At 33.8% G+C, this 213608-nt stretch overlaps 5 protein-coding genes across 7 annotated transcripts; 3 read left to right on the forward strand and 2 right to left on the reverse strand.

Annotated features, from left to right (window-relative positions):
* Nucleotides 1–1125: 1125 nt before the first annotated feature.
* LOC128672569 (neuropeptide F) lies at nt 1126–32001 on the forward strand. 3 transcript variants are annotated; one of them, XM_053749808.2, is made up of 6 exons: nt 1126–1222; nt 11974–12133; nt 24370–24489; nt 25187–25297; nt 28300–28348; nt 31378–32001. In XM_053749808.2, the coding sequence occupies exons 2-6, from the start codon at nt 11982–11984 to the stop codon at nt 31420–31422; spliced, it is 477 nt and encodes a 158-aa protein (XP_053605783.1). In that variant the 5' UTR covers nt 1126–1222; nt 11974–11981; the 3' UTR covers nt 31423–32001. The 3 variants fall into 3 exon arrangements, with proteins under 3 accessions (XP_053605783.1, XP_064292232.1, XP_053605784.1); XM_053749809.2 differs by lacking the exon at nt 1126–1222 and adding an exon at nt 6193–6374; XM_064436162.1 differs by lacking the exon at nt 25187–25297.
* A 1288-nt stretch (nt 32002–33289) lies between these two features.
* LOC128672727 (C3 and PZP-like alpha-2-macroglobulin domain-containing protein 8) lies at nt 33290–202818 on the reverse strand. The gene is made up of 27 exons (XM_053750068.1): nt 202630–202818; nt 140508–140608; nt 123232–123413; nt 108961–109146; nt 105413–105538; nt 98442–98554; nt 97986–98096; nt 95551–95706; nt 66612–66740; nt 66170–66324; nt 59909–60026; nt 56511–56650; nt 54115–54306; nt 50946–51174; nt 46656–46806; nt 43520–43678; nt 42392–42589; nt 41859–42084; nt 41367–41655; nt 40730–41128; nt 40531–40640; nt 40225–40370; nt 39253–39445; nt 37831–37987; nt 37305–37456; nt 36803–36962; nt 33290–36723 (listed from the first exon to the last, which is right to left on the reverse strand). The coding sequence occupies exons 2-27, from the start codon at nt 140570–140572 to the stop codon at nt 35185–35187; spliced, it is 5781 nt and encodes a 1926-aa protein (XP_053606043.1). The 5' UTR covers nt 140573–140608; nt 202630–202818; the 3' UTR covers nt 33290–35184.
* LOC128672728 (uncharacterized) lies at nt 78520–87491 on the forward strand. The gene is made up of 2 exons (XM_053750069.1): nt 78520–78963; nt 85401–87491. Exons 1-2 carry the CDS (start codon nt 78932–78934, stop codon nt 87265–87267), a joined length of 1899 nt encoding a protein of 632 aa, XP_053606044.1. The 5' UTR covers nt 78520–78931; the 3' UTR covers nt 87268–87491.
* LOC135309781 (protein PF3D7_1417600-like) lies at nt 79083–80501 on the forward strand (the record flags this gene model as incomplete). The annotated part of the gene is made up of 1 exon (XM_064436147.1): nt 79083–80501. A coding segment is annotated over exon 1 (1392 nt), but the record flags the coding sequence as incomplete, so codon positions are not given.
* A 6475-nt stretch (nt 202819–209293) lies between the features above and the next one.
* LOC128672729 (uncharacterized) lies at nt 209294–212208 on the reverse strand. Its single transcript, XM_053750070.2, has 4 exons — nt 212076–212208; nt 211701–211877; nt 209967–210065; nt 209294–209623 (listed from the first exon to the last, which is right to left on the reverse strand). The coding sequence occupies exons 1-4, from the start codon at nt 212149–212151 to the stop codon at nt 209322–209324; spliced, it is 654 nt and encodes a 217-aa protein (XP_053606045.1). The 5' UTR covers nt 212152–212208; the 3' UTR covers nt 209294–209321.
* Between the last annotated feature and the right edge of the window lie 1400 nt (nt 212209–213608).

Raw genomic sequence — 213608 nt, forward strand, 5'->3', positions numbered from 1 at the left:
ATGTAATGAGCGCTGGAGAACTGTAAGATTAACAGTAAAATCTAAAAGGTATCTATTCAATCTGGCTAAAAGGATTCAAACTCATTTATCCTTCAGTAACACTAAAATAAGAATACAGCTCGTCATTCGTTGTTTGGCGGGAAATTCAAGTTTTATTTTCGACGTATACATAAGTGACAAGGTTTTTTTAAAAAAATTGTCAAGTGCGAGTTAAATTCGCTTGAAGAGGGCTATGTACATGATTATATTTTGTATTTTTTCAAAATTTCTGTCGTGCTATTACATACCTAGTACTTCTCTATATACATTTTGAAGTTTGTTAGAAATTTACAAATCTTTTCCCTTTATAATATTACTTAGGTCAGATTTACCTACGGCAATTATACTGTTATGACAAGCCGAAAACATTAATGTAGATAATTTAACAATAAACAAGTTACCTCAAATTATTACAGTTCCGTAATTTAAAATCATTCGCATGGAAACTTGGGAGTTTCTGACATTATGACTTGTTGTGTGTCGCTTTGTCTGAGCCTCAGTGGAGATGATTCTGGTTAGGTACCTACCTGCCTTTCATAAACTATTTTTACCTTTATGCACAGCCTTTATATATGGAGACAGTACCTACAATGAATGCTCAAACGAAAACTGGAAACGGGGTAACGAGTTTGTTCGCATTTTGTTTTTTTTTCTACATTTGACTGCGTTTGTTTTTTATACCTACATAAAGAAGATCCTCTTCAAAGACAAAAAAATTACCACATACTGCAAAAAATGTACAATCAACAGCACATCAATTTACCATGTATGAACCTCTATGGCGCGGTAATAGCGGCGAGTTTGCAATGAATTTGGGTAGTTTGATGTGCTGTTGACTGTAACTAAGGCACACTGTGAAATTTTGATTGTCGAACGAAAACTGTGAATGCCGCAATGTAATAGTGCCTAGAGAGAGTATTCTAGCGTTTTCAAAATTTTTGGTATTTTTTTAATTTTATTTTATTACCAGCCAGTGCGAATTACTTTTTTTTAAATTTCCCGTTGTACGATTGCGCGCGAAACCTACGCGTGCGTGGCTCCGCCTCTAGCCCGCCCAGCCTTCAGCTATATAATCTGGCGCCAACATCCCGAACCACCACTCCAACTTGTTGCACTTTCGCGCTCCTGAACTGCCGCGGTCGAAAAGTTTCTGCATCTGTCCCCGTGACGCAGATTTAAAAAGGTAAGTTGGTATTGGAAAAAGGAATTAAAAATATTTTTAAGTACCGACACCGATTTTGAGGGGCTCTTTTACCATACGTATTTTTTTTTACCTATGTGTTATAAATAAATACCATTTGAAATATTTAAAAGGATCCAAAATTACTATCAAAATTAAAAAAAAAACTAAAAAAATATGGTTTTTATAAACTGTGGATTTTAGAATCGATTTTTAAACGTTGAATTTACTTATGAATATTACGTTGTATTACGTAATACGAAACAAAACACCGAAATAGCTAATGTATTTAAATAATTACACAAAAATGATTATCAACGACAAAATGATAACAAAAAATGTTTAAAAATCAGTTATAATTAAAATTTTCGTATTTAGTTTATTATATTTTAATCAACAAATAAATTTACAGAAATACATACACTGGTATATTTATTAACTAGTTACATTATCAACAAGCTTCCAAAATCCATAATCATTAATTTCGATATTATACCTACCTAATGAGTTCTGCCCTCTGCTTCATAACGAAATAGTACAGACGTCGATATGAAAAAAAAACTACATTTTTGACACAACCTTTATTGTTGACACAGACAAAAAAATTCATCATCAGTGCAGTAAACCGTTGAGGAATTATCGTTCCAGTAAATTTGCGTGCTAGAAGTAACAAATATCTTCACTCTAAACAAAATTGTATTTATAATATCATTTAATCTATTAATTGAAACATTATTTTACAACTTAAAAAGTTAATAGTTGGACTTAAAGCCTTGGGACCAAATAGAAAAAGCAAAAAAAAAAAATTTAAAACTAAAAATAAAAAGAGAATTATAAACACAAGTAAAATCTAAAATTAATATATAACTTGAAATAATATATGTAATACATAAACATATATGTGACCATATCCACATAACATATAATAACATATTTATTATACTTAAATACAAATAAATAGTGATATTAGCGGTATTCAAATGCAATAGAATCTATGACAATGCGATGTCATAGGTATTCAGTATTAATAAAAAACTTAATATTAATATCCCGTATAATTTCGACAGCATATTTCCCGTCCATTAATTGCGTACACGTGATAAAAACTATGGCTTACTGGTTCTCATAATGCCACACTCTATCCGCGAATATTCGGTATACATTGCTGATTTTTCATTGCGGTAAATAAAAGCACTCGCATACAAATAACGCATACAAATAATGTTTATGCATTTGCGTCCGAGTTAGGCGATGTGGTGGAGCCTACGTAATGTTTATTGTATGACGAACGCTTGCGTGGATATACATATATGAAAATTCCCGTGATTAAACGGTATTACCTAATATTGAGGTAACATTGATTTTTTCCGTCATTACGTAATATATCAATATGTTGTGTGTAATGGGTCTATTAATGATATATATATAGGAGATATATATATAGGAATTTTATACTCATTACCATTAAGTGCGATATTAAGAACAATGCTATTTCTGTCTAAATTCTATTTTCTCTGCTTTTTAAATATGATTCAATACATTTTATACGATACGATTAACCTACAACGGTCAACCTTTTTGGCAATGCAATTGTTGCCTTTTCATAGTCGTACTTCCTCATGGCTAAGGGTCGTTGTAATTACGGGGAATCAAACGCACACAACAACATTCTTGACATTAAGCATTATGTCTCGATTCTTCGCGACCGGTTGATTTCTCATTCAAAACTTCACTAAATTATGTTGGTATAAGTATAATACCCAACTTAGGGCGCCGGTGTGGAAGCCCGCACAGGGCGCAAGAAACTCTAGTTACGGCACTTTCATAAAGTAAGACGCATCAATGTGTTATTGATAAATTATTCATGCTAATTCATATCACTTAGCCTTTGCCGACAGATTGGCTGTAACACCACTTTAAGGCTTACGAACCACAGTTATTTAAAAAAAAAATTAAGTGAAAACTGCTTTAGCGGCGTTGTGCACATTTTGTGATGGGTAAAAATGTTAAACTCGCGTCAGGACACATTCGTAAGACGTCAAAAATGCACAAAGTTAATTGTTCACTACTGCCAGTACCCCCGGATTGCAATGCAACCCATTTTTATGCCGATGTCTATAAGACGTAGACTGGTAATCTACTAATAAAAAATTGAAAACTATAAGGACGATTAGCAAAATTAATTTTAATTTCAGATAATCTGTTTTTATCAATAAGTATTCCTGTTTTTTATTACATTTAAAATCGTGTTTAATTTGAAAAGATTTGATATATCGTTACATAAATATATTTAAATACGCAATCTTGTATGGGTTTGGTAATATTTGTCTGTTCTTTTAACAAAGTCGAAACTTCGATCTAATATGTACTTATCATGTCGTACGTGATGGATTTTTAACTAGGCGTTCTAGATGAGTGACAGAACGCTGCACGATGCTATGCGACGGAGAGTGCGTGGGTGATTACTGTGGCGACTATTAGTTACTGGCTGTTGTCAGAGCTCCGCCCGTGATAGCAAGTTTGACTCGGACTAGCAACTATTTATTATTTCTAAATATTATTCAAATCCGTCCTGTTATTTCGCCGTGTAATCGTTACAGAAAGACAGACAGGCTTTCGCATTTATAATATTATGGACTAGTCAAAAATTAAATCTATACATTATACTTATCGCCCGTTGACTGAAGAGATTTCAATTCCCAACATTCATGCCCTTGTACTTGCATCTTTCATGTGACAGTATCGATTTATGACACCGCGACGCGCTGCCTTGCCGCGTTTGTCGCTCAGCTAAGGTAAAATATTCTCAAAGTAATTTCCACTCATAATCGTCGCTCGTATAACGCGCTTTTATAATAATAATTATACTTAAATGTTACAGTTGGGATAACATTATACGAAGTCTGGTTTGGTGTTCATTTTAATCACTTTTCTTCAAAGCAATTCTGCCAAAAAGCTCGTTTTTTTATTGTGAAGACAAGTTTCAAGATTTCTTATATTATTTATAAGTACTTTTAGAGGTAGCTACAGAATGACCCTAGTTTATAGTATTGAACCATAAATATATAGACTACTGACCTTAAATATATAGATACTGGGGTACTTCAAAATTCTCAATTTTCCGAAGCAGAAAAAAGAAAAATATTTGCAAAAAACATTAGTATAATAAATAGTTAGGTAACTTAATAATTACTCGAATTAATAAACTAACATACCTCACATGAACTCAAAAAAAAATACAGAAAGTACTCAAACTTTTTTACTTTTGTCGCATAAAAATAAAGAATAGATTTATATTTTTAATTTCTGAATAAAATAAAACTTCCATCACAAAATCCTGTGGCGAAGCTTAATAATTAAGCTTGTCACAATCGTTTTACAGTGCAGTGTTAACTTCCCACACCTGAACAAACGGGAAAAAAGGGAAATTTTACAAATCGGATTTGACGAAATTTAATCAAAACCCTCTCTCTAACGTTATATAAAACTTTGGGATTCGAAGTTTATTTAAATTACTAGACCTAATTTTAACTAGTGGGATTTTGTGGACTTCTCTCATTGACTCAAATCTCTTGAAAATATAAAAAAGCTGTACTTAAAAGCTGTACCTGTGAAAACTCTACTTTTGTGAACAATTTTGCAGCATTTCTCGCTAAAACGATTAAAGTTAAAGTAATTAACTCATAAATGTTTCATTCAAATAAAATATTAAGTTGCGATTTTACGACCTATACATACATACATATAACCTAATATATTTTTGAGAATGCTTTTGTTGACTATCAGCTAACAATGTTGTAACGCAGCTACGCTTTGTTTGGAATCTCTTTCGATGTGTTTCGCCTGCGCTGGCACATTTGGATCTACTGTCATAAATTTAAAAATTCTAAATTCGCTCGAACGATTACGATCAAGCTAGCGAGGGTGGCCGTGATAAATTTATAAACATTAAATAAAATAATAAGAACAGACCCAATAAGGGTCTTGCCTTAAGTTTTACAATAAACTTACTTTGCTACCTACTGCCTAGTGCCTATTTATTATAACCCACGATAAAAAAGCTGACAATGTGACTACTTTCCCTAACATTCGCGGATGTATATGGACTGGTTTATTTATTTTCTCACATCTGAGCGATAAGATTTAATTTCGGCTGTAGCACATTTCGTCCGGGTTTCACTAAGAAAATAAACCTCAAAATGTTAACATATCAAAGAACCTATCAAAGGTTTAAAGATTTAATCGTGCCACATGAGTTTGGATAATAATCCTTTAGGTAGTTTTTGATTTTACAATACAATGCAATACAAAAATTCTTTATTGCACAAATTAATTACATAGTGGTATACATAAGTACAAAATGTATAATCACACATAGCATGACATTATGGTATAGATACATTGTGCAAAAGGCGGCCTTATCGCTACAAGCAATTTCTTCCAGGCAACCTTTTGATAATAATATAGACTTAATATAATAAATATACTTAAAATAAATATCATAAACCTACATAAATGTTAATACTATAAACTTACATACACACATTACATAAATATAAACTTATATTGGACATAATTATGTCCAATATAGGTATAAATATATATTACGTTTATCTTACGCCTTACTTTGTGTGTTGAATTTTTTCCTTTCAAATACTTGGTTGACTGGAAGAAATCCGTTTCTGGGATAAGTCCGCCTTTGTACGCGTTCTTTCTTTATTTCACTGCTTTCTTTGTATGTGTTTTCTTCGTGCAATAAAGAGTTTACAAACATACAAACAATTCTGAATTATGAAGATACAGAGACTGCAGGAGAGAATGGAAATACAGAAACAACGAATCAAAGAGATAAATAATGTGTAAGACCTAAGATTTAAGCTACTCAGAGTTTGAGCGCACCGGATGGAGTAAGGTAAAGCATTCCAAAGATGAATAGCATGTACAGTGAACGAATTGGAAATAAAACAGTGTAGTTGATTGGAGTAATTAGACGAAGGTTTGCAGCACTACGCAAAGAACGACCCTGAGTATCGGTGCGAAATTTGAAAAGGTTTCGAAGGTAGCCGGGAGAGGAACGTTTGAAAAGTATTGTGAATAACAAAGAAAGTGTATGCAAATCACGGCGACGTCGGATTTTATGCATTTTATGCGACAGGTGGACGTAAGGATTATACGTTTTTTACAAAATTAAATTTTGTATCCATACTTTTCTTGTAATCTACAATTCGACTAATATTTAGTAGTTTTCATTTCATAGATCACCATTTGCTTCTGGTAAAGGTAAACTTCGTGAGGAAACCTGAACACTTACTGACGGTTTAAATTCACTAGTGTGTATGCAATTACCTGCCAATAGATCTAGATCGCAAAAGTCATAACAGATGCCATTAACGACATCGCGGCTGAATAAAGTCTGACATCAGAATTTAACACACTCGAAAGGAAAGATTATATATTTTATAATATTGTATATTTTTAACAATTTTCAGAGTCAATTTTCATAGTTCCCTATTATGTTTACGTAACATACGAGAAGTAATAAAACAATTGACGAATAAAGACAGACTGAATAATCTAGCCTTTTAGAAGTTATCGCGTAATCATAACACATTACGAGGTAAAGCTTCGATTTCATTTATAACACATTGTAAAGATAAAAATATTTTGCTTGCGATAAGCAGAGTAATCGGCTCGATTATATTATAGGAACAATACAGGTAGGTTTACTTATCTTACACAAGCGGCCCGTCCCGGCTTCGCTCGGGTTTGTTTCATCGTGTATGTCCTCATGGTTGAGGGTCGTGGCCATTTACTTACATGCAAACGCACATAACGATTTTCTTGGCACTATTAATGGATTGGTTTGCCGTTGGTTGCTCCATTTCACACACAAGTTGGTAATCAACTAGAAAATACATATATACGATACTTTTTTTAAGCGGGGTATTGTAGAATGCCTGAAAAAATATATTAGATATTTTTTACAATAAATAATCTTTTTAATTTTTTTTTGGGAGAGTATAATCGCCACATCGAAAACTTCTGAATTAAGTAGAATTACCTACGTAACTCATAATATCGGCGAAAATACCGCTCATGTTAAGTAAATCTTCTGGTATTGATGTGTGAAACGAGAAAATAGACAGGACTTGAAATGTTTGCCAGCGAAGCAAAGTGTGTTGTAATAGATGTGTAAATAACGAAGTTTTATATAAGTATTCGGAGGCATGTAAATCCCTCCTTAGAATATGACCACTTCACAACCTTTCGTGGATACCATACAAGGCGACTAAGGGACATAAAGCCATAGCGGATAGGCAATTGTGTTCCCAAAAAGGTTATTCATTTCAGTAATTCTACATATAGTTCTCAACTTAATGTACGCTTCTTAAGGTCGGTGTAGAGAGTGAGACGTAGCATACAAGTTTTTCTCTCATTTGAGCATTTTCCCAGTTACTTACGCCGCTGAGCGTCGAAGACCAGGGTCCTTTTCCGTCTCCACTTGCTACTGTATTCGGCATGTTGCCAGACCATTGCACAGGCTTGCATGACGCATCCTTGACGACATCAAACATGCAGTTATTGGTTTTAAACCTTATATGTATAAGGTTGTATTTAATTAATTGGTGGTTGGTTGCATACGGGTGCACATTTGTTATAATTTCATACAACAAACGCGTGTGGATCCCGCTAACATTGTCGATAAAACAATTTGTGGTTTCCAAGTGACGACCTCGGTGGCGCAGTGGTAAAGTGAGAGGTCCCGGGTTCCATCCCCGGTCGGGTCAAGATGGAAAATGATCTTTTTCTGATTGGTCTGGGTCTTGGTCTTGTTTATCTATATATGTATATGTTAGAGAATATTGTGTCGTTGAGTTAGTATCCTATATAGTCTCGAACTTACTTTGGGGCTGGCTCAATCTGTGTGATTTGTCCTAATGTATTTAATATTTATTTATTTATTGAGTTTCCTTACGTGGCGTCTGACCGCCTCAAAGCTACATAATCCCATTTATTAAAACAACATCTTTGATCGCGAAAAAATATATATTTTTATTTCAATACTGGCAGTTACGTCAAACCGGGCCCATTTTAGCGAAAATCGAATAATCCTAAGGGATATCGAGTAATTTGCGTTTGTTTGTCTATGCCGCTTCCACTACTTTACAAATTTGACGCAAAGCCCAATTGAATACAAATTTAGATCAGTTATAATGAAATTATTTCTATTCAATTGTTCGATCTATAGGTAGCTAGTCGTGATGTCACGTTAAATATTTTAATTAAGTAGGTAAATACCTGAAGGATTATGGATCAACGTAAAAAGAAGCCACAGGGCACCTAATGCGTACCTAATGGTCGAAGCTAGAGAGAGAGAGAAACAGCAGTGACATAGACAACTGTCGAATTGTAGGTGCGTTTAATTAATTTAACCAGTACCTTAGTATGGTAACCTATTAACATTTGATACATGAATTTCTAAGGGTGAGTTGCACCAGTCAACTTTGACCTTCTGAAATAACGACGACAATGTGACGCGGTAATTGAAACACAATAATTAACTTTGCCTAATTTCATTAGAAGAGCTGCTATATATATGTTATGCTATATATATCTTATAAAATCTTTAAGGAACCGACACAATTGAACTTTAAATTTAAATAACAGCTTTAATTAAGTTTTTTAGATAATGTTTAGAAAAATCCGAGCACGGGAAAACCATATATTTACTATCCATATTTTTTAGTTTTTATAGGTTTTCCAATATTCGTATTTTTTTTTATAAAATTGTCTAAAATCCCTTTCAGTTTGATTGGCGACGGAATAAAAAGGATTTAAAACAAAGTAGCCAATGGCCGTTCTGTAATCTCTACTCAAACCGAACAAAAAGCTGGAAGTCAAACAGGCTGATAACGTTGCGTTCCAATCGATGGGTGTACTGTACGATAAATCTTTTTTACTAACCGATTAAATTATACTGTGTACCAACTCACTTGGAAGTATTTTAATAACAAGAAATTTTTAAATGTTACTAATATACTGTTAAAAACCTTCGTGTAGATAGGTAGGACGTATCATAATCATAATCGTCACAAAATTTTGGCTTTTGCATGCATATTCGCAGCAGTTATATGGTTTATAAAATACAGCTTAATACCCTGTGACAGATGAAGCAGTATGAAAATAATACATCTGTCACTGTCGCTCTCATTTCGAATGTATCGGTTTACCCTGCTGTCAAAAGGATCAAGCTATATTTTACACACAACGGCTTAATGCGCTGCTATATCATATTTAAAAGCCAAAATTTTGTCACGATTTGTGACGTCAAGAGTGCCAAAAGTTTTTGGGGCAAACTTAGAAGAAGATATTCCACACATAGTGCCCCTCTATGCTTCTTCAACTAGTAAAGGCTATTAGCATTATTTGCTTGACTTGAGGAGGCTTTAGCTCAGCGGAACAGCTAAACCGCGCAATACTCGAGTCATTCTCAGATGTTCTGCAGCCGACATAAATAACTAGATGTTGCCCTGGGCTTCGCTCCCTTGGAAATTTGGAGATAAATTATAGCTTATAGTAATCTTGGATAATGTGCCTTTCTAATCGTGAAAGAATTTTTAAAATCGGTTCGGTAGTTTTGGAAATTAAAAATCATCGCCTCAAACACACAAACGCTTACCTCTTTATAATAATAGTATAGATGTGTATTACCACCCAAATTATATGAAAATATATCCGAGTCCAATTATCTTTTATCCGTTAATAATAAAAGTAGAAATTAAGAATCGAAATTTAGCAATTTTCTATACCGTCCAATTCAATTCATAATTTTGTTCTTTTTATATTAAATTCCTTTAATAAGCACAAAAAAAGACTTATTGTATATTTTGAAAATTAAACTCGACTTATAATGTGACAGAATAGTTAAATTTTACAATTAAATTAATGGTAGATATTATGAATGACTACGGATAATAACAAAGCATAATAAACAAAACAACCTTTTGATAAATTAATTATGCTTGGTAATATAAGAACATTGTTTAAATTAATTGTTTTAATTCACCATTGCTGTTTAAAAATAGAATTTAAAAATATCATGTAACTTATATAATATAGAACATAAATTTACGCGGCAAAGCTTAGCTAATTGAGAAATTAAGTCTCCGATAAAAGAAGACAACATTATGCTAATTCCTCCTCTTGTTCGTATAATCTACGAGCTTAGCTGTGAATAATGTGTCATATTACTCCTTTTATATGCGGCTTGGCGTTCTGGGAAATAAACATGAAGTTTCATGGATGAATTTTCTTTGAAAACTCTTTTGTTACAATAGAATAAGTGAATGCATTTCGAATAAAGATCCAACTGGCTTAGCCAACTTAAAAAAACAGGATTCTTTTTTTGTCTAGTCAAGGCTTATGATTCACTCGCATGGGTTCGAAATTCAAATACTAAAATCTTCGCGTGCGCCGGTTACATTCGGAGATGTGACGTCTCAAAGTCAAAGGTTCGCGTAAAAAATAATATAGTAATGACTTTTCGTGTCGAAGAAAATCGAAAAAAGATATATTTAATTCTTGGGTTTCGATTAACATTTGGCAATGAGTATGCAAATCACTTCAAAGATGTGATATGAACATTTTCATACACAAAACATCCTTCGATATATTATCAGGAAAAGTAAAGAATAACAAGACAAATTTTAATGTGCTAATGAGACAACTAATTAATTTTTATTTTAATAAACATCCCTATTTAAATATAATTTGTTGTTAACGCAGGGTGATAACAAACGCTGAACAAAGTGGTTGGTAATTGTGTAAGGGACAGCCAAAAGAAACTGAAGGGTGCTTGCTTTGAATACGACCTACGTCAAAAACGCGCAAGAATTTTACTTGGTCATGTTTAACGGACGGACTCGTTTAGTGCTCTGCTATGCTGTGCTAACTGAAGCTAAGTTTCGAACGACCAAAAGAATTTCGTTTGTCAAAAATTATGAAATTATGAAATGAATTATGAAATGGTTTAGATTGTCACAGAGGTTTGCCCTATGCGACTTGTATTCTGAATTCGTAACTTTTGACAATTATTGGTTGTTTGTAACTTCAAGTAACATAGTAATCTTCTGTCGAGCCCAGCTCTTATATGTGTTCAATTTACTTCGTAATTAGTGTTTAAAAATATGAATGTTGTCATTTTGTTTTATTAGTCTATCATTAAAACTAAATTGATTGAAATTCACACACATTATTGTTACTATTGATATCAAATATAATATCAAAGTCACGCAAGTGAAATTGTAATAATAAAACTTGTAGTGATAATGAAATTGTAGTGTAAGTGAAATTGTAATTTACAAAAATCTTTATACAGAGTTGCTTACAATTTCATTCCATTTTTTCCGTCACTCTATTAATAAAAGTGGTATTTTTATTTTTTATCGTCGTGTACTGACATTTAAACATCTATTTTTGATATCGATAGCTTAGTTCTAGCTTTATGTACAAATCCCTATTCACTCGCGATTTACGTTGACTTGCAAACGGAAAAATATCTGCTATGAAAAATCAAAGGGTTTTGTCTCTAGATTTACAATACAATACAAATTTTATTTGAAGCCAAAAAGAGAATTATACAAAAAAACAATTACACATTAAAGGCACAAGGCGGCCATAACGCTATAAAGCGTTTTCTTCCAATTTGATTTAAATGAAAGGCATTGTGAGTTTATGCAATCATTTTGTTACAGACAACAATATGATGAACAAGAGGATTGCAGTCGCCGTCGCTGTGGTGCTGGCCATCATCTGCATGTCCGAGGCCAGGGAGGAGGGGCCCCACGACATGGCTGACGCGATCCGCATGCTGCAGGAACTGGACCGGCTGTATACCCAAGCTGCTAGACCAAGGTAGGTGCTTGCTCATTCGTGTTGAAGAGGTGATCATGATATGGAAGAAGCGATCCGCATGCTATAGGAGCTATGTCGGCTGTACACCTAACTGCTGGACGAAGGTCACTGCTGCAGGTGTCTGCTCATCACCTGTGTTGAAGCTAGAAGTAGTCATTATATGGTTGAAGCGATTCGCATGCTGCAAAAGTTGAGGCTACTGTATACCCAAGCTGTTAGACCGAGGTGAGTCCTGCAGATGGCCGATCGTCATCTGTGTTGAGGCCAAGAGGAAATCATGATATAGAAGAAGCGATCCGTATGCTATAGGAGCTAAATCGGCTGTATTGACACTTAAGCTGCTAGACCTGGAGGTGAGTGTTTCGGGCGCCTGCTATCATCATTTGTGTTGAAGCCATCTATGCATGTTCCCCAGTCTTCGACCAAGTAGAGTTTGAAGTACGAGTTCTCGTATCAGCTAATTGGCTAATAACCAGGGAACTCTGATGGGGAATAGGATAACCTGTTGGGCAGACCGTTTTTACCCAGCCTGATGGACTAGAGTAAGTACTTTAGTTGCCTCGTTATCATTGAGACCCGATTTAATATAGTATTTGAAACGGAGAACAAAATAATGTGAATGCTTTTAGCATGCAGACAAGTTTCCTAATTATTACCCTTTCGTTTGTTTGTGACGATTTATCAACTCTTTTACTAAAACTATTTCCTTGTACATGTGTTCTTATGACACGTTTCCAGTATTTGATGCTATGGTAATATAATTCGCGCTATCTTTTTTTTTAATTTATTATCTTATCAAAGATCTTACAAACATTATGTAATTAACTTAGCATAGTGAAACCACTAAGGTTTGAAATTACACTAAGAATTAAGTTTACGTCAGTCAATAAACTAATGGTACACTAATAATACAAGAGACGAAAAGAAATAATAAAAATCTGACCGCACTTTCCGAAAAATAATATCAAATATCAACATTGGGGAAGTTTGAGGCTGATGAATTAGAAGTAGGGCACTGCAACCTATGAATCTTTCAATCTTTGGTCCCTTGTTACTGTGCAAAATAAACTATGAATCAAATATATTTGGGTCCAGTCACTGGGTTCCGCATTTAATGTATTCAACTATAGCTATGAAAATATATTCTTTTGATGGTTTTCATATTATTCTATCAGCATTATTTTGTCATTGATTTGGTTATATATAGAAACAAGAAGAAATTGTTAGGTTCTCCGCGAGTTAGTTCGATCAACAACATACAAACAATTTTAGTTTGAAGCATTCCAAATGATTCCAAATTATAATATTGTGTCTCCTTTGGAAATATAACAACAGTGTATGTTGTATAAGTGTTACAGGGTTAACATATAAAATATTGTATTAAGTAATTACATTATCCTGCAGTTTTAGTGCAATACATAAACACCAGTTGAAAGTTATGGTGAAATTGATTGAGTTGGATATTTCAATTCAGTTAACTTTGTTATAGATAATATTGTATAAGAAAATGAGATCCGAGATAGTACGTCGTGTATGAATATGTGAGATAGACTTAAGAATGATGTTGACTGGGAATAATATCGTGGGTAGTGTTGGTCAAATGCCTCGTGAGCTTTTTATTCTCTGCGATCTAGCAGCGTGAACTGGATTCCAAGTTACCTATCTACATAGCAAATTCAAGTCGACTACGAACTAAACTATTTATAGTTTCTACAACTTTTATTTTTACAATTTCTGCTTCTAGTCGTTCATAAGTCTACGGATCGTTAGCAACGTGTAATGAATTTATATTCGTAACTTATATCCTAATCTGTTTCACGTCGCATGAAATATTGATTACTAAATTTCAGTCAATTTTATCCAATTTGATAAATTTCTACTGAATAGACTACTCTACTCTACTGATATAAAACTCTTAGAAGTTAAAAACGTTATCCATTAAATCTATTTGAAGCAGTAGGTTAGTATGTTTTATAAATTATAGTCTAATTTCAACGTGTAATGTATTTGAACTTTACCTAATTTCAAATTAACCATGTACACCCCAAGTAAAGGTCTGCCATTGTTCTCATGTTTCTCTGGTGACCCTCTAATTTTCGATTCAATTCATACTATTATATCAATAGTAGATAATACAGTCTTGTAATAGACAACTCATCGTGTCGAGTGTGTTATTGCTAACATTGGTATCAGATTTTATTCAAGTCATGACTTTTACCACTACTTAACTTACCGCCATCTAGTGGCAGGTAGTCGCATACACACTAGTGAACTAAACTGTCCACCAGTGTGCAGGTTTCCTCACGATGTTTTCCTCCACCGGAAGCAAGTGGTGGTCGATGAAAACTACTATACCTATGGGTCAGATTGGTATACAAACTCAAATGGCACGAAACTAAGACCTTTCGATCCACAGGCGGGTGTCTTAACCATTACACCACCACCGCTTCAAATAGCTGATAATAGACAACTAAGGATGCTAAGAATAGGCGAAAAAGTAGGAAAGCAGATAAACACGAACCGAAATAATGATATAATAGCCAACCAAAATGTTCAATAGTAGTGGGAATTTATACAATATTAGGTCATCAATGCGTGGGCTTATGAAACTTCATAAAAAAAGCCCCGGTTTCATTAACTAATGAAACCGGGGCTTTTTTTAAACTAACTACGTCCCAAGGCCCAGCTGCAGTAGTTATATCGGGATAGTTCATGTCTCACAAATAATCTAATTTTTTCAACTTTTTCTTTTCAAATTTCAACGAAATTTAGCGAATGTAAGTGGCAAACATCCATCGCTACCACATACTAAAACTTTTGCATTTATATATCAGTTGTCCAACACAAATACTAATATAAATATGTAATATTTAATTACTGGGCGTGTCATGTTGTCTGCCGCATGCCTCTGAAAATATGGACACATATTGACTGCACGGATTCCAAACAACTGATAACGTAAAAGAAGGCCAAGGACGAGTTGGTCAGATGACTTCAAATTTGAAGCATTTGAAGAAGTAGAAGAAATTAGGAAAAGCTTTTGCCCAGTGGTGAGATAAGTATGGAAAAAATATGCTTTCACAACTAGTTACCAATAAGCGAAAGAAACTCAAGATATTTGTTACGTAATCTAGCAACTAACAAATTCTGTCGAATAAAAAAAAAACACTTGTAGAAATTTTTTGTATGCGTTAATAAATTTAGTACCATACGCACTACATAAACACATTAATTTGTATGTCTTGTATTCCAAGTAGGTGTGTCAAAGTGAAACAGGTCGTAATCTCGTTTCTGCATCTTGTGATAGCGAGCTGTCGATGCCACTCATGCGTGCTTCTGATTGCTGATAACGATATACGGGATGTTGCATTTTGTAACGAGACAGATGCAACTATATCACTATATAGTTAAACGTGTTATGCAAGGAACTGACTTAATTAATGAAACCTTGTTTTATTATTTACTAGCTGTTGCCGTTTGCTCCACCTGCGGCAAAAGTAGCTTTTAAAGTAGCTCTTTCTCTTTCCAACAATCTCCACAACAAAAATCACCTAAAACAAATGAAATAAAACATAGGTGTAGCCGCTCTTCGGGGTTTAGAGTTAACACAATGCTCAAATAATCATTTAACACAACATTACATAAATACAAATAGTTTCATACTTATATAATTAAACTACTAGGTATAGAAAAAACTAGTTCATCACTACCTAAATCTCTATATAGATATGTGATATAGGGCATTATATACCTATGTGAATAATTTACATGGCGCATCCTAAGGACACACAAAGGACACAATCTATGAGGTTTAATTCTGCGTGTTTTGTGTTTTACAACACACAATATTATGTACGAAATGTACACAACATACATTTAATACCCTGATAACTTGACCAAATTGCGGAGTAAAGTTTGTGGCTTGATATTGCGCGCGGGCTTTTAATTTGGCAGGTTAATACTCGTACAAATTAATTTTGTTTCCCACAGACAGATAAGGAAATGTTTGTGTACTTCTTTGCGATATTTTTTAATTTAGAATTTCCACATAATTTCGAAGTAGGTACCATTTCAATGTAGAAAGTATTCGAGCTTCATTTTACAGTTGTTTTGTAAATTGTTTTAGGAATTGTACCTATGTATACTTCAACGAAGAAACGTTTTTAGAATCACTGACGCTTTAGTCATAACCTATTTTCAATTTGTATGATAGGTGCTTCATGAAATTTTGGATTTAGATTTCTGAACTATAATGCATTAACATTTATATAAACAATAATTGCCTGTGGTTGTTACTTTTCTTAAATAATTCTACTCCACTACCCCGCAATAATAACAAGGACTATAAAATGCTGACAGACAGGCGCCATGTAAACTAATCCAATAAAACTGAAGAGTTTTATTGTTTTTTTGTATATTTTAAAGCAGTTATCTCTATAGTTGTACCAGTCTAATTGGAAACACATACATTATAGTTTGATTCATAAAATAATAAAGATTTAAATACACGGGTCAAATCACATGATTGAATTAGCCCAAGGGTAATAGGTACATGTAATCCTGTACTTGGGCTGGCGTCCGAATAAGGAATATCGATATCTCGTATCAATCGATGACTAAGTTTTTTTTTACAAAAAAACATTTTTGATACAAGCCTCTATTGTTGCCAGAGAGATCTTATTTTATTGCTTTCAATGTGTGACAAAAGAAATCGTGTCCATGCAGTTTACCGTCCACAGGACACGGCTTCGGACCTGCAGGACTCTCCACGTCCGAAGCCGTTCCTGAGTGCACCATCAGGTATTGCCTCATCATGTTAATGTATTGTGATCCAAATTTCATCTCAAATTGCTTGAAGATATCTGCTTCAAACTTTAGTTAAGAGATTTCACCCGAGACATAGGGATATAGCGACATACATATATTATATATATTGCAATACTCGTAAAAATCTATATGTTAACTCTTATATTCGCAAACTAGCTAACTGACTAATCTTGACTTAGTAATTTTCTCCGCCCTAGTGGTACAATGTGTGTGTACAGTCAGCGAAAAAATTAATCAACCTACGCGTTAACTCGATAACGAATATCACTTAGTCTTGTGAGTACCAAAAATGTCCTCATTGGAATATTTGATGTAATAATTAATACCTTCCTTACTTATCTCACTATAGACAGAGAAAGCTGTAAGCTATATTATATCACGTATTTAAACCGTGTCAGATGCCTTCAGGTGACTTGAATTAAATCTGATAACAATATTAGTGATACCTCACCCAATAAAGAAATAAGAAGTTGTATCTAGTTCTTTTTTTAATGTTTTACTTGGGTTCACCACACTTTAGTTACGTCTTTCTTAGATTTTTTTTGTTTTCCAAATGTCACCTTCACTGCTGCTGTGATGATATTGACATGAATGACAAATTAATATATTGATAGCCGCAACCAAATTTTCGGAAAATGGCAGTGACAATGCAAGAGACATTTACTTCGCCCACCAGCTGTGGAATTGCTTTTGTAGCCGACTGTACATAGGACGGACAGAATTACGGTGCCTGTCAGGCCACGGTATGTAATGTTTCACTGCCTTTGTATGGATCAGAATTACCACCAGTCAAAGCTCCTGCCCACAGTCGCTTTGAATATTTTATCTTGCAATGGGAAATTGCCGTATGCAAATTCTGACTATAACGTTTTTACATTAACAATTTGTGTATATGTTGTAAACCTCAATTATTTAATAAAAATCCATACTGATAATGTAAATATGTCTGTCTGTCTGTTCCGCTTTCACGGCAAAACCACTGGAATGATTCTAATGAAATTTGTTATGCATGTAGTTAAGATAGTTCAGATAGGCTTTTTCAAAAAACAAACCCCCAAATGACTATAATGGGGGGTGAAAGTTTGTATGAAAATCATGTCCGAACCGCTTTTAATGTGCGCCCCACTGGTTGGTGATCCCTAAGCGATGGTGTTCCAGGCCGTCCGCCTGAGATCGATTGTGGGACCATTCGTCGGTTAGTATCCTACTCATGCTATCGGAATTTGTATACCAATTTGACTTATTTAAATAGTAGTTTTCATTGACCACCATTCTCTATCGGGCGAAGAAAACATCGTGAGGAAACCTGCATGCTGGAAAGTTTAAGTTCACTAATTATACAATTACTTGCTACTAGATATTTAGTAGGTAGCTGTAAATGTAACGTCAGATACCTTTAGGCAACTTGAGTAAAATCTAACACCAGTGTTAGCAAAAACACTCGAAAGGAAGACTGATAGGTAACCCCTATCTACTAGACATAGCTGATCAAAGCTATGATATTACTGTGTTGCGATGTTTGCAGAAAATTACTTTCCAATCTAATGCAAGTACTCTTAGAAACAAAGGTTTTTCTTGTATTAGTACAGCGTAAACTCGACAAATAATGTCACAAAGACTTCAGAATGAAATCTAAAGTTGGAATTACTACGACGAGCTCTGGGTAAACGAAAATATTAAGTAAATATTTATGGCAGCTTTTTAAAGTCTTGGAATTTCTTTTTTTAATTTTGATTGGTAAAAATCTTACTCTCTCTAGTAAGCCGGGTCCCGCGTAAAAATAATCCTTATTTAACGTTATAGATTCTGTTACGATTTTTCGTGACACTGTTGTTGCATTCACTGAACGATATGGAGCGCACTTAATTTAACTTTAAATATTCGGGCAATATTAACAAAATCTATGGCAAAATAATGAATCTAGATCATTATTGTTTTTAGCTTTATCTTCATGATTCAAATAAGTGCTAATTAAAACAGATGTTTCAACAAAGCAATGTCTATACAGAATCTTATCTCGGAACGTTATCGCAAAGGTGAACTAATGGACAATGCCTTACTTTTGTAAAGACGTGCAGTTAACATAAATAAATCGTAATTAGTCTATTACTGGCTAATTAAAACTTTTATTAGGTATGAATGGAAATTATAAGCAAATCAAATTAATACAAAATGCTACCCTAAAACGAGGGTTAAAAGGGGTCCTTAGGTGATTGGAACTTCGACATAACGCTCAAACACCTACTGTATCTGGATGGGGTTATTAGGACCCCAATGGTATAGAGTTCTGGGGGCTTACCATCATTTCTTAACGCGATCTACTTTGCGACTTAAACTGATCTGCATCGCAAATTCGTACTATCGAACTCGATGGTACGAAAAATTAACTAATTTTTACTATGAATCCGATTGAGTTATATAGTATAGCGAATTGAGTAGCATTGGAATCGTTCCGTAAATGTTGATAGTAGGCCTGCCGATCCATTTTTTAGTCGATTAGGACCACTCACTATGGGGAAAAATGATTTACCGATGGAATATATGTTTTTGAAGTGTAGAGAAGGACATATAGGGTATTTTTCATATTGGGGTTTTCTTCCCGTAAAATAACTGTTCCAGTGGAAGATTTACGCGGGCGAAGCCGCGTGTAACTGCTATTAGCCTATACAATGTTCAAGTGATATCCAACTTCAAAGATCCCACACAAGGGCCCCTAGATATTTTGCGGTGAAACTTTAGTTAATATCTCAAGTATTGGGGATTACTCGATATTTCGATTAGGTAAGTATTTGATAGAATTTGGTGAATCGCTATGCCGGCTGAATTACGGGTAGGGCCCTTGAATCCTACTGATATTATAAATACGAAAGTTTGTAAGGATATATGTGTCTATGTATATTTGTTACCTATTATTTCGAGCAAAATCTATTGGATCGATTGTCTTAGTTATACCTATTTCATAACTTCGTACATTATGAACGTTAAACGATATTCCAACTTAAAGTGCATTTAAAAATACAAAGGGTTTCTTTGTGCAAAGCTATGGCGTGAATAATAATGACCATATTTTTAACTTTGTATTAAAGTCGGAAATAAAATTCATGTTGATAATAAAGTATAGCAGCGGAATAAGGGAGTTTATGAAGCGTTAGACTTTGATCTTAAAAAAGTATTATATTGTTGTCAATATATATATATTGTTGTTAATATGTGATTGTTCACATGCATGCATGCATAGGCAGAATCATAAATATTTTTTAATTTTAAGTCATTCTCTACACTAATATATTTTTCGGGTGCGTTGCACCAGTCAACTTTCGTTGACTTAACGAACACGCCGCTGATGTTTAGACAAAAATTTTATCTAAAGTTTGTAATCAGTAGTATACTTTACTATACTTACGTACTTTGAGTTTTTCTGCGCAGGTTAAAGTTAATGTACAACCGACTCTAATAAGACAAATTGTTACTCCAGTGTAGATTTTAGGTTTTCTTGACATCCTATTTACTTGAGACAATTTATCAATGACATCCAAAGCCCACGCGGAGGTCCAAGAAACGGACTAAAAAAAACATTTTTAAAAGCTGAATCTCTTTGGAATATATTTTTATTGAATTAATATTTTAAGCCTTAGAGACAATTTGTGTTCAAACAATACGTAGACGGGGACGAATATATTTTTAATTTTAAAACTATCTATTGCGCGCTTTGGCTTCGCCCGCGTTTATTATGTGTGCCCGCTCATAACTTTTTTTTGTCAATATCTCGGGTTCTAAGCAAAGTATTGCGATGAAACCTAACACAGATTTTAAGTTAAACTATCTGCTATACAAATTACATCCAGTGGGTTTTGCATGATGCGCAAACAAACATACAGACAGACGAAAATTCTAAAATAATGTTTTGGGCTTCTATTAGTCCCATAAAGGCCCGCCATGTTTATTTGTTTTTAATTTTTTTAATGAACAGACATAACCCACTTACAGTTTTCTTATATGTATAAATTACTCAATGTATCGCGTCCGTAGGAAAATAATTTGTTTACGTTTCATTTTGTTCAGAAATACTCTTTCACGTGAAAGTGTTTGTCTGTACTAGGTACCTATCTCTATGTAAATTTGAAATAACCGAACATAATAGTGAATATTTTAATTTTCCACACCTAGTTTTATTGAAATTTTGGTATGTAGATATAGAAAAGTATTGCCATTTTAGCGAAATTATTTGAGTATTTTCACAGTTTTTTTTTATTTATTGACACAGCCGCTGCAAGAATAATCTATAAAAGATGTCCAGGCCAATGAAAATGATGATGATTTATTTGTGGACAATATCTACATGCTACCTTTTTTTGTCTATTTATTATTAGAGTTTCTTCTATATCAGACATTCGGTGATAATCTGGTGTAAAAATAATAATATCGTTGTAAACATTTTGTTAAACAAACGAACGTGAAGTACTTATTTTTCTTTGATGTATAGGCAAACACATTTTTCGTAGAGTTTAACAGATTTTTAATATTAAAAAAAAAATACAAATCATGGCATAGAATTCCATTAAATTTGAAATATATATAGTTAACGAGTCGAGGTCAAACATGTTGTCACGGACGAAGCTGTGGGTAACAGCTAGTAATTTATAAAGGAAATATCCCCGTGACTTTTGAACTTCCAACATCCATATGTTGGAACCATGATTCCGATTCCACAAGTCCGATTAAATATTCGATTCGATTAAAGTATAATACAATCCTGAGTTCCGATAATCGAATTAGACATGTGGGTGTTAACTCGATAACAAGGTAAGTTATCTAAAGCCAGCACTCGTGTTGATATTAACGCATCCCTGCTTTGATTAATGATGATATTCAAGTGGTGATATGTACCTTGCGTAGCGACACCTTTTCAGTCTAGCGGAACTTCACTAAAACTGATTGGTCGTTTATCGACCAATTCGAATCAAACTTCTTCGAAAAACAAAATTTGTCGCAAACAAACAGACGCAGCAGATGCGTCTGTTTGTTTGCGATAAACTCAAAAACTACTGCACCGATTTTCATGCGGTTTTCACCAATGGATAGAGTGATTCCTGAGGAAGGTTTAGGGGTATAATTTATTATGTTTTTATCCGAGTGAAGCCGGGGCGGGCCGCTAGTTTATAATAAAGAAAAAAGTGTGACGTGTGGTGTCACGCTAGAATATTAGGTACAACTTATTATCCTACCGTTGTAGCCATACGAAAAATTAAGGGACATATAGCTTAGGCAGCTGATAGACAATAACATTCTCAAGGAGTTGACCTCAGGCAAACGGCTGCTTATAAAATCACAGCCTAATCTACAAAATGTACAACTTATTTTAGGTTATTCCTGGTTTCGCGGCGTAACAGCCCCGAATGCTGCCGTGAATATGCGGAGATGAGAGAATAAGACAATCGGTCAAGTGCGAGTCGCGGACCGCCGCTGAGTATCCTTACTGAGTCTATTTTAAGCTCATACAAATTTTAAAAGTTCTTTGTGAAAGAAAATTTTGTTGTCACACGTGATTTCGCTTGACTGTTCACATTCCGCACTTTGATCATGGGATACATCAAAAGATGTTTTTTGAGGAAATTCAAATTCACACCTGTTGTTTGTCATGTTGATTTTTGTCACTTTTCACATGAGAAATATACTTCAAAGTGCTATCCTAGGTATTTAGTGACCCGTGAATGACAGAGAAAGAAGATATAACACGCTTTTCTTTTATTATGACTAATGTAACATTTGATGTTGATTAGAATAAATGCAAGACAAACCAGCGGAATATAGAAGTGTTGTAAAAGTGGAGTGAAACTTTGGAATTGTTTTATCCGATTTATCTTAATTCAAATGATAAATAAAATACTTCGTTTTGTACAAAAAATAAGTTAGTTATTAAAGTGAATTTGCATCGGATTCAGCCATCTAGGAAAACCTAGTAATATCGAGAAAAACAATGAACAGCACATTTACTCAGAACTGTTTATCTAAAGTCAAACCGAGCAACTGCATAATCTAACAAAAATATTTTAGAATATTTTGCTGTTATATCTTGAGTTATTTCTGAAGTTTATCTCGTAAAAATCCCACAAATTATTATAAAGGTGAAAGTTGTGAGTATGAATGAGGTATGTTTGTTACTTCTTCACGCTCAAATGGCTGGGCCAATTTTTATGAAATTTTGTATTGAGGTAGGGTAACTTGAATTAACGTATATAACTTGTTATCTCGAAACTACGCGATTCCCGTAGGATTTGCTCAAAAAGGCTAATATTCAATGAAGTAGATTAGATTAGTGGTGCTACCGTGCATAAAAATGTAAGTCGGGTAACACCGCGGGTTGCAGCTTGTATTAAATAATAATATGAAACGGACAATACTAAACCACGCTAACTTAAAATGAGTATGTGCCTATACACAATATGAATCCAAAGCCACAGACAAATAATCCTATAAGAATATTGTTTTATACAAATTTTCATAGACGCGACTAAAATTGGATGTTAGGCTTACAAAAATGACAAGGGGATCGAAATAAAAACAAAATTATTTATTTGATAAAATTATTTATGATATTTTAGTTCGTAGTAATGTTTGTTACGTACATTACCTACTGTCTAGCTATATATTTTTTTGTTTTACGATGTTTTTCTTGTTGTTTTGTAGACTGTCAGAAATTAAATTGGTAATGTCGAAACATTTACCGATTTGTTTTATTCTGAGTTAAAAATCACGTCGCAACGATCATAATTTTGTAATATTTTTATTTGTTGTAAGATACTTTGATATGCTTCCGTTAATAATGACGAAATAAAAGATACTTCTGTTTATATAGTTCATTTACGCAATGACATGAAAACAATGAGATTGATTCACACCGTTCAATAATTTGATCACTTATTTTTAGACGGCTAAACAATTTTACAACTTCCCCCAATGGAAATTTCACAGATCTTGAATATTGTCAATAAGTGATTAATTGACAAATGAAAGGAAATGCCTTCATCTCGACTGAGTGCAAATGGCAGAAGTAGGTAGGTTACCTATAATTATTAGAAAACTTTTGTGTGAAAAGTAACGTTGACGTAATTTTACAGAAAAAGAAAATAATAAAAGTAGGTACTCATTTGCTAGTTGTCATTTATTAAAATACGGACCGACTCACTGCAAAATATACAATACATCCAAAATTGTGTATTCATCTAATATCAGAATTAGTTTCATGCATTGAAAATACCATTGAAATTCCAAACTAATTTATTTTATATCTCATTTTGGGAGCATGCATTAATTCGTCTAGTATTTGTTTCCGCAAAGACGTATCTTGGTCGCCGTAGTGTTGAGAGTGCACCTTGCAACTTGTGATATCGATATCGATATATTGGCAGGATTGACCGCCGCGACGTAGCGGACGCTGGCAGCATGGATCCACACTCTTTAGACCGCGCGGTGCGGCTAGTACAACTATGGAAGCTAGACAACATGTACTCCTACAAAACCCGACCAAGGTACCGACTATCGATGTTTCCCATCGATGTCCCGTAATCGATGTTCTGCATGCTCTGTCTTCCCGTTGAAAAGAGTTTCAACAAAAGCGCTGTGATTTAGTAGTATTTTTAATTACAATTGACAAATCAACATAGATTTACAAAACACTCATTTTAGTAACAAATCATATAATCATGACTAATAATTATATAAACAATAAACCATTCTTTTGAACTAAACAAAACATGCTTTGTCTTCTTACAAAACTATCGTAGATACCGCATGCTTTACCACAAAAAATTATATAAACAAACACACACATAAATTTAGATACACAAACACGTATAAAATCATGAATCGCTTTTATTGTGTGTATTAAATTAACATTTTAAAAGGAACATTATCAAAATAAACATTTATTTATTAGAAAATCAATGGAAACCAAGGCTTGTCTGATTATATCGATGTTTACTTACCATCAACCCACATCACTAAATGTTAGTCGCTTGCATGGAACTAGGACATTAACTTCTTTTTAGTCTCGACAATTTTACTTTAGATGCTAAAAAGGACCTATAGCAATTTAACTTTAGTGGGACTAGCATTCGTTATCAATGTGCATTCAATCGAAAATCTGTGTGATATTTTATGGTCTAATTAAAAATATTCATCTTGGTAATTTTAGTGTTGCAATGTTTAATATAGATAAATTGGCAGAATTGTTCGCCGTGAAGCGGAAACGTGGGACCAAGAATCTTTAGAATACATGCGGACGATGGTGAAACTTCAGATGTTACACGACTTGTACTTCGATAGAACTCGACCAAGGTATTTCGATATCGACGCTCTATCGATGTGGCCCAATAACATGTTCCAGCTTTAACATACATATTAAGATCATACTAACCGAATGATCGATGCAAACTTGTAACAAATATATTTTTTTAATATGTATCCAGCATGTTCTTCGATTATACAGCTTCCAGCTTGTTATATTCCATTATTAGAAAATATTAGAAATGGCGTAACCAAAACTCTCAATTAATATCTATAAAATAAGTGAAATTGATTAATATATAATGATAATAATATTAATAAATTAAATAGAAATTGTTTTATATAAAATTCCATGTATGTAAATTGTATCAACTTTTATATATAGTATAATGTTAATAAAATTTGCAATACTCGCTGAGTTGCTGTGATAAGGACAAAAATTATACATAACACCTGTATTGTATTTATGACTCATAGTTGGCAAATAAATGTTTGAATCTTTGAAACTCAATATACCTAGTAATTTAACACTGTTACGTACAGATTTTGCCCTAAATATGGTCCATTTTATTGTCATAGAGACTTTATATGTATTATACTTAAATTTCATGTATATTTTTAATAATCAGTGCCTGATGCTAATTGTATTAAAATTGCTTTCCATCTACTAAACAATTTCTTAAAATATCACATGGCACATATTACCCTGATAAATCTATACTAGTATTATAATAAGGTAAGCGTTTGTGAGTTTGTATGTTTGAGGCGGGTAATCTCCGAAACTAGGTACCGAACCGATTTCAAAACTTTTTTTTCACCATTGGAAAGGTCCAAGATTGCTATAGGCTATATTTTATGTCAAAATTTCCACGGGAGCGAAGCCCCGGGCAACAACTAGAGTACTTAATATTTTCATTCATGAAAATCTTGATTATATTGACTATTTATTTTTTAGATTTAAAACAAAGAAATTTCTCCGTATAAAATTCTGCATATTTCCAGCCAGATTGAAATTTTCAAATTTATTTTCTTTTTTTGTTTCCGGCCAGTGTCAAGCTCAAGTGCCCCGGTTCACAAAGAGATTGGACAAACAAATGTTAATTAAAATTAAAGTGTCCTTAGCGTCTCTAACTTTTCTGACAACTTTATTCAGATGCCAAATAGACAATCATTTTGTGTGCAACAATTATCGCGCTTGTAAAAAAAGAAAATGTAAGGTAGATATATGTACTATTAATATTTATGAATTCGAAAAAGTAAAGAGTTATATATTATCTCAACTATGAAAATACAAAAACTAACACTACTCACATTAAATTACCTAAAATGTAATATTCAATATATTAAGACATTTTTTCGAAAACCAAATGGCTCTTAAACTTAAAGGTAATTAAAAAATAAATTACTAAAAGGGACTTTAAAGAAAGATGGCAATCGACTTTGAATGACGAAAAATATCCTGAATGCTGTATCATTTTACTGCGAAATTATGAAACCCGCAGAAAAAGCAATAAGGATTACTTTACTGCAATTTGTTAATTAATGTACGAAGCAGCGTATAGTTTATAATTAAAACCTTGGTCCGATATTTTTGTGTGGTCGTAGGTATATAATATAATATTTCCGTGAATTTCTGGAAATTTAAAATGTTAAAAGGATACGAAAATTCAAATCAATAGTGGCAGTATTTTAGATTAGATTTCATCCTAAAAAATAAATAAAAAAAATGTTATGACGGATAAAAAAACGACATTTGCGGCAGGGTTTCATAAATTACTATTTAATTTGCTATATAAATCATCAATATATATAAAACTCTTCCGTTACTGAGTGACTGACTGACAGACAACGTACAGCCGAAAATACTGAGTGTAGGAAGCTGAAATTTGGCATTTAGGTTCATTGGGGAGTAAAGGTGAGCTCTAAGAGAGGATTTTTGGAAATTCTAGCCCAGAGGGGGTGAAAAGGGTAAAAACCTTTAATATAAAAGTTCTACACCGTTGGAGTTAGTGACTTGAAAATTTGGATTTTGGTTGTTTATAACAAATTAATTATTAGGTACGTGTTTCAGATTTTTCTGAAAATTAACCCTCAACACCTTCAAAATGGGTGAAAAAGCTTAAAATTGGTAAACATACTCTTCATAATTTTTCTTAAAAAATGACCCAGATTTTACAACGAAATTCACGCGGGCTAAGCCGCGGGCAAAAGCTAGTTAATAATAAGTTGGTATCCATGGCTACGTTTTCCGAGGTTAACATTATAGGCGTTAACAGTACCTAATAAAAAATTAAAATCACATCGAACGTTTTAAACAACTTAATAATGATTCTAAAAAAGAAATTTTCAAAGCAACGACGAGGCTAATTTGATAACTAAATTGCTGACGTGTTTTATATTTTTAATGAACTTTGATCACAACGTAATAATGTAAAATTCTTAATTTATTTTTCTTACCTACCTACGAGTATACCGATATGCATTTTTTTGTAATTTAGTAATTTTAACTATTGACAACGAAACTACTAGGTACGCGTTCGACATTATCAGGTTGTCAACTTTGTGGCCTAGGTTTTTATGTCAAAGTATCTTGTAATTACGCTGTCTCTCACCATTTGCATCGGAACACAGAAATGTAAGCACGGCTGTCCAGCAGAAATAGATAGAGGGATGTAGACGACTTTTGAACCCGATCTACTTCTGATTTTTGTAGTTAAGTATGTGAAAAGATGTGATCTTGGGATTCATAAAATATATCTTGGTTTCGTCGTCTCCGTGTGATGTCAAAAAATCATAGACCGTTTATTCCTTTGACAATTAAAAAGGCGGCATTTTGTTGACATTGACAGCTGTCATCATTATCTGTCATCAGACATGTCAAATAAATATAATTACCCATAAGGTGTTAACATTTTAGAAGGGAACTTGCCTAAAATTCCCCGTTTCTCTGGTAATCACCCACTCATCAAAGACTTGTTCACCTTGTATTTAATACTAAAGTTTGGTAATAACAAAGTATATAAATCATTTAAGATAATGTTTTTTGTTGACAGGTTTGGAAAGCGCTCGGATACTTACTCAAACTGGGCTAAGGATGTCGAAGTAAGTTAATATTTTGATCGATGCTACTTAACAAATTACACATTGACAGGCTTGTCTGACAGCCCTATCTCATTTAAAGGCTCATGTATTTTCTAGGGGTTATATTTTGTTACCGTCGAGGTTCATTTACTTTACGTTAGCAGTACCATTGGTGTAGGACCTCTCTATAATCTCGGGTGGATGTCGCACCACGTAACTAAGGGATTGCTGCTGATAGACAACAATAACACTTCCAAAGATGATCACCGTCAGAAAGATGTCCGGTCGGAAAACCACAGCCGAATCTTTAAAAAATATAGGCTTTTTTTAAAACGGATCTTGGGCTTTGTCACAGCCGCGTATGACACAGAAAGAGAGAGAGAGAGAGATTTACCTACACACAGAGTCGATACCGTCGGAAGCACAGTGGATCAGACCGGAATTTAAAAAACATAATAACTGACAATTGATCGGTTTTTAAGTATTAATTAAGTAATTTCCATGATGTGCATTGAGAACGAAACTGGATCGCGTATCTGTTAAAATTCGCGATTCAAAAAGTTACTATTTCTGATTGATAAGCCACGTAAGAAGTCCCACAGACGTGGCGTTACTGTCGTAATTTACCTATATAATTAAAATGAAATTACATTATTATATATATAGTAAATAAATCTTAACGTAATTAGAAACAACCAAATTAGACAAGTACCTACACGTCAGTAACGGAACGTTTGTGAAGATTTAATTATCATATCAGAAAACTAAAAGCTCTAAAGTTTACGATACGCCAAACCAAAAGGGATCAAAGGACACACGAAAAGACTTGTTAATCCCATATTCTGATTTTGTGGCTTGTACAAATTGAATTCGCAAAGTACCTTTATTTTTGTGTGAATTTTTACACAACCTAACCTTGCTTGATAAAATACAAAGTACATACGTTGTAAGTGGATTAGAAATGAAAGTAAACTAAAACTAAAAGCAAAATATGTCTAGTGATTTCTCAATGTCATAAAGAGTATGACTAGAAAATAAAATGGTAAAGAAAATGGCGCTTTTCTTCGGTCGCCTTCTTGTTTACCAAAGACATGTATCGGAATCATTGATACTTCGTACAACGGAGTACCTACTAATTCCGTGATCGGAATTCATATTGCGCTAATTTAATCTACTTAGGACTTGCGACCTTCACGATTTTTCTGCCAGTTTCGCTACTAGCCTTCCGACACTTCGATTAGTAGTGTAGAGAAAGTAAGAAAAGAAAGGCTATCCTCAGCACTGAATAGAAAAGGGCACAGATTAAATAAATACTTGACACCTCAAAGTACCTTAATTTGTTAAATAAATAATTGCTATTTATTATACTACGATTTTAATAGTACCGAAACGACGTCATATTAGATATTTATTACATACATAAACAAACAACAAATTTATCATGCCTAGAGACTGGATGGATAGGAATGTATTTACAGACAAGAAACTTAATAATAAACACATTATTTGACTTCTACGTATTTTATTAATTATTCATTTTTGTTCATAGATATTAAGAATATGATAAAAATATATTAAATTACAAGTGTTGGCTTATTTCATTACTTCTTTATCACTTAGGTACAACATGCTTTAACAAAACATTTTTTTTTATCATGTAATCAATCACACATTGTGTGTCAATCATGGAATCAGTAGGTAGGTACTCCATAAGTACTTATTAAATCCATGGTGTCAATACAATACGTAAGCCAATAGTCTGACAACATGGATGCCAAATATCGTGTCGAGTGGTGGAGAAAAAAGTAGGAAAGCGGACTCCGATTCTCTATGGATGAGGAAGATACCGAGAAAACGCTCTGTTGAAAGAGAGAAAAATATTTAGGCAAAATGTTTGCTATTATAAAACAAATAATGAGGTCCATTCCCGCGTTATTTGTTGACCACAAGAGCACTTCACATGATCAGTATTGACCAGAGGACATGAGCATTGCAAAACGCGCGAGCACTTCACATGAGCTGTATTGAGCAGAGGACATGAGAGCAAAAGGCGCTTGTTTTTTCAGTTTTTCCTAAAAATATCCCTATGAATATTTGGTTGCGAAAAACTTTATGCACACAAACTGCAACTAGCCACTTGCATTTTGTGGAGATGTTAAGGTTAGACAGTGCCTATATGGATTACATTTCAAAATGCACGTATACCACAAAAGCTATAGAGAAATGCTCAATAACGGACCTTTATAGCAAGCATTATATACCGGGATAACTGGTTAGTTGAACCTAGGATTTGCCGTTTATTGGTTCAGATATCGTACTTCAGAATCAGGATTTCAATAATACGTTTATTGTATATTTTTCTAACCTTATAATATGATGATGATTGTATAAAGATCTGTAATATACCTTCTATATTTATTTCATAAGCTGGAGATTTTGTGTGGATGTTTATGTGATTGATATGGAAATACTGGTCTGATGTGGAAAATTAAACTCTGTGTTTTTATGAAAAAGTACCTGATCGTATGTTATCGAGAATTCCGAAATTCTCACGGAAGCAGTATTAGCTGAGCAGCGGTAGCAGCTGAAGGGTTTTTGTAGATGTAGAATGAATTTGTTGCGAGTTCTTTCCTTCAAAATTTCTCGAAAGATTATTTCAAATCCTTTAATGAATTAACATTCAAGCGGTATGAAAAAACGCAGTCATAAAATTCCGATTTACCATAAACAATTTTGGTTGTAATATCGTAAATCATTATAATCAAGTTTAAATGTGATTACTTTCTTGACCTTAATTAAAAACAAAACCTTTTTTTTATTATACGAGTATATATCTCTCTTTCACTCTAACCTGAGTTTTCGTTTCTTCCTTAGCAGTTAAATATTTTGTGAAATGTTAAATCTAAATCCTTTTACATTATGATGATTCATTGATCCATTAAAAATGACAAAATTTATTATCATATTAGTTCTATTTGCTATGTGTATACCTATATCTTTTTAATGTATTATATGTATGTAAAATTACATATTTTTTTCTCATTTTACAGAAACCAGATTTACCCGCATGGCTGTCGTATGCCCGAAGGAGATGAGATGTGCAACAATTCGATCCTAATTAATAAACACCATAAATATCATTCGTTCGTGAGTCGTTCGTGATTACTAAATCGTAATCGTCGTCCCGGTTAACCGTTACAATATAACTTTCAATAGCTGAATGTATAACCTTAAATGTTAGCATCTCATCTGTTTTACTATTATATGTAAAATGTAAGTCAGCTCTTACGTCCGTTGTGAGATTTTGGTTATCAGTATTATGTTTGTTATTGTGTTCCTACATTTATTTATTTTTAATTAATTTTCTTTATACAATAGTTTAATGTTAAGGTTTCAAAAAGAAGATAAATTCGAAATCTTTGCGGTTTTATTTCTGATTGTGATGCAAAAGTCTTTAAAAGTTTGGGAGATTGACCTTTCATGAATTTTTTGCGTCGACGTTTTAAATATCATTTGAATATAATTGTTTCAGTAATGTTTCCCGCGTATCTATAATTGTTTAGATAATGTCTCTAACTTTGTACTTAATTAATAACATCTGAACCGTTGTAGATATGTTCAATCGACAATTCATTGTACTTAATGTTATAAATAAAAGCAATTGAGAAAACGTATGATTTAATGGTACGTGTTATTGTTTCTTTTATCCTTTCTTTATTAGTATGGTGTTTGAATATTTTCTTCAGCACAGTTTTGGTGGAGCACAGTCTATGGTAATGTATTGTTTCGGATTGTAAAGGGTGATTAAGTGATTTTGAAAATACCAAGCCTAGAGTAGTATATACGCATATACTACTACGCGTACGTATACGTATGCGTAGAAGTACTGACGTTTGAGTTTGAAATTTAAAAAAAAAGTGGATGTCTCTTAGCTCATTCTTATTCTCTTATTAGTGGATTTAACTTTCTCTAAATGCAATCTATCGATTTGTTTTAAAAAGAAAATATAAAAAATTTAATTACTATAATTTTTCATAGTTAATAGGTACATTTGATAGTTAATAGATGTTAGGAGGAATAATATAGAAAACTTATGGTTTGTAGCTTCCATTGCTTGTTTTACCCATTGAATAGTAAGAAGATTACTGGAGCAGATGAAGTGCAAACCCGCATTAGCAATTTCAAATTATTTACATACATATTAAAAAATAATATTTTGGTAACATCAGCATACTTACATTAGACAATAAATATAATAGCACAATTAGCAAGTAAGATGAATATGAAATAAAAAACAATATTTCAATGTTTACGAAATAATGAGAATGAATTGTTGAAATAAAAAGTTCTCATTTCGTAAATCCTGATTTTGATCTAAGCATAATTAATTCTGAATATTAAGATTTCAAGACCTTACTTGATATTTTCGTGAAAGTTTTCCTGTTTTATCGCTTATATAATGGGCTTCCTTCTACCTACTCTGGGCCATATTGCACCAAGCTTAAAAATGTTGACAATTTCAATTACAAAACGTATTAACGTTTCATGGCACAATTAAAAAAAAAGAAACAATAAACATAATAATCATTGTCATCTCTCTTTCGAAAAATACCTGTATCATCAGTAAATATCTTTTCGCTGCACAAGATAAATTGTTCGACGTTTTCCTCATGGACAAATTAGTTGTGCCCATCCAGATCTATGTTCCTGACCTACTCGAGCAAATATGTTTAAACACCATGTTTAAAGTGGACAATGTTATAAAACATTTAATTTTATCTATATACTAGCTTTTACCCGCAGTGTCGCCTGCGCAATTTTACACGGCAACAGTATTTATTACATATAATCTCATTTTAATACACTAATATACCTGGCTATGGCGAAAGCATTTAGTTGGAATTACTGGGATTCAAGTAATCATAACAACACTTGTTAGATATTTGGACATTTATTTATTTTAAGAAGTATGAATAAAACAGCAAATAGGTGGTACCTCTTTATATTTTCTATTAATAAGATCTGTGTCAGTACATCGAGTTTCGATACTTAGTGAGCGACTAGTTTATTTGTAAGCACAAACATTAAATTTCTTACAAACTATACCTTACTCTCACAAAGAAATTTTTACATTTCAAATTGACAAGATCTTTTGCACAAGCACCTAGTTTCATACAACCTTACATTTACACATATATTTCGAGTTAATAGTATTTAAATCTATGAAAAATTATGATACATATAAAGGTGACTAGAATCAAAGAAGGTCGTGATTAATTGCAATCAAAAGTATTTTTAACACGCTCTTTATCATACAGATTTTAACATTTTTTATCTTATTGAAGAATTTGTGTAAGATTTTCTTGTGATAGAAGTAAAGACATTTAGTGTCTAATTACATTGTGAGATGATTAAAGAACATTATATTCTTTCGTATACAGAAAAGTTACTAATTTTTTTCTAAAAATACTTTTGAGTGCAATTGGAACACAATTAGATAATACTTATCGTAATTAATTAAATCATATATCTGACAGTTTACATCAGTGTGTGATGTTGCATTTAAGAATTATATTAAAGACCATTTATTACAATACAAATACACGTCTTTATTGTTCAACGTTCACACACAAAACTTTAAGTAAATACATTTAGTAAAATTTACAATGACAATTAGAATATGACACGATTTGCACAAAACTGAGTACTAAGGTTTCTAAAAGGAATACAAATTAAAATCGACAGTAAACAAATTATGTGCCCAATAATAAATAACATGAAATATTATATGAAAATAAAATATAAGTATTTACTAAATACACTAACAATAATAAAACAAGAAATACAGAAGATAGAAAAACAACCAGTCTTAATACGAAAATGGAAAGAAATGATTTTGATAGATATTATTAATATAAAAAAGACACATACGTTACATACACTGACATCGAATTAAGATGACACCATCGTCAGACAATCACTGTCGATCTTAATTTCAGATGAACCAAAAATATTCTAGATAGAGCTACTAGTAAGAAACTACAATTTACATACATAGAAGACGATAGATTAGACGGATGGAAATTCTGGGGCATCATAGCATTACATTACAACTCTATAGAACACTAGTTTTCATTTTATTTCTAAAGGGTATATATATTTAATCTCCTAAAACAAAAGAAAATAGAAACGACTAATTTCATAAAGGTTTATAGGGATTTTGGCATCTCGCATCTTAACTATTGCAAACATTGAAAAATTATAGTAGAAGTTAACGTAGAATCTAACAAGATGTACCTAAGATTCCTTTTTTTTCGAAATAAAAATAAAGTTAGTTAAAAATAAAATTGGCAATTCTTAAGTTACTAATATCTTTAGCATTCTAGCTAGTCTGATAATTTCAGAAATCCTACTTTTGCTCAAGCCATACTATTCACTTAGATAGCGGACAATCTGACAAATTGATGTCCAATATATCTAAAAGATTAGAATTCATTTCTCATTCTACAAAAGCCATTCCCTACCTAATCTTGAACCAGTAATATAAAGATAAAAAATTGGGAATTAAAAAAAAATTGAGCAATTGGGCACAAAACTCTCTTATTACTCACAGCGCATATTCTTAAAATTTAATCTATATTAGAGCTTAATAATACTATTTACAAACACCCAATTGTAACCAAATACAAATAATTAGTGCACTAAACGTAATATTTATTCTAACAACCAACAATCAGTGTGCTTAGGAATTTTCGTGTAGACTGAGTATCAACAATTCAGTATAGGTTTAGTGACGTGAATGTTATAAAAATATTTAATGAAGTCTTTGTGTCTTACATATTACATAACAATAGAATTTATAATGATCGATTGTCATTTTGCGCTACATCTGACACGTTTTGTGCTAAAATATTTAGTTTGTTGTGAATTTGTAACTTATCATCTAGTTTATCATTATCTGAACCCTCTTTGAGGAGCTCCCATAAGTTATTCTTATCAAGTATTTCGAAACCACCTTTATTTTCAGGTGCAATATCTGATTTAGGAGGATCAGACAATATCTTTGAGGTTTCAGAAATCGGTGTGGGCGGCACTTTATGAATTTCTTTATTTATAGATTTTAAAGTTTTCGTTGTAACTGTTTCTGAATTGAGGCTTTTCATTTTTGTGTTATTAATTTTTGAGTCTGAAATTGTTACCTTTTTAGTAGAATTCGTGGAACTGATATTGATATCAGCATCAATCATTAAAGGGACAATCTTTTTCTTTAGCGTGTTTGGTTTAGGCTTTTTAGCCTTGTAATGAATTGTTTTAATATTACTGTTAGTGATTGCTGTAATTGTATGAGGTATAGTAGAGGTCTCTAAATGTGAATTAAGAGTTTTGTTAGTTTTTGTTACATTGTCATAAGAGATAGTTCCTTTTACATAATTAGTAGAATTTTTAGGAGAAATGTTGTCCTGAGATATTAAAACATTACTTGAATTTACATTTTTAACTATATTGGTAAATTTGGTTGGTTGAGATTCCATTGAATTAAGTGTTATATTTTTTTGTTTACCCGAATCAATCGTAACGCTGTGATCAACACTTTTAGATTTTGCAAAGAATTTTTCTTGTTTATCTCCGTACGTTGCTTTAAGTGTACCTTTTCGTCTTGGAAGTGGTTTTTTCTTAATATTTTCTTTCCTATAGAGCAACTTTGATACAGGCAATTTCTGAACAATTAGTTCTCCATTTGGATTGGAGACAATAGGCGTGATATTATTATCAATTTTTTGAATCTGTGAGGTATTTACAAAAGTGGCTGTCGGGATAATAATTGGATCATCACGGTCTTTTTCTACCATAGCATTCGTGGTATTACTTATTACTTTACTGGGATTGAAAATTTGATTTTTGTTATTAATAAGGCTTTTTTGTGTGGTGATAGAAACATTTGTTGTTAATACAGTCGTAGTAGTAGGTGAATTTGTTGTTGATATTTCAGTAGCCACGGTTTGTATAGTAGAAACTGTTGCATTTTCTGTAATAACTTCTGTCGCTTCACTTGTAGTCGTAGCAGGTTGACTAGTAGTTGATAATTTGTTATAGGTTGTTTTAACATGCTTCTTAAATTCATAATCCCTACTACAAATACGTCCACACTCACATATATTATCTATATTTGCCGTGGTTTTGAGACCGGAAAGTTCAGTCTTTTCAAACCAGGTGATAAAATCATCGTCAGTGATTCCTCTGAGAAGTGGGCTTCCAGGCCTCGCGTGGAAAAAGGTTTCAACTGCCAAATCTGGTCGAGTAGATGGATATATCTTGGCGAATGCTGGACGTAAGCTCGTAATGATGTATTTAGATCTTGCTTCATAAGTAACGCAGACTGGGCAAGTAGAGCTTATCTGTAAGAGGTAAAAGAAACAATTTTAAGTATTCTCTATTAGACCAATAACAGTGTGAAAAAAAAATTGTAATACTTACATTAGCAAACACGAACCAAACAGACTCTCCTCTGGAGCCGTAATGAAGATCAGCAAAAGTGGCGCCATCTAACACCACCGGGTTTACGGAGTAAAGCTCATAGCCGGAGAATAATGATGACTCGAGGCGTAGGATACCAGATCGCTCTTTGCCTTTCCATCTGTTCAGTAAAGTATAAAATAAATGCAAAAGTTACTATGATAGAAAATTATGCTATTCGGATCTATGTTTCAATATAACTCATAGTAATTGTCCAACAAATATTTTTCTTTTTTTGTCTACTACCAATATTATAAATGCGAAAGTTTGTGAGGTTGTGAGGTGTATGTGTGTATGTTTGTTACTCTTTCACGCGAAATCTACTGGACGAATTGCTATAAAATTTGGTACACGAGTAGAATATAATCTGAAATAATACATGGGGTACTTTTTATCCCGAAATTCTTACGGGAGCGAAACCTCAGAGCGCAGCTAGTTTTAAAATGAATTTGTGTAAACTTACTTGAAGCAAGTTTTGATGATCAGCGTGGGGAGATTGCCCTGCAAGTCCTCGATGCTGCTGCGCTCGGGTCGGATCTCCTCAATGATCGCCGCTTGAATATTTAGCAGGGCGTTTTCTGGCTTCGGAGTGTATGTGGAGTATGATATTGTGCCCTGAAATTGTAATTAATTGGTTGATATTATAACTATTTTCACCGATCGCGTTGGAATCACCTCCAAAGATAACAATTGTTTCATGTCAAAGAAAGAATGCCCAAGTGAGGATATAACTCAGAAACTGTTTGTTTTACCTCTTTTCAAACCAAGACACATCACTGTCTTGCCCTATGTATCCCAACCACGCTGAAAGACCAGTATGACGTCACAGCTAGTGTTGTATCGATTTCGTCTTGTTGGGTTTTACAAATCTAAATTGTCAAGTTCACATACTAATCTTATATGTACGTGTATTATATTATATTTAGGCAGCAGCATATGGTGTTAGCCCAATTATGAATATAGTTACACTAATATGATAGGTAGGTTACCTGAACAGTGGCACAGCCAGCGCCAGTAGCGTATACGAATACTTTTGTTGGTAAACCAGGAAGTTGTAGTGGTCTGGGTGGAGTCTTTGCTCGTAACTCCAATGTGTCTGTTAGCTCCATGCCGGCCGTCGCTAGAGACACTGTTAGTGCTCTGTGCCTGTGGAAGTGATGGGATTAATAAATAAATAAAATAATAAATTAGTGAGACTAATTCTGTACTAGTGAAATATTGTTGCAAGTTCGGTAATTGAACGGGGTTCAGCAATGTGACTGAACTACAACAAATCCTAATCCTAAAAAATATTTAAAATGCAAAATTAAAAATTTTTTTTGTTACCTCTTCACGCTTTACCTGCTCAACCAATCTTGTTACGTACACGTAGTTTGAATTACGGAGTTGGACATAGGGTACTAATTGTCCCGAAATTTCCCTGGGACCGGCGCCCCGGGGCGCAGCTAGTTACCGTTAAAAGCGGTATATTACTCAGCACCATTGGTAGTACTATTTCTCTATCAATTTCTAGTAATTAGTCTTATAACTTATAAAGCCGACCTGTCATGAGCCAAAGCAGTGTACTGCGCGGCGGCCGTAGTCGCACTGTATACTGCAGCTTAGTGCAACATGGACGCTTCACAAAAGAGTAATCTGAAAATTTCTTCTTCAGCTTCCAGCAATAATTCATATTTCATGAAGTTCTCCTAAGGCTATATGCCTGCCTCGTATACTAAAACCTACCGGTCGTGAGCCAAAGCAGCGTACTGGGCAGCGGCTTTAGTAGCAATACGAGTATATGCCAAACTGGGGTGCCGCTGCAGCGTGGAGGCGCGGTAGTGGAGGAAGGCCACCGACAGCCCGTAGCGATAACTAAATCATATTTCTAGAAAAGTCCATTTGAGCCGCATGCTTGTTTGCTTTATTCGTAGCATTAAAAAATCGAATTGAAAATGACAGCCTAACTCGTAATGTAGGTAACCTAGGTGTCTCCAATGTGGACGCTCCATAATGAAGCAATCTAGAAATTTCTCCGTCATTCTGTGGCGGCATCTACGATGCCACATGCACAACGCCGCAGATGTAAAACCCGACCAAATGCAACGAATGACAAGCCACACAAGTGATCCACGACTCTACGGACAGATGGCACCACGGTCGACTCACTACCAGAAGCTAACAAGCCTAGACCGCGTAGATAGTGCGTTTTCGATTGGAAGCATAAATACAACCTCCGTTGGAGCCGTGCGGTTCCCCAGGCGCAACACCTAGCCTGGCGGGAAGATCTTGCCTTTGTGGCGGTCAAGCATAATCACCTAGCTTCCGCTACAATTATTTTTTCTTCTTTCCTGTTTCTTGCAATGAATCATATTTTGTATAGGTAATTAAACAGGCGTGATGCTAATAAGCATAACCTCTGTAAAACATACCTGTCGTGAGCCAAAGCAGCGTACTGGGCAGCGGCCTTAGTAGCGCTATATGCGAGACTGGGGTGCCGCTGCAGCGTGGAGGCGCGGTAGTAGAGGAAGCGCGCGGCCGCCTCGCCGTCCGCGAGCGCGCCGCGCGCGCACGCCGCGCGCAGCGCGCGCACGCCCGCCACGTACTGCTCCATCGTTACCGCTTCTGTTCAATGTTCATCATTGTTTATATGCGCTCGTGTTCCTCATTGAAGTCTCACTCATTTTAATTAGTTACAAAACTTGGGCATACAAATGCCCAATGGCGGGACATAGTGTACACTTTCACAATACCATGTCAACCTGTGTTACCTATGTTCACAAAATAAATGAATTTGAATTTGAAGTTTGTGGCGTATCTACACACTCCGAGACGTGAACAATAAGTAGGTAAGATAACAAGTAAAGATAGCTCACAGATTTTATATTTTAAATAATGATATAATGTTATTTATAAATAAGACTAATATACTATATAAGACAAAATAAAATAAAGTTAGACCAACTTTGTGTCTCGTTTTATATCCCGCAACGAGTTCACTCCTTAAACACAGTTGTGTTCTCACGGAAGTGGAATTTGTTGTTGATGGTGGTGACATGTTCGCATGTAATCGAAGTTGTTTGAGCAGTGGTGGTGGAGTCAAATTCGCTTGTGATCGAAAGCTCCCAAGTTCGAATCCTACATGTGCCACATGTTGATGAATTCCAGCGAAGAACAACATCGCGAGAAAAACTGTATGTAGTACATAATTTGAAAACTAGTGAGTAAATAAGAGACTGTACAAACTCTGGTCTTAACCACTGACCCATCACCGCTACAATGATAGCTTATAAGTGCCAAACCATCCATTCATAGCCAAACCATGTGTCAGGCGATAATTGAAAACCCTAGCAAATTTTTATAGAAAAGATATATCGGATGTTAAACGTGACTTGATCGAATACCATAAGATGTTGTCTTGATGTTTCGAGAAGTTTCCTCCAATAGCCAATCAGCAGCATCTTTCCTCGGGGCGGGCCAGCCGAACTCCCCTTCTTCTGTAGTCGAAGCGTTTCTTAAAATTACGAGAGCTTCGGGAACTACTGGACTCCTGAAATTCAGATGTATATTTTGAGTTATTAATAATACAAAATATTCATTGACTACTTCAAACCGGTAGATTAATTGATTTGAATATCTCAAAGGTAGAAAGAATAAAATCTTGCAAATCAGTGAAAGTTTGTGAGAAAGTGTAAGTAACTAATGCCTACCTTGCAAGGACAAGTCCTAAAACGGCTGCGGCAAGAGCAGCTGGTGAAGTCAAATTGTATAAATTCTTCTCCAAATATATCTGTGCCTTTTTCGCAATTTCAGCATCCACCTGAAAATTTTCATAGAGAAAACAATATTTTCCATCATTTTTACCTTGTTATACTTTATTAGATATAATTTCTTGAAGTGTTTGCTTACCTCATTTTCCACACCAACTTCAAGCAGAGTAACCAAAGTTTCAGCAGTCACTTCGACTGTTCTTTCCCACTCTATTTCTTCCTCAGTCATATTTCCATCTTTGTTGTAATAATAATATTCATTGACATCAACTTCTTTCCCTGTTCCGTTAGCTTTCTTCAATTCAACTGGATAATAATCAACTTCTTTGTCAGCAGCTAAAGGAGTAAATGATCCATCTGAATTTTGTCTTAATTGAATCCACTTCTTAATTTTTTGGAGTAGATCAGGGTCTATTGGATAATAAGCCTGTATTTTTGTGAGGATTTCCAAAATCTTGATAGTCGACAAATGACTGCTCATTGCTGGATGGTCACTGAATGAATTGTCACTCTTCCTGAACGACAGAAGTACTTGAACCTGAAACAAGTACATAAATGTAAGTACGTAAATGAAACTTTGTATTCCAAATCTATAAACTATTTTCTTTATATTCAGTTGATATTATTAAATTGTAACTGTCTTTGATGTTAGGCGTTAGAGTTTTTATTGATATTATTTTATTAAATTAATATGCATAAGTCTAAATAGTAGTTTCTGATATCACAGTAATTTGATACAACTGTGAATTTTATTTTCACATAGTAAGTAAACTTGCCTGTTCGGGCAATTTCTTCAAAATCTTCTCCCTTTCAGCTTCATCCACTAAATGCGGTATATGCTCCAAAGCCAACAGCGGAGCTAAACTAGCTGACGCAGCAGATAATTGTGAATCCCTCCACACCTCCGCCCATTGGTCGGTTGAATCTGTCTGCAGGCTGTAGAGTGGTAGATGTAGTCCACCAGACACTAAAAGAGTTCCACTGGCAGAGCCTGGGACTACGCCGTGAGGAAGACCAAGTTCAAGGACTTGAGAGAAGCCAGCTTCTTCGTTGAAATTCCATATCCTAAAAACGATAGGAATGAATAATGTAGAAAGGCAAGGTGAAAAACAAAATGACTAATGTATGAGATTAAACAAACGTATTTTCTTATATTTGCATATTTACTTTATTTTGATATTACGAAAAATATACATACTATTTAAATATTTTGACAAAAAATTATATGATCTTTTGTCAATATATTTCAACTAATTCTGAGGATTTACCTGAAATCAGCTTTATCACCCCAGAGCGCGCTGAAGCCGACATATTTGATCCTCATCTCGGAACTAAGAGGCCAGACCAGCAGCCTCCTCTCCGAAGGCGCCGCCCCTCTCCCCACGGACAACCTCCCCCCCTCCCACCAAACCCACCAGGCACACCAACTATCGCTTCCAGAACATTCTTCATCGCTCTCCGTTTGTTCTGCGCTCGCTAAATGCACGTCGTAGCCTGAAATTTTGTTATTCAATAGAGGGTTAATTACTTAAAGTAGTTTTCCGTAAAGAAGAATACACTGTGGGAATTGTGTGTAGTAATTTGGTAAGTCAATATGTGGTTAGTATATTTATTTTATCATATGGAGAGCTTAGTGTAGTACCTAGATAATAAAAGGTAAATATGATGAATCACAGTAATTAGTTTGAGTTTGTGGTCTTGTAGGGCGTTAATAATAATAAAACACGTGTAATCTTTCTCTAGGAGACTGAACTGAGGAATTCCGGACTCAAGTGGAGATGAGAGAAAACACGATACTAACCGTGTTTCCCCTTAGCAATCCAAACGCGGCTCCTCTCGAATACAACTCTGTACATGTCGTCGGAAGGTTCACGAACATCCGACAGTGCCACGTGCGCTGCCCCTTGAGACTTGAGCTCCAAGACGAGACCAGCTCTGTTCCTTGGTGCGGAGACCCATTGCCACTCCCAGGAACCACGGGTGGAGACTGCTATATGTTCTGGAATTCGATTTAGAAATTACATTTAATGCTAGTATTGATGTAATTGATCTTTACGTTATTTGGTAAGTATGGTAAAATGAAATTATTAAAATAAGAGATTGTTCGTTCTACAATTCGGTCGATTTTGTAAAATACTTAAATAATAAAACTACATTCAAATGAAGACTTTAATTTAAAACCTAATATAACCGGTTGTTGAGCATGGGTTTAATATCCTACGAAAGGAAGTTCTCTTTTATATAAAAGTTGTTTAATTAAATAATTACCTACAGTCCTTCAGATAAAGTAAACAAGCCAGATCAATTAGACTTAAATATCAATACAGCGAAACAAAGAAAATGGGTTCATTGTTTTTGTAAACAACAAAAGCTTTCTAAGAATATATTTTTAATCTTAGCCATTGTACTTGAAATGTATCTTTACAGGCTTTTATAATTCTCTTTAAGATATTGAATTTCGCAGTTGGCTAATGTAAAGCAAAATCACGAAATCTACTTTTGACTTTATGCCGAAAATATTTTCTAGCCATGTCGCATTGATTATATGTCGCATAGAAGCCTACCTAATACTATCTAATACTATGTCTCCGAGGAGTACACGAAATCGAGCACAGTCGATGAAAACGTTAAGTAATCATCGAAAGTCTGATTAATTTAAAGATTGTTTATGAAAAACGATTAGTTCCATTTTTAGCTCAAAAGTTTGTAGTACTTCCCATTTTATCGCAATAAATAACATTAATAGCCTGTCACCGTTGACAAAGCTATATTATTTATTAAATTACGATTCAATATTTCCGTCATCTTCGGCGTTCCCCAAGGCTCTGATGTCAGCCCTTACCTATGTGTTATATACACTAATGTCATCGTCTAATATCTAACATCCCACTCATGAAATATTCTAAATTTTGTTTTTTTTTTAACTCACCGTTGGCACAAAAGTAGGCACTCTGAGTATCACTCCTGTGTAGTCCTTCAGGCAGGACCAGCACGCTGGCGGACCTGATGACGGAGCCAACCAGGGTCTCGTTGTTGAATGACGTATACGAAACTGAGCAGTTGTCAGCGCTATAACCGGTGACTTCCACTGGAATGACAAGAAAAGAATTATTATAATTTTCAAACCAGATTCACGTTTTGCTTGAATACTCTAGATTACAGACCAATTAGATATAATTGAAAGTGTATATTTAAATCATTATAAGGCTAATTTATTAAAGTCACCTAAAGCCATCTGACATGAATTTTAATACTCATGCAGGATTCGAAGCTAGATCATTCAATCACAGCTATAATCACTGGACCACCACCTTCAATATTATGAAACACTGGTTTATTTTAAGTTTTGAAAATTCTAATGACGAAATGTAATTTAATAAAAACTCTTTTTGATGATAAATGATTATTTCATTTGAAGTTTTCCATTTGAAAGATGTGTATCTTACTGCTATATATAAGAGTTTAGTTACAGTTTGAAAAATGTCTACGTGATAAATGTGCCTTGGATAGTTGTTGAAAGAAGTTTTCTATCGTTTCTAGATAATATTAAGTGATTTATGGTTGTTAAAGACTTTTTAATATTATTAAAGGATATAGATATATTTAAATGTTTTATGCTTTTAGTGATATTGTGAGTAATATTACTTACAGTACTATTGGAAGTAAACGTTAGTTAAATATAGATGTGTTGTCATTTCATTTAAAATCCATAAGGTTAAAGATAAAAGACACAATGACGACTTCCCGTTTACAATAATATTGTCAGTATGCTATAAATCAAGCAATTCTGCATTCAACCTAGTTCCATTTTTATACCATCGACACTCATAACTTGCGTCGTAATGCAGGCCAACATAAAATTACTTTATTCCCAGTGCTCCTTTCAACTCCTGACGCAGCATTTTTATCTCTATTCTTTATGATTATGACAGTACGAGTTCTAGTCGGCGCAAGATGTAGAGTGAAGCGGAATAAAAATCAATAATAAAATATGGAGTGTCATGTTTTTAAGACATTTGACACAGAAACGTTTTTCTATGTGTAAATGTCTATTTAAAAGCATCAAAAAGTATTTTAGAAAAATATGTGGAGATAAAGCCATAATAAACATTCTCAAGAACACGAATCTCTCTCATGTGTTAAGAATACGCATCCACGATCGTTTAAGCGGATACTGAAAAAAAATTATTTTATTTTTTGCTCAGAAATTATGAAGGCTTAAATTTTTTACATTATTTAGCTGTGTTATTACTGGCCACTACAAAAAAAAAAGGAATCCGCTGCCACCGCCTCATCTTGTTACTTGCTCACATTGCGTGGGATCACAAATGGCTCTCTAGAATACTATCGCAGTGGAGTAATAGAATCCACCGCAGCCGTAGGAAACACTTGGAAAGCAATTGAACTTTTATATGGTTTATTATCAGGTGGCCGGGAAACGGTAGCTGTTTTCATGTTTATATCTTTTATTCAGATTGCGTTCGCGACAGTGAGCTTTTATTATGTAGGATGCTTTATTGAAAGAAATACAAGAATATTTTATTATTTTTACTTGTTATAATTCACGAGCAATGATTGTGAGGAGATTTTAAACATCGTAGTATTTTCATGATGAAAAGTTTATATAAATCGTCATACAGGAAATTAAATATGCAAAAATAATGGAACTTTTAAATTCTTCTCTATTAGAAAATGACTCTTTACATAATTAACAATTTTAGAGTATGATATTAGCATTATAATTATTATTACAAGGAAACAACAAAGTAAGATAACCTTATTAAGAACTTTGTATCAGTAAATGGAATATAAACTTCGCGAGGCTGTTGACGTAGCATTGTTGGCAAGACAAACTCTTAGATGAAATTTCTAGCAAAATACGGGTGACTACTCAATTTTACGAGGATTTGCGCCGTAAAGGACAAAATCTTGCAATGTATGGCCATATTGTCCGGGAGGAATACATGGTACGTTTTGTGTTATCTACAAAACGAGTCCAATTTTGTTTTGATGAAATGGCGAAGAAGAGCGTTTTGTATGTTTACATTAAGGTTGACGCCTTTATTTGATAAGAATTTGTAGAACAGAAAATAAGTAAATAAATCTAGATATGACAAAGTAAACTTCATGAATATTGTTCATCACAGAAATCAAAAATTAGGAACATAATCAAGGAACGAGCTGAAACAAATTTTATAATTGTGTATTGTGTTCAAAACAACTACTTCCTACTCAACCTACTCGATTCCCATTGTATCAATTGCCTATTGTAAATGTTAATAATTTTCAAATGTTCTCAATTACAAATCCAGCAATAATTCGTCAGGATTTACTGCTACTTTCCTTCGTAAGATCTCACTTGTAACACCTCAAACTTAGGGTGTCCTTAATTCTGCAATTATGTTGAAACATCTCCGGAAAGATCGCTCCGCTGGCTTCATTAAAATATTTTGCTCTACGGATTACGAAGTTAAGATTTCAACATTTTTTCCTCCCGTCTTCTTTTTCTTAATTAAGACACTTGTTATTGTAAGCGCTATTTTTTAATTTTATAAGAAGATGAACTTGTTGATTTTCAAGAAATAACAATGGTAAAGGTAATTCATTATAGTGACACCATATATGCATGATATAATATCCTTAGTTTTGTAAGTAATGTAATTTGAAAGTTTCTAGTAGTACGTTGAATTGGTTTTAATTTTATTTATGTAGTTTTATCATTTTTATAAAATATACCAGTTTAATGAATGGTCACGACACTATGATTTGTTACAACGTTTTATGATTTGTTACAACACGCGCCTGCGTGTTGTAAGTTGTAGGCTTAATAAGGATACATAGAAATTAATTTATAGATAGAAGTATTTACGTATATGTCAACGTAAGTAACTTATTTCTAGAAAATTTCAGAAGAATATAAAATTACTAACCATATATTGTTTCTTATTCGAAGCATGCATCCAATTGAGAGCCTCTTCGTCGATCAATGTGAAAGCGTTTAGTGACGTAGTAAACCCCAGTTTTAAAAGCAATGTCTTATTGGCAAAGTTCTAAAAGTCACTTACCAGTGATATTCTTCCTTCCTGGGGTGTTGACAGCTACCCTAACCACCAATTGAGTGCCGCCTCGTGGACCAAGCCGGAGACGTTCAGTGACATAGAGAGCGCCCGTGCTCGCGAAAGCTGCGCCCGCGCTTAGAGCTAGCAGAGCGGTCACCTGGGATCAAATGCCAAAAATACTTGAAGAAAAAATTCGCACGTATGTTACTGGTTTTCAAGTTGAATTTGTGAAGAATAGATGTTCTGTTATTGATGTGACATGCAATATAATATAATATTTGTAAAATAATTAATAGCAGCTTTAAGTTTGCAGTTTTATTCACATGAAACAACTCTGTATCATTACGACCAGAAATAATATCAACGAACTTCGTCATACGAGCAAAGCCCTGGTCAAGAAGTAAATAACAGATCTGTTACAGTGTCTTCCTGATGAATATCCATCACAAGCGCAGCGGAGAGCTAGTTACTTCGAAGTACCTAATCTCAAGAGAAATTACCAAAACACAAACAAGTTAGACAACTGTCAATGTTTGTAAAGTTAATAGGCCATAAGGATGACATGACGTTGGTAAGGTATATCTTCTGGGTATTTCAATGTCGTAGGTTTGATCTCGAGGGTATTAACTTGGTATGAAGGGTCTTGTCAGTATAAATAGCGCACGATTCACGCTGTCTTTTCTGTGGCCATATCTCTTTCACAAAGAAGATACCTAATTCAGTTTGTCTTTCTTTCGCTCTTCGTCTTGATGTAACTGTAACTAGTATAGTCTCATATATATTTTGTCAACATTTTTACTTTTTGTATAATTGAAAGTATTTAAAAGTAAATCAAAAAATAAACAGAATCAGGATGTGACACGAGTCTGTAATGATAACACTCTCAAAAAATCTCATTTTCAAAAGAACATGAGTCTTGAGTCAATGACAAACATCCATGGAATAACATTGAATGGTGACTTGACAATATTAATGGAGATATACCCGTTCTGGGTATTCAACGTCGTCGTCGTGATCTATTCTGGGCCCTGAGGGTATAAGTCAACTTGTCCCTGCCTGTATTAATACCACAAAATTCGCGGGTTTTCTACAATATCTGTTAATATTGCGATTTCATGGAATTATTGAAATAATATTAGCATAATTCTTAGTATTAGTATTTATAAGATTTTTTAAACATAATCTCAGCTTAGAACTGAGGTGATCTTACTAGAATTATTAGTCAACAATCGATGGTACGTTAGCTTAGTATAGTTTATAATCACCTAAGTCGGCACCATTCAAATTAGATAGTACCATTCCGTCCGTTACAAGTTCCAACACAACCTTCGGCACGACATAGTTTATTCAGCGACTTCAAAAACTCATAAATTATTCTCGGAATCTCTAAAACAATGGCCACCCTACAATCGCGAGGTGATCTGAATGTTGATTCAACAGATATTTGCGCCAAAAGGGCGTCGCCACTCAAAATTTTAGGTACGATTGCTGCTGTGCTCTATGGGGCTCTTTTCAATAAAATTTCAGCGCTGCCAATGGAATATGAACGTTTTTAGTATGGATATCGCATAACAGTTGTTAGACCAACAAAAACAACTTTTCATATAGTAGCTACTTCGATAGATAATTTGACTCTGTTTTGAAAAGTAGTAAAAAAATGAACACAAACATGAACTGTCCTAAAAGTAAATTCCTTCAGCCAACCATTATATCAAAATATTAATGTAAATAAGGTGCAATAAATATAATTATTTAATATACGTATCAAAGTATTTGACTAATAAAAAAACAGTAAAGTATCATTTACGGCACTGCGTAATGTTATAATTATGAACGTCCTCGCGATAAGTTAGTATTTCGTAGGGTGTTCATTGAAAAGTGAACTTTCTGTACGTTAACATTACTTATTCTATGGTTGAATGTTGATTCAACAGATATTTGCGCCAATAAGGAAGGGCACAATCGTAGCCCCGAATTTTCCCCGGGCCATGACCCAATATCCTTGTGTAGATTAAACAGAGATTTGTATAGAGTTTAATAAATTATTCCCTTTGTTTTAGAAATTTAATATCGACTCGCTTTTATGGAGGAATATGAAAGGGAGGACGTTAATTTTCACTATAACTAAGACCTCTTTGCAAATTTTAATTATTCAAAGAAAGAAAGTATAACCTTTTTTATTATTCAAAGAAATTTGAAGCAAAGATGTCCTTAAAAACTGATACTATCTTTATTTAGACAAATGTAGTGAGGACAAAGAACATAGTAAAAGGCTTTGAATATTTAAATTTTAGCAGGATTCTTTCTTTTTCTGTTCGTAAAGATTTTAATTTTTAAAGAAAAATCTGTGCTATTTATGATGATACTGCAGTGATTTCGCAGTTTATTCGAAGTTAAGTACGTAGTTTTGGTAACTAACACGAAACAGATTTCAGTAAATGAGATTAATACATAACACCTACGTACATTACGAACTTTGTTCAAAGTTTGTCACCGCACATGTGACAGCGATTTGTTTGCGATCGACGTCGCTCTTCGAATCCCGATTAGGGATTCCGGCCGATCCCCCAAAACCCGGCAAATGGGGCGATTAGGCAATCTAACCCGGTTTAAGCGTTTCAAACTCGCGTCAGACCGCATGCCGCGAGTCGCACTTGTGGGGAATACACACTATCATTTAAATCAGAAATCATTTTCAGACAATGAAGGAAATGTGTTGTAAAAAATACAATTACAAATACTAGAATCTTCGTCTTGCGTAGACCGGAAAATTACGTAGGGAAATGTCTGGCCATGCCACTCTCGCCTGGCCCTGGGAGAAGGTTCAAACCCAAGAAATGCTGGTTTGATGTAGTCAAGGATAATATGCGTGCCAACAACTAATGACGGTGCGAAGTGGGGACTAAAATGTAGGAAAGCAAATCTTGGGCTCCAATGCTCAATGGCTGAAGAAGAAACCGGGAAGACGCTCAGATGAGGGAGACAAATGCGAGTTGTTGTGTTGTAGTTTGAATTTTTCTAAATCGACAGGCTAGATATTCTAGTCTGTTCTAGCCTAGATTGTTGAATTAGTTGATTGCTAATGATTTTTGAAGTTTCACTTGATAACTTAATTGTAGTCAAAAAGCATGTACCTACGTTAAATGTTTTACTTATAATTTGTTCAATTTTCATTCCCAACTATATTTACGAAAGTACCTTCGTCCTAAATAAACATTTAACATGTAACTACGTATATTTGCCATGATCACTAGATCGTAAGATGGTTTGTAAAACCACGTTACTAATTTATTTAACCTGCTAGCTCCGTATTGTATATAAACTTACGTCGTGCTAAGAGTGGGTTAAGTTAAAGTTAAAACCTGCTCAGAAGTGTCTCTCTCTGCAGAAGAAATGACGCTAGAAATACAAAAACTAGTCAATTATTTATTTAATCTATATGCCTTCATCTTGCTAATTATAAATGCGAAAGATTGTGAGTGTGTCTTTGACGCAAAATCTACCGACCGATTGTTATGAAATTTGGTACACAAATAGCATATAATTTAGAATAAAACGTAGGGTACTTTTAACACGAAATTCCCCACGGTCGCAAAGACCCGGGGCCCAGGTAGTAACAAATAAATCGTATATATATATATATATATATATATATATATATATATATATATATATATATATATATATATATATATATGCTTATATATTTATAATAACCTACCTTTGTAATTGTGAGCAGGAACAGTGAGCTAAAGCATTCTCTTATTAAATCTCCTCTCTCTGAAGAAATCGCTTAAGAAAAAGCAAGGCAAATTTCTAATCAATAAAATCCAATCTTGGTTCTATTTTCTAGCAAAGTATTAACTGAGGAAGTGGATCACTGTGCCAACGGATATGAAGTTGGAGCCAAGCCTTGCACAAAAGAACTGATTATCTAGATAGGATCTTATGCAGGAAATTGAAATTTTGTACCATAAAGAGTGCAATTGCTTGCTGTCTGGAGACGAACTTTGAGATTTTAGAACCTTTCTTGTCAAACTTTGTCACGATTTTGTCAAAAACTTAATGCACTTTAAGAATATTTTTGTTAAGAGTTAGTGTTGAGTTCAATAAAAATAATAAATCCGAAAGCAGACGAAAAAATTTTAAAACTGATCAGCAGGTGTATTAGATCTCCAAATTTTACACAATTCTCAGTGAAAGTGGACCATTTTTGAAATCCTATAATATTGTGCATATGTGACAAATATTCTACCACAGACACGAACAAAAGACGACATGAAAAAACAAACTTACATCCATACAATTGTTGATATTATTCGTGATCTTCACATCGACTTCCACCGTCTCTCCAACTTTCAGGGCTGGAGGCAGCGAGAAATCCAGTTGGATTGGTCGGAACACGTTGATGGTGCGAGGGGAGGAGAATCTCAACCCTCGATTGGATAAAGAAAGGGCCCAAAGAGACCAGCGACCAGCTTCAGATGGTGCTGCGATGGTCACTCCGTCCGTGGAAAGTTGAGACCTGTAGGGAAACATACCTAGCAAATTATCACATACCTAATATATTTTGTTGTTTTCCTACCTTGATTATATCTGGATATATATAAATAGTACATATACCTGGGTTTATGTATTTTAAATTTTGAAACATTCCGTATTTCTATACATATTTTCCAGCTAGCCAGTAACAATATTTTTTAGGGATTTGAAATAAAAAAAAACAAATGTTTATATATTTAACTATTCTCAGTTTATATGTGACCAAAAAAGTCCAACCTTTAAACTAAATATCTTAATAAAAGTAATAATAACTTCATTAATGATATGATAAATTATGAAGAATTACGAATGAAAATTCTACTTATAATATTACTCGCAAAAACTCTACAGGAAAGCCTATTAAAATGTTGATGACGTTCATTTAACTTTCATACTCAATCAAATTAGTTCCGTGCCGTTATTTTCCGATAACTCGTTACATTATGCAGCTCAATTAACATGTTTTAACAAGTTTGCACGCTGTTATAATAAAACGCAACGAAATATTATTACAATTCAGCTTGTTACAAGATGTTTTATTGCTCACAAGTTAATAATTTGATGTTATTTTGCCAAAGCTTATTCAATCCCTATTTAATAAAACAATGTACTTACCTTCATAAAATTTTCTGAAATTATAATTATATTTCAATGCCGATCCAATAAATGAAACTGTTATGTCATAAAATGGTTTTAATATAGAAACAAACGTAAATACTCCATAACTAAATATTTCCAATTATGTATTAAAAAGTTAAACTTAACAAACTATATATGTCAAGCAAGCAATAAAAAAACATAGATAAGATATTTTTTTATTAGGTTCCATATGCAGTTTCGACCTTTTTATCCTTACATAGATAGATTGGTAAAAATTAAGTTTACAATCATAGAAATATTTTACAACAGACTTCCTTGAATCGAAATAGAACATCAAATATTAATAAGCTATTAATTTGACTTTGATGTAAAAGTTGCCTTTGATTTTAAATATATTCTCTCTTTAAATGGCATATCTATGACAGGACAATAAAGTATTTGAAGATTAAAAAAAAAAGATTTAAATAATATTTTGTCGCCATTGTCGAAAACAAATTGATTTGCGTGGTAAAATGTCGAAAATGATCTATACTCGTTTACTCGTATTTGCCGTTGGTTTAAGTAGGTTAAAGGTAACAACGGTTAAAGGTAAGGACAGGTAACGAATATCAATAAATTTATGTCATTTATAATATTAGTTATGATCAAAAATGCTCGAATGTGGTGCCAAAAAGCATTTCATCTCTGTCTGGTGTATCGCAGTAAATCATCCAGTTTATTCCTGTGAGTTATGATGACACATTTGACTAACGCATTTGGCGCGATCCAGGAAATATGCTAATCCAAGTATTCGGTTGCATCATGGTTGCATGCATCATAAATATGGTCACGGTTTTACGTTGATGATTTATTCTCTTCGCTACACAATTACAGACTCCATACTAATATTAATAATGTGAAAATGTGTTTGTTTATCCTACTTTCACGTCAAGATTATTTGGTTGATGTGATTTTGTGGTGTGGAAATAGTTGGGAGTACTTGAGAGTGACGTAGGTACTTATTGCTGTGGAGTGGAAGTCACGGATGATTGCAATAAGTATGTTAATATTTACACATGAAATAATGGATATTTATGAGTCTATTTTATTTACAAAATATTAAATTCATTTCGAATTAAATCTAGTATATTGCATTACTTGCATTTTGGAGAGAGAACCACCGTAAACTTATCGTATTTTAATATAACTCGAATCACAATACTATATTTTTAGTATATGTTAAAGGTTTTCTAAGAGTTAAAAATAAAAATTCATACCGCTGCGACTATCGTGTATGTCGTGTCGTATGTGATGCTTTTAATTCAATTTCGTGGGTGGGTACAATTTTGCCGTCCTAACAGAATAACTGAAGCAAATATTCGGCGAAGAGTCATAAGTATATTTAGTGATAGAAAGACTTATTGGATTTGTCTGGACCGGTATTGTGCGTTTGATGAATAGCGCTGATCTTAAGAATCTCCATATTAGCAATATATTTCGTGTTGTATATTTTCTCGAAATATTTAGGATGGGTTGGGTCTTTTGATTTCAAATAAAGATCTGGAAAAATCTCAATAATATTTTTCCTACAACAGTCGAAGAATCACAATGAATGAAATATACAGTTTTAAACAGTAATTTGTGGTTGTCCAAATCAAAAAGGACCTTATGGCGCCCGGCACTTACGACATTATTACCATTGTTTTGTATTCTAACCACGGCAATAAAGACTTAAGTGCCAGCTGCCTTAAGGTCCCTTTTGATTTGGACGGCCACATGAATTCAGAATTAAGGATGGGTTTACGCCTGGACAAAACGTTCTGTAATTTATTTTAGAAATCTTTTAACTAGGTATAATCTGTTACGCTTTCGCATTTCAAAAATGCTGCCAAGTATCTAACTAAGATAAACTACACACAGGGTTAAACAGACACACGATCGTACGTTATCATCCGGCCACTGTCCACTATGCCATTAGTCACTGGCGACTTGCGACGGATGACACGGCACATCCTAGATTTATTGGCTCCACTTCCCGACTCACTGGCGTGCAATCTTGCATATTTTGCATTTATAATGGAGAATTTAAAGTTATTTCAAGTTATCAAAATTTGCAAAGTTGTTGTATCTGGAGCTTGCCAACTTTATGCTTTTAGAATTTAATGGCAGTGAAAAGTTTTACCTTGTTATATAATTTAATAGAGAGCAGGTTTATATTATTATTATTATTAATAAAGAGTAGGTTTCGAATAAAAACTACAGGAATGTTAAATAGAATGTGGATCTATGCTAGGCTCGAATAGCACAAACTCTAAAACAAGACAAAAAAAAACAGGCTACTTACGTATAATTAAAGCACTTCCACATCCACAGCCTATCATGAGTCGCGGGGGGTACGAGATGAGCGGGGGAGTGCGGGGCGGGGGCAGTTCTCTGGCGGTACAGCACTCCTCCACCGCACGCGCCTCCTCCAACGAATAGGGAAACGCCGGCTGAGACGAACTCCGGACCTGGCTGGTTTTCGTGCTCCGTGGGGCTGTAGAAAAAATAAAAAGTTGTAACATAATGGAGGAGCCCTTTATTATTATTTTTAGTTTTTATTGGCCAGTATTCTCGAAAAAATAATAATGAGAATTCAAAGTTCTGTTTTTAAATAAGTCATAAAAATAACAGCGAGTTCACATAATATCTTTGCGATTTGAATGGAATGTCTACATTATAAAAGCTGCAAGCCTATTTCATAAAAGTTCCAAAAAATATCTTTTTTTATACACAGTAATTCATTGTTGAAATGGTATCCTAAAATATTTCAATTTCAATTTGAGCAACTTCGCAAAAAGTAATAAAGTTAACAACTCGGGAAACTTATTCAGACCTCACAAAATTTTCATAAAACCTATGCAAAAGGGATTACACAAGCTACTAAACTTCCACATGAGTCCTCACAGACAGTCAGAACCCAGCGAATATTTCCACTGAATTTCACTAGCAAACCGACTGAAAGATGAATCGATCATCTAGTTTCTTTGACATATTCTTGGCTGGCGACACGACGTATTGAAATACAGAGAGCGGAATTGCGTTTTCAAACGCTAGCTGTTCCCAGCCAGTTCTTTGAAAACTTATTTCTTACACTCTTTTCAAATTTCGAAACTTTCTTTATTTTGTAATAAATAGATGTGTGTAAAATGCTCCTTAAATATTCATCATCATTTGTTATTAGAATTTATTGTAATTTTGCTACTGCTATGTTTAAAGCAGTAGCAATTAATATTACTTTAATTTTTATTTCAGATTCCCATGCCTGGGAACACAATTTTTTTATCACAATTGAAATTAAAATGATTACTGTTTACTTAGAAGTTGTATATAGAACAATAGATGAAGAGAACATTTTATTGACAAATGTATTATTGAGTTTGAAATCTTAGAGCATGTCAGTTCAATCGCCAGTTGCGCGCATAATTTTCACCCGTAAGTTTCCGACATAAGATGAATCGTATAACAGTAATGACACATTGCCAGTTCGCTATATTGTCACATCGATTGACGGATGTGGAACACAGTGCATTATGAAATTTAAAGGCAGTTCTATGTGTGAACCTCATATATTCTATCAAGATTTACTAGGTATTTCAAAGAAAGAAAAAAAGCTTATTGCTCGACTTGTGGGATCAGATTTAGTACAAAAAACTCAACTATTCCACTTCATATTAACATAATATCCAAATCTATCTATATTTACAATATAATTTAGCAATTTATACATGATTAGACTATTCATTCTACTATTTCTTATTTTGACCTTTCCTACGGAGAGACACTCCTATAAATACTGAATAAAACTTAGAAGAATAAAAGAGCTTTATCAAAAAAAGCATTTTGTTAGCTTCTCCCAAAACTCATTATATGTATGATGAAACCATCAACATATTATTTCTGTCCTTAAGAGACATTTAATTAGTCATCGTATTATTAAAATTAAAAGTATTTTTTATTTGACTATATAATTATATTAAATACTGGTTTACTGTCTATTAGTAATGATAAATCTTATCGTACAGTATAATATTGTGGGTTGCTCATTCACATTATGTGATTCGATACATCAATGTCATTTGCATGGTTACGATATCAGAGACATACAAACGAGAGCTGTTTCCGATTAATATTTATGGATTCCCATCACTACATATATCGTCCACTGTTGATTGAATTAATGCGTATTTGTTTTTTAATTACTGCTCATTTGTTTTATTTTATTAGTATTACAATTTCTTTTAAACCGAATTCGTATAATCAGACAAATCTAAAAGTTAAAGAATCTCAAATAAAGTCTTTACATATAATATATGAGATTAACTAACTTTTAGATTTTTAATTTATCAAAACTCCCTTTTAATATGCCAAGATTTCGCATTTGAAAAGATTGTCTGTACTCATAGAATTTTGGCTCATATGAGCAACTATTTTCGCTATAGTGATCAAAGTGTGCCTACACTGAAATGGAATAATAGTTTTGATTTATCAATTACCTTTTACATGAAAGAGATCCCATATCCATTCAAACATCAGACTTAAAAACTAGTCGACTCGACGCCTTAATTGTGTGTCTATACGGTATTATGTCACAATGTGTATTAATTTATTTCCTGTTATAAATAGAAAAACTGATAATAGGAAAAAAGAACAATTATTTCATTATCTGTATTGTTTCAATAAAGATATACATTTACTTACGTTTGATGTGGATCGAATCGCGCGTCAGGCGGCGCGCGCGCACCTATCAGACACATGACCGAGTCAGTTGGAGCCAACACCCTCAACTGTAGAGTAGCTCGTGGGTACCACCAGCGACGTTCTTCTATTGCTACTGCCACCTGGGGTCAAAAAAGGGGGTGGGCCTGAGAAACTTATCCTGGATTGGAAATTTTAGGGGAAACAGAAAAATAATTGTATCGCATATATAAACATATCCAAAACATAAAATATGCAAACCATCATCAGAAATAATTCCATGATTTATAAATAAAACTAGCGGCCCGTCCCAGTTTCGCTTAGCTAAAAATAATAATAAATTATACAACCAAACCTTCCTCAGGAATTACACTATCTAATGGTGAGTAGTTTTTGAGTTTATAGCGAATAGACAAAGGACTTTATTTTATTGCCGCCGATGCGGCAGAGGACTTTATTGTATTATATTATTATGTAAAGATATTTAAAAAATTTCAACAAAATTAACAGTATAAAATTGTCAACAGTATTTTAGTAAAATTGTAATGTGATAATTTTTTTTGTACAATTATTGACTTATAAGAAATTAATAAATTATACACATAATTTCTCATAAATTTGCAATATTCAGTTCGTTCACACGTATTAATCCACGAAATATGGTTCATTTTCAGTTAACGAGTTGCACACAAAATAAACCATTAAACTTTTCCTTTTACACAGTCGTTGGCATAAAACAATCCTATCTGGCTTGTACTGGTGCATTCCCTTTTGTACAATTAAAATGAAAACCAATTACAAATCAAGATAAATACAAGTTTCGTTTATTAAGTTCAGAATTGTTGTACTACGGACAATAAAGTACTGCTAGAATGGAGGGACCATAGCTAGACGTAGAAACAACAACCTTATCGACCGACGGAAAAGCGAAATACATGCCTCTTCAAGCCTGCACGGGTAATAAAACTAGGTCTGATCGGATTCCTATAGCTAGATCTAGTAGACCGGGCGAAAAATTGTATGTATGTAATGTAAAATTAAAAATCATCATGTATTCATAATGACATTGCATTGCAATTGAAACAATGTGAACAAATCAAAAATATCGTTTAAAGTATCATTATTATTCATTAATAATGAATGATTTTCAATCAAAATCTAGAATATCCATTAATAATAAACTACGTTACTTACGTAATATCTAAAAAAGAAATATCATATTTATAAAATCCCAATTTAAAGTATCATTATTATTCATTAATAATGATTGATTTTCAATCAAAAGCTAGAAACTCCATTTATAATAAACTACGTTACTTACGTAATATCTAAAAAAGAAATATCATATTTATAAAATCCCAATTTAAAGTATCATTATTATTCATTAATAATGATTGATTTTCAATCAAAAGCTAGAAACTCCATTTATAATAAACTACGTTACTTACGTAATATCTAAAAAAGAAATATCATATTTATAAAATCCCAATTTGAATTCGAAATTTCAGGTATCGTAATCCGGAGAGCGGCCCAAATTTGACTTGCAAAGTTTGACTGTTTTTAAAATATTGTAGAATGCAAACTATTGTCATTATGCAGTGGTGTAAAAGAGAATAAATCCGATTACAGTGAAAATCGTTGAAATTACAAGCGGTCTTAATAGCACCATTTAAATATCAACGAATTGCTTTCATTACAGATTCGTTGATTAAAACCAATGGTATTACTGGAGATATAGACAATTACAATTATATATTTCTATATCTCTTTGAAAGGATAGACTTTAAAGTCTAGGTTTTAAGTATTTATTTCTCAAATAGAATATACAATATTCACTTACTGAGAAACTATGTCTAATATACATGTTAATCGACGAGGATAACACTTAATATTCATTTATAACTAACATGCAGAGCAATATGTACAAATATTATATTGGGCGTATCTGTTCAAAAGTAAAGTCTATCTTAAAGATTATAGTGCAATAGAAAACTTTAATTATTATTATTCGATGATTATATGAGGATTAAATGCGATGTGATTTTGTCAAACTACGAAACAATAAAATTAAATCAGATTTAAATATTTTCAATAAAGGTTTATATTATAAATAATCGTAAACTATCCTTCAATATGATTACGACCGAATGTATGCTACATTCGGTCGTAATGAAAAAATAATCTCCGTTAATCACGAAACCACATTATTTAAGAAAAAAACCAATGTTATAAGATGGGTATTGACTTCTAAATGATCCAATGAGGCTAATTGAAGGAAGAATTGATTATCAAATTTGTCACAAGGATCGTCCCGGTGACAAAAGATTATGATTCTTAATTGAATGAAATGAATGTTCCCTAAATTTTCCTTACGAATCACATTGTTTTGGAGTAGATTGGACACTTCACAACGTTTTTTAGGCTTTGTTTTAAACGATACATAATCTGAAGTTCGAATTTCAAGTCAAAATAGAAAAAAAATCTTTTAAATTTATATGAGTCGTGAATTATTTCCTTTCGAGTATATTTTTCGCTTATTTTCAACTGGGAACCATCGAAATCCAACAGTGGGTGAAACCACGCGATAAAGCTAACATAGAATTCTCCAAGTTCAAGAGTTAAACAACATAGTACAATGAAAATTGCACTAAGCCACGTTTATATTAACTGATGTGCGGGGCGTGAAATTGAAATAGCGTTTACTGAGCATAATTAGTGTACTGTTGGCAATGGCTGTGTACCCTACGGCGTTGTGGTCTCATTTGCTTCTATTATTCGACTATACGTGCATGGGAATAGCTACTTGTAACCACTTTTTAATCAAGAAGATCAAAGGTAAAAATGAAGATAATAAAAAGCGAAAATCAAATCAAGAAGAGTTATTTTGTGATTGATTAAAGAATAAGAAAGGCATTGTTGAGTGAAAGGCAAAATGATGGAATAGGAGCATGATGATTTTCTTCTTTTAGAGACTTTATAGCTATTTATTATAGTTGAGACTAGTATTTGACCACTTTTATTGCTCGGTCGTTTGCCTTGCAGAGGTCCTCCATGGTACATGAAATGGGACAGTTAGGGGAGGAGCTGTTAAAATAATTTATGAAGAACTTTGTCAATTGGAAAGAAAAAGTAAGCAGGAAGATTTTATATTTTCAAGTAACACTAATGAATAATTACATCTACTTTTATAACACATGAAGTCCTGACTATTTCGACATATAGGTATAACACGTAAGAATATGTGGTCGTGAAAAATCAAAAGGGACTTTGTGGCGCCCGACACTTACGCTATTCTTGCTGTTGTTTTGTATTCGAACAATGGCAATAAAGGCCTATGTGCCAGTTGCCATAAGGTCCCTTTTGATTTGGACGACCATATACAGAAGATTACACAACTGTACCTCTTTATGCAGAAGGCGGACGTGGAAGCTAGCGACGTCGCTCACGGGTTCACCTGCTTCTGTCACATAGTATACCAACAGAGAACTGATGGGAGCCATGTCGGCGGTCACTGGGAATCTGGGGACAAGAATGTTAATTAATATTATAGCTACTTGCCACTAAATGTCGGTAGGTAGTAAAAGTCATGTTAGATGCTTTAAGGGGATTTGAATAAAATTTGACAACAGTTTGACAATGTGGGTTATGTGCATATTACAATTTTAACAATTTTAACGAGAATTTAATCCTGAACATCTTTCTCTTGAGGAAAGTTTTGAAAAGCGTAAGTACTATTATTATTCTCACGTAAAATGATAACAATCCTAACATTCTTGTAATAATTCGGATAGTTAACCAATTATAAATTAGTAGAACATTCAAACCTAACTATAATTATTAGAAGTCTAAAACACCTTATTCATAATAATATCAGACTCATCAATTGGTAACTAAATAAAAATTACTCATTGATTAATGAATATCGTAATGATAATTTGTTTCTACGCGTACATTAAACAATATGAACATATTATTTTAAACAAAGCTGTGAACAAATAACTCGTATTAATGTTATTTGAATCAACCCAGAATTTAATTTGCCTGTGTTTCCAAACGTAACGAGGAAATTTGTTTTTGTACGGACGCCGTCAAATGAAAGGCTCATAAATACGTTGCTAAAGTTGCATGTGATGGTCTGAATATCAAAATAGTTCCACGATTTCGGCTTCGACATATTTTAATGTTGAATACGGAATTTTGTATAACATTCAGTCATTATTGAGAAACATTTTTATTCATTAAACAAAATTGAGTTTGGTTTTCGAATTAAATTTCACTTAATTTATTCATAGGATAGTACCTACTAAGTTATCTGTTATCCATATTTCCATACTAATGTTAAGTATAAAGAGAATATAATTGTATTAGTACTGGACCGATTTGATGAAATTTGGCACATCGATAGGCGAAACGTTTCGAAGTAACATAGGCTACTTTTATGGTTTTACCCGAGCGAAGCCGGGGCGAGCCGCGCAAGTAATACACGAAATGCCAAAAGGACATGTTCATTTAATTATCTTAGGTAATTAACGTGGTTTGTACTATTGATTTTCTTCTACAATTAAAGTCGAATGATTGGTTTTAATGAACGAAGCTACGTCAAGTTTATTATCAAGTAAGTACTACCTACTTAAAATTGGATATTCTCAGTATATTTTTAGCATAACGCCAGCAGGTCACATCAGATAAAAGCTGGCCATAATCCCTTCTCCAACACGGTAGGTGATGAATTGGCCCCAAGGCGGACTGTTTCCGTATCTAGTGATTTATACCGCGTATATTAAAGAACATACGACTTTATGGAATAATGTGAATAGTGTCTAATGCGAAATGTGGAACTGGAGTTTTTGAGTTTATATTTGAATATTATGGAGTGAATTTTTTTTTTGAGTTGGGTCTTTGTATTTTCGTCACTGTTCTTCTTTTCTATTTGCATTTGCAGACATACATACATCAACATGAACATCATGGAACATCACATTGTCATTTGATGTGATGAAAATAGCACGAGTTTTTTATATTCTTAATCTGAAAATAAGTTGAATTTAGCTTAACTGTAATGCAATCTTTCCATGTTGAAATAAAATGAAAAGTTGAGACGATATAACTGCGTACCTATAATACCTACATGTTTCTGTGAAACTGGCTATAACTGGATGTAATATTATGCTAGTGATTCAAGATGTTAGATTTATTATTAAGAGTTTTAACCGCTTGTATGAACCGCTATGAACAGCTTGTATTGAACGACACGGTTTGATAAATATTATTTTTCCACAAAATAAGTAACTGCCTCCATTGATTTTTTTTTAGCAGTTCACACATTTTATTTTTAAGAGGTTTACTTTATAAAACCAATAAACGCGTGTCGAGAAGGGTATTTTTTTCGTTTCGTTAATGGCCGATAGCCGAGTATGATAAAAAAAAACCTCCAATTTAGAACTTCCAGAAACACTGGCATTTAATTTCAAACTTTATTTTAAAACAAAAAATAGAATACAAAAAAAAACAAATACGCAACATTTGTGGAGTGTCGGCGTGACCCGCGAGGCTCATTCGTCAAAACCTCCATAATCTTGTTTCCGTTCCGACACAGACACATTGAACGATATTTTTTATTCATTCATTCATTCGTTCCCATTTTTTTTATTTCAATAGCATTGAATATCCACACATGGAAATGTACGATCATATTTCAAATGGGCTTTGTGAATGACTAAGTGCAATTGCAGTTCGTATTTCTATTTTTAATTTTTTTGGTAAAATTATTGGATAAAATTATAAACAAACAACTGTGTGTACGTTAATTCTAGTAAAAATTTAATTAAAGCTAAAGAGCTGTTCAATATAAAGAAAGAGGTCAAAGGTTGTGTCTTACAAGAAGTTCAAAAGCATCATGGGAACTACTCAGCCAAATAGAACTGTGTTCTTGAATGAACTTAATGAATGAAAAAGTGACAAAATTGTATGAATAAATACTTAAATGAAAAAGTGGAGCATGCTAGGGAGTTTTGTATATGAAAAATCAAGAGGAAATTATTGATTATAGCTTCTGCAATTTTTATTGCTTACTCCTGATGGTATCAGACGTGAAAAAATTTAGGTATGTTTGGTAATTACCAAGGTGGTGAATTCACCATGAACTTATTATTTCGCTTTTAGATATTCTCAAAATGAATGTAAATTAAAAGGGGCTACTAATCTTAACAAAATTTATTTAAAATAACGAAGAGTGCCCATAGAACATCTTAATTTAGCGCCTTTTGAAGAAATGGGCCAACATTTAAATAACTCCCAAGGGGCGAATAAATCAAGGAATAAACATCTCAGTTCTGGACGTTTTTATGGTCATTCTTCCAATTAGAGGGAGATCTGCAGCTCGGCGGTGCTATGAAAACTTTTTATTTGAATATTGAATGACATTTTTAATTATAACTCACAGGTGCCTTATATAAAAATCGACTAACTATGATAGTATGGTATCCAAATAGTAGTGATAGATATACCTACCTATGCTCTATAGGTATAGATTTCATAATATCAAGCTATAGAGAAAGGGGCAAAGTAAAAACCCTATAAAGTACGCAATACTGAAGTCCTAGATCGCCAATACTCAGCTATTCAATTCAACATTGACAAACTTTCATCCGTCTCTCACAAAATCTTCCTGTTAATTACCCAAGTTTATTTATTATCAGTTTTTGTTCTGTCGTAGCCATTTCAATTTTCGGACTAATTATCGAATGGCCAAACTTCCCCGTTTAATCCCAACTTTGGATATAAAAAGGATTTTGTTTTCATGTCGTTTTGTTCTGAAGTCTTTAGGCTGGTATTTTTCCAATTCTTGTTTGTTTTGCTTTTGGTAATTGGTACTTAGATTAATTATAATAAGACGTATTTCACAATAATAACGACTGACTGAAGTTAAAAATAAACTTCAATTATAAGCAAAGAAAAAGATAACTAAAATATTATATAGGACCACAGTTATATATGAACATATAGGAGACGCTTGGATATAATTGCCTATATAGATTTTTTTATCCAATTAAAAAAAATGTATCTGAAAATAGTTTTTTTTTCTGCACTGCTATTAATAGCAAAGTAATAAATAAATATATTAGGACAAATCACACATATTGAGCTAGCCCCAAAGTAAGTTCGAAACTTGTGTTATGGGATGCTAACTCAACGATACTATATTTTATAACAAATAAATATATAGGTAAACATCCCAGACCCGGGCCAATCAGAAAAATATCATTTTCACCATGACCAATGATAATAATGAATCTGTGTGATTTGTCCTAATATATTTATTATTTATTATTATTATTTATTAATGGCAAAGCTTGAAGAGCACTATCCAAATCGTATGTAAATCTGAAATGCCCGCGCGTCTGCATACTATGCATATAAGTAAAATAGTAATCTATCATACGATATACTAAAAAGAAGCTGCATTGTCTACAAAATTAAAAGGATATTCTAATACGATAGTTATTACGATACAGTTTTCATAACTCTTGTTATTTAGATGCTCTTGTCGGTGGCGTGTTCACCACACGTTCTATGCATATTCGCCTCCATTTCTTTACGTGTAAGGACTTGATACGACACGACACCTGCCTCCTCTTTTACTTAGCTAACATAACTTTTCCTCGGTCTCCCTGGACCTCTTCTTTCTTTCACGTTTCCTTCGAGAATAGTTTTAATTAAAGCATCGAGTCGTATCAGGTGGCCAATCATTCTTCCATCACTATTTTGTATTTCCGTCAATAGTCTTCTTTTTACACAGACCTCCAATTTCCAGTACTTCTTCATTGCTTTATTTTTCTATCCAGCTATAATTCTAAGACTTCGTGAAGTCATTACCACTTTCACATTTAAAATTCGTAAGCAAAATAATAAAAATGCGTGAAAGTAATTTTCATGCATTTATAATGCAAAATTTCTCTTGAGGATAACGAGCAGAATTGTTTGCAATTTCATTTCGTATGCAAAGAGAGAGTTATAGTTTAACTTTGTTCAAACCAGTTAAAACAATATGTGCCTTGAACATCAACAGTCTAAAAGGTGTAGTGGATTGAATATGATATCTGTGATCTAAGGTTTATAAAATTATCATTTTTTTTTTTTTTAATTTAAGATTGTTTATTAAATAAGCGGTGGTGGTGTAATGGTTAAGACGCCCGGCTGTGGATTGAAAGGTCCCAGGTTCGAGACCTACTCATGCCACATGAGTTTGTATATCAATTTGACTCATGTATAGTTGTTTTCATTGACCACCACTTGCTTGAAAACATCGAGAGGAAACCTGCACACTGGTTGATTATTAACTTGTGTGTGAAATGGAGAAGCCAATGGCAAACCACTCCATTACTAATGCCAAGAAAGTTATTGTGTGTGTTTAATTAATATTAATATTAATATATACGGACAAATCACACAGATTGAGCTAGCCCCAAAGTAAGTTCGAGACTTGTGTTATGGGATACTAACTCAACGATATTGTATTTTATAACAAATACATATATAGATAAACATCCAAGACCCGGGCCAATCAGAAAAAGATCATTTTCCATCGTGACCCGACCGGGGATCGAACCCGGGACCTCTCGGTTCAGAGGCAAGCACTTTACCACTGCGCCACCGAGGTCGTCAATTCCACCTAATGACCACGTCCCTCAGCCATGAGGAATACGACTATGAAAATTAAGGCGGGAATTTTTGAGCTTATTTATAGACGTATCTGCCTACCTGACTCATGTACGCATTCAATATTCCACAACTAAAAATCTAATGTCACACATGACAAAAATTTAGTTTACTTGAATGACTATATGACCATAGTATATGATTTATTTTTGGCGGCTCACAAAAAAATACCATTATGCTAGTACCGAAAATAAAAATAAATTACAATAACAGAAATGCTATAAGATCATTTTTCAGCGCATACTTCCACTACAAGTAGTAATGATTGTCAGTAGGTGAACTTTATGTATTTCATTTTGCCTAGCTATTATTCTGGAGGGCCCCATTAAAATGGCCGCTGTCGGACTAATTTGGCAATTCCGGAATACTTGGAAAATGGAAGCCAACAAGTTCTAAAGCATTTTGTAATGTTTCCAGTGGGGATTATTATGAAGATAACTAGGATTTTTTAGAAATAAAGTGAATTTATAAATGACTATGTTGGTACCTGTAACATGAGTTATTTCAATTATGTTGTTAATCGATACAGACACGTACAGTATGTATAACGACATTTTGGATATAGTACCTTTTAAAATAAATACCTGGAAGCACGTAGGATAAAATCAACCAGAAGATAATTATTTAATGGAACATATAAATAGTAAGACGATGGAAGTAGCTTAGAAGCAGGCTACCAGGCTACAGGCTACAAGTACCATCATCGGACAATTAAGGCCAATTTCAACATTGATATTTCTAGCGAATGAGACGATGACGATGGTTATGTACTGTACTGTCACTGAATGCTACCATGCATATGTCACATATATACCATGTATATACAACTTATAATCTACACAGGCATGCAGGTAGACGTTGGTTCGTTTCTTGTCACAGCTGCTAGCAGATGTTCACAGCATGACCCGACTTTTTTCGCTCGCTATATTACATAGAAAACTCACGTGTAGTTGAATCGGCACAGGTCCGTGTGGTTGGCAGGGTTGGGTGCGGGCACGGCTGCCCAGTGCACGGCACGCCCGCCGCTTGTCACCGCCGCCAGCAGACGTTGACGGCAACCGCATGACGACCACACGCTGGCGCTCGCTATGCCGCCAGCCTGAAAATTACGGGCTTTTAGGACTTGTCAATGACTTCTATTTCGTATGACAATTGCTCATTATGGAGTTTTTGATCATGTACTTTATTGTGTACTTACATTGTTATATTATTGAAAAAAAAATAGTATAGGTACATATTTATGTAAAAAAAAAAGATGGAATAGATGGTTTGGTATGTACCTCGATGATAGCAGATATGTCCAAAATATTAAATCATTAAAAAAGTCTAAATTATAACTAGTAGTAAATGGGTACCTTTTTTAAGAAACACTATTCTATTCTATACCTGTAGTGGCGTCGGTAAGTTTTCTATGAGAAGATAGCATTTTGAAGTGGAGTTCCACCTCCTTATCCTCTCTCGAGCTAGGACGTAGTGGGTTTCTATCTCTTTCCCTTCGACAGCCACCAGCTCCGCCTGTAACAAATAAATTCGTGAACCTACAAAATTTGGTACATATGTCAAACTAAACTATTAAGAATGGGCAATTATCAGACAGCTAATATTATTCATTAGAACCAACCATAATATTAAGTTACATTTACCAACAATCGTATAATTTTATGGAAGAACTGAAATATCCACTATAATTGATTCATCTGAGTATAGCGCAACGTCAAAGCGAAGTTCTCGTATATTCATACTGAATTTACGATAACTCGATATTATTGTTGCAGCACCATAGAATCAATGTAATTTTCGTCCACTTTTATGTATGAAAGTTGGCTTACTGCCAGCCGCATTGCCATTAGAGTCTCGAGGATTGCTCTCATGTTACTACCAACGATTGAAACATATCTTGTGGGACGCGAACACGTAACTAAAGCACTCTTTTGAGAATTGCGTTCCGTTGCCAAGTCTCCATGTTTTCTGTAGGGATTTAACTTAATGTGTGTTGCAATTTTCACTTGCATATTTTATTGATCGCGAAACTTGCTTGATCACCTCATCCTTACATATTATAAAACAAAGACCTCTACCACGACTATACGTCTATTTGTTCGCGATAAACTCAAAATCCGCTCAGCAGGCGCGGATTTTTAGCAACCGGTTTTTACCAAAAGATAGTGTGATTCCTGAGGAAGGTTTATTATGTTTTTACCCGAGTGAACCCAGGATGGGCCGTTAGTTTGACATAAATCGTGAACCATAGTACAGAACAGAAGATATTGACGCTATCTCGTTTCCGAGGCCAAATTCCGCCGAGGGTCATAGAGCCAGTAAATATTTTATTTGAGCGATTTTTCGGTTCTTTTTAGTTTAGTTAGGCTTGCGTCCGAATCTAGAGTTTACCTTCCTACATTCTATACTTTTCACAGTCTTATATATTCTTAATTGTATCATGATAATCATCACATTCTATGCCGCACCTTAGACTCAGTCCAATATAATTGTCTGATTTGTTTAATGAGAAATGATTTGAGGCAGCGCCATCTTTAATTTGTATATTTTGTAATAATAATTAGTAAGAATAATCACAAGGAATAATGGTAAAGATCATAAAACTCTTCTGTTATTGAGTGACTGACTAACAGCCAACGCACAGCCGAAAATACTGGGCGTAGAAAGGTGAAATTTGGTGTGTAGGTTCCTATGACAGTGTAGGGGAGCACTAAAAAGGGATTTCCTGAAATTTCACGGTAAACGGATTTTTACTCCCATACGAAGATGTGGCCAAAAGCTAGTCATTTATAAAGGTAAAATAATTTGTCCAAAAAATTTTCCAAAACTATTTCGAAATCAATTCACAGATATACCTGACGAATGCAACGCTGGCGGAATACGCGTATAATTCAAACCATCCCTTTGAAACCGACACTATACCAAAAATACCTTTTTTATTGAAAAGGCTTTAGGCTTTTGAAGGCAACACTCAAAGCTGAATGGAACGTATCGTTTTACACATATTCGTTTAAATCGTCAAAGAAAATCGTTTTTCTTTAACAAAAAGTAAATCCTATACCTACTTTTGCAATATTTAGAATACATTACTCAAAAAAAGTACCTCATAAAACATTAAAGTACTTAAATTTATTTTATTACCTATCAATATAAATAAAGACTTAACATCGTTATATATCAAAAGCAAACAGAATAGTAAATTAAACAAAACCACAAATCCGTTAGAACAGTATCCCATTTATCTTTTATCAATTAAAAAAAAAAAACGAGGAAGATTTTAATTGTAAATAACACAAAAACACCTTTACGAGTATCATACCTGTAATGAACCACGACCAGTGGATGAAGATGATAATAACAACGTCCTTTCTACATTGTAATCATCCTTAATAGCCATTTAAACGTTCCCACTGCTGACACAGGCCTTCCTCATGAAAATGAGCCATGACCCACCACGCGGGCCCATTTCGGATTGTCAGGAATCTAATACAAAACCTATAAGCAGATCTCTTCGAAGCAAATCTGAAGTCCCCTTATAGGATCAAGGAAAAATTCAATAAACATAAAAATAAAATGCAATAAAACCACGTATCAGTCAGAAGCACGCATTGGCTTTTATTTACGAGTACGATATTCGAAGGGTTTAGTCCTTCGTTATATTGAAAGACTATTTTTATTTCATTCGAAACTATCCACAGCCCAAGGCCATACATAAAATCTATCTTTTTTATGTAATCCTTTTTATGTAAGAATTAATATGTTTTTACTAAAATACCGTCAAATATCTATATATTTTGCTAGTGTATACATAACCACATAGTGCATACATAACAAATATCTATATATCTTGCTAGTGTATATCTTAGGTTGACTGTAAGATATATCTTTAAGGGAAAAATACTAAAATAATATCTTTATTTGTTTTTTTTTTATCACTTTATTACAAAATTTCATTGCCTTTAAACTAAAATTACTAGCTTTGAAAATAGTCCTTAATTTGTCTCGTTGTGGAATATTTAAAAACCCCAAAAACAAAAGTAAGCAAATATAACGTTTGGCTGCTATATAAGTTATATCCACGTTATATAGGTATATTATGAACACTAAAGAAAAACTTTAATGTTTTAGCCATATAATTAACTGTATTATAACATACATTATACCTACGTAAGTATAATATTGTTAAAGTGACAGAAATGTTTAATCCTCTTTTATTTCGCGAGGCTTTAAAAAAATAACAAACGCAAATATGCGATCCGACGATGTTACCGTTATCGCGAACAAAAAAAACCCTTTTTACAGGAAAAAATATGACTCACTCAACTCGAATGGAATAATTTAGATATTGTATTCAGAAATGAGAGGGCTGACTTGATATTATTCCTGTTATTTATTAAGAAGATTTTAAAACAGGGTGAAAGTTGAATAAATAGAAGTTGTTTGAAAGAACGATGACGTCTATGAGAATTTTGATACGAAATTATCTCATGATGATCCCATACAGCCTAATGGGTAAAGCCACATGGAAATCTATTACCGTAATAAGAATATCTAATTTATCAAGAATAATAAAAGATATTCCTAGTAAATTTCTAATATCAAACTTTATAATACACAAAAAAAATGCAATATCTAAAAATATAGTACTCCTGCTGGCTAGCGGATTTTCATTTGGGATTGAATTGCAAGTACCAAGAACCATAAAAGGGGTCTGGTCCTTATAAAGATTCAATATCCAACTTGCTTTTATCGAAGGAGAATATTTTCTCCAATAATTTCCGGCAGAGTGATCATAATTATTGAACAAAAAGGCCTTCCTTCCTTCCTTTCTTGGACTGCGCTCAGTATAGTGAGTAAATTATAAGCGAAAAGCGAAAAAAAAAATTATTTTTTTTCAAAAATTGGTGGCAAAATTTTGTCTCAACTTGAAAATTTATAATACCATTACCTTGACATATGTACTTTTCCCCATTTGTTTTTTGTACAATAAAGATATTCAAACAAACAACCCTTTTGAATCCATCCAAATTCAAATTCAAATCAGTTAAAGTTCAAATCATTTAGTCAGAAATTAGACCTTCACAGGCAATTTTTCTCGTTAATTTTATAGTTATTTCTCACAAACTACAAACTACTGGCATTTCTTAACGACCACTGCTGAGAAGAAATGCCTAAAGAAACTAATTTGAACAGTGTGTGAGAGCACACTTCTTAAGATACTTTGACAGGTTTCTTTCAATTGTAAGGGGGAAAAAGTGTTCTATTAATCACCTGATCCGATTAAAAATAATATGGTGTCTAGTTTCTGTCGTAAAATAGGACCAATCAATATCTTTCCTTTTGTGTACATTGTACGAGGTTAAGAGTAGTAGTAGACTAAGAAAGACTATAAAGCCTTAACAGCTAAGAGGCAACTACAGTATGTCCAAAGACAGTTGACGTCCAGTATGTCCAAAGCAGGAGACCGGTCGTAATACAACAGCCGAATTTTGAAAATTGTTTATTTTGTGTATTTTCCCGGGCTTCAAGGCGTCGGAGCTGTGAATGCAACCTCCCGGTTGCATTCACGATCAGATCAGAATGGGAGAGATGTTAAATGTTAAATATAATGAACAGTTTGAGTATCAGTAAAAATGTCGATACTCAATTTTTTTTAATATATAGATACGCTTTGTTTTTATGACTTGCACTATAATGTGACCGTGCCAAATTTACTGGAAACTTAGTTTAAAAGAAATCTGTTTGGTAAGGAAAGGTTGGGGTGGCCACAACAACGGTCAACGCCGGCGGGTGACCATGCTTTCAACAAAATGAAGTCGCGTTAACTGGGTTTATGTGCTCAGTATATATTTTTCTTTTGAAATATATTTAAAATGTTTATTTTAGATTATATGCTTAGATTTCATAAATTAAATGACGAAGATAACATCAATTTGATATGATTTTGTAAAAAAGTAACTAATTCGAAAACATGTTGGGCTTAAAATAAATTATGAAAGTTACATAACGACTTTTAAATTTATTTTATGAAAAATATGTTCAAATAAATTCTAATTACACAAATTACTAAACTAACCGACACACCTTCTCTACGTAAGCGAATGAAAAACTTAATATAAAACGTCTCGGGCCAATCAAATTATTTAAAACGTTTCGGGGAAATTGGATTTCATATCTTATAACCCCAGACAAGTCGGTAAAATAATCCTAGACGTGGGTAAAACAGCATTTTAACCGACTGATGTAATGGGCAGAACTCGACTAGTTATCTGCTATGCTGTGCTAACTGAAGCTAAGTTTCGAACAACCAATATAATCATGGTCACGCATTCACCCGTCCAATTCGGATGACCTAAACCAATACAATTTCGTAGGTACCTTTTGACAAACGAATTTCTATTGGCTGTTCAAAACTTAGCTTTAATTAGCACAGTATAGCATAGCTCTTTTCGAGTCCAGCCCTAATATTTTGCACGTTATTTACTATTTTCTATTCTCGTTGTGGTACTCTAGGGACTGGAGTGTTTGTACTAAGTATTACAGATATAAAATATCACCCTTCGGGCATAAAAGGTCGGCTATGTTATTAAGAATGAATAAAGGTTATTATTATGATAAAAGTTTTCCACAAATGAGAAAATATAAACGGTAAGATTTTATCCTCTATCCTCATTCAATATTATAAACGGCAAATAAACTACCTAAAGAAAAAATTGTTATTTTATAATAATGTGATGAAAAAATTCTGGAATCGAGCGGGAACGGAACCCGCGCCCTTGTCGGTGCTCTTGACCACTGACAATTCTATTTCCGCTCGATTCCAGAATTTTTTCGTCTCATTATTATTATCAAAAATAAATTAAAAGCCATGTGTGACATGTATAACAAATCCATAAAAAAATAGTTACTTTAATTTATAAACAACCTCCTGACATGAAAAAATATGCTCATAATTATCATGAAAGTCTTGACAAGTGGATATAAATATTCATAAAAACTAGATTACAATTTTAAGATTATCTTTGTACTCTGGGGACTCAGAAGTAAATAAAAATATCGATTATAGCAGTGAAGTGATTTTATAAAGTGAGAAACTATAGAAAGAACCTTCAACGTCGAAAAAATCTGCATGTGACATACGAAAATTTTATACGGTACCCTAAAATCCTAAAATAGAGGGAATACAAAGTAACTAATTATTATTCCAGTCGTAGAAGATTTTTTCGAACACTGATCATTTGATGGATAGAAAAATATAAAAAGAGACAGAATAATTTCCTCATTCGAGAAAATAAATTACTTTTCACATAAAAAAGGCTAAAGAGAAATTAAGCTACGCTTCTACGCGCGGATTTATTTCGGAATACAAAATAAGTAGTTATTGACAGTGATAAATGGGCCAATAGATAGAATTTGAGAAATACCTTTTTTTGTTTTTTGTTACAGTTCTCTTTATTGGCCGTAATTTAGGCCGTGTTCATTTCTATCATACTACAATTCACCTTTGATTAAATATTTAAAAGCTAATTGTATTCCCTCTTTACGTAATATGTAAAAGATGACGAGGAATTAAAGGGTAAATAAATCAATATCTTATTACAAATATTCAATTTGCGCTATTTGATTACAGCTAGATAGACACCAGCATAGGTGAAACAAATGAATTCTTGTAAAAAATAAATATCAACCTACCTAAAATGTTATCTTTTCAAAATCAAAATGAAGCGATGTGCGATTTCGTAAAGTAGCAGTATTCAAATTCACAATTCATTATTCAACTACATAATTTAATGACATCAAAAATTTACTTAAACAAACTTTTCTCCATAGTCGTCCATTAACAAAATTGGATATTAAAATTGTATGTTGTGCTAAATCGTTCTTTAAAGTATTATTAACAAAATAAAAAACGTGAGTGATTACTTTAGCCTTTTTCCACAAAACATGGTGCACGTATTCGCCCGGCCTCTGTGCCCCGTGTCCAGTAAACTATGCCCTTTTTCGACCCATTACGCCGGAAATGGTGGACAATTTACAGCTCATTTGTTTTCTATTGTTCTTTTATAGTGTCCCTTAACTTAGTCTTTTTGGGCAAGAAATGTTAATCTTGACGTATTGCCAAGACTTTGTAAACCTTTTTTTAGTAGCTTATAGTCAATTGGGCTTTCTCATTAGAATAACAAATTTATGTTACGCAATCAACTGCAAATATGAGTTTGTAATTATTTCTCTTTTTTATTATTATTTATTATAATTTTAAAGACAATACAATAAAAACCAATACACATAATGCATTAGGTAACAAACCACAGAGGTTTGTTACGTACCAATGCAAGAGTTACATCACAGTATCAAATACAACAATATTAGTTATCTATTTATACCTAATATATTAGGTCAAAAAAATTGTCAGGTTCATTATAATGAACCTGACATTTTTTTTTGCATTTATACGGATTGGGCAGCCATATTCTCTAAGAAATGTTCTTTAAGTTTTACTTTTAAAAATATTCTTGCCTTAATTATCTTGAAAGTCGTCGTACGTCAATATTTGTCTTCACTGTCACTACCTATACCAGAAAAACTATTGTATACTTTTTAAATAGTTATTCCCATTAAAAAAAAACCTCGAAAAATTGGTTCAGCCGTTTGGCTACTACGAGGCCATGGACAGACATTATTTTATCTACATGCTCAGTCTATTATACTGAATTTCGCGATTTCAGAGTTATTCCCATACTACAAGTTGTTACGATTCATGGACTTGAGCATGTAGACAAAATATTGCCAATGTATAAAAAGTCACCCTGTACAGACACGTTAATCTTACTACTTTCCTTCTGTCGGTCCCAGTTTTCAAAACATCTATTGTCAATCAAAATACCTAGGTATTTACATATATATACTACTGGGTATTTACATATAAATACATCTATTGCACATGCTATCTTCCAAAAGCAATTTAGAACCCGACCTATCTGTCTCAAGTTGCCTCAGTTTTTGACACATAGCGCAGTGTGCATGAAACAGCCTAACTTGTTATGAAATTTGAAGCCACGTGCTTAGACTGTGTAGCGTTTTGAATATATAAGTTGGTATCATAAACTTTCGCGCTTAGAACACATTTTAACTACAAATTGTTGTATTAGTTAGAGTTTTGTCAATGTGTATTTCGATTCTACGAATATTATTATGAGTTGTGTGACGATGATTTGTTATTCAAACGCAATGCAAATTTGCAAATTCTATTGGATCGATTCTGATATTTGGTACACTAGTAGAAATTATACTTCATAAGATAATTTACTAATGAAAAGTATCATATATAAATTTTAATTGTTATGAGTTTTTTAGACCCCAGGCGGTAGATAGATTTTAAAATATATATTTTTATTAAAATAATATATTATCATAAAATACTTTTCAACCTTTTTAACCCAGTTCTATTTCATATCTTATCTGAAAGAATGAAAATATTGAGTATCCATAGTTCTTCTTCATAGTAGTATTCCTCATGGCAGAGGGTCGTGGTCATTACGTGGAATGAAACACACACAACAACTTTCTTGGCATTATTAATGGAGTGGTTTGCCGTTGCCTTCTCCATTTCACACACAAGTTAATAATAATCAACCAGTATGCAGGTTTCCTCACGATGTTTTCCATCACCGGAAGCAAGTGATGGTCGATGAAAACTACTCAGATTTCGAGTCAGATTTCAACACTCATGTGGCACGAGTAGGATTCGAACCTGGGACCTTTCGATCACACCACTACCATATCATACCATATCTGTGATAGTATACTATCACAGATAGTGACGTTAGTTTGCGGGCACAAAGCGCCTTAAATAAAAGCTTGTAAAGATACGAAACTTCGCTATACAATATAAAGTTATGTCAAATTTCTTTAAAACTACATTGTCTAATTACGAGTAAGTTTAAATTTAATGTAATTCATTTGGGTTCATTTGATTAGTAAATTATACAATCAACCACTTGTCAATTTACCCTGTATGGAACTCTATGCAGTGGTAATATGAATGAATTTGCAATGATTTTGTACTTTGACGTGTTGTTGACCATACTAGTTGAAAGAATAACTTAGGCCCTTGTTTAAACTTAGCGATTTATTTTTATCAAACTTGTCATTTTTAATTAGACGGGGTCTGACGTTTTACTTTCTTCTGAAAGTTAGTTCAAGATCTGATAATTAAGCGTTATAAAAATCTGTAAGATCTAAATCTCCATAAGAAAATAAATGTTTCATTAAAAGTTACTTAGGGAGAGTTGCACCAGTCAATTGTGACGTTGACTTTGACCTGCGCTCCGCCTGACGTTTAAACAAAATGGCGTACACTGCGTTTTTCTATGCAGGTTAAAAGAGTGGTTTGCAATGTCAATTTTGACTTAAACTTTTTCTGTGCAGGTTAAAGTTTTAAGCATGGAATTAGTAGGTAAGACTCTTAGAAGTTATTTTTAAGACAGTTTCTTTTTCTTTTTAACACATGTACCTATTTCTTTCTGTTATGTAAAATATTTGTAATTTTACTGAAACAGTAGATACAGATTAAATATCTTAGCATATTAAGAATTAATTATATTATAAGTCAGAAGCATAATTTAAGTGTTAAGATAATAATCTTCAGAGTTGAAAAACATCGAGATTATACAACTATTTTAAAGTATTTAAACAAATAGCGTATGAATATTCTGGATCCCAATAACACAAAACCTATAGTCAATCTAAAGTAAATATATGTCAAAGACACACAACATCAAACCGTAAAGACCGCACTTTTTGCAAAGAGGTTTAAAGGCAAAAAGGGATGTGATGAACTCAGCTCGAAACCGGAAATCAGGTTATGTGGCCCACTTCCGGGGAATAAACAGCTAGCGGCGGGCAAGCTTCCGGTTGACCTGTGTGAAGTGTGATAATCTGATAAACGTTGAAAACAGGCATATTTTCGCGTGTTTACACATAGGGGCTGATAGCAGCTTACGATATCATGTAATTATAAATTTCATATTGTTAATAAGTCTGCACTTAATGGAGATTTTCGGAAGAAGGAAAGGAAGGACTAACCCAACAGTCAGACACAACTACGGGCTTGAAACAAAAGAATAAGCTTGGAGAAGAAAAATAAGAAAGCATGGGGATTATCGTAGTAAAACTCCACTCCTCCAAAAGATATTTGTGTTTATAAGAATTGACATATTATCGATTGTTAAACCGATTGTATTGAGATTCCCAAACCAAATAAAATTTAAATTGTATTGAGTGCGTTTGGGTTTCATTTTTTAAAATCTTTATTAATTATTATTATTACTCAAAATTATAAAATCATATAGAAATAAAAACAATCACTAATTATCATTTCGAGTGTGTTACTGGTGTCAGATTTTATTCAAGTGGGACTAAATGCATCTGACATGACTTACTTACCTCCATCCAGTGGCTGGTAGTCGCATACACACTAGTAAACTAAACTGTCCACCAGTATGCAGGTTTCCTCACCATATTTTCCTTCACCGGAAGCAAGTGGTGGTCTATGAAAACTACTATACATGAATCAGATTGGTATAGAAACTCATATGGCACGAGTAGGTTACAAAAAAACCACCATGCAAACTTTCTTTCCCTAACTCCTAATCACTATAACTTCTTGCTTAGATTATGTATGTATACTTGTATACAAAATCCTTTGTACAGCAGTTGGCGGGAAGTTTGGTCGCTTCTCTAATTTCATTAATCTAACATTGATTGGATTTCGCGGTCGTGTTCACTTCTGGATCAATAACTTGTTAATGATTTTAAACACTTTTTGTGATAATCAAACCGGTAACGGGACCATATACAGTGAATGTAGCATAATTATAATATACTACATAATGTAAAAATAGAATAAAAAATGAAAAAGATATAAAATAATTTCAATTAGTTTTAGATTTTTTACGGATTTCCTAATTATGGCCTTCGCTCCCGTGGGAATTTCGGCAGAAAAAGAACCAATAAGTGTTATTCCAGGTTATCGGGATAAAATGTACACATATTGTGTTATTCCAGGTTATATTCTACCCATGTACCAAATTTCATAACAATCCGTCCAGTAGATTTTGCGTGAAAGAGTAACAAACATACATACATCCTCACAAACTTTCGCATCTTTAATATTAGTATGATTTTGTATTTTATTGTACGTAAATATGATTTTTAGTGTGAAATTTACGTCATTAAATTAAAAACATCCTCGCACTATTACATTCAAACTTTTGCATAATTTGTGGGCATTATTAGAAAAACATTTCTTGATAAGCCTAACATAGAGGTTCTGTCTATGCCGTAAAGAATATAAGACGTGATGCAGTATCAGTATTTCCTAAAGTGACTTACTTTAGGAAATACTGATATAAACTGTAATACGGCCATTAGTTAATCAGATTACCTGATAAACTAATGAAGCTTGCGCCAACAAAATCGCTGTTAGCTAATGATAATTTGATCAGCACTAAAATCTCCAGCACCGAGCCAATCCAATTAAACCGGCTGAAGGTGGATTTTGCTGAGCACCATCTTTTAGATTAAATTAGTAAATCCTAGTTCATTTACTTTAGTACTGGCACCGAATATATATAAATATATATATATCTATAGTCCAGGAAGTCGGACCACGTGACCAGAGCGTTGTTTTTGAATCAAAAATTATAATTTATTTTCAGTTGTTTTTTTCAAAAAATTAATCCAAAAATTACGTGTACGTGTGATTAAGAAGTCTGAAAATATACTAAATATTTTTTGGGCAATCTTTTATAAATATAAATAATACATTTATGGCTTGATGTGGTCAAGAACCATGTACCTAGTCTTTAGTGTATATTTGCAATGTTATAACTGACAAAAGATTTCAAATCCTTGCGAATGCAGTCAAACAGCACTGTTTGACTGCACTATATTTACGGTTGAAATGGTGATGATAAATGTATTTATACTCAAATTCACAAACACGTAACCAATCAATACTGAGATAACAAAAACTTTGATCTCTCAATACTGTTACAAGTCGAAACTGGAGTCATTTTGCTTAATCCGAACTGTTATACTATACATATGCACCCTTTAGTGCTTACATCACTCACAGACTGCTGCATCAGCAGATTCGGTTGCGACGTTAGTCGCTAGTCCATTCCTTTCAGTCAGTCGAAATCGAGCTCCTTTCCATGCTAGACGGTTGCCTCAAATCAATTAATTCTTTTTTTTTAAAAACCTATTTCCTCAACGCCGTATAACATTTGGTGGCAACGGTAAAGGGATTTAGAAAATAAAATCCCCGGTTCGCCTCTTTCACGTAAAATTCAAGTATATAAATTCACGCGTGTGTGTGTTTGTGTTCAACTTCGAGTTCTGCTCCGGCCCTCATAGTCGTCGTCTTCAAGAAAGCAGTCCACCTGGGGCCCATTGTTGGGCATCGCCGATATTCAACGTGCTCCAACCGGCCTCAAACCACCTGCCAGGTTACCCACTGTCACGCGATATTGACGCTGTGACCGGTATACCATTGAAGCGACAACTAGTAATTCATTATCACATACACGGTATCCTCATCACTGTATCCAGATCTAAGCGCACCTCCTATCGACATCGAGATTTCACCGTATCGACGACGTCACGCCGTGCCTGTATTTTGTTGTGTCTACGCGACCAGCGACATGCTCGCCCTTATCACGTTTCCTGCATTCCTGTGAGTGACTTTTTATTCATACTTATTCTATTGGTCATTGCTACTCTGTACTCGTGTTTTTTTTTTACAAACGAATTCTTGTCATAATTGTATAATTTTATTATTATTATTTTTCTTTTATATTCACATTTCGTTACTCATTTAAAATGGCCGAAGGTCGTTCAACCAGCCCGAAACCCGAAATCTCTGTCACAGACACAGAGGAAGATACCCAGGGCCAATTACATCCAGGCCCCTCCACTAGATCTAGTAAAAAGAAAGCGGCTGTAATTCCCAAATCCGAAATTGAATTATCCACTTTGCTTAAATTTATAAAGCCATTTGATGGTTGTAGAGAAAAGTTAAATTCATTTTTAGTAAATTGTAATAATGCTTATGAAATAGCCTCGGACACACAAAAAGATATTCTCTTTAAATACATACTCTGTCAGTTACAAGGCAAAGCAGAGACCGCCTGTTCCATTAAAGAATTTACTAATTGGCATCAGCTTAAAGAGTTCCTCAAAACGCAGTTCAGCGAGAGGAAACATTACGCTCATCTCCTCACCGAATTACAGGAATGCAAACAACAAGTCACTGAAACTGTCAGTCAGTATGCTTTAAGAATAGAGACTTGCTTATCTCATTTACTTACCGAAATTTCCATCTCACACGGCCATAAAAGTAGAGAAATGATTGGACGTAGTGCCGCGATGGAGGAATTAGCCCTCCATCATTTCCAAATGGGGCTAACGCCTCGAATATCTAATTTTGTTAGGAGTAAATCCGTTAAAACTTTAAACGAAGCAATTAATATCGCAATTTCTGAAGAAAGAATCCAACAATCTTTATCTAAACACTCAGCCCCGTCTAGCAATCAACAATCTCGTCAGTTTATACGTCGTAACCAAAATCCATCTTCATTCAAAAACAATCCTATTACTCCTCGTCCTAATAATAATAATTCCATCCTTGTCTGCCGATATTGCAAAAATCCAGGTCATACTATAGAACAATGCCGAAAAAGGGAATTTAATAATAATCGCTTCAAAAATCCTGATCAAAACTATACAAGGCAACCCCGTGTTCATTTCATCTCCGATGAAACTTCGGAAACTAACGATGATTTTCTTACCAATCCTGAGGGCGGTTATGACACCGTAGACTCTAATCAAAAAAAACGAGTAAACATCTCGTCCCAGTGTCGTGCGGGATTATATAATTTTAAAACCGGCACTATCAATTATAATTCATCTACTAAATCCTCTGTATCCACTGTATCTATGCAGCAACCCAAGGTTGATCTGCCCAAATCTACTAAATCCTCTGTATCCACTGTATCTATGCAGCAGCCCAAGGTTGATCTGCCCAAATCTACTAAATCCTCTGTATCCACTGTATCTATGCAGCAACCCAAGGTTGATCTGCTTAAATCTACTAAATCCTCTGTATCCACTGTATCTATGCAGCAGCCCAAGGTTGATCTGCCCAAATCTACTAAATCCTCTGTATCCACTGTATCTATGCAGCAACCCAAGGTTGATCTGCTTAAATCTACTAAATCCTCTGTATCCACTGTATCTATGCAGCAGCCCAAGGTTGATCTGCCCAAATCTACTAAATCCTCTGTATCCACTGTATCTATGCAGCAGCCCAAGGTTGATCTGCCCAAATCTACTAAATCCTCTGTATCCACTGTATCTATGCAGCAACCCAAGGTTGATCTGCTTAAATCTACTAAATCCTCTGTATCCACTGTATCTATGCAGCAGCCCAAGGTTGATCTGCCCAAATCTACTAAATCCTCTGTATCCACTGTATCTATGCAGCAACCCAAGGTTGATCTGCTTAAATCTACTAAATCCTCTGTATCCACTGTATTCATGCAACAACTCAAGGTTGATTTGACCAAGCCTACTAGATCCTCTGTATCCACTGTATCCATGCAACAACCCAAGGTTGATCTGCCTAAATCTACTAGATCCTCTGTATCCACTGTATCCATGCAACAACTCAAGGTTGATTTGCCCAAGCCTACTAGATCCTCTGTATCCACTGTATCCATGCAACAACCCAAGGTTGATCTGCCTAAATCTACTAGATCCTCTGTATCCACTGTATCCATGCAACAACCCAAGGTTAATTTACCCAAGCCTACTAGATCCTCTGTATCCACCGCATCCATGCAACAATCCAAAGTTGACTTATCCAAATCTACTAAATCCTCTGAATCCGCTGCATCCGTACAACTTAAAACTACTAGTTCTCTAGATCCTTCAAAACCCAAAGTTTATAATATTTCAAATATTCCATCTAAAACCTTATTACCTCATGTTCTAATAAAGTCCTCTGTCTCTGATATCCCATTATCTCTGCTAGTAGACTCAGGATCATCTGTAAGTCTATTGAAACATTCTTGCATTATGAAACATCCCAAACTCACAAAAGACATAATTCAGTTAAAGGGTATAGACCCAACTGATAACCCTGTCTGCACTCAAGGTCACTTTTTGCTAAAACTGCAACTTCCTAAATTCGACATATCCCATAAATTCCATGTAACTGATATACCTGACTTACCCTACGATGGAATAATGGGCTCAGATTTCCTTAATGCACACAATTGTAACATAAATTATAATAACAATATCCTTTACATTAGAAACACATCCATTAGACTACACTTTCATGAGCCTGCCTATATAATACCTCCTAGAACGGAAACTATTATCGAATGCTCTGTATCAAATCCTGAGGTAAAAGAAGGATTAGTCCTTGATCAGAAACTTTCTGAAACTTTACTAGTAGCTAATTGTATAGTCCATGTAAAAGAAAATAATAGAATAAATATATCCATTGCTAATACATCCGAAGAACCCGTAACTGTCAAATCCAACCTAAACTTAAAACTCGATCCCTTTAATCCCAAAGTCCTGTCAGAACATTCAAATGAATGCATAAATCATATAAATCTTACTACTAATAGTTTCAAAAGAACACAAGAAGTGTTAAAACAAGTCCGCACTTTTCATCTTAATAAAGAAGAAAAAGACAATCTTCTACAATTATGTTCCGACTTTTCTGATATATTTCATCTCCCAGGAGAGATCCTAACTCATACCAACGCTCTCAAGCATGAAATCAAAACAACTACCGACAATCCCATACACACAAAATCCTACAGATTCCCCGAAGTCCATAAAGCCGAAGTCCACAATCAGATAAATAAAATGTTAGAGCAAAATATCATAGAACCCTCTGATTCCCCCTGGTCATCACCCATATGGGTTGTTCCAAAGAAACTAGATGCCTCTAATGTACAAAAATGGAGAGTTGTAATCGACTACCGTAAACTTAATGATATCACTATAGGTGATACTTACCCTATACCTCAAATCACTGAAATTTTAGATCAACTTGGCAATAGTAAATACTTCTCTACTTTAGATCTGTCATCCGGTTTTCACCAAATCCAATTAAATGAAGCAGATAAATCGAAAACTGCCTTCACAATTCCTGAAGGACACTTCCAATTCACAAGAATGCCATTTGGGCTCAAAAATGCCCCTTCAACATTCCAAAGACTCATGAATTCTGTACTGTCGGGCCTCCAAGGTACCCGCTGTTTTGTCTACCTTGATGATATAGTCTGCTATGGGTATGACCTTAAATCCAGCATCCAAAATCTGACAGAAATCTTCCAAAGAATCCGTAACTTTAACCTCAAACTTCAGCCGGACAAGTGCGAATTCCTCAGACGAGAAGTTTGTTATTTAGGACACGTAATCACAGAGCAAGGTGTAAAACCTAACCCTGAAAAGGTCAAAGCCGTAACTTCTTTTCCAATTCCAAATAATCCCAAGGACGTGAAATCGTTTCTTGGCCTAGTTTCCTACTATCGTCGTTTCATCCCCGATTTCTCTAAAAAGGCAAAAGCTCTTACTAATCTTTTAAAGAAGGATGTACCCTTTAAGTGGGAAAATCAGCAACAACTTGCTTTTGACACACTCAAGGAAGAACTTACCTCTGCACCTCTCCTGATATACCCAGATTTTACCAAACCTTTTATTCTTACCTGTGACGCATCTAATCATGCCGTCGGCGCTGTACTCTCTCAAGGACCTGTGGGAAAGGACCAACCTATAGCTTTTGCCTCACGCACACTCAATAAGAGTGAATCCAACTACAGCACAACCGAAAAAGAGCTGTTAGCCATAATATATGGATGTAAGACATTCCGCCCTTATATATATGGGTATAAATTTATCATCGTCACAGACCACAGACCCTTGAAATGGCTATTTAATCATAAAGATCCAAGTAGTAAACTCCAAAGATGGAGATTAAAATTAGAGGAATATGACTACGACATAATATATCGCAAAGGTAAACTAAATTCAGCTGCTGATGCCCTCTCTCGATATCCTGTCAATCCTATCTATCCAAAAAATCATACCAACCTGAACCCTAATAATGATGAAATTCCTGACGATGACCTACAAAACCTTCTAATATCTCCTTCCAGCCTAGAAGCCGATCTAGCTGATCCTGAAATAAATAACGAATTACTAGATTATTTGAATGATATGTTAGACAATGAATCTCCTGGAAAACAACCAGAATCACAACTTTCATCAAATCAAGGAAACCTCGAAATCTTACCTTCTTCTGTCCAGTCTGCACCTGAAAGTCCTCCTCTAGTACCTGAAAACTTACTTTCTGATCGAACTGCACCTGAAACTCCACCTTTAATACCCGAAGATTCACCTTCTTCTAACCAGACTACACCTGAAACTTCATCTATACAGTTCGGATCAGATGAAACCTATAATACTTTCCTAAAAGCATCCAAAAATGTACACGACACTCTTATTATAGAACATAATGAAAATCTACTTAAAACCACACAAAACCTCATTATTATACCTACCTCCATAGACTTGGATGAGTCTATGCCTTACATTCAGGAAATCATTAATAGTTGTTCAGAACCCGATCGGAGTAATTTCTTAAAACATGAAAGGTCATTATTTACCTCTCTACCTCTCACTATTAGAAATAAGACTTACCTTTTCTCATTCACAAAAGTTCACCATTTTGACGACTTGTCCTACCCGGATATATTTAAATCCATAAAATATGTGCGGGACGAGATTATAATGACATACCCTACTATAAACGAAGTTAGCATAGCAGATTTTAGGAATCCCTTCGATAGACACTCCTTCGTAAAAATCTATAATATTCTCAGCTATCTTTTTGACGGAACCAATATTAAAATCCATATATATCATAATGATATCATATATCCTTCTTTAAATGAAATCCCTAAAATTTTAAAAGAGAACCATGACATCCCTATCGCCGGACACTTAGGATCTTCTAGAATGCTAAACCGTATAAATGATAGATATTATTGGAAAAACATGCGAAGTGACATAGAGAACTACGTAAAAAACTGTACATCCTGTCAAATAAACAAAGCCTTACGCAAAACAAACAGAGCTCCCATGATAATAACTTCCACTTCTACGTCACCATTCGAAAGATTGTCCATTGATATTGTAGGTCCTTTACCTGAATCCGGAACAGCCAAACTTAAATTCATTCTAACTATGCAAGACGATCTTACGAAATTCTCGCTAGCATATCCTCTTCGTAGTACTACTGCAGAGGAATCCTGCGAATGCCTGCTCCATTTTATTTCATTATTCGGAATTCCTAAACATATACTCACTGACCAAGGCACCAACTTCACCGCAGACTTATTCAAGAAAACCTGCGAATTTCTAAAAATAAAACAGTTGTGGTCCAGCCCTTATCATCCCCAAACACAAGGCGCCTTGGAAAGGTCACATTCTACTCTCAAAGAGTATTTAAAGTCATATGCCAATGAAAATCAAGACAACTGGCCCCGTTATGTCTACACAGCCATGTTAGCATATAATACCGCCGTACACTCTACCACACACTATTCACCTTACGAACTATTATTCGGGCACAAACCTCGCATTCCAGACTCCGTTTATGGTGACGCCTCTAGTGTTACTTACCCCGAATACGTAAAAATGTTGCAACATCGCCTAAGGCATTCTCGAAATAAAGCCTTAGCGCTCATACAAAAATCTAAAATTAGTTCTAAGACTTATTATGACAATCGTACTCGCCCAATAGAATACAAGGTTGGCGACTATGTATTACTTAAAAATCATCTTAGATTACGTAAAGCCTTATCACCTCTCTGGAAAGGCCCATATAAAATCGTCAAAGTCCATGGTAACCACACTTTATCATTGTTAATAAATAAAAGGCATGTAAAACATCACTTTGATGAGGTGAAACCTGTGGAAACTCACGAAGTTTAAATTAGGTTTAGGTATAAGTTTATATTTTAGTTACTAATATAGATAGGTACTAGGTCATACAGGTAAAACTAAGTAAAGTCTCTTTGCTTACAGCATACTGGCCCAAGGTCATCCGGAATTTATTCATCAAATCAACGTGAGCTCCGGAATTTACTTTGACCCTATCGGTGAACTTAAAATCCGTATGAGTCATTTAGACGTGGTCACCCCACTCGATATCTCGCACATTGAACCCCACTTGCAAAATATAAACTCAGTATTAGGTACAACACGCTACATATGTAACCAAATTAGATTAGAAAAATCATATAATTTACAATGTAATAACCTGTTAGAACCCTTAACAATAAGATATCATGACATTGTCTCTGAATATTCCACTATTTCGCACTTAGTAAATAGAAGATCTAGAAGAGGAGCCTGGATAGGTGCCGTTGGTTCTCTCTCCAAAATCGTGTTTGGGACCCTTGATGAAAATGACGCCATAAAATATGACAATGCCATTCGAAATGTTCAAGATAACGAAAAAAGACTGAGCTCATTAATAAAAGATAATATCCTAATAACATCTGAAGTTTTGACAAATTTTAATAAAACATTACAAAGTATACAACTTAATGAGGTCAGCCTTAATCTAGTTATCGATAATTTCTCTTCAACATTAAAAAATATTACTTTAATTTCAAACGAATTAGTTGTAAAGACGAATATAGATTTTATACTCAATAGTTTAGAAGCATCTATACTCACCTTATCATTCCACCTCGAAGACATAACAAACGCTATTATTTTTAGTAGTCAAAACATCCTGCACCCGGCCGTATTACCGCCCACGCACTTATACCAAGAAATTGTCAATAATTACAGATACTTACCTGTAGACCTTAAGTTACCTGTAAGCTTAACATTAAGTAACATACATATTATTACAAATGTATCCAGTGTAGTGTGTTATAGTATAGGCAACAAGATTATTTTTGTTCTGAAAATACCTCTAGTGTCCCCTAAAGATTATAGTTTGTATCATAACATAGCATTGCCAACTCCTCATATTAAAGATAAACCTAATACTTTTAGTTTCATAAGACCTAGTAGTAAATATATAGCAATGACCATAGACAAATCCGAATATTGTAACCTTGATTCATTAAAGGAATGCATAACGATAAGCCCGCGCGAGTACATCTGTGACGTTATGACAGTGTTCCCGTCCAGTGTTAACCCCTGTTGTGAAAGTGAGTTATTGTCCAATACAATAAGTGTTCTCCCCGTGCAGTGTAAAACAGACTTCTTTTATGGATACGTAGATTTATGGCAACCACTCGATAATAATAATTGGCTATATGTACAATCTAAAAGCAGTAAACTTTACATTGAATGTCCTAAAGAAAAACTTGTTGATATTAACATTATCGGAACAGGAATTTTAACTATTCCTAATAACTGTATGGCCCACTGTAAAAGTACAAAATTGATACCTAAATTTGATAATGTAAAAATAAATGTTAATATTGTTCACTCTAACTTCAACTTAATTAATGATTCTTGTTGCACTTTAGATAAGTTTAATAAAATAATAAGTAATGAGCCTCCCCTTAAGTTGCATAATATAAATCTAGATTCATTCACATTAGAAACAAAATCTAAACTAAATTCCATTGCTAAAGAAACAGATAAAATTCTAAATGAACATCAAATTATTAAATACGAGACTCATTACTCAATTATTACTATAGTTATAATTTGTGTAATCTTAATCTTTTGTATAACCAAACTTATTATGTATATTAAATCGCGCAACTGTCTATCCCGTCGCCTTCCCGACACTATTCCTCCAATCCCTGCAGTTTCTCCAACTGATCAGATTCCAATTGCAGAGAATATTACTCCCGCTAAATTCAGTAAACCTTGTTCCGTTAAGGAAAATATACCATCTCCCAGTATAAGAATTAATGTTTAACCCTAAGTGGTTTTCCTCTTTACAATTCTTCCTAAACATAGTTTCAACCCTATGTTTAGTCTACCCCAAGGAGGTGTTATACTATACATATGCACCCTTTAGTGCTTACATCACTCACAGACTGCTGCATCAGCAGATTCGGTTGCGACGTTAGTCGCTAGTCCATTCCTTTCAGTCAGTCGAAATCGAGCTCCTTTCCATGCTAGACGGTTGCCTCAAATCAATTAATTCTTTTTTTTTAAAAACCTATTTCCTCAACGCCGTATAACAGAACGTACCCCGAGCTTGCTTCGCCACAATGGGATTAACCGGCTCAGGTTGCTTAGTTTTGTAGGCTCTGATATAAAGCGGTTAGTCAACTAAGTTAAATTTGAGGTCACAGGTTCGAATCTTACCGGTGTATGTAGTGATAGTGTTTCGTAGGTACTGTTGACAAATAAATTTAAATTTAAGTGATTTTTTTCGTATGTTTATACTTGTTTTTTTTTTTATTCAGATGAAAGACCTACTGTATAATCCCAATAAAAAAGGCAAAAGATTTTGAGTATATATTACTTCTTCACGCCCAAATAACTGTTAACAATTTTTATGAAATTTGGTGTTGAGGTAGCTGATAACTTGGACACTTTTTATCTCAAAAGTACGTGTAGGAATCGCGTACTTACGTAAGATTACGATTACGGTTAAAATTGTGACTTTATAAAGTAGATAGTGCTACGTGTATAAAATTAAAAGCGTAACTAGATATTTGTAAAAAAAAATACAATGTTTAAATATTTACAACGAATGATAAATCGCGGGTGCAGCTAGTCTGATTGTATAAACTTTTACATAAATTAGTATTTATATTTGGTACAGAATGCCATATTGCGTTAAGTCCACCTTTTGTACTTTTTTTTTGTAATTTTGCATGTGCAATGAAGTTCTTAAATAAATAAAATTAATATTCAAATTATTGTTTTGACGACACAAGAGTTAAGCACTAAGTCACACACCACCTCTTGTTGTAGTTAGAATATAATTTGCTTAAACAGACTTTAATCTGATTGATTAGTAAATCAAATTAACGAGGAATCAATTATGAACAGACAGACAGCCAGAATGGCTATCTCACGAGACATAATCCACACAAGCGGAAATTTTATAGTAAATTATTTAAAGGCCCCAACAGAATCCAAATAAATAAGCAAGTAGATATGTTTTCAAATCTCAGTAGTTTCACTTAGTTTAAGTAAAATATTTTTTTTAATGATAGATGAAAATTTATTTAATTTAGTTACTTTTATTTATTCGATTTTGTTTTGCGGGATGATAGCGTGCTCTCCATTTAAATTTGCATAATAATGTAAACCCATATTTTTTCAAATATACATATTTGAAAAAATAAAATCTTTGTCTTTGCTTATTTTTCATCAATTTAGCAGGGAAAATAACAATCAGCTTGGAAGTGATAGTCAGTGTACGAACAAACTAGAAAAGGAATCTATTTTGCCGATTGGTCCATTTTAGTGGTAAACAAGAGTATAAAATTGAAGTGTCTTTCTCTATTTTTTGTCTGAAAATAGACCGAATGATGCAACACAATGAAAATATTCGGTCAAATGAATTTACTATAGGTTTTTATATTGACTGAAAATTATATCACCTGGAACGTTAATTCTAATGATTTTTTTTTTCATTAGCTTATGGAGTTCCACTGGTGGGCAAGGTTCTACGTTGCCATCCATCACTGTTCGTTGCGCAGATCCTCCACTTTTTATCCTTCTTATCTAGAGGTAAGAATAATTTATAATAACGGCCCGCCCCTGTTTCGCCGGGGTAAAAATATAATTTTAAAAAAGTAGCCTATGTCACTCTTGAAGATTTCGTCTATATCTGTGTTTAACTACTAGACCGATTTTGATGAAATTATCAAAATCGGTCTAGTAGTTTTTACATTACAAACAAATCTTTCCTCTTTATAATATTAGTATGGATTACTCGTATGTTATAATCACTTACTAGCAGCTTCGCTATGGTATAATATTTATCCACCTAAACCTTCCTCAGGAATCGCTCTTTCTATTGGTGAAAACCTTATAAAAATCTGTCCGGTAGTTTTTGAGTTTATCAGACAGACAACCGGAAAAGGTCTTTCTATATATAATATGTAAGGGTAAGAATATGACATAATTGTGCTACAGTTTCCCACCGTGTGCACCGTACTCCACAAAGCTGAAATTTAGTCTGGAATCAATTCGTCCGGCTTCGACGGTCAGACCTCAAGATCATTAATTGACGTCGAGCTCTCACTGAGACCCTGTTCCAGCCGTAATCAATCTGACGGGATTTAAATGTGTACTGTCTCAGTAGCTTTCCAAAATTTGTGAATTAATTCACTTGATACATAGTACCAAATGGATGTTATGTATAGTCATAATATGACCTTTATAGGTCATATTATTATAGTCCATTAGGTCATATTATTATTATAGTGGTTAGGTTTACCTAAACACTACTTAGTAGATTAGATTTAGGTCATTATGATTATCCTTGCCTAATCGTGTAGGTAAGATTATTACAACCTATATTTATTGCTTTCATCCACTGTTTTCTTACTATTACAAGATTGCGTATAAAAACAAAGAGTATAAACACGAATATAGCGTTTTTTTAATAGCTACATATTTATATATCATGTGCCACATTTTAATTAGAATTGCTGTAATAAAAGTTCATATACTTTCTTTAAAATGTCCATAGGTATTAGTAGTATAGTTGATATTTCACGAACAAACACAGCTAGTTAAATATTTCATAACAAACTGTCTATCACTAGCTCACAGCTTCAAACCAAGCTGCTGTGTGGTCATGACAGCTAATCATTCGGTGCCAATCGGTGCTGAAGAGCATTTACTATTCTGATTCCAATTTCAAGTTTTGAATGTCTGTATTTGTCTATAACTTTTCATTATTTAAAACTTCTATTTTGGTTTTGTATCTATATTTTATTAATTCTAAGTTAACAATATGTTATTTACTTCAACTCCGTAAAGGATAAATAAATGAATACTATTATTATAAAGAGGTTATGGCGTTTGTGAGTTTGTATGTTTGAGGCGGGTAATCTCCGAAACTACCGAACTGATCTCAAAAATTCTTTCCCCATTAGAAAGGTTCATTATCCAAGATTGCTATGAGCTATGTTTTATCTCAAAATTCCCACGGCAGCGAAGCCCTGAGTAACATCCAATATCTTATATACGTGTAGCTTTTGTTTAAACCTCCTAAATATTTGTAAAAATACATAAAAACGAAGAGTATCTATCAGTCACAATCTTAACTATAGTAACAACAATATAGTTAATTCTATTATATTATATAATAACAAGAGTTTGAAAAGCTGGAAAAACAAAAATTAAATTGAAAAATGTATCTTAATTAGTTTGGTCAGAAACTTTATTATATGTGAGATTGTGGTCACTTTCATGAAAAATCAAAATATTACTTTTGGAAGCATTTGAATATCTAATAAACCATCGAACCGGAAGTTACGATCCGTAATACTATGAAAACGTAAAAGGTCACGTATATTTTTCTCCATCGCAATCTCCTTTTAACCCAAGCTAAGATTAGCTAGCTAATTTCTTAAAAACGTTCACTTTTTTCAGATTTAATGGAGTGGGGATTATTTGTCTCTATCTTGGTATAATTTATCTGACCGAATTAAGCTTTGAGCGGAAAATCTCTCTGAAAAAATGTCTGCCGATGAAAAAACACGAAGGATTTGATGGAAGGGCGCGCAAAAATGTTAAAACCAGGACAGGATTTAGGATAAATGTCAGTCAGCGCTTGGGCAGTAACTTTGGAATATAATGAGTAGGTGAATAAAATATATTCTTACTTTTATTAAAAGTACTGTAGCGATTGTGATCACTTATTAATTAAAATATTATTATTATCAGACAACATTTAATACTTTTGTTACATACAGGTAACTACTTATTCAGCTCCGGGGCTGACTGCGTCAAAACATACATCAAATAAAATCTTGTTGTTTTTTTCTATTCTTCGTTCGAAATACAATAAAGAGGTTTTAAAAATGTAATGAAGAAATTTTGATGACCTCGGTGGCGCAGTGGTAAGGTTCTTGCCACTGAACCGAGAGGTCCCGGCTTCGATCCCCGGTCGGATCATGATGGAAAATGATCTTTTTCCGATTGGCCCGGATCTTGGATGTTTATCTATATATGTATTTGTTATAAAATATAGTATCGTTGAGTTAGTATCCCATAACACAAGTCTCGAACTTACTTTGGGGCTAGCTCAATCTGTGTGATTTGTCCTAATATATTTCTTTTTTTATAATTATTACCCCGACAACTTAAATAATAATATTTATACCATCTAGATACTACTACTATTTATATAGTACAGTATTACACACGCATTATACTTATTATATCTTCGACTGTGTTGCAATCCTATCTCTATACATCCATATCCATACTAATATTATAAATGCGAAAGTCTGTCGGTTTCGCTTTCACAGCTTAATCGCTGAACCAGTTTTAATGAAATTTGATATACAATGTATTACGATATTCAATGCTAACGTTTTTGCAGACAAATTCAAAACCTATTTTAATAATGGTGGTGTAATTCCGACATAATTTAATCTACGTCATATAAGGGGTTGTGTTTTGATTTTGTGGTCTTTATTAAACATAACCAAACATCCCAAGGACCTGACCCTAAAACTGCTTACATAGGGGCCATAACTTTTCTTAATCCGGTTGTTGTCGAGATGTGAATAATGGAAGTCATTTTGGAAATAAAAAAATGGAGCGGTGGGGCGTAAAGGGCCAATGATTAGTTCCGAAGTTGATTTACGACATGCTCATGTAATTTTTTAACTTAAAAAAAAATAGATAGCAAGTTTTTTTTTTATATAAGAAGTATCTAATCACAATAAATTCTTACTCGATGCCAAATACAGTTGTATTTTGAGCAGAAACCTAATTTTATTTATCATGACAATACAAGTATTAAAAAAATATTTCTATAGAAAGTATTATTAAAAATGTATGTATTATTAAAATATTTTTAATTATTTACGTATGAGAAATGTCGAGACGATTGGTTGTGTAGATAAAGCGTGAAGACGTGAATAAACTGTGTATTAGGGTCATTCATCAAAACTTTCAATAGCCATATTATGATATATTGTATTTCAATGGTATTTAAATACTAGTATTTTTTAAAGAATTTTATAGAGTTTAATTAAGTAAGTGATTAACTTTATCGTAATGGATATGATGTCGGAAGTACACAATTACAAACTTTTCACTAGCAAATTGCTCATGCCACAAAGCGTCAGTCTTGGGTTATAATTAAATTTGTGCAAAATTTCCCTCTTGTTAGCCGGCAATAACCAGACTAATTTGGGATGAACGCGAAGCCATTAGCAAATAGGCTAAGACATTATATGTGTGGGACTTGAGAAGGTAAATATATTGATCAGCGATTTATGTAGAAAGTACTTTTATGATAGTATTATTTCAAAAAATTTTAACCAATTGATAACCCATCAATCATCTATTAACCATCCATGAAAATAAATATTAAGGTCCTGTTTCATCGCTTTCTGATAAAATATCAAATTGTACTTTGACAGAACTAACTGCAAAATAAATTGGCCTGATGGAATTGGTCAGTTAGACCTATCCAATAATTTGTGAAAAACTATTTTTAACGCTATATGTTCAGTATGTTACATGTATACTATAAAAAGCGCAAGCATTTCAGTCAATTAAAATAATAAACATTGAAAATGTTTATTTATTTTACTAAAGTAAAATGATCACTATTGAATAATTTTAATAGACACATGGTTTACTAACCTTTCCTTCACATTATCATAGAATAATCGATTCATTTCAACACCGTGGCTCTGACGCCAGCATAGTATTATTCTGGCGTCAGAGCCACGGGTGATAGCTAACAATATAGTAATCTACGCTGAAAGGCCCAAAATATCGACCACAGTTTTCACTAATATATGAGTCTGTGGTTTTCACCCTATACCAAGTTGAGATCCGTCACAATTTACATTATAATTCATGGGGCAGCCATCGGGCCTAAAAGCACTTAGTCCCGGATCCATGTATGTAATATTAGGCGTGATATCCACTTGGACTTATAATTAGTTCCGACCCAATGAATTTTGGATTCGATTGTACGATGATAGTTTTGAATTTATCCCTTTCAACTACGTGGTAATAAAAAAAATTGTGTTTTTTTTTTCTTGTCTAGTTTCTGTATTTTTTGCTATCGAAAAATTACCTTATATTTCTTTAAACTTTAAAAGTGATATATACATATTAATATGTACACAACATAACAGTGTAAATATTAAAGTTACAAATAGGAACCTAAGTACAAGGTACCTAAACCTAGGTACTTCTACACGCGAAAGAAAAATGAAAAAAAAAAGAGGCATGGCGTGTACAAGAAAAAGAGATTCAAATATGATACGATAAACTTAAATATTATACATAAAGCATAATATTACAATTATTAATATGAACTACAAAAATATAAATATATAAAAATGATATGAAACATATAATATTATTACATATATTATTTTTTAGAGTTATACCTATGGTTGAAAATAATATAACGAATCGTCACGATGATACATTTCATAAAAAATAAAGTTTCAGAATTAGATATATTTGCGACCCTTAATTTGGAAAATTCTGAAACTTTAGACACATTTCCATCAAATCACATTTTCATCTCCAATTTGTATCCCATAACATATCGTAAATTTTGCCAATCTCCAAGCGTTTTACTTGTTTTGATATATTGCTTATGTACAAGTTCCGATGAGTTTCAAACTTATTCAATAAAGGGGATGTCAAAATCAATTAATTTGTAATCAATTTTGTATGTTTATGTAGAAACTCATATAATATTGCAAAACTGCTTTATTACTTAATTAAATTATATATAAAACACGTTAGTACATTTGTTTATATTATAAGACACATATTTATTATTTGGAGAAAAGGCTGCGGTGAAGTTTGTTGCGCCGCTTCTTCTTCACCTGCGCTTTGGATGTCGGCAGTAGACTTAGTATAAAGTAATTTTTTGATGACAATAAGTTATGTATATCTATCCACGGATTTAGTAAGTACTTAACAGTATCTACTAATTCCATGTGTATATCATCCTTAGTTGAATTTAGAATTTGGATTTATTTACACATTTGTTAGTTTTAGAACACAAAACATGAAGTGAAAAGGTGGTTTCAAACATTTCAGATTTTTTCGCCACAAAAGAATATTATTTATTGCCTTAAAAAATCTATGACGCTATTCTTGATTTTAATCGTGACAAAAAAAGGCATTCCAATAACCTTTTGATTTCCCACTATTGAAATCTACATTGAATCTACAGATATCTTTATATAAGTGCAGAAATACTTGTTTGTAGCTATCTACTACCGACATATAATAAAGATATTAGTACTATTAATAAATGGTTAGTGACCTTACTTGTATAAGTAGGAGAAAATCCATAAAACTACCAACTTTAAACTGATTCTGTGATTCGAATACAAATTCAATAGAACCAATACCAAGTAAGCGTTTATCAGTAAAACCTTGGATTACAGACCTTAAATAGAAGCAATGGACGTAGAAATCTGCCCATTTGTATTCTGAAAACGAACAGGGAATCCTGGCCCAGGGGTATTGGAGTTTCACAAGTTTTGGGGCCAATTAATGACGCGATTAAAGAAAATTAGGTTCGAGGCGCCAAAGGCCAATTTGGACCTTCAGCTCATCTCAGGATATGTGGCATACGTTTCATTGGACTTTACACCTTAACCCATTTAGTTAGAGATCAAAGAAGCCTAATTTGGATGTCCAATTCACCTCGGAATATATGCTACATGTGTTATGGGATTTTATGCCTTATTTCTTCTTGTTAAAGATCAAAAAAGCCGAATTTGGAGCTTTAACTTCGTCATGTACATTTTAAATCCTATTCACATTCCAATAAAGTTTATATTTCTATGCTGTACTGAGATGTATGTAAGTATGTCTACCGCACATCGACTTTAACTAATGGCTGGTTCTGGTTTTGGTAATTAAAAGTTAAATTGTTTTTGAAAAGTCGTGATAGGATAATTTGATATGAAGTAAGAATTTGATTATTCAACGTGTCAGGGTTTTTCATCAATAGACGCGACGACAGATAATGTAAATGGTACAATGGCTCTGATAAACTTACCTGCAGATTTACATAAGGTGCGTCGGCCATGACGGTTGGGACTATGAATCCGCCTTCTCCTGTCGACATGTCGATGTCTTGACTGTAGATGTCGGTCTTATCGTCATACAACTTGACGCGGACTCTCACACGCTTTTCTGTGCTCATTGCTTCCACCTGTGAAAACATGGTAAAATAGGGTATTTATGTATGTACCATATCTGTATGTAAAGTACCATATCTGGGGCGTAAAACAAAGTATCGTATTCGGAGTACCGTTTCGGCGAAAATTTTTTCTTTTTAAAGTAGGGCCTAGAATGAAGTGTAATGCAATTGAAAATTCGAATTACTTTTAAAGTTCTAGCATAGATTCCTTTGAAAGACTATAGGTACACTAATATTAGTGTCGTGTGAATACCAAAAATACGGTGAATATTTTAAAGCAAACTATTTCTTATTTCTAGTCTTATTTTCAACAATACGTCTCAACGTATTTGCTAGAAATGCCTTATCTCCACCGGAGAAGCGCAACTTTACGATACTTTAGCGAATTTAAACTTTACTTAAGTATAAGAAATCCCACGAACATCCTCAGATAAGTAAATTTTTAAGTGTATACATGTAATAGTTATGTTAAAAAAGTTTTTGTTTAACCGGATATTAATACAGATATATGAAATTTCGAGTGAAACTTTGAATATACGAATATTTAACTGTTATACAGAACTAATAAACTGCATTATTCTGTTTTATTTACTTTTTTATTTCTTCACAAATTAGTTTATTCTTTGAGCATTTCAAAGATTTATATAATTATCTTTCTTAGCGTTTTTCTACCAGTTCCCATCTAAGCCATATAGCTTTGGAACCTAGCAGTCCACATTCCTATTATTCCTTTTCTCTCAACTTTATATCATGTTTAATTGTTTTTAACGGAAAATCAATTGAACTTAAGACACCGACTGTTTATATGAACTAACTACTAATATATGAATATTTAGTTTCAGTAATGCTAACGATCAGAAAAAAAATAAAAAAGATACGAATTGAAACTCAAAGCCTTACAGCATTTAAAAAGCTTTTCCACCTAGTCATTCAGTTTAATAAGTGCGAACAGATAAGGATTTCACAGTCGCTTCTCTGCTAATAAAGGTTCAGTCGACTTAACTCTCAATTAAGAGTCAGCTGACGTTTGCTGGCCTACTTCCAAACCTGTGCTGACAAAGGGCAATTTTCAAACTGACAATTTAGTTTTGGGATGGCTTAAACTTAGAGGAAGAACGCCGAGTTACTTTAAAAAATGTCTATATAAAATAAAACATTCAAAGTTTTAATTTTCGGTATGGAAAATAATTGGAAAATAATAATAATACTACGAATTTTGATAATAAATGCAATGCTTTTTTTTTTCAAAACAACCGAGGTTATTACAGATTATCTACAATTGACAATTAAATAATATATTAATCTCAAAAAAGCATCAAATTATATTAATACGTAGTTGTTTAGTCATATCAATGTGGTAAAGAATCAACTTTTTTTACAGTTAAATGCAATTTATACAGGATTGTTATTATTACCACAAAACACTATAATCTGGCTTGTCAATATCACTTGCACGAACCCTCAAAGGTATCTAAGAAAAACAGGTATTTTTAAAACCAGAAAAACACTTCAGAATTTCAGTATTTTTATACTATTTCTCTCGCTGAAAGGTGGAATTCTTTTTGAAGTAAATAAAAAAAGAAAAGCAATACTACGACGCGACTGAAGGAATATCACAATGGCCATAGTTGGATTTCTTCTTGGCATTTAAGGAAATGAAAATAATAGATATTGAGACTTGTTCGTTCCTTTCGCTTTTATTGCGCCATGTATTTTATATTTAACGTTGGATCTCATTAAAATATCAAATTTTATTTTTACATGATTTCGCATGAACAGGTAAGCAATGTAATAATTTAAATTCAAGATATATTTCAAAATCTATTCAAGATTTATATTTATTTTACTATGATACCTTCAATGTAATGTTTTTATATTTGTACGCACATGTGTATGTTACCGGCGGAATATCAACGTCACTGTTACCCATAGATTAAGAAAAAGAAAAAAAAAATACCCAGGGCATTGGATATTGGCATTTTGTTGAAAAGAATAAGAATGTTGGAAGTTTGTTGTCCCTGATTCCTTTTTACGGCAGAAAAATGAAGCAAGGCATGACAGCTGCTAAGTACTTATTCATGAGATCGACTGGATCTGGCTAGGAATAGGAGAACATATAGTTATATCACCCGTGAAGCTTAATGACGCTCGCGTTTCGCTTTTGTTTTAGCGTATGATTATTACTTAGATGACATGAACGAGGGGATTATTCTCAACAGTATGTGGAAAGAATCTGAAATGATTACTTGTGTGGAGATTAGAGGAGTAAGTTAGAAGAAGATAAAACATACCCGTCCAACAAAAGGCAGTCCAGGCTTGTAGCGTCTGCGCATGCTATCAGCAAATCGGAGCTCAACGTAATGCTGTTCCGCTGCCGGGGCGGCCGGTGCTGTACTGCCCACCTGGTGAAAAAAGATATTGTTTCCCTCTTTCTCATTTGCATTCGGGGTACATTCTCATTTACACCGTAAAACCTGGGATCAGTGGAAAAAGTAACCAAACAGACGCCTGCCTGAGGTCAAACTCAAAACTCGTTGGGAACGCTGTTGTTACCTATAAGCTATCAAGACTTGATGTGTCCTTTAATCGCTAAGTACCACGTCCAAGGAAGGATATGGTGTGGTCATATTCTAAAACCGATGAACAAAGAGAGACAATATAAGCCGGCTTATATTGTATCAAAATTAGAATATATAAATACTTTTTGGACAAACCTACGACAATAATAGAATGTAATTATGATGTACCTTAGTACCAACGGTGAGGTCCACCACGGCAGAACCTCCACCACATCGAGCTTCGATTTTCCAAGTGCCGGTGCGAGCACCAGTCGCAAGGATAGCACTGAGTTTGCGGACTCCTGGAACAAACGTACAAACATACGAATTTAATATACAAGCAAACATACATAATTCATACAGGATGACTATTTAAACATTGGTATTCCTTTGTCTACATGCTAAGTCCATGATACTGAACAACTCTTTGTAATGTGGCTGTCCTAAAATCGAGAAAAAAAAACCAGCTATTCCATATAAAATCGAATACCTAACTCGAGGAAAATGTAATTGAGGATCAGCTGTCTTGTACCATACGAAAAGTTCAATGTATATAAAAAGTCATCCTGATGTGTATTAATATACAGCATGGCTTTTTTTATACATTAGCAATTTGTATAGTACCTATAATAGTGCTTGCCAAAAATATACACTTAGCGCAAGTACCTTTAGACTACAAAAAAAAACTTTCCAAAACCATTTGTCATTCGTTATATCAGCCAAAAAATCTCTATTGTGTACCCAGCGGGGATATTCTGTTATCGCATTAGGGGGTTAGAAGCTGAATACGTCAGGTAAAGCCAGAGCGATCCCTTGAAAGAATTTCCATGTCTTACCCAGCCCTTGCTTTCCATTTTGATAAATCGTTTTAAGCAAACATCAGCTCATTTAAAACGTGGGAAAATATTGATTTTGGCCCAATTGAGTTACGAAACGTGATTATGATTATGTTCTTAAAACAAATCTTCTTTCTGGGAGAAATGAGAACTTGAAAGTTATTTATGGTTTCAGAACAAGAACGAAAGACGATTATGAATTTAATGTGTAATGAAATTTAAATGTAAATTAGACGTCATTTTGAAATGGTAAACGTCTAGTATATAAATTACATGATGAAATTGGTTGAAAAAAAATTGGTAAAATTTACGGGCTCGATATTTAAATATCAAGAACCTTGACTGGCTTGAACAACAACATAATAGTCAACAACATAGATAGGTCTTCAGATACAAGAGTGTCTGAAGCATGGAATTAGTATTAGATACTCCACCTACAAGTTCCATGGTTTGAAGCCACAACAAAATACCTATCTGAATCTTATATTTTTTTGTCTCAAAGGATCTCACACGTTCGAGTAAAATATTACTTTTCGCGAAAACTATCAGTAACAAAAACAAAATTATTAATGTCACAGAGGTGACGTCATACGCGTGAGCCGGGTTGGTTCCGAGTTTGATTAATTATACGAACCCTCTTAAAGTCACATGTCATTGCCGTGGCAAAAACTTATAGTGTCTACTCGTATGTTGGATTTGAGGATAAAAGGTCCGTATTTGGTTTCGATGGATACATCCATGACTTGACTACTTAATGGTCTTATCGTTGAGAAGTGGTTTTTTTGTCTATTCTGTCTCCCTTTGGATTCTATTTACAGTCTCCATTCGAGTTTCCTAATAGTTTTTATTAAAAGTGTTTTGTGGAATTAGTTGCGCTTCAGGATCTTCGAGATTAGACCCTAAAAGTATGTCGATAATTTTCGAAAATATACAGACGCAAGCAATAGACAATACAGAGTAAATGAGGACGAAAAAAGAGCTTAAATGAACGTAGTCTCTCGCAGTGTTAACACATAGGGTAATTTGGCGATTCTTCTGTGCTTTTTAAAGCATAATAAGACTGAAAGAAGTATGTGTATGTTTAACTTTTAGGCAACGTTATAATTTATTTTTTCATGTAACACTTAATCAATAAATCAGATATGTATTTCATTTGATTCGCCAATCAACAAGAATCAATTTGGAATACTAATTGATATTATATCGGATACTAATAATATACGGAACATACATAATAAACTACTCTCATAAAACATATAAGATATCGGATGAAATATTCGTCAGTTATAAGTCAATCACACGAGTAAGGGAATCCAATCTATCAGAATTTGACAGGGGTTGGCAGAGTATGACGAGCATAGGCTTTTACTAGCTCGTAGTGCCTTGCGGAGGCGCGGGAGATGCGATTTGTCTATGCTTTGAAATATTAGGTTTGAAATATTATAAAATTTGACGACCTCGTTGGCGCGATGGTAAAGTGCTTGCCCCCGAGAGGTCCCGGGTTCAATCCCCGGTTGGGTCATGATGCGACGGGTCAAAATGATCTTTTTCCCTTGGCCCGGGTCTTGGATGTTTATCTATATGTGTATTTGTTTTAAAATATGGTATGGTTGAAGTATCCCATAACTCAAGTCTCGAACTTACTTTGGGGCTAGCTCAATATGTGTGATTTGTCCTAAAATTTATTTATTTAGTTCTAAAGGTCTAAAGTTTGTATGTAATGTAATTGTCACACCGCACTTCTCTCTTATGGAAGGTAATTTTTATGTTATACTAGCTTTTGCCCGCGACTTCGCCCGCGTTAATTTTCCGAGATGAAAGGATATGAGGTACCTCATATCCTTCTGCATATTTCAAACTACATGATAAAAAATTTCAAGAAGATTGGTTGAGTATAAGCGTGAAGAGGTAACAAACAAATTTACTTTCGCATTTATAATATTAGTTATGACGTACGAATGCGAAACAATAAATATGAGCTCCTTCAACTTGTACAAAGCAATATGTCTAGATAGAGAAGAATTTCGTGGCAGAAACACCAATGGTACAACAATAGTACGCGATCCTTGTTTCAAGCAGCCGTTTCCAAGATACAGATCACATTTATGATTGCCGACCTTCAATGAAGATATCACTGAAAGAAGAAGTTATATACCACCAGCAAACAGACATGAAGCAAACGTGATGGTAAATGGTCACCGCAGCCTATGGACGCCTGCAATACTAGGATGGACAAAAATATTATCTCTTTTGGGGTATTTTGCCACAGTACACTGTAATTACACTGCCTCTCTCACCATTTCAACCGGAAAACAATGCAAATACACACAAACACTACAATTAGGCAGCAGAAATCAATGAGTGTAAGTTACCCACACACACGATCTTTAAGTATCAAGGTTTTACATCGCTACTTTAGCACTATTATCACTAAATTTCAGTACTGTTATGTTCAAAATTGATAGTTTATTTCTTTTAGGTGGATAGGTATATGTTTTATTATGCTAGTTCTTTTTACCATATACCTAATAACATTATTAATTTGCAAGAACAAACAAGTGTATTATATGAAAAGACATTTGATACGACAACTGTCAACTGTCTTTATTCACGATTATAACTTAATCTACGCGATCACTTGTTCACTTGTTTAAGGTCACTCTCTACTAAACAATAATAGGCAGCGGTTTGATTCTCAAAACCGATCCACTGCCTATTATTGTTGATGAATTCATCTATATGATGGATTAAAACAGAAAAAAATCCATACTTCCGTACTAATATTATAAATGCAGAAGTCTGCTTGTCTGTCTTGCTTTCACAGCTAAATTGCCTGGATGATTTTGATAAAATATAGAATATATATATTTTATGACCTGGGGTCAAATATAGGCTACTGTGGTCAGAGCTGCAGGGTTTAAAATATTATATGAAAAGGAACGACATTTTTTTTTAATTCGCTTAAATTATCACCGCGTCGATATATATGTTATGTATTTATTTGTTTTTTTTTAAACAAATAAGGAAACACTTCTAACTTAAAAATTATAATATTTCCTCAGTCAACCTCGTATGAATAAAGTTGGATACTAACCTACTAAAGTTTGTGAGGATGTTTGTGTATATGTGTATGTGTATGTTTGTTAGTCTTTCACGCAAAATCTACTGGGCCGATTGTTATGAAAATTGATACACGGGTAGAATATAACCTGGAATAACATACCTATATGTTTTTTATCCGAAAATTCCCAAGGGAGCGAAGCCCCTGGGCGCAGCTAGTATCATTATCCTTCCTTATTATAAAACAAAGTTCTCTCGTGCGTTTTTCTAACAAACCAATCGATAATGTAATTCCAGATGAAGGTTTAGCTGTATAATTTATAATGTTTTTCACCCGTGCGAAGCCGGGTCGGGCCGCTAGTAAGATAATATAAAATACAATATTTCACATAGTCTCAGGAATAGGTAGGTAAAATGTAAATAATAATAATTACAAATTTGCAACAAAGAAACAAGTGGATTGACACTTTTATTTGCTAACACCTACATCGCGGGTGAGGAGGAGACCTCCCTACTCTGGCTTGTAGTACAATCTCGCACTAATTGCTACTATAATACTGTACTATAATAATTTTGTTATTGTTGCCTCTAGCTGGAAATATTGTCGTGATCATGTTACCTAACAATAACCAGAAGTTCCATTTCCTTTGAATGGACATAGGGTATTATTACAATCCGATTGAAGATAAATTTATGATTACTTTATTATTGTTCTAAGATAAAATATGAAAAAAATCTTACGTTGGACTGCTTGTAGGTACTCTGATGAATCTTGATATTATCATAAAATTACAAATGAAATCTAAAAATGTTGTTAATTTTAATCCGCCAAAATAATTTTCACATTTTTCAGAGCGATTCTATTTTTAATTATTTTTTTATTTATTATTTCGGTAAATGGCCAGTATTGATAAACTTGCATGAATGTTTTTTTTTTTAGAATCTGGAGTTTGAAACTTATGGCGTAAAGATGTTATTTATTTATTGTCAAAATCAAAAATCAAAATCAAATCATTTATTCAGAAATTAGGCCTTCACAGGCACTTTTTCACGTCATATATTCTAAATTAAATGATGTTTACCAAAGCTACAAACTACTAGCATTTCGGAACGGCCACTGCTGAGAAGAAATGCCGAAAGAAACTCATTCAAACAGTGTTGGTCAAGAATTAGTTGAATATAAAAGATTTTGCTGTTGAACATTTGTAACAAAGCTGTTGAACATTTGTAGCTATAGATTTTTGCGGTGTTCATACACCGTAATTTGAATTATGGCAAAATAGAGCAGGCAGACCCATGGCGAAAAAGGTTGGTATTATTATTCTTTCTTCTTCTTCATAGTCGTATTCCTCATGGCTGATGGTCGTGGTTATTACGTGGAATGAAACATACACAACAACTTTCTTGGCATTATTAATGGCGTGGTTTGCCATTGTTTTCACACAAGTTAATAAGAATCATCCAGTGTGCAGGTTTCATCACTCCTTCTTCGGATTATCTTTCCTTCACCGGAAGCAAGTGGTGGACGATGAAAACTACTATACATGAGTCAGATTGGTATACAAACTCATGTGGCACGAGTAGGATTCGAACCTGGGACCTTTCGATCCACAGGCGGGCGTCTTAACCATTACACCACCACCATTTTTATTTTCGTATATTTTTAATCTCGTTCAAATTCATGTGAAGCACAAACTTATTATCGATTCAAAAGGTCAGCACTTTTAATAAAATTTTCAGAAATAGATTTGAACCTAGCCTTATTATTCAACAAGTTGACAACAATATTGGATCTCCTATCAATAGTGTATGAGCTGTTAATCAATGGAGTGTGCACGCGGCAGACCGCACTCATGCATTAGAAATTGATCAAACCGAAGAGAATTTGCATTCAAATTCTATTCGCTTATTTCATTTTGTTGAATTCTATTCTAATTGCATTTAATGTTTTACTAAACAAGCCGGTTTTGGTTAAATAATCACGCATAATGTCATGATTTTATTTGTATACTTCCAAATCAGGCACGTGTTTATTTAGGAAAATAATTTTATGTTTATGCGTTCTAAGATAAAACAAAATATATTTAAAAAGTTAATTACAATATATAAAAAAATTATGTAAATAAAACTAAAATATATTGATATATATATATATATATATATATATATATATATATATATTGCTTCTTTCATCAAACAATTACTTTACTTAGACTTCGATGGAAGCGTTTGGTCTACTAGCGAGTCAATAAAAGAAAATACTCTCATAAAACCTCTAAAATCAAAATCAAGTTAACTCCACATAGCGCGGGTTTAGTTCGCCGTAGCAAACAGCAGTTCAGTAGCCTATGATCTCGGGTAAAAGCGTTTTCTTGTAACGCCCTCTGCTCCCATTGTTATCTGACAGATTCAATTTCCGATAGCGACAACTTTCACACTCGAATGTGTATGTCTGAAGCACCTAGTGCTGCGTCTAGTGTATTTCCTTTTCGAAAACTCGAGAGATAATCGCAGGGCCCAGGGTAATTCGAATGGCAGAAATCGCACTCGATTCCGGCGAGTGCGGTTAACAGGACACCAGGACGCTTCTCTCAATAGCTCCTTCATCGGCATCCTGAGCAATACACCTGGAGTTTGCGCTGTTACTGTTTCGGCTGTACTGACCTTGTGACTGTCGCCTTTACTGCTTATCCGGAGGAAATATCCTCCGGGTAAGCAGTAAAGGTCGACGTAGCGACCAACTGCAAGTAGGCTTCGTAAAAAATACACAGTGTTGTAATAGTGCTCGATTCGGCTCTTAAACGCTGAGCCGGCGCTCGAGTACTTTGTAAACTTTCGAGTTCATTTTCGCAACACTAATACTAGTAACATATGAAGTTACATATTCAAACATGAATTTCATAGTAATTCCAGAGGTTATACATATGTTTGTCTATTATTATAACTAGCATTTTAACGCAGTTAAAAAAGTATTAAATTGAGATTCCAAAGCAAGTCAAGTAATATCGTAACTCAAAACTGTTTCCAAATTTAGTTTATGAGACCGGCACAGTAGTTTTGTTGTAAAAGCGTGACAGAGAGACAAGACAGACTGAATTGTAATTGCCCTCATTTTTGCTGTGCCCTTGCAGGGCGTTACTTGTACTTAACTTACCTTTTTAAACACTTGTGACTACCAATAAATTAATTTGAATCTACATACCTTCACATACCTATAGAAATTACTATGGAAGTATGTATTTATCTCGTAAACTGAAGTCTCACCTTCGTCCATGGAGAGTTCTTCCCATATCGCAACCTTGGTACCAGCTGGGTCGCTCAGGGCCACGTAGGCCAGTTGCTCTCGGACCAGTCTCAGGTCATGATCCAGAGCTAAAATCCAGAATGTGACTGAAACAAAATGCAGCAATTAAATATACCATAAACCCTAAAACCTGCTAAAATAACAATTTTGGAGCGAATATTAATATTTTTAATTTCAAATTTAATAAATCTTACTTTTATGTTACTAATTGATGTTAAAAGTTTATTTAAAAATAATGTTACTGCTGATTTCTAAAGTGCAGGTGAAGAAATAGCGCAACCAATTTTCGCCGCAGCATTCTCTTTAAAGATGTCAAATTAATGTGGGTTTTTATGTGTTTTATAACTAAGTGGATGTATGTATAAAACATATTAAACAATTATTATATAATGCATTTTTTTATTAAAACACATTCCAATACCACAAAATGTTGGCACTCAATACGTTTGGTTAGTATGACCTGTTTACGATGTTAATAAACTAAAATACATATTGGCATATTTCGTATTTAATAATTCTACTTCGCATAAAATAGGCGCCTAGAAAAGGACCACTTCATAATTTCTGTTTGACGATTGTAAAGCCACAGTCGTATCTGAGAAAAAATATGGTTAATTTACGCTGATATGGGTTACGCGGTGTTACAGCCCCGAACGCATCCGCTTAAATTTAGTTCAGCTAAAGTACTTTTGAAAGTTTAACTTTTTAATGTCGATGCTACCAAGCCACAAAGTTTTACTGAAAAATGTTGAAACTTCACCGACTAAATTCGCTTTATTGTCCAAGTTTTCAGTCTAATTAATTACACTGTTTAGTCCATACATTAACACGGCAGCCGCCGCAGACGGGGCATAAATCCTGTGTTTTGCGAGGAAGTTCTTCTGTTGAATACCTCTGTAATTCTATAAAACAGGACGGAAAATATATGACAGATGAAAAGCTATTCTTCAAGGCCACTACTTCTTCTTTAATTCTTTTTTGCTAACAATAAACAAAACAAAAAAGTCAACTTTTATTACCACTATCCAAGTACATTCTAATATTATAACATTATTATTCCTACCTAGTAACTTATACCAACTAATAATATTATATATAGATTCATGACTATTCAATACAAAAGATTGGATTTGTGTGAAGATGTTTGTTATTAAAACATAAAATCTCTAAGACAAATTTCGATGATAATAAATATACGAGTAAAAATAGAACTAGTTGTAATAAAAAGCACATAAATTTGTCATTGTCTTAAAATTGCTGTTGCTAAAGGTATCTGACACGACTTTTACGAGTATCCACCACGTGTAGTGGCAAATAATCGCACACACACTAGTGAACTGAATCTGTCAACTAGTTGGTTTTCACTCACGATGTTTTCCGGGACAAATGGTCGAAACTACTGAAAATGGATTAATATATCTAGTTTATTTTTATTTTCATAGTCTGTATTTTGTGTCCCACTGCAGGGAAAAGGCCTCTCCGTCAGTCTTCCAAAGGTCTTTATCCTGAGCCATTTTTTGCCAACTAAGCCGAAACCTGTCTAAATAATCCTGCCATCATGTTCGTGGTCTACCTCGACGCCTGCGCCCTTCGGGAACTCAATTTGTGGTGACCAAAGTGTAATATATCTATTAGAATTTCAAAACATATTTTAATAATAATGTTTATTTCTAATGTGATTCTTAATCAAACTAAGTGTGACTTCTGAATCGTCTCGTAACATCTAAAGCCTTTGTGGAGTCATTTTGTATTATTTCATAAAAGTAAGCTCTTTGAAGACATTCAATATTCATAAAGATTATCTCTCTTAGAGCACTTATGAGAATTGCAGGGTAAGACTAATATGTCTTCTAATTTTATTGGATGTCTGTGATCTTTGTAATTGCCTTGTTGTTCATTCATAATGATTGAATGAATATACGAACGAATGAATTAATGAATTAATGATCTTAGTAAAACATGGCGCATTACATTTTACAAAAGATACAATTTTGACATATCGAGCGAGTCATCATCATATCGAGTGTGGTATTGCTCACACTGGTGTCAGATTTTATTCAAGTGGCCTAAAGGCATCTGACGTGACTTTCACGACTACTTACCGCCATCAAGTGGCAGGTAGTCGCATACACACTAGGGAGCTAAAATGTCAACCAGTGTGCAGGTTTCCTCACGATGTTTACCATCACCGGGAGCAAGGTGGTGGTCATGTCGAGTGTGTTATTGCTAACACAACTACCTTTAGATCAGTTTAATGTCTGTCTAGGTCATTAATTTCGTTCCATCTTTGTTACGTCTCCAGTTTACGAGCAGTGACGTTAAAATTCCGTTTAGATGTTTACGTCCCAGCCTTAAATTAACGTTTTACGGAATTGTCACGTTTATCGCGTATTTATTTCCTACAGTTTGTTTTTTACTACTGTTGTGGTAATAATCTGTTTATACTACCTTTTTGTTGGTAAGAGACGTCGTTATTTTTTATTTCTTTCACTCGCGTTTTACTCAAGCCATTGTTCTCTTTACATAAATTAAGAAATATAAAAGCTGATGAGAAGCTTAGTGGTTTTGGTTAAGTATCTTTTGCAATGGGCGGTCATGGAATGGGTAAACAAAAACTATGCCGCATTCCTGCTCACTTTGAAAGTCACGAAAAATTCTCGTCTATTTTTTTGTAGTGGAGTTTGTTGCGGTGTGTCTTCTCCATTTGTACTTTGAACACGTGACAAGTTATTTATTTATTTATTATTTATTTTATACGGTATATACGTGTATTACCTACGGTATATACGTGTATAATATATAAAATCAAATCAAATCAAATCATTTATTCAGAAATTAGACCTTCACAGGCACACTTTTTCTCGTCAATCTTTATATTTATAGTTATTTCTCACAAGCTACAAACTGCGGTATATACGTGTATAATATACGGTATATACGTGTATAATACACGGTATACGTAAGATACACGTCGTAGGACTTATAATCTAGATATTTATCATAACCACTTTAGTTGTAAAAACAATTAGTTGTAATATATTTTAATTATTGTATTGATAAATGACCACGTCCATAGATTATCATTCCCTGATGATTCCATTTACGTCATAAGGGAAACTACTTTTTCGAACCCGATTACTTGTTATTAAATGTGTTCAGAGTTTCTGTTGTTTGGTTTAAAATTACATTTCAACCCATCTATTATACCCCACTAAGTTATTCTGTACAAAAGCCGCAATAAAAGCTTTCTATTACGGTTGATGATGACTACTAAAATGTGAAGGAGTTAGAAAAAGATAGGAATTATTGCACTATATTTTAATAGTAATATTTTAAAGTTTCTATTACAAATACATGTTTGTAATGCCGGAACATTGACGATGTTGCTTGCCGATCGAGATACAGGCTAACGCTTAGTTCGGTGCGGTGCACTTTTATAATATAGGTACTATCTAATTTGTTTGTTAGGAACTCTCAAGAAATGTTTTTTTTTTATAGATTAACATACTTGTCTCTCCCGGTCTGTAATGATGTCTCGCGGGTCGGACAATGACATCCCGCACCGGGCCGAGCAATCTGATGACGCTGTGGCTCTTGGCTGTGCACTCCTCATTCCCAAGACACCCCACTGTGGTGTGCAGGGTGCAGTGTGTCGCCGGTGACGACGGGATCTTGAGGGGAATGATGCCGTACCCTGTAACAACAGAAAATATAGTTGTTTTAATATTGATAATTATATTTTCTATTTTTCTTAAACTAACTCCCCCAGTTTCAATGCTATTCTGAACTTTTTTACGTTATATGATATATCAAAAAGTATTATTGTGATACAATCTTTTATAATAAAAAGATCTAATAAAAAGATTGCAATTTTTTTTTTATTAATTTGTTATTTAGATCATATTTAGTACTAAAATTTTTTATCCCAAAAATCTATCACAAAAAATAAAAAAAAAGTAAACGAAGATATAAATAAAACTATAATATACAAAGCTAAGATTTGTGACAAAAATCAGAGAATAGATTTAAGAGTTACTTTACAGTTCAATATTGAAAAGAGAACACCATTATAAATACAAGTTGTAGCTAGTCAGAGCTTAGGAAAGCTTGGGTTTCAGTGTCGACAATAAAAGCACTTGGAAGCTTGAAGTAATTCCAGATAGAAAAGTTGAAGAAATTCTCCGTCCATTTAGTTTCTAAACGACCCCGATCGTTTCAAAACTTGCTTTTTATATTGGTATTAATCTATATGATCATGTTCGGGCTTACATTTTAAACTGCATGATGGGCACCTTGCCTAGAGGACTTACTTTAGATATTTTTAATTTACAAGTATTTGTAAGATTTGTGTGTACTTATATATTTGTTAATAATAATAAATTTGTTTCTAATCGCACCTAATCAATACATTTATTATTGAAATTGTTTTGAGCTAGTATGAATTCGTTTTATACTACCAAGTAGATAAATTGATGTACGATAAGTGGCTTGATGGTATGTGGTCACCACAGCCTATCAGCGCCTGCTTAATATCTTTTCTATGATTACACTGCCTCTCTCAATCTTCAAACAGGAACACAACAATGCAAGTTCTGCTGTTTGGCGGTTCAGACCTATCTGCATTCAAAATATATATTCACACTCGATAAATAAATAAATAAATAAATATATTAGGACAAATCACACAGATTGAGCTAGCCCCAAAGTAAGTTCGAGACTTGTGTTATGGGATACTAACTCAACGATACTATATTTTATAACAAATACATATATAGATAAACATCCAAGACCCGGGCCAATCAGAAAAAGATCATTTTCCATTATACCCCATTTTTTTCGACCGGGGATCGAACCCGGGACCTCTCGGTCCAGTGGCAAGAACTTTACCACTGCGCCACCGAGGTCGTCGATGCGAACGACGAATATACCTTGCGTATATTCGTCATTCGTATCGAGTGTGTTATTGCTTACACTGGTGTCGGATTTTATTTGGGTCACCTAAAGGCATCTGACATGACGTTTGCGACTTCCTACTAATGGCACGTCGCATACACACTAGTAAACTAAACTGTTCGCGAATGAGCTGGTTTCCTCACGATGTTTTCCTTCACCGGAAGCAAGTGGTGGTCTCAGAAAACTGCTATACATGAGTCAGATTGGTGTACAAACTCATGCGGCACGTGTAGGATTCGAACCTGGGACCTTGTGGTCACAGGCGGCCTGCCTTAACCACCGGGCCACCACCGCTTCATATCTGTATATTAAATTATATTAAAAGGAATGAAATCTAAATGTCCGATCCCTCGAATAAAATCTTACAGCTGTATTTATAACAGTAAACACTATCATTCTAAATAGAGTGTTATCAAAATGAACAATTTTTTTTGTATATTAAGGCCTATTAAAATTAAGGTCAAAAATACATCCATCTTTTTTCATACATCTATTAATTTATCACATAATCATCACACTTTCTTATTTAAAAGATAACGTTAATGAAAACGCTTATTTTAACATAACCTTTATATAAAATAACTCGTTATTAATTCAACGACGTCTTAGCGTAAATTGCGTAACTTTCCCTATTGGAGGCCCGCAAACAGCTTTCTTAGAACCACTATGTAACCAAAATATTGTTATTATATTTTCATAATGCTACGGCGGCGTAGAGGCTCTACGAGCTACGAACACGGCGCTACGAAGCTACGACACGGAAATAATACAATTATTTTTTCCCGCCTTATAAGGTTGCAGTGGGTGCATGGGTAAACATAAATTCCCTGTGGATCCACTAGTGGGTTCTTTATGGAAAAGTACCGAATTTCTCAAGTATCAGCTCCGTCTATTCCGTATCGTAACAACCGAATTGGTTGTTTGTGATTGTTAAATTTTATTATCACTCCCCCGTTGTTGTTGTAAATCTCCTAGAGACTAGAAGTTAGGATCCAATTTAATTTTTTTCGTGAGTACTAAGACTATTATTAATGTTAAATTTTGTCCTAAATTTATTACTGGCCTTCGATTGTTCCTAATGCATTTTAGTTCCATAATATTTTCTTTCGTAGCATCATTGCCATCATTTTATTAATACAAACATAGCCTTTACAAACATTCTGCAAAAGATATTAAAGCCCTTTGTACAATTCACGCGTCTGTCATTCAGAATGTAACGATGTTATTAAAGAAATAATTTATTTTGTGTTCTCTTATTAAAAAGTTAGGGAGAACTTTGTTCTTGGTAATTAGATTGTACAAAAAAGAGTGTATTATGATTAAATCTGCATTACGATATTTGTTTAAAACCAGTATAGATCTATAGATTTAACAGCTTAAAAGTAACTTATCCTTTCAAGAAGATTTCTTCACTGTATGTAAATAAATTTATTTATTTACACGAGGAGGTCTTACAGTCTTATTTCATAGACATGTTTAAAAAAGTGATAATATTGCAGTTGCTGATAACATGACTCAAAACGATCGAAAGAAAATATTTTACTGCAAAACTGTTTTGAATTATCAGAGTTTAAACTTGTCAAAAGCACGGAGGCGCTTATAAATTCAGAAAGCGAGATTGCCTATGATTAATATAATTTCTATATTCTGTCTGGACCTTTTTTTCACCTTTTGTACTTGTACTGTTGTTGTTGTTAAGTAATCTACGTTATCACTAAACAGCGCATCGCCTTGAAATTTTTTGTAAACCATACCATGTATTGTGTTTACTTACATATACAAAATGGCGGTGAATAAAGTTTATCATCTTCTATCTATATTCAACATAAACATATCAATAAGCGCTACTTCAAAAAACAATACATAGAATAAATATTAACCAATAAAATCAAAGCATCAAATCGGTACCTAAGCTAACAATACTCAGTTCATTACAGATCGCCCACGCTCTGCTCCACGACAACCACAATCCACTCCAAGCTCTTACTCCTAATTAAAATCTAACTGAAACCGGCTATAAATTAAAACCACTGACAGAACTGGATAGCGATAAAGACGAAAGTCGCTTGTACATTGTAGGTGAATCACTGAGGACAAAGATACCTTGTAAAATAGAATGTCTATTTTAGTTTCGGCATGCAATTCAACCGTCTAATAGGTTATATTGTTATATTCTTAGGTGGATGTCGTGTGAGGCGACTAAAGGGCACGTAGCAATGGTAGCTGCAGGCTACAATAGCATTCTCAAGTAGGGTTCAGCAAGCGGCTGGTTGTAAAATCACAACTCCAACGCTGACTCGATCTTCGTGGCGTTACCCGAATAAAATAATACTGTGTAATTTAGTTATTATTACACAGTTTTCGTATGGCAAAACCTTAGTTTTACCAACAATATAATCAACAAAATGCGGTTTACGCATTTTGTTTCAATCATTTTGCGTCTTGTGCATTTTGTTGATCATATTAGTAGTTAATTATATCTAAAATGTTACGTGAAGATGCAGTTATTAACAACATTATTGAATAGTTGGAGATAGTTCGTGTTATTTTTGGTATTGTCAATTTATCATCCTCATAAATATACAGTAAAACTTCAATGTCTCAGCAATAATATGAAGTTTTTGGGCTAGTGAAAGTGTAATACAAACATACTTATTCTGAAACGGTTCACAAATATGTATGTAACATTTTCAGTGAGCTCAAAAAACAAAACAAAAATTTTTACTTACGTTTCGGAGACATAGTCTATAGGATACATTATCAGTGTGCCACTTCCTTGAAAGCATCTGCGTTGAATTCACTGAGGCTTGAATTGATAGCGAGCCAGGATTCATGGGGCCTAGTCACGGTACGATTGACTTTATACGACGATACTCCGTAACCTAGCTGTCTTATTTGTTACTTGACTGCATTGGATTGGAAATGTTTAAGGTTTTATTTTACGAACTCTTGCGAATCGGAAAATTGTTGTCTATAATACGTTTTTTTATATTTAAGTCTAGTCCTACCTCCGAGAGATTACAAATGTATGTTTGCGGTATTTGTTGAGTGTTTTCCTAAGTTCAGATGTATTTTATAGAGATATACAAATTTCGGAATCGAGCGGGAATTGGACTTCAGACTTTCTCATATCAAATACTTTATCGATGATAATTTTCTAGTGATAGTAATGCTTTCTTTGTACAATATATAATATGTCGCAGTTATCTGGTTAATCGGCCATTTTATTGGAAGACCTGTTCATCAATTGTACGCGTACATTATTTAATTAATTCAACAGATTTACAGTGTCATAAGTCAAGTAGGTATATTAGGTATAAAACTTAATCCTTTTTAGTACAATCCCTATCTGAGTACTTGAACAAAACCAATCCGTAACCGCATATAAGAAAAGAAAAATTGGATCATCTGGATAACATTTCGCCAGGAAATCTTTTTAAAAACAACAAAAACAACAATTTTAGTTTTACCAGTTTTAACAGTTTTTTAAAAGCAACAATTTCAATCCGAATGGGTGCCATTCAAAATGGTGCGCTAAATAGAATACCTACTTAATCTTAGTGATTGTCCTCTGCCAACCAGTTAAACCATAATATTATTAATAACTGATAATTTGTCGAAATTACAAAAATCCGTCCTGTAGTTTTTGAGTTTATCGCATTAATACAGACAGACACGCATCATTTTTATAATATGTAAGGACATCACATAATATACTACCTAACTACATTTGCATAAATATGACTACAGCAATAAATAATATATAATTTTGCACTCTGTTTTTCAGCATTAATTTTATTGCTTACAACGGGCGATGTTTACGGATAAAAAACTTTATTAACTGCACGCTACCGTCCAAAATGCAATAGCAACAGTATATTAAATTACTTCGACATGGGTTATTCAGCCGTATTTGCGGAATAGAATTAGCGTCAGCAATGAAGTTATTCCCAATTTTACCTGTAAAGGTGTGTGTCAGTATTTCAATGTGGTTGATAGTTAGTGGATTTGTGAATATTGGCATGGGGACATGTTTTTTTTTGTCTTTGGATATAATCGACATGATTTTACATTATTTTAAACTTGACTAGTTCTTTTGGGTTAATAATTATATATTTTATGAAAGCATTCATTGCTTAATATAAAAATATAATTATTATTAAATTAAATATATTACGTTAAAAGACGCTAATTCGTTTGTATACATATTTTGTATAGATACTGTTGCCGGAATTTAAAATAAAGCAAGGATAGTGTACGTACACAACATAACAGTATTAATATAAACTATATTATAAACCAAGTTAATAAAATGATTATTAAATTTATAAGTTACAAATTCTAACCAAAACCCAAAAAAAAACAATCATTTTGACAAATTGACAATCGGAAAATAATAATAATCGTATTTTTTAAGGCCTCAAATTTTAGTGGCCAGTATTTGACGTTTTTTATACATGTTGGATCTATGCAATTTTTGTACTCATGGATATCGAACAAAATGGCACCCGTTTTGTTTGTATTGAATAAACTCAAAAACTACTGGGCGATTTTGATGAAATTTGGTACAGAGATAGGCGAAACCTTTAGGAGTGACATAGCCTACTTTTTATTATGTTTTTACCCCAAAAAAGCCGGGTCGAGTGGCTAGTATGTAATGAGTACAATAGTTTGTATATTTTACTAAAACAACTAGGTACCGAAACAATTATAAGATTCAATAAATACTTCAAAAGTAGACAACAATTATTTGAAATTCGTCTTCAAGTTAATAGTTAACTCCAATTTGCCGTTCAGCAATACTCTGTATAATAAACATGAAGCAATTTGTTTCCACTTGGCCTGTGATCCGCCGAAGTAATTAGAAAAGTATCTATCGACATTTACTAAATTCAATTAAAAGTTCTACTTCTGGAATGTACTTTTGTTATGCTATGACTATTTTAAGTTCTAATTTGATATTTTTTCGTATGACTGGAGTCAGTATAATTATATAATAACATCATTATCATATTCATAATGGGTAATGGTTCAATTTGATCCTAGGTATATGCAATTACGGTTTATATTCGTACCGTCCAATTTTCAATTCACTTTGCAGCATCAATATTTTAAAAAATTCCACACACATGACTACATCATCCAACATGGTTTCGTATAAAATTTCCAGTGCCATGTCGCGATAACACATAAAATTTTGAAGACTAGCGCACTTTCTGGAGTATTGACATTGGAGTGTAGCCATTTCTTTTAGAGAAAAATATTGCTAGACGTACGTAAACGTTGCCAAGTTTCACTTTGCAGTAACTGTTACCATGAAATTTTTGCGACAAAGTAATTTTAACCATTTAGAGTGGGTTGCACCGGTCAACTAGGTATAACAGTAAAAAAACCGTAACATAAAAAGTATCCCATTTTTTCTAAACGTAGTCGGTGCACGGATTAAAGTTAACGTCAAAATAGACTGGTGCAATAGACTCATAGATTGTCTTTTATCACCAAAAGAACACCGATTTGAAGATAAAATGACGATTAAAAAGAATACGACGAGCGCACTCTAGGCCATCCGTAAAAGTGAGACCGGACTGTTTCAATATGTGGAAACATTGCTCAAATAGTTTTTATTCAATAAAGTTGGGATTACTTTGAATTATGCCACCTGTTATATGATAAAGAATGCTAACAAGGACTTTCCGGCCAGACCTCATATATTACAACTTTTTAATTACAAATTTTAAAACCTAAAAATTGACGGAGTGTAGGACTAGACATGCAAAAAGAACGCAATAAAAGATTCAAATTAGATACTTATTTCGTATTCAGCGTCAAGTAACAGAAAATTTCCATTAGTACAAAGCAGCGCTCAATAATATTTTCTTCAGACGAAAAACTTAGCATAGGAATTTCCAGATTGGCTTTGTCTGAACACACAAACAAGCAGAATTTCATATTCAAAGGCGGTTCTGTAGAAGCGATTGGGTGGACGAAAAGAAATTCTCGTTTTTCTCCGAAAAAAAAAATGCAAACGACTTTTCTGATTCCCTCTGCGCGGCAAATTTTTTTTAGAATACTTTTGTTGAACCGAGCGGAATTTGATTGATTTTTTTTCAACATTCAATTGAAATAGAGAAAGTTTTTAATACTCAATGTTGTTGATTTAAACAAATCAATAAGAAGCAAACTATTACTAAGTATTACAGTTTTAAGTCCACTGCTGGACATACAGGTAAATCCACATACATCGATACAAATAGATCAAAAGCAACTTGAGTCTAACGTCTGGTAATAATATAGTTTATTTTTGTAAGGACGATAAATTAATAAATTTCTCAACTTATTTTTGTTTATAATGCCGTATAACGACATTATTTATGGAATTGAGCTTCAGTAGTGATTGATTTCTATCATATATGAGAAAAATCTCCACAGCCTTTTCTCTTTAATGGACTTAAACAATCTGCTCGGGAAAATAAGCTGCTGGGCTGGCATCCTACGCTATCATGGAGGACCTTTTAAATTCTGATTTAAATAATTGCTTATTAGATAACAGATTTCCTGTCAGTTCTATGACAGTTTTAACTCTATCTATGATAACGATTGGATTGTCGCTTGTCGGCCATTTATATGTAAATGAGACTTCGGTCCCCTGGTGTTCGGGGTCAATCAGCCATTGTACGTGCGATTTTTCCGATTTCACTACTAACTCAGTATTTATTAATTTCATGAGTTATATAAGACACACAGAAAAGGAGGAAAAAATAATAAAATGAACCAAAAAATAAAACCTCCATACTATTTAGCTATTAATTTAAAAATAATAAATATTTAATTTGTCTTGTCTTAGCCGGCCGGTCAGATTGGAGTAACAAGAGCGGAACACTCGCTCCGGGGTGGAAGCGTTGCACGTAATAGTGGGGAAAGTCGCTCTAGGGGATGAGCCCATTGATGGTGAAACTGGAGCCGCTCCTCTCGACACCCGATATTAATTCTAGCAATGTTAACCCGATCAATTCATGGTATAAATTTATGTTTATCATTATTTTTGTTAATGGGACATGTTATAACTATTAAAAAAATGCCGATTCCATTACGTACATATTAAAGCGGTCTAACATAGATTCATTTGGATCGTTTGCAAATGTCATACACTTAAACCTTTTAAACATAAAAAAACTGCATGAAAATCCGTATGGATGGTTGCATACGGATTTTCATGCAGTTTTTTACCAATAGTTATGTGTAAAAGGTTTAAGTGTGTAATTTATTGTTTTTTAACCTGAATGAGCCCGGTGAGAGCCGCTAGCAATAGTATAAACAAGAACATTATATGCCTTTAAGGATTTATTTGTTGGTATAAGACATAATTGATAGTAGGTATGTTAATTTTGGCGACTTTCAAAAGTGTTGTCAATTCTAGTTATTATATGCTCTGTGGTCGATGGGCCGTTTATATGTTAATGCGACCTCTGTCCCCTGATATTGCAAGTCAATCAGGCAGGATATGTGAATAGGACGCAAACAGGCCTTGTTATTTTAGATGGCAATACTGAGTACACGTTTGTGGTTATTGCTGTGATGATGATATTGTGGTCCAGTGTTTAAAACTTCTGCCTGTGGACGTAAGGTTCCAGTTTCGCGTCAGATTCATGTAATGAAATACTGCTCACAATACACTTTACGTGTGTTTGTATAAAAAACTGACTTAAAGAGTCATCACAGACTTTCAGTGTAAGGAAAATCTTGAGGAAACCTGCACCAAAGTTGATAATTAATAGCATCATTGTAAATGCCAATCATTATATTACAGTCGTTGTATGTTACTTTAAGCCTATTAGTATTAGTAGCACGAAAATCAATTACTATTATTTTTGTCAAAATCTTCAGCTGAGTGAGTGCATGCACAATCGCACACAAAAAAGTGTATTTTCAGCATTTTAATGCCGTGATGGCGCTGTCTACACACCAAGTGGCATGGTTCGTTAGTCCCGAGCAAACCCGATTTCTTTTGGAATTAGCAATCACTTTATACCATTAACACCTGATGCGGAGAATCGAAATTTTGCTGTGCGGGTTCGAGGTAACGACGCGATTTGGATTTATTCATTCAAATTATATAGAATGAGTTATTTTAGATTTTTTTTTGGTTACTTTATGGCGTATAAAGATCGTCCCAAGATCTATATAGGTGAACATTATACACAGGACCAAATCATTCACCTGCGAAGTATATTATTCTGTCTCTCATTTGAATGTTTTCCCGTGCTCTTCGCCAGCCGCAGAGCCTTGATGCCCTGAGTCCGCAGTGATGTGATCTTATACATAAATATATTGTATATAGTAAAATAAAGAAAAAGTTCAAAAAATTCTTATAAGCAAAATCTTTTGCGATTTTCGCGTAAATAAATGACAATCTATCAAATCACTGATGCAACCGTTTTCACAAACTTCCTTGTTTATACAATTAATAGGATAAGAAAATACACTTATTTCTTTTCAAGACCCAAAATAAAGTAAAATTGTGTCGAATTGTATTTCTTTGGAGAAAATTTAACATCGTCTGTTCCGTTATGTCCATTTCACACAGGTCCATTTCATTTTCTTTTCATTGTATTTACATACTTCATTTAGTTTTGAAAAGGACGGCATATATTAAATCAAAATTCTGAATACGTAACGAGAACAAAGAAAGAAATACATTAGAACTTATACAGCGTAGCATTTGAACTCTAGCCAAATTGTCAAAGCATGTATGATGAAACTTTGCAGGTTTTCCAAAAAAACGTCCAAGTGTTCCATTGCAACTCAGAGCGGGAATGCTGCCTGGGTGATGGCCACCCTGACTAGGGGGCCTTCCCTGGCATATACTCCTAGTATAATTTAAAATTTGATAACCACAGTACTTTATTAATAAAGAAACGTTATTTTTACTCCCTCCTCTGCAAAGCGCAGGCGGCACACACTCGGAGTTTGTCTGCTATGTCACGGACATTAAGACTGCCGCGAATGCGCGAGTTCCTCACGCGGTCGAGTTGCACAAAACCACACATCCAACGGAACATTGTCATCACAGTGACTCGCAACTCCCTTTTGTGCCGCTCGAGTACCGGCCACGCTTCACTACCATATAGAAGGACATAGTCTTATGATCAATGTGGACCAGTATATCCTTTCTTTCATTCAGTAGCTTCTTTCAGCCTGACCGGCATTTTGGAGTCGCATATAACCTCAGTCAGCTCCCACAAATTTGCCCACGCTGCAGCTATGCGAGCCTTGATATCGCCATCCATATCCTTGGACGCGCAAAGATCCTAGATATATAGGTCCGTACGTTTGACCAGGTCTTCATGTATGCGTACAGACCGGAGATCTAACATTGCAGGTCATGTATTGAGCCAAAATCTAATGAAATTGGTTATAATATTATAGTTTAGTGAGTTAAAATATCAAAAGTGATCATTTACAGCACAAATCTTGCCTGAATCAACCACATCATCAACATTACTGAGCTCGGAAATCAAAGTGTTAATAGATCAAAGTGATTGGCAATCTCAAAGATAGGGGCCTAATACCAAGTGGCGTATCTAGAGGAGGGTTAGACGATATTTTTTACTTCGTCTTCTTGTCAAACAGTTGAGATGAAGAACTTTGTGAGTTTAATAGCACGAGTCGCAATTACGAGGTTTATTCGGGAAGCATAATGTGCATCATCTGGTGATGCAGAATGTGGCTTTGATTTTATTAACCACATTATCCTGCTATGCACAGACAGATATACCAAAACTCGATATTTCAAGTGGCTATCGGACTCTGACTAGCTTTTGTTATTTGCAAAAAATTCAAGAATAAACAACATTTTGCGGATTTTCAGCTCCGACAGTCTATGTCTGAGAAGCGACCGGAGAAACGTTCAGACGAGAAAGAACAATTTGTATTGGTCGGATATCTATTTCAGTTAGGATTCATATATATTTAGCACCATGGTCTTTAGTTATCTAGCTACGCCACTGAGTCTAATGAACGAGATTGTCAACGTGGTAACGCCTCCAATGACGAGACAGTTAATCGATTTATTTGGATTTCAGTTTTTGCAGCCTTCCTATTTGGTCGTTTCGGATCAATCAATGTTCATATAGATGACGAAAACATGAATCGGTCCAGTGTTTTTCGTTTTTATTTATGAGATACATACCATACATATATAGATATGCTCTTGTTGGTAACGTGGATGTAACAACGGAAAGATGTTTTTGATATTTATGATAGAGTGGTTTTGTCTCGCAATCAAAAAGCTTGACATAGAATGAATGAGTTCTATAAAACACGAGTTTGACTACAGACAAAATAAAAGAGTTCTGAAAAAATTACCGACAACTTGAATTGATGCTATTGCATTTTATTATTACTATACTTTATTTTATTTTATTTTTGTTTAATCTCAATCTCCAAAATAGTTATTTAGTACGATAACTTAAACAACTAAATATGATTATAAATTTATCTATCATACTGCTTGGTACTATTGATAATAGTTGCATGCTAGAACACCATAATGTAATGTTATTTTAAGTTTTTGTCATGTAGCCTGTTGGTGTACCTACTAATAAGAAATAAATAAATATTGCATAAGGAATGATGAAAATAAATAAAAAACACTAACTTTCAAAAAGCAAAAAAAAAATATTTATTTGTCCTTTAAATTAAATAACTTCCGTATGTGCAATATATGTATATTTCCGCATGTTCAATGTATATTTTAATATAAAAACGTTGTCGCGCCAGGGGGAAATACTAACTTAAAAACTATGAATTTGATTAACTACATTTAAGCAGACGAATTAAATTTCAAGTACACATTTAGCCGTTTTGTATCAAAATATTCCTTCAATAGTTAAAGGATATTGTGACAATTTTAATTTAATTTTTAAATTTCAACAAAAAGACATGGTCATGACCTAAACAAATGTCGGAACAAGATAAAACTGTTTCAACTTCGAGCACTTTAAAACTCAAAAACAAACAGCAAAAACTCATAGTGCAGTATATTCAGTATAACATTTTTTAAAACGGAGTGATTAAAAAAGGAGCTGCAGGGCGTCGCAGTTCCGGCGGTATCGTGACGTGGATAAATGTACAAAATAGAAGTAATGCGGACTTTGTCTACTATTTTAATACAGAAAAGGATGGTAGAATTTCAGTCTGCTTTTAGTTACGGCGTCTTTATATTGTTGAAGCGAAGAAAAGTCATTGTTTGTTGTGTGTATGTATGTATGTATAGTATCCGCAACCGCCATACAGACGACATTTAGACATGTTCAACAGGAATTTAGGCTAATATTAATATTTATTTTGACTAGACGTTACGTTGGCGCAGTGATTATTTCCTTTTCCATTCGAAAAGATGGCGGTTCTGCCTTTACTTGTCTGCCTCTGCCCCGCGTATCTTTACAGAAATTTTGCTGGAGAAATTACAACCAGGCGTCTCCTTTCTATTTTTGCTTAATGAAAATTACTTTGACTACGCAATTGATTCGTTAAGATTTAGGTAATTAGGGATATATTATTAGGGAAAAATTTGGATTCATAGCCAATAATTTTTTCAACTTTTTAATTCATTAGGCTTATATCTAAAATCTATATATTATATCATAGTATCAGTATATCATGTATAGTATCTACGATAGATATATTATATACTGATTTTATGCTGAATATATTATGTTAAAACTGGGCTATATACAAGAAGCAATTAGATATCAGTAAATCACTTGCTTTGCTCCATAGATGGTTTAATTACATTGCCTATTAATCTAAATTCTAAGTAAACACATAAATCTTTACGTAATTCACGAGTTCCTCGGCGAAATAATACTATTAATTAAGTTAATTAAAGTGCTTTTAAATACCTGTTAATATTATATAACCTGGGTGAACAAATTAGCCTTGTATTTTTTATTATATATCTCGCTGTCTTGGGAATTTCGGGATAAAAAGTACCCTACATGTTATTTCAGGTTATATTCTACCCGTGTACAAAATTTTATAACAATCCGTTTAGTAGATTTTGTGTAAAAGAGTAACAAACATGCACACGTAAATACATGATCACAAACTTTCGCATTTATCATATTTGTATCATCGTGTCACAGTTTTAGTTACCAGACACCTTTGAAACGGCTTGACAGATTGTGATGTAATTTTATGTATATTTAGTAAGTCCGAGAATAGGTTCACAGGTTCACAGGTTCACTTTTATTGATCAATTTTGTTTAAAGAACATTTATTATTTTTTGTTCTCATCCAAGTATAATTAAATCGCTTTTTGACTCGAACATTTGTGATGTCTCTTGTGCCCACAGTCATACAAGACCCATATTATTGTTATACTTATAGAATAAAAATATATTAGGACCAATCATACAGATTGACCTAGCCCCAAAGTAAGTTCAAGACTATTATGAGATACTAACTCAACGATACTATATTTTTATAACAAATCAAAAAACAATATTTTTCCATCATGACCGGACCGGGGAAATACCCGGGGCCTCTCGGTTCATAGGCAAGCACACTGCGCCACAGAGGTTGTCTAAAAAAAGTCGTTGAGATTTGACCTGTTCGCTATCAAGGCTATATCTTAAAATTCCCACGGGAGCGATTTGATTTGATTTCCTTTCAAAAAGAGGTTGAGCCATGGCGGAACCACTTTCCCACTCGTTTGCCTCAGCCCCGCGTATCATCACATAATTTTTGAGATTGAAATAGCAATAAAGCGTAAACTCTTTTTTTTTTTTTGCTTCGTGGCACAGATAATATAATAAATACTTACCAGTAATCATTTGGCTAGCAGACGTCAATAACTTCACATCATTTTCGGCATTCTGGGTTTCAAGCCTGACGGTCACATTCAGGGGGTCCAGTGTCTTGTCCCCTTCCCTCCCGTGGAGAGTGACAAGAATGACTGTTGTTTTTCCAGGTACCGCCACTTCAGGCGCCACGACCGAAAAGCCACTGAAAAGAAGAAAAAAAAAATTGTAATTTGTTTTGTCTCTCGCACAAAATGTTTAATTAAATTTTATTAAAATAAAATTTATTTCAAATCCATTAATCTAGTAAATTTACGTCGATACGTGAAGTTTATAATTCATTGGATGAGTAAGCAACATAATCTTAACCAATCACCTCGAAACCAGAAGTTGGCTGGAAGAAATTTCATTAGCGATAAGTCCGCCTTTGCGCTTTTGAATACCTTGTTGTAACTCCTTTGTGAATGGTGCAATAAAGAATTCATCTATCTATCTAATCTATCTCGTGTACTCAATAACACATCAATCATCAATATACGTTTAGTAAAAATGTGCCTTGTATCATGGATCCAGTCTAAATTAAAGCGCAGCCAATATACATGTGCATGCGCAGTATCGTACCTATTTAACTTTAATACAAACACATGTAAACGGTGGACAAAGCCACTTAGGCCTTTTCTACCAGCCAGCCGAGACTGATGTTAAGTGTGGAGTGCAAATGAAAGAATGAGAGAAAAAATAAACAGAAACGAATCCAACTAAAAAACTTTTCGCTCTTTTGCTAACTCAGAACTCTTGAACTTAGCCCACAGGATGAGTTAACAAAAGACACGCTTGTTTAGACACACCACAACCGCAAAAACCAATATTTGTCATGCTAAAGTACAATTGAAGGTCGGACCTAAAATTATTTATTGCTAGGTGAGAAATTTCAGCGGCATAAGCCTAATGGAACCGTTCTGAGAATCGAATCCAGGTCCTTCAGATAGCGGGCAGGGTGTAGTGACTGCTACGCCGCGAAGGTCGTTAAGTACCTATGCCTTATGCCTAATTTGATATAGGTACATAATTGACTGTGTATCACTACCTAATTTAAGATCTAGTCCCTTCTCGGTGGGGAAAAAGAAAAAGTTACTTGAGTGACAGTAACTTTTTCTTTAAAGAGCCCGATTTCTCTCTTGGGAAAGAAGACTTTAAAAAGGCATCGTGTCTTATGTATCACTGTACATAAATGTTAAATTTCATATTCAAAGATGGCGTTGAAATGTCAAGCGTGAACGTCGCCACGTATATGAAATCTCTGTGCTGCAGTAGAAATCGCGTGGACACGTTCGAATTATTGTATTTCGTCGGTGCGCTGCGCCGAATACAAGATTTTGTTTGACATGAGCATTCGTGCTTCTTGCTGCTTGAACACTACTTTGGAGTAGGGCTAGCAATAATATAATTTGTGTATGCAACTAGGTACTTGTCGTTCCTTGGTATTTTACATGTCTGGTAGTATTTCGTCTATAACGGAGTTTTTATGTTAATACATGATATTATAAGTACAGTTAATACAAATTTTAATTAAAACTACTAGTTGGAAAATGGTTTCGTGACGTTAATTTTCTCAAAAATATCACGTGTAGTTAAATGTAAAATTATTTCATAAAGTCAATGCATTGAATGACTAAAGGTTCGGTTACACCAGTTAATACTAACGTTAACTTTAACCAGCGCACAAGAACGCAAATTTTGTCTTATCGGCGGCAGCGCACAGGTTAAAGTTAACGTTAAAATTCACTGGTGCCACTCACCCTTAGCGGAATATTAGAACAATTTTGATGTCACTAGTATCGTTACCTATGAAAATTTTCAACATCCCTGTTTCCCGTCCACTATACTTTAATGAGAGTTCCCTAATACTGTTATTTAGTTTTAAACTCCGAATGAGCTGAGATCTTCATTAGAATTTCCATTTTGTTCACTGCAGCGCCGGTTATGTTATTCCGTGCCTTGTTCATTTAGTCTAGAATATAGTTGGTAGTATACTAGAGGAAACTACAAACATTTTTATTCTTCACATGTTTAAATACAATAGTATTTAAACATGTGAAGAATAAAAATGTTTGTAGGTACTTACCTACCGTTACCGAGTATAGGCTGATATAGGCTTTATCTCGATATCGTATTCTATTATTCTTTTAAATTCCATTACGTTTGATAAACTAATGACATATTCTATACTTACTTTATAAATAACTCAGTGCATATAAAGTTACGTACTAATTGAAGGCGTATCTTAAGCTTAACGTGCATTGGCTTATCTAAAACTAAAAAAAAAAATATTTCTTGGCGTTTCCAATTTCATTTTCAAAATCCAATTTGTTTGTTCATTATTCTTTTACATAATTTAACTTGCAATGTAACTATGTAAAATTATATTTTTGTAAAAATATTTTTATTTTCCAACATCATCATTATATAGTATAAAACAAAGTCGTTTTCCGCTGTCTGTCGCTACGTACGCTTAGCTTTTTAAAAGTAGCACAACGGATTTTATTGCGGATTATTTAAATAGAGTATTTTCATGAGGAAGGTAAAAACGAAGCGTCTGTACAATTATTGTACTTTGCTATATTTACTTATATAGTTACTTTTATATTTACACTGCCGTGTACATAAATAAATAATTGCCGTTGTGTTTAATGTTGATAAATTTTTGATTCGCTCACGAAAGCCTCTATAAAGTCTTACGTTTGATGAAGGTAGCGTCCAAAGTGTCGGACATCCAACCAAAAGTCCTTAGAGTCCCTTTTTATTTATTTTCCGGACGATTATCCTTAAAAGGCATGTCAACAAATATTGGATTGAAATCACATTATTCGTAACTTTGATCTGTGATTTTAAGATTGATTTGATGGTCTTGAAGCTAATTTTAGATTGAAACCTTATGGTATTAAACCTTCGAAGAATCTCCTACGCAGGCTTAAACAAAGTTAATATAGCAATTTTCTTCGAAAAAGATTTGAAAAAATTATTACATTTTAATAATTTTGTAGTACGATGTAGAAATCATTTAAAAATTTTAGTTATTCTGGTTGTCATTTTTTAATGAATGATTTAAACATGGAATTAGTAGGTACTACCGGAGTACAAACTATACGAGCAACGTACATTATCAATAGCAGCATTTGACCCAAATGTATTACTTGCTGACAGCGCGGCGATCAACCTCGCTCACTTGTATCTAGTTTAACATTTTAGTACCCATAAAGAAGCCGTACAGTTTACATTGATTATCATTTCTATCTCCGCGGTACTCATCCCTATCATATCGAGCAGTAAGGGTGTGTGATTCTAGTAACGATTTATATGAGTTAATAGTAGGTGTATGATCCATCATACACCTACTAATTCCTTGGCTTTAACTCATATAAATCTCACTGTTTACCAGACAACCATTTTCTAATATCTACGTGTTATTTTTTAAGACTGTTCGTGTTATTTTTTAAGACTGTTTAAAGATTTTATTAAAGTTTATTAACTCTCATCATTATTACGGTGTTTACCTTCACCGGATGCGAGAGGTGGTCAGTAAAATGCGTCTGTACACGAGTCAGATTGGTAAACAAACTCACGTGGATTCGAACCATGGACCATTCGATCGTGATCTTGACCACTGGACCACTACTTCATTCCACTGTATATCGTCAATCGTTTTCACCTTCGCATAAACTTCAACAGTCGTAAAATGTTCCCAGTAGGTGACCTCACTTCTGGCGAAGTTTTAGCAGTATAAAGTTGGGCTGGAGTTGCGAGGTTAAACTTGCCAGGTTTATGTAGCGAAGTGGGAATTCAGAATTAACCATTGATGAGAAATGGATTCAAGTTTGGTTTTAATTTTATAGGTGTTGTTCAAAAATTTTGAAAATATATACATGGTGACTTTTTATACATTGGCAATATTTTGTCTACATGCTCAGTCCATGATTCTGACCAACTTTTAGTATGGGGGTAACTCGCGAAAACAAAATAACCTGGGGGTTTACCATCATCTCTTAACGCGATCCACTTTACGACCTAAACTGAACTGCATCGCAAATTCGTACCATCGACTTAATTTTTTCTATGAATGCGATTCATTTTAGGCTCCTAAATGCATGGAATCGTTATGTAAAAGTTGATGGTAGGCCTGCTGTTCTCAAAATTAGATACCTAAATTGTGGAAAATGTATGGATCATCTGATTTTTTTTGCGATTTCACCCTTGAAATCGTGGAGTGAGTATGTAGATAAAATAATGCCAATGTATAAGAAATCTTAAGCTTAAGATTTTTATGTTTGAAATGGAGAATCTACTTTATTTGGCTGCGCTTCCACGCTATTTATACACGCAGACTGAAAAAGGCAATCAAGGAAGAGTGCTATTAATTGAAGGTTCTTCTCATATGTGATGATTTGTAAACAATACTCATTATTACTCATTAATTATAATTTTAATCATTAAATTTAAGATTTTACATAATTTCAGCATTGTGCATTTGCTATTTTAAATTAGTAAATATGTACACAATTTAATTGAAGTCTTTTTAATTATATTGTTCTAATACTTTTACAATTATTACTTTACAGTTTTTATTACAATTATTTGTAGTAACAATTTTATTCTAGTAACAATTAAGTGAACAAATAAATAAGACTAAATAAATTTAAAAAACTTTAGTCTTTTCTTAATTTAATTTAATTTAATTTTAAATAACAAAGTACTCAATTACACATTTTTTTATTATTGAACTCTTAATGTAATAGTAACTTGTCTACTTAGTAACTTGTCTACTTATTGTCTGAATAAATTATTTATTCTGTGAGCTCATAGTATAAAATAGTGATATAATGTGTAATTCCAGAATGTGGGACACACGCGACCACGCTGGAGGCTCATTATGTCTAATGAATAATGCACGGGTCGAGCTTTTCCATCTCTCCCCGTCGTTGAGGCTTCTTGATGGCTTGTTTTGGGATAGCTAATTATTTCAAGAAGTGTATGAATGCAGCCAGTATTACAAGTTGGCTAAATACAATAGTTTATTTATATACTTTAGTTATGTCGTATGAGACGACTAAGGGATTCACAGCCGTGGCTACTGATAGGCAACAATAGTATCTCTTTCAAGGAGGTATGACGTCAGGCAGGCGGCAGGTTGTAAAATCACAGCCGTATCTACAAAAATATTTTTATTTTTACCCTGGCCGGGCTTCGTTAGAAATGCTAAATTTATATTGTTAACAAGAGAAAACAAATATCTGGTAGGTAGTCACTGGATGATTTTAAACGGTAGGTAAGTATATTAATTTCAAATTCACAAACAAATGAAATTGGTGTCATTGATAATTTAAAATACCTTGAAATCTGTGTAAATATGCGCGTGTTTCGCAGTATGAACTTTTTTCAGTAAAACAAGAAAACAAACTGAGGCTATCACAAACATTTTTCAGCAAAATGCTCAGTGAACGCGGAAAAAAATTGTGTAACAGAAAACTTCTCACATAAAATAGGGTACAGTCGTTTGGTTAGAAAATGTATTGAAACACTATTTAATTTTAATTCCATAACGTTATACTTTCCGTCTTATTTAAGCATACCTAGTTTTTTTTTGTTTTCATCACAGTTTTGATCATTTTATTTAACTTAAAGAAATGTAATATCACCCTATCTCACTGTCATATTAGCCAAAATTACACAATTTGAAAAATAAAATACAAACATTTGTCACCATCAAATTCAAAAAAAATAATGAGTTGACCCTGTAAGGAATTATACCTTTCTAGGATATGACTCGATGGCAACCATAAATAAAATAAATATATGGCAACCCTATTCCTTATCAAAAGTAAGAACAAAAATATTTGCAAAATATCTGAAGATCTCGTAGATTGCGACCGATGTCGAGCTCATTACGTTTTCATAAATAATTCAGCCTCTTTACCTCTTATTCAGCTTTCAAACCTGACCTACAAGCTTTGAGCTCGTGTTTAAAGCTATTTTGAAGAAACTAGGACGTGGCTATTGGAGATTGAGGGATTTATGTATCATTAGCGACCCGCCCCGGCATCGTACCGGTGCAATGTTATGCATGTTATATACATATAAACCTTCCTGTTGAATTACTCTATCTAACCTGTCAAAAAAATCCGTAATACACCCCTTTACACGCTCTCAACACTGAATAAACGTATTTTTTTTGCAGACACTTTTTTTTATCAAGAAATAATTATCTGAGATAATATTATGTAAATGTACCAAACTGTTGTCCGTACTTCAAACTATATGTAGTAGGTATACAAAATTGAAGAAGATTACAGAAACAAACTTACTTTCGCATTTATATTATTAGTTATGATACTGAATAAAGGATGTAATCAGTAAATGCCACAAGATTCATGAATCATCAGAAACTCGATTATACACCAGGATTCACATTACATTTTTGTACACCGCATCCCGAATTCCCGTCCGCGTATACAAACATTGAAATCAATGTCAAGAACTGACTTTATATACTAAACAACAGGTATTAAACTCGTACATACCTTTTTTATTTCCCAAACGTTTTGGACCTGACGTTTCGACTGAGTCGCCCAGTGAATACGGAGATTGTAACAAGGTCCGAAACGTTTGGGAAATAAAAAAGGTATGTGCGTGTTTAATACCTGTTGTTTATGCAACGCGAAAGTTTAAAAGTAGTTATAAGATCTTAAATTCTATTAATTCTGTATGAATAGTGCTAATATAGTAGTCCGTAGCTTTTTAAAGTTTAATTTGGTTTAAAATATAATGTGAAATCATTTAATAATTATTTCTGAATGAATGATTTGCCTGTGATGATATACATTAACTTTGTAAATCTAGTCCTGTTTATTTTAAAGATATTATTGAACATATTAATCCCAATGGGCCCACGGCTTTGACTTATTTGTTATTATCATTAGGGAATTTACATAGCTTTCTTTTTAATTTTTTTTTGAGTCTTATATTTGTAGATATAATTTATAAAATCTCATTGTCAACTCTATACAGATTTTCCTTCTACGCACCCAATACATTTTCGCCCATGGTATAATGACGAGAATGACTCAGTAGGTATTCACATAATGAACGTTATGTTATGGACGTGGAAAAATGCTCGGCCAAAAATGGACTATTTTCAAACTGCCCAGTTAGAACCTATATAAATTATTCGGGCATTTAGAATAAGTCCGGTTTTGGTCCGGACTGCTACAAGAACACGAGGGGCTGTCACGTAATGAGAGTAATCTTCTAACGAGAGCTATTTTGTGGGCGTCATTCCGTTGTACGTACAGTCTAAAAATATAATTTATTATTTTTTAAAGAGGCTAATTACTTAGGTGGAATCTGAGTTGTGCCTACAAAATATTTTTGGACAAGCATAATGTAAAATAAAAATAGATTTGACAATGTAACAATGACACGCCTAAAACCAAAGGTATCAAAGCCCGTGTATTTGAAATATCAGTATACATACTAGTTCTTCCGTGCTTCTACGAGCTACGATAAAACATAGAATGTATCAGGTTGTTTCACTACCTGCACAGATCACAAAAGACGATTAAGGGAAAGTGCTTTAAACAGGAGATTCTTCTCTTAGACAACTTTCTACCATCAATTCAATCAACAAGCCAAAGTGAACTAGGGCCTTTTTTATAAAATATATTTTTTTTTAATAACAAAAAATATTTTTTAATTTTTGCTATCCCTTATTGTTCCACCGCTGGGCAAAGGTCTCCCCCATCCCCTTCCACTTCTCCCTATCTTGCGCAAACTTCGACCAGTTTGTTCTGAATACCCTCAGATCGTCGCTACATCTTTTATTTATTTAAATATATTAATTTACACAAAGCAATAACGTTACAAAAAACTATTTTTGCGATATTGCAATAGTGATCATGACTCTCAGCGGTGAGGTATACGATGCAAAGAGAAATAAAATCAAAACAAAAACGAAGCATATCGTACCTACGATTGTCACAATCCGCAGAAAATCGTATTTATAGAAGTTTCTATGTAATAGTAAAGCTTACCTCTAATTAGTAACATCACCGTCTGACTAGATGATGATGAAGAAGTTGACAAATAGCGTGGAGAGTCGTAGGGAGTCTCCCTACGTTTTTTGTCACCAAACTTAAGCACTTACAAAAGGGTTATTCCGAACTGCGGCGAGTTCACGAAAAAGCTCTCCTTTGCAAACTCAAGAAGCCCTCCAATCTAATTGATGACTTTCTGGATAAATCGATTTTCTAGCTAAGTGTTGTCGAGTAGTAAATTTTATTACGAGGAGCGAAAATGATTAATCGATTACCGGAGAAGTGTCGCGTGATGACAAACAGAATTTATACAGGATGCTACCGATTTTTTTTTTATTTTGCAAATTGGCAAAATGCCTAGATGTCAAACATATTTTTTAATACATAGCTATGAATTATTATAGCTCCGGTCCACAGTTCTGCCCGTGGTAGATACATAAAATATACCTATTCCCTATTTCACCAAAATCGACCTAGTGGTTAATATGAGAAAATATAATACACACAAACAGACAGACTTTCGCTGAGTCAAATTTCATTAAAAGCGTAGCGTTTTTGTAAACTCAAAAATACATTATCTTACTTCTATATTACTTGGTATGGATTTGAAAAATTGTTTTCCAAAACCTGTCAAAATATTTCATATCCCTTTTAAAATGAAACCCTTAGTACACAAGGAAACCCTTGATTTCATACAGACACAGGGACAATGTCCGTAATTGAGCGTACTAGATCGACTTCATTGTTCGCAATAATTTGACCTTTCAAACCCACCCAGGTCTCCGGTCTTACCCAGGATACGGGGCTTTATCACTCGAATGTATGGGTCTTTGAATTGTGACAATGTGTTTTAAAATGAGTTATTTTAATATTTCTGAGAATAATGAGTCAATCACTAACCACATCACGATATCGGGAAGGTAAAAATGTAAGACTAAAAATTGAAACAGCAAAATACGCTGCCAACTCTAACAAAGATAAAATTGGTATATGAATGACACAAAATAAGCTTGTTGAATTAAACATTTATTTAAAATAACGTGTAATGCTTTTTAAATTTAATTTTTGTGATGAAAAACTCCAATTCGGAGAGAGTTAGAGTCCAACATTCATCGCATCCTCGCGTACTCCTGGTTTCATGATTCAGTAGCACAAACACCGTGCAAAAAAGTGATATATAAAATTTAAAGGTTCGGCTATTATTTTAAGACCAGCTGCTTGCCTGACATAACTCTTTGGGAATTCTGTTTTCTATCAGGTGTCAAAGCTGTACTATATCCACGGAAGGAAAGAGCAGAAAACTAACTGGTGCTATTTGGCTAACCATTGTTCTTTCTAACGTTCAAATTGTTAACATCAATTAAATAAACAGAGTTAAAATGGTTTCAGATCATCCTGTATAAATCCATTTCAATAAATGCGATCGAAGAGGTGGAATGGAATCGATCGAATGAAAATTGAATAATCTCACGTCAAATTGATTCAAGAAACGATAATTACATATCTGATTTCATTAGCGAAACAGCAATTTGATTTGTGATTAACAAATTAACAACTTCTTCTGATTATAAATGCTGTAATAATTTATAGATTCATAAAATAATATTAATTTATTTTATTGTGTATTCGTCTAAGTCCATTAAAATTTAATCTAAAGACTATCTGCAATCTACCTAGTTTTGTAAAACTAGCAACTCTGCTTCGCTCTGGTGTAATATTATGTTTGATAAATACATATTAAACTTCCTCTTGAACCACTCTATCTATTAAAAAACCCACATCCGCTCCGTAGTTTGAAAGATCTAAGCATATATTGCTATTTCCTTCCTTTGTTTTATACTATGTCATGACAATGAAATTCGTGAGATAATTTGATCACTAATAGATGATTTATTGACTTTAAAGCTAAATAATCGAACCAAAATGCAATGTAAATTTTAAACTCAAACCAGTATAACAACCGCATAGGGTCCGGTCCTGTATCTCAATCATCCTCCGTTGTGTCAACGCAGTTGAGCTCCATTACTTTAAATACATTTTGACATCTATACAATTTCCGCGATTTTCTGCGGTAACTCGACATGCTTTTGACAGCTAATTTAGACTCAGAATTCAAAGAAAATGATCTAGCAACGATCTCATTACCATTATACTGGTTGTTTTCCTTAAAGATCCGTAATTATGCTTGTTACAGTCAGCATTTTGCCTGATTGATGGACGTTGCGCTAATGATTCAGCGAAGATAGATCAGAATGAGCTCCTTTGAGCTGTCTCCTCATTATGATCGGCCTATTGACGCCTATTTCCAATGAAATACCTCTCACAATCGATGAACTTTCGATGCGAATACCGATAATTTATCAACTTTTTAAATTTTGTTTTCTTTTTACAGATTTCTCTTCACTACATAGTATAAAAAAGTAGCTTCCATCTCTGTTCCTAAATATGCTTAGATCTTTACAACTGCGCAACGGATTTGATGTGGGTTTTTTTTTTCTTAAATATTATATAATGATTGAATAGAAACAAGTTATCTATATTTTTCAACATATTTAATCATATCGATCGCGGACGCCGAGAGTCGAGACAAATAAATAAGAGTTGTTGCCATCGAGTGAGCCATCAAGTCTGATACTTTTTTCATGTAGGTAGGTATGACAGGGGGCACAAGGTGACATCACAAATGTTGGACTCATAAAGCGAATCTATACTATATTGAACATGAAAAAACACGAAATCTTTCTATAAATACAATTGATCAATAAAAGTGATATTTTATTGTCGTGTTTCATTACGTAAATGCACTTATATATTATATTATATACTTATATTTTATACCCCCAGGTAACAGGTGAAATGACAAGAAAAATACTTTTTTTTTATTTTATAGATCGTATTTGCACTTGTTTTTGCAATAGTTTTTTACAAGCTTCATCCTATCGGTGGCTCAACGCTTGTTTAATTAATTAAATGTACATGCAATTGGAGTATATTCACCATTGTTTGGCAAAAATAGTCCATACAGTAAAATTGTATGCTTTTATTCAATTTTTTAAAGTGGATTGAAAAAAAAAATGCTTTAAAATGCAAACGAATGATAATATTTTTAACCGTTGCCAGAAAAGGAGGAGGTTATTGCAATGCTTTTTATAATTTCATCTGCATCCGACTTATAATCAGTTGAGAATAAAATTTTATTATGTGGCCAATTATACATACATAATATTATTTTTATCTTACATAATTTTTTTATTGTTAATATTTAGAAATTTACGAACATATACTTAAATGGAAAATGATCACACTTTGGTCCAAGACAACAGATTTTTTATCACATTAAAAAATCCAATAGATATACTTATAAAGTAGAACACAGTACAATGAACTTATAACTTTGTTCTGTGGGAACGCTGAATATTAAAAATAAACATTGTAAGGGTTTTAAAATAATACGCGATTATAAAGTAGGTACAAGAGCGAAATTTGTATTTTCCATTTTCAAATTCATAATATCAAGTATTTTTTGCAGACTATCTTACTAAGAATTTTAGTCCATATTTCAAAAGCAAACAAGACATCTAGAATTCAGTAGAACAAGTCTTACTGTTTCCAATTTTACGAACCTAGACCGTGCAACATAACCTCAAATTGTCAGACTCAACAATAGTAAAGTTAGCATTGGCTTCTTCGTTGTGTATGTGGCATGTATAGTACATTTGTATTGTGTTATAAATTAATACTGAAGCAGCTTGCTTGGTCTTTTTCAAGAATATATGTACATACTAAATTTTAAAAAAGAATGAAATTAAAATTACTAGCATTTCGACACGACCACCGATGAAAAGAATTGTCTAAAGAAACCCATTTAAACAGTTGAATTTATTTAACCAATTATTATTTTTATTAATAGGTATTTGTTATTATTAGTAAGCTTTTGTATTTATAATTCTCTATTTGAAGCATCAGCAATCTACACATAGATTCGTGGTATGGGAAATCTAATAACCGTGACTGCAACACTAAGTTCTGCTATCTAAACAAAGGCTTTCGAAACTTGGTTTTATGAACCGAGACGGGCTAACGAAACTCTAAAACGTACCGTAATGTAACCACAGGCGTGGCGTCGCCCGTGCTCAGCATTTACGTCTGAAAGCCTGGAATAACCCAACAAAGGAATAACAAGCGCGATTGGAATGCCAACATTTTGTTGGTGGAGCAACAAGTCGTTTTTCAAATAGAATACCCGTATTAAGCAATTAATTTTATATGTGAAAATAAATTTCCGCTGTGAGTTTATGGCCAGCCATAATGACGTCAATCTTCTTTGGAAATGCTGTTGTTGCCTTTCAGATAAAGTGTGATGAAGGCTTTTTATCCCTTAATCACATCAACAGAAGACGGAGGTAGCCACGTGTCGCTCTATTATTATATGTGGCCGTCCAAATCAAAAGGGACCTTATGGCGCCCGGCACTTACGCCATTATTGCCGTTGTTTTGTATTCGAACAACGGCAATAAAGACCTAAGTGCCAGCCGCCATAAAGTCCCTTTTGATTTTTGATTTCTTCAAATTTTATTTTCAAAAAATATTATTACGTAAAGCCATCCGTTGCATCACGCTCACCTGACATACAGACAGTAAAATCGCAAAAGATAGATACCTCTGCCCATTTATTTTTCACTCTTCTATACATAAATATAATATATAATTAGATTTAAGCCTCGTCACATTTCCAAGAAACAAGCTTTCAAGGTAATTTACCAAACCGGCAACCTTTTTGGTGATTTAATTATTCTTCGTATTATTTTTTGTCAATGGTATATATGAATTATTTATGGAATAATTTGTAACATGAAATTCATGGCTATATTTTTTTTTACGCAAAGAATATGCTTTTTATTTTTGTCATCAATTTACTTATTTGTTTTTGGTAGATATTTTAGCAATTTTCATTAAACTGGCTTATTTATAATTTTTTTCATATGAATACGAAAGTTTACTGCAAGATAATATTATTATATAAGCATAGGGTGCAAACTACTTTACAAAGTTAGCAACTTTAGATCCTCCGTGAAGTTTCACATCGCTCTATTTTTAATTCATGCCGAAGTATGAAGTTCTACTTTGTTATAAATGGCAAAAAAAAATCTATTGCTTTCAAAAATCATTTTGTTTCTTAAAAGTTTTCGAAATTGGGAGCTGATAAATGATACTAATGAATATATTAGAAGACTAAATACAACTTATATGATGTTTTTTTGCCTCTTTCATCAATCTTCTTCCCATGAAAGAAAACATCATAACGTCAGAAAATGTACACCTAGGTCGTACGCAATTAAATTTATACACAAGGAAATACACACAAGTTTGGTCATGAACGTGGAATGAAACACAAAATGCTTCTTTCTCCATTTTACATACTAGCTATTAAATCACCAACTAGAGTGATGGATTCTTTACATTTTCTTCACGACCTACACAATAGTGGATCAAAGGCTGAAGATAATGAAGTGATGGTTTACAAAAACCATACAATAGAAATACATGTGAATCAACTAAGATTCGAACCGTGAAAACCACTCGACTTCAGCTCAGCTATATATTCAAACAAAAGCTTCAACCGCACAAAATGTACACAGTGGGAACTTTATCAAAATTCCCCTGATAAAGCTGTGAGGAGCCGTGCATTAGAATTTCACGACGAAACTTCAGCGATAATCATTTTTCAAAGGTTACAGAGAGGGTTCCCCGCGCAAACAATGTTTTGGGCTAATTTAATTTTCAACAATCACCGAACCGGCGGCATTTTGATTTAAATAATCTATACTGGTAGCAAATAAAGTGGGCAGGCATTTGCCCAGCAGTGGGATATGTAGTGTATATAGCAATTTTAAAAAAATCCTATAGTATAAATTCATGCTTCGCTCCAGCTCTTCTTACTAATAAAGGCTCCAATTAAAAGCCAGATATAATTGCTTTTCAAGTAATATTAACACTGAGTTGTGGCCTATTTGAATTGCTGCAGCACACACACGCGCAATAATTTAAACTTATTATTTTTTAGAATGTTTAGTGTGTATTTGCAATTCTATTTGCTTGTGGGTATGCGTCTGTATGCGGATACTATGGGTGTCTATGGATAGTCGAAGTCATGTCTGATGACTTTAGGAATCTTAAATGAAAAGTCAATCTACTGATTACATTCATATATAAGGAACTAGCTTTTTCCCGCGGTTTCGTCCACGTAAATTTCCCACGGAAACAGTTATTTTTCCGGGATAAAAGGTATTTCCTTCTTTACACTTCAAACTAATTGTATGCGAAATTTCAAGAAGATTGGTTGAGTAGATAAAGCATGAAGAGGTAACAAACAAACTTACTCTTACTTGACGACCTCGGTGGCGCAGTGGTAAGGTTCTTGCCACTGAACCGAGAGGTCCCGGGTTCGATCCCCGGTCGGGTCATGATGGAAAATAATCTTTTTCTGATTGGCCTGGGTCTTGGATGTTTATCTATATATGTATTTGTTATAAAATATAGTTTCGTTGAGTTAGTATCCCATAACACAAGTCTCGAACTTACTTTGGGGCTAGCTCAATCTGTGTGATTTGTCCTAATACATATATATATATATATATATATATATATATATATATATATATATATATATATATATATATACTTTTGCATTTATAATATTAATCAGGATTAAGACTAGTTATGATAGGATAAGGGTAGACAGCCTAAATACTATGATGTCTATTCACTGCAGTGATGTACGATCAAAGTGAAGTATGTTTATGTCAGGTAGGCTTAAACACTGGACCATCATAGCGAAAATCGTTAAACTATGTCAAACAAGAAATCTGTAACACAGAAAATACATTATCACGACTTCCAATTCCGCGATTGTTGCACGTCCTATCAATAAATTCCTTTCCAACGCTTTAATTTAATTTTATTCCGCAAACGTGATTACACTTTTTCTTATATTCTTAACGGAAGCTATATTGTTTACTGTTCTCAGCGTTTGTTCTTGTTCTCAAACAATATTCGTAAAACAATTAAAGTGTTTGTAATTGCGAAACAAAACATTTTTGTTTTATTTAGGTATATTTCTTTTTGCGATTGTGCTTTTCGCTTTGAATAGAATTAGAATTATTTATCAGTTAATATTTTCTTAACAAGCTTCTCTTTGGGGAATTACCTATTTATTTTTTTTGAAATTGTTTCATTTAGCTAATTCGTTTGCAACGTTCAATTAGTGAGTTATTATATAGTTTGACATGTCTGACATTTAAGCTAGTGTGTATGTGACTAATTGCAAATGACTTGATGTCGATAGGTACTCATAAAAGTTATATCCGATGCTTTTAGATGATGTGAATAAAATCTGATTCCAGTGTTAGCAACAACATACGCAATAAGAAAGAGGAATGATTTCTCTGTCTCATCTGAGCGTTTTCCCGATTACTTCCTCAGCCATTGAGCGTCGGAGCCCAGGGAGCGCAATTTTTTCGTGTCCACTTCGATCGGACGAAGACAGATGACTAAAAAAGTGAGTGACAGAAAAGAATCGCTCCAAAACCGACTAAATTATAATTTTCTAGCTGGAAATATATTTCTAGGTTAATAACTACACTAACAGTGCAGTACTTATGATGCTTGACACGTTTCACTTTCTCACAGCAGTGTAAGGGTTTATTTCCACTATTAAGAAACAAACTATATCTTCAAAACTTTCCATTTGGGGTTGAATTGGATGACAAAGACCGTATTAAATCTAACCTGAGTTTCGATTTTCTATGGCAGGGAAGAAATCGGTTTGAAATAATTAAATTTCTTTTTGTTCTGTTTATAATTTGTTGAAGTGATAGGTACTGAATTTAGTAGAATATAGTAATTAATATACATAATATATTATACATAGGGCGGGTTGCACCGTCAACTTTGACGTTAACTTTAACGTGCGCAGAAAAACGCCGCCATTTTGTCTAAACGTCGGTTAAATTAAACGTCAAATTTGGCGGTGTAACACACTCTAAAGTTATAAGAATAGCTTTGACAGCTAATAGGCGACAACAAGATTCCCAAGGAGGGTTGACGTAAAGCTGGGTGATAAAATCACAGCCAACTCTTTGTAATTAAAATATGTTTTTATGGACTTAGGGGCGTCACAGCCGAACACTAAAACAGAAACGCGAGAAAGCGACCGAATAAAACAGCCGTTTCCATACTATAATTGAGCTGCTTTTAAAACATGCTTGCGCGCCCTTTAAAAAGGATAAGTGTCCTTTTTACGTGAAATCACAGTTTAAATATTTCTCTTTATTTACGTTTTTGTGAAACGTTTCAAAAATGTTGCGTAAGTAAAAAACGTAAAAATTTGGGATCTAAAAGGTTCAGCTGTTTTTGGACCAAATTCAAATTCAAATTCAAATCATTTATTCATAAATTAGACCTTCACAGGCACTTTTTCTCGTCAATCTTTATATTTATAGTTATTTCTCACAAGCTACAAACTACTGGCATTTCGGAACGACCACTGCTGAGAAGAAATGCCGAAAGAAACTCATTTGAACAGTGTTGGTCCCTACCATTTTTGAATGTAAAAATTTTGTTAGGAACATTTCTGTCGATTTATTATTACGTTTTAGGGTATTCAATATAATTTGGGAAGGCTGCTGTCGAGTGTAAACAATTGTGATTAAAGACGGGTTACCAAAACAATCTACTGGTATATATATATATTTTAATATGCTCCAAATGTGAAAAATATAAAAAGGTGGTTGAAATAAGGTGTAATTTTCCTTTTTAATTTCGTTTCTCACTATCTGCGCCCCGGGGCTTCGCTCCCGTGGGGATGTCGACGCGCCATTTGACTGCTGCGACGACTGCGATAAGTATTGAGGATCGAATTCAAATAAAATAAATAATTAAAAGGCGCGCGTAAAAGCTAGTCTTCTTATTCTATTCATATAATAAAAACTGTAAGTCGGCTATGTTTGTTCGCGCTAAACGTAAAAACTACTGAATGGAATTCGATTTGGTTTTCACATTTAGTTACTTCTTTAGCGGAAGAACTTCAAATCTTGATCGCAATAGATTGTTAGAGCCCGAGATATTGACAATAATAAGTTATGAGCGAACACACAAAATGAACGCGGGCGATGTCGTGGGCAAAAGCTAGTTAAAAATAAATGTATACTCACGTGGTGCATTTTCCAGCGCTTACAGCGGCAAGCTGCAGCGCTAACAGCAGCGCTAAAGCAACCATATTGCGTTGGTGCTGGTGTTGTCAATACATCACAATCTGGAATGGAGAAAGAGATCTCTTAAAAGATAAAAAGATAAAAGGTATTTTATGTGCAAAAACACATGTAAATTGATACATAAAATCTTAAAATAACATACCATAGAATGGTTTGTATAGAAAGAAAAAAAAAATCTATTTAAATACGATAAACACGAATGCTTTTGAATTTAAATGTCCATAAAATTAAACTTTATCCGTCAAAAAGTCATTAATTTTATAATAACACCTGTCAATGAAAAAATAAAAGTTTTAATTTTTTCTTGAACAAATTCAAGTATTCTTTATATTCCCTATTAATTTTATTATAAATTTTAGGTGCCATGCAAACAATTGTACTATTCCAAAGAAGAGCAGTTTTAGAAGGAAAACTTCTTTACTAAATGAGTTGCAGTTGATGATTTTTATGTAGTAAAGTAAGTTATAATTAGGTCTGAATAATCTATGATTGTCTTATTTGAAGTTGGTATGAAATAAATCTATGTGTTAAAAATAGGTACTTACTTAGTTTTAAATTTCTTTTTTTTTTGCGTTTAAAACGAGGGCAATCTTAGAAATAAAGAATATTCAGTTATAATTAAATAATTTACATACAGCAATAGTAATATCCCGTAGATGTCGTACGAGGACATGAAGCTTTGGTAGCTGATTAGTCATAATACCATTCCTAAAAATGGCAAAATCACAGCTTATTCTTTAAAAAAAATTCACGATGTCACAGCCCAGAATACTAGCAGAAACACGCAAGGATTAGAGAGGGAAAAATTTTAAATACTGAAAAATACTGTGTATTTTTATTTTAAACACAACATATACTTCATACTATCCATCATTATCATTAGAGCGGCCAAAAGAAGCGAATTGGGTCTGCGATATCTTTTATGTATGACAATAAATTTCCTCCTTTTTACAGTGCATTTAATACTCGGCTCACGTAGGTTATCTCTCGGGAAATAATATAAGGTTAGGCGAGCGTCTACCATTAACTATGACAGTTAAAAGGTTTAACATTTTTCTTTCAATAAGGAAACTTCTGATTCAGAATGTCATTGTAATTGTAATGTGATTTTAGGTTTGCTATTTATTATAAAAGTAACACAAAGCACACACAGTTTCCCAGCACATGCTGTGAGCCACGGAACATAACTACTTATTAGATAAAAACATAACACATACAGCTAATAAAACTATTTAAACTATTTAACCTATTAAACAAGGCGTTGAGTAGTGACACAGCGCGCACATCGCTTTTGGTCGGAGCATTGTGCTGCCAGTGTGCGCTGCGACCGCCACGAACTAAGGATGGTTACGTAACTGTCTGCATACAACTGCTATACTTATTATTCCATAACACAGGCCTCGAACTAAATCATCAAGAAAAAGTAGGAAAGCGGGTAAACGCTTAGATGAGAGGTGGAGAAGTTGCATACCGTGACATAGCAGACAAACTCCAGGAGTGCCGCCTGCGATGGTACGGCCACGTTACGCGTAGAATGGTAAATAACGTAGGAAACAAATGTCGGGTAGGGCAAGCTCAAGAATAAAAATATTCTGATTCGATGTCGTCAATCGACGGATGATATATGTGTGCTGATGAACAGTCTGTAGTTGAGGTGAATAAGTAAGAAAGCGATGAGGGAGAGAGAGATAGAAAACTTGTTTACTCAAGCATGTGATTTTTCACATGATTGAGTAAACAAGTTTTCTATAAAAATATAGTATAGTTAGCATGCACGTCGCCCGATGGTAAGCAAACATCGCAGCCCATGAACACCGGCAACCGGTGCGTTACTGACATTTTGAAAAAGAGATAGACTTTTTCTTGAAAGCCCCAATGTCGAAACTATTAGGGAACACCGCAGAGGTATTGTTCCTATGAGTATAAATGTATTACACACATCTAGTACCTTCTATAAAAAGTTTCCACCATCGAAAAGCTGTAACAAAACCAGCACTATCTCAGTGCTCCGCTAGTATTTCCTTGCAGACAGGATATTGCCCTACCAACTTTAAGCTGCACATTTTTCTACCTAACTTTCGAGTGAACTTGTTGAAAATATGTTGAAGGCTTTCCTTTTTTGAACTTTGATTTTCCTTTTTACACGACAGCACAATAAAATAACAAAATGTATATTTCAGTAATAACTGACTGCAGCCTGAATTTACTGCATTCACATAACTTTATTTTATTACTAGATGTTGCCCGGGGCTTCGCTGCCGTGGGAATTTTGAGATAAAATATAGCCTATAGCAATCTTGGAAAATATACCTTTCTAATGGTGAAATAATTTTTGCAATTGGTTCTGTAGTTTCGGAGATTAAGCGCATCGAACATGTAAACTCACAAACGCTCTTTATAATAATATTATAGATAATTGGTGTTTTAAAAGTAGTGGATTTTTTTCTAGTTTGACTAGCAAAAAGTATAGCGTAAATCCTAAGGTTCAATTAAGTACGTACCTATATATATAGCCAATTGTTAAGATTGTGAGGAATGATTGCACCATGGCATTGGATATATCATTTATTTTTAGGCGGATCCCGGGTTTCGCGTCATTATAGCCTTGAACCATTGCGAACAGAGAGAGGTGCAGATTTTTTAAGATTGTTAGAGAGTGCCTTTCTCTCATAGAGTAAGCTAAGCAGATACCAGGGATTCCTACCACGATCCTGATAATCTCACTTGCCCCCTCAAGTACTTATATATTTATCTAAACTGTATCACGTCTACAATTTCCGTAAACTAAGTCGTAACTTGTAAAACTCAAACGTAGGCCACGTTTCTCACTAGGTCAGCAGAATGTTGTAAAACATTTTATGTATCATAAATACGGCTTTGCCCCGGGGTTAAGAGCACCCCGGACATAGGAGAGTAATCGAAACCGTTGTTTTCATACGTGATGAGTTTGCTTTATTTACTTGGTAATAATACATACGGTTGTTCCCTATTCCGATAATCTTGGTCTTGTTGGATAATACATTTGGTAATAACACGGTTGTTTTATTAACCTTCTTTAAGAATGAAGCTATAACTATGATATTCTGATCCTAAATGCAATGTTATTAAAGAAGCAGTTTGTTGATTTGGTTGTTAATTTTGTATCTTGCGATCAATCAATTTAAATTTAGCATACGTGTAATTATGGTATCATTTCGAAAAATAGAACTGTTCCCGTGGGAAATTAACGCGGGCGGAACCGACGACAAAGGCTAGTTAATGAAAACCTCTAAACGAAACATGTTATTTATCACGTTCATTAAATTATAATTACTCGCTATACTCTCATGAAACGTTAATTACGATTTCAATTAGGATATCGCGTTGCGTGTGTCTGTGCCTTGTTACAATTGTGAAATGATTAATGTCTGCTAAATTATTTAATGTGTTTTAACTTATGTTCTATCTCTTATATTATAATACTGTCTCAATTTACTAGAGTACTAGTTTTTGATATGAAATATAATTACGTTCACGTTTCGCAGCCAACCTCTGCTATCGCATTAGATGATAATCACCTTGCTATCTCTGTTTGGTGTTATAGTTGACTGATAGAGACATGCCATGCCATACGGATACCATACGGATGCCATACGGATGCCATACGGATGCCATACGGATGCCATACGGATGTCATAAGGCATAAAGACCATTATTTGTACATCTTAAAATGTTTTAATATAAATAAATCTCGTAGTAATGTCGTTCTCACTTTAATCATATCGCAACGTAAAGAACGCAACGTAGGCTGCGAAAAGAAAACGCGATTGAATTGAAACAGATAATTTACACAAAGCACAGGTTTTTGATTCTGTAACGTAAAGAAAGTGTATGGAATGTAAAGAGATGATATATGTGATCCGATAATAATCGTTCTTTTAATTATTACAAAGCAAATTTTTGCGCCGAATAGAAAACCGTACAAGTCACTAACAGCTCTTGGCTTTGCCTGTATTCTAGATTTTTTGAAGTGAAAACTTTTTTAGCGTCGTTGTACACCTTTTGTGATGGGTAAAACCTGATCGAAAATTCGTAAGACGTCAAAAATGCACAACGTTCATATAAGTTTTCACTTCTGCCGGCACTGCCGGAGTGCAACCCTTTTTTACCCTAACCTAAACCCGTGACCCTTTTAACACATACAAAAAAATTAAATCACTGCTTAGCTTTATTTCAACAAAAGCTATTAATTAGCCTTTCATAACTCCAACACACCTTACGTCGTTAGTCCGCACCCAGAAGGACCATTCCTCTAATTTGTGCCCTGAAAGGGTTCCAAAATTTATGTTTTTACCTGTCTTACGCAGCTGAGAGCAACCCAAATTCTGTTCCATATGTCGGCTGTGGTTTTGTTGCGGACTTATAGCGTATTAATATCTGTGGTGCTCTGTTGTTATTTAAATCTTAGAATAATTTTGTGTAACTTAAATATGTACTGGCAATCAACAATTTTTTTATGAAAACTCATTTCATACATTGATTTTTTATTTGTTATTCTCTTCTTTCTTATTCTTACTTGCCGTTAAGGTCAACCAATTGATTGAGAAATTAAATCTTCAACTAATTTGAAAATATATAATGTCAGAAGTTGTAACCTACTAGCTGTCCAATTATCTCCGCTGCAAAAATCACTTCAATTCTTTGTTTCGTTTTAGCGTGAAAGAAATAATTAAAAACACTTTCTATTAATAAATTGTATGAATATGAATGAGTATGAATTTCTCAAAGCTAAATTCTACTATGTTCAAAGTTCTTACATAAAACACAAAGTATTCTAACCAGTTATTTTGTTTGTTTATGATGTATTTATTTAGTCCGTTTATAATAATAATAATAAACGTTTATTTCAGACCATTGATCTATATTGTTTATATTACACGTATAATGGTGATGATATAAGACCGATGCCTTGCATAAAAAAAATTGTCAGGTCTTTCTAAATCGCCATCGTTTGTGAAACTCAACCGCAGCCTTAGGTCCTGCCCCACTGTTTAGCACCTTTATGCTCTAGGGTTTATCTGAGAGCGCTTTACTCAAGAGCTGCCTTTGTGATTCCCAAGTACGTTTTCGTTCGAATTCTAGTGGTTTGAGAATTTAATTCGATTTTTGTTGTACAGTCAACAGCACATTAAGTCACCCTGCATGAACCTCTATGGCACGGTAATGGCGACGAGTTTGCAATTAATTTTAGTAAGCCGATGTGTTGTTGACTGTACTTACCACTATTCGAAATAATACTAGTGATAGTATATTTGTTCGGTAGTTTGTTACATTTCTTCTTCTTCTTTGCATGTTCCCGTTACTTGTTATCTAAATTTACTGCCTCACTCATTATTACAAAGTTATAAGTTTAACGTGTGTCTGTGTCTCTGTATGTCTGTCCGTGGCAGATTTCGATCTAGTTTTTATTGTTCGAAAAATAATTTGATCGATAGTAAGTAAGTGAGATAGTGTTCTTAGCCGTTAAAAAAATTCTCATATTTTTGGAAACCGCCAGCTGTTAGTAAATGAGCAACTTCGAGGGGGCTTCCTAAATTTTCAATTTAGTTTTCACAATGAATATTGCAATGAGACTAGACGGAGTTTACTACGCGTTAAACTAGAATTTAAATATTTACCTTTACTGTTAATACAATTACTTACTAACAAATAGAAATGTTGAAGCAAAAGCATTTTCGTTTGTAGGCCACTGTACCTTAGCCAATTTTAACACCGCATCTTAATTGAGACTATATTATCTTGTTCCAGCACAATGCACTACCCATCCCAATTAGCGACACAATAGGTTTGTTCGAGCTCAAACGTTATTGTCTGTTTTGCTTTCGATGTCGTCAAATTGTACTCATTGCCGGTAACACAGACTTGATGGTTCAGAACTGGCCAATTTGAATGTAGAATGTTTAGTTGAGTTCCTGCCGAATGCACCATGACCGCTGGGCCTTTGTAGCTACCAACTGGCATCCATATAGTGGCTACAGAAACAGAGGAAGACCGCGAACAAGATGGAGCGACGATCTGAGGGCATTCAAAAATAACTGGTTGGAGGTTGCGCAAGATGAAGAGAAATGGAAGGGGATGCGGGAAACCTTTGCCCAGCAGTGGGACAATAAGGATTAGCAAAAAAAATGTTGAGTTCCATCAAAATCTAAATAACTCTTGTAAGATCACTTCATTGTCTGTCTGTCAAGACCATTTTTACTCTTCGTCGCTTCCCGTAAGGCTAGATTTCAACTCACAGCACTCAAATAAACAAAAATGGTATATCACATTGAAATATATAATAATCGGGTCTGAAGATTCTTACTAAATTCTTATTAAATCAAGTTAGTACTTGATTTAGAAAAAAGCAAGGCTTTAAAATACGCTTAACGGAAAAAGTAAGAAAATCGTAAATACGAAAAAAAGCACATAAAAAACAAAAGATAATTTAACGGAACCCTCGTAGATCGTATCAATCTTGACCAATAAATAATACACAATTAATTCTTCCCTATCTCGTATTAACAATATTAACTCGTCTTCTTCTCCATGCCGATTTCAATAATTAAACTATTGAGAAGCTATTACATATTATAGTTATTCTTTTGTATCACTTGTTAACCTTTTTGATACGTCTATTTAGCTCTCCAATCCCTCTCCAAGGGTGGTAACTGAAAACCAGTGTACGCCCTTTGAGTAAAAATCATGATATTTACTGCCTATTTGTATCACTGTGACACACGGTTACGATCTTCCTTAAGTTTTTTTGTTTTAGTAATTTCTTCATGTCTTTTATTCCTTTTTTGTTGCGTTTGTGTCTTTTATTATGCAAATGATTTTAACTATCTATCTAACATTTATGAAATTGCAAAGATGACATCCTTATAATATTTTCATGTCTCATTTATGCCTTAAATGAACTTGTTTACATTAACAACGTATCGAGGTCTTTACAATCTCGGAGCGTGTCTCGAATATAATTGTAATGTTAATTGTAAATCGCTGACAAGAAACTTGATTGAAATTAATGTTGGTGAAAACAATACAACAATATAAACAATGAAGACAGTGATTACTTTATACTGTTACGGAAACGTAATACATATAAATTATGAATACAAATTGCAAATAGACGACCTTGGTGGCGCAGTGGTAAAGTTCTTGCCACTGAACCGAGAGGTCCCGGGTTCGATACCCGGTCGGGTCATGATGGAAAACGATCTTTTTCTGATTGGCCTGGGTCTTGGATGTTTATCATGTATTTGTTATAACATATAGTACCGTTGAGTTAGTATCCCATAACACAAGTTTCGAACTTACTTTGGGGCTAGCTCAATCTGTGTGGTTTGAGGAGTTAGGAGTTTGTCCTAATATATTTATATATATTTATTTATTTAAATATAATTTTTGGTACGATTTATGTGGTTAACCTTATTATGCGTATATACTTATTTTTAGTACTTTCTTTTTATAAACTACCAAACAGGAGTGAGGCAGATGGTAGTCACCACAGCCTGTCAAGGGCTGGAACACCAGGACAGTCGCATGCTCGTTGCCTACTTTGTGGCCTAGGTAAAATCTTTGTCACAGTTTAATCCTGTAATCACACAGTCTTTCTCACACACCAAACGGGACAGCAATGCAAGCACTGCAGTTTGACGGCAGATATAGATGAGAGTGAGGTACCTATACAGACTTCCTGTATATCAAGGTCTGCCTCTGCTAAAACATGGGTAGAATGTAACATGGAATAGCACATCGGAAACTTTTTATCCCAAAATTCTCACAGGAGCGTAGCTTCGGTACGCAGCTAGTGAAGCAAATAAATGTTCGAATCATTTACAACTGTTAAAAGCGACATTTCTTAAACGTTGGTGACTCTCGACTTAATTTATGTGTCAAGTTTACCAACATCTTTATTAATTAGGGTCCAGGACAAAAAGCCTCCGACGGGACTAAAAAAATTCGAAGAAAATGTTTTACTTTTTGTCTTTTGCTACATTAAAATTTGTCTTCAACGTCAATATTTTATCTCTCTGTAATAGTAAGTAAAGTACAGTTAAATGAATAAAAATCCTACTTCTTATTCTGTTAATAAAAGTTTAAAATAAATTAAAAAGTTTATGAGGTTGTGTGCGTGTATGTTTTTTACTCTTTCACGCAATATCTGATGGACGGATTGATATGAATATTGTAGAATTACACACGGAGTACTTCCCGAAGGGACTTCCCACGGGAGCAAAGCTCTGCCGCGCTTCTAGTATTACTATAAGTCTGTGACCCATTAAAAAGTGTTGAAACTAGGCTACACTTGTGGCTACCGCCTGTGACACAGATTACGCAACTGAAGTATGTAGACAACTTTCAAACTTATCCTGAATATACGGGATAAAATTCCAACTTCTCTGTTACGAAACTCTCTTCTCGTTCAAAGTAACCAAAGTAAAATTGTGATACAGTCCTGATAGATTAAAACATCATAACAAAAGAATTAAATGAAATTTACATTGAAACTCCACTTATAACCGAGTTGCAATTTTTTTCCCTCAGCTTCTCCCATGTGAAAATAAACTTTTCCATTTACAATTTTGCCACAGCTCTGGTATTTTGTTTGATCTCGGGTCATTAACCCTATCTAATCCAAGTTGATGGGTCGTTATTTTCCTAATTATCCATTTGCCTGAAACAAAGTTACTTTATTTTCTTTATGTATAAATATCAGTTAGAATAGATAAAATATTGAATTCAAAACATGTGGCAAATCTCTATTAGTACATCTCAAATTTATTAGTATTAAAAAGCTGACAGGCTACCTGTTAAAATATGCACCCGTGTTTTCCACTCCGCGGTATGCTCACGCGCAATAAGCACCACTTAAGACTTTGTCTGGTGCTTCAAAACACTAATTTTCGCGCCCTCGTAACATAATCTGAGTGGTTTCGCATGTAAAATGTAGTGAGTTTTTAGTTTTGCAACTTTCAATAGCGTTCTTAGCGTAATATCTTTATTAGAACAAAAAATATTTATTTAGTCATACTTACAATTGGAATTTCGTTACTGTATGTTCAATACTTAGTTGAAAAGTATATTTACATTTATAACAGTACTTATATAAGTACGTACTCAAGTTTAATACCGAATGGATTACCTCTTATCAGAACATGTTCCCAGTTTCATTTGCGGCTGTGACACCCCAGAGCCCAGGGATTTGGCTGTAGTTTTACGACCGGCCGCCTTCCTGATGTCAACGCTCATTAGGTATGCTATTGTTGCCTCTTAATGTCAAGTCTTTTCAACCCTTAGTCGCATCCTACGACATCCACGGAAGGATATGGTCCAATAATTTCAAATTCCATTTCCAATTCATTCCAAATTTTTTTTTTAGTTAGTACAAATCACACAGATTGAGCTAGCCCCAAAGTAAGTTCGAGACATGTGTTATGGGATACTAACTTAACGATACTATATTTTATAACATATACTATATTTTATAACTAAACATCCAAGACCCGGGCCAATCAGAAAAATATCATTTTGACTCGACCGAGGATCGAACCCGGGACCTCTCGATTCAGAGGCATGCACTTTACCACAGTTATATGTATTTTGTGGATTAAATCTCAAAAATTAACATTGCTCGTACAATAATATCTAGAGTATCATAAAGCTCTTGGGTTTATGCGCGAATAATGTCAACCACTGTCATTGGTACAGTTTACAAGCGCTAAGCAAGAAAATGAATGAATGAAACAACACAAACAACACAAATAACGTTTGTATGCATATACTTCATAGTTTATCAGCGAAGTCTTATTATCTGCAACTGTAATATATTGTCACTTTTAAAATATATTCATGTAAATAGACTGTAAAGACGTCTAATGCCACTGACATTATAAAGGCGAAAGTGTATGAGTATGTTTTTTTATTTTATCGCGCTCAAACGGCTGGGCCAATTTTTATGAAATTTTGTATTATGGTAGCTGATGATTTGGATACTTTGTATTCCGAAAATACGCGAATACCATACGCTTTATAAAGTATAGATACTGTATATAAAAACATACCTAAGTATTTTTTTTATTACGTAATACCGCGCGGGGTACCGCTAGAATCTAAATAAATATTTGTTTTAAATCTACATACAATTTCAATACACAATACAAATCCAATTTCAATACACAATTTAAAAAGTTAGCGTTCAGAGAATTTTGAAGTTTCGTAATGCTCCACTACACGTTTACATATAAAATATTTAACAAATGAGATACCAAAACAAAAATACTCAATGAAAAATAAATTTCTCAATAAATCAATTTGCAATTATGTCGCAAAATATAACAAGAATATGAATATTCCACAATCTGTTTCACGTTTCATTTTACCCGCTAAAGCTTCACATTTTAGCCCACAGGCGACACCAGCCCTTTCGGTAATTGGACACATTTCAGATATGCAAAAAACAGGGGTCCTGGCCCAAATAGTCGTGCTGAAAAATTTATGTTGCCCGCCTGACACGGGCCATGTCTCATGGCTGTTTTAAAGCAAATTAATGGTGCGGTTGATAGGTACATACTCTTCCTTTGTGATTTTTTTTTCTGAATGTTTGAGTGAGAAGAAAGATATTTTGTTCCGCCGTCGGTTTTTAGCTAGTTGGGAAGTGACATCATGTTAAGAAAATCTCCGTTGGAATAAATATTCAGATCTATTCTACAGTAATTAAATAAATTATAGAAAAAATGTGTTTTCCGAATTTTAGATCAATTGCAAAACCCTGAATTGTCCCGTCATAATACGTTGATCCGAATCAAATGCACAAATTCAACACGTGCATCGTATAATCCTAAAAAGAGACGAATCATGTGTCAACCTATACGGGTTAGAGGTATCTCATACTTAATCGTGGTAATCCATTTGGTAGACAAGTTTTATGCCAATCCATTTTAACTTGACCTGCTTTCCCCAACCAAAGCCAAACGACCCCATATAAAAAGGTACGACGTGATTTGTTGTCAGAGCTCAAGTTTATCTGGTGATGCATTATCAGGCTATAAATTTCGACGGTATCTGGTGAAACGTCAAACCGTCCGACGAAAATTTCGTCGAAAAACTCTGGTCCTTGAAGTGAAACATGTATAGGTATTTATATGCACTAGACATACAATATTGTATTCCATGTAATTTATTCTATAAATAAATTAACTTCAGTTTAATTCATACTGTTGTAAATTTGTATTCAATCAAAGGCGACCTCACATGATTTACGATTAACATTGAACACAATTGTTGCGTAGATTTCACATGTGTTTGTGGCACGATATCTTCCTTAACCGGAGGCAACAATATACAACATAATATAGCATGTAACATAATCCCAAGATTAATGGCATATAATTCAGTTCAGTTCTGAGAATCAATATGTTTTCAATTTTGGCATTCAGTAAGATGGTGAATTTAACACGAACCTGGTGCAGACAATTGCCAAATGATATTGAGGACATCGTACATAATGGACGCTTCACCATCAACGTATAAGTTTGAAAGATTTGAACTATACATTTTTTATAGCCTGTATTGTGTCCCACTGCTGGGCAAATGCCTCCCCTTTTGTCTTCCAAAGGTATGAGAATCTTGAGCCATGGAACAATACATATAGTATTTTGATGTCGTATAAAAAAGTAGTAAATAATTTTTCCTTTGATTTTTGTGTCCTAGCGATAAACTTTGTAGAAAAGCATAAGTATTGTGTCCCTTAGTGAGAACAAAACCGGAAAAACATTCAGGAGACACAGAGAGAGAGACATTCATAAACGTAACTCAACTTCTCGCCAAGGTATGCTGCTCTTGAGATATATACCTATGTAAGCGGAGTCGCGCGCAAAATCTACAAAATAATAATAGTTAAGTAAAATAAGCACCAAGTTCCCAAGTCCTGAATACTCTAGTCTGAAGACAAATGGTATTTGTCCAACAAATTGACTCACCGTCTGATACCTAGACGGGGATTCAGCTCGGTGATTTTACTTCACTTCAATTTATTTGAATAGTAATGTTTGTGTTGGATCTATGACTAGTATTTGAGAACTTGTGGGAAGTAAATTTTCATTTGATATCATTACTATACAAAAAATCTATTAGTCAAGGATTGAAAAGGTATTTTATTCACAACTAGCTTTTGCTCGCGGCTTCGCCCGCGTGAATTTCATAGCAAAATCTCAGTACCGTACGTACGTAGATATCCCGTACCGTTTCCTACATATTGTGCCATCATGTTTTTTGCAATGTGTCCCGTCCTGTTTCCCACTACGTGTCTCCTTCCCATTTCCCGCTCCTACTCCCACTCCCGCTTTCTGCAACGCGTGCCGTCCCATTTTCCATGACGTTTTACGTTCCGGTTTATTATTAACCACAAACGTAAATTAAAAATTTTTTTGTATTTACTATTATTTACTACAAAAAGTGTGCCAATTTTCAGCTTTTTATCTTGAAAATTGTATTAAGTCCCATACAAACTTTCACCTCCCTTTTGAAGGGGTTGAGGGTTAATTTTCAGAAAAATCTGAAACACGTATTCATAACTTTGTTGTAAACAACCAAAATCCAAATTTTCAAGTCACTAACTTCAACAGTGTACTCGTAGAACTTTCATATTTACAGCTTTTCACCCCTTTCACCCCCTTCGGAGTGGAATTTCCAAAAATCTTCTCTTAGTACTCACCTACATGCCAAATTTCAGCTTCCCGCCTAGCAGTTTCGGATGTATGTTGTCTGTCAGTCACTCAGTAACGGAAGAGTTTTATACTAATATATTGATACATACTGCGCCCATTATATCTATATCAGACTTTAATCAATAAAAACATTTTGTTTATATTCTGTTTACACCTTTCTACAAAATTTTAAAGTAAATCGGCTCCGTGGATTGTTATTTTAATTTTCCTACAGGACCCCCCACATTTTCCGGGATGAAATGTTTAGAAGATGTTAACCCGGGATTCCGAGGAATTTTTGATTCATAATTAGTTTTTCAATTATCCTACGGGAACCTGACCATTTACCGGGAAGAAATGTATCTAATTTTCCTACAGGACCCTCCTCATTTTCCGGGATGAAATGTTTATAAGATGTTAACCCACGATTCTGAGGCATATTTGATTCATAATTAGTTTTTCAATAATCCTACGGGAACCTGACCATTTACCGGGATCTAAGATGTTAACCCGGTATATAAGGTACCTACATACTAAATTTCAAGCAAATCGATCCAATACATTTCGAGTGATGCGCGTTTAGACAGACAGACAGACAGACAGACAAAAATTTCCAAAACTATATTTTCGTCATCTATATCAATAACTAAGTATATTCCATGAATAATTTAAAAAATATATCCAATGTACAAATTTTACCTTTCTTAAATTTTATTATATGTATTGATTGATGATAGAAAAAATATGTTGCTTAAATATTATGCCATTTTGAGTATTTAGGTTTATTTATATTTGTATGCTTTTTTGCAGAAATGTAAAACGAAAACTGTATTTCTATTTTCGTTAATTGTTTTTCTCATTGGAGTAATTAAAAAAATATATATTTCTGGCTCCGGGGCTTCGCTCCCGTGAAAATTTCGGGATAAAAAGTACTATATGTGTTATTCCAGGTTATATTCTACTCGTATACCAAATTTTATCACAATCCGTCCGGTAGATTTCGCGGGAAAGGGTACAAACATATACACATACAACCACATACATCTTTACTAACTTGCGCATAATATTAATAGGACTTATTAAAATTATCTTCGAATATATTTGACACAAAGAATGTTCTGATTTTATACATCAAATTAGATTTAAATGTCGCAACTACGAAAATGCCATAAACCCTCAGCCACACTCGGGGCGAGGAAAAGCTTCCAGTTTGAAGCTTGTTACTGAAACAGCCACTACCGGTATTATGGCGATCTGAAAGTTCGCAGACATGAGCTTTTAGAAACCTATAAAGCTCGTGTAACAATTACATTGTTTTGTTATATATTTTAAATTGGATATAATGTGACGTACTACATATATTAAATTCCTCTATAATTTTTTTTTAACATATTGCATCGGACTGTAGGCGACGCTGCTCATCTTCACCTTTGAAAGAAGCTATTGTTGCCTATGCCTATGTGTCCTGTAATCACAGATATCCACGGGAACATATAGAGTGTATATAAATAAATATATTACGAGACTTGTGTTATGGGATACTTTCGGCATGAATATTTTGTCAGCAAAACCAAATTTATTGCTAGCCAGTATCCCCTATCTCTACCCATTCAGACCTGTAAGAGTATGAACGCCCCATATATCCTGTACTGACTTTTTCCAATGCCGAGGAATTTCAATAGGGGACGGAAGCTAATATTACTTATCGGGAACATGTTTACAATCGTTCACCTGTGTCGTGTTTTAGGGATGGGATGATTATCGATAATCACTTTATCGAACTATCAATCGATATTCACTTTATCGAACAACTTTTGCTACCTTTCGGCCACAGAGGTCTACATTTATTTATAGGCAGATCAAGTTGTCCAGCAGTGGGATACAACAACTACAGCTTAACAAAAAAAAAATACGAGTCACGTAAAATCTTAGTATTAAAATGAACAAAGCACGTTTTACAATCTTCATTCTTGATAAGAAGTTTATCTAAGATTGTTTTAAGAGAAGTACCCATTCGGTTTTTAATTATGTACAAAAAGTTAAAAATTGTGATTTCTGAAAAAGACTTCTGACATGCCTGCTACGGTATACATGTCCACTCAACCTATCGCCGGTTGACTGTAAGAGATCCCTACATAGGATAAGTCCGCCGTTGTATTGTTCTTGTATAAATTTTGATGAATAAAATAAATAAAACAAATAAACAAAAGAAGTGAAGATCTTGTAATTCGCCGTTTATAATAGGTACCTATTTCCAAAAATATCGGTACAAAATCATCTTGTGTCCAAGTTGTCTTCTTAGTGTTTTATTTTACTAAAACCGATAGATAGATCCAAAGCTTTGAAGATTTAGTGGCTAAGCACATTTCGTTTCTGCACTAATCCGACTTTGCGTCAACCTTCCCAATAATGAACGACTTTAACAACCGATAATCTTGTCAGTGCCTATGTCAGAGAAATTTTCCGGGAGCCTATCGGATTTCTTTACGAATACTCTGAAACAGTTTTGTAACATACTACTCTATCTCTGTCTACATATGTTTAACTAACTGTTGCCTGCAGCTTCGCCCGCAATATTCTATGTTTAGCACCGGGTCAATAACTACAATTCCAAGTTTCATCAAAATCAGTGGTTTAGCCATGAAAGCTTAATCTAAACATAAATTATCGATAACTATATCATCGAAATATGTAAACGTCCCCACCCTATACAGGTGTTTTGGAGCGGATGCGTCGCTAACACGATTAAATGCGTAACTACGCGCGGCCTGTGTGCTCCAACGCCGCATCCACGGGTTTATTCGAATTATACACCGTTGATTAACTCTGCGTTGAACTGCAAGTTTTCTGCGTTGTGTTACCTGGCTTTCTAGTTAAGGGAACGAAGCGGCAAGGGAGTAACAATATGTATATTTACCATGAAGCAAAAAATAAAGAGTACACCTTATATCCATTCCTCTAAAAAAAAAAAACTGAGGCCGAGACAAACGAGTGAGGTAAGCGGTTGCACCATAGTTCCACCCCTTTCCAGACGGAAAACAAAATAAGCTGCGCAACTTTACACGCCCGATTATTCTCTTTATTTGGTCCGTGTTATTTACCTAAAGCTTTTTGTTGCATATTGACCCGATGATCATTCATTCAAGCACATATATGTTTAGCGATCTACCGCTCACTTAGCACGCTGGGTTAGCCTAGCGTTTTTGTGTCAGCGGATATTGAGATTTTCAACGTATGGTGCGACTAATAACATTTTCCTCCGGGTACTACCACTACTACCGGGTATATCAGTGTGACAGGAGAAAATATCATCATAACAATAACTGACTCGATAAAAATGAACATAAATAAAACTCGATAAAACCAACTTCCAATAAAGGAAAACGCCACCAACTAAAAAGCTGAAAAAATTGGGTTTGTCTATCAAGTTATGTCATTATATTAGGAAATATTTCTTTTAACTATGGTTATACGGCATAATATAATCAACAAAAAAATCGTTCCGAAACGATCGGTCTATTTTCCCGATCAGTCTACATTTTCGTGTACTTTTCCAAATCCAAACCGGTATACCTACTGGCCACAATAGTTACACTATTATCTATAGCACACTGAAAAAAAATCTGTTACATTTTAAACGTTATGTGGACTTACTCATTATCATTACGCCGAGTCAGCTTGTTAACAATCTCAAGACTGCGTGTTACTTTAATTGCACCGTCATTTGTTATATTTCTTTCGCTCATTTCGCCTAATGACGCCACTGTGACTGAGGCCTAATCTAGTAATCCATTAGAGGAATAGGCCCTCTTATCAACTCATAAATTTTGACCTATCTTAGCTATCTTTGGGGTAAGTCAAATTGATATATAGGACTGATCCGGCGTTTGACAAAGATTATATTACTGCGGGTGAAATATATACTTTTACATTTGGGTTGTTTTTTTTTATGTTCGATGGTCAAATGTTTTTTTAAGTCATGAATCTCAGTCTAAAATATTTCAGGCACAATAACGTCAATAAAATTATTAGTGAATATGTTCGGAACATTATCATTATATTTTATTAATTTCAGCAAGGTTTATGTAAAGTCAACAGCACATCAAGTTGATGCATGATTCTCTATGGATGGCGCGGTAATAGCCGCGAGTTTGCAATGAATTTGCGTAGGTTGATATGCTGTTGACTGTACTTAGTACTTTTTTCCATTGTATTTACATTTCACTCACTAACTACTAGTCAATGTTTCCTTGTAAATTTACAAAAAATAAAAAAAATAAATGCTTTTTCCACAACTAGTTATGTAAAAAAATCAAATTTATCAATTTTGGTAGCCTAAGGATAAAATACCTAGTACTTTTTGATACTTAATAACAGTCAAATTAAACAATAACATTTTTTTACAGTTTATTATGAAAAAATAAATTTCCGAGTTGGTGTGGACTGTCAAAACAACCAATAGCCAGTTTTATAAATCCATGTTCAAATTCAAATTCAAATTCAAATCATTTATTCAGAAATTAGACCTTCACAGGCACTTTTTCTCGTCAATTTTTATATTTATAGTTATTTCTCACAAGCTACAAACTACTGGCATTTCGGAACGACCACCGCTGAGCAGAAATGCCGAAAGAAACTCATTTGTTTCTTACAATGTTTTTTTAAAATAATATATAAAAGTACATAATGTATATAGTCAAAAGGTATATCAAAACAGGTTATGATTGTGATCCGAGTGCTGATTATAATATATATATATCGATGTGAAACACAATTAACTTACATGAAAATATATGAGAAACGAGATGTTGATCAGTTCCCTCTGGCAGCACCCGTTCACGAGTTGACGCATGGGACAGCCATCACGTAGCTCAACCATAATAGAGCGAATCTCACGACCCGGCCCACGAATGATGATTTGATAGGATTTGCAGTTATGAACTTTGGACCGTAGTCATCTATAGGTCGTAACCACTCGACCACCAACGCTTCAATCCACCAACCAATTAATTCCTGAATGCAGTTTCAAAGTGAAACTGCAGTACTAAGTCCATTAATCTGCTATCTCTGTTAAGGAAATCCTTTGATTTGTGTGGGTAGGATCGAATTTGTACGGATCCCACTGAATTGGTTAGTCTTGAGACTAGCAAATAAGACGAGCTTTGTTGAATTAAGCTCGAATTGTGTAAACTAAAAAGGTAATCTAAAGATATGTATCTTTAGTAATACTTATCTCTGTTGTATAAGAAGTATTTATATACCACTACTGCAATTGGTATATGTTGAATAGCATATTTATAGATATAATACTTATTTTTGTGGTGTTAGGTTAGGTTAGGTGTGTCCCATAACACAAATTACGACTTTACTGTGTGGCTAACACAATCTTTATGATTGCTTCTTTATGTAAATAAATATATTTAATATACAGAAATACAGAAGGAAGACGTTGCAGCGACCTATTGTCAACAGAGGTAATGGATGCTTTACAAACATAAACAGTTCGGGTGAAGTACCTAATCAAACATACAAAGGGTATACATATACACAAACACCTTGTATAGTCTCAACCATAATACAATCCAGCTCAATTACCATAAGTTCTAGTACTAGTTATACTATAGACAGAGAGATAGATAAATAAATTCATATATCAACGTCTGCGGTCTTTTTAGCATGACAATTCCTTTTAAATGATATTAATCTCACAGATTGCATTAAGCGAATATTTTTTATATAAAAAAACAGCTTATGCAAATTCTAAGCAAGCAACTAAAGTAAATTCATTCTTAAAGTGTTCTAAAAGACCATATTCCCTAGTGTCTGATACAATAACATAATTGTATTAGAACAAGTCGTGGTAATTACTAGCGCAGGAAACATAGGATATCCTGCCTCTATTATACTGAAATGGTAATTAGTGAATTAATATAGGAGGTCGCTTCCTGTGTGTTGGTTCTTGTGATTTGTGATATACATGTTTTCGGGTTGCATACTGATGAAATTTTAACACAATAGTACTTCGGAGAGTGACATACCTGTAATGTGCCAGCACATTACAGGTATGTCACTCTCCGAAGTGTGTTATGTGTACCATCTGCGTGACAAGGATATCAAAGACCGTGTGGATAAGAAATAGTAGGACAACGGACTCTGGGCTTCAACGTTATATGTCTAAGAAAATAACTGCTAAATCACTCTGATTGGTAAGAGTGAGAAAGTTATTGGTCGGCGAACTGCCCTTTGTCTTACTTTTGTCCCGAGGTCTTCTTTCGTAAAACTGATTTTTTTGTAAAGCCTTTTTCATGTTAGTATGGTAACAGACTAATGTCCTCGTGTTTTAAAATAGTGAAGGAGCTCAAGTTCTATTTGAAAACAGAGTTCTTTTTAAATATTCGAGAAGGTTAATATGGAAATATAGATTCTATGGGACATTTTCGACTACTGATATAAGTAGGTACGTATTTAAATCCTCTAATTAAGTATATAAGTATTGTATACTTGTAAAATACTCATGATATTCAGTATTTATATCATTGCATCCAAAGAACTGAGGTAAATAAACTGTTTATTGATGATTGCCTGATCGTGAAACTAATGAACTGAGGAATTATCAGTTCAAGCATATGTTAAAGATGACCTTTGTATATATCAGACGGATTATCAGACAGAACTACGTAAAGTAACACTATATATCAGGAGTCAGCTAACAAAGTTCGTACAAACTTGGGAAGTGCAGACTAGTTTGCGCTCCGAAAACATTAGTTAGCTGAAATCCAGACGTTTGATTGGATCCCCCGGGAGCTAGACTGATTCCCGCACCCGGCTTGTTATCAAGCCATTCCTGGGATAAATCTGTAGACTGGAATTGTGTTACATTTCTATGTCCATTGAAGTACCAAACATTACGTACCAAATTATTTTACTAGTCAGTAGTCAGATTTGCAAGAAGAGATTGATCGCAGGGCTGTTTTATGAGTGGCCGGTAGGGTGATATCTTGTTTACAATTGATTTGGTTTTTAACACAAATTATGCAGGTATTTCTTTTTAGACAGTAAGTATAAAACAATAAATAAAATATAACATATTTAAATATTAAATGGTGAACCGCAAAATTATCTTACAAAAACCAGATGTCCTTGTACAATGAATCAAATCGTATAGAATTACCATCAAATAGACCGAAATCTTACAGACAATGCCATTAAGATAATTACGTTTTAGGTTATCTGTATATCGAAGAATTTTCCGAACGATTACAAGGTTGACTGACTTGATTTAACCGTCTATGCCCTTTTTGACTTTTTAGGACCTATTTAACATGGGTTAGAGTACAACTCAGTTCGAAACTGTTTAAATTCTGATTTGAAATGTGATTGTTTTATTTTTGTTAATAATAAAAACTTGTTCAACTATTTAAAAAGCACTATTTTTTATTTTTACATAACCTATTTGTTATTAGGCTTTAGAAATTAATATTTCCAATGTTTTGTTGATTATATTTTCGTCTGTCCTATTTCATTGACCTAGAAGAAACATCGTGAGGAAACCGGCACACTGGTTGACAGTTTAGTTCCCCAGTGTGTATGCGATTACCTGCTACTAGTTGGCGGTAAGTAGTCGTAAAAGTCATGTCAGATGCCTTTAGGCGACTTGAATAATATCTAAAGTAAAAAAAAGTAAAAAACCAAAAATCTGACACCAGTGTTAGCACAGTCGATATGATGATGATGATGGAAGAAACTATATTATTTTATAAGGGAAATATTGATTTTTTTTACACGAACTTCTAATATTCATCTCCAATCCAATAAAATTTCTCAAGTCAATAAAAAGTTGTACCGAAAATTTAATTATTGATAATATATTTTTTAAATCAAAAGAAGCGTCTAAAAAGAACATATTACCGTCACTTCGCGTCAAAGAGGACATCACAGACAGGTTCTGAAAGCAGCGACGTCGCTGCTATCTCTTTGATGTTATGATGGCCTGCTATAATTGCCAATAGCTGCGGGCTAAATCCTCCACGCTCGATAATGGGGGGGGGGGGGGCAAGTCAAGAGATGTAGCGAGAATACTGTCTAAACTGTCTAAAACCCAGTTTGCATTTCGATGTCAAATTGGACGTGTCAAAATCGGAACGGAACTATAAAATAATAGAAATAGTTCCGATTTTGACTTTTTACAAATTTAATTATTATCTTATTTGGCATTATAAACCCTAGTGGTAGGACAGCGAACTTGACTCCAATACCATCTTATATACATCTATGTTTCACAATGTATAAATGAATTATGAATTAGTGGTGAATGCGAGAGTCGAGGTGTTGAGTGATTAGTAGATGCATAGTCTGAACAAACATTGATTTGTCTCAAGTGTTAATATTATACACTGTAAATAAGTAATGTTCCGGTGAAGGAAAACATCGTGAGGAAACCTGCACACTGGTTGATTATTAATAACTTGTGTGTGAAATGGAGATGACAATGGCAAACCACTCCATTATAAATGCCAAGAAAGTTGTTGTGTGTGTTTCATTCCATGTAATGACCACGACCCTCAGCTATGAGGAATACGACTTTGAAGATGTAATGTTTAGAAATTTGTTCTGTTTATTTTTTGAGAGCCCCTTCACGCGCCCTTTGTTTCACTCCCCCTCCCCTTGTCATTGGTAGAACTTAAAAGTTTTACTAAACAGTTCTTATAGACACGAGCGTAACTCACGACACTGATCAGTATACTACTTCAGATACACAATTGCATCAGAATGCCAAATGGGATTACAAATACTTAACTTGCTTGAACTCAATTTTCTTTTATTCCCATCGAACGAAGTGTCGAAAGTTTCATCGTGGTTACAAATTGTATATATTGTATAGAGTATTATGCAAGACAAAAAAAGATTAAGCCAGCACTAGAAACATCACTATCACTAAATAATATAAAACAAAGTCGCTTCCCACTGTCTGTTGTCTTCCCGTGTCCCTATATATGCTTAGATTTTTAAAACTACGTAAAGAATTTTGAAAAGAGTTTTTTAAATAAATATAGTGATTCAAGACAAAGGTTTAGATGTATAATTTATTATGGTATTATCCGAGCGAATCTGTTACAGGCCGCTAGTAAACAAGGTAATAATAAAATAATATTCGAATAAAAAAAAAAACATAAGTAGGTATATAAATTGTACCACACTTGAAATTACTCGCGCGCCTTACAAAAGCCCGGTTTTAGAGCGATCTATGCAAGTATTTTTAAAGTCTTTCCTTATCTCTGTTTAGTCTGTGACTGTGACTAAGCATTCGGATTTAATTATCCTCTTTCGTTTTGTTTTTATTTAGTTTATTCTACTGTTTTTATTTGGGTAGGTATTTTATTTTAACAGGAGTTTATTTTTTAACGTGTCTGTGTATCTTGTATTTCTGTTCGTGGCATCGTAGCAGCAGAACACCTGTACCGATTTTGATCTAGTTTTTACTATTTGAAAGAGAATTTAGTCAAGAGTAGTTTTAGCTATGTTTCGAAAACGTGCATTCAGTCGTTTGGAAATCTCCAGCTCTTTCCTAGCAAATGATTTGGTGACAGCAACTTCAGAGGGGTTTTTTTAAAATCTTTATTGATTTACTGTAGCAAAGTCATTATAAAATGCAACCTACATAATAAGTCTTTTTTTTTATAAAATTAAAATACTCACATCATTTTAAAACAGAACGCATAAAATATTCTGAATCACGTATCATCAAAAACATAAAGTCAAACTAAAGCAAACACAAACCTATCACAAAAAGTTGTCCAGACCTTGCCATCATGCATTGATTTTTATATGAATATTGCCAATATTATCGATAGATATGTCCAGTCAAATAAAGGTCACAGACAGTAGGCATAACAAGGATAAGTACTTGACCCCGTTAAAAGAAATTTATATCATTCCAAAAGATAATTTCTTGACAAAATTCAATAACGTCGTTTTACATGTATCTTTCTTGAATTAATTTTAATGTAAGTACATATTTTTCATTATAAACAAATTGGTACACTCTAACCGATTCGCATAAAATGTACACAATTGGTTTGTTTGATTTTAATGTGTAAAAATTTAGGTAAAACTTTTATGACTCAAATTTAATTCTCTCACAGTCATAATTTATGCACATTTCATGTAATTACAATCGTATAAGCCACAGGTATAAGCCTACAGGAGTTTGTCGTTTCAGTTTAATATCATGTTTTAATGATTTACCACGTGCTACAAAACGTTTATACTAATTTAATTTTAAGCGTTAATACTTATATATAATAGCTTAATATTGAGGCAAAAAACATCTTCTATATCGAATGGATAGATGTAAAGAGGATAAGGATGTTCACATTTTAGACGTTCATGTAATGTCCGTGGATGCTGAACAAGCAAAAATTGGTTCCAATTTCGCACTGTGTCATATTTATTGGTCCTTCGTCGGTCTGATTCGGACATATATCAGAAACAGTAGAGAAGTAAAGTTCTATATGCTGCTATAATGGCCATATTTTACGATTTTGACATTAACCGCTGAATATAATTAAAATTACACGTGGCATGTGATTACGCCTTAGAATAGATCCACTCCATATTCTCCCGTGGATGTCATACGAGGCGAATAAGGGATACATAGGTAGCTGATAGACAACAATAGCATACCCAAGGAGGGTTGACGTCAGGTAGGCAGCCGGTTGTAAAATCACACATCTTCAAAATTTAAGGTTATGCTGATACTAGGCTTCCCGACGTACGCAACCGTGAACATGCGGAGATGAGAGAGAGAGAGATAACTTACACATTTTCTCCAGAATTAATATCAAAAAGTCTCTGTCTCGCTTTTTTATCACATTATAGACGTTATCACCAGCACAGTACCGATAGCATATTGTGCTTTCTAAAATCCTAATACAGATATAATTTAGACAACCCTAAAGTTTCCGTCCAAAATTTGTGACTCAATTCAGTCGCTCGACATTCATTTATCATAATTTATTCATCGAGTACAAATGATACTTATCCAAAGTTATAAATAGGTACTTATGTGTCCTCAACTGCAAACTAAATTGCGTCATTCTTAATTGTAGCAATATTTTTGGTTCATATAATCCGAGATTTCGGTTTTAAGTGAACGTATTTTATCCAAACTGTAAATTATTTAAAGCTTTATTTCTATCCACTTACAGTTTCGCTGTTGGATTGCTGAATCTGCAGCATTCGAAACCGATGTCGAATTAACTCAAGTTTTCGATAGTCGCATAATTTCAGCAAATTTATTTTTATGGACTCATGAAAGCGCAGAAGTTACATTTCTATTCTTTGATAGATTTTTCATCAGTTTATTTCTACTGTTTTAAAATTTAGTTCTTAAGTACTTCATAGGTATACTGTCGTCTTCTGGTTGTAAAAGTACTGTATGTATTAGATATATAAAAAAATATTTATCATAAGCATTCTTCGAAGATTCTCAATATATTTTCTTCTGTTTGACATTACGAGTATATGTACTTAAAAGGAAAAAAAAAGTTTAGTTAATTTAGCTTAAGGCTTTCTTAGATACAGACGAGCTCTTGGCATTTTTATCTTCCTTTTATGTTATTATGTATGATTCTTAAATAAATCATACCTAATGTCTTTTCCCTCCACAACCCTACTCCTATAAATATTCTTACATATTATAAAACAAAGTTCTCTGGCGCGTCTATCTGTCTGTCTGTTCGCCATAAACTCAAAAACTACTGCACGGATTTTCATGCGGTTTACACCAATAGATAGGGTGGTTCCTGAGGAAGGTTTAGTTGTATAATTTATTATATTTTTACACAAGAGAAGCGCCGCTAGTTGTGAATAAACTCCTCTCTGATTAAAGTTTACAAATGTGTTAAAGACTTGACTTGAATTGACTAATATCTTTTCAATCATATCTAATATCTCTCTCCACAACTCTCTCTTTAATAGTTAAAAACTTCTATCTGGCTAAAGTTTACAAATGTGTTGAAGAAGTTGCCCTAATGATATCTATATCTACCCAAATGTATGGCTTGAGTTGTGGACCCGAATAATATCACACGACCGCGGTCCGGCGATAAATATGTATGCGTTGAGGTGCGGACGTCACCTGGGACATTGTAATTGTTTCCTGTCTCGAAACGCATACATTTTGTTGTCTGTTTTGCTGATAAAAAGACTGATATTTTCTACATTTATTACATAGATGTTATCTAATTTTGGTATCCTTACATAATATAAAAAGAAGTACTGTCTCGCTGTCGTTATAGACGCGATAAAAAAAAAAAACATCTGGATATTTGTACGGTTTTCAACAATAGATAGTGTCGTTCCTGAGATAGGTTTAGATATGTGGTCGCATTCAAGCGAAGCCGTGACGGGTCATAATTAATTATTTAACATAGTTTATGAATTTGATGCAATCCACAACTGCAAACTGTAGCACCAATTCGATTTTGACATTTATTAATTCACCACTACTTGAAAACGTTTCAATGAAGACAACATGGCTTTGAAAACTGCGCTCTAGTTTATAAGTACTTACTAACTACTAAATATTATACAGGGCTGTCAAATATTAAAGGCGACTTACAAAATCTAAAACGAGTGTCCAAGACCAACTTTTAGATTTCACATGTAGATGGCGCTATGACATATTATGTTTGTTGACAGTTGTAATCTTTTGTTTATTCAAAAAAGGATTGATATGTACTTTGTTAGCTATTGTCACAGTTACACACTCAAAACAATGTAGTACTCTGAGGCCGAGCAGGCATTTTAAAAACATATAATTACCTTAATATGGTGTACATAATGTACATGATGCCTTTATTGCTGTACGTATCTAGGTAAGTATGTAAAACATAAAGAGAGAGAGAGTAAGGGAATGGGTTGTATTTCAGTCGTTTAAAAAATTCATTAGGAAATTGTGACAAAATTTTCTTTCTGTTTTAATTGAAGGACAAAAGGCGGGTTCCGCTGGGATCTCATGTTTATTGTTTCATTACCTACGAGCATTTTATTTGAGTGAAATGTGACGTTTTACTCCCTGTTCAATATTTTCGTCGCTTTCATGCATTAACAATTTGATACCTTTTGTGTAAACATGTGTTTCAATAGATTTCATCAATTGCTAGTAACATAACAACATTAGTACTATATTTAACATTTGTCGACTTTAACTGTGTTGATAAACCTCATTTGCATTGATCATGATCTTAACATACCTATTCAACTTATCATAGCGCTCGATTAAGCGTCGCGCGAAAATCACACTTGTATCACAATGTATGCACTCAATTACTTAATTCCATTAGTCGTATTTATGTCTTTTGGTGACGTTGGGATAGCACGACCAAGCTCTGCACTTTTCATATGACAATCTACATTCACATTCTTTTTTTGAAATCCCACAAAAAAAAAATTACGGTTGCCAGTATTTATATCCCTGTGGTCTCTTTCAACATTTAAACAGCCATTCAAAATCAGTGGGGCCGAATATTCGATTTTGGCAAGTTGTTAGTGTCCCTTTCTCAACAATTTTTCGTCTGAATAAGTACAGGGTTAAACTGATAAAAATAGTTACACTTTTAAAAGTCCGGCTCGTTTTCGTTTTGGCTGTGTTTCGTTTCATACTATTCCATCGTTTTCATATACTATAAATGCGACAATATGTATGTTGTTTAACCTTTTCATGGCTAAAGCTTTAGACCGATTTTAATAAATTTGATGTTTTAATTCAACCCCCATATATGGATGGAAAGTTTGTATGAAAAATAAATAAGATTATTTAGATTTTAAGATTTTTTAGTTGGACCGCCAGCAATAACTAGTACATTGTAAGATAGATACTGCAAGATCAGGTCAGCTTACATGAATAAAAATAAATAAGATAATATTTTTATTTTGGTCTAATTATTTCCTGTGGGTCCCCACAGGAAATAATTAGTATATTTCAAAACAAATACAGTAAAATCAGATCAGTTTCATGAATGTCTTATATCGTCCATAAATAAGCATTATAACAGCTTATCGTACACAATACGGAAACTTCAGGCGGCATCATTCATTACGTACTAACAAACTCCTAACTAGAGTCGTAAAACTTTACAACCGTATCAAGTATTCAGCTGATACCTTCGCTTGGCCAGTATTTGGAGACATATGCATATATAGATAGAAAATATTTAGTCTTGCAAGAACAAAAAAAATATTATGAGCTTGTTACTCCACTTTATGACAAAATATTATATTTAAATAAGAAGATAAAACTAACTGCTAGAATCTAGAACTGCAATGAAAGAGATTTGTCATGATTTAGTTAGTGATAAACGTTTTCTCCGAAGCGTTAATTCGATCAAAAAATTCCTATCAATCAGTTCGAATCGAACTCTCGTGTTCTATGTCGCACTATCGCCGTTAGCTACTAGCCCAGTAGCAATAGCATATTGTTTTTTTTCCTAAATACCTAAAATTAGATCACTAGACTCTAGTCTTAAAGTTAATAAACGAACTATTGTCAAAACAAATAGGCTATATTACTCAGTAAATTTTCTGGACGTTAGCATTATACTAAGGTTAATACAGAAACAAATAAACTAGCATCTTCATTTGTTTGCTAGACTTATTAAACAAAAGCTTTTATTAATATGTGTTCGTTGTTTGTTTTGTACTTTTACTAGTTTGTGATATAAATTATTATATCAGTACATTATTGGTAAACTAAATTTACCTAGTTCTTTATATCTAGGTACGAGAATTACGTTTATTATTATTCATATATATATAGGATATATGAATTAGATTTTAAAACTGAAATTAAATTAATTATGTTATTTTTTCTTTTATATTATCTGTTTGCGGCGAGGACATATCTATAGACAGTTGAATAACTCGAGTTTACCTGCTTCTAAATAATGTACTTCGAATATTATGCGAGAAAATAAAGAAAACGTCACACCCTACGAATATACCTACAATACGTTTACGTCTGCAAAATTTAATAACAGAATGTAATACAGATGGGACACGGCATTCGAAATGAAAAAAAAAAAAAAACATCTATAAATAAAATCTGTTTTTATGTTGTGTTTAACGTTACTGAAAATATTTAATAACTTAAGTGTTATGTAAAGTAAATAAATAGTGAGACCAAATATTTTTCCGAAATCTTTTTTTCTTTGTCGAGTCCACCATTGCAATTGCAACATATTTTATGAAATTGAATTTTTGTTTTCTGAATTATCCTAATCCCAATTAATACTATAAATGTAAGTTTATTTGTTTACCTATTCACGCTCTATCTACTCAACCTTAGTCCTTATGAAATTTTGCTTACATGTGATTTAAAATATGGAGAATGAGATATAGATAAATGGAGAATAGGTACTATTATCCCGGAATCCTGTGAATATCCCACGGGAAAACACACGGGCGAAGCCGCGGCCTAAAGCTAGTTTATGTACGTAGGCGAGTGTTACACGCATACTGAACCCAATGCGTTTGATAATTTTAAAAAGCATAAACTTTATTACTACTGAAACACACATTTAACATTAACATAAACTATATTTAAACAATGTACCTATGTGTTGGTTTAAAATCCACAGATATTATTAATCGGGTTTATAGCAGCAAATTTCGCTCAGAGCCGGTTTAATTACGTACTTGGTTTAATAATGTACGCGTTATCAGCAATCTGATTGTTACAGGCGTGTTTAGGTATGCAAAATTATTGCTCCATTAACTTCACTGTGTCCTGGGCATGGAATCCTAATCCTCCTATTCCTAATATTATAAATGCGAAAGTAAGTAAGTTTGTTTGTTACCTCTTCACGCTCTATCTACTCAATCAATTTTCTTAGAATTTTGCTTACAGTAGTTTGAAATATGGAGAAGGATATAGGGTACCTTTCATACTGAAAAAAAAATCGCGAACGAAGCCACGGGCAAAAGCTAGTCACAAATAAAGATATGAAAATGTAGAAGATATACGTGTGTACTATATTGCCACTGACAAAGAATGAATATTATAAGTTTTGTAACTTTAATAGTTTAATAGAATTTTATTTTAATTATTGAGGTGTTTGCTTATTATTAGACTTTTCCACTAATATTGTAAAGGCGAAAGTTTGTAAGTATGCTTGTTACCTAATTCTTTACGCTCGAACGGCTGGGCCAACTTTTATAATGTTTGGGTTAACACATAGGGTGCTTTTTGTCCCGTAAGTACGTAGGATTTGATAATCAATGGCGCTACAGTGCCTTAAAACGTGATAATTGCGCAAGTAACTACACTCCTAAATATGCAAAAACAATCCAATTATATTGAAAAATGGTTTTATTCATACCAAAAGCAACATTATCGCCACGGCATAAGTGAATGTTGATTGGTGATTCCCGTGTTGTATGAATTATGCATTCTGTCCTCCCGAGGCACCGTCTGATTAAAGAACCCCCCCGCCCCCCATCTACACCCCTAGGGTTTTAATGTTGAAATTTATTGGCGAATTTAGCTAGGGTTAATAAAATTGCCGTAATTAGGTGTTGATTACGATGAGTAATTATGTTTTAGTTTATATGCTGATGTTTAATATAACATTTTTGAAAAACTTAGATTTATACGAACAAGGTTCATTCTTGTTCCAATTTTAATCTATACTACTATTATAAAGAGGTACCTGCGTTTGTGAGTTTGTATGTTTGAGGCAAATACCGAAAATACCGAACCGATTTCAAAAATTATTTATTTCATCATTAGAAAGGTACATTATCCAAGATTGCTATATTTTAAACAACATCTAGTGGGTAAATAAAATTAACAATGTATACGATTATTTGAAATCAAATAACATTTTCTATTTCAAAATTTCAATTGTATATCCAATTTATTCTAAAGAGAACCGCAACAATAAAATGTGAAAAAAATGGATACTCGAGATCGGGCTTTTTATTCGAATAATATAAAAGCTTGAACGTTTTTCTTAACCTTAAATTTCGATACATTCAAGCGACGAATCGGAACCGTTCAAATGAAAATTCCAATTTTAACTTTTCTACTCATTCAATAAGATTCAAATTTGTACGGAGATCAATGAAGGTAGCAGATTTAACTTTGCGCGCCGGTACAATGGAATCCGGATATTCTTTTTCTTTTCTGAAGCAATATCTGGCTGAATTTAAATTTTTCAGTTGTTGGGCAAATCTGTATTGACGAGATTAAGCCAGTACCATAATTGAACAGGTATTGGTGTTCTATAGACAACCTATCTACCCTAAGTAGCATTTTTTAAATACATAAATTCCAACCTCGACATTTTGTCATATGTATATCCAGTTTGCAATCAATTATTCTGTTGTAAGCTCTTTCCTTTTGACTTCCTTTTTGTTCCATTTTCCATATTATTTTTTGCCATGTTTTCTGCCAAGCATTAAGTTCTGAATTATTTTGGATTGTTTTATAAACGATACATTTTATACCGTGCAGATGTTATTGTATGTAGATGTTAGTAGTTAGTGGGTATTCTGGATAAAAAGTACCCAATGTGTTATTCCAGCTTATACTCTATCAGTGTACTAAATTTCATAACAATCTGTCCAGTACGTTTTGCGTGAAATAGTAACAAAGATACACAAATACATCCTCACAAACTTTTGCATTTATAATATTATAAATAGGATATCGATAAAGTGATATGATTCCAGAACACTCTAGGCATTCTGAGATCTTTAATGGAGACTTGAATTTTTATATAATCAAGATGTTATATAAAATTTAAAATGTGAACGAACCATAAAACAAAACCGATATTAATACACGCGGCGGCGCGGACGTCCGATCAACAACTTTGTTAATAGAATCAAAATCTTTATTCATTTCGGCGGCGTTCTACAACGATCGTGTAACTTCATTAGCAGCCGGAATTGAGGCCGTTCTCGAGTTGACGCTTTGTTCTACACGTGATCAGAATATTGTGACCGCCATTATAAGATCGTTTGGACGTGTATTTTTCTGTCGTTAATATTTTTGGATTGTAAATAATGAAGTGGATTTCAATCAAATTAATTATATATTTTTTTAAAGATTTTTAACCCCCGACGCAAAAATAGGGGTGTTATAAGTTCAACGTATCTGTCTGTGGCATCGTAGCTCCCAAACGGATGAACCGATTTTCGTTTATTTTTTTTTTTGTTTCATGGATAATTTTATCCCGAGTGTTCTTAGCCATCAAATCAGCCGTTCAAAAGTTGTAGCAAAATGAATATTGAAAGTCGGGGGTTTTTTAATTTGTCTAACAAATAATCTTGTTATTAAGTAAGCTCAGTCTTCAAAGCGTAATCTTTAATTAAGCTCAGTAAGTACTTGGTTTAATACTAATTTCTAGATGACTACGATATTAGTTAAAATTATATAAATGTCAACAAGTCTACTAGAACGAAGCCATAAACCAAAACTTGTTGATTACTTAACTAAAATAATAAAATTAATGTTTTTTTTATATTTCAAATAAATTAAAAATATATTAATACAATCATATGTCTGTATCTACAAAATGATAAATCATATTTACCCCCTTCATGAGTTGCATCGTCAAGTTTGATGGTGCAACTCATCCTTACATGTTACATTTTAACTACTCAATAGTTTCTTTTGAATTTAAACCTTGGGTTAGGGTAATAAAGTATAAAGTTGACTAAACGAATTGGTTCGTAAATTTCTGGTTGTTAACATAAGAGCGCTCGATAGAAAAGATTTAAAGGGGTCGAACCTAGGCCCTTTAAATAAGAGGTTGTATAGAACATACGGCTTGGCCGTATAAATATAAATTGCCTTAATAAAACATAATATGTTTTTATGGGATTGAGCTGTATTTGTGAAAATACTTCTTTTTTGTTGCTTTTGTTTTATTTAACTTTGAATGCGTCAATATTTTTAATTATCTTCGCGAAATTTTCAGGCATTTTTTTTATTTGCAGATTATTTTCACAATAATACAATACACATGTTTTCAGTCGATGTAATTTGTGTTTATATGTCAATCAGTCTGTCAGCATCTTATTTTTTAAAGATCGCATATGTCATTTATTTTTCAGTCGGGGCGACACTGTGAAGGCTAATCTGCGTGAACTCGGAACTGTGGCCTGGCAAACCATAGCGCAGAATAAAAGACTGTTGTGGCTCTCTCTCTCATTTCGGAGACTAAGTTCTATTTCGTGGTCAATGAACTAGAGAAGTAAGTAATCTTTATTTTTTTAAGAACATATATCAGACACAATGCCAGTTATGAAAATTCAAACTAAGCGAAAGTCAACGTTAAGTTACAGTCGAGCTTGATCTATGAAATTTCAATCTCGACAAAATATTTCTTAATATACTCGCTTTCCGACGTATATCTTCACAAAGATTTCAATTTCGGGCTGGTCAATATTTAATAGCTAATACATAAGGAGGTATCCTTGCTTGGTCCCTTCGTCCCTTTAATATTAATTTGGCAACGATTGTTTAGCAAAATTACTTCTCCTTTATATAAATGGTATTAACATAGATAATATCTGGTGAGACGTAACTTCTGCTTCGATATTCACTGTTACTATAATTAATTAATTAACATCGAGTATATTAATATACTAACACTGGTATCAGATTTAATTCAAGTCCCCTAAAAGCTTCTGACATGACTTTTACGAACTAAACTGTCCACCAAAGTGCAGGTTTTCTCACGATGTTTTTTTCACCAGAAGCAAGTGGTCGTCTATGAAAACTGCTATGCATGAATCTGATAGTATACAAACTCATGTGGCACGTGTAGAACAATCCGACCACAGGAGAACAGTCTTAAACACTGGGCCATCACCGCTTCTTGTAATGTTACCCGTTACTGTAATAAAACATTCTCTAGCAGTAACTAAACAGTTATATAAGCTAACAAATCCATATTATTTAGATAACGTTGCCAACAACCAAAAAGATTGATTCAGGGCCGGCAACGCGCGCATCACACCCCTGGTGTTGCAGACGTCCATAGGTTGCGTTGACCACTTACCATCAGGTGGGCCTCATGCCTCTTTGCTTGCTCAGTAGTGGTATAAAAATAATCAAAAAGCCGGCTATTCTTGTTTCGAAAATTGTAGTATTAGTAAGACAAAGTTAAATGAAAGGAGTTAACATACTGTGACCACCTCACATTAATAGGAGAAGGTCAAGATCTTCTTCTTGAAGTAGAAGTAAAAATAATTAAGAAGTAGAGAAAGCACGAGACATTCGATAGAAGGGGTAAAATAAACTAGCATTACATAACTCGCTTAAACTTATAACTTACGGCAGTGGAAACTGTGTATTGTTTGATACCTTACAAATCCCACTCGGGTTTACGACTGCATTGTGCAATATTGAACATTCTGGTTAGTGTGAAATCTATTGTATTCTATCTGAACCACATCTCCGCTGCATTAGAAGCATTTAGATTTAGTTTCGAGCTAGCATTCATTTTTAAATTAAGAATTTCATTGATTCACACCCACGTTGCGCTCTCGTCCGTTGTGTTCATGTCCGTCGACGGACCAACACAGAATAACAGAGAAATTGTATGAAATTTAAACATATGTTGAAGCACGTCAAACATCGCAACCCAAAGACACTGGCAAACCTATACGGGTCATCATTGCGTTGCAGATTTTTTGAGAAAGCGTTAGACTCTTGTCATGAAAGCCCTAATATCTAAACTATTTGGTTACATCACCCCTGAGGGTGAAGAGTTGATGGAGTAATGGTAAAGATACTCGCTTGTGGATCGAAAGGTCTCAGGTTCGTATCCTACTCGTGCCATACCACCACCACTTGCTTCCGGTGAAGGAAAACATCGTGAAGAAACCTGCACACTGGTGGATAGTTTAGATCACTAGTGTGTATGCGACTACCTGCCACTAGATGGCGGTAAGTAGTCGTAAAAAGTCATGTCAGATGCCTTTAGGCGACTTAAATATCTGACACCAGTCTTAGCAATAACACACTCGATATGATTGATGATGACCGCTGAGTAAAGAAACACAGAACAGGGAGAAGTTACATGAAAAACGGACTGCAGTTGAGCGTCAACCGTGCCAAATATATAGTTTGCTTCCGATGAAGAATAATATTATCATAAGCAACCCTGTGCTTATGTGAAACGTGTAAATAAAATTCCTATTTCTTTTTATAATATCTAAAAAATGGGCTTTTCAAGTATCGACTAAAACTCGTTTCACCCCCACGCATCATTACTTTCAACCCATTGTTATTCATATTCGTAACGAGCCTTCTTGAGACAAGAAAACTACTATATTTTACGTTTATAGCCGACATGCTATATTCCTTATATGTAAGATTTATGATAAAAACATGTTTATTTGAGAACTGAATTTCGTAAGAAGCTATTTTGCAGTCTACAGGGAGTTAAGGTGATTTCCTTGAACTAAAAGAGTACTTAGTTCCTAAGTTTAACATTTTTTTTAATAATGTAAAAATAGATAAGATTAATTGCGACTTATTTAGCAATACAAAATTAATCATAAGAATTTTCAGTATAAAAGACCATATAGTTCATTTCTACATATGTTTTAAATCTGAGTGCACTGGCTGAATATAAACCTTTATTTTATTGCTTTACTTTCCATACAATAGGTACTAGTAACAAAATATGGCTTCAATTAACGTATTAGTTGCACGTATAAATATCAATTTTCGTCTTCTTTTTTTGTGAGCCATAGCTTCATTATGGGACCATAGCTCCATGGTTCACTAAAACGAAGATTTTACCAACATCAAGGTTGAGAATAGCGTGTAAAAAAGTAGCAATTCAAAATATAGTATATATAACCATATATAGTACTAAATATGGTTGAAAACTTCACATTAACAAGTAAAATTTTTAATGAAATTAAAACATCATGAACCTATTTCCATGTCACTAGATAAAAAAGTACTCAAATCTCTGATTCTAAGCTTCTAAATTGGGCTTCACGTGAAGGCTTTCTGAATTTGGGTCAGTCCATGTTAGTACGGATTTCTTCCGATAGATTTGATCGTACGCTTCAATCGGCAATAAAATTATTGTACCCGAGTTTATGAGATCTTTAATGGATGTGGCGTTACCTAATATAGGACTGTCCTTTGAATCTCTCTCCCTCTCATCTGAGCATTTTCCTGGTTGTCGTTAGGCGTCGGAGCCCAGGGTCCACTTTCCTATTTTTTCTTCCCTTCACGCGATCCTGCCAAAGCTAGAAGCCTCTTACGCGACATCAACGGGATGATATGGAGTGGTTATTATTCTAGTGCGGTACCCCACAAGCGAACTTATAAAAACACCAGATATTTTTCTATTTCACAACAAATTCGCCACTATTACTGTAACATAAAGTTCATTATAAACACTTTCAGATTTCACAAAGAAATTAATATTTTGTACTTATTTCCGACAATAAATCAAAAATATCTAACCACATTTTGTGCTACCAAATTTCGGCTACATCTGTGCTCGTTGGCTTTCTTCCCAAAATACGCTATCTAGAGTAGTTTGCAACTAGTCATGTAGTTTGCGACTATTCATTTTATACTAGTTATGTATTAGTCCAATTTAATTCAGTTTCTCATTCTGCTTAATTTTGAATGAATATGATGCGTGCAAAATATTTTTGAAGTTACTTAACTTACTGGATTTAGTCTTGGGTTTTGACATTATAAATGTTTTTTTTTTCTATTTTACTTAATAAGATTCCTTTAAGGTTTGTGCAAAAGAGCGAAATGGAATAATTGGGAACTATTTTTAGCAATCAAATATAAGAAAAAATAGAGAAAACTATATATTTATTCTAAAAGTGTCTGACAATTTTAGTAGGTATACCGTTCAATGCGAGGTCCTATAATGTTCCATTCCACTTATCTTGTCCATAATTTCGCGTTAAACGCACAATTTGAATTTACTGTCAGACAGATAACCCTTATCCAGAATTTGTGATGGGGAATTTCGATAATGTTGCCATAAATACACAACCGTCCATTGACAATTGGGGCGTCCTTTGGTATAAAAATATAATATCGCCAACGTAGTGTCTAATACCTTTAAAATATAATGAGATGAAGTAGTTGATTAAAAGCATATAAACAATATGTGTAGTTCTTATGGACTAGTTTAGAAGATTCTGCTGTAATTTTACTACCAACCGCTTGCCTGACGTCAACACTCTATGGGAATGCTGTTGTTGCCGAGTTGAGTTGACAAGGCTGAGCTCAACACTTAGTTACCTCGTATAATATCCACTTAAGGATTTAGAGTAGAGTATTCTAAATTTTCGGACCCGCGATACGAGCTTCGTGCTTACTGGTCCGGTCCGGTCCGGTGATTGTTGTAAAAAAAATATTTAAAAACTTCACCACGTTTTCGAATTTTTTACTCACACTACGCACTTAGCACTTATCACTGGTTGTAACCTATGAACAGAACATATTATAGAAACTGACACGACGATACACCCAGAGCCGCAGACAAATATTTGTAGTTGCAGGTACAAATATTTGACCGCGCTGAGAAATCGAACCCAAAGCCTTCAGTTAGCAAGCACCATGGTGACCATTACGGCATGGAGTAAATATTAATATTAGGTCCTTATACATTGGCGTTTGGTATAGGAGGAACAAAAAGTAGAATGTTTTTTAATATTTATTTAATCAAAGTAAGAACCATTATTATCTATGCACTTTTGCCATCTCATAGGTAGTTCATTGATCCCTTTATTAAAAGAACCATTCGGATGGGAATCAATAAAATCTTTTTCATTTCAATGAAGATTTTTTTCCTTTGGACGAAGTTATCCAAATTTCGAAAAAAATGGTAATCTGTTGGAGCAAGGTCCGGGGAGTACGGTGGATGTCTTAGATATTCCAATTGAAGCTCCTCTAATTTGGTTGCCGTCTGTTGTGCAGTGTGTGTCTAGCGTTGTCGTGAAGCAGTAGTGGCGTGGAGCTTTGACTAGCCTCTGTTGTTTAACAGCTAGCTTTTCCATCATAGTTTGCAATTGCTGACAATAGACGTCTGCCGTAATCGTCTGGCCAGATTTGTGAAAACTGTAATGAACGACACCGGCACTAGTCCACCAAACGCTTACAAGTAACTTTTTTGGGTCAATTTTTGCTTGGAGTAGGATTTGGTTGACTGGCCAGAGTCCAACCATCGCGATGAGCGTTTCCGATTATCGCAGATAATTAACTTTTCATCATAGGTAAGGATTTGATTTAAAAACCCTTCATTATTGTGCCGGTTAAGTAATGTAACGCAGCAGTCGACACGCGTTTGCCGGTTTGCTTCACTCCATTCGTGAGGTACCCACCTTTCAAGTTTCTTAATCTTCCCAATTTGCTTCAAGTGGATTAAAATAGTTTTACCACTAACACCGAAGCCTGAAGCTAACTCGGACGAGGTTTGCGATGGATCCGCTTCCACAATAGCCTTCAATTCTTCATTATTAACTAGGGTCTCCAGCCGTCCACGAGGCTTGTTCTGCAGGTCTAAATTTCCAGAACGAAAACTTGGAACCAAAAACGCATTGTGTTTTCTTTTGCGACAAGACCGCCAGTACGAAAATAGCCAGTACAACAAAACGCCAGTTTCATATATAAGGACCTAATAATAGTAATAGGAATATTCCAAACTTTTTGCCAGAGATCAACTCGTGCTATTGCGTCGTTATGAATGTCTGTCTAGACGCAATAAGATTTCAGGGTGTAATTTAACGTATTATCGAGGGACATGATATTATGTTCGTAGCTAATAATATTTTCATTTAGATAAGTAGCTCTTGTTGGATTAATTCCTACACGAAGTAATCTCCATTCTTCTCGTCATTAGTTTCTACTATCAATGACTTTTTTGGTAGACTGTATTATACAACACCATTTTCATATAACTCACTCTGATAATGCAAACAGGAAACATCGAGATTCTTACCTGAAAGTAGAAACTTAAATTTATTAATCATATCGTTTTTATTGCCATCATCATCATCATTATCAGCCATTTAATCCCCTAAATGCCCTAAGGAATATGGGCCATGACCCCACCACGAAGGCCCAATGAGGATTGGTGGGTTATAACAATTGCAAAAACAGCTGGGACCAATAACGTGCCTTCTGAAGCACGAAGGCGTTCGAGTTAATACATTTTTTGGTCATTACACTACATGTTATGCCAGCGCCACACTCAGACACATTTCGATACGAATGTATGAACATTGCGTAGTTAGTATGAGTGCTTTTATTTACCGAAATAAAAAAACCAGCAATGTATACCGAATCCGCCGAATTTTAGCAACTGTTCGACAATGTGGAGTCGGCATTGTACAACAGCACAATCAATTTGAAAAACTATTAATCAAATTCTTAATCTTTGTGTGTCGATGGCAAATCAACGCTCTATTGGGTGTTACCTAATTATATTAGACGACCTATATAATGGTATCATGCCGGACTGCACTGGAGGTCCCGGATTCGATCCCCAGTCAAGTCAATCAATCAGTTTTCATATTGACTTGGGTCTTGGATGTTTATCTATAGGTATATGTTATAGAATATAGTATCGTTGAGTTAGTATCCCATAACAACTCAATAAGGCTAACTCAATCTGTGTGAATTTATTTATTTATACATTTATATACTTGGCAGAATCAAGCCATTCTCAAATTAATAACACGATCACAGATATTTCTTTAGCATTATTATAAAAAAAAAGTGTAAAAGGTAGACTCAACGCTTGACGCTTCTTTTATTACTCAAGCAAAAGATAAAGCGGAAGGAAAAGACAAACATTTACAAATTTAGTCACATGCGCTACCATTAGTATGCAATATAAATAAAAAATATATCCGCACTTATTCCCTCGGTAATAAGACACAAATCCAACTCAAGATATACAAAGAATAAAAGAAGTCCACAAATATTACCCTTTGAAATACGCAGAATTCATGAGAACCAGCAGATGGAGAAAAACAAGAAATGTAAGCAGACAGGTAATCTCGTTCGCCAGTTGTGGGTAATATAGTCGAAATAGTTTTTATACGGGGCAATTTTTTACTAATCGCACTTTCCAAGTGGTGGTCCAGCAGGCGGAGGTCCTAGGTTCGAATCCACCTCGCACCACATGAATTTGTTTTCCAATCTAATTGAATAAAACCTGTACTCTAGTCGAAAAATTTATCATCTGTTTTAAGTGTATGAAACATTGAAAGATGAACGAAAAATTTCGAACGAATAAGTCCAATCAGCTGATCAGTCAAATAGCATAAGAAATAAAGAAAAAAAGTATAATAATTTCATTTAGCAAGTAGGGAGACGTAACAAAAGTTTGTATCAAACACTTTGACGTCCATTGTGAGGATTCTGTCTCTATGTCGCACTAAACTTCTATCTCATTTAATTTGGGATTGGCTCTCGTCTTCTATTGACATGTGCGTACTTCGATTTTAGGCTGTTCTAAAATTGATAGATGCTTTCTTTAGGTCATTGACGTATATCAAGGTTTTGAAGAGATCGACCTGTTTTTCTTCTACCAGTATCTAAGCTTAGCACTTTTTTTTTTGTTAAAATAACTTTTATGTTTCCTTTTCATGTATCAATATCACGTTTATAATGATGTATCTAAGTGAACTCCAAGCTTCTAGGCGCGGAATTCAGCCGGAAACACGAGAAAGTTATTAAAATCACGAAATTTTGAGATGTACCTCAAAAATTGGTACATTAAAGTGTACGTTGTCTGTATATCAGAAACAGCTGAACTGATTTTGATCTAGTATATATTTTTTAAAGAGAATTTAATCGAGACTGTTCATAATGTTTGCAAAATATACGTTTAGCCGTTTGGAAATCGTCGGCAATTTTCAAGCGAATGACATGAAAGGATGCCAGCAACATCGGAGTCGGGGGTTCCTTCAATTTTTAATTTGATTTATATTTATTTAATTACTTTGGTAGAGACTCAAAAAGATTTTCATTGTAATAATATCTGTAGATGTCAAATTAAAAAAAAATACTTTATTCAAATTTAAATGTGTCTTATCAAATAAAAAAAAATACTTTATTCACATTTAAATATCTTAATCAACTGATGGACAAAAACGCAACCTCACGTAACGTATTTACCTAAATTCCTGTAAATTTATACCATCCGGGCGTAAATTGAAATTCGAGCCACCCTGGCCCCGACCAGGCTTGACATGTCAACAAACCAATGAGTTATTTAGGTCTTGTAATTCTTTTTGCGGGCATAATTTTTTTATGATTAAGTAGTTACAATAAGGACGCTTAATCTGAGTGTGTCTGGTACTCCATTGTTTAAAAAATCAAACTTTGACTTTCAAAAGAATTACAATTTGTATTAAAATGTATTTTAATAAATTATCATGGTAATAAAGGAAAATGCGTGTGATTCTGCCCTTAAATTAAATAGGTACCTACTGCATATTTTCCTAAGGATCTCGTCGTCAAGAGTTGATTAAAGTATTGTTTCATATATACTGTATATATGAAACAATAGCATCCCCAAGGAGAGATGACGCCGAGCCAGGCGGCCAGCGGCAACTTGAAAACATAATGATGAGAGAGACAGAGAGAGAGTAAACTCAATTGAAGATCTTGCCTGATTGGATTTGTAAAAAAAAAATTAAAGTCAGTTTTGGACAGAATAAGCTAAACTTATTTTTTCTCAAAGTGAAAATGTCTGCGCATACCGATCTTCTATTTGCAGAAATAAATATCCATTTACATCGTACATCCATACATTACATAAATATTCAGTCCCAATGCAAACACTAATAAATAACCAACCTTGCTGATAGAGAAGCCGTATTCATAGTCACATTCGCAACGCAATTCCTTTTGGCAAAATCCGTCTGACATTACCATAACTAAGGACGCGATATAAAAATTCGACCCACTCTTTTACGGTCTTCTTTAAATGATTCGAGCGGAAAATACAAATTTTTGTGTCTCTAACTGTGACTTTATTACGCTCTGTATGTTTGTCTTTCTCACCCAGCTTATCCTTTACTCAGTTCTTCTGGATCTCCAGCTATCGTCAGCGTTCCTAGTAGGACCCAGTATAATTCGGAACAAGTTTATTTGTTGGACAAATTAAAAAAAAAACACCCGACTTTCAATATTCATTTCGTTACAACTTTTGAACTGCTGAACCGATTTTGATCGAACATATTTAAGAACCACCGCATAAAAATTAGCTATCAAATAAAAAAGCCGCAAGAAATCAGTTCACCTGTTGATGAGCTACGGTGCCAGGTAAACAGACAGACAGATAGACACACTTAGCGGTCTAACAACACCCCTCTTTTTGTGTCGGGGGTTAAAAAGATTATGAATCATTATTTTTTTCAGTACTTATTCCAAAACGCTGTCGATTCTAACTTGGGCCGGAGATTTGTGGCTTTCTGACCTCGAGAGGGATCGAATGTAAGATTTATAGAGGTAGCTATCGGCTCTTTACACAAAGGGGGACAACGTAAGCCGAATCGAGCGCAACTTGACGCGGGACCGGCGAAACTTCCTTGTCATTCTGTGTTTCGATACGATGACATTTAACATTGTAATTAGGTATTTTTAACATTCCTTTTTATTATTAAACGTTAACACGAAAAATATGTTTACTTATAATAATAAATAATTTTAAAGCTTTGTCTTATTTATTTAGTAATTTGAAGGTTATCAAGAAAAAATACTAAACTTTTGCATTTACGATAATAGGAAAAATGGCGATATCCATCATGAGCATTTGCTCATGATGGATATCGCCATTTTTCCCTATGCCTATCCCATTCCCTGTCACACTATTTTGTCATAATAGTGTGTTTTAATAAGCTTATCTAAGTCACTTATATTCTTCCCACTAGTCAGACTAGTGAGACAGAAGACCTTTTTTTCTTCGCTGTCACAGATCGACTAGCTAAAGTATTTGGCCGCATCATACATTTGACAATAAAGCGTTTTTTTTTTAAATGCAATTAGAAATGTTTCTCGAGTGCGTCGAAGCTGTAGATTTATCAAAAAATATATATTATGATAACAATGTAATATTTCATACGATGAGGTTACAAATGTACTGTTCAATATGAGATCAAGCCTAAACTATCGTTTTAATATAGTTTAACACAAATTATTTCATTAGGTCATCCTAAAACGAGTGTATGTTAAATCTCCATTTCGAAGGTTAAAAACATTAGGCTTTTAGTCTGATGAAAGTACCATGCATACGGTAACGTACAAAAAAATTTAATCTCTTAAGCCAATATGCTCTGTAAACCCTTAGTATAAGCGAGCGAGGACCAAAATGGTTCCTAATGCATTCTGTTAACATATTTGCTGTTCCATTCGAGTGCTCGTCGGGGCCGTCCTATCTCGCAAATTCGTTACACATGGTTGAAAACCAGATGTTATATTTAGGCCGATATTAGCAATATTTAGAAGGGAAATATAAACCAAACATAACCTTTAAAACAACCATACAAATGTAGAAAACAAGTTTGTTATTTTCAATACAGCATTGCTATCCCAATGCAAAGGGATTACTAGTCATAATGTGACAACTCTCATCACGCGAAACGTCAGCGTAAAAACTTTAATTTTATAACCAGTCACCTGCTTGACATTAACCTTCCTTGGGAGTGCTATTATTACCTAGATGCCTATTCTGGGGTCACCAATAATGTGATACCGAGGATGCGAATCAATAAAGAAAACGCTCAATGAGAGAGAGACGTATATAGAAAATATTGATGTCAAAATGATCTTAATACAAAATGAATTAATAGTACTCAATAATACAATAACTATATACAAAAGTGTCAGTAGTTTGTACCTTTTAGAGAATTTACTATATAATGTAAAATAAATATAAATATATGAGCTAGCCCCAAAGTAAGTTCGAGACTTTTGTGACTTGTGGATACTAACTCAATGATACTATGTTTTATAACAAATACATATATAGATAAAAATCCAAGACCCGGGACAATCAGAAAAAGATCATTTTCTATCATGACCCGACCGGGGATCGAACCCGGGACCTCTCGATTCAGTGGCAAGAACTTTACCACTGCGCTACCGAGGTCGTCAAAAATAATATAAGGTCTAATTTCTGAATGAATTATTTGCTTTTGATTATGACTGTAACATCAATATTTTAACGATGTATATATAGATAGATCTTATAGAGATAGATCTACCACTTCAAAGCGTGTGTCTGTATGAACGCAGAATCCAAATAAAACGAAAATTTTAATCTGCAATGCCAATATACTTTCAGCAATTCGTTAAACGATGTGAGCTCGAATCTCTCTAAAAATCCTAATGCATTCTGTAAACATATTTGCTTTTCCGTTTGAGTGCCGGAGGCTTATGCATTTCCAACACTAAAAGCACAAGAAATCAATTTATTTTTATTGATTGGTCCATCAAGATTATTTACTGTGATATCTATGTGCAGGTGAGTCAAACCAGTCAATTTTGACGTTGACTTTAAACCACGGAATTAGTACTACTTATAGGTACTTTTTAATTCCATTTTGATTGATGTTAATTACGCCAAATGGCGAAGGTACTTTGCGTTTATCTGCGCACGTTACATTTAAAGTAAAATTTAACTTCAACCTACTCCAATTGAATTGTTCATAAATCAGACTAAAGATAGAGATTTCGACTTTGCTTGGATTACTCAATAAATTTAATAACCATCTTTTTTATATCTTAAGTTTAGATTGTAAAATTATTATTATTATAAAACTTTCACCCCCCCCCCCCCATTATAGTCGTTCGCGGGTTGCTTTTAAAAAAATCCTTCTTCATAGTCGTATTCCTCATGGCTGAGGGTCGTGGTTATTACGTGGAATGAAACACACACAACAACTTTCTTGGCATTATTAATGGAACCACTCCATGCCATTGCCTCCGTTCGATTTCACACACCAGTTAATAAGAATCAACCAGTGTGCAGGTTTCCTCACGATGTTTTCCATGTTTTCCTTCACCGAAAGCTAGTGGTGGACGATGAAAACTACTATACATGAGTCAAATTAGTATACAAACTCATGTGGCACGAGTAGGATTCGAATCTGAGACCTTTCGATCCACAGGCGGGCGTCTTAACCATTACACCACCACCGCTTCTAAAAAAATCCTTAGCTTATGCTAAATCCTTACGCTGATCTTCAGTTACATGCGTACCAAATTTCATCAATATTGCTCGAGCGATTTAGCCGTGAAAGCGGAACAGACAGACGGACACAAAGATTCGCATCATTATCTTATTTGTGTTTATTAAATCTCTTTGATAGCTTTTTTAGCTTCTTTACCTTTGTAAGACATGATTTAATTCGCTCTCATTGTCAAATACCATCGACATGCAAAGAGGAAGTAGCTAAAGTACCTATAGGTATATTAAATATTTGTATTTTTTGATATACCTACGATTTTAAATTTTTCCCATAAAGTAACATAAGCTATCAGGGCTTCCGTTTTCCATCAATACACGTGTGTCAGGATTAACAATAATGGATTACTGTCACGTTTTCAATTTCAGAGAGACTTAAATTCGGCTTTTTAATTCGCCCATTAGGGGTCGGGACCAGTCTCTGTGGACTCGATTGTTTTTTGTTTGGGCTTTTGAACTTTTGTTTTTGATGACGTGGGGTGCATAATTATTATAGCAGTTTGCAAAATCAGTGGTGAATGTTTGAATATTGTGTGAGTGCGTATGGGTGAAGATAATTGTGTAAAAAGATTACTTACATTAAAATTACAAATTGACAAAACAATTAAAACTGATAAAAAATGTGAAAGAAATTATTCTTCCTCAAAATTTTTAAACAATATATTTTTTCAAGAAATCGAGATCTTCGCTCCTTGCAAAGAATAAGAAATTCTCGAATTGTTCTCAGAGTTTTGGAAAAACAACTTTATTGCTTGGCTTGGTTTACGTAGCCAATGGAAATTACTTTCCGAAATCCACCGAGCGTACGCGAAAGACAAACGAAAATAACAAATGAAAGGGAACATTTCCAGATATTTCAAGATCACGCCTAATTTCGACGGGTGCTTTATTTGTTTTTCTCTTAATGAAAGCAAATAATTTGTTTGACATCAGAAATGAGGATTTCGTGGAAAGAATAAAGGTCACCGACATTGTGTGGGATATCGAAAATTTGGCGAGCCAATGAATTTTCAAAAGTATTCAAATATTATTTAAATAGCTGATTCTTCTCAATGTACCTGTGGCTTTACACTCACAGTATATTTAGCAAATTAATTGCAAGTTTGTCGCTATTATCGCTGATAATATTTATAGATCGCTGGTTGACTGAGCGATTATTTTAGTCATTTTTACAAGACAAGAGATTCCGTCATGGTAATCCGCCATTGTATATTTATCTTCTTGTTGTGTATATACTTTTGACATGGTCCAATATTGATATGACAAAGAAATATGTAAATAGTAATTAGATTTTCCTTATATAACTTTCGTTTTTATACGAGTTATATGAGGAATTATATTCCTCATATAACTCGTATAAAAACATGTTTTTTCCATTCATACTTGCATATATAAATAATAGAAAACGTAATTTTTCTTTCAAATTTATTCGACAATGTATAACATACAAAATCACAATTATTACTTAAAGGTTCAAAATGTCCAAAAACGTTAACAAACGTAAGCGGAAGGGTCAACGTATAATCCAATATATCAAGAGCTGTAACCTATTGAGTTAACCCCACGAGGGGATGTCTAAATATAATGGTTTGGTTCAAAAGGACAGCATTATCATGTACAGAATCCAATTAGGAGGCGACAGGTGGGTGCACATATTACGACATAAAAACATGTGCACAGAAAGGGTTATTTGATGTTTAACAAGCGATAGTGCTCTTTATTCGTTACGATTATTATATATAAATAAGTTTCGTCAAATATTATTGTATAATTTTACAGCGGAAATTCATACAAAATTTCCTGTCATAGCTAAATGTTTCAATTGTAATTTTTAACCCAACCACGTAGGGATTCCGAATCCTTTCTTTTGGGTATCGCAAGAGCAAACTTGTTTTATTTTTTTTTAACACGGACCTTACTAATACTATCTTTTACGCCCGTAACGAGATGGCCGTGTTGTTGATACGGAGTGACGTTACGGTGGTTAGTTTATTGCAAGTAACCCGCTTTGTTTATACTATTGTTGCCCATAAAAAAAGCTGCTGCTGTTAAAGAGGATATGGAGTGGTTCTATTTTTGGGCGGGAACACAAATAAGTCACTAGATCCAATGTGGTTAAAAGGTTATTCAGCGAAATCTTACGAATAATAAAGCTGACGATAATAATGTCAGTTAAGTACGACTCAAGAGAGGTTAACTAAAAAAATATTCTACAGAAAATCAGGCCCTAATCAAGATTCTCTTCCAAGACATTTCGCTGTAAATTCCGTGGGAAGTATTAGCAGAAATGTTTATCATTCAAATCGTCTCAGGTATTCATAAAATTGTATCCGTGAAAAATGTACTTGAATCTGTCTGTCGCACATAAATTTATGGAATAAGTGGTGAAGATTATAGTCTTATTCAGTTATATCTTTCTTTGTTTAATTTAATTTAAAAGATAAGTATGTACTCATTTGTAGGTTATAAACATGTATTATATTCATGTTGTAATACCTACATACTACTATTTTGTATGGTGTTTCATTATAGGGTAGTTGCTCGAGTTATTTAACAGCTAGGCTCGTGTATTACAGCTACTTTCATAGCATAATGTCCTACGGATTATTGTTATGGGGTAATGCAGCTGACATAGGAAAAATTTTTGTTTTACAGAAACGAGCAATTCGTTTTATTTATGGGCTTAAGCCACGGGATTCCTTGCGAGAATTATTCAAATCGATAAATATTATGACTGTTGCATCTCAGTACATCTTCGACGTACTTATTTTTGTTAAATCTAACTTACACCTGTATAAAACATTGAGCGATGTTAACAGTGTAGTCACTCGTAATAGGCATAAACTTTGTATGAACAGATTCCGACTTAAAAAGGTTAGGCGGTCTTTCGTGGGTCAAAGTGTTAAATTGTTCAATAAACTCCCTGTAGAGGCTATTAACTTGCCAATGCCAAAATTTAAATCATATATTAAAAATGCTTTAATGTCTAATGCTTATTACACGATTAGCGACTATTTAAATGATAAAAAACCTTGGACCCTTCCTAAAACTTCCACCTCTCACACTTGATTTTAATTTTTTTATTATTATTATTTATATATTTTCTTGACATGTTTATTACATATATTTTGACATTTATTGTAAAACATATACGTGATTTGTGATCTCCAAGTGTCTGAAAGTAACATAGGTATCTATTATGTTAGATTATGGAGATCGAGTATGTCATGCACATTCAAATGGTCAAACCGGTAGCGGCATCGTGGATCGGGTCGGGAGGTTCCCTCTATTGTGGTTGAGCTTCGCGATGGCTGACTCACGCGTCAACTCGTGAACGGGTGCTGCCGGGGGAACTGGTCAGCTCGATCTTTTATTAAAAGTTTTTTTTTGTTTGGTTAATTATACATATATATATAAGTATATATATATTTTCCTTTCATCGGCACTTGATCACAATCATAATATGTTTCAGTATACCTTTTGACCATGTACTTTATTATGTACTTAATGTTATATTACTGATAAAAAATTATACATAAATTTATATATAAAAAATGGTAAGCCCTTCTGGCATAATAGGGACCAACACTGTTTGAATGAGTTTCTTTCGGCATTTCTTCTCAGCAGTGGTCGTTCCGAAATGCTAGTAGTTTGTAGCTTTGGTAAACATCATTTAATTTAGATTATGACGTGAAAAAGTGCCTGTGAAGGCCTAATTTCTGAATAAATGATTTGATTTTGATTTTGATTTTATCTATGAGAAACATTGACAATAATACAGTAATAATAATAAATGAATAACACTCAACGGCCCACACTAAGCACTAAGCTAGTATCGCGGGTCCGAAGAACACAAACAGAAATGGGCATAACACACTCAGAACCGCAAACAAATATGTGTATATAATGTCTATGTGTAATCTGTTAGATTATGCTTTGAGCATTTACTATTGCTATTTTTATTTTGTGCAATAAAGTTTAAATAAATAAATATTTGTGACCACAGACACAAATATTTTCTCGCCCTAGAAATCGAACCTAGGACCCAGAAAGCAGGCGGGAGTTGTGACTACGCCACTGAACTCATCAAATTGAACTAAAAGAAGCTTGTACAAAAATTAAATTCGGAAATATTTTTACATTCTTCTACCCACAGAGTTACTATTTAAACAGAAGGAGCTGAATCGACAAAGCATACAATTAGGCCACTATTTGCTCGACACTCCACTGAACATCCTCACTTGAACCAATTTTGAAGGCGGGAGACTAATTTCGTTACATTAGCACTTGAGACAAAGGGCTCGGTGAATCTAGACGTTTCAATTTACATATCATTTGATTTTAATTTTTGGTTAATTGTATAATTAGGATAAAGAAGATTTTGCGGTAAAAAACAATAAATACGACAAGAGTACGCCTGTTATTTATGAATTTTAATATTATTATAAGGAGAAAACTAATTTGGATTCAGTGCCAAATATTTCATTTATTAGATTTCCTGTTATATGGCAGCATTTCTACCACGTCAGTACAGTCGACCGCATGTCAAGTTACCATCCGTGGATCTTTATGCCCCGCTGTATAGGGGCGAGTTTGCAATGAATTTGGATAGCTTGATGTGCTGTTGACTGTACGTGTTAGTTACGCAATAATTTCTCTTAGCCAATAAGGAGTTCGATTAAATTTATTCATGATTCTTTTTTTCTTAAATACAACATCTGATTTGGCTAGTTTAAAATTCGAAATACCCAATATAAATTTAAAAAACTTTACTTAAAAAGTTTTTTAATTTTTGTTGTGAGTATACAGAGTATATATACAACTTCAGGTCAGGCTAGTTTCAAATTCAAAATATATTTTATTCTATTCTTATCAGTATTTTTTTCTAATTTGTGTCGCGAATATTCTGACGTTTATTTTGTAAGTAGGTACTTTATCAGGTACGATATCAGGAAATGAAAGCGTCTACAGTTTCGTGACTACCAGCGAGTGAGCTCAGTATACAAAGGATGTTTAGCAAACAATCACTCTATCTTCGTGTGTTGACCCTAATCTCACCTTGAGGGTTAGCTAACTCCAATTGGATCCTTTGATTAAACCCCACTAGTGTCATTAAATACATTCGATTTCAAATTAAAAATCCTCTACTCAACTGCTGATATTTCATTCACTTATTGACGTCAAAAATGCTCACCAAAAATGTATTATAACTCGAGTTGCTCCGTGCTTCGGCTGTATATGCAGACGTTAAAAACTGTTAATCCGCATTGATTTCGCAAAGTTACCCTGGTCTATGCTCGACTATTAATCTTTATGGAATGCAAATGCCAAAACGATTGGAATATCAAAATGGCTGATGATGATATGGTAGTAGATTTGTTTCACTGCATTTTCTTGTCGTGAATTATAAGACATAAGCTTCACAGCGACTATAGAGACAAAGTTTCACCACCTTCCAAAGATTTCTAGAATTAACTAACTACTATCACCATTGGTTTATCCACATTTTATATTAATGGCCAAATCAATTAAAGAGTTAAGTACACCCTACATGTTGGTCATAATGTAACTGTAGCAGTTAGGTACAATTAAGTCTAAAAAAACAATATAGGAACCAATATAAAAGAGGCAGGGGGAATAAACGCTGAAGTATTACACTAGTTTATAGTACAAGCATTGAATTTAGATAGACTTTGGTTCTATTGTCTTGATGCCAGCAGTACTAATTATTTGTTGGCGGAGTCTGATTGGTCGTAATAATCTTCTTGTCTTTTGTGTCTTGTTGTCATAAGAAACAGTGTTTTCGGCTTTTACAATCGTGTTTATTAGCATTAAGCATACTTATAATTCCGCCTATACATTATCACTCGTGTACCAAATTTCATAACAATCGTCCAGTAGATTTTGCTTGAAAGAGTAAGAAACATACACACATATATTCCCACAAAATTTCGCATTTATAATTTTAGCAGGATTCAAACTACAATGTCAAAGTTTATGCAATTGACGAGTAGAATCCCTAATTGTAGTTTCAAAATGGTCTTTTGTCTCCCGTTTTGTTCTACAAAACAACAATGTCTTCAGCATACAGAGCAATGTCGAAACTTTTGAATGACTCTTCCGTCAAAATGGTACGGTGCACAATACAGGTTTATGTCATTTATTAATTACACCGTTTAATTTATTATTTTGTATTTTTGACATCGGTGTTTTTCTAACCTATCCCAATCTCATTTTAATACGGAGAAAAAACTGTTCCCGAGGATATTAAGCGGGCGAGGCTACGGGTAAGTTAATATATATGTTACTGTAAACGCACGAACTACTCGTACGGTAAATCCTATGATATTCCGGTAAAACCTAAGATTTACCAACTGTTAATGGTAAAAGTCCGAACAATTTTGCGATTCGAACTTTTACCACCATTCACTTGGTAAATATAGGATTTACATCAAAGGCACGATAAATATTGAAAAAAATATGTCATATCGGGTTCGGGTAAGATATAGTCATACCTTACCTTTAAAATATATTGCCTTTAAAAGTTTTAAAAACATTTATAAATAAAAATACATACTTACCACATTAAAATAATTTAAAATAGGTAAGGATTTGACTAATTACTTAGTTAATTAATTACTCTTCTACTAGTTACATAAAAATATGCAAGGTTTTGACTGAAAAATATATGATTAAAAAGAATTACTCATTGTTTTATTCCCAAAACCAACATTTACCAGCAGTGGCAAAACCTAGCATATACTAAATTCTAATGGCAAAAGCCAGAAAAAATCGACAAATTTTTGTAAATCCTTACATTTACCAACCCATGCCGGTAAATCCTAAGATTTTCTGAAACAACCTAAGATTAACCTAATACGGGTTTTTACAATAACATACGCAGCCGCTGTATTTCAAATTTCATTTTATTTCTGTATGTTGATGTTACAGTACTCGGCTCTGTGTTCGGACACCAGTGTGTTTGATCTGGTATTATATTGTATACAGTTTATGTCTGTAGCCCTGTGGCAAATTCAGTTTGCTGTCGCTTAATTGTATTTAATGTCACAGCTCGAAATGAGGTCAACACAGTAGAATTATAATATTACGAGAAACCAGTAGTTGCTTTAAAAACTCTTTTTTTTTCACAGAATCGCTAACAGTTTAAAAAGTGCGAAAATCTGCTATTTTTATCATTTAATTTAGGTATGAAAAATAGTTGAGATAAGAAAAGCGCCTATATTATTAATTTTACATAGTATATTTTTTAATGAGTTTATTGAAATTTTCTAAACAAAATGATAATTTTAATTATTACATAAAACGGAACGGAATCTCCATTTAATTTTTCGATTGAAATTTATTTTCTTCTTAAAGCAGCTCTTGTTATCTCGATATTTTTAAAACTACCAATTGTGTACCGGATTTTTCCATGCAAAAATAAACCCACACAAACTCGTAAATAACAAATCAAAAGTAGACGGGAACAGAACTAAAGCAGTGCAATAAAACTTGTACTTTGAGAATTTCCAACGAAAATTCTTGATTACTCCCCAGGGACGGCCCTATCAAGAGTAAAAGGGATGCGCTGTACCCGGGTGCCAATTTCCAAGGGGCACCATTTCTTTTTTTTATATCACTGAGCAAACAAACAGGCACGGGCATGTCGGGCATCTGATGCGAAATGGTAACCGCAGCCTAATATTAATCCGTCCCGTTTTCTCCCGTATATTTCTAATGTATGAGCGAAATGCAAGATGATGATAAGTATCTGTTGTTTTCTGACTTAAAATAAAACAAGTTATTAAAAAAAATGCATGCGTCCATAATTCTTCCCCTATCGTGAACAACAACAACGCAGTGTAATAAAAGTTGCACACATGTCACAAAAAAAATCTGTCATTTTCATTCATAAAGGTGCGGAACCACTTACACTCAGCACGAATCTAAGTTGACATAATAAGTTGTGTCACGTATGGTCACACAACTTTTGTTAGCTAAATGGCAATAAAACGTCTCCTTTTATTTCGCTTCAATGTTGCAACTGACATTCGGTGTCATGTCATTTGAAAAATCTCAACAGGGGGCGCCAAAGTATAGCTTGCACTAGGGCGTTGCCAAGCAAGGGCCAGCCCTACTCTCCCTCCGAGCAGCGTATTAAAGTTGGGAACTTTTAAACAACAATATTCACATTGTCATTCTATGGCACAAACTGTTACTTTCGACTTATAAATACTGAACAGGGAAGGACATATTATTTTGTTAATATTGTTATTTTTGTTTTTATAAACTTTTCTCAAAATTTTTCGTGTACTTACAAATTGATCCACTTTGCTTTTGATCCAACTTTGAGACATTTGTTAACAAAAGTTAATTTATGCTCATGACTTTGTTAAGGATAAATATATCAAGATTTCTTTGACAATTTGTATATACTTGTTAAGTTTATAATAATATTATAGTCATTTGTAGGAGTTAATACTTTTGAGTCAATGCTTAAAATTTAAACTTTTTTTAGAAGTAATAAAATTATTTTACCCTTTCTATCATTGTATTCTTTTCATCTTTTCAATATTTTAAGAGGTTAATAAATGTGAGCTCTTCTGGTACTAATATTGTAAAGTTGAAGAGCCGTGTAAACAGAGCATAGCGTACTATAAATAAATAAATAAAGTATTTCTTAATAAAGATATGCAACATACTAATTTGGTCAAAGAAAAAGTAAGTAAAGGGATCGGGTTATCCTAGTACATGTCAACAGAAAGCCCAAACCAGGTCTAGACTTATTGCCAGCTACATACTGTCGTCGAACAGTTTGCCAAACTTTGACGGATTCGGTATACATTTATGATTTTCATTGCGGTAAATAAAAGCAACTCATACTAACTACGCAATGTTCACGCATCGCGTCGGCATGTGTCCGAGTTCGGCCACAGTGTGGAGCTAGCATAAGGGATATCTAGTATATAAGCGACAGTCGAAATTAAACAGTGTCCGTAACATTTAGCGTTTAAACTTCAATTGACATCACGAATGACCAAGCAAGTTACTATGCCACCCACCGTTGTAAACAGATCACAAGTATAAAAACACAAAATGAAATATTGCTACATAAATTTTAACTTATGCCAAACAATAACAGTACACATACAAGTCAGTTACGGTACTAAATCGTTGCAAACAGAGCACAGTACAGGCGACACTCCAAATGAAACAATGTCAGTAGCGACTGTAACTTTTAACATTTGTTACCGGAGAGGGTTAGGTGTTTGATTTGTTTTCGATCCCGAAGCTAAACTAGCTACATCTAGTCCTGTAACTGAGGATATAAATGATGGAAAACTCATTTCAACAATTTAATTTAAGTTTTGTTACGACTTGAATAAAACAAAAATGATAGATTTAGAAAATTCCGAGCTAGACTAGGAGCGCTTAACAATGATCAAAAACTTTCAATCCAAATTATTCAAAAATAAATATACGCTCAAACATACATGTAACTTTCTCCTTTTATGGAAGTCAGTAAAAAATATATTGTCCTTGCAACAGAAGGCGAGTTTTTTTACATGTTTACGATTTAATAAACAACAACTCATAAACACTAGTATCTTTGGTTGCCTCCACTTATTTCCTTCTTTTTCCAATAATGTCCATTATCCCATCGAGTCTTAATTAATGAAAATCTTTTTTGAGTCCATTCTTCTTTCTCTTTCCTTCTTCTTTCATGTAAACCTGAAAGAAAATTAATTAAGTGCCATTGTTTTCACTGAGAACCGTTTTGTATCAGGAAAGGGCTTCACTTTTTTCCTACTTAAAATTCTGTGTGGGGGATACTTTCTGATTATGATATCCTTTTTAATTAGGCAAGGGTCAGAATAGAATTAATTATTAATAAACCATTTTTTCATTTCAGCTGTTCTTAATATCTTGGACTTGGAAGTACAAAATTAAATAAAGAAATAAATAAATATATTAGGACAAATCACACAGATTGAGTTAACCCCAAAGTAAGTTCGAGACTTGTGTTATGGGATACTAACTCAACGATACTATATTTTATAACATATATATATATATATATATATATATATATATATATATATATATATATATATATATATATATATATATATATATATATATATATATATATATATAGATAAACATCAAAGACCCAGGCCAATCAGAAAAAGGTCATTTTTCATCATGACCCGACCGGGGATCGAACCCGGGACCTATCGGTTCAGAGGCAAGCACATTACCAATGCTCCGCCGAGGTCGTCGAAATAAAAAAATATAAAAATCTCGATAAATTACGATGATATTTTCAAGTATTCCTAGATTATTCCATATGCGCGGCACTGTTTATACACGTGAATATGTTAATGTCATATATCATCAATGATTTTATTGTATAGATTAGGCTTGTATTAGATAGATGTGTAACAATTAGTAAATTAAATATATCATTTTATTTAATTTTTGCCCAATATTTATTTGTTCTATCATGTTAAAAGCTATATTTTTCTTTATTCGAGTAAAGCCCTTCCGCAATAACATGTCAGAGATGCCAAGATGAAATTAAAAAACAAACATACCAGTAGTCTATCTACTTCATGACACGAACCAAATTCTTTCGGAAAAATACGTTGATAATTTTCTCATACCGTACGCGTTACATGGGAGTAAGTGACTTTGACATATGTCTTTCTTTAGCATTCATATGTATTAATCGCTGTTCAAATATTTAGAAGCATTTAAAACTAACTGTCGCTTCGTCCGCGGTAGCCTATGTTTAACCTCGGCTCACTAACTATATCTATACCAAATTTCTTTAAAATCGGTTCTGTGGTTTAGCCGTGAAAAAATCTTCCGTATGTATAATATTACTAGCGGTCCGTCCCGGCTTCGCTCGGGTATAATAAATTATACACCTTCGTCAGTAGTCACACTAAATACAGTTGCGTAGTTTCAACGATCTAAGCATACATAGGGACAGACAGCGGGAAGTGACTTTGTTTTATATATTCATCACTATGTAGTGATATTATGTATTAAATGTCTTCCACATACATCGAAGATGCATAGATTGTTGAGAACATAAAATTACTGCTAACTTTGAAATAAGGCTCATCTTAAACAACACTAGAATTTTATGAAATATTAGTAACGATTATACAACTAAAACTTCCTCTGTCTATTAAAAAATCCGCATCAAATTCCGCTGCGAAGTGTTCGTTGATACGAGTAACTTTCTGTGGAGTAACTCGAGTATTCGGTATCACGTGACCTGAGCACGTGACTGATACAGTGTTGCCATTTAAAATGCAGACTCTTTCATTTTCAAGCGTGCTGGTGTCAAGCAGCCAGTATGAAAACACATTAAATTCCGGAATATTAATATTTTTTACAAAAATCCCTGTAAAAATTAGTATTTTTTTTTTTCATTAACTAATACGTTTACTTGTTATGATGACTGGGCAGGGTAGATTTTAAGGTTGGATTGCACTTTAACGTGCGCATAAAAAATTTGTCTAAACGTTAGCGGCAACTCACCCTAAGATTTAATTTTCACACAACTGCGGAAAAGAGGAATATATTATTATTTTTTTGTTTGAAATAGATTTCACCAAAGAATTTACAATATTAGATGTATAGAATGTTTTTCGATTAGACCTTTGAGTTTGCCAAGCCTTGGCTCAGTCTTCCCCGTGTAATAAAGACGTATTTATAGGTCTGGCATTATAATTTTATCAAAAGTAAATAGTAATTCAGATTTTTTATAATTAAAAACAGTACCTAATAGTAAAAACAAAAAGCATGACTTAACAAAAGTGATTCACCGATTGATCTAAACCAACAAAAGAATTTAAACTTTTAATGGAAGTAAAGTAAAATGTGAGCCTTTTTACAGTGTCAATAAGGAAAAATAGCATTCACTCTTTATTTCGACTCGGCTCCTCCAATTTATGTTCAAAGCGCAATTTGTACAAGTCAAATAAATGACCATTCTTTGTGTTATCAAATACTCTTTGTATTTTGTAGAACTGACTTTAAATATACAAAGAATGATAATGTTTTAATAGTTTTCAGTATTTCATTAACTTTTGATGAGAAATAATTATAGAAGTTTTTTTACAAAAATCACATTTTTAACACAAGCTTTTATTGTTGTTGTCAGAGAGATCTCATTGCATTCAATTTATGATAAAATATTGTCTAAATAGTAAACCATTGAGACATACTAGATTTACATCTAAAATATGATATTTATGGCATATTTATTGAGGTTCAATGTAATCTCATTAACCTATATTTTCCCGGATAGATTCTAATGTTGTTTAGTTCTTTTTGTTATCTCTAGGATCGATTTGGCATTCCACTGTCTTTATATAGGTATTATATAGGAACATATAAAGACAGAAAAGTGATTTAAAAAACACAAATGACAGAAAATTCACAGTTCAGAGTGTCACACTCTGAACTGTAGTAAAATGAGTGAAATTCAGAAAACTAAGGATGCCGAAAAGTGAAAGGTGAAATTAAGAAAGCGAATCCTGGGCTTAGACGCCTTACAGATAATAAAGTAACCAGGAAAACGCCCAGATAATAGAGACAGAAATGTAAAAAATATAAATTGGGAACTAGTTATTTCAAATGAAGTGAAAGGGCGAGACGTTTGAGTGACCTCGCACAATGAGGCCCTTTCGACCCCGGTGCGTAAAAAATTCAGAGACCCCATGAATATAAACTTGTACAGTCGACTATAAAGTGTGGTCGGGTTCGAATCCCTTTATTTAACACTTTCGGACAGGCACGGGTGACGGCGGTTTGGGCGTTAAATAAAAATAGACCGAATGGTTTTAGTTAGTTTTAGGCTGTGAATAATTTTGAAGCTTTTAATAATATCCTTACATGTTTTAATAGGAAGTCCACATGTCGCGTCTCTCTGTCCATGTGAATGTGTTAAACTCAAAAACTATCGAACGGATTTGTATCCCGTTTTAATTAACCAATAAATTAGGAGGGTATGGGGGATGATTTATTATGATTTTACCCGAGCAAAGCCAGACGGGCCACTAATTTATTTCTATATTCACAATTCAATATACTTTTGTCATGCAGTGAGCCTTAAATCTGATCAGAATAAATTGGCTGTATCAACTTGTGTGTGAAATGGAGAAGGCAATGGCAAACCACTCCATTAATAGTGCCGAGAACGTCATTTTGTTTCATTCCACGTAATTACCACGACCGACAGCCATGAGGAATACGATGATGAAGAATATGAGTAAGTAGTTCCTACAAGAAACAAAGTAGGTTGATCAGCAAGTAGGTTATTACACACAACACCCGCTAATTCAATTATGTGCACATTGTACAAAGAGCCACTTGGTCGTAAGATTTCAGAAATCACCTCTGGCGACCCTGAGGCTGTTGGCCCCTGACTTACTAACTCGATTATCGGTTTATTGCACTTGTGTTCCCCTTTTGCTCCTAAATTCCATTATTATTTTGTAGAATTTACTCTCGGACAGGCTATATATATGGCTTATAATAATAGTGAACTATCAAAATCGCGATTATTTATCCATGAAAATCATATTGTGCTAAAATGTATCGAAAAATTACCTAAATTATTAACTTGTTGCCAAATCACCTAACTCCAATAATTGAAGTTGTGGAACTCAAGACACACACAATGGCACCTATAATTTTTAACAAAATTCCATAACAATACAAAGATATGAATTTAAACTTATTTAAAAAGAACCTCAGATCGTTACTGATTGATAAAATGTTATTAAAAATTATGAGTGTATGAGAATACAATAGAATTAGCGAACATTGGGCTCCACGCTCAATGGATGAGCAATATATATAATATTCTCTAGCAGCTTTCCATCGCTATACCTATTTGCGAAAAACCATTCAACCAATCCCAGCCGTGATAAACATCATGCATGATTGATTAACGAAAATAAAACCTTTGTGTATCATTCAAGGCGTGAACCGTAGTAGGGTTATAAACCCTTTCTGACGGATTAAAATATGTATGGAGAAAGGGCCGTGCTGTTAAACATTATTTAATGTTGGTGGGGTCTAGATTTGTTTCTTACGTTTTAACTTGGGGCAAAAAATATATATATAATATATATACATACTAGATGTTCGCCGCGAACTTAGACCTCGCGAACACAATAAATTTTTACAAAATTGTAAATATTTCAAAAACGACTTTTGTTGGCTCACGAACATAAAAATTATATTGACGCATCCTACATACCTTTTAAATTTCACCGAAATCAGACCAACAACGGTTCGAAAGTTATCGCAATATAAACATACATACATACACACAAAAATATATTTATGCCTCAAGTTGATTGCAATTAAAGACTACTTGAATATTTTTCATGTTTTTCACCAAGTCCAATGACATTGCACAGCCGCCATATTTGTTTTTTTAACGAATGTAACGATACCTAAATTATGTAAATGCGTTCAGTGGTTTTGGAGATATGACGTAATAAAGAATATTACATACAGACATGATACGCGCAGTACCCTTACTTTGCAGTCGCGTAATAAAATATCCAATTGTATTCCTAATGTTCTCATAATTTTCTGCATACGAAATAGTGCCTTTTACACTCTTCTTTCTTCATTTAACTTTTTCACAAGTAAACTTCCTTAAATAATAAAACTCCGCCATTTAAACAGACAAAACCTTGATTTTGTTTCGTTTTTACGAAAGGCAATATAAAACTCTAAACAAACTCTGACGTTCTTCTCGTAAAAACGTTTGTTTTTGTGAGGATTTCCTTAGTTTTAATACGATGACATGTGTCCATGAGTTCTTACCAATGTTTTGTACATTATGTACGTTGGACATCACATTATGAGCGTCACATGAGCCAAATACTACAGTGAAAAGTTTCATAGCTTTTTCCTAAAAAGTATATATATATATTTCAATCAAATATATTTCAACCAAAACATATATGTCACAGGATATGACGCCATATCCGATACTCAAAGCGCTTATTCCGAGCTACGTGTAAAATCAACGGCAATTCCGGTCGGAATCCAAAGGGATGAGGGTTGAAATTGTGTCTTATCTTAGAGTGAAGCCGCGTACAGAATTCTGTTCTTGCTATTTTTGGCCTGGGAATTACACAAATGGCGGTAACTTGCGGTAACTTGACTCACTGGAGTAAATTTTCTGAAATTCGTATTCAAAAAGTATTAAAAAGGCAACGTTCTTGACGTTGCCTTTTTAAGACATTCATCTTTAATATCCGTATACTAGTATCCAACCGTAATAAAACATAGTAAATCTGTATCTGTTAACTCTATTAGTGAACCCTACTAAATATGTACACATCCCACTTCTTACTTAATCAAGCAAAATATTTTTAAGCGAAAACCAATTTGTATACAAGAATCTTTCGGAAACGGCGCGCGAGGCTTATCCAAAAAATATATTTTATTTTTCAAATTTACTACGAAAAATAAACACTATAGCTTGCTGGTACTTTAGTGAGAGGGCACAACCAAAAAATATTATTCTTCATAATTGCTATGAACAAAACAGTATAGGTTGCTGGTTCTATATACAATATTAAACGGTTAAATACATCATCGTTTTTACATTACGTCAGTATTTCCCATATAACTGAGCAACAAACACGGCAAGGAAACCCGACGCGGCGCGGGGCATCAATATCAAATGTTATTGTAAACGTATGTTGTTATTTAATAATACTTTATTTAAAAAATGTAAAGGGCGGGATTAAATACTAGGACTGTTTTACCAGTCAATCGAAGTGCAAAATCAAAGAACCAGTATTTATATACGTCTGTACGTATGTACGTACTTGTGGCTTACATTATCGCGGTAATTACTTGAACCCACAAAACTTTGCATAGCGTCGTGTAATAGCGCGTCGCGCACCTAGGACTGCGGCTAACCTAGATGAAAAAAACACGTGAATGGCCAACATGTAAGCTACAGAACAAAGAAAAAGGGGTCGTTTATGAAGCAAAAGAAACCATTTACGTTTTCTCGAAAAATGTTCTTTATGTTGTACAAGTTGATGGCGTGTAGACTTGGCATCGAGTAGATATGTTTAGATACCAACTAGCTGCGCCCCAGGCCTTCGCACTCTTGGGAATTTCGGTATAAAAAGTATCCTATGTGTTATTCCAGATTAATTCTAACTCGTGAACCAAATTTCATTACAATCCGTCCAGTTCATTTTGCGTGAAAGATTAACAGAAATTTATCAATTCAAACAAACTTTCGCTTTTATAATACTTATTCGTAGGATAGTAATAGGTATATTATTAGAATTTCTAATATTAATAAGATTCTACCATTTAGATACTCCAACAGCATTATTATACTAGTTCTCACTAAATACTAATAATATAAACGCGAAAGTCTGTCTTGTGCCGATTTCGATGAAATTTGATATAGAGACAGAGAGCCTGTCAATGCCAAATTTTGTAAAGTACGATAGTGTCAAAACATGCTTCAGCTTAAAGTATGCTTCATCTTTTTTGTGATTAACTGAGATATTGACGATGATAAGTTGTGAGCGTACGCACAAAATAAAGGCGGGTGAAGCCTCGGGCAAAAGCTAGTAAGTGATATCAATAGTAATAATGTAAGCAAATAGAACGGATAATAATACAGATCCCTTTATCTCCACAATCGAATCATAGAAAATCATCCCTTATAACACTCGAGGAGGCAAAGTTTTCGAGCGGACCTCGACGATATTGAAGACTAATATTGTCAGTTATTGCGGAAATTCTGTATTATACTCGACACATATGTATCTCTTTAAATATCAGGAAGTAATAAAAGGAAACGCGACGTGATCTGTGATGTAAACATTATCCTGATGAAAAAAATCTGTTACGAATATAAAAGGCTTATTTTTTTTTACGAAAATATCACAAGTTAAAAGTTTAACTTGTCTTCGTATCTGTGTGTTCATCGGTGGCATCTTAGAAGCCTAACCTAAGCCTTAGCTGGACCGATTTTGATTTAGTTTGTCTTGTTTGAGACATAATTTAATCGAGTGTGTTCTTAGCTATGTCCGGAAAATGCGTGTTCTTGGAAACCGTTTCGTTTTCATTGTAAAGGGTTTCTTTACTTATATTTTATTGTCACAAGCTTTTAATGTCGCCAGAGAAATTTTGCTGCGTTCAAAGCGTGAAGTAACCCGTTGATGAGTTCCGTCGTTGGTGACCGAACCTGGTTGCAGCATTAGATCATGCTTATCATAACGTAACATGCAAGATTTGATTTACAGAAAATTAAAAATTGCGACAGTTAATTTCCTCACGGTTGGCCCAAAAGTGAGGAAATTAAAGTGTCTAATGGCCAGTGGACCATCTTTATGAGTGGAATAAAGAATGTTTTCATTCCACTCATAAGGACAGCTTAGTGTCCTTATAGGATTATATTATAGCTTGCTAACTTAATAATTTTGATTATGTTGTCAATCAAAATTTTTCAATACAGTTGCATGTAATAAATATGTGTTCTTGTAGCAAATAAACGCAATATCTATCTATAATTACTATAGAATTAGTTTAAAACTGATGTAAAAGTTTACCGACTTGTATAGCTTAATAAATTACACAATTAAAAGAGTAATTCATACGCATTACAATAATAATGATACTTGCTGGTTAAATCAAAGTAATATTTGATCGATTTGATTCGATAAAGTACGATTTGGTCTTAACTTCTTCATTTCTATTCTTATCAATAAAGCACTTTAGTATAAAAATATTACCTAAAAATAAAATATTATTTATTTTCCTTTTAAGGCAAAATATTTAAAAGTATCAAATTCGAAACATTTTCTATTTTCATCGATTTTAATAATAAAAATATATATATATATATCATTAATCGTCAATATACGCTTATAAAATATTGTATTTCGCATGAATAATTCAAGCTACATTTATACAGCACCCAATTCAGAATACGAGACAAGATTTTTATAACATAATCAAGTGAGATAATAAAAACAATCTTACCAAATCAACTCCACGACAAAATTCCTCCATGCACGCACAATTAACATAAAAATCCGTTCACGTAACCAGAAAATTCGCAAGTGGATTTTAGACCGCGGATTTTAAATCGCAGGCGGGGCACTGTGTCAAGGGCTCGTAGCACTGCTACGACGTAGACGTCCGCGCTGTAGCGGAGACCCGCACGACAGCCTCACGTTGCTACCAGCTACGAGGGGAGATTCGTAGCCAATCGAAGTGAAGCTGCGTTGTATTTGTGTGTGCTCTACTTTGGTATTCTATTTTATGATAATATTATATGCCTTTTTGTGTTCAGTAGAGTAAAATACCTTGAAAGCATGAAGGCTGATATAATCAGTAATAAAACCATAGATTGAAATTATACTAGGATGAATCACATAGCGTTTCGATTTCAAAACTGTTGAGCAAATGTTTTCTTAAAATAAATTAAAAATCAATCAAATTTAAAAATTAAATTAAATGATAAAGAAAATTATGTACAATAAATTAGCAAGCATTGTAGTAGAAACATGTGCCTTATACATTGAAGTAATAATGAATAAATTATGTAGTTTTTTTTTAAGTGTCATGGCTCCATCGTTCGCCAAAACGATGATTTTGCCAACGTCATAATATAAATATTAAAATTGAAGTAATAACTTAGCATCAAAAATTAACAATTGATACACACGATTTAATTGTATGTGATAAAATCTATTCTTCAGATAGAGCATCATGCAAGACCGACGCAGTTGAGCTAAATAGAATGAGATAACAAGCAAAGTTGGGCAATGCTGTTCTCGAGCCAGAACGAGACAACAACATTGCACCCAATCCATTACGTCCGCTCCACACATTGGGCCAACATTCAGACCAATAGACGTACATTGCGTGTTATTGTCTCGCGTTAATACATCGCTCAAATTAAAACTAAGCAATGGATTTAAAGTTATCGTGATTATCGGTGAGTAAAGGTTGGTCATACAGGCGGTAGGGACAACGAAAAAGGGCAAAGTTTCTCCCGTGAATTATTGAAATGAATTATATTTTATGTTGCTAATTGACTCGCTGACGCTACTTCCAGACGATAATTCGTTCAAAAATTTTGGATGCATTAATTAAGTTACTTTATCTTGAGCAAATGGATACGGTGCGATCTCGGTGAATTTTAATGTAATTAGTTAAGATATTTTGGTAAAAGCATTCAACAGGTTCACTACTACGTAGGTAACTGAAGTGTGTCTTTTGTCAAAGCTCAATTTTTTCCAATATTTAATTTTAATGAACAAGTAACAAATTTAAAAGCAAATTAAAAAAAAAAAAAAAATTTTACTTTAAACACAGGTTATGGTAAGTCTTATAGTACCTTAACTTTAACAAATGTGCCGCCGTCGATTAGATAAAATAGCGAAATTTGCATTGTTGTGCTGCACAGGCTTGTGTACAGTCAAACGCACGTAAAGTTCTCCTGCAAAAAATAGATGAAGTGGTAATATCGAATTTGAAGACTTTAGGTATATGTGCAGTTGACTGTACAGATAGAGTCAAAGACGGAAATATACAACAGAAATGTTTTTCACTTCATTTGAAGTCAGAAGTTTTGTACCTCAAAGGTTCGATGACAGACGGACGGTTGAGAAGGGTCAGTTTGCGAAACGTGCCGACCAAAACAAAGGTTTCTGTTAAGGAACCGTCAACTTTGTATTATATTGACCGTTATATTAAATAAAAGTGCAATAAATTGTTGATAGACTAGTTGTGAGCCGCGTACTAAGCCCTCGCGAACACAATATTTTTTTTACAAAATTGTGAATATTTAAAACTTAACCGAATGCCCTACGAATTTAACCAACAAATCTTTTAAATTTCATCAAAATCAGACCAACGGTTCGAAAGTTATCGCGTTACAAACATACCTACATACATAAAAAAAGGATTTGTAGACATCGCTCGCATCGCTCTCTCTCTGTCAATGAAAATCAACTCACGCTTTTAGATAATTGGAAATTAAGTAATTACTTAACTTATACTAGCAACCCGTCCCGGCTTCGCTTGAGTAAAAACATAATAAATAATACGCCCAAACCTTCCTCAGGGATCACACTATTAGGTGAAAATCGCATGGAAATCTATGCAATAATAATACGAGTAGTTTTTGAGTTTATCGCGAATAGACAGACAAACACGGCAGAGGATGCAATATGGCATCTCAAAAATGCGAAATTATATGGCGAAATGTTACAAGAAGCTATCATTAACTATAACAAAGTCGACATTGTGAGATATTTTATACGCATCTTAACAATCCCTACCGAGATCATCGTGTTTGTTTCAACTTTGTGCATATTATTATCCGCTAGTTCATAACTTTCAGACGGATTTTAAGGGCTTAATTCAAATTTTGTGTACCAAAAAGACTTATTAATATACAATTTCACATAACTTTTAACCGTATATGCAACGGAATAGAGTTGATTTTGCATTAAGTTTGCGATTTTGTTAATAAATGTTATGGGCTTATGAAAACAAAACTTAAATGGGGTCCTTTTGGTCATATCAGTTATGGTGGTTTTAAAAATTATAACAAAATTTGTATTATTCATACATAACTATACGTTTTTTTTTGCAACAATAAATTTTTAAATTTTTAATAACATTTCATATAAATACGTAAATCGTACCACTATTTATCCAATTTCAATTTGTTTTTCACCGTCATTGACGATTTTTGGGTATTTATTTATTACCTAACTGCAAAAGAAGGGTATTGGTTTTAAAATAATGTAAGTACTGTAAACAATATTCAATCATAACAAGAAACTTCAAAAAATAAAAAAACTAAGTTCAAAAAAGATTTCTTTCAATTAATATTTGAAAGTTATTGTATAGTTTACAATGGATATAATAACCGAGCCATCACTATGTACATATGATCCGAATCTCATCGGCTGAGGAAGAAACCGTGAAAACGCTCAGATGAAAGAGATAGAGTGATACCTATGGTTCTATTTACATCCAAAAGTAGAACGTGCCACAAACAATAATTTAGCAGAATATGTGGGCAAATACATCTTTACGAAAAACAAGAGGGTATCTATAAAAGGCGCCTTTTCACGTCCTCGACCGTCCCACAGATCTATAGAACCGCACTAGGCCGAACGATTTTTACCGCCAAAACACACCGCAGATAAAATAAATAAACAATTTTTTTTGCAAAAAAATACGAATAGGTACATAAAAATTGGTGTTAAAAAAAAACTTCAACCTGCACGATTTACCGGTATGCAAAAATAAATAAAAAAACTGAGAGAATTTGTAATCATTCTGATGATATCTCAATCAATATACTTAAATATAAAAATTCTCCGCTGACTGACAGATAAACTAAGATTACTAGACGTAAAAAACTGAAATTTGGTGTATAGATTCTTTGAGAAGTGCTAACAAGTAAGCACTAACAAAATCTTTCCCTACGCAAATCATTCAATGACCATAGAGCGGCTTCCAGCCTGCTCAAAAAAACCGCTCGTGTAATCGCACCCCTACAAGCACGACATAGCCACGACGTGCCCCCTAATTCTATCATCCCCTATGAGGGGTTGGCAAACTGTCAGTGGCATTAATACTTGTCTTTGAAACTGTCGAAAATGATTTCCAAATGCGGATTACGTGCACTAAAATAATAAATATCTAACTTTTCATAAGCGTGGTCTTTTTTAACCCCCGACGCAAAAAGAGCGGTGTTATAATTTAACGTGTCTGTATGTGTATCTGTCTGTGGCATCGTAGCTCCCAAACGGGCGAACTGATTTTCGTTTAGTTCTCTTTGTGTCATAGATAATTTTATCCCGAGTGTTCTTAGCCATGTTTCCTAAAAACAGGTTAAATCGTTCAAAAGTTGTAGCGAAATGAATATTGAAAGACGGGGGTTTTTTAATTTGTCTAATAAATAAACGTGTATGTAACATTTATTTATATATCTAAGGCTGTATGTTTTCAAATAAAATAAATATTTTTTTTTTGTTTTACAAAATATTACTTATGCGTATAAATAATACAAATTTAGAAGAACATTGTTAAAAACCACAAAGGTTTATCTACAATGATGACGTCAGTTAAACTATAAGTATATTAATTTCATTTATTATATTTATTTTTATAAATTTGGAAAATATGTTTGCTAATTTCTCTGAAGTTTGTATTAGCGAAGTACCTATAAGTTAATTACGAATTTATGCTCTGATACACGACTGCAAGGAAATGATATTTAATGCTCATATCTTGTATATAATAATACTTTTTTACCGTTTAAACGCCTGAAATAATTTATTAGCAATCTATTTCCGGGTTGAAATTGGATTTCATTGAATATGTATTTTAGTTTTTACATCAAAATTCCATTTACTAAAACTTCGAACCTTTGAAACTTTCACATCCCATGTTTTAGGATATCTGTGTTTCAGTTTTATGCCTTTCCTATTCAATTAACCATGTTCTCAATTATAAATAAATATATATATACGGACAAATCACACAGATTGAGTTAACCCCAAAGTAAGTTCGAGACTTGTGTTATGGGTTATTAACTCAACGATACTATATTCTATAACGTAGGTATATACATATACGAGTAGATAAACATCCAAGACCCATGTTAATCTGAAAAATATTATTTTCCATGTTCCCCTGACCGGGGATCGAACCCGGGACCTCCGGTGTAGCAGTCCGGCGTGATGACCATTAGACCACGGAGGTCGTCCAAAATTGTCATAATAATAAAATTAAACCGGCCAAGTGCTTGTTGTACTCGCTACAAATGGTTCAGTACTAATTAACTATTAAGATGGAAAAAAATCACATTTACTGTATAGCCTCCGTGAATATGCATTTTATTCTATTTATTTTAGTATTTATTATTACAGCAGCAACAGAAATATCATCTTATAGATGTTGCCCGGGGCTTCGCTCGTTTCTAATGGTGAAAGAATTTTTTAAATCGGTAGTTTCGGAGATTGCCTCAAACATACAAACTCTTATAATAAGATGATAGTTCAGACAGATGATAGATGACAGATGATAGTTTCTACTGTCAACTATCACGGCTCATAAGATATAGCTTGGTGACAGACGGACGACTGGCGGCGGCTTAGTACCTAATAAGATCTCGTTTTACGGAAACTTATATACTAATAATTTTTGACATGAAATAGATGAATCAGAAAAAATACCGGATTGCACTCCGGGAGTGCCGGCAGAAGTGAAAACTCGAATACGTTGTGCATTTTAAACATCTTACGAATTCTCGATCGAGGGTCACGTGTCCTGACGCGAGTTTATAATTTTTTACCCATCGCACAGTGTGCACAACGCCGCTAAAGAAGTTTTCACTTCAAAAAACGAGAAAGCACATTGAACAATTGCTATCATCTGAGCCGAAAACTTTTACAAATTTATAAATTTCCCAAAATTTACTTTAATTCATTGGAATACAGTACCATGTAAGTATGTTTGTTTTTCTCTTCTTACGAACAATTGAATCAATACACTTGAATATATAATGTTGATACAATGCTTGGTTGATATAATGTAAGGAATGCAAAATTTCTACACAAATGGAAAATAATATAATCATTTGTAAATTTTATCTTTTTTACTACTACTAACGCAAACAGGAAAGTTAATATACATTTTTTGTTTAAATTTTATCTTGTACTTTATATCTAATGCCACTATTGGTTCATAATATTTTCTAACAGACTAAATAATAAACAAGAGCTATTATGATTGGTCTACACCAATATGATTCGCTAAGTCGACATGCTTTTGAATATATTTTTGCAAAACCTATGTCATAGCAATGGAACCACGCAAATCTTTCACGTAATCTTTTTGTCAAAAATATTTAGTGCCAGTTTCACACTGTCGTCGAACAGTTTGCCAAACTTTGCGATTCGGTCGAACACATTGCTGGTTTTTCATTGCGGCAAATAAAAGCGTTCGTACTAACAACGCAATGTTCGCGCATTCGCGTCGGCATGTGTGCGATTTCGGCGACATAATAATTTCTTTATGTCAATGGCAGCGTCTGTTCACGGCATATAAATCAGGATCCCAATCACGTCGGGCACCCCTTTACTGAGAACGTGTTGATACAGAACAATATAGATTAATTTTGGACAGCGTACATGTGCCGCCCTGGGTTCATTCCAAGAACTCTGAAGCTTAGTTAGCGATACAAATAGAGCAATTAGAATTTTACTTTGTTAATCACAATTTTAAATAAAAATTTTAGCATACTGTTTACGCTTCGACAGCTTGTCTAGTAATGATTGAGATAAATAATAAACAATACTGATGTTTAGATTCTTTCTGAGCTTGTTGTAAACTAAAAAGTGCATTTATATGATTATTAACCAAAAGTCGCTCATTCTTGAAGAGTCAAGTCAAGAGAGAAAAGTCTTGCTCAATTAGTAATATTATATTTCATAGAACATTAAAAAAAAAAAAGAATTAATTTAAAACCCTACGTACATAATTAGGTACTATTATTAATTATGTCAGGATTAATAGCCGCTGTACTAATAAACTTACAACACCAACACACCTACTAACAAACCTTATTGTGAAAGCAAGGAATAAATGAATTGAATTAAAACAAACAATAAAAGACTTTCACATTACTTTAATTTATTAAATCAATCATGTTCTTTAGGAACGTCGTATCCCCGACCAAGTACATACTTATTATACATGTCCTTAAACTCTGCATATGTGTCATGATGGCCTTCTACCCCTGTAGCGTGACTGTGTGTCTCAGTGTGTCCACAATAGCACACGTGGTCTTTACCGCAAAACGCTGGTTTCCCTTGCTCCATACACTTGTATATACATTTCCTGGCTAGACTCAGATTGGAACAGAAATGAGCTATCTGATGACGTCGTTCCAATTGCGAGTCATCCTTTCTTTCTTTGCTATAACTCTTTATTTCTTTCTTCGCTGTAAATTAAATATATTACTGGTTGTTATAAAAGGAAAGACATAAGTGATGTAATTAGTGATGTGCCGTTCCCGAAATGGATGATAACATTGAACGTTTCCGGGAAAGTCTGGGAATGGAACATCACTAGATACAACATACAGTATGATATGTACGTATATATAGGAAGATGTGCACTCGGTGGAGGTAAAGTTAACGTCAAGTTGACTAGTTGAAAACCAGTTGGTATAATAATAACACTAAGACAGTTTTTCTGAAATTCACAGGATAACGAAGAATCTTTACGAGCATACAAGTTTCTAGTAAAGCAAAGCTTAGTTAATTAAGAAACAATAATCTTACTGAAATCAATTTCATCTTCATCTTCACTTTCGTAATCTGAAACTTCACCTGAATCTTCTTTATCTGTTTCTGTTTTTGCTCCTCTTATGAGCATTTTTTCTGAAATGAAGAATATACTCCTTGGTCTATCAATTTTTTATGTCAAAATCTTTCAACTTCATCGAAATAAAAATTTAAGAGTAGTTGAAAGATGTTTATTCTATTCTATAGATTTGTACGTGGTTTCACTCTCTCTTATCTGAGTGTTTTCCCCGTTTCCCAGTTTCTTCCTCAGCCACAAAGCGTCGGAGCCCTGAGTCCGCTGTAGTTTCACTACTAAGCTTCACTGTCGACTAGAAGGCTCATCTTCGTGTATTCTTGGAGGCTCAACTCATTCTTAGGGTGAATTATTATTTGCAACTCAATAAACTTTGACGTTAACTTTAATCTAGAAAAACGCAAAGTACGCCATTTTATCTAAACGATTGAGGTTAAAGTTAACGTCAAAGTTGACTGGTGCAATCCACTCTTAGTGTGGAAGATTCAGCTGCGATTGGCTCATTTTGATAACATTATTGTTGCGACTGGCAACACTAAGTTTAATTTTAATACTGGCAACATTGTATGTATCATTTTTTCTCTCTTCCTGCGTGTGCCAAAATAAAAGCATCGACTAACTAAAGCCTGCAATTTTTAATTCTCCTCAACGACGAACCTAAGCCAGCACCACAAAATACAGTCCACAAACAAAAGGAACAATTATAGCTGTCTATTCTCTTACAATGCCACGATTGGTTTTAGCATTGTGATTGTTAGCAAGTTTGTTATGTTAGGTAATGTAAAGATAATACGTATCTACCTATTTTATCACTTTATTGAATATCGTTTATCAGCGAACTTTTTTTTGTTGAACTCTAATTTTCGCGTGTTAACAGTTACATTCGGAGGTGTGAGCTGGGAGCCGTATAAAATTTACCATTATATTTTGAAGATTTGTCTATTATTCTTTGTCGTTTCGTACAAAATCCACAAGAAGATATGGAGTAGTCTTAATCTAGGGCGCCTAAAGCCGTATTATTAATAAAGTAGACGAATGTACATACGTATATTTAGTATTTGAAAGTTTATTTGCGTTATGTACCGCGTCGTAAAATGAACAGCTTTGCGAAGCTCATCCTGCTGGGGTCGTTTTCCTGGACGTCGACGATTTTATTTTATTTGGAAAGCCAACAGCCATACTTACGTTATAGATACAAAATTAGCAACATTCTACATGCAACAAAGTCCATCTGGCGTTAAAAAAGGCACTAGATCGTATTGCGTGAAAGGCGCTAGTCAAGAGAGCTACAGCTACTAGTGGTCACGACCCTTAGTAAATAATTATATTAGGACTAATCACACAGACTGAGCTAGCCCCAAAGTAAATTCGAGACTTCTGTTTATGGGATACTAACTCAATGATACTATGTTTTATATCAAATATAACCGGGTCTTGGATTTTTACCTATATATGTATATAGGTAAAAATCCAAGACCCGGCCGAATCAGAAAAAGATCATTTTCCATAATGACCCGACCCTTGGATCGAACCCGGGACCTTTCGGTTGAGAAGCAAGTACTTTACCACTACGCCACTGACGTCGTCGAAACCCATAGCCGTGGATAGGATATGATTATGATGATGATTTACTATAAGCGCTTATTCGCGCTTAAAATTTCGGTGTACACTAGCCTTAATAGTCAATGAATACTCACTGGTAGTCAAAGCAGTGAGACAATAACACTTTCCGTCCATACAAATATGGTCGCCGCCACATTTCATATGGCAAAGTATTTGGAACTCGGAGTTTTTACACGGATTGGGGTTCTCCCGTGTTCGCAGCACCCCCACGCCGAAGTAATAGTCCGCAGATATTCGATCATTGCTTTGACCTTAAACAATAATGAGTTGGTATAAAACATCAGGCAATTTTTTTTTATGCTCTGATATAGAAAACGGTTACTTTAAAAAATTTATGGTGCATTGAGATTTTTTTTGAGTAATATTCAATACATGATTTTTTATTGTAAACACAGTTAATCGTCGAAAAAGACGAACTAGTGTGAGAAACTTAAACTAAGTAATCTTACCCGTTGTCGATTTAAATATGAACACAATAAAAAGTACAAACAAATCAGCTTGGATTTTCATAGTGGCCAGTAACATATTCTGATGTGAAACAATGCGAGTCGACAAATGAGGTTTTTAATTGATTACTCAGTCCGCGACTGGAGCGCATTTAAATGAACTTTTTAATTAAAAATTTCATTCAATGATGTACGTCTTAATTTCAAACCATCATTATTAGACCACGTTAAGTTGTGTTTCATTGTCTTCACTCGTGTCAAATCGACGACAGTTCTACTTATGCACTCGTTATGTTCAGCTCAGTCTCATTTTCTTTTAATATTTACAGATCAAATTTAATGTAACTATATTTTATTTTTATAAAGAAAGAAAGAAAATATTTATTTGCCAAAAACATGAGTACAAATATACAAATTGATGTCAAAATGAATTAAACCTACATGTTTTACCGAATATAGGTGTGCAAATATAAATAAATAAAGAGGCGCATGCTATCCACTACAAATAACAAAAAAAATAATTATTATGTATACTAGCACTAAATTCTATCCGAGTCTATCATTAAAGAAATCATTTAAAGTATAATAACATTTATCAGTTAATAAAGACTTGAGGTGCTTTTTAAATAGATTTAAACTTAAGCTTTTATATTGATTTGGAATTTTGTTGTAAATTTTCGGTGCCATATATACTATACTATTACCGAGTAAAGCAGTTTTTGATGGGTGCATGCATAATCGATAGATATCTCGATGATTCCTCAATACAATATCAGCTAGACGAGGGAATAAATGAGCATTGGTTTTCACAAATTAATTTGTATCTAATCATAATTTTATTTACTTACTATTTAATTATATTAATATAATGAGAATTATTTTTTAATTCGCTTGTACATTAAATGCAGAAAAACAGAGTTGACTTTTTTACTTTTTCTTCGCTATGATTCACAGTTCTCAACATTTTTATTTATCGAGCTGTTGTATGTATTTTATTGACAACATCAAGCCAGCACTTTTTGGTTTGCTCCTTCCGCCAGGACCCGAAGCGGAAGCGTCATACCCATACAATATATTCCCTACGTACCTATTTTATGAGTAACCTAAAACTTACTACTTATTAACAAAAGAAGTGAATTCTATAAGTCATTTATTTAAAAAAAACTCGTTTGAATACATAAAAGTGCTTACAAAAAATTCGTTACCAAACAGGCGATATGTGTGTGTGTTTGCATCAAAGTGACTCGTTAACAGACTGTTATGTTAGCAGCTAATTTCGTTCCACCTGCAGCGACGTTTTGCTCTGACACATTGAATAGGCAAGTTCATAAGTCATGACTCATTGAAAAATGTAAATTGAATTTTCTGCTTTGAATTTTGACACACATTTCTCATGACACTTCATTTGGTTACGTTTTCATACCTACTTTTAACTCTCGACGCAAATAGAGACATTGATTTCTATATTGAACAGTTTATGTACATAGTTGTATGTACGAGAATGAAATATACGTTATATAGGAAAGTAAGTACAAA

This window comes from Plodia interpunctella, chromosome 9 (genome assembly GCF_027563975.2).
Source record: "Plodia interpunctella isolate USDA-ARS_2022_Savannah chromosome 9, ilPloInte3.2, whole genome shotgun sequence".
In the NCBI taxonomy this organism is placed as follows: Eukaryota; Metazoa; Arthropoda; class Insecta; order Lepidoptera; family Pyralidae; genus Plodia; species Plodia interpunctella.

Coding starts and splice junctions, on each gene's coding strand:
- LOC128672569 (XM_053749808.2), top strand. CDS start 11,982: ATGATGAACAAGAGGATTGCAGTCGCCGTCGCTGTGGTGCTGGCCATC. Junction 12,134..24,369: donor ACCCAAGCTGCTAGACCAAG/GTAGGTGCTTGC, acceptor ATATATTGGCAG/GATTGACCGCCGCGACGTAG. Junction 25,298..28,299: donor TTCGATAGAACTCGACCAAG/GTATTTCGATAT, acceptor TTTTGTTGACAG/GTTTGGAAAGCGCTCGGATA.
- LOC128672728 (XM_053750069.1), top strand. CDS start 78,932: ATGCTCGCCCTTATCACGTTTCCTGCATTCCT. Junction 78,964..85,400: donor ATCACGTTTCCTGCATTCCT/GTGAGTGACTTT, acceptor CTTTGCTTACAG/CATACTGGCCCAAGGTCATC.
- LOC128672727 (XM_053750068.1), bottom strand. CDS start 140,572: ATGGTTGCTTTAGCGCTGCTGTTAGCGCTGCAGCTTGCCGCTGTAAGC. Junction 95,707..97,985: donor GACTGCCTTTTGTTGGACGG/GTATGTTTTATC, acceptor ATGTTTTCACAG/GTGGAAGCAATGAGCACAGA. Junction 42,590..43,519: donor TGCCTACTTTTGTGCCAACG/GTGAGTTAAAAA, acceptor ATCGAATTCCAG/AACATATAGCAGTCTCCACC.
- LOC128672729 (XM_053750070.2), bottom strand. CDS start 212,151: ATGTTACTGGCCACTATGAAAATCCAAGCTGATTTGTTTGTACTTTTT. Junction 210,066..211,700: donor TCTCACTGCTTTGACTACCA/GTGAGTATTCAT, acceptor TCTTCATTTCAG/AAAAAATGCTCATAAGAGGA. Junction 209,624..209,966: donor TGAAGATGAAATTGATTTCA/GTAAGATTATTG, acceptor TTTAATTTACAG/CGAAGAAAGAAATAAAGAGT.